The 280429-nt window shown below is 36.2% G+C and overlaps 19 protein-coding genes across 36 annotated transcripts; 9 read left to right on the forward strand and 10 right to left on the reverse strand.

The window, feature by feature from the left end:
• Positions 1-13090: 13090 nt before the first annotated feature.
• LOC105200694 (replication factor C subunit 5) lies at positions 13091-14899 on the reverse strand. Its single transcript, XM_026130320.2, has 8 exons — positions 14765-14899; positions 14624-14688; positions 14424-14551; positions 14187-14349; positions 13955-14114; positions 13662-13873; positions 13504-13581; positions 13091-13431 (listed from the first exon to the last, which is right to left on the reverse strand). The coding sequence occupies exons 1-8, from the start codon at positions 14800-14802 to the stop codon at positions 13289-13291; spliced, it is 987 nt and encodes a 328-aa protein (XP_025986105.1). The 5' UTR covers positions 14803-14899; the 3' UTR covers positions 13091-13288.
• LOC105200692 (ERI1 exoribonuclease 3) lies at positions 14865-16071 on the forward strand. Of its 2 annotated transcripts, none has more exons than XM_011168354.3 (2): positions 14865-15050; positions 15217-16071. In XM_011168354.3, the coding sequence occupies exon 2, from the start codon at positions 15247-15249 to the stop codon at positions 15973-15975; it is 729 nt and encodes a 242-aa protein (XP_011166656.1). In that variant the 5' UTR covers positions 14865-15050; positions 15217-15246; the 3' UTR covers positions 15976-16071. The 2 variants fall into 2 exon arrangements, with proteins under 2 accessions (XP_011166656.1, XP_011166657.1); XM_011168355.3 differs by having other exon boundaries at positions 14894-15134.
• Positions 15976-22548, reverse strand: LOC105194166. Of its 2 annotated transcripts, none has more exons than XM_026130319.2 (20): positions 22201-22548; positions 21857-21987; positions 21663-21785; positions 21459-21589; positions 21056-21375; positions 20812-20975; positions 20254-20745; positions 19784-20014; positions 19500-19711; positions 19159-19422; positions 18952-19054; positions 18491-18863; positions 18255-18422; positions 17810-18023; positions 17566-17736; positions 17297-17483; positions 17012-17207; positions 16778-16916; positions 16531-16712; positions 15976-16413 (listed from the first exon to the last, which is right to left on the reverse strand). In XM_026130319.2, exons 1-20 carry the CDS (start codon positions 22302-22304, stop codon positions 16080-16082), a joined length of 4239 nt encoding a protein of 1412 aa, XP_025986104.2. In that variant the 5' UTR covers positions 22305-22548; the 3' UTR covers positions 15976-16079. The 2 variants fall into 2 exon arrangements, with proteins under 2 accessions (XP_025986104.2, XP_025986103.2); XM_026130318.2 differs by having other exon boundaries at positions 21444-21589.
• A 149-nt stretch (positions 22549-22697) lies between these two features.
• Positions 22698-26136, forward strand: LOC105199921 (tRNA (uracil-5-)-methyltransferase homolog A). Its single transcript, XM_011167244.3, has 8 exons — positions 22698-23579; positions 23660-23818; positions 23873-24068; positions 24157-24284; positions 24401-24651; positions 24998-25232; positions 25452-25644; positions 25724-26136. Exons 1-8 carry the CDS (start codon positions 23265-23267, stop codon positions 25966-25968), a joined length of 1722 nt encoding a protein of 573 aa, XP_011165546.1. The 5' UTR covers positions 22698-23264; the 3' UTR covers positions 25969-26136.
• Positions 26137-27420: 1284 nt separating this feature from the next.
• Positions 27421-47492, reverse strand: LOC105199922. The gene is made up of 3 exons (XM_011167245.3): positions 46808-47492; positions 28982-29161; positions 27421-28384 (listed from the first exon to the last, which is right to left on the reverse strand). Exons 1-3 carry the CDS (start codon positions 46955-46957, stop codon positions 28304-28306), a joined length of 411 nt encoding a protein of 136 aa, XP_011165547.1. The 5' UTR covers positions 46958-47492; the 3' UTR covers positions 27421-28303.
• An 8378-nt stretch (positions 47493-55870) lies between these two features.
• Positions 55871-58966, reverse strand: LOC105199923. Its single transcript, XM_039451738.1, has 3 exons — positions 57317-58966; positions 57061-57227; positions 55871-56968 (listed from the first exon to the last, which is right to left on the reverse strand). Exons 1-3 carry the CDS (start codon positions 57668-57670, stop codon positions 56737-56739), a joined length of 753 nt encoding a protein of 250 aa, XP_039307672.1. The 5' UTR covers positions 57671-58966; the 3' UTR covers positions 55871-56736.
• Positions 58967-59061: 95 nt separating this feature from the next.
• On the reverse strand, positions 59062-64646 carry LOC105199924 (nucleoplasmin-like protein). 2 transcript variants are annotated; one of them, XM_011167249.3, is made up of 5 exons: positions 64391-64646; positions 63994-64112; positions 62414-62627; positions 61608-61684; positions 59062-60352 (listed from the first exon to the last, which is right to left on the reverse strand). In XM_011167249.3, the coding sequence occupies exons 1-5, from the start codon at positions 64410-64412 to the stop codon at positions 60245-60247; spliced, it is 540 nt and encodes a 179-aa protein (XP_011165551.1). In that variant the 5' UTR covers positions 64413-64646; the 3' UTR covers positions 59062-60244. The 2 variants fall into 2 exon arrangements, with proteins under 2 accessions (XP_011165551.1, XP_011165552.1); XM_011167250.3 differs by lacking the exon at positions 59062-60352 and adding an exon at positions 60769-61090.
• Positions 64647-65647: 1001 nt separating this feature from the next.
• Positions 65648-69740, forward strand: LOC105193678 (nucleotide exchange factor Sil1). 2 transcript variants are annotated; one of them, XM_011158222.3, is made up of 4 exons: positions 65648-66028; positions 66688-66968; positions 67265-67530; positions 67612-69740. In XM_011158222.3, exons 1-4 carry the CDS (start codon positions 65914-65916, stop codon positions 68363-68365), a joined length of 1416 nt encoding a protein of 471 aa, XP_011156524.1. In that variant the 5' UTR covers positions 65648-65913; the 3' UTR covers positions 68366-69740. The 2 variants fall into 2 exon arrangements, with proteins under 2 accessions (XP_011156524.1, XP_025986211.1); XM_026130426.2 differs by lacking the exon at positions 65648-66028 and adding an exon at positions 66188-66376.
• Positions 69741-71000: 1260 nt separating this feature from the next.
• Positions 71001-87848, reverse strand: LOC105199925 (zinc transporter ZIP13 homolog). Its single transcript, XM_011167251.3, has 5 exons — positions 86736-87848; positions 74223-74333; positions 72940-73184; positions 72244-72847; positions 71001-71998 (listed from the first exon to the last, which is right to left on the reverse strand). The coding sequence occupies exons 1-5, from the start codon at positions 86977-86979 to the stop codon at positions 71829-71831; spliced, it is 1374 nt and encodes a 457-aa protein (XP_011165553.1). The 5' UTR covers positions 86980-87848; the 3' UTR covers positions 71001-71828.
• Positions 87849-93742: 5894 nt separating this feature from the next.
• On the forward strand, positions 93743-101138 carry LOC105199926 (F-box/LRR-repeat protein fbxl-1). 6 transcript variants are annotated; one of them, XM_011167252.3, is made up of 8 exons: positions 93743-93799; positions 94260-94491; positions 98383-98582; positions 98819-99093; positions 99259-99525; positions 99746-100115; positions 100515-100718; positions 100783-101138. In XM_011167252.3, exons 2-8 carry the CDS (start codon positions 94378-94380, stop codon positions 100916-100918), a joined length of 1566 nt encoding a protein of 521 aa, XP_011165554.1. In that variant the 5' UTR covers positions 93743-93799; positions 94260-94377; the 3' UTR covers positions 100919-101138. The 6 variants fall into 6 exon arrangements, with proteins under 6 accessions (XP_011165554.1, XP_011165555.1, XP_039308062.1 ...); XM_011167253.3 differs by having other exon boundaries at positions 93755-93799; positions 94392-94491; XM_039452128.1 differs by having other exon boundaries at positions 93762-93955.
• A 42-nt stretch (positions 101139-101180) lies between these two features.
• LOC105199927 (ras-related protein Rab-28) lies at positions 101181-105549 on the forward strand. 2 transcript variants are annotated; one of them, XM_039452129.1, is made up of 4 exons: positions 101181-101710; positions 104584-104769; positions 104887-105120; positions 105196-105549. In XM_039452129.1, the coding sequence occupies exons 1-4, from the start codon at positions 101636-101638 to the stop codon at positions 105364-105366; spliced, it is 666 nt and encodes a 221-aa protein (XP_039308063.1). In that variant the 5' UTR covers positions 101181-101635; the 3' UTR covers positions 105367-105549. The 2 variants fall into 2 exon arrangements, with proteins under 2 accessions (XP_039308063.1, XP_011165558.1); XM_011167256.3 differs by having other exon boundaries at positions 101194-101710; positions 105215-105549.
• A 255-nt stretch (positions 105550-105804) lies between these two features.
• Positions 105805-109876, reverse strand: LOC105199928 (hexosaminidase D). The gene is made up of 2 exons (XM_011167259.3): positions 108999-109876; positions 105805-108869 (listed from the first exon to the last, which is right to left on the reverse strand). Exons 1-2 carry the CDS (start codon positions 109153-109155, stop codon positions 107401-107403), a joined length of 1626 nt encoding a protein of 541 aa, XP_011165561.1. The 5' UTR covers positions 109156-109876; the 3' UTR covers positions 105805-107400.
• A 4734-nt stretch (positions 109877-114610) lies between these two features.
• Positions 114611-125683, forward strand: LOC105199929 (shootin-1). Its single transcript, XM_011167260.3, has 10 exons — positions 114611-114837; positions 121182-121616; positions 123099-123212; positions 123296-123390; positions 123506-123659; positions 123761-123889; positions 123963-124108; positions 124348-124873; positions 124979-125037; positions 125208-125683. The coding sequence occupies exons 2-10, from the start codon at positions 121187-121189 to the stop codon at positions 125352-125354; spliced, it is 1800 nt and encodes a 599-aa protein (XP_011165562.1). The 5' UTR covers positions 114611-114837; positions 121182-121186; the 3' UTR covers positions 125355-125683.
• A 31-nt stretch (positions 125684-125714) lies between these two features.
• LOC105199930 (protein BCCIP homolog) lies at positions 125715-137500 on the reverse strand. Its single transcript, XM_011167263.3, is given in 7 exon segments — positions 125715-126452; positions 126567-126824; positions 128255-128552; positions 130390-130500; positions 130617-130654; positions 130657-130704; positions 137390-137500. Coding segments are annotated over 7 exon segments (1401 nt in total). The 3' UTR covers positions 125715-125915.
• On the forward strand, positions 128877-209154 carry LOC105199931 (protein Skeletor, isoforms B/C). 8 transcript variants are annotated; one of them, XM_026130350.2, is made up of 12 exons: positions 128877-128998; positions 157511-157696; positions 179915-180140; positions 181335-181446; positions 200007-200245; positions 200922-201102; positions 201541-201561; positions 201653-202016; positions 202467-202790; positions 203107-203230; positions 203417-203705; positions 203856-209154. In XM_026130350.2, exons 2-12 carry the CDS (start codon positions 157630-157632, stop codon positions 204003-204005), a joined length of 2097 nt encoding a protein of 698 aa, XP_025986135.1. In that variant the 5' UTR covers positions 128877-128998; positions 157511-157629; the 3' UTR covers positions 204006-209154. The 8 variants fall into 8 exon arrangements, with proteins under 8 accessions (XP_025986135.1, XP_025986134.1, XP_025986132.1 ...); XM_026130349.2 differs by lacking the exon at positions 128877-128998 and adding an exon at positions 129801-129915; XM_026130347.2 differs by lacking the exon at positions 128877-128998 and adding an exon at positions 153178-153332.
• A 685-nt stretch (positions 209155-209839) lies between these two features.
• On the reverse strand, positions 209840-213671 carry LOC105199932 (nuclear pore complex protein Nup107). Its single transcript, XM_011167265.3, has 7 exons — positions 213110-213671; positions 212486-212970; positions 212107-212314; positions 211029-211882; positions 210576-210893; positions 210249-210500; positions 209840-210158 (listed from the first exon to the last, which is right to left on the reverse strand). Exons 1-7 carry the CDS (start codon positions 213639-213641, stop codon positions 210057-210059), a joined length of 2751 nt encoding a protein of 916 aa, XP_011165567.1. The 5' UTR covers positions 213642-213671; the 3' UTR covers positions 209840-210056.
• A 112-nt stretch (positions 213672-213783) lies between these two features.
• On the forward strand, positions 213784-215164 carry LOC105199934. Its single transcript, XM_011167268.3, has 2 exons — positions 213784-213925; positions 214182-215164. The coding sequence occupies exons 1-2, from the start codon at positions 213908-213910 to the stop codon at positions 214950-214952; spliced, it is 789 nt and encodes a 262-aa protein (XP_011165570.2). The 5' UTR covers positions 213784-213907; the 3' UTR covers positions 214953-215164.
• LOC105199933 (proline-rich protein PRCC) lies at positions 215054-216748 on the reverse strand. Its single transcript, XM_011167267.3, has 3 exons — positions 216265-216748; positions 216128-216187; positions 215054-216056 (listed from the first exon to the last, which is right to left on the reverse strand). The coding sequence occupies exons 1-3, from the start codon at positions 216649-216651 to the stop codon at positions 215193-215195; spliced, it is 1311 nt and encodes a 436-aa protein (XP_011165569.2). The 5' UTR covers positions 216652-216748; the 3' UTR covers positions 215054-215192.
• A 14707-nt stretch (positions 216749-231455) lies between these two features.
• LOC105199935 (aristaless-related homeobox protein) lies at positions 231456-247698 on the forward strand. Its single transcript, XM_011167269.3, has 4 exons — positions 231456-232166; positions 240371-240636; positions 244554-244641; positions 245606-247698. The coding sequence occupies exons 1-4, from the start codon at positions 232094-232096 to the stop codon at positions 246067-246069; spliced, it is 891 nt and encodes a 296-aa protein (XP_011165571.1). The 5' UTR covers positions 231456-232093; the 3' UTR covers positions 246070-247698.
• The last annotated feature ends 32731 nt before the right edge of the window (positions 247699-280429 follow it).

Genomic DNA, 280429 nt, shown 5'->3' on the forward strand with positions numbered 1-280429 from the left:
TAATATTCGAATTATGATGCGATTAATTTGAAAATTAATGACTATTTCAACAATGTCAAGAGCACGTAATAACTAGACAAATTAGTAATAATAGCGAATAATAATGGTAAGAAATTCGAATATTTCTCTTAACATTTTTTTTTTATTTTTAGAAAGAGAAAGCTCTCTTGAATTCTTAAATTTTCTTTGGGCAGAATATCTATCTTTTGTGAGAAAATCAGGGTGTGAACGATTAGCTCCTTGAAAATAATTTTTCTTCGTTCACCGTTTATCGTCCCGAGCATGTCTTCGTTTGCGCTAGTGAGTTTCGAGAAATAATTTCGTACGACGTGCTTGGCGTGATTTAGTATAACATGCATGGAATATTTTATAAATTCATTAAATGCATATAAAACAAATAGAAGATATTTTTATACATAAATAGTATAATTATAAATGTTCAGTAATTCTATTTCACTCGAAGCACCACGGCTAGATATCTTTAAAACTGGTTAAAATATTAATTAAAAATTCTTGCAAATATCCTGACGTTCTATAAAAATCTAAAGTTTTCCAAGCAACCAAGCGATTAAACCAATTATGACAGTCTGTGCAAAAATATCACGTATACGCCCTAATTGTGCTGTAAACAATGGCAAATTGTTTTTTGCCCGACAATGAGATGAGGTCAATAGAAACTTTGAAGTTTTAAAGAATTCTTTCATTCGTTAAATTTAAAATAACAAGTGCTTCAATTATACTTTTTTTTTTAAATAAAATTATCTAGAAAATAGAGAACAAGGGAGGGAAAGGCAGATAGGACATTTTAATACGTTTTTTAAAACGCTTCTAAAGAAAAGAATCCTCACGGATATTCAAAATATTTTCGGTTCTATTTTGGCATTATTATTTTATCGAATCCATTATGTAATCGGTAAAAAAAAATATACGACGCGATACGAGACAAGGTCGATGTAAACAGTGGCGATTTCCTTAACTTCCTTATCGAGATGACATGTGTTCATTCGATGCGCCCAACAGAGCGAATCTGCTAGACGGAAACGGAGCTTTTCCCGGGCTTTTTCTTATTGTACAGAGCGAAGGCTAGCGGGGCTGTCTCTGGCGCGAACGCGAAAGTGGAGGTAAAAAGAATACCCTTAATTCTTTTCCAATCAATCGATTTCTCGAGCTCGATTACCGTCGACTCGGTTGCAACGGCGTGATACAAATTGCGCGTGGTGCACACATTTTCTACGAGTTGAATTAACATCCGACGGGGATTTACCGAACGTGGGAATGGGGCTGAGATTTTTACGTCGAGATCGATCCGAGATATCGAGCCGACCAAAAAACCTTCGTCAAAGATGGTTGCAATTGTTTTGCGAGGTGTTACGTGCTAAGCGCGATGTGTCGGATGCCCTGAGAGAATTTATTCTGCTTGGCGAAACGAAAAATAAATGATCTACCTCATCGAAAATTACTTTGAAATAGCAGATATAAAGACTTAAGAAACTTTATCATATTTTTCTGAAATTATTGTTATATATTTATGATCCTTAAATCTAATCCGAAATTAACTTCTCTTTAGTGACAATGTGATTTATCAAATTTAATTTGAAATATATGAAAATTATGAAAAGCCAATATAAATCACATTATTTATTTGTATCGTTAAGCGCCTTTATAACATTATTCATTTATGTAATTACTGTAATTTACGTAACGTATTACGAACATTTTGCGTACGTAAAAATAAAACATGTAGCGTGTATCTTAAATGATAATAATAATTCTTTTTACAAATTATAAATAATGAAAATATAGACGGGGATATTTTTACGAAATGCAAAAAAAGTATGTGTTATAATATAATAACAATCATATAAATGGAGAATATTATAAACGCGCTTTTAATGATATAAATGAATAATGAGATTTAATATATTTTTTATTGGCTTTTTATCGTAATTTTAATAGATTTCAAATTAAACTTAATATTACATATTATATTACTAAAGAGAAATTAATTTCAGATTAGAAAAATCGAGAGAACGTGCGATAAACTAGGGCATTCTGCATGAGGGAGTGCTGTACAATTCGGAGAAACGGTGCTGTAAGAATAGAAGTCGAAAAATGGAAAATATAATTGTGCGATCTCATGCTTGCCACGTACCACTTTCCGAATGAACTTCTTAATTCGCGAGGCGCGAGGCCGTTTCGAGATTAGATATGAGACCCGTGAAAATTGCGGGTGCGAGCTGCGAGCACGTCTTTAGATTCGCGAGAAAGAGAATTCGGCCGCAGTTACGCGCGCGTATAAAGAACGCAGTCATGCGGCTCATCCCATCCGCCTCTTTTTGGAGCGTCAGTATTCGAATCTTTCAAATGCCGAAAAGATCTTCGCGATCGATTGAATTTCACAGTCCACCTGTCATTCACTCTATAAACGCGCGCGTGTGTGGCTGATAAGAATTATACACGGGTGGATGGAACATAGGCGACCGATTGAAATTTAGCTTGCAACTGCCCAGCTTCCTTTATTTACTGTGCATGTACGGTTGATACGGTTGATACCACTCGTTAACGAGAAGTGTATGTACACGGTTTCGCGAAATAGAAATTGACACTGGCCAAGAGTGAGATCTGACTTTACGAGATTTTCTCCTAACGTCACTGGCTAAACTAAGTTTGGTCTCCTTGCTTACTCCGTCTCTGTTTCTCGCGAAGAGGAACTCAAACGCAACCGTGGCTTCTTTTTCTTGGCTAAGACCTCCTGGCTTTCGTCTTACGCCAATTAACCGTCTCGAGAGTGCTCCTTTTACGTTCCCCTTGCGTGCGCCGCTTATCGTGCCCGTTCCCATATCTTTCGATCTCGAGCATCGTAAAATCGCCCGCTGGATGTAAATCGCGTACGCGTCTCGTATCTCATTCCGGCGTGAGATGGAACTCCTGATTCCCCCGTATATGATACACACGTCTCTATAAGCCGAACTGATTAACGCAAGGCCGTTCGTGTGACGCTCGTGTTGTTCTAAGCTAAACAATCCACCATGTTTGCCTATTATTTACGACTCATAAACAGTGTTGCGTTTAGAAGACTTAAAATTATCTAGATAAAGATAAAATAAACGTGTGTCTCAGTTAAGGTAAAGGTCGTTTAATTTTAAATTTATTTTGATGTAAGTTAAAATTATACATCGTATATATTTCATCTATACAATTTTAGAATAATGTCGCTGTTGAGTGAAAACAATTTAGGATATAAAAACAATATACATTTATATTTTTATTGTTATTTATAAATCTTTGTGTTTTGAGAGCGGGAGTTCTTCAAGTAATTCAATCTGACAATGTTTTTCTTTTGATTTGGATCAATATGGAGTTTGAATCAATATGGAATATGCAAATAAAAATCAAAGTTGAAAAATATGAACCGGAAATATGGACCGATCACCAACTTCGATGAATTTGAAAAATCAGTTTAAAACCGATTAAATTTATGAAGCGTTAATTGCAAAACTTAAAATCGATTGCGTATCAACACGGTTTTTTTTATCCATTTTCTGCAAATTACAATTTAGTTATGTAAGATACTTTCATTTAATAATTAAATTTTTTTTAATTATAATAATTAAAAAATTAAGGATGATCAGTGTTAAGTTTTGCAGTTGGTAATTTACAAATTTAGTAGATTTTAAGTTAATGTTAGGCAGTGTTAAGCAAAGTTGATGAAATCGGTCTGATGAAAGTTCCTTGTAAAGATTTTTGAATCACTCATAGTTTTGAGGCAACTTTTACGTTGCGTTAATTTTTTCTGATTAATGCAATTGGTTATATTGCTTAAAAAAAATTTTTTGTTAAGATAAATGGGAACTTGGAGATTTTGTGAGAAGCTAAGGGCAATGCTTCGTACTTGTCCACGCTAACTTAAATAATTTGAAAAGGGATAACACTTCTTTTAGCTAAAATAAAGATAAAAGTAATATATATCCTAATAGTCTAGATAAAAATACGGAAAAGCCATTTAGATAATTATTTATATAATTTTATATAAATAACAGCAAACACCGCTCATAAGATGTCTCTTTTACGGCGAAAGTCCATGTAATCATGTTGAGAGCTGTAGAACGGGACTTTAACAAACTCCCTTTTAAGACAATTTCGCTTTATCGAAAATTCAAGTCGACCTTATCGTCAAGTTTTATACTAGAAATTAAAAAGTTACGACGGATAATGTTGAAATATTACAGGAGCCGGTCCTTCGACTACATTGACGTCGTCGCTCCGTCGAAGTGGGGAATACCGATACGATGAGGAAGCCGTTAGTCGCGCAGAGCGCCGTATAACATCTTGTACGAACGTACCAGATACCTGGTGCACCTGCGAGAACCCGGCTACTTTCGGATCGACCGATCGCCCAGATCCGGGCCGCGCGCATATGAACGATACTATCGCGGCGAAATATTGTTGCCATAGTTAACGAGATCGATGCAAATGTGAATTTCCGAGAGACTACGCTCACACACGAGAGAGCCGAGTTGAAAGATCTTCGCTTCACCCGCATACCTCCCCCCTCTCTCTCTCTCTTTTGTTCTCTCATTCTCTCTCTCCGCACCGGTCCACTGGCATTTCAATCGCCAACTGTCGAAAAGTGAGATATAGCTAATCGGCCGTAAGCCTCCGCGTCTCTGTGCTGGACGCGTCCAGCGGGCGAGCGCAGAGGGGCATGAGGGACACACCCCCGATGTTATCCAATCCCGTCCTTTGTGAAAGTTCGCGCGGATTTCGCACCGCACCGCATCGCATCGACGCACGGTCTCTTGCGCGGGTCGCGCGATGCGTCTTTTGTTGCGACGTTGTTAAACGATGCGTCGGTCGTTGCGCACGGACCGATCGGCGGAACGCAACACGAGCCCGTTTGACGTCGCGTGTCAGATTACGGAACGTCCTCATTTCCATCGCGCGCGTATGCGCGGCAGGAGCCCATCTAATATTGAAAAGAGACATCGAGTTTAGGGGAAGATTTTCAGTTGATTTAATCAACGAAGAACATCGAACGGTCGCGAGTAAATATTGGTGTATTTGATAAAAGTTTCCATATTTTTTCGCGTAACAAGAAAAATGTGATTATTGCGAGGAGTGAACTTTGTCAAAAAGAAAGAAAAAAAAAGAGAGAAAGGAAAGAGAAGAGGAAAAGAGGGCAGAGATAATACAAACCTATGCTGCATTTTTTTTTTACAGTTAAAATGATTGCTCACATGGCTACGTTCCTTAAAAAAAAAAAAATCAATTAAATTGCCAATTATACAATGTATATATGCTGATAAAATATTTCAGTTTTACACATTGTTGTAGGAATCTTTAAATTGTCGCATCGACTCGCGCTGCGAATATCTTCGATTGAAAGAACTATTGTCCATTCAGCGCGAGTTTTAATCACTGTCACTTGAACGATTAAAAAAAAAAAAAAAAGATACTCCAATCTAAAAGCGATTCCTTAATCGAGGGTGAAACGCCATTCATTACTGCGGCCTCTCCAACGTGTAGTATTAAATCGGACGCGATCTCTGCAACTTTAAACAGCCACATTCGAAGCCGCAAATGTGAGGTGAGAATGTGAGCCGATGAGTTTCCTGTAAACGTACCCGTTTTATCAAGATTCTCAAAATTTCCCCTCTATAGCACACTCGAGATAAGCGTGTTGCATATAAGTGCCGCTGGGAAATTCAAGCTTTACGAGAAGGGAAAGGATAGGGGGCGAGAGAGAGAGAGAGAGAGAGAGAGAGAGAGAGAGAGAGAGAGAGAGAGAGAGAGAGAGAGAGTAGAGAGAGAGAGAGTGAGGGTGGGAGGGAGGGAGGGAGAAGGAAAGCTGAACGCTTTCGATAAGCTTTCCGGTTAGTTCTCAAGTTTTCGATTAGTTTTTCGGTTACGCGACTCACGATTTCCCGTGGATATAAACGTTCGTTGTATCCACGGGATATAGATTATCGGATATTTACCGCGGGAAAAGCGAGAGAGAGAGAGAGAGAGAGAGAGAGAGAGAGAGAGAGAGAGAGTCGCCGTGGGGAGGATGGAAAACGCGCGAGAAAGGGGGTTGGAGCGAGGGAGGCGAAAGGGCAAAGGGTGAAATCCCAGGCACCGTCGAGGATGCGATTGAGATTAAGCGGAAATGCGAGTCTACTCCGCGTGGCGGCCTCCGCTTTTATTCGCGTCCTGCTTTGCGACTCTTGTATGGTTTTGCCTCGAGAGCTACACCCGTGTGAAATTGAATTTCAATCCCTCGTCACGGCCGACATGCGGTACCTACTACTACTTACGGCGGAGAAGAAGGGAGACACGCGTCACCTTATTGTTCGCGATGGCATTCGCGAGCGAGAAAGCCGCACAACGCGTCTGCATAACGCAGATGCCATATCGAAATATCGCGCTCGTTAAATCTGCATGCGGATACCACTCGGCCGACCGGGGATATCTTCTCGGTTGCGTATTTCTCTTCGAGACGAGCGCGATGTCGAATTTTCTCCGACGGGAATCGGCCGGTAGAGTATCGTTCGTCTCGCGTGTCGTTCTCTTCGTCTCGCGTGTCGTTCTCTTTAATTTACAGCTGCGTTCATATAAACATGTGGACAAATAGGGTCGCAAATTGAATCGGTCTTTTTGGAGGGAAAGAGTTATTCTGGAAGCCCTATCTTTCTCGACAAACGTACGACTCGCGTTAATAAAAATATTACCACAGTTGTACAATATTTAAAATTTTATCAATTTATTTGTCGCTCGTCATGAAACTGAACTAAAATTCTTTCTGTTACACAGGTGCAATAATTACTTAAGAAACAATCGCGTGTAAAAATTTTGAGAATTTAGCTTTTTTTAAAATGAATAAATCAATTATAGGTTTATATTACGAATCGAATCAGATTTGGTCCAAGAGAACATATTTGTGCTATCTTCTCGTGTAATGGAGTTAGAACTGCACTTCTCAAGTACATCTACTGCTAAACCAACACAAAATAAGAAAGTGGTTCCGTCATTCTAGATTGTTCAGCAAGTTTCACACGGCGATTTGAAATCTTATCATGCGTAGGACAAACACAATTTTATATCCAATAAATTTACATCTATTAGATATTTACAAAGCGTTGCCGAATCAGCTAATAAACATTTTGCTGACTTAATAAGCATTTTGTTGACTGACAAAATCAACATTTTAGTGACTTAATTAATAAGCATTTTATTGGCTGATTAAGTAAAGCTTATTAATTAAATCAATGAAATGTTTATTAACTACGACGATGGTCGTAATTCATAACTATTGATATTTTTGAAAAAGCTTGTTTAAAAAAATAAAAAAATTTGATGTAAAATTTTAAATGACATAAATAGCTAAATAACAATATAAATTTCCAAATTCATTATTCAACGCACTATCCACGCATAGTCTTGTTTAATTATGTATAATACTTTTTTATTGTACGCTTCCAGTAATGAAAACTTTACTGTGACGTATATATATATATATATATATTTATTTATACGACGAGACATACAGGTCTCGTCAGGCATATAACTTGTTGAACAAGTAAGCCTTTTTGGCCAAGCAAATAGACACAGTTTCTTAAGTAGGTATTCAAAGACACTTGGCAATCATTCTTCTGGAGCTGGACGGCCAGCCTAAAACGAAAGTTCAAGAGAGGATACGCTGTGTCAAAGTTAAGCCTGGAACGTGGATTACGTATACTCGCGAAGACGTAGTTAACCCCACGCTAGCACTGATATACTAATTGAATTAGTTATTTCGAAGCAGAAAGTTAAGGGCACGTCTGCGCCAAGTTTTCAACATGAAATAGCTGGCAGAATCGACGTGCTAGCACGCCGAGTTCGAAAGTTCTTATTAACCCGGAAGTTTCGTTCAGTATCGCGCCTGAGTGTTATTTAATTACTAATTCGAAGAATATGTGGCCTCGCGCGCTTTTATGAGGAACGGGGAGAACTTTTCGCCGATTAATTTCGACGCCCCACCCCCCCCTTTTTCCTTCCCCTCGGTATCGATTATTAATAACGGATCCTGGAATGCGCGATGTGCGGGGATCGTAATTTCTGCGGGATCCACCCGCCGCCGCGCCGTTCGTCTATCCGTCCCGTGAAGGACCGTCCGTTTTAATTACCGCGATCGCCCCTATCAATTTTTTTGCCTTTTATTTATCTATTTATTTATTTATTTATTTTTTCTCTTGAACACACACCTACGCGCGATCCCTCGTAGCTCCCAGCCTATGGGAAAATGCTGTTAACGCGAAATGCTGCTTAATGAGGAGATGAATAATTATAATCTCGCACCAGCCATGGCGCGCACTTATCGAGGTCTAATTTGCGCATGATAACACTCGCGAAATGAATTAGAGGGATTAACAATTCATTTTATTGGAAGCAAAATCCACTACTACTCGAAGCTCTCTCTTTCTCTCTTTCTCCCTCTCCCCCGTCTCTCTCTCTCTCTCTCTCGATCTCCTCTCCACTTCAGAGGAGAGTGCGCCTAGTCTCCGGCTCTTTTATGGTAAACGCGACTGCGTGGGGAAGCGAAGGGGGCACCACCGGGCGATTAAAATATTTTATACATGTAAAGTATCCTATCTTCGGTACAGCAAATTTTAACGATAAGTTTTTTGATGAATAATGAGTCGATTTTTCTTTCCGATGGAGGTATAATGCATGCAAGTTTCGTTCCGGATAGTGCGCGTTTTGCGCATTAGGTCGGGTAAGAAAAAAAAGACTCGTTTATTAAAAAATGGAATGAAGCTAACATTAATCGAGAAACAAAGACAAAGGCTATAGATTTTACTGTTCATTAACGTCAACTGTTTATTAATCTCACGAACTTGATCCCTAATTCAACGAACGATATATAATCCCGTGATTAAAGCCCTACCGTAATATCTCCGTCAGACCTCATGACTCTCGCGCGCTGAAGGGATCCGGGATTTAATGTTCGTCGCGAATGAAAACATCCACGGCACATCCACGCATCGGGCCGGCGCGGCGGAAGAACGTATTAAACTTAGGGGCCCCTGCGCGTGTGTAAGCTCCGTTCAGCAAAATATTCGTAACATTCGGCAAATACGGCGGATTGTACGTACGGCGGATCGCGCGCGGAGGGAGTTAATGGCATGCCGGGACTAGTGTTGGGTCATTCCACTTGCACGGCTTGCATATATAGGTTTACAGCGGTACCCGGGATGATGGGTCTCGCCGCGCTGCAGAAGATATAAGCCGCTTTATGTTCTCCTCTCGCATCTCTACAGCTGTAACGCTTGTCGCGCGAGTTCGGTGCCGACCGACGACGACGACGACGCGCGGATACGCGCGTGTACGCCGAGTCTCGTGAATTTAAAGCGGATGTTCTTCCGCGGCACTTTATTAATCGATCAAGCCCCCTCGATTCCGTGCGAACGCGAAAACGCATGTATAATTAACTCGTCGAGGTTCGTTCCTCCTTCTCATCCTCCTCGACGACGTTCGTCACCTCTCGTCCCCTATTAGCGCGCATCTATTTTTTACGCATTCCGCAGACACGGTTCGTGTAATAACGCGTTGAATGGAACCCTTCGCGCGCCGAATATTTCATATCGAAAAGAACGACCGCTTTTCCGAAGCATTGGAAAATTGAAAACCACATTAAATAATTAGGGTAGACACGAAGAAAAATAAATTCTTAAAAAAATGCATAAGTGCTTTAATCTAAGAATATTTTATGCTTAGAATAGCGTTAAGAATCAATAATCTTCGATTAAAAATAAATTATTCTTAAAACAAAGCAAAAAGATTTTTAATTGAAAACAAATTTTACTTTATTTAAAAAATAGAAGTGCGCCCGTTTAATATTAATATGCTTGTATTAGGATTATTTTTGTTTTCAATGCGGGCGGGTCTGCTGCGGCGGATTCATTGCACATTTCACTCATGTTGTTTGTGGGTAGCAGATCCGCTGCGGCAAATTCATCGGAGCAGATCCGCCTGTGTGTACAAGCAACCGGCGCTTCTCTATCGCTATAACAAAGTCGATGTCTATTGATTATGGACGTAGGTAGAACGAGCTAAATATTTTATTTATCTTTGAAAGTTTGAATCACATTTTGAAGACATGCTCTGTGAATATAATATGTCACTTACGAAACTGTCCTCACTTATTTCGTAATCATTGATAGTTTGTTTGAAAATGCGTTTGGTTATTACCAGTAAAAATAATGCAGTTGGCAGAAGTGAAAATTACTGGCGTTGCGTTTCGTTTCTTCCACCATTAAAACCAGTAGACGATTCCAAATAGTCCGAAGCGTCATAAAGATTTTTAGGTTTAAAATTGTGGACATTTCAACGTTACCGCAAGCTTGTAGTAACATTGCAGACATTTTTTGTAACTTCTATACAATATTACATCCATACAACAATTCGGGTTGTTGACCGGCGCACGGCCCCGTAAGATAGGCGACACGCCGCGCGCCGTCTGGGCCGGCTTCCCCACTCTCCTATCTCAAGAATAAAATATACTTTGCATAGATATATTTATTATCGATGCAAGTGAACAGTTGTAATTGAAGAGAGCGTTTCATACTTAAATGAAAACAAACATTCAAGAATAAAAATATATGTAAATTAAGAATTTTTTTTTGTGTGTAAAGATCGAGGGACGATAGATACGATGCTGTTTCTCATTTAACAGGGAAAGGCAAATTTTTATCAGCGCGGCTAATTATGGTTTGCTAAAACTGTAGTATTTACTACTGCAGAAAAAAATTTATCACTGTTGTTACCAACCATGTTGGTTTCTTAACAAAATAGACTTATCTGTTATGATACACAGAAAAAAAATTATTATTAAATCAACAATGTATTGTTTTATATATAAGCAAGAATATAAAATTCTTCTTGGAAGAATTTATAATCTTAAACAGACATAATTTTGCTTACATAAAGAAAATTTTTTTCTTCGTGTAAGCAAATTATGTCTGTTTAAGATTATAAATTCTATCAGGAAAAATTTATGAAACAATAAATTGTTAATTTGATACTATCTTTTTTCTGTGTGTATATATGTATTGATTATTAAATGAAATCTGCTATTCTAGCTAGTCATAATAAATTGCTCATTTATGAGTAAGTAACAGTAGATTCAGTATTTATCATAAGTAAGAATTCACTCAAAAAAATAGTCTTGCAAGTACAGCTACAATTTTCTGACAAAAAATTAACTAAGATACATAACTGATCAGCAAATATTGTGATAATGCATATGTTTGGTACTTAACCAATCTAAATAACAGGCAGAACCCGTAACGGCACAGCATAAGAAAAGCATTGCAAAATATTGCTGCAATGTTTCAGCTACATAGCAGTAATGGTAAAATGTTCGCTTCAGAAATATTGACATGTAATGTTGCAGCAATATTGTTGCAATATATATTAATGTTGCTGCAACATTACGTGTCAGTGTAATTCTGAAGTGGACATTTTATCGTTGCTGCAATATTGCTGAAACATTGTAGTAAGATGTATTATAAAATTTATTAAAAAATTTGTATCCTGTTTGTGTGGCAATGAGATCAAAATTTTCTATTAAATGTTACTGCTATAAATTCTATATAATATTTTAGCAGATACAAAAAAATAGCGATAAATTTTTGTTGTGACATCTAGAAATCTATCTATATCAGCAAAATATTTTTTTTAATGTTAATAAAGTAAAGAATATGTAAAAGGCGTAGCATTATGAGATTTTTCACTCTTGTTTTAAACAAGGGGATGTTCTGAAGTAGGAGGATTCTATTTCACGAGAGAATTTCTTGAAGTCGAGGCTCCAAAATTGGACTCCAAGATAAAAATAAAATAAAATAAATTTGGAGAATACAATTTTAATTGTTTCTACTTAAAAATTAAATCAGGAGCTTGATGATTTGGATCTTTAACGGCATCTGCCATATTATCAGAAACAAAACTTGTATCTCCCTATAGTGAAATAACAATTAATGGTTGCAGTGCCTGCTACCATAGCTAAATTTTTATACCTTACCTATAACGCCAATAACTAATTAAATTTAGTTATGCCGTTACAGTTTTAGCTATCTAGACGTTACAACTGAAATTTAACTACCACACACAGATCTTTTTTTACTGCAACCAATCTCTTTTTTTTTCTCGAACGAAACAGACTTTACTTCATGAAATCTGCCGTCAGTTTATTTCGCGAGTTCGTTTATATTTGCAATATCAACCTCATCTGCGAACGATTTCTACGTTTTCGCGAAAACTTTCAGTTAAATCGAGCTCGGATATTTCAGTTACGCGCGTTGTCGTACGGTTTCCACGCGCAATGCGAGGAGTAACGTTTATGTGCGGTCAGTCTTAAATTTCAACGAGGGTACATGGGCGGTCTTTACACGAGGCTCGCATGCTCGAAGTTTCGATGTGGTTCGCCGTCGACGTGATGCTCGAACGATCGCGTGCTGATTGGACGGCATTTGTCGGGCTACTGTCGGTCCCGCTTGCAAGATCAAGAGTACGGAATACACTGATTGCAGGCTTGTAACCCGGCCGCGCCGTGGAGTTCCACCCCCGGTCCGCTCCGCTCCGCTCCGTGTTTGCTGTCTGCTCGTGAAAGTTATCATCTCCTGAATGAAGTTTGCACTTTTCCGCGCACGTAAGGAGATCATCACGATCCCGAAGGGTAGGAGGAGACGCGGCGGCAAGCGGGAGGAGAGGGGGATTGTAATTTATGACACGAGGAATCGATGGTGACTCGACTGATTCGCGACTTACACTTTGACGGGATATTTTTAGATTTTTGTGTGTCGCCGATAAGGCGCACGCTAAAATGCAATTAAGTGGAGGAACCGGGCGACGATAGCAATCTCGCATTATAATTTATATCTAAGATATACATTGCTTTTATAGTTCTATTATTTTCGAAAAGTTACGGAGAACGGAGTTACATATCGATCGCTTTTGTATCTGATCACTTTTTATCTTATACTGACAATTTTATTACGTTTTTATTATGATACGCGATTTCTCTGGTGGACTTATCAAATATTTTCAGAAAAATAAGGGCTGTTATCTTACATGCGGGAGATGCTTAAAAATTCATTTACTCGTATTTGTATTTTAAAATATTAAAAATACTTTCATTATTTACATGTTACTAATGTAATATGCATAAATATACGACGAACAAGTTTTTATTTTAAGAAATAATACTCAGTATTTTTTGATTTGATGACAAAATAGAATATCTTTCAATTATCTCACATGATACAAGATATCACGTTTCGATATCGCGAACTTTGTAGAATGCAGATATGAGAGAATTTACTTGAATAGCATCGCGACATCCGGAAGCTAATCTTTTCTCTATCTCTGCCATTTTGCATAGTAAATCGATAAATATCGGATCTGGAAAATCAACTGAAAAAAAAAGTTTTATTAATAATAATCATAAACATTTCGCGTTCATACGCATTAAAATACGGTACGTACTTTTAACTACACACGAGTGAATTTCTGTTAATATATCTTGCAGCGCAAGTCCTTTATTTAACTTCAGCTGTTGAATCTCTGCGTAATAATACATTAAGGATGATATAAGTCAAATATAAAGCCCTATGTGTAAAATCTCTGTTATTGTAAAAGGATACTCTTGTAGCATGTGTCGTAGGAATCGTTCAGCAGCCAGTTTACAATACTATTTATATCGCTTGGTAATGGATGTCCAACGCAATTATATACATTTTCTTCGTTCACAGCACCATAAGCAAACCACGTACTTTGAAGCACGCTTATTACTTTCCTCATGTCGCCGCCGCTCAAGGTCATTAACGCTTCTTTTCCATTCTCCGTAACTTGTAATCTGCAAAATTTTTCATCAGTCGAAGATCTCAGAACAAACGTGCAAATTATGTGATTACATATCAAATAAATTCTCGCTCACTTCTCCGCTTCAATGACATGATTCAGTCTTGGCATTATTTGCTCCGCTGCAAGAGGTAAAAACCTAAACCTGGTGCAACGAGACTGCAAAGCTGGGATGATTTTGCTGAGGTAGTTGCATATGATACAAAAACGCACATTATCCGTATATTTTTCAATAACTGTAAATAATACCAAAGATGTAAAACATCTTACATCAGCAATCTACATACAAGTATCGAGATAACACTTACTTCTCCTGAGTGCATTCTGAGCGTCGATTGTCATAGCGTCGGCCTCGTCCAGAATAATTAATTTGAACTTAGATTTGTACATGGTGCCTGTACTGGCAAAACTCAGGATCTGACCTCGCACAATACCTATGCCTCTGTCATCGGAAGCATTTAATTCTAGCACCTAAACATACAACAAGTAAAGCTTAGAAGGCACTAACAAAGAGATATGAAATTATTGAACGATAAATACACAACCATCGAATTGAACTGAGCTGGAGTGTAGAGTTTACGAGCACACGCCAGTATGGTGCTGGTCTTTCCTGTTCCAGGTGGTCCATACAGAAGAAGATGTGGCAGCTGATTCTCATCAATGTACTTGTTTACTGTAACAAGCAGTTCTTTGTTTAGCGAACAATAAAACGCGTTACGTTGTTTACTTATCGTCGTTTACTTACTCGTCTTTATTATCGTCTCGTGAGAAATAAGCTCGTCCAGGCTTTTGGGACGATACTTTTCGACCCTGAAATAAAAAGATTCTCAGTTCTGTGATCGAGGTGTGCTCCCGGATCGAGTGTCTCGAGTGTCGCCGTACTCACCATGGCAAATTTACAGGCTGTTCGTTGCTGGATGTCATTGTGTCGTAGAATCACCGGCTCCGAATACCTCGAACCGTTTGAACAATTTGAAGGTTAGTTTCTTGCCGCGCGTTTTGCCAATTACGACGCGCAGAATATGGCGATGACAGTTCCGACGTGTTGCGCGGCATGTGCTTCAGAAACATAAAGAAATTGTTTCGCACGTCTATTCATGTGCAAACTGCAAACTGCAAACTCAATCTTGTCTCAGCAGTCACAGAGTTGCATTAGTTTGCAATAAAATCGGGTAACGTTGCAATAATAATACGGCGTACTTTGTACGAAAGTTAGTCTCGCGAAAAACTCATTTCACAATTGATTAAACAAACAAGTAATGAGGTTACTGAAAAACTGAATAAATAAAGGGCGAACTAGGCTAGATGTAAAACTTATTTTGTTTGGAAATTACACAGGGACATGGATCGCTCGTACGGGAGGTAAATATGGCACATCAAGTTCTTCGAAGATTTCCCAGAATGATGGTCAATCGTTCCTGCGACATGGTGCAAAAGTTCGAGTATCTCCTGGTGCTAGACTTCGAGGCCACATGTGAAAGGTATCAGGTGATCAAACCACAGGAGATCATCGAGCTACCGTGCGCGGTGCTGTCCACCCACGATTGGAAGCTGAAAGACATGTTTCACTCGTATGTGAAACCTAGAGTCCATCCGACCCTCACACCATTTTGCACGGAATTGACTGGAATCATGCAGGAGACAGTGGACGGTCAGCCTTACTTCGTGGACGTATTCCCGATATTTTGCGAGTGGCTGACTAAAAGAGGATATTTTGACAGACCTGAAAAAAGCTCGTTCGTCACGTGCGGCAACTGGGATTTGAAAACCATGTTGCCGAATCAGTGCGATTTAGATGGCATTGCTCCACCGGATCAGTTTAAACAGTGGATAGATCTAAAGCATATGTTTTGCGAATCCACTGGGTATTATCCGAAAAGCTTGAAAGACATGCTTGCACGATTAAACATGCCACTAAAGGGACGTTTACATTCAGGTATCGACGATGTGAAAAATATGATTTCAATAATGCTAGCTTTGAAAGAGAAATACAACACACAATTTAAAATTACTTCGTCGTTAACAACTTCTGCGATAAATTTTAGACATTACGAACAGACTGAGGTGGCGAGGAATGTATCGAAGAAAAACACATGATTGTTAGAAATGAGTCTGCATTAATAAAATATGATTTTTGTAAAATTCTTCAGTTACAATAATTACATAAATAAATATTCTGATTGTCATAAAAAACTTGATTATTATCGCCTCACGACGACTTTGATCAACACATCCTGCTTATTATTCTCTGTGTAAATCTCAAGTACAGCCTGCATATTACGTTCTATTCTCTGTGAACATTGTATTTTTAAACGAAAGCTCTTTCCACTGGGTAACATTCCTTCTGCAGGAACAACACTGAAGTTGTCTGAATTCGATAGACTGGTCTGGAATGGCTCAGCCACTTTGGAAAAGCTAAGAATAGTTACAGTTGCTTCATTCTGTATTGGAGGACTAAGAACAATGGTGGACGGAGTTACAGTGAATTGATCTCCTTGCGATTCAGCATGTTGAACTTCGTGTTCTACCATGGTTCTGTGTAATAAAATATTATATTAACAAGAAAATTACACTTTATCAAGAACTAATATAAAGAATAATAAGAAATATGTACATTAGAAAAGAATATTTAAATGAATAAAAATTTCTTACTGAAAAGCGAAAAAACTTGCTCCACCTGCTTCGTCTACATGAGTAGTATCGCTTACTAGAGAATGATACAACTCTGATTCATCAGTATCATAATGTACAGGCAAAGTATCATCCGCGCATGCTTCCACTGTGAGCATTATCTCATACTGATGAACGCCGGTGCACAAATCACTTAGATATTGCTATTTAAATACATGCTATCATTATTACATAAACAGAATTGGGATAAATAATTGTACATACTTACAATAGGATCGCGAATTGACGTTAAACCAGAAATTAATTGCTCCTCAGGAAAAGCTTTACATATTGGATGAACAATATTCTTGAATGCCTCACTTTCATTTCCCGTTAATTCACCCGACTCTTTTATTTTATTGTACAATCTGAGAAAAAGAGTACACATTTTCCAGTGAAAATTAAAGCCGCTAAATGTCTTTGTCTAAAAAAAAAATTTTTTTTTAATATATAATTTTTTTACCTTCGGATTCGCCAGCGGGTTGGTTCATCACCATGTATAACGTTTATTGTTGCAACGTGCGACACTTCCGAACGTTGCAATAACGCGAAATCTTTCTTCGGATGAAACTGTATTGCTATTTGTCGAGATTCTTTAGCATTAAGTATTACTTCTTTTGGATTTACATGCCAACTAGAATCCAGTGTTGGAGAAATAACTGTAATATATAAATATGTTCGTCTTTATATAATTCATATAAAAATGATAATGCATAAATAGAAAATAAAGGAATAAGTTTAATCAAACCTTTTGGTATAACCGTGATTTTGGCGAATGATGGTAAATCGCCTATATTATCCAATGTAATATTTGCACTCAAAGTTGTAGTTTCAGAATACAAATTGCCAAGTGGCAGCCATATTTTTCCACTCGCATCTTTAAATGTACTTGAGATTTTCACTTTGCTGCAGCCGCCGTATCCATACAAAGGTATCTACCAATTTAAATTATAAATACTACCTCTATACATTTATTAAAAAGTTAAAACGATTAAAATTAGTAATAAATCTACTTACTCTTTTATACTGTTGAGAATCGCTACTCTCTCTTGTATAATGCTTAATAGTAATTTTTCCAACTACTGGACCTACATTGTATGGACTGAACGCGACTGCAAGCGTTTTACTTTCTTGGCGTTGCATTGCCAGTACCATGCTTGTGTTGATAGTTTGTTTGTCCCCGAGGAACTATATATAGATATTTAATGATACAAATTCTTTTTTTCTTTATAAGTAAAAAAAATTTATATATATACAATACCTTAAAGCTCTTACTGTCGTCACATATGTCTATTTGAATTTTAACCTTGTTGTTGCTCGTGTTACGAATCGTAAATTCTTTAGTCTCACTTTTTCCTGTTTTTACACTGTTCCAGACCAGGGCAGCATGTGTAGCTCTAATCGGGATGATATTTCCTGCTACAGCTAAACTAGATACTGTACTAATTGGTGAATTTCTATCGCAAAGTCCAGATCTATAAATAAAGAAAGATTATTAGTAACTATTATAGTTGGTAAGATTTTCAGGCAAAACACAAAAGCATCAAAAAAGGACTCGGCAAGTGACTCGGTAGTAGGGTGAACGTTCAAGAAAGAAAGGACCTAAGTTTGAATCCTGACAACGCTCAGAAACATCTTGATATTTTTCTTGTGTTGTCATCTGATATACATGATTGTTAGACGTGTATAAATACATAAATACTTACTTATTAGAGGTAATACTTTGTGGTGATGTTGCTGGACTTAGAGATACAACATTATTAGGCGTATGGCAACGCAAATAATTTTCTTTTTCTGATTCTAATAATTTTTGCTCGGTACTTATGATGTAATGATAAACATTGTTCCCGGCAACCAACTTAATTTTGGCGTATCTTGAGAAATAACAATAAATAAATAAGGTAAAGAAATACATTTATAATTTATAAATTATGATCGTCACCTTTCATCATTAATGGAGTTTGCATCTAAAAATTGTGGTTTATGTACAATTAAAAATGAACTTTTTTCTCCAACTTGCAAAAATATATTATCTGGTTTTATAAAAAATTCTTGCGTCATGTTTGGGTGTCCTTCAATTGGTACAACAATAGCAGATACATGAGTTGCTACATTTCCCGAGTTAATGATATTTAGCAATTTGCCGTGCTGCCTTGGGACAATTATAGGTATTTCTGTGTTAATAACTTGAATTCTACAAATACCTATTTGTGCGTAAAGAGGCACTTCTTTTCTGAATAATACAGTATCATCTTTGTATTGTACATATATAATTAGTTTGTCCGTCCAATGTTGTGATTGTTTTTGGGGAGAATCTGTTAAACAAAACTTTCTCACTTTTCTAAGAATAGAAGAACGCATGTATATGAAAAGTATATTTATTACGCAAAAAGAAGTACTTACCCATTGATCGCGATTTTTCACACTTTATATTAAAGATAAATTTCTCAAGTGGTTTGAGTATTAAATGTGTTGGTCCATCAATACTGAACATTTTTGTTTCATTCTAAAAAAGTTAAAATTATAGTTAAAAATATATTCTATGAAAGTTATAAGTATATAGTTTTTTAATAACTCATCTAATTGTATTTCATTAGATTCTAATCTCACATGTAATATATCAAGCTTCACAGGCACATCAACGTTGTTTTTGTTATGCAGTGTTATAGGCAGAGTTTTCGTAGTTTCATCTACAATGTATTGAAAATCTAATTCCTCTTTGTTAGAAGGGCATGTGATATCGAGCTCAAGTTGTTCTGGATTAACAAAGATCATATGTTTCATGGACCATTTTGACTTTGCCACCATATCTGATAAAAATATCTTTAATACTACAAATATTGGTTTGCATATTTGTGTTACTTTCACTTCAATCTAAAAAAAAAATGGTTCAATATTTAATAATTATTGATACAAACAACTTATTACTTTTAGTCGATACCGAATTATACCTTTGTATATCGGATCCCATTAGGCTTTATTAAAATTGCTTCCGAGGGTAGATTTAATTCAATATTTTGTATATCTCCTACGACTTCAACTAGCTTAATCATATAGGTGATCCATCTATCTCCATTGTTTATAAGCTCTATATTAACTTCATTCAGCATACCAATAATACAATTGCAGAATTGTTCTGTATTCTTGCCAAGAATGACATTTTCTGAAAAATTAAGAGAAAACCTTGTTATATCTGTCATATGAGATAATGAGTTGATAAATAAATGAATTATACTGCTTGAATCAGGCTGCCTTTCCACATTTGTGTTCATTTCAAGCGATAAACTTGTCATATTAGATCTTTCTTTTATTGCTTCTTTGCTTTGTATGTTCAAATCACTATAACTTTCCTCGTCAAAACTCTTGGACATTTTAAATGGTATGTTGGATAATGTAGTCAATTTGTCATTGCATGGTAGTGTAGAATTTGGTAAAGAAAATTTAAGATCTGATGTTGATGATACACCTAAATTGTTAGTCACTTATTAAAATATTTACATATTAAAGTTTTAATATCTTGTTTCATATTAAAGTTAAATATATGTAATATATATATATATATATATATATATATATATATATATATATATATATATATATATATATATATATATAAATGTATATATTGAAGTTAGTATATTATTTAATAAAAAAAACAAAAAACAAATATAGTGATTATTAACAAAATCTCAACTATTTACTTACCTACGTCTTGATTAAACGAAGATACTGAATTTTCATTACATGCATCCTTCTTTAATATATTCTTTTTAGATACATTTGCGAAGGATTCAGCTTCCTTCACATTTTTAATTGGAGCAAATGATACTCTTGTTCGCTCCTGCTTTAGATCAACAATTTCATCTCCAGTTATATTTTTAATTTGACTATCTATTGACAGTTTAACCGAACGATTTTCCACATTAATATCATCATATTTGTTCGTGTTTCTAGTAGACATTGCTAGGACAGACTTTTTATTGGACGGCAATGTATAAGTTTCTTTTCTCGCGTCGTCTTGAATTATTGTATTATTTTTCTTCTTCTTTTGTGCCATTAGAAGTTGATCGACAAGTCGCCGCGGCGTTCCGTTATTGAAATCTTGTAAAGTATTAACAATAGTGCTTAAACTTATGATACTGTTTTCATCTACATCTCTTCTAGGCTCTTTCTCTGACGATTCCGTTAATGCTGTTGCTGCAATATATTCCCTTATATATAAGGAAAAATTTAACTTAATTTAATTAAAAACTATGTAATTACCATCTGTCAAGACAGTCGATTCAATTAATGCTGGTAATTTTCCTATTTTTGCAGGAGTATCCAAAACAAAGCTTGGTCTTATTTTTTCATTATTTCCCAACATTTCTATATCGTCAGATTTACGTTCAAAATATTGTCCAACAGACACTTTCCGCCCACAAGATCTGTAGTTTAGACATTGTTTTATTATATGTATTTTATACATAATATACATATGTATATACGCACACAAAAATATACAAACTCTACTGTTAAATTCAGTTCTCCAATGATACCAGAAAGAGAACTAAAATCCAGCTTCTGCTTTTCTGTATTCGTGCCTGGCGTACAATATGTGCGATTTTGTCGCAAGTAAGTCTCATCAAAAAATTGTTCATCCAATTTTGAACCAGATACAAATTCTTCGTTATTGACCTCTGCCATCATCTCGTTGTTAATCTGTGCCATTATATCATCTTCATTAAAGCTGTAGTGATTGATAGTCTTGCTTATAGGAGACTGTCCTTTAGCACTACTGCTGACTCCAGATGAACGCGCCGTTATTTCACTGGGTTCAAAAGCAATCTGAAATTTAGTTTTTAAAAAATATATTCTGTTCTTTGAAATCAGATATGTAAGTCACAAATACTTACACTAGTTGAACTAACTTTACTCATTGAATGATTTGTGCTGTGCTCCTTGTCCACTCCACAATCAGACATGTAAGTTGGTACAAGGTTTGATGCCTGTGTAATGCCTGTTACATTTTGCACGTTGGCATTATTTTCTTTGTTTGTATCTGAAACAGTTGTTCCCATGATTATCTCTAGACAAACAGATACTGTACAGGTACATTTCTTTTCTCTATTTACCTGTGGTTAAAGAGATCTTTGTATCGCTGCACCTCTGAAGAAGTCTTCTGGCACATTCAAGATCATCTATATTGGGACAATTCAATTTTTGATCGTCCTCTGTTGTACTCATGTTTGTGAGAACTGTCAGTGATATCATATGTTAATGCAATTCATTGAGTTGGCTCATAAATGCTCTTAAAGAATCTTATTACCTGACATATTATCGTCAAGAAGACCCAACGAAGAAGTATCCTCTTTCTGTATCAACTCATGCTCATATAAGTCTTGTAGATCTCGCTTACCCTTCTCACCCAAGTGCCTATCATTGAATCTGCTCTCCAAACTGGAGAAAAGACATCTTTAAGAATCGAATTAGATAAATATTACCTAATCAACAGTATAAAGTCAGCAGTCCATGCGATTAGGCGTAAGGGCGAGTATTAGATGAAAGAATCTGTTTGAACAGTGAGTGACGCTCAAGAGGGAAGGGCTCTAACGGAACGCCTGTTGATTCGCGAGAGTCGTCTCTTTCAGAGGACGCCCGAAGGAAACGTACGTGCTTTTCCGGCGTACTGTGGACGTCGCCTGTGGTCGTGGTGTATTCATCACGGTAACGTTCAGCCCGCTGTGATCTTTGGGCTTGATCGTGGGTGTAAACATCGTAAGTCCTTTGTCATGAACGCGGCGAACAGTGACGGCACCGATGAGCGACAATTCGTGAAGCGGACGAATCAGCGGCCTTCTATTGTCTCGCGACCACGTGTACCCCCGCGTTGCTCCGGTCCAAGCATCCGTGATCACAACCTGGGCTTTAAAAAGTAACAGCCGATCGATTTTGCAGTTTAAATTTGAAAAGTCTCGGAGGTCACCGACGATTGGACACGGACTCGAAGGTCGCGACGTAGTTTATCATCCTGTCGACGCCTTACGTTTAATCGCCATCTACTGGCGAACGTCGTTGCGAAATTCGGCGGCAAAGTCGTCGCGTCGTCTCGTATGGTCTCGTGGAGCTTCTTCCTTGGAATTTCTCATCGCGGATTTCGCAAACGAGACTTTGATCTCGGAACCTTTGAATGGAGGACTCGCGATCGTACTTTGCAGCCTCGAAGAAGCTATAACGATTTTCAGAAAATTTCTTTTTAAAATATCTTTATTTACATGTAGCAATATTAAATGTTTGGAGTCGACTATGAGAATGCGGTTTGATAGAAATCTGTTCTTTTCTGAATTTCTTGCACTATTAATCTTGTTTCCTTTTTGCTTCAATTGAAGTAGAAAAAGAGAAAAGATGGGTGGTGTAGCAAGAAGTGCAGGTGAAAAGAACAGAACAGAACAGACCTATGGCTCGTATAAGCATGCGTTCTAACCTCTATTTTCAGCATTTCCAGGTGTTTGGAAAGAGGACATGTGCTTCCTGCTCAATTTTATTATTAATCGCAATTGTTTAGTAGGTTAACAGCTAAGCATTTACTTAAGATTAATTGCGCTCAGAATTAAGTTTTGTTATGATTAGAGTAAACTGTAAAAATATAAAGTAGGGAAAATTAAGCGAGTCTAGCGGTACAATTTATCCTGGAACTTAACGAATTAAAGTGATTGTGATCTGAAGAAATTGAAACAATGGCTGATACAAACGCTACGGAAACAATAATCAACGTGGAAAATGAGAAAAATCCGTATGCGTATCTCGAGAGAGACGATTTTACTTCTGAGAAGTACAAAATAGAAGTTCGCGGTCTGCCAAAATATTATGGAATTGGCGAATTCAAAAAGCTCCTGAATGAAAAGCTGGAATTGCAATCGTGCAAGGTAAAGCCGCTCAGGAAGACTCACAACAGTTGGTTGTATGTAAGCTTCAGAAGTGAGGAGTGCCGACAACGAGCAATATCCACTATAAATGGGATTTTGTGGAAAAACAGCACACTTACAGCACAGGTATTTTTAATCATTCCTCAAAGCAGGGTTCTTTCCATGAAATTAAATAAATTGTTTTAATACTTGTTCTTTTGGTTTAGATAGCTAAACCAGCTCCGGATCCTTTTGTGAAAAGAAAGTTGGAACAAGATTCTAGCAATAAACGTTTAAAGACTGACACTGAGGATCCAAACTGTTCTCCTAAGGATAGAATCAAATTCATTACTACTCCTTTGTGGAACATGCCATATCTAGATCAAGTAAGGATTTTATTGCATCCTTGTTGGAAAGTATCAAACCTCTGTTATTTTTAGCTGGAATTCAAACAGAAGGAAATGAGATCTATCCTGATCAAAATTGGTCAGAAAATGCTTACAGAAAGTAAATATTCACTAACAGAGTGGATAAATTCACAAAAAAAGTTATATGATGGATTACCTTGCAAACTGCAGAATATACTTTCAGTAGATGTTACCGAGGCTTATAGAAATAAATGCGAATTTACAGTCGGTGAGTATTTCTTATCAGATTTGATACGAAGATATAAAAATCTTCAAATCTTTGTCAAACTCAATTTACATTTTTTTTAATGATACAGGTAAAGACAGCGAACAGAGCAAAATTATAATTGGCTTTAGACTATCGACTTATGCCTCAGGTTCCACAGCAGTTGGACCTATTGACGATCTTTGTCACATTCCAGAAAACATGAAAATTGCTGTAAAAGTAAATTTCAATTGTCGATTTTTTTAGATGCCAGAGATGGATGGATGGAGTTTAGAATTTAAAATATGTTTATACATGTATAATTATTTTTTATACATATATAATTGTTGTTTCAGATACTAGAAACATTCATATGTGAGTCAAACTTAGAGCCTTTTAATCCAGTAGATCACAGTGGATACTGGAGACAAGTTACCGCTCGAGTTACTCGTGCCAATCATCTGATGTTAATAATAGGAATACACCCTCAAGATCTAAATACTGTTGAATTAGAAAAGTTAAAATCCGAGCTGAGAACATTTTTTGAAACTGGAGAAGGTGCCCAGGCTCATGTCACCTCGTTGTATTTTCAAACAATAGATAAGAAGTATGTATATAATGATGAAAAAGTATATTACATGTGTTAGTGCTTGTTTTCTAACAAGTGTAACACTGTGTCCAAAGTTCTAACTATGACACAGTGTTACATTGCTCGACACTGCAAAAAACTAAGTACAAGCATTTATAAAATATGTCAATGTCATCATAAACATATATTTTGAAAAGTTGAATAGCTGATATACGGGATCTACAATGCAGTCGTTATCGTTACAATGCGACGATTCAATCAGAAAAGAAAATATCAAAATATTATAAAGAGCAAACGCATAACTTTCTGCACTACAATGCTACAAGAAACAAGTATATATTTTTTAATTTATATAATTTTGTAGAAGTATTGGCGGTAAAAGTAGCGATACCTTACATCACATTAGCGGAACAGAATATATAGAAGAAACATTACTTGGAATGAAGTTTCGAATTTCACCTCAAGCATTTTTTCAAGTCAATACGTTGGGAGCGGAAGTCCTGTACAAGGCAGCGATTGATCTTGCCGAACCTACGCTAGATACGGCATTACTTGACGTATGTTGCGGTACCGGAACCATAGGTCTTTGCTTTTCGAAAGTATGATTAATTATTGTTGAAATTTTAAAGACTTATTATTGTAAATGTATATTGGGTTGTCAGAAAAGTCATGACGTATTTTTACTTTTTACATTATATATGTATATGTGTGTGTATATAATATATATATATATATATATATATATATATATATATATATTTAAAAATGCATCATGATTTCCGACAATCTAATATATTATTGCAAATTTATTATTGCAGCATTGCGGCGAAGTATTAGGGGTGGACATTATTCCTGACGCTATAAAAGACGCGAAAGAAAATGCTATCAAAAACAATATTAAAAATTGTGAATTTTTTGTTGGAAAGGCGGAGGACATTTTGTTGCCTGTCATTTATAGGACAACAAAATCCAATATTATTGCCATTGTAGATCCCCCACGAGCTGGCTTACGTAAGTTGTCATTACATAAATAACATTTAAAATGTCGACATTATAAAGAAATGTTAGCTTATCTGTTGACTTTTTCTAGATCAAAAAGCTTTATTGACATTACGTAAGTCAAAAAAGCTGGACAGATTGGTGTATATATCTTGTGATCCTCACGCTGCCACGAAAAATTTAATAGACTTAGCCCGACCTAGTTCCAAGCAATATCTTGGTGATCCTTTGGTACCGGTAAAGGCCATTGCGGTTGACATGTTTCCTCACACTAAACATTGCGAATTGATATTATGCCTTGAAAGGTTATCGAAGGCAATGAAATTAAACAAATAAACTATCCAACAAAATCTGGAATAAAGCTTAAAAGAAAACTTAAAAGAATATTTGTATATTCTTCCATTGTATGTGAGAGTGTATACATGTATATTAGAGTATTTTTAGAAAGTGGACACAGGTAGAAAATTGCTGATAAATTTTATCAACATTTTTGATAAAAAAAAAGAATGATTATATATATCGTGTTTCTTTAAAAAGAAAAATCAATAATTGTTTGTCCTCTTGGGTAAGTTATAATATAATTTGGATAAGTTATAATATGTCTGAATAATTATTTTATTTAATATTGTAATAATAATAATGATGTATATAAACATAGTTTAAATAGAACCTCAAATATTTTTATGTGCGTATTATTTAATATATTTGAATAAATTTCGTTTGAACGACTTAATGTAATATTTAAATGGAAATATTATAAAGAGATAATTATATAATAGTATTGGGATGACGCATGACTCTGTTTAGGAGCGGCTAACTAGTGTGGCAGATCCCGGGTTTTAATCCTCATCTCCCATATACCTAAGATAATAATAATAATAATAATTATAGTTTTTTGTTTGTCATTGAATTAGATGGAAAAAATAAATTAAATTTAGCCAAATAGATTACTAATTTAGTGGTCTCTAATATCAGAAAATTTTTAAAAATTATATATAATGGTAAAAAAAAAGAATTAATACATCGATATTATCTAGATATTTGCAGCACCTTAATTTTTACAGAATTTATGTTGCTGAGGATGTTAGCTTATATTATTTTCAGCGTAGGAAATAAAGATTTTTTCCATTACCTTTCAGCTTTATCGTATTTCGCAATTATAAAAAAAAGAAAAAAAAGGAGAAATAATGATGCAAGAGTTTCTGTTTCAAATCTTCTGAGTTACGTAAATGTCCGTTTATATCAGCGATGTTATGAAAATTTAATGATGTTATGAAAATTGTATATATAGGGTGGACAACATAGAACACAAATATCTCACTTAAAATTTTTGAAAATATGAAAAAATCAAAGAACAGTATTATTTGCTTGGAAGGAACAAATATTATAAGTAGAAAGTTTATCTCAAAGTCATATTTTTTGAGATTTTAAAATCACTTTTTTAAATGGGGAGAATTATTGATTTTTTTACATAACATAATTCTTTTAGTTATTCTATAAAGTATTAAAGTATGAGTTTAGTTATTCTATAAAGTATGAAAGTGTTAAAGTTATCAAGAAATTAATAGTTTACGAGATATTTTAGGTCAAAATATGCAAAAAACTGAAATACAAAATATCTCGTAAATTTTTGATAACTCTAGTACTTTTATGTAGAACGAGAGTTATATGTAAAAAAAGTATAATTTTATTTAAAAAAAGTAGATTAGTAATTTAGTAATCTCAAATAATATGATCTTTAGAAAAATTTTTTATTTATTATATTTTTTTGCTTTCAAACAAATAATGTTTTCCTCTGACATCTTTTATTATACTAGCAAAACAAGCGCGCGCTACGCGCGCGATACACGGCTTTTGATATTATAAATTACAAATTTACTCGATACACACATAATTCTTGATAACTGTCGCGATCTCCACGATGATGATAGCTCGCGAAGTAAGCACAGCGGGAGAACCAATCAGTATTACGGAAAAGCGTCAACAATAAATTTCGACTATCGATTTAACATGGACTTTTTTACATGGGATTATTAAAAATGAGTGAGATATCTATTAAGATGCTCAAATTATGTTGTCCACTTTGTATATATGTATATACATATACATTTCAAATACGTTTATCGATTAACATCAAGTAAGATAAAGAATAATAAATAAAAGGTAACTCGTAAAAATTTGAAATCGAAACTCACATGATTTAGGTTTATACCAAATTTTTCAATTTCAATTTGGTTGATATGCTTGAAGAGAGTCATTTAATGGATAGATTTTCAATCAATTATTACTTTATATAAGCAAGAAGAAAAGTAAGTATAAATAATTCCTTCCCGACGCGTGTGACGAATAAAAGAGACGGGACGGCGATATAGTCGCTGAGAAGAAGGGCTCAGAGGTATCCTTTTGGCGCGCCAAAAGAAACAGAAGAACAATCGAAGAGATCGAACGAGAATCGACTCGTCGTTCCTAGTACAATCGCAATCATGCGAATTTGTGCTACTGTACATTCTTGATCTTCACTTGTTTTTTTTTTTTACACTCAGGAAAAACACCGTTACAATCTCTTCGTGCTGCTGCAGCTAATTGCAAGTCGAGAAAATAATACGAAATTTTGCGCGCTCTCTTTCGGTCTTTAGGGATTGAGGAAAACTTGACGGCTGCTTGATCATTATCACTTCTTTTTGTAGCACGCGAGGGCATTGAAGTAACAAAGCCAGGGATCACTCTTGTGTCCGCGTCGTTTCAGATCCATCTGAAAATGAGGAAGAAAGGCAAACATGAATTATTACCATCGATACATTTACGTTAAATTGAAGCTATTAAATTTTCCTATGTGATATGTGATAAATGTTTTTGACTCTTTTAGATGATATTTTTTTATCATTTTCATCATTCACTTCCGATTTGATTCAATTTTTTTATTTATTGTGCCATAATTTGTACCATTTTTTCCTAGCATTTATCTCGTAAGCAGAATAATGTTATTATATTGCATTAATCTTATTAAATTTTTATTAAAATTAATATTGAAGAAAATTAAATATGCGTGCCATATTAATAAGTTTCTTGCAGAGTGGAGCTAAATGGAGCTTTTAAATCACGTTGTTGCATCTTACATCATAGAGTTTTTTTTTTATTATTTTTGCAAGAATACTTTATATTAACTTTTTGTAAAAATATATTTTTAACAGTGAAGTATAGATAATACTGTTTGCAGAGATATAAGTGAGATGTTAAAATAAGAATACGAACAAATATAGAAATGCTTAAATTGTTTGATAATGTAGCTCGAGATATTGAGATATTTTTAAAAATAGACTTGTTTAATAATCAATTTTGATTTTGTTACCATTTGATCATCCGCTATAGGGAAGATTTCCGAGTTGGCAGCTAGGAAACGATGCGTCGGTGGCTTGCTTACAACTTGCTTATAAGATGTGCTTCCAACTGAACTTGGTCCATGATCGACGGCCTTCTGTAGAGCTAGCAGAAATTGATCCAGTAATAGAGCCGCTCTTTTTGGCATTACCTGTAATAAAATCAAGATTAAAACGACTAAAAATCTAATTATTACTAATTAGTAAAATTCATACATTAAATTTTTATATTATTTTTATATTAACAAATAAAATCTCTTCAATTCAAGTACATTTTGCGAAATATCTTTTTAGATTACATTTCGATTTTTCATTAAAAAATGCAATTCCACTTGAAAACGTTGAAAACATTTTCAAAAATGTACAAAATGCATTTATTTACTAAGAAAACATATTGATATATTTTTTCCTCAAGTTTTTTCGATTTTTATCTCAAATTTTTTAATGTCTTTAATAATTCACAAAATAAGATACTACATGATTAAATTGCTTATTGCTGTTTAATTATTCTCGTATGTAATATAATTTTACAAAAAGTACAAAATGCAACTTGATTTATTTATGAAGTTCCGAAACACTCCTATTTACATCGTAGATAAGTTTCATAAAAGGTTTTTTTATAGGAATTCTTTATCAAGTCCGCTTTTGTTCATTCCGTTATATTTTCCGTGCACGTGCTGTAGTTTCTGACAAACATGCTAACAAAGTGTCGTGCAAAACGACAAAATGAGAACAAGTGATCGATAGTCTGTGAACTTATTTCCTCAATTTGTCTAATTGACAAATGCGTAAACGCGTGCATGAATTACCATTTAAGAAATTTAAATGAAAATTGTAGTTTGAATGGAAAAAAATTTACAATTATTATTTTGTTCACCATATTCAGGCGATGAAATGTAATTTATAATCTGAAAGATTGTGTGTGTGTGTGTGTGTGTGTGTGATTATACTATTACATACAAAATAAATTATTTTGTATAATACAATAACTCCATTTTATATTACATTTTTTCTTCTTTTTTCTTACTTTTAAGATAGAAAAATATTTATAATTTTTATTATAAATTTTTATTATAATTAAAAATTGTGTAAATATATGTATATAAGTTTTCTCTCTCTCTTTTCTCCTCGCTTTTTGTTCGAAATAGATGTTTTTCTTTATTTATGCTTAACCATAATAAATCTATTTTTAAATAACGCACATCTTCATTATCATTTTCTAGGTGCTAAACGGAAAGAACTGTACCGCAGAAGGTTAATTAGGAGATATCGAGGTTTTGGTGAGCCAGTCACTAGGCAAGGAATTCTCGAAAACGGAGAGAAAAAAATATCAGACGGTGTCTGTTCGCCGTGACGAAATCGACAGTTCCTTTGTCCTGTAAGTTAATACAAGAACGAAAGATAAATCGACGATAAAAATAACGAGCGCTCAAGAGAATTCAGACGAGATTAAAGATACGCCCCGATGTTTTTTACCTTTTAGGTATAACCTTTTAAGGATAACCAGAGCGAGAAAGAATTGATGTTACAAATTTCAGTATATATATAAAACAGTCGTTATCGAAATTATATTTTGATCGATCTTATAACGTTGCCAAAATTAAAAAAAGAAGACTTAAATCAATCATTTTAAGATGTTCTTTTTCCAAGGAAACAACAAGTATATGCAAAAAAGAGAAAAGTCACAAAGGTATTTCACATTTTTAATACTTTTGATATCTCTCGAAACCTTTTGATTACTATATATTTTAGAATAACGTTATAAGGTTCTATATTTTGCTTATTTCTTCAAGATTTATAATTTTGAAGTAAATAATAAAACTTAAATAATCTACTCTCTCTTTTAAGTGTAAGAAAAGCGAAACGTCCGAATGTTTCTTGGATGTTAAGGATAAAATAAAAAGAAAAGTAAACGAGAGAGTCTGCTTTTCTCCTTATAAAAAATTGAATTCAATACAATAATGGAAATTACAGATATCTTTAACTTTTTCCGCAACTCGACATTTTCGCGATCTATTCTGTATCGCTTTTCTCCGAGCTTGTGCTTTTCTTTGGTTTCTGCTTCTGTTTCGACGTTTGCGATCTCTCTTCTTTTTCTTCCAAAACGAATCACTGTATCAGCACGTCTGACATTATGTTACTTATCGTTCTTAACTCGGCAAATTTTGTAAACTATTATCGAGCCAACTTGATCCTCTTTTTCACCCGTCTTTTTTGTCTTGCGATCTCTTCATCGTTTTGTTGCAAAAGATTGATTTCTTTCTTTAATTAAATTATTTCGTCGTACGTTTCTTTCGCACTCTCTTTCACTTTATTCGCTGCCTTTTTGCTGTCGTATTGTAAATTGACATTTAATTTCTGCGGATGCATTCGTGCACATTTTTCGTAAGATTATAAAACAAATAATATTTGTTTCTAATGGATCGATCATATATTATAAAATCAGATTAATTCGTTATTAACTCGTACGCTTTCATATTTTTGCAACAAAATTACAATTTCCTGATTAATATAACGAAGCATTTACGAGAAGAGCCAACTGGATTATCTATATTACTATACATCAGACCCTCTGAAACTTGTGACGGTGCAGATCTAGTTAGCTCGTTCATTACATGCGTAGGTGTCGTTTATTAATCGGACAATTTTAGAGACGAGTCCGATACCCGCAACATTTTCTCTCTCGGAAGTTAAATTCTGTCCTCTCGGGCTAAATGAATAAACGTATTTTATTTTAAATGGACGTATCTACACAGAATTTCGATGCCAAAGCAATTTGGGCTAAAAAAATACTTCTAGATGAAGGGAAACATGGGAAATCTAGGACATCTTGTCCACATGTGTGTGCTTGAAATATTTATTGCAATTCTTGTCCGCAATTCTTGTCCGCTGCGTTGCGCAAAACCAAACATCAATATTGCCACGTATCTGTGTTCCACGCGCGCGCCGCAGTTTATTGAGGTAAACAATCATCATCTTGTAATACATTTCATTCATTTGTAGCATCTTGTGCGTACGCGTACACATTCATTATAGTTCCTTTCTGTCTTATTCATTTCGGTCGATTTCCCAAAGGATCGTGGGGACACTTCCTTCCTTTCATTACGTTCGCGACGTTTTACGGAAAATCGTGCCCACGCAATCGGGATTTAGTCCAATGAAGATTAGAGTAGCTCTTGTGAAAGAGCCTGAGAAACGTAAATCGCTTACCCGACGTAAAACACTACGTCTGATCTCCTCACGTGCGCACGGAAGAACTTCCTGCATTCAAATAGTACGGCATACCGTCCTCATTCATTCCTTCCGATTGAGACCCAGTTTTAAGTACGTAATGAAACTGTACACGATATTTTCCTCGGTTTCTCTATAAAGCCCTCATCCTAGTTCATTGATACCTGTGCTTTTAACTCTACGTCGTGCGACAAATATAGATTCGTAGCTGAAAGCCCTCTTAGTTCTATTTATAAATAAAAATGTAGAAGCTCATCGATACAGAAACAAATGAAAATTCGATAAAGATCGCAATGAGTAATTTAGCAAGGATGGCAGCATTTAATTCAACATTATTTGAACATTGATTGTATTTTGAGATTTAAAAAATTCATCAAAATCACGAAACATGTTTCCATTTTACGTCCTGGTCGTAAACATTAAATAACGTAAAATTTTTATTTTATGAACACACTTCATTAAGTAGACCAGTTAAAAATAATAAATGCAATATCAAGTCAAGTTTTTTACGAATGAGTTATTCCATGTTATGAATCGCAAACGTGTTAGTGATATACATGTATGTATACACACATATATAGGTCAATATAACAGATCCCTCCAATAAAAGCAAATAAATTGGCCATGAAAATGATATCATGTATTTTCTGACAGAGATTCAATTCTAGGCAAAAAAGCGACCAATCAAAAGTTAAATAGCGGAACGTCTTTAATTCGTGCGTAAAAATTGTAAACTTGAGCTGTGTTTAAATAATCCATATGTCCATTTTATATTTTCCAAGAGACATCATATACACCATGTACATCTGTATACAATTATATACAAGAAAAATTGCATACGTTGAATAATATGACTATTCGTTATCGCTAGCAATGGTAGACGTATTGCCGGTAAACGTATGTATTGTGATTTTGATGAATTTTTAAAATATAATAAATGTTTGAATGAATGTTGAATTAAGCGCTGCTATCGTCGTTGTGACCTTTATCGAATTTTTATTTTAATTTATAAAATTGTATTTGACAATCGAAATAATGAGTTTAACAACTGGGATTTGGGATTGGAATGATACTATTTAGTATTTCACGAACAATTCGTATTTAAACGGATTTTGGTAAATTTTCAATTGATAGAATCCTACACGCAAAGAACAATTTTGCTGAAATACAGATCTGAAAATAATTATGTTGAGCCATTTAAAAAATTGTATCGAATGTTTAACTTGGTTGCTAGAATATCAAAACTGTTTACAGTATTATTATCGTGCTTGGGCGTTCTACAAAATTATTTCGATGTTCCAACATAAAATTATTTTCTGATTTATATCTAGTTAAATTTTCTAGATGCTGCAGTAAAATTGTTCTTTCCGTGTAGCTCTACGGAATAACGTCAGTTACATTCAACAATGAAAATCTTGCTTTTCAGAAAACGTCGTTTCTCTTAAATTTATTCTGTCGCAGTTATTACGTAATATCATGTATGTAACATTGTGAACAGATTCATTACGTATTTCAATTTTATCGAGAAGAGTAAATGATGGAGTGGAACTCAACGTCAAAGAACATTTTGTAAAATTTAACTTCTCGGTTAGTAATGTAATTGAAATTCCGATAATTCCAATATTTCATTTAATTTTAACGTACTACTTACGAAGAATAAAAAAATCCTGCGATTAATATTAAATTGGTTTGGACAATGAATTTATTAGTCAAATTGAAAATGTAAAGAAATAATTTTACTACCAAATATTTTTCTTAAAATTATCGGTACTTGATTGAGATTTCTTAATTGAAATGTTTAATCCCGATTGAATTAGATGAGTAAATTAGATAGTTAGAAGTTAAAGGGATAAAGAGATTTAAATCTCTCTGTATATATTTGTTTATAGAGAAAAATACGAGGGGGAAAAACCGCTGAGGGTAGTAGGTGTACAGATTTTAGGAATTACTAGGCAAAAATTACTGGGCATTACGTAAAATTTTGGGCATTACTGGGCAGTAGTGTACACAATTTTGATCAGCGGTTTCCGCTTCGGGAAAATTCATTTACAGAAAAAAATATTTTATATTAGTTACGTGCAATTGTAAATGCTCTGGTTATTCAAAGTTACTCTATATTTGAAAATCGCCGAATATTCCACTTAACAGTGGCATGAGCAATTACATTTAGCGAAACAATTTTTAACGGGGAAAAAACACGTCGATAACCATTCGCAACAACGAGGAATGGAAGAGAAAAGAAAGTGGAAACGATCGGCCGCGGTTGCAACACCAGACTGGGCAATCAACGTTTAATTGCGACATTCATGGACGCTTAAAAGCATTATCGGCGGTGCAGAGTTTATTATTGTCACGTATACCAGACAAATGTCGAATTAAAGAGAAGGGAGAAAGAGAGGGAAAGAGAGAAATATACATTTCAATTTTTGAAATATACATTTTCAATTTTTTGTGAAGCGATTCATCATGAAGATATCTACCTACACATACGTGTGCATAAAAATATACATTTTTGAATGTATATGTCATGAAGCTGCGAAAGTTAGTACAAGCAAATTGATTTCTTTATTTTGCAGAAATATATATATATATTAATTTTTTTTTTTTTAATATTGCAATTAAAATTCTTATGAATGTTTTTACTGTAGCACATTTGACTTTTTACTACTATATTCCTAGAGCCGCGTTTATAAGATTTAGCCCAATGGCTTGTAATCTTCGAATGCTTCTTTTCTCTTCCCCTTCCCTCATAAACAGGAAATAATTAAATGACATATTTAATATTTATTAAAATATATTTGGGAACAAGGATAAATAATAAACATTTTTTTAAAGCGTCTCTTTCATTTCAGCGTAGGGCATTAGCTTCAAAATCTCATAGGTAAACGTGCTACTATATAGTAGCACAACGGTGATAAATGAAAATGCATTTGACTTTTAAAAATACATTTTTTTTTAGAAATAATAAAAGCCGAAAAAAGTTTAAATTCTGAGAATTAATTTTGATATATTATTTGGATGTAATAAACTCGAGAGAGAAAAAGTGAAAAAGCACTGCTGACGATGTATACTTGTTAAAACATAAAAGATTTACAATAATAAGTGGAGTATTAGATCGATATGTGAATAACAAGAAATGAAAAAAAGCTATGTTTTGAAGCGAATCTTCGTGCTTAATATTTTCATATCAATTATTAAATAAAATTTTTCAGTTTTATAAACTGCGTATCGATGATTATACAACTTATGATGCAATCGTAACTGAAGCTAGAATAATATCTCAAATTCATTCGAGCGTTAGATTTAATAATGTTGTTACAAGCATGAAAACTGTGAAAAACTTATTAAACTTATATCACAAGCTTAAAAAGATATGAAAAATTTATTAAACTTATAAAAAATTTATTTCTTGAAATTTATATTATATTTTTAAAGCATCGTGAAATAAATCTTTACACTGCAAAGCATTCGAGGCAATAATAACTATAATATACCTATTCAACGTTTGACAATAATTATCTCTGAGTGGCACACACATACAGTTTGTTAAATTAGTTTCACCAAATTTACTATAATAGCGTTTGGTTACTTTAGACACACGTATTGTATCATTTTGAACTATTCTGCCAAATTGATTTCTCGCCTGCTATAATCGCATTTGCTCTTTTACTCAAAGAAATTCCAATTATAATTGCAATTACGAAATTCCTTGGATTATTCTACCATTTCTCAAGCTCACTCACATTGTTCTCTAAGTAACATGTGCAAGCCGTGTCGTGAATGGATTTCATCAGGTATTAAGGTACGACAATTGTTAGAGACTAATGTTTCTTGCAAACATTAAATAAGAAATCTCAACATAGTGTTATAAACTTGGGTATTAGATTGGAAACAATTTCTCTCAGATGTTATTTAACTTTCATATAAATCGATAAAGCAAGTGTCCTTTCTCGATGTTTCGACGCATTATTATTAATTAATAATAAACGACGGTATTTCCAGACGCGAAAAAAATCACGTTATACATATGGTTTAAATTTAAATTTCAATAAAAGCAATGCAATAAAAGCTTAAAGGCTGCCTAAGGATCGAGTCATGATCGGAAATTGATTTCTTAACAAATTTTCTTAGACAAGTTTACATACGTATTCGTAATGCAATTTAATTTTGTCGCAAACTTATTTCAACTTGACGACATTTCTATCATCACAGGAGATAGGAGAGCGAAAAGATTAAAACCGCCGACGATGAGGTTGTCGGAAATAGAAAACTCGGAGTTAAACGCCCAATTTATATTTCGTAGGTTTGAGCGGTAAAAGACAAATATTGAAATAAAGCAATTTCTTGAACGAGAAACAGAAATTTAAAAAAAAGTAAGAAATAAAGAAAATGTCTGAATTATGAGTAAACAAAATGCATGAAGAAAAACATGTCATTTTTTGTAAATATTAGCGTTAAAAACACAACGTCGTTTGTTTTAAGAAAAAGAAAAAGAAATTTCACTTTTAATTTAAAGAATTTACACTGCTTTGTTATGAAAATTAGGAGTGCTTCTGTGGATGTCTGAAGAATACCATAATGAGCGGTATGATATATAAACAATTTTGTGCCTCTTGTATTAATAAATTATATTTAAAGCAAAATCTGCAATAAAAAAATTTAATAACATGCAGTTAACGATATCACTAAAAATATCTTTAAAATATAAAACATGTTGGAAACATTCGATTAAATTTTATACATCTATTCTGCGAATAAATTTGAAATTTCATGAGCACGTTTCTGGACTTTTATATGTATCTCTTTGAGAAGAAATTGAAGTAATCGTAAACGCTTAAGCTCCAATCTACATAGCAAATACGTCGAATATTAGAACAGTGCGAAAGAAGGTATAAGAAAAATATAGGAATGGTGCTTTTTTAAATTCTAATTCATTTTTTTACTGATATTATTGGGAACAAAAGATAGGAAAGTGATATGTATACATGTGTATATATAAAATGTTAATTATTTACCAATACCGTGTATGACATTACTGTAGACTTCAGAGAGAAGTATAACGAAGCTTTAAAAGATTGCGAAAATTGCGATGAAGTTTTAAACCCAAAGAAGAAAGGCAAAAAGTTTTTGCTTAGAAATCGTGTCTCAAACGCGAGATTCGACGAGACTGAAGTATTGCCTTAATAGACAAAGTAATAAAGCAAGTTAAACTTTGTAGCTACTTCGCGTAGCGACATCATTAAGCTTATAGAATATTCCAATATATGAAAGTGCTCTTACATAATCTGAGAAAGTAGTGCTTTATGGTAATATTATAATAACATCTGTTGAAACAAATAATCTTATTATATTAATCTATTATGTTAATAACATAGCAGTTTGTGGGTTGTTGTATAACGAAAATGCGATGCGATGACGCTAATTAATATTTTATTTTTAACAACAAATCTGTTGGCTGCGTTTCACGGCGTGGGCGCGAAAAAGTATCGAGTGAATCTGTAACTTAACTAAAATACACGTGCCTAGCCCGTAACCGCACATACTACGAACGAAAGTGAAAACTCGCAACTCTTGTTCGGTTGATCGATGAATAGTTTATCAACTTTTTAATGTCGGAAAATAAATGTTAATAAAAAAAAACACTTTATAACGAGATAGCTAATAATAAATCATAATACCGCGTAATTACGTTCGTGCGAGCACGAAAGTTAAGGTAGATATACCTTTTAGATAAAATGTATCGAATTCTTAAGAAAGGAAGCATAAAACGATCCAATTTCGATTGATGTAAAGGCACTCGTGTCCTCGTGCGCGTTTCGGCATTTCTCACGTTCGTTTTAAAATTTTATTCCAATCCGAAGTAAGACCTCTCAAAGATATTCCTTTACGATTCCTGATGCACGCATTACTATTTATATAGCTCATGTATATACATATGTTGCACATATGCCCGCTTAAAAATTGAAATACATTTATTTGAGGTGAAAACTCTCGCGAAGGGTGATCGTTTCATCGTATAATTGTAGCGACTTTCTTAAAAAAAAAAAAGAAAAAAAGAAAAGAAAGATCCCTAACTTAATATTGAGCACTTAACAATGTAAATATAATTTAACACATGTCTTACATTTATATTGTTAAGTGTTAAATTTTAATGTGGATGTAACGTAAGATCCTGCGCACAATAGAGAAATATTAGAGGAATTGAAATTTTAAAATCAGTTTTGTTAACGAATATTAAATGTAACGCACAATGGATACAAGTGAAACGAACGACGTAATAAAAATGTGTCGTACAAGATGCAACATAACTTATTATTTATCCGTAGTATTTATTGAGGAAACTGATTCTAAAATTTTAATTTCTATTCTCAATATCTTACATTTCAACGCAACAAAGGCAAATACAAGAGATTTGCGAAGCAAGCAGCATATTGAAATGATTACAAAAGAAAGAAAGCAAGTAGGAATTATACGTAGAAAATAAAATAAAATTAAAATTAAAATATCATGCTGCAGCAAACGAAAGCTGAGTTAACAAAATTAGAAAAATGAAATATAATAACTAAAATATGATGAAAGTTGAGTTTACAAAAAAAATAAAGAGAAACAAGCAGCTAAAATATGAATAACTATAATGTAGATGATAAAATAAACAACTAGCAAATGAACAAAAACAGAGAGAAAGAGAGAGACGTCTCTCCGAATCTCTCCGGTGAAATAACCATAAACATATTTACGATCGTCTCCAAGTCGTCAATTCCAGGTCAGAATCAATGACATTACCGATGCAATAACGCGATCGCCGAATAATATTTTATCGGCGTTTCAGCGTTTTCCCTTCGAGATGCTCGATCTCCCCCGCAAAACGAGATGGACTTAACGATGATTAGAGTCATGTTTGGACGAACGTTAGTGCTCCGCCGCTACGGCCGGACAAACACATAGCGGCGATCCAAGAAAACCACGTAGGATCGGTCGATTTCTGGACAAATTGTGTAACTGTTCCTAGGCCGACGTATTAATCCCGATGAAACGCCGGACCGCGATTAACGATCAGTGGCGCATGGAGATAAAATTTATTATCGCGCCAATGAGACGCGACACCTCTCTGCTGCGTCATCGCCTATCCTTCGTCGCGCGGCGCTACGTCGAGATGACAATTAATTGAAACGCATTCGGGCAACGAATTCGGGTTGACCGACATCGAAATCAAAACGTTACAAAACTTGCAGATCACGCGTAGGCGCGCGTCCGTGTGTCCTCCCGCACACGCGCGCATGCGGAAACACATTTGATCTCGCGCGTCCGATGCGAAATGAATATTAGAGTGCCATCCGTGTCAGATCCGTCTGTTGGAACTCCATGTCACTCCGCGTGAATTTTTTGCGAGAACTTTTTCCAATTTGAAACGAGGCAATTTGAAGAATGTGATGCAATAAAAAAATAAAAAAAAAAAACAAAAAAAACGCGTTGCGTTTAGGTCGCCGCGAGCACGTAAAATTCACATAAATTACGCACTTTGGGCGTAATTTCTCTTTATGTCTTCTGTGATATGCGCGACGCATCGAACGGGCATCGCACACGTGGAACGCATCGCGCAAATTGTTCCGGGAATAGCGGGATTGGATATCGCGAGATTCAACTCGATAGATACTCGCGGGTCAGCCTCCAAGACGGCGAGAAGTCTTGGATCGCGATGACGAAGACGTGAAAATATGCATATTCATTTTTCAAATGCGCGCAACGTGGGGTGGGAGACTTCAATGCCTGAAATATAACCCGGCGTCTTCGGTTGCACTCATTCGTCTATTTAGCACCCGCGGGCTCTTCACCTCACCTCCCCTTTCCTCGTCCCGCCGGCTATTGTCACCCTCCTTCGGGATACTGATAAGTGTGCGATTCAAAGCGAGAATAAGGGGTTATACGTTTCGCGACGTAACTCGGAAACAATACGGTGGGACTTCGGCTGAAATAGCGGAACAACGGGGAGGTCGCGGGTCTGACACTATCGAGTTTGCTATAACTACCAAGTGCACAATCTCGTGTGTGATAACCTCCGCTATGAATAAATATTAACAAACAATAATCTGGATGTGAGTCTTGAAATTTTCTAAATCAAAAATTACAAATATAATTATTAAAAGTCCAAAAAACGCAGATATATCTTTTAATTGAATAAGATGATGTACGCAAAAGTGATCTGCGCCTTTGGACTCTCGATAGCCTTATTTGTAATTCTTTATTTTGAATAAATATTATTTGGCTGCTTACAAAAATATATATATTTTTTTGTATATATGCATCTCTGTTATATTAATGTAATTATACTATATAATAATTTATCTTATATTATTGATGTATATAAAGGAGCAAGTTGCCTTTGTAGATATCATGTGTGGGCACATTGAGAAAACTAATTCTAAAATTTCAATTTCTATTCCAAATATTTAATATTCCTCTATTGTGCGCAGGGCCTCGAGCTTAAATTTAGGTGATTACTTATAGATGTTATTTTTTTATAAATAACATCGTGAGTATAATAAATATTTCACAACTTTAATTCAATAATCACTCGAACAACATATTGATGAATGTAAACATTAAATTTTCAATTTGAAATATTGATTATTATCAAAGTTATCGTATGAAATGTAATGAGGTGCCAGCTTCTCTTTTATGCATACAATAAATTATGCATCAATATGTATATCAATATAAATGAGGAATTATTATTGTATAATATCGTATGAAAGCCATTTGCTTTGAGAAACTTTTACGTTAACTCTCAACCGCTATCGTTAAGCCAATTTTACTAGCGAGCGTGGATATTTTAGAAAGCATGCATGAGAAATACGCAATGCATTGTTATACTTCTAAAATTTCCGCGTGATAAATTCTCGCACAACTGTAGGAAGGATGTCTTACATCCGTGGATATCCGCACCGATCGGTATCTTCATGCATACTGTCGGCAACGAGGTCGACAACGTAAATACGTCGCGTCTACTTTATAGAAAATGCAATTCTTCTGTCACGAAAATGCGTCGTTTAATCATTTCAAAATTTTCACGTTTATTTTCACGTATTTTTGACGCGCTGTGACATTAGCAGGATACATTTCAATAAGTCACGCGCGATTTAATTAACTTGCTACGCAGGCTAAAATAAATAACTTGGCGCTTGTTACGACGAACTAATTAAATATGATTTATATTAATTAGAGATATCTAGAGTATCTACCTGTCGCGCATTTAAGTATTCATTAACAAAGGCGATATAAGAGAGCAACAGATCTATGTTGCTCTTTTATGTTGCTCTTGGTTGCATTTACGTTTAAAATGTATTAATTAATTCCAATTTTGTCTTTATATGTACATATCAAAAAATTTTTTTATTTTTTTTTACTTTTTACAGCTTTATTAAGGATCTAATAAAAATAGATTACATAAGTATATGTTTAACAGAACAAAAATACCGAAGACTAATTTGGATGGTGAAATTATGCAGATTAATAGCTAATTTTCCATGAATCTCTCTCATGAACTTTTCGCGGCCTTGCAGTAAAGCATAAGTTGGAGTACAAGTAATTTTAATAGATAACATGTACAAACGTAACACAGATTTTTAAAAGATGAATTAATTATGAATAGAAGATATTGCATTATATTAAAATAGCTTCGAGAATCAATTATTTCTTTTTAAATAGTTATGTAATTTTTATTATTTATTTCTATACATACATACATATGTATAAGCGTACGTGTATTATTTAACAATAAAAAGTAAATGTTATCAATAAAAAAATTAAATACATTTATATTTCAAGTAATAATAAAACTTCATGGAAAAATAACGTAAAAAAGTGTTGATATAAATTTCAATTTTTAATTATAAAGAGTAATGTAAAGATAATTAAAATTATTAAATATACTGTAACTTATTGACATGCATAAGCGAATGATCGGAATAATGGCAGTAAAAAGGTAATTAAATGTTCCATTTTTAACAAAGGCTCGAGAAAAGAAACGTAGACGTTCAATAAAATTCATTCCTTTATTACGTAAAAATATAAATTTATACTACGTTATTTCTTTTTCTAGCTTTTTATTTGATATAATTTTCTTCATGCATACAATATTAGTTTTAATAAATAATCAATAAAGGATTAAAAACGATTTTAAAGATTCAATATTAGAAATTCGACATCGAGTTTTTGCGTGTTGCCAAAAGTAAATTATTTAAACAAGATTAACGGGAATTTCATTCCATATCTCTAAATTTTCACGTATGGATTTTTCAAAATTAATATTTAATGCGTTCTTTCATTTCCAAAATGTCAGTAGTAAATTTTTCTGTAAGGATCTAAAATTCAAATCTCGAATATATGACCTTTTTCAGGACTGAGTAACAAAAATTTCAAATACGAAATACTGGTATTCTTTCGATTTGAAGTATAAAATGGAAGTTGTAAAATTGTATTTTGTATTTTGTAATTTAAATACTAAGATTGCCAGTATTTTGTATTTTGCATTTGAAATACTTTTTGTCCAGCCCTGATCTTTTTACGCATAGCTTCGTCTTATTTTTAACGAATTTCTCAATATTATTATAAGAGATGATAATTATACTTTATTAACTTTATTTAACTTTTCGATTTGCAGCAACATTATCGCAGTGTCGTTGACGCGAGCGACTGGACGAAATTAATACACATCCAGGGAATTCGTTGACACTCCTCGAAACGAGAGCTAATCGAGAAGGCGATCACGGAAATGAAGCGCCGACAAAGTTGCGCGACAATGTGTCTCCGTCTAAACAGAGGATCGTAAGTCGTAGCCGATTAAATTAACGAAGCGCGATTATTAGCAGGTAATGGAAACGTCGTCTGAGAAGTTAATAATTTCACGGTAAGTGGGACGAGGCGTTCGTAGTTCGTCGTTAGAACGACGATGCAGTGTCGCAATCAACTCTGCTCGAGTTTCTTCGATCTTTCGAAGGTAGCCTCGCGCAAACTGTTTTCCCAGTGAATGTAACTTGTATATGAGTATGCGCGAACAATTAGCCGCGCTCAGAGCGTTTTGGTCAATCGAGTGTGAAAAATCCGCGATTAATTAACGCGAAACGTTATGAGACGTATGACTAAAGAGTTAAGAGAATATTACAGAGTTTAGTCCGGAACGTGTCGTTGCTTTCCCTAATTATAAGAAATTAAATAGCGATTATCTCATCCCTCAGCTAATCTTGATGATATTAAATTATGAACAAAAGCAGAAGAGACAATATGTTCGAGCATCGCGTCAAAGTAGGAGGAAATAAAAATAAATCACTACATAAATGCAAAATAACATAACATTAATATTATAATTTTCTACTGATAGTATAATAACTGTTACGCTTGTTATATTACGTTTAAATGGGAAATATTTGTTAAGTGAAAATTATATCATTAATGTTATGTTACAATTAGTTAATGTTTATTAGGTAAACACTGCAAAATCTCAATGCTGCCGAAACGTTGAGAGAGAGACAGAGAGAGAGAGAGAAGAGAGAGAGAGAGAGAGAGAGAGAGAGAGAGAGGATATGAATCAAGAGCCTTATCAAGAACGTAATTGCAAATAAGCAAATAATTGCAAGCGGAACAATTTTGTAATCTCTAAAAAAACTGCGTAAATATAATTCTTAAATACGACTTGCGTCAAATTAAATTTTTGTTACGGAGCAAATTAACGTACTTTCACTTACGGAGCAGTAAAATTTAATATATCCTTTAATTTTTATCCTTCAATAAATATATTACTGCGATAATAACATTATGCACTAAAGAAATAGGTATTCTTAGAGAAAAAGAAAACTTTTAATAACAGTATTAACAGGATAAGGAATCAACGAATCGTGAGAAAATTATACAACTGAAGGTTCGATGGTTCTCAACTGACTCTTTTTCTCTTCATGATGTTTTGCTCGTCACCTGAACAACCGAACCTTATTCGCCGTAAAAATACACAAATATTCGATATTCGGTAATATGGGTAAAAAAAAAACGAATACACCGGATGTAAATAAATAGACGTGAAAAGAATCGTAACGAATAGTAAATAGCTTGTACATCATATTTGGAATATATTCTGTTTCAGCAGACGCAAAATCATATTTATATTTTGGCAGATAATATTTTAATAATTCAAAAACTTATCCATCAGGTATAATGAGACGTATCGTTTTTCGTTTTTTTTTTTTAAATAAAATGAAGCTCACAACTATCATTCAAAATATTATTCTCAAGACTGGGCAAAAAGTATTTAAAATACAAAGTACAACTTGTACTTTGAATTTCAAATCGAAAGATTGCCAATATTTTGTACTTGGCAATTCAAATAATAAGATTGCCAGTATTTTGTATGTTGTATAAAACTTTTAGATACTTTTTGACTTTTGACTTTACTACGAACGATGTAAGTATGGCATTTGGACCGGTAAAAGGGTTAACCTCAGTAGCCGAGGTAAATTCACCGAAATGGCCTAGAATGCGGTCTATGGTATGGTGTAGGATGTGATCGTAAAATTTACAAATTGCCAATTCTCGTGCGTCAAAGTGCCGCGTCACGATCCCATAAACTCAACATTTCGCCTGTTAAACTGACTTTACATTGACTCTCGCGCACAACGACTCTTCGAGCGTGCGATTACCCGTAATTAAGGATCGAACATGCGAAAAACTGATGTAGGGGCGCGAGTATCCGAAAAAATATATTTATTTATCGATTTACTTTCCCGCGGCAAGAAATCCAATAGATATCGTAATAAGGAAATTTGAGAAGCGTCAATCAAGAGAAAAATAATGATCATCGGATATAGAGAAAGAGAGAGGGAAAGCCAGAAGCGGCAGTCAGAATAGATGCGATTCATAAGCGAACGCCAGATTAGCCGGTGTCCTCTTGAACTCGAATTCATGTCATAACGTAACGCAATTAAAAGGAAAAACAGGAGGTTGCCTTTTTCCAAATATAGACGAAGAAAAGGAAAAAAATTGCCAACAAGAAGTTACATTTGATGGATTTCGCGCACAATTGCTCTCTTTTTGTTTGATACGTTTTTTCCTTTTTTTTTTTTTTTTTTTTTTTAGAGAAATTGAAAGAAACAGTGTTTTGTATTATTGAACGTTTTTTATGAACGACATATTTGAGTTCGTCTCTTTTTCTACAGTCGCGCGTTACAATGTGGTCAGGTTCTTTTTCATTTTCTGTTTCTCCTACAGTGAAAACCCGATCGTATCTCAACCTCATCGTAGCTTCTCGTGAAATTTTATTTTTTTATTTTTTTTTTACTTTCTTTTCATTAACTATTCTGTGCAATGTTTACAGAATGAAGGAGTTTGAATTGTGAAAAATGAGAAGAGCCATAAAAATAATAACCATGAATAACAATATGTTTTTCTATGTCTCCGCTCACGCATTTGTGTAGTTTGAGTAATACAGTGTCCGAAAATATTTTATTCCCTCTTCGGATTACAATAATATTTTCGAATAATTATGACCAAAAAAGGGAAAAAAATAAAACTTTTATTTTCCTAATTAAATAAATTAAACAATTTCAGTTTTTTTTTTATCTTCCCGGTTGCTCTTTCGCAACAAAAAGTTGAAATTTTTACACCTCAATTTCGTGTGTATATTTATATCATTTTATAAAAATTTTTAATTTAATGAACTATTATTACTGTATTAATAAAAATGTGAATACTTGAATATTTTGCATCAAAGATTTTTCGTACGATAAATATGAAAAAATAAGTTTCTAACACAAGCTTCTAGATTATCGTGTTAAACAGTTTTCCAAGTTTCAATAATTGTTTTGATAAATTCATTGCAGTCATTACGCTATATCGAATAAATCCAATATTTCTTGACTGCATAATTATAAAAATTTCTTTGTTTACACGTACGTGGAAATGGGGATGGTGAATTAACATTAAACGTGTGAGATTTTCAAGTGTTCTCGAGAAAATGTAAACAACTGCGAAAAAGATTTTTGAAAATAACAGAGCGAGTCAAGCTATAACATAACTTTGACAGAGTATTATTTTAGACAAGCATTAGGGAAGACAGTAAATTAATAACGAACGCACACAAATTACGTAATTTTCAATTGCGTCACAGGAATCAAACAAGAGAAGTCAAGATCCTTCTTTTCGCGCCAAATAAACGCGTATGAAATTTTGTAACTTTATTTTTATACACTATTATACATATATTCCGGAACTTTCAAGATTTTACAATTACTTGAAACATTTTAGAAAGCCAATACGTCCGCATATCGACGAAACGAGAAACAGAATTTTGGCCGAAGCACCGATTAGATACCTCTGTTATTGAAACGCTTTAAGAAAATTAAACACAAAGATAGAGAAAAATAAACATAACAATTTTGAGCAGGAAATGTCTAATCTTACACAGTTGGAAAGACAACGTGACACTCGCGAGTCGCGCGATTTCGAACTGGTCGAGCTGGTATCGGAAGATCTCCCGGCGCGGGGTTAAAATGATTCGGAATGATCAACGTTTCTTTACTCACCGGATCGTTGTGTTTGGGCAAGTAATCGGGATAGTCGACATTGACGATATCGTCGCCCGTGGTGCTCCTCTTCCCTACGGCACATCCAAAACTACCGGTGATTATCAGTACCATAGTCACCACGACCAACGAAACGAAGCTGATGCCCATATTAACAATCGCGCGTTCCTGAATCCTCTCGCCCCGGATGTTACGTAGTGTCGTTACCGCGCCGATGAGGCCACCTCGACTTACAACATGCGGCGATGGTTCCAGGAAGGAGAATCGGTTCGCGCAACGATATCCGGTCGCGCAAGAGGCGTCCTTGATCAGCCGAGGATCAGCTCAGATATACGGATGCCGGAAGACGAGGACGTCTCTCCGTCGTGTCTCCGAAGCGTCTGCTCGAAGTGCTCGATCTCGGTCGATCGGGCGCGACGTGGCGTTCCTCGAGGTGACGCCGATCCCTCGACCCGGAGCTGGGAGCACCGACCGCCACTGGGGGTGTCGGGACTTAGGCGAAGCTGAAGGACGTATGTCGGGGGGATGCAATGTGACGCTGGCGGTGGCCAGCCACGATCCTATATACTTCTCTCTGCACGCGTGGTCGGCATCACGCAGGCGCCGGTACTTATCCGACGACGCGGCGCGCGTATAAGAAACGTTAAGAACCGCCGCGCGCGAGGACCGCGTGCTCACTTCGAGGGTGTCCTCTCTACACTGTTGCGCTTCCGCCGCGCAAGTACGCTCAAGTTGAGCGAGGGGGGTAAGTCGGGGGTGACTTGCTTCTGCTCATCTTCCTCAATAAGACTACAGTCCGCCTGTTTTCTCAAGAATATGTACGGCTTGCATGAAATTTAATGAAGTTGGAAATCGCGCGAGTAGCGCAAGTTGCCCGCTCGCTCCCTCGTAATGGATGATAATTAAAAGTTTTCTTTTTTAAAAAATACTAATGGATTTACGGATTATCTCTGTGTTTTGATCTGTCGTTAATGCCAACGTTTCGTGAACAATTTCCTTTTTCTTTGTCTCGAGTCGCTTTGAAGGAATGTCTTGTATAAAGTTAGTCAGATGAAAAAATGTCGAATAGGAGGGAGTTGTACTTCCTTCACTCCTTTAACTTCAAGCTGCATTCTGAATTTGCGTTCTGCGAACTTTTTTACTAAATTCGGCACAATGCGAATGAAACGTTCCTTCTTTTTGATATTTTAATACGGAAAAATAAGTATCAAATCAACAATTCATTGTTTTATATGTAAGCAAGAACATAAAATTTTCTCGGAAGAGCTTAAAAAGAGAAGTAAAATTTCTTCATGTAAGCAAATTGTGTTTGTTTAACATTACAAATTTTTCCAAGATTTTATATTCTTGGAAGAATTTGTAATGTTGATGCTTGCATATGAAACAATGACGTGTTGATTTGTTACCATTTTTTTCCTGTAAACGCAAACGCCTACACGATAAAACGTTGATCAAGCTAATATCATGCTTGCACATTTATTAATATTTCAATGTTAATAAATTCACAAGCATGATACTAAGAGCTTGATAAACATGGAATAAAATCAATATTATCCTCTTTTCTTGAGAAAATAAAGCGCGTATTTCATTATATTTTGAAATTGATCTGTAAGTATTGAGTTTACAATCGAAATCACAATTGAAGCTAATCGAAAGAAAATTGAAGAACAAGTTATTAGATTTGTTTTTCCTGAAAAAAAAAGGGTAAGCCGAAGTAGCAAATAGGTATAGGTCGTCATTGATGATGACAAATAATTCCAGCATGCTACCTGGGAAATAGAAACGTTTTCAAAGTTTATGACTTTTGTGCTTTCGAGAGAAATAAAAATTTCATCGCAAAAATGAAATGTTTTGATTCCATCTTCTTTGAGAAAATGAATCTTTGAAACTTTACCTTGAACCTTTGATGCTTTAAAACAGAATTCTGCGTTTTTCTTTATATGTAACCTATTACATGAAACAGCTGCTATTTTTATTTAAGAAGTTACGTAAATATCACAGCGAATCACGCAAGACGGGTTATCCGAGTTGAAATTTCACGTGAGACCCTCTTTAATTTATAGTTCGCATTTCAACAGGTACGTATGGATTTCTGACGGTTTAACAGCTGGGGGAGTAGCGACGTCGGGCTGGGAACAAAGTCGATGATTGAGTGGAGGAGATAATTCTAGAGATGAAAGTTCCGTTTCTATCTCTGGTGTTATAATTCTTTTTATTTTTCATGAAATTATAGATTTTATAGAATTATTTGTAACTGTTAAACTACGCATTTTCAGCTCTGTTAAGTAGATTAAAATTAATAAACTATTAAAAGACACTCGAACGTGAAGCAAAACGAAATTTTATTAGAGACGAATTGTATCGTGCGTAGGCTGGCGTGATTATTATTTAATTGAATAATTGAAAAAGTATGTTTAGATCCACGATATTTATATAATTAATTTTCAATTAATTTAATAACCCTTGCAAAAACAAATACCTGTTGTATTCAACTTGGATGATTTATTATTATTATTATTTATACATAAAAGGAAGTTGATCTCGAATTCCAAAAAGATCAGCTAAAGCGTGACCAACATCTGCGCTACATTGCGTACGTTGCGAGAGAAATTAGGGATCGCAGCTTCCCCGCTTTTTTTTCCACGGAAGCTGCGAAAGTTTCTTATCGCCGTGACCAAGGCGCTCTTAGCGCGTGTCCGTCTCATTAACGAGACGGACGAGTGGCGATGCGACGCGTCGCTCGCAATTATCCACAAAATGGCCGAGTTATATCGACCGCCGTCTTTCAGCGGAGTTATAACCGTGAGTGGGAGTTATTGCCTGTAGACGTGAGTGAGAATTCGAAAGCGCGACGGCGAAGGTGAAACCCGTAACGGGGGTTGAAGGTTGATCATTTTTTAGAATGCCAACTCTCTGTACCGCGCGCCGCGAACGTCATCCTCTTTCTCTTCCTCTTCCTCCTCCTCACTTTTCCCGTCCTCACCAAAATTACTTACGAATCAGCGATTTTTCCCCGTCGGGTCTATCCCTACCGGACGCTCGTGTCTCTCGGGCAAAATACGAAAAGTCAAAGTTCTTTACTCGTTAAGCATTTGCGAGAAAGAAATTATGAGAGAAACTGTTATTATTTGTGTAATCCTCCTTCTGCAGTAATGTAATTTATGTTATTTTGGGAATATTACTTCTTATCGATTATCTTCGCAATGAAGAGCAAGAGAGAGTCACACCGTAAAATTGCAGAATTATTATAAGCTTAATATATTACTCTCTTGTGTATTTTTCTCTGTAATAAATTTTCCATATAAAAAGGCGTGTGCCAGGATTAAATTAGTTATTATAATAATTAGAGTGATATGTTTAATATACAGGGTGTGTAAAAAGCACTCAACAATAGCATAGTAAATAGTACATACCATACTGAGTAAAAAAGTCTTAATAAAGATAGGTCGAAACTCAATCATTTCTGAGACATAAACAATTTTGTCATATTATGATTGACTTATTGATTTCTGCATATCGTAGTCGTTAATTATCGGTTATGTACCCATACTATATATATAATAGTATGGGTACAGTAACTGTTTGTGAAGTGTTCTCTGGACAAAAGGAGTACTGACTTCTACGGTATTGGATATCCTTACACGCTGGTTCCGCGATTTTTCTTCTGTTGCTCTTAAAATGCGATTCCTCATATTAAGCGGTACTCGATACAGATGAAGTGTGTATACAAGTTAAAATGAGACACATTCAGAATGCCGTTCAAATACTGAGATAAATTTTCGCGTCGCGAGATATAAGAAGGATATCCGATATGTCGTAGGAGTTAGTGCTGTTCTTGTCTCAAGAACGTTTCGTAAGCAGTTTCTTTACACTGCAAAGAAAGATGAGTTAAAACAACATGCTTTAAGTATGTTAAAGTATCTCCATTTTTAACACACAGAACTGGCGGATTAAATTGATGCACACCTACGTCTACAGATTTGATTTATATATTTTATTATTAACATGCATTAAACAACTGCGTTATGTACACGAAAGTGCATTTTTGTTTAAATATACGTAGGTGTGTTAGAAAAAGACACTTTGTTAATTTAACCTGTCAGTTTTATGAGTTAAAATGGAGACATATTTTTGACATGCATATTGTTTTAACATCCTTTTTTTACAGTGTATTTATATTATATCCAACGAGTACAAGATGTAGAAAACAGTAATGATACTGACATACAAAATTGTTTATATTTAAGAAACACTTGAGTTTTCAATTTATATTTGTTAAGGTTTTTTTTATTTAATGTGGTGTGTACTATCTACTATGTGAATAAGGAATCTTGTTTTTGAGTGCGTAAATATTTAAATACTTTTAAAATCCAAAAACGCCATCTACGATCGCCATAAGATATCCCGCGGTATCAATGTTTTTCTTTTCGGAAGTAATAAAGTTAAAAAATTGCAAATGTGACAGGTGTCTCGTGACGAAAAGGAAAATCGATTTAATTAAAAGGCTACCAGCGTCACGTACGTCCGATAATTAACGACTAATAACTTTTGGCCCGCCACCCCACGCATGATGAACGGTCGCTCATTAAATATTCTTAGAAATGTTATTTTGTCCAAATTACATTTTGAAAAAAGTATTGGCCTGATAAATATCAATGATATATTTCACAAAATTATATTCAGAACATTTTTATTACGATTCTCTCCATCTCCCCCCTCCTCTCTCTCTCGCCGATCTTAATAAAATAATATCTTTATCGAAATCATGAAAAATTGTAAACATTCTTATGAAACTTTTAAATATTCTGATAGATGTTATTTAGTTAGGAATGTTAAATTGCTCATTACATGATTAGTGGCCATACAATTAATTAGCTAATTATAACGACATTAAATTTGAATTTCATTCAGCTATACGTGGGCGATTCGAGTTTTGCTTTGAGATCGCTGCTTATTGCATGAGCAATGAACTATTATACTGAAAGAAACATTGTTATTTGTTTGATAACAATTTTCTTTGTAAGTACAAATACTTTTGTCTACATCGCACGTACATACGCAATATTGCATATTTTATTTTTATTTATATACGAAATAATCGATATGATCTGTGTCTTTAATTCTCATAGCCGCAATATTGTTTTATTTTGGTATCTTAATATATGTATACTTGCAATCAGTACACATGTAATACACAGGGCGTCTATAAAGTCTGTCCCTATATCTTGAAAACGGTTCAAAGATATGCAAAACTGTGAAATATGTGTTCGATGATTTTCAACTACTCTTTTAAAAAGGTTGAGTGGCGAAATTGAAATGAATTTACGTTTATATTAATCACTAAATAATAATTTTTTTTATGTTACTATCTTTTTAAATATTGTTTCAATTAGGTCAGTCTTTACAATTTTTTTTTTCATTAGTATAAAATATATTAAAAAAGTATTTTGTAATAATTAATATTGAACTGTTGTGAGTTTGTATATATTTAAATTCAAACTAATTTCAATTACGCACAAGAATTTTTATTTAAAATGTTTCTAAAACATGTTTTAAAAAAACATATTTTCGTAATTTTGATTTTTATTTCGGATGTTTTTGAATCGAATGTTTGATGATGTGAAGAGAAATATTATTGCTGCAGGTTACTAATATATGCATGTACGTCAATAAAAGGAATCGGAGGAATACGCCGAAGGCAAGCATGATTGTAAATTTTGTTTATTTCCACTGTAATACAACATAACCTTTTACTTAAAAATCTATTAATTTTTTTATTGAGTTGATATCGAAGAATTGTAAAATATTAGTTAGATAATTTTAAAACATTATCTAGAATAATTTAAAAATCGAATTTCAATTTTGTTTTCTTAATTAAAAATTACATCTTTATCGCGAAGTAGATGTATTTATATAAACATTTATTAATATATAATTATTTTGTACAGAATGTTTAAGAGTCTCTTTCAACAAAAGGACAAATCAAATATTAAGCAAACGTTGTCGCATAAATATGAAAATAAATTTTAAATCCAGTTTAGTGTATTTAACCTCTGTCTTTTCTCAATTTTCTCGTTTTGCAATTTTCATTTGATGAAATTGACATAGTAATTTCCCTTTGGCTTGCCACGTTTAATTCTCAGTTTCTATTATTTCATTATAGTATAATAGAGAATAATAGCAGAATACAAGTAGAATTGCGGTTGACTCGCTAATTATATTCGTTGTACAATGCACATTATGCTACTTACATGCGAATTAATTCGAACTAAATGGTCATCCTTATAACTTGTTAAAAGTATTCTGCAAAATTTAATGTAACAGAAGCAAATTTTAAACAAGTACATTAAAGAAATTTAATATTGTCGAAAGTATGCACTAAATTTTATGCATATACCTTTCAATAATAGCCATATTAAATTTAATGTGTGAAAATACATTGAATTTAATGATATTTATTTTAATAGTGTACGTCAGTTTAAATGCAATGATATCATTAACGTTTGTATAACAAAAATAATCGATGAGGAATATTATATGTATATGTTAAAATTTTATATGTATAATAAAAATCTATTATACTCACATATATTTTTATTATATAAAAATTTAATATTATAACATGTAATATTAGATTTATATAATCTTCGAGATTATATTAATATATTCAAATTTATTTGATGCATACATCTGTCTTTATTAAATTTCGACTTAAATACTTTTCTTTATATATACAATCTAAATTTGTTCAGGGTTGATATTCAAGCATTTAACGCCAAGTGGAATCCAATTAAATCGTGAAAATAATTTCATTTTCTAAGAAATGCATTTGATTTTAGAGTTTTCTTTTCGTTGTGTGGAAATTGAAAAATGCGTCGCCATTCGATCATTTTTGTTGTGCAATGACAAATGTGTCGTCTGATGAAGAATCCGCGCGGATTCCGCTTGACAGTAAGAGATCTGAAACTTTTACGAGAGACCGATGAAAAAGGGATATCTCTTTCCGGTTAAGGAAATACGTTTATACATTCTCAAAAATACGTGATCTTGTTATTCATATATTAAGTTTTGAAATCCCGGGAAAAATTTTTTATATATAATTATATATAAATATATGAAAATTATATGACAAGTGTATATAATTGTGCATAATGATTGTACATAATTTCCTGTAATCATTATATATAATATAATTATATATGGTGAGATAAAATTATATATAATTATGTAAAATGATATATAAAAATGTTTTTCCGGGATATATTTCCGAAATCTTGGGGATAACATAAAATATTAAAATCCACTTATAATTGCAAAAGGAGAAAATTTTCGCCCGGCTTAATCACCATTTGCGTTTAAGATGAAACTAGTTTTAACACATTATATGTTCTCGCCTCCGCGTGCTGGAAAGGTTAAAACCAGAGATCATTATTCGTTATAACGCGCATTTAGCGTAACGGAGTGCGAATATCGCGCGCGACAAGTAAATCTCGAAACGGTCGCTGTATTTAGCGCTAAATATATGACGAGAATGCGCGTTTTGTTGATGCGGTCCCCGGTTTCGCGGATTGTGTCTCGTGTGCACACATGCTCACACACGTCGACATTTCATTTCATTTTAATACGCGCCGCCGTATATACCACCCTCTGCGGAGCGCGCCAGCTTTGCGCGTGGTGTGTTTCCGTGGAGCCGCGAAAACATCCCCCGCGTGACGTCGTCGTCGGAAGTCGATGGGTGTCCGACTCTCTCGCCAACCCGCCCTACTTAATGGGGAGTCGGAAACGACCGGAGCTCGCGACCGAAGCGGTAAACTGTCCTAAAGGTTTCCCTGGTAGCACTTAACCACCCGCTGACCCGCATTTCTTTTCCCTTTCCGCCACAGTAACGGGGTGACGGCAAACTCGACGCCCCTCTTCGCCCCGACAATAAAAGGGTAAAATCCGTTTTTTTCCCCGACGAAAATGCGTTTTCCATATCGATATCGGTCAGGACGAGGTCAGCAAATCTCGATAATTAGCAGTAAAGCGGAAATGTCGAATAATCATATCGCTTGCGAAATTCTGAAATTACGCCGAGATGAACGATACTTTTGCGTTTACGAGAGGATTGTTCATTTATTCGAATTTGTTTTTTTTTGCCATTTAACAGTCACTCGATTGCGCTAGTCACGATGTTTCTTAGAAAGAAATGTATAGAATATTTCTGAGAAATATATGCAGAATATTTCTTAGAATTAATGATAGAGAAAGATGGTGCGTATATGACGGATAGTAGTTCGCGCGTAAAATACTTATTCGGGAGCGACAGAAATATATGCGTCACATCGTGTCTCTTTTTTTTTTATCGCTTTAATCACCGGCGCGGTCCGATATAGAATAGTCGAACGCCCACGAATTTATTCTCGGATTGACGTCCCTTCTGCATTTTGTCGATACTTTTTATTGGGGAAGAGGAAAGCAGATCGGCTATGAAATAGTATTGGATCGCGCGTTTCCGACGTAGATTTTATAATTACATTAATTGGACCCTTAATAATATATACCGCGAATAGATAGATAGACGAAAAGAATAGCCCAACGATAGCAATGCAGCGAGATAATCAGTGTATCACTTTGCTCTTCGAGATTCTTATTTTGGTGCTGGATTGTAGAAAATAAATTCAAGTCGATGACCTCGTCGACGCAAAATTAAGTTAGCACAGAATACGCGTTGAAATTTGCACAACTTGATGCAAGGAAGCGAGGGCAATGTTCACTGGAAGGAGAAAAAAACGGCGGAGAAAAACCTTAAAGCTTATACGACGATTTTAATCGATATCGCTTATAAGAAAAATCTAATTTGTAAATAAATCTCGTTTTGCATCATCGTGCGACATCGACACTTTCACAAGGAACTTTTGTTAAAACATAAAAACATGTAAGTATCAGATTCTAAAATCTGAGACAAGAATCAAAAGATAAGATAACAAAAGCGAATTTCGACCATGTGAAAATATAATATAGTAATAATTTAATCATTCATCATTCGTTATATTAATATTACTTTAATTATATTAACCCTTTCGTGTCCGGTTGGACGTACATTATAAACATCAAAAATTCATATCTCCTGCAAAGATAAAGATAGCAATTTCTTTCTAGGCTAATTGTAAAGGTGAAAGATTAGGATTCTTCACAAAGAAAATCAAGAACTTTGTGAGTTTTATCCCTTGATCTGCCTATCTTATCAAATAGAGTAAAATAGAGTAAAAAACGAAAAGTATGTGTATACCTTTCATAAAAATTAATACAGTAAGTTCTTGCTAGTCTATTTCAAGGTCAATGTAAGAGCCGTTGAAAAACAGTTATTTAATCTAAAAATAGCGGATTCAACTTAGCGAACCTAAATGCTAAATGTTATATTCATGTAAATTTGTATATTCTGAGGTCGCTGATGACGAATCTACAGTAAAAAATTTTAAAATAAAAAATGGCGAATATTGTGAACCAAAATGATAAATAATTACGTTGGATTTTAGCTCGATATTTAGAATTTTGAAATTTTAACTACAGATTCATAATCGGTGACTCTAAAAACTTTTAGTAAAAATTAGATGCTTATTTTCCTAGGAAAAAAAATAGGCACGAAGGGGTTAAGTGTTTTGCTTCAAATTGGGACTTGTGTGCTTCCCTGTAATCATTCGAGTATGTAAAATAAATTTTTGGCGATTATTAACAAGCGAAGGCGATTATATATTATAGTTCTTACACGTCAATGGATTAATGAAGCTATCAAAACAAGTATCAATCCTACACACAGCATATATACTTCATCTGTGGAACGTCTTTAAGATGTTCAAATGATCTTAGAAATCCCTTGTAAGTTTGTGCTGTGTGGCAATATATTTATACACACACACACACACACACATATTATCTGTTTTGAAGACTCATCTATTTAGTCGAGGAACAGTGGGTGTTGCTACAATTCCTGGCGCGCTTTGAGCGCGTTCCGCGTGAAATTTTGTAGAATCGCTTTTAACGTGTCTCGTATCATTAAACACACAGTCATCTGCACTCTCAGAATTCACTTGCGAGATTGTTTCCGCGTCTTCACTATGATCCATAGGTTGAGATAGTTTAGAAAGCACAGCGATTTTTTCTGTTTTATTTAGAGCGGACCTAAAAAATTTTGTATCAATAATGTTAGATATAGATTTAATTTAGCATTGAAGATATGCTACAATATAAATTTCTTTTTTCACACAGTGTACCTTGTACTGCTTTGCGTTGCTAATTTTTCAATAATTTTAGCATCCACATTAATCTTTTTTGATTTTTGCATTTGGCTCTTCAATTTTTCCACGTTTTCGGTAAGTTGATGAACCTGCACCTTTAGTGTTGCATTTTCATACGTCAATCTGTTATTCCTTTGTACAACCTGTAACGATTCGCACGATATTATATATCTAAAGTCAAGAGATTTGAACAACAGGAAGTAGAGAAAAAGATGTATTAGGTATTGTTTACTTGTAGAAATTTAGCTTTATTAAGGGGCAACGGTTCCTGAAATTTCTCCGATACAATTAAATTGAGTTCCTTTCTCGCCTCGTCCAATTTCTCCATCATCTCCGCCATTACCAGCAAATGCTCATGCAGCAACTGATCCAATTTATGTCTTAATGTGTCCTTAGCATGCTTCATACGAAGAAACTTCACGCATAGATTATACGTAACTTTGTTTTTATCTGTCAATTCCGTTCTGAGCCGCTTATTTTCTCTTTCCAAGGAATCTTGCGCTTCTTCAAGCTCTTTATACCTTTGTCGCTGAAACTTGGACGCATTGCTGATATATCTGCTTTTATACCGTTGCATTTCTTCCATGAAATAATCTTTCTCCCTTTGATAGAAAATTCTCTCGCCATCTAACTGTTCTACAATAAAAATAATTAATACTGTAATTTGACCTATTTCAATAGATATATACTGTTTTAGTAGATATTTGTTGAAATAGGTCAAATTATTGAAGCTTATTAGAATAGCCCCTGAAACTATTCCAAATAATGCCTAATAAAATCTTGATTTTATGAAAATATATTGATGGGGTATACAAAATTACATATTTTATTTATATTATACTATGACAGTGTACAATAAAATTTGATTGTAAATAAAAGTATAATATTTTAAGTTTTAATGCACATACATCTTAAAAATCACTTATAATGACTAAGTCTTACGTTTAAGATTCCTGTTACATCTTTGTTGCTTCTTTAGCTCCGCTAGTAACCTACTCTTCTCTCGATGTGAATTTTCTAATTGTATATCTTTTATCTGTATAGCATCTTTTAAATTTGCTATAACTTCGTTTAATTTTGCTATCTTGATGTATACAATTAAAAATTACAGTTATCGATAATATTAAATTTATAAAGTGATAATATACAAGTATATATGTATATATTATGTGTATGTGTGTATACACACATGTTCAGTAATAATGAATATTTATATATAAAACATTTTGCCAACAAGTTAAATACTTATAGGATATTATAAGTAGAAATTTCATATTTTTTTTTTCATAATTTATAAATTTTTTTTATTGATAATCAAGTAAAATACTAACATACTTGCGGTGAAGTTACCAGTTCATGATCAATTACGTCGTATTTTGCAGTGTCATACGAAACTGTGTTTTCTACATTACTAGAGCATTTATTTAAGTTAACATTCTGCATATCACGATATTTGACACCAATCCGTAATATCACTTTAGATATATTCAATAATTTTTTTTATTATGTTATTTCATTGGTTATATCATATCACGCATTTCGTTAATTTTAGTATTCAAGATTCAGAGTTATAATATTCAAATTTTTAAAATTGCGTCCGTTTATAAAATGCTTTAAATTGGAGTATCTACCTTAAAAAATTATGATAGTCTTCCTTTATATATAAATTGAAGAAAATAAGAACTTGGCACGTTACACATTAATTCTCTACAAATAACCTACATGCAAGTTGCTTGTCAAAAAGTGTCAAAAGTAATTGCGTATATCACATACGTTCGTATGTAGTATGCATGTGTGTAATTGTGGATTTATAATAAGCTTATTTGAAATACTAAACAAAGAAATATTTTCCCTCCAAAAGTAAAGAAAAACTATTTTAAAAAAATAACATTTACACAATTCACAAAGATCAGAAAATATTTTCTATTACCGTATGGCAGGTTGCACCTAAATAAATATTTACTCAAGCAATACATATTTTAGAAGTTGTGAAATTTTTTTATTGTATCGTATATGTACAAAATAGGTGTACAGACTACTTATCAATCGCACGTGTTTTTTTTTATACATGCATCACATATGCCTTAATAGCACATGATACTGACGTAAGAGCTTTTCTTTACCCAGTACACCTGTAACTCCCGTTTCTATTACCTTTCATCAAATGGAATGAATGTTGAGATGACATATTTTTTTTTCTTTTAATGCCAATATTTTTAGAGACGTAAGTAAAATTCTGGAATTAGGATTTTTGAGTGACTAATAATCCTTTCCCCATCTTGTACACACGAAAATAAATTATACTGGAGCCTTAGTTTCAAAATTCTTTACATGCAAACTATTTTAAAAAATCGTGTTTTAATGGTTAAGTTAAAATATACTTTCGCACCTCTTTGAGAGTTGTGTCGATATAAACACGATATCAGAAAAAAACTAAAAATGCAAAATTTGTCACAGTAGATCCATTCATGCTTTCCACAAATTTTATAGTAACAACAACTGGGCCAGAAATTATTCAATATAACGCTTTATTATGCCAAAACTATATATTTGTGTCATATAATTTTTAATAATTCATTAAAAAAAAAACATTTATTTTAACGTTTTTCTTCTTCAATCAATGACAAAATCTTATCAACAGAACAAATTCAATTATTAACTCAAGTAATGCAAATACTCTAATATAATAAGAGGTCACTTTTTGAAGACAGAGAAACTGTACTTATAAAGATCTTGCAAACATCTTTTCTTTAATGTCGCAATTTTTACATCATTAAATAAACATTATCTCGCAAAATATTCGAGTATGCACACTAGAAAGATGCACACTATGTCTGTACAACTAAGATTATATTGTAACGAAATTTTCTTTGAAAAAAAGCATAAAAAGATCAGTTAAAGCACACTTTATTTTTTTAAGTATAAAAAATTACCTTTTCATGAGCAAATTGATGAAATTATCTCAAATTACTTGAAAATTAAACATAATATTATATTTTGTCGGTCCAGTTGTGTTTTAGAAAGGTGAAAGGCAACCGTTTTGTCTCGTGTGGTAATCTGATGAAATGATACTAGATTCGCACAAACGCGGATGATAATGGACTTATGTAATATCTTAACTTAAGAGTTTGTTTTATTCCCATAATGTTAAGGCTCGAGTTTATTTTTTCTTGTTCTTGTTAGCCTGATTTTTGTATTTAGCTGCAGCTGCTAATTTAGCGTTCTTCTTCTTAGGTTCGTCGTCTTCATCGTCTTCATCTTCAGGATCCTACAAGAAATATAAAATGTAACCATACAATTCATTTTACAGATAAAATCATTGGTAATACTTCCATACCTAATAATGTTCAAACATTGCGTATTATAGTATGTAATTTAAAGAAATAAGTATAGGGAGGCTTTATACACAATGCATTTACGTTATATGTTCAATTTAGAGAAAAATCTAAGGAAATGAATATATAATTTCAAGTTTCATAATTAAATTAAAATTTCAATATCAATTGTTTAATCTATATGTTTATTTCAATAATTTTAATTTTTTTAAATGTTTTGCCTTTATCAGTAGAAATATTAATACATAATACTTAATTTTTTTAGGATTCAATAAACAATTCCAATTCATATGCATTATAGCAAAAAATGGAAAAAAAGGAAGCGTGATTAGTGAGGAATAAAATCAACTTTCTGCAAAATAAGATTTATTTTACAAAAATAAAACATGAAATATGAATGAGAACATAAGAAATACATTCATGAATTTTTGTAAGTAGTTTATGTCAACCTTTTTCCTTCCTTAAATTCTAATTTTTCAAAAGTATCTTAAAAGATAATGTTTCAAGTGAAATAGAAAATGTTCTTAGTGCATTATTGTAATATTCTTAAAAGACACACTATAGCGCAGTGTTTATTTTTGTCTTATTATTCTATTCTACATTCACGGCCGTACTCATTAAACACCGTTTTTTTTATCTCCTGATAAAAGCTTTCGCTTCTTTCGCGGTGCCTGAAATGGATATTTATAATATATACAATTTGATTCTAATACAAGGCTTTCCAAGATTTATAATTCCAAACATTGGCTTGACATGTATTAGCTTTCATGCTTATCACCTTCCATTTTCTTAATGGAGATAGAAAAAAGAAAGCAAGAGGCAGATACATTTTAAGTCACTGCCTAATTACAAATCTTGGACACCGTTCTAGTGTAACAAAGAAAATAAAGATAAACCAAATATATCATAATATATCGATATGATACATTAGTATAATCTATAATAAATTCTAACTTATAAATTATATTATTATTTTGAGATACATTTTGCATTCAAAAGATTTGTCATATTTTTAAAGATGTATTCTGCATAAGTACTAATAAATTAATGATTTATATCCTCATTCGTAATATTTAATTATTCTGTTAAATTTATTATGATAAAATTTCTTAGGTGATAAAATATGTGTTTCAACTATCTTTCGATGCATATTGTATGTATATCTATATAACGTATCACAATTCATACCTTCTCATCATCCTCATCATCAATGTTTTCTTCTTCCATTTCATCATCTATGTCATCAAATTCTTCAATGTGGGCACCTACAGTAAAAATTGTGAAAGAATCTTAGTATTTTTTCATAAAAAAAAACTATTTGGAAAAAAAGTTAATTATATCCATCTTCAAAAAAGTTCGTGGGTATAATGCAAAAGAAAATAATATGCATCATTCAAATATGTGTCAAAAGTAAAAAAAGATGAAAATATAATAAAACAAATGTATATTTATAACATATGTATAAAATAATTAAAACAAAATTTACTTATTTTCAATAATTAAAAAAATTTTTCTTTTATTCTTTTTAAGGCGTCTAATTTCAATTTTATCGCCTTTATTTACTAAATTTTACAAATATAAATTCATTGATATAAAAATACTAATTTTCAATCATTTAAAAAATATTCGAGATATTAAATTATCAATATGTATTTTCAACATTAATTTGTTAGAAAAAAAATACATACATATGAATTATTATTTATTGTTTATGTAGTATTTTGTATTGAGTTGTACACAGCACAAGTTGTTAATAAGATAAAATATATAGCATTAGCTCAGTACCAGAGCAGTATGTAAATTAACATAGATTCAAATTTTATCCCGCATACATGACAAAGAATTTATAGTAAACAAATATTCTGCTATATATAATAGGAACAAAATTAGAACAAGTTTCCAAAACATGAACCCAAGATACAAAGATAAATCAAACACAATTTTTTCAAATATTTATTATAAATTTACTAAACTGCACATTTAGAAATACATACCAAGGAGATTGTGTCCTACTATATGAACAGGCCCACTGCCCTTCACCAATGTGAACGTAACTGGAGGATCAGGAAAGCTAAGATCAAGAATAATCTGTGCCGTTTTTCCCATCTCCAGCAAGGCAATTGGAGTTTTGATGGGTCCCTTTAATCCCATCGCCTCGACCTGTAAGACATTGAGCTCTCCGGCTTTAGCCTCTGGTCCCAGAAGAGCCTGAAAAATTTACAAAAAATATTATGAAAAAAAAAATGTTTTCAATCATATGTACAATAATAATAATTACACATAATAAAAATTGAAATCTTTTAATATAATTTTTATTTGCAGATTTAAGTTGTTCAAAATTTAAACTCTGTGAGAGCAATTTATAATTTTTATAAAAATAAAAGATCAGGAAAATTATATATTTATATTTCTTATCATTTTCTATCTGCTTTTTATCTATTAAGTGCATTTTATCTAAAAGAATTTTATTCAACAAGTTTTTTGATGAATTTTGACCCTTTTAGGTTAGAAAAATAGCTTGACCGCAAAAGAAACAATTGTACATAAAAAAAATTACATTTCATATATAAAATAATGAACAGGAAAACGATTAGAAGATTTATATTTTCAGGACCTTTGAGCTTATTGTTAATTATAAGAATTGTGCAAAGCAAAGGAGAGGATGTGTTGTCAGGTATTATAATGTAAATTTTATTTTTCCTTACAAATTTAGTTAAAAAATAATGGTGAGTAGAACATGATAAACTATGTACATTTTTAAAAAATTACTCGCGATAAGCATCTTGATCATTATTTACTTCGTGATGTACACTGCAATTAAGAAATCGGTACGCTACGAATTTCTATCAATTTAATCTGTACACCGTGCTCCATGGAACGAATCGCGGATACTCGTCCATTCAAATCGACTCGGCCAACGAAATTTCCGTTATAATCTTTATTCCGCGACATAATAGAGCTCTATCTAAAGTAAGGTGGGGGGAAAAGGGCGAAGCCGTTGTGAAAAAAATGGCGCCAAGCATCAAACTGTACGTTGAAGAGTTTGTAATTATAACGGGAATACCAATCAATCGTCGTCGCAGCGCCATAAACGAGACTCTGGAAAGCGGAGCCTCGATCGACTACCTCGAAGGAATCGCAGTGGCTACTGCTGAACAACCTAGACGTAGAGACGCGACCGCGTTTCTGGAAAAGAAACCGGGACTACTGTCATCCCGGTTAGCTCTAAGTAGCAAGAGCGGAATCGCTGGCGATCGACGATTGAAGTTTCGCGCGCGAAACGTACTTCGGTGGCGACGGCGGTGGCGACGATATAAAGCACTATAAAGAAAGAAGTCGAGGTATCTCTGAATGACGCGGCATGAGAAAACCGAACGTCGCTGCGGCCGATAAATCCGCGATGGAAAAGCACGCCCTACCGGAGGTGGGCGAAGATGCTCGCGAGGACGACTATCACGCGCGAGCTTTTCTCGATTTCTCTCTCTTTCTCGATAATAGGAAAATCGCAGACAGGGAAATACTCCCGATAACGGCGACGTTCCTATTGTCTCACGCCAGAACTTGTGGCACTCACCATTTTTATAATGAGCTTCTGATCGGCGCCGATGTGCTGGGCCGCGCCGTCAGAGTCGTCGGAGTTCTTGTGTTCCGGGTCCCATACCTCGCTCGCGTTCGGCCCCTCGAGGGTGATTCCTGGACACACAGAAGTCACAAGGTCGTACTCGTGGCGAGAGTTGGCGAGAGCGACGCCGGCCGGCGGCCGGCGCGTGTACGGGAATATCCGCGCCGTACACGCCGGCCCCGAAGATACAATGGGGGTCGGCGCGAGTCGGCAATGGCCGAAGGCCCAGCCGGCGTCTCGGCCAGTGCATCCCCCTCGCGCTTAAATGGCCGACGGTACGTAAGTATCCGCGTGGGCCGCGAAATAGCGGGCCCACGGCGATCGCGGCATCGCGGCCGACCATATTTACCATATAAATACTCTTCTGCCATGGCGATCGGTCTGCTATCAGTGGATTCTCGTCAGCGTGATGCACAGAGTATGAGCCTGAGGGGACGGCGGTGGACGTGTGCGTGTCGTGCGCGGTGATGGAGTAAAGCCTCACACTCTCTCTCACGGTGACGCCGCGCGCGCAACGGTTGCTGTGTTACTGCGCGAGGGAACGGTCGCCGCGTGCCGGTCGTCGCACGAGCGCGTAGTAAATGAGTTTCGCGTACCACTGGCCTTGCGCGCCTACACTACGTTCTGTGCACCGATTGGTCGAGCGCGATCGCGCGGCGTTGCCGCCGCCGCCGCAACCGCCAACGGCACATCGAATGAGGTTATTTCTCTCCTGAATTCTCCGAAAATCTCTCATCCGAAGTCTGATCGTTTTTCCTTCGAAAAAAACCTCGGCTATTCAATCGTTTCTTGATTTCGTTATTTTTTTATGATACATCGACAGTTTCTTTAATTTCATACCTTTCAGGAAACGAACAATTTTTTGGACGAACAATCGATATTCAACAATGTAGCTTGAAATTTTAATATTATAAATTTTAATATTATATGAAATTCGATCTAAGGAATTTGCAATTCATTGCACACACAATTATTAATATTGTAATACATCAAGCATCTATTTTCGAGTTAATTCTATTATCGCTATGTAATTAATAATTTCACGTGGATGTAGGTATTGAGCAAGGTTGATTTCTAAACAATGACTGTAATATTACAGTCATTGTTTAGAATCGACCTTGCTCAATACCTACATCCACGTGAAATTATTAATTACATAGCGATAATAGAATTAACTCGAAAATAGATGCTTGATGTATTACAATATTAATAATACCTAAAAATATAGGTCTCACCATCTTCAATTAGCTTGAGTAACTGCTTAATAACAGCTAACTGCAAAATTTAAAATTAATCGTATTAGTTTGCTTTCCCTTACCAATTTCTGCAAATTATGATTTACTTTTATGTAAAATATAATAATTCAGTAATTTTTTAATTAGCCAGGATCAATTTTAACTTCTGCAGTTGGCAATTATAGGAATTTAATTGGTATTCAGGTTGAACGGAATTGGTGAGCTCAACGACTACAAAATTATTTTACGTTAAAAATCATTCGTATTTCAGAACGCACGTTTTTCAGGCAGCACTTATTGTTAAAGTGCGGACGCGGCAACGTCGCGTCCTCTGATTGGCCGGGGGTCGGCTCTAGCGGCGACTGCATGTAACTATTATCGTCGGCGCATTGGTCGCGCACACAGACGCAATAAATAGCAGACGCAACACGTGAACGAGTTTCGCTCGCGAGAATCCCGCGATAAATGTCATGCCGAGCGGCCGTCTGACAATTTCACGTCGCGCTCGCGCCAGCTGATGCCGGACGATCCCGAGATTCGCGTGTCGCTCTGAACGCTCTCTGCTGTCTGTGAGGAATCGTGGCCGTTCGCTCTTCGGTAACGACGACGACGACGACGACAACGTGCCCCTGTCAGAATGCGTGTCGACACGTGCATTCTGCTGCTCTATCTGCCGCTCGCGATTTTCGGCGGCGCCGAAAAAAACGAGAGTTCCTTCGTGGCAACGCACGAGTGGCAGACAGTGAAAAAGGGTTAGTATCCGACCGGGATCGTGCTAGTCCGATCGTGGGACTACTTTACACGCCGAGGTCAATCTTTTTACTCGATCCACCACGTCAGTCAAATCCGTCGTGTGTGCGTGCGCGACCAATGCGGCCTTTTTCGCGGTAAGCCGTGTAAGACTGCGTCTGTTTCCAAAGGGAAACGCGTCTTTTGTAATGCGGGATTTTCGAAGATCACTCAGGGTTGTTTTAAATAACGAAACAGCGAGAGAAACGTAGTCGCCTCCGGATCCGAGTGCCTCCAGTGACGTATACGTTCGGATTGGATTACGTGGGCCAAGAACGATTGATCTCGCGAAATTGAAATCGTTCTAGATTGTACTATAATGATTTTTTTCTGTTAAATAAACATTAAATTTTTTTTAATTAAAATTTTTTTAATATGCATGAATATTAAAATTTGCTCATAAATATTTCCCAGAGAAAACCCTAAGAACTTTTGGATGAATAATTAATGTTCATAGAAATGCTTGTGTCTTTTAATAAAATATGAATAAATAGACAAGTTGTATAAATAAAATAAATTTTGTTATATCAATGCATCTCAATACAAAAGTTAGACATAGAGTTGAAATATTTGATTAAATTTATAAATCTGATAAGTAGATTAATAAAGATTAATTTATCAGGAACCCCTATTCCTAAGGGACTTCATGTAAGACATAATTTTGGAACTGGAGTAACAGAGGCCAAATTGATGGATGACACGGAGGAAGACGATGAGAATGCAAACCAATCAAATTCCAAATCATTGACGCTGCATCCGGACAAATCGGTCTTAGAAAATGAAGAGCCAGATCCTGTAAAAATAAAGAAGGTTTTAAAGAGGGAATCTTTAAAATTTCCTATTGATGAGCTGAAAGCAAGATTGAAGAAGCTTAAGCAAGATGAAGCGGAAGATGTATCAGATGTAATTATTTTTTTCTCCCTTAATTTTTTACATTTAAGAACATTTTTGTACGTTACATTTGTTTTACTGCAAATAAAATAGATCATCACATTGTATATGACAATTGCAATTGCATTAAAAATTTTGCTTACTCATAACATATTGCATCATCTCAATTATAGATCTTTATTATGTTAATATATAATTATTTATTGAAATATAAATTATATTTTTATTACAAATTTTGAATTAAACTTTGAATTTTGAATTAGTGAATATTTAATGTCTTTATGTATTTTTTCCTTTTTTTGTTCTAGGATGAAGAAATTCAACCAAAAAGTGAGAAGCGTTTCAAACGTTTTTACGAAACTTTAAAAGAAGAACTTAATGCTCTTAAAGTCAATGTTACGAGCGATTCGGAATTATTAAAGAAGTTTTTCCAGAAATTCCAAACTTATAAAAGTAGTGTCACTACTGGAACGTTAACCAGTATAGAGATTGAAGAAGTATTGGACATTTTGAACAATTTGGAATACCTTCTTCATCAAATAGATAATGCTAAAATATTTTCAGACATGGATGGGTAAGTAAAAATAAATACAATTTTTTGATCTTAGAGACAACAGTTTACCAATATTTTAACTAATGTAACTTATTATCATAGACTGACTAAGATCATATCGCCATGTCTCAATGGAACTAACAATGAAATTAAATCGGAAGCGTTACGTCTTCTCGGAGCAGCTGCCCAATCAAATCCGAAAGTGCAAGCTAAGGCATTAGAAAATGATTTTATCCAAAAAGTATTACACGTCTTGTCTACAAATAATAAAATTGAAGTAAAATCTAGATGTCTCTTCGCTCTAAGTGCCTTAATACGCCAGTTTCCTGCTGCTCAGAAAGCTTGGATCGATCATGGCGGTTTGCAGTTACTTGGGAAAATTATGTATGATGATCAATTACAAATACAAATGAAAGCAATGAAACTAATTAACGATCTAACGATCGAAAGACGGAACTTGGAAGATATTTACGATGCTGAGCAGCGTCAACAGAAAATGAGGGAGTATGCTATCACGGATTTCGAACAAAGATTACTGAGGCACGATTATTGTAAACTCTTAAGTAACTTGATGGTCAAGTGTTTCAAAGAAAAGTTAACTGGCCAATTTAGCATAGAAAATAACGATTTTCTTGAAGTAGTTTCAGACAGCATGATCACGGTCTCTCCCATTTGTAAAACTGAATTTAAGAACATTAAGCTCCTACTTTTACCCGTGATAGATAATCTCTTACACTTTTATCAAAATCCTAATATTAAACTCACTGTGGATGAAACTGACGTTTTAAAGAGTTTAATATTATTGATCGAGAGATTAAAAATTTCTATTTTTGATGCACCTCATGATGAACTATGAATATATTTTGAGTTAATATCTAAGATAATTGAAAAAAAAATATATACGAAAGTATATAGAAGACTAAATTCCAGTCTTATGTTAATAAATACACAATTGTGTGCAATAGCATAGAGCTAATTCAATATGCATTTATTATATTCAATGTAAAAAATTTTGTGAAAAAAGAAAATTAATTATTGTCTCATAATAATCATTGCAATAATTTTGAAAAAGAAAATATATATTTGCGAATGAATGGCTAGCTACAATTTACAGATTTTAAAGAAAATCTGTTTATAAAAAAAATTAATATTTTGTTATTCTCTCCAAACGTCATTATATTCCTACTGTAAATAGCTCATCATATTTACATTAGATTGATCAATGGAACAAGGTATTCGTCTCTTGTATTCAAAGTATGAAATACTAGTCATTAGATATCAATTAAATTTTAATTCATTATTTAAATGGCATAGTAATGTTTTTATTAGTTTTTTTTGTATTGTAAAAATTTCCTTTCGATTGGCCTATCAATTAAATGTAAACGCTCGACCATTTTCTCAAGAGACGGGAACTTTTGATATTTGATTTAATCATGTAGTTCAATTAATATTTTATGTGTACACCTCACAATTAGATTGAGGGACAACTACAAAAAAAATATCATTTGAAAAATAAAGTGACTGAAATATATGTGTACATAATATGTAAGACTTTAGTTGTCTGGCTGTCAACATAGTGAATACGAAAAACTGTTGTTTTTTCTGTTTTAGAAATAATTATTTAATAAATTATTTTGTACCGATTATGTGCTACATCTTATTGCCCGAAAATTTCTCCCATACAGCATATATATATATATATATATATATAAAATATAATATAAAAAAAGGAAAATATGAAAAATCGTAGAATAGTATATTTTATTTACAAATCATGGCGAATTAAAGATTACATAGATATGAACAGTTTCATTTATATAACTGTATAATACATAGAAAATATTTTTGTAAAAGATGTTTATTTTATAACCAGTTTTCCCCCAACTAGGGTCTCTATTTACAGGTGTAGGAAAGAGCACTCCTGTATCATGCATTACGAATGAAATAATACCTTGTTTTCACCTGTTAAGTACAAGGATTGCGTTATTTTATGCAATTCATAAAGTATGAACATTGCGCATGATACACGAGGCTACATCAAGAGAATATTACAACAGCTAAATTCTTTCCGGAAGTTCCACTCGTCTTTACAAATTGAAAATTTAACAAGGTCTATATCTCATAGGTATATTTATCTAAATTTTATCTGAGTCATATACCTAAATATCTAACAGAATAAGAAGCTCGATCTCTGACAAAGATACACGATAGGTATCTTTTATTGATATACTTGACGCGGTACATTACTAGGTCTTTTCATATATTTTAATGAAAATATATTATCATCGTACAATTTTTCTTTTATGTCGATAAAGATGCAAATATATTAGGCATACTCTGCATTTTTCTCGACGTTTCCTTTGTGCCGTAAATATTTGCATCAAAATGTCAGAATATATGATGAATGTCTAATATCAATTAGTAAAATGTAAAGACGTAGCTATAAGGAACATAATTAAACTTCATCCGGTTTACATTAGATCTTAGTGACCAAAACGCAATGTATGTTTCTATGCGATTTTACAAAGTCTTATTAAATACGTTAAAAAGTTTGCTATATCTAAACTTTTAAAGTTTATAAAATTTATTTAAGAATAAGAAGAAACGAGAGAATTTGTATGTTACTTTGTTACAATTAAGTTGCAATGTGAATGGAAAGGAACTTTTTTAGCTATTATAATTTTTTCTGTATAGTCTCACGTAAAACGTCAAGTTATTAATGATAGAACAACTGTTGTGTACCTACTGTTGTGTATTTGCATACAATTGATATGTACATATACGTAAATATATTATAGGTATTGTCGTAAAACAATACTGATATTACTCAGTATGTCGTAGTATGACATATCATTTTTGCTCTAACAAAAAAATATGCCAATTTTTCAAAAATAAACCTTAATTGACATGTATTGAAGAATTTGAATTTTACAAAATTTGTACATAGCTTTTATGTTATTTAAAATTTTTTTAATGTATGTCAATATCAATATTAAATTTTAAAGAAATATTAATTTAAATTTAAAATAAAATTTTAATTTTTTAAAATCTAAATTAAAAAACTAAACATTTAGATATAATATGAAAACAGTTTATGTTTATGATTTACTTTACATGTATAATTGTTATTATTTATGAAATGGACATCCTTATATTTTAATGTAAGTATTTACAGCACAAAGGAAACATAAAAAAAAAAGTCTGTACATATACATAAATATCTTTAATATATTCAACATCTTGATATCATGACAAAATTATCAAAATTATAAATCAAATTTTTAATTGGTACTGAAACGTCTTGTTACAAAGAATTACAAATTATTAATATTGGATAATATTAATATTATTTTTTATTTATAATAAAACGAATATTTACGCGCGTCTATAAATTATATGCAATTTACAACAGTATTTCTCAAATTGTTTTATCATTGTAACGTGATGATATTATATAAATTACTTAACTGTAATAAAATAATATACAAATCCTCTCCTATTTTGCTTTCGTTCACTCGCTCTGTCTTTCTCTCATCTCTTCTTTCTCATTTTTTTATGTTATTCACTGAAAGAATGCGATAATCTCACAATTAGAGTAATATATGAGTATTGAAAAATATTCGTAATACAAAATATTTTATCACAAACAAGCGAAAAGAGCCCTATTCGATCAACGTTCTTGATGCTCCTAATATCTTTGCGTGAATTTCTATGCAAACTACGCGTCGATTATTTGTCGGTCTTAAAGCACTTAAACTGAAATTGAAATTGAAATAATTTATGAATAATATAAATTAAATTTACAAATAATTTAATAATGATGATATTAATAAACATCTTGAAATAATGTAAAAAAATATTTTATAGTTATTTAGTCCATCCTTAATCTCAAGATGACAATTGGGTTATTGAGAAAAAAAAAGAACAGCAATGACAAATAATTTTTTTATGATTTAACAGAAATAATTTTCATGAACTCAAAATAATAAAGCAAGACACGTGTTCTTTCAATAAATAATATAGAAAGAAAAAATATTATATAACTTTATGGCAACTTCAGAACATTATACATATCAAGATGTAACCATAATTAACATTAACATATAATAACATAATAGAATTCTGCGTAACTGGTTCTTTAATAGTCAGAAAGTTTCGCATCCTCCGGTTAACTTAACCGGTAGGTGTCAATCGCGATTGATTATTTCAATTCTACTTAACGACAAATGCAATTGGTCAATTCCAATTTCCAATAGAAAAATCAATCGATTAAGTTAACCGGAGGTTGTGAAACAACCTATAAATGAAATATATTTGACCTAGACAAAAATCAAAGCAGCCATGATAATGACCCCTAAAAGTAAAGCGCCAAGTTGTTTCAAAGATTCTTTTGTATTCGTTTCTTTCAACAGATCGGGCAGGATGGTTACTAAACCAATATGTATGAATCCTCCTGCGGTCAATGGTAATATCCAATTGGTTTTTTCCTCTGAAAAAAAAAGTAAAAATATAAATTCATAAATTCTATTTAATTAAAAGTAAATTTTATACAATAGATACTATTAATAAAATTATTTGTATATATAGAATAGAAATATTGTAAAATCAATATCGAAAAAATTTTTATAGTTAAGCTAATAAAAGACGCAACTGTGGATATTATTACTAGATTAGTTTATCCCGTATTATTTTGATAAACTCTTTTATGCTTCAAATTTTGTAGATATTATTTACCTAATCCGCCGGTAAAAGAAACGGCAGCCAAAGCACCAACGATTCCACCGCTAGCTGTGATTAACTGCGCCCGCGCAGCATCCCATCTGCTAAACCCGCTTCGTAATAGAATAGCGAAATCGCCAACCTCATGAGGTATTTCATGCATCAAAATGGTGAACGTGCTGAGAGCGCCTACACGGAAAGAAATTAGGAACGATCCACCCACGGATAAGCCGTGAGTAAAGTTATCGAGGAAGTTCATCAAAAGATTCAAGTATCCGGGAAAGGCTTTGGGATCGAAACGTGTGCGGAACAAGTCGGAGATGAATTTTCTTGCCCATGCGGTTAAACGATTAACAATATTGCTCGATGAGCGTACGCATGGACAGTCAACGCGTGAAATCGCCGTGAAGCCGTTAGTCTTCGCAAGTTTCTTCAAGCAGCTCTTTGCCTCGTCGACCAGCGGACACTCGTCATTGGGACATTCACTTGCTAATGCCGATTTCATAATGTCAACATCTTTAAAACCATTCTTTCGTTCTTTACGATCTTTCGGATCTTTGATACCGTTCGGAATTTGCGCAAATTCTATCTTATTGGAGTGTTTCTTCAGGAATTGTACCTATTACAAAACATATTCGACCATTAGATAATTGTAGTGGTTTTAAATAATATTATATATTATAGAATAATATACATTTTTAATCACATTACCTCGGTCGTATTTTTCATGCATTTTTTTAGGAAATTGTTCTTCTCAGGATTCGTCATCATGATGCAATTATTATTATCTATCTCTTTTTCTCTATTTACATCTTTGATCGAAATTTTGTCAGTTTGTTGTTCTACAATGATAGCTTCCTCGTTTACGGCGGCGATAAGTTTTTCGACGATTATGAAGAACAGGAAGGCGGACAACACCCACAAGCCCGCGGGCGTAGACGCGTCATTGTCATTGGCTGTAAATAGAATGCATAAAAAAGATAAGCTGGATAAAAATAAAGCCAGAAAGCATCAAATATTAGGATTAATAATTATTTCGTATGATAATGTATTATTTACCATAATTTTCATAAATGAGATCTATTCATATACAGACGCATTGTTATGTAACTGCATTGTTTTGTTTGACCGATTATTCAAATAACCATGGCTATTTAAATTACGTAACTTATTAAAGTTCTACTTTGGCTATTCTTTCTACTGGCAATGTAACACAGACGCGAGAAATATAAACCGAAAGAGAAAATTTGCAATTCAAACCGAGTAATTTACACGGATATTATCAGTCCGCCGATCACCTCGAATTCCTAACGCGGTTCGGTCGGGGAGACATTTAATTTACGTGAACGCAGCTGGCAATTCAGATCTGCAACTGACGCACAATAGAGTTCGAAGCCGCCGCTTAAATCGTTCATAAAGCTCTGCGCCGGTGCTCCTCAAGACCGCGTTCGTACTCCGCTAACGTGCAGAACGTTACAAAACGCATTCTGTGCATAAATGTAATACGCGTGCAATACATGAAATAATTTAGAAATACGTTACATATTCACACTGGAATTTCCTTAATGCCAAAAATATTGGAGCAAAGGTTCGTTAATGTAGACAGCCTGAGCCACTTGTTTCTTTTTTTTTTTTCGTTAACGTTTCTTCCTAACGCCGTTAGTTTCGCACAAATATTGTTCTACTTATCAATTTATTAATTGCACGAATGAATGTAAATTTTATAGCTAATATAATTTGTTTTTTATATATAGATGCGTATATAGATTCGCTCCTACCGTTTTTCTTCGTGATACTTCAGATGAATGGAATTATTTTCTATTCATCCGCGCTGTTTTCTGATACCTTTTTGCGATAAGTTCAATCTTATCAATAATAGGCGATACATTATGATATATCTTTCGTGACACATTGAAAATTTCCTCATTGAAAAGATAAAATAAATTCGTTCAATTACGTTACCACGGTATAATGTAAAAAATAAATGAAATTACCTCTCGACTGGAATTCGCTCTCGAATGCCTCCGGCAAAAGATGTAGAAAAACGTCGCCCAACAATGCGCCCACCGCAAAGCTCAAAAGGATCTTCAGAGTACCACCGATCTCTGTAACAAGAAAGATAAAATTACTAATTAATTGCTTCCTTTAACGATTGTTGTTAAGAATGACGTAGATCAAAAGATTTTAGTACGGTCGGCGTTCTCCCTTTTTCACTCTTTAAAAACCTTTTAAAATTACGTATTCATTTTTAAATTTCAAATGATACATCTGATATATTCTTCATAAAGTGTAGCGGATTAAAGTAATAAATTATTTTTCTACCTGCAATATACTACCAAACTTTTAAACGCATGTTTTCTTCAAAACTATGTTTCTCAAATTTATCCCAAGCTTTTCTTAGAAACTACTGAACAGATTGACTTTTGCTTCTGAAATATATGTCCTCGACACATCAGTATTCGAAGTGTTTTTATTTCGTACAAAAAAATTCTTAAAAATGCACACAGAAAGGATTAATCAACAAAGCTAAGATACAGCCATGATAATTAAGATGTCCTTAAAACAGGGACAGTTAATGTCATTCCCATTGGAGCTCAGTTGATTAGTTATTAAAATGTAGCAGCTACTGCAATATTCATTGCGATAGAATATTTATTACAGCAGTTCAAATATACGTGACAGCGTTACGTAATCAATTGCGAATGCGCGTAAGATATTGAGAAATGTGTAGCTGCAATTTTCTTAACTATTTATGTTGGTACGCTTTTAATTTTATTTAATAAAGTTGTATCTCGCAGCAAATGCATTTTATCTTTATATCCAACTTTTAATAATGACAAAAAAAATTTGAAGTAGCTATTGATATGTTTTAATTATCTCTTTCCGTATACAAAATCAGACGTTTAAAGTAGAAATTTTCTTAATAAAATATGTATCATTAAGATAAGTACGAAAAATGCAATTATAAGGTCTCGTATAATTTTCGATACACGATCGATCGTTCATGTATCATTCCGGACGCGCGTGGTAGACAAAGATAAGTCCAAAGTGAGTTCACGCGACAAAATAAATCGAGTGAATCACGGAGGTCACGCTTCTTTGCGCATAGGTCGTGGAACTTGCGCTCGATATAAATTGACTTACTCTGATATTGCCAGCGCATATTTATCTTATATTTGGATCGCACAAATGGAAGCTTTTTAGCGCCTAGAATTTCGTCTAAAGAAATTTCTTTACGTCGAATCGTACAGTAGAAATCGATAAAAATTAACTTTTCTTCCAGACTTTTCAATTTATTTAAATTATGATCACATAAAAAATGATTAAATGATCGATGAAATATCACGATGTCGAGAAGGAAAGTTAATTAAGTGCAATACCGATAATGCATGTTAATTAAATGTAAAATATGTAATTAGTATATGCATGACTAGCTGAAAGTGCATCAGTGCATCATAAATTATGAGACATGGACATCATGTTAAGTGCACTCGCGACTAGCTCGTCGTGATAACAAACAGAAACTTGTGATATCGCGTATATAATATAATATATTCAGCATACAATTGATAATTGCTAATAGACTGCAGCATATCTGCTCGGCTGCAGCAACGGGATGAACTAGCTATCCGATAACCTGATGTCAACGCGTGATTCATGGGAAAAAGAGAGGAAAAGGAATTTAAATAATGTTTTCGCGAACCTTGATCCCGTTTTGACACGACTATGATTATATCAGCAATCTCCTCTTGGCAAACTCGTCAATTGAATCTATCAAACTGTGAAACTTGTCGCAAAAAAAAAAAACGTAAGACATTGTTAATAATGTCTTTCTATTGTTAGAAAATTCTAATGCACACACTTATAATATGACCAGGAACTATTAGACTTTATAAAATAATTATCAAACCAATGTTTTAAGAATATGCTATTTATCAAGATTATTCAGATTTTATCAGAAATCGTACGAGCGTCGCAAGTTGATTATTTATTTTTAGTTGTACTTACAAGACACGTGCGTGTTAACGTAATGTCTCAAATTGAGATTGCCGTTGATACAAATTTATCCATATTCAAAATAAATATTTTATATTTTAATAACAATGTTAACACAAAATTGTATTATTTTTGTTAATTGCACGCAAAGCATCGTTGGTTATTTTTTTATTGTTGACATTACTAGCTTATTTTTAGGAAATAATATTTATGATACGTCAATTCGAATGTACAGAATCAGGTGAAAGAAAGAAAATATAATCAATTTCCGAGATAACAGCACGTGTCAGCCAGTTATAAATTCGTGTAGTCGACAGATCGACTGCTTATCCGATACCGCGACCTACTTCTGGTAGAGATGCATCATTATTATTATTATTATTATTATTATTATTATTATTATTATTAGTATTATTTCAATATAACGGCATTAAGAATTGTAACAGTTTTCATAAAAATAAAATTTGCTTAATCTAGTTAGTACAACCGGAAGAAAAGAGAAACAAGATATTGATAAGTGAATATGCAGCATGCTGACGTCACAGGCAGATAAGATTGGATAATGAAGTTATTCCAGATTCTGCTTTTCATAAACAAGCCTTAATCTATGAATATGAATCTTTAACATTGCGTTATAATATACGTATATTATATTACATATTATTGTATATTATAATATATACACTGTAAAAAATAAAATGCTAATTTAACACTTTTGTATGTCCCAGAAAGTCCATTCTAAATTTTAAGTTAAAATAACTCTTATTTTAACTGAATAACTTAAAATAAGAGTTATTTTAACTTAAAATTTTAAGTGGACTTTCTGAGACATTTTATTTTTTACTGTGTATTATCACAATTCTCTTAACACTTTACTCTTTGGAAACTTTAATTTTTAAAAAATCATGCTAAAGGTATACAAATTGACAGATCTTTAAAAATTAAGCCTTTTTATAAATTGTCGTCTTTTTGAATAATTGTTTTTAATAGCACAAGTGTAAAACAACATATGTGGATTTTTTCTTTGGAAATTGAATTATCCATAAAATAATGCACTTGTTACAAGAGACAGACAAGCTCAAATTTCATGATCTGTGTAGGATCAAAAGCTGATTTGCTAGAATGGGCTTTGTGAGTTAGTCTCCTTCCCAAGAAAAACATCGCTTGCAGTGCGAGGTATGTGTATTCCATTTGAAATTCTACCTACAAACGTGCATCGTGTATGCAACTGGCAACGCAACAGTGGCAGACTGTTTTATCTTTTGCATTCGTTTTCTGTGAGTAATTGCTTACGAATAACCAGCACGTTTCTGCGTCAAAACGTGTAATCATATAAAAGATTAAAAAAAAGAAACTGTAACTACATCCTGTTACATAACACACAGTAAACTTGCATAATGTATGCGGGACATCTTTTTGGAACGCGTGTACGGTGTCACACGAGAATATCTTCGCAGAATCAGCATAATTTGCATTAGTAATGTGCAAGATGAAATTTTGGAAATTCAATATAATGTCAAATCATATTTAATAATTAGCAGAATATTACTTGGGTTGAGAACTATGACTCAATATACTATGAAATTTTAAGGCAGATTTTCAATACCAATTTTCTAATTTTCAATTTTAATTTCAGCCATTAATAATTGCTTCAAGAAAGTATACCTTTTATTTACATGTTTCTTGATAACTGGCTCGCGGTGTGTACTTGAAAATTTATTAAGTCAAACATTTTACATGTTGCAACAATCACACGCATTGCGAGAGTTGGCCTTTACTGTCGCATTTCCTAGAAGCATGCAAGCAATTAATTCAACTCTTTTAATATCAAACTCTCGAACGGTGTGTCAAAACAACTTCTATTCGTGTAAAAGTTACACGTATTACTAAATAATTTAAATTACGAAGTTATAAACATAAAACAGCATGACGTAATTTTAAAGACAAGATTCCATGTTTACATGTATATTAAAAGTAAAGAAAAAACAAGAACATTAGAGAAAAATATCACGATTTAAAAAGAGATAAGACGATAAATATTTCTAATTACAAGATAATGCTACTTGAGACACACATCGTAAATTCATAATGGTTCTTCGCACTGCTATCGGAATAATAATCCTATTGCGTAATAGAATTAGACCAAGATTTGCGAAAAATAAGAAAAACTGTAGTTTAATTTTCAAGGTACTAAAAACTGCGTAATAGAATCATTAACAATTACTTAATGAAATTATTTTGTAAACATAATAGAAACATTTACATAATAATATATAGATATTAAAACCTTTAACTTAATTCTAAAGCAAATTTATGCTATTTTTAATGAGTTTATTTAAAATACCAGATTCTCGTTGACAATAAATCGTAAACTTTTCTCGTATTAATGGAATTTTAAATTTAATTTTCACTATATATATATATATAAAAGTAAAAGAAACGTAAAGACATTGTTACATAATTTTCTAAACTTGAAACATTGTTTTATTATCAGAGTTGGATATTAACTGGTTAAAATGTTAAATAATAAAATTAAAAATTAATAACATAATTTTAATTAAGTTAATTTTTAACTTCAATTAATCATTTTTAAAATACATAAACTTTAACTTTTTCAATTTTTTCTTAAGTTAATTAACTTATGTAAAAATCGTTTAAATTAATTTTTAATTTAAGTTACTCTAATCTTAACAAAATTTTCAACCGAGTTCATTTTTGGTTTATGCAATTTTTAATATAACAAAATTAATTTTACATGCCGTTAACTTTAACTAGTTTATTAAAAAAAAAATTAATTTGTCCAATCATGCTTATTGTTAAATATTCGTATCAGAAACGTATTATCACAATGTCTTGTAAATGTATATTGTCCGTCGCACTATTCATCTGCACGATTTACATGAAATATTTACACCTTACGGAGTTGTGACTGTACAAATTATGCAAATCTATTTCTGATATTAAATAAATCATGCATTGTCGATTGTACACACTTGATGTACGCTCGCACGATTTTTCCAGGTATTACCCGTTCTCCAGTATCACACTTTGTGGCACGTGACTGATAAATAAATTATTATCGTTCCACTGACTGCACAATAGGCGTATGCAAAGATTCCAACGTTTTCGCGATCATAATACGTTGAAAGATCGTGACAACGAATCATAATTGATTTCTTGTAGACTTTAAAAGACTAAAATACAAAGATCCACGATGGTAGAAGTTTTTGTGACTTTATCAAGTGTCTTTAAAAAACAACAAGCGTATAATTCTCTTTTTTATCCACGATAAATTTAATTTCTTTTTCACGAAGATAACCCAACGCATTATTACTCTGACACTTAATTAATATACTTTGGCAAGCTAAAAACTGTTAATATATATAAATGTTAATTGAAGATTTTTAAATTATTTTTAGACAAAATTCGTAGTGCGCATCGAATTTAAACTTCCATTGGAATTGACAACAGTTAAAGCTAAAATTTTCAGAATAATATATAACTTATTATTATAATAAGATGTAGAATTAAATGTTTATTAATGTTTATAAATGTTTATAAATAACATCAAATTTCTTGGAGAATATTGTTCTGTCATTGATGTATTTTGATTATTTCGTGTATTTTTTATGGCAGACTCATAGTATGCGTTGTCACGAATTCTAAAGTGGTACTTGTCGTATCTTGAGAATACAGATATAACAATTGTATTACCGCATACGTGGTTAGAATAAGTCGCTATATTTTTCTACTAAAGTTTTAAAGAATGACATCCTACAAAAAAATCTACTAAACAATGTGCAAATTAGTATAACGTAGATCCTTATTATTTAGCTCAGTTGATTTATAAAATATTGAAAATTATTTAGTTATTATTTTTATCGTTTGAGCTAAATCAATTATAGTCATGAAAATTAAGGAAAAATAAGAAAAAGTGGTTTGAAAAGATCATTGAAATTTGAAACTTATAGATATTCTTAAAGAATTACGTCATAATTATATATAAATTAATGATAAAAAAGCTTTGTTATCTCTATATGCTACCGATGCTATCGTCAAATCTGACAACAAATCATGTTTGATTTTACATTGCAAAAACCATAAGATTAGAGAAGTGCTCAAGATATCAGTCAAAATTCTCGAAAAGAATTTTAATACTGTATTCAAATTGAAGACAGAAATTTATTATATCAAGAAAATTGATCAATTATTTTAGATGATGCAGAAATTCGCGCGTGATGTATGACTGCGAGGGCAATAAGACTATTAGACTGGCGCAAAATGTTATGAAATATTTATCGATCAAAGTTCCAAAAGTAGTTAAGCATGCAGTATTGGACGATGCAGAAAACTTGATGAACAAAGTTCAAGGCAAAATTTATTGACATACAAGTTGACGCGTTTGAAGCATAAAAAACAAAATGCGTTCTGCAAAGCATTTTCATTGTGCTCATTAATTAAAAAAACAATATTACAGCAGAAAAACAAAGTAAAAAAAAGCATTAAAAATCAAATTGGTTTCTTTCGGTGAAAATATCACGTCATGTTCAGAATTTCGATATAAATGATAAATAAATATTAACTTTATCTTTAATATCGACACAGGAGATAACTCATGGTATCGAGAGACAAATCTTAATATATATAAATCTTTTTGTTATTTATTTCATTGAATTGGTATCGCTCAGAAGATAAAAAATGAACAAAGTATGAAATGATTAAAGTAACCATTTTTATTTGACATTAACTTAAAAAAAAGTCTCCTTAATGTGACACATAACGGATTATTCCACGTATTTCTATTGACTAAAATTGATCGGCTTGTCACATTAAGAAGACGTGTTTTTTAAAACCGATCTCAAATAAAAACAGCTATATCAATCATCTCACATTTAAATTTTCTTCGCTTTTTATCTGACTTTTTAAATACATAATGCCTGCTTTGCGACACGTTTTACAAACGTAATTCCTTGATAAATTCGGGATCAATTTTAAATTTTAGTATTTTACACTGTACAGCCGCTGATAATATTTTGTTTCAATTTTAATACTTTCCACTGTCAATAAATATTGTTTTATAAATTTTAAAACAACAATTAAAATTAAATTAAAAATTGATATCAGTTTAATTCGTGAAATCTTTACTTTCCAATACCACGTAATCTATCCGGACCGATTTAAATGATTTAACGTGAGCGTCTGCAAAAATTTGATTTCAAGTTCGTTAGGACATACGCTTTTAAAATGCAAAGCTGGGCGCAAACTTTGTGAAGTATCTCGTAAAAGAATGCGAAAAAGTCCGACGACGTTCCGGATCGGCGCGCGAATGAATCTCGTCTCCGCGGCACGCAATTTAATCGCCGATGGAAAAAGTCGGTGCCGTAATACGAGGTTTTGCACCCGCGCGCTGAGAAACGAGTAAATTCTCGCAACTTTCTACATTTGTATGAAACTTTGTACTGTTAAAGTTTCGGCGATGTAACATTTACTGTTAATCTCATCCGTTAACTTGAAATCACCGCCGCATCATCGATTCAAAAAATACGAGATAATAGAGAAACTTACATGTTGCTTCCACGCGAACGTAATCGCGGCATTAATTGTAAAATGAGAATAACGTGATATACTCGTCTAAAATTAGGGGGAGAAATGCGAGGCGCACATCTAACTGCGATTCGTTAATTTTAAAAACGCGTTAGAAACATGTTTATCCAAGCAATTAAAACCGCTTGCTGTCGATAAAGTCCCTATTACGTTGTACGATTAACTTCGTATCTACTCGCATCCTAGCGAATAAATTGGAAACCATCCATCGTCTCGATTATGAGAAAGGAATGAGACAATGTATCGTTTATCTCGTCGGCGTATGCAAACGCAAAAAGCAGGGAAAACCATGCGAGCATTTCGCGCTGTCGTACCGACGGCATTCCGTACGAAAGTTAATTAAAGTCAGCGCCGATTGAGAACAGGATCGATTCTAATTGTCACTGTTACACACTGCGTCCGCAAATTCGTGAAACGCGCGGCATGAACGGAATTTTGGAGAATACCGTCAGACATGCGTTATCGCGAATACGACTGCCGGTAGTGTCGAGAGATTTTCGCGTCGCGATGTCGAAGCGCGAACATTTTGACGTCGACATATCTAGTGCGCGTTTCCATGTAAACGAACTATTGTAGCTTCAGAGATATTTTTCGCTCTTCCAAAGCTGCGGGAGATGTATGTAAGCAGATATATGCTGCAAAGCAGCTTCCCCTTTTCCCCCTTTTCCCCCTGTTCAGCTGTGAATGAAAGCGCTTCGTGCCGACGACCGTTTTCAGGATTACGTCGCCTCCAATTGAAAGAAACTCTCTGAGAACGAGCTAGTCCGCCAGACCGTACCGAAACGTTTCAAGTTTTCAAACAAATACGTTTCAAACGTCGAATACGTTTGACTTGGCGGTATATTGCTGCCCAGTCGACACAATTTGTAACTGCTATAAAATTTGAAAATAATACCTAAGAAATATTTTGTGATATTTATACCGTAATTACTTGTATCTACTGTTTTCTTTTATATAACATAAATGCGCAAATGTTATATATTATTTACGTAACAAGTATGTGATGCTTCAATATATTATAGAATTAAAACATTAAAACTATGTAGACGTTATACAAAAAAGTAATTAATTATAATAAGATGATATAAAGGTATCATCATTACTTTTGAAAAAGAGCAAAATTATAAATACAACACTGGTGCAACTTTCACATTATATAAAATAAAACTTAATTTTAATTGTTGGTTTAAAATTTATAAAACACACAATATTTATTGACAATTAAAAGTATTAAAATTGAAACAAAACATTTATCAGCGGCTGTACAGTCGTGAGCTAAAAGGTTGCAACACATTTTCTTCGATGTTAGATGGTTCGATGCTTAATTGGTTGGATCCACAGGTAAGAACCAATGACGTTCGCCGTTCGATGAGCAAGTCTACAATCCAAAAACTATCGAAGAAAATGTGTTGCAACCTTTTAGCTCACGACTGTACAGTGTAAAATACTAAAATTTAAAATTGATCCCGAATTTATCAAGGAATTACGTTTATAAAACGTGTCGCAAAGCAGACATTATGTATTTATATAAAATGAAACATAGCCATTGTACATACAGTGAACACATAACTGTGTCGATTGGGTGTATGTTGATTTATCAAACGAGCAAAAAAAGTATTTATAATCTTGTCGTCGCGAAAAGAGTAGCTAACAGGAGAATATTAAAGTGCACAGTACAACTGTGCCGTCGACTATCAGGTCTACGTACTTAACGCTCGCTTTTATGTAAATGAACTGCTGCCTCGAGATATTTGTCGCTTTTCTAAGGGTATTGTCGCGGGAGGCTTCGTGAAGAGTGAGATTAAAAGCTGCACACTAAAATAATGTATATAAAATTTTTTTGTTAAACCACTGCGATACGGCGAACAATAAACATTGTATAATAATCCATCGAGCTGAATTGACTTATCGATTTTATACCACGTGCTAATAAGACTAATTTTATCGACGTCTTTCGTAATGTCGTTGAACCTCGCCGTTGTCACTTATCAGACTGATAAATATATAAATGAAGTACGTCATGTCCATGAAATTTCCCATTATTTCGCAATTCTCGGTGGAAATGCTGCATATGTATGCATCGGCTCAGCTGGCAACCGTCGCCGTCGTCAACAACAGACTGACTCTCCGCTGCCTCGTGCGCAGTTAAATTTCAACACGTGGTGATACCGATCTGTTTTTAAGCGAGCGCAAATGTACCTAGCTTTGTCGAGAGATATCTAATTGCGCACATTGAAACGAAACTTTGTTGGAAATGCGTAAAGGGGCGCACTTTTAAGCTTTGCCTGCAGTGCTTTTTCCACTCGAATTAAACAAACGTTGCGTAACATCGAACAAGAACTATTTCGTTCGCGCAGATAAATTAATGAAACGCGATTGATTGATTTATCTTTCATTTTCTGTTATTCTCTTTTGTTGGCTTGAAATAATTGCGAGCGTATAATTATATAACAATCTTGATTAAACGTAAAATATATAATATATCCTCAGCTTCTGTATTTAATTAACGTTAATCAGCGCGTACGTAAAAAAAGTTCGCATTTAAATGTATTACTTATATAGTGACATAAATATTAAAATAGATAAAATAAATAATAGATGTTAAAAAAAAAGTACGTTTTGCGTAAATAAAGTATTTAAAGTCATTTTCATTTCTCACTGTGTCTATAAAGCTCGGCGAAGAAAGCTTTAACAAATAATCTCCAGTCATTCTTATCCTTAAAAAAAATGCAACGATTCGTCTTTATTGTGACAATAAAATGATTATATTTGCCAATGATTTCTGTAATGAGGGAAGCTGAAAAAGTCGTGTTCAACGACGAATCTGCTACGTGATATTTATACCATAAAAAATATTATTGGAAGCAATTGGAATCAATTGTTAGGCCATCTTACGGATATACGCAATAGAAATCTATTATAAACAAAAATAATGTATCTCTCGTTTTTATCGCGTTACCTATTTCAAATTTCGCTAATTAAATAAATCATCCCGTGTTTGCGATAATCGCAAAATTTTTAACGCAACTTTTTAAAGCTACCAAGACTCGTCTACGTGCTTTGTTTGAAGTTACCGTTACCTATGTATTCAAGGTTGTTGGATGCTAATAGTAGATCCAGCTAGTATCGACATCATATACGAAAATATTAGAGGATACGGTAAATGGTTGTCAAAATTTACGATACACGGGAGTATAGAGCAAATCGAAATCTGTCGTTTCAAATTCCCAAAGGAAATACAACAATCGAGCGTAGTTCGTCAAAGCGCTTGGAGCAAAATCAAATTTACTTTCACGTGGAATACCGTTCTAAGGTATGATAGAATAATACGAAGAAATGGAAATTTCCGCTCTGCGAGTCTCAATGCCAAAGTAATTGAGTTTCGCGATTTCGACCACACGTGTTAAAGCTTATCGCGTGACAATTTCAGTTTTATATGTATGCCAGCGAATCAAATCGCGATAATTTTTGTCAAGATCTTCGTGCGTTACTCGCGAGAATCGTTTCGCAATTACTGATCTAAATTGCTCGGGAAAACAGAGCAGTAAGAATGACATCGCTGAACACGTGCTATTCTACGCCGCGACTTGGTAAATAAGCGATAATCGCGATTGCAATGATCTTTTATGCGGTGCATTATGCGCAAGACTCTTGCTTTCTATCGTTTGCAGAAGCATTCAGTTTTGCTTTAACGATAACGAATAATTCTATGGATTTCTCCAAAAAATTTACAGGATAATTAAATTAATTTATCATTACGAATTTTTTTATATAAAAAATTTCTTCACAACTTTCGGGATAATAAGATTTCGTAGAGATGCCTGTTGGTAACGGCAATATTATTTCAATTTAATTTCGCGGCATTACAGTTCTGGTTCAATTTAAGAACCGTGTTTGAAATCGAAAGCAACGGCACACAGTTCGAGAGAATTACAAATTTGTATGTAAAATCACACAAGAAAGTTATTCTAACACCAGACAGTTAAAGCTTGTCAATTTATGAATTTTTTGGTATAAAACAATGAATTCAATTGTGATATGATGTATCTTCCTTTGTCAGGAAAAAATAGTGGCGTTAGATATCGGTCTGTGTACTTTGATACTAGGTCTTAATAGGACGATGCATTATGTATTTATCGTCTGTGTGTGAATTCCTCAATATTCGTTATTACTATATTTTACGTGCCATGTTTGCTTTGTTCGATGATAATGTAACAACTCATCGACTAAAGTCCTTTCCGTGCGGTGCGTTCCGTGAATTCCTTACACGGCACACGAAATATTAATATACCACACACGTTGCAAGGCTGAATTTAAAAAACAATGAAGCATATTGTTTCATATTAGAATTTTTTTCCACGAGTAATAAAGCCAGTGTCGCGGATTTAGAATTCTGAATACAATTTTTATGCTGAAATGCGAAGCGCGGGGGAACGCGCAATTAAGACGAATTAAATTTCGTTACACGAAATTCGAGAATAGAAAATTGTTAAAATGGAAGCGGTAAAAAAATTTTACCCGGAAACTAAAACTCGATATTCTTCATTTCGTTGTACACATCCGAGAGTATAAAAGTAATTATTAAAACGGAAGGAGTAACAAAAAATTTTCACTCGGCCGGAGCAGCCAGAAAAGTAAGCTAAATATCCGCCTCTTCGTCGTGCACTAACGAGAATGCAAGAGTAATTAGAACGGGGAAAAAAAATGAGAGATCTCTCTCGACCGCGGCGAACTAAATTTGATACCCCTTCTCTTCGTTATAATCACCGTCTCGAAAAAAATTCCAGCCGAATTGCGTAATTTCAGTTAAAAACAGTTATTCGATGAATCACGGGAACAAGGCGGAGAACTAAAATCAGATTAAACGTGCTCTGATTAAAAACGTCGTGGATATCGGACAAACTAACCGCCGGTTTTCAAGTCCACGCCGTCCTGAATGGGGATGAGCCACAGGGGGAAGATACCCGTGAGACCGACCATGGTGCTGCCCAGCAGGGAGAATATCCATGGATTGTAAGAAAAGAATCCTACGATCTCGTGCCAAGGTAGCCACTCGTCGTCGACGCCGCCGAGAGTGTCGCAGGACGTGTGCAGGTAGTATCCCGCGTCCGTGCAGTTGCGAGTGCACGCGTACGACGCCGCGGCGGCCATGTTTGTTGTCGTGCGGTGCCTGTCAAGGTTCCTCGGCGTTCCTCGCGAGGTTTTCGACGGGGAAACAGGGGACTGGCGCCCTGGGAAGCGGGTGTCGACGTCGTCAGTGTCGACGGCCGAGAGCCTTCGTGCCGTGGAAACGCGCGCGTGGACGACGTCGGACCGACTGAGGTGTTGGAGACCTATTCTCCGAGTCCCTACCGGGAGATAACCTCCTCGCTCTCGCTCTTCGGGCCCTCGAGGAAGACTGATGTTATCGCCGCGATGTGATCGACAACGCGTGGAATCGAAGGCCAGATTACGATCTGCGACGACAAGTGGAAGAGCGGTCAGAGTTAGTCAAGGTTTCAATCTCTTTTGTCCCTTTTTCAGCGCGCGTGTCGTCTCGAAAACCGTATTCTCCACTGTGCGTTGGTGCGTCACGCCGACCGCGTCTCTCTCCGGATGCTGGATGGCTGGATGGATGGATGGATGGAAGGATGGATCAACCGCCGAGACAACGACCACCGAGCGACCGACTAGCCTACACTGAGGACTGAGCACGGACGCTTCGAATCAGGACGTCGCCGCTGCCTGCCGCCTCGTTGATTCTTTCCGGCCCGTCGTTATTTCATGCCGCCGTATCGTGCCGCGGACAAAGGCATCACCGACGCCGTGGCGATTAGATCTCGGAGACGTGCGTCGCGTCCCCCCGGTCACCCGCGCACGAACTCTCCGTCGGGCTCGCGCTCTCCTCGCTCTCGTCGCTCTCGTCGCTCTCCGCTTCCGTGCTCGATTAGCACAGCTCGCTTCTGCCGCGCGCGCGCTTTACAGGATCACGCTGTCTAATGCAACACACGCCGCAACCGACTGACTCTCGTTACGCCGTAGACAGTCCCTTTTATAGCCGTCGGCCGCGTTACCGCGCGCCGACCGCGAGAGAAAGCGAGAGGGGACGTTCGATCGACGCGCGGCCGACGAGGACAGGCTCGTCGCGTGCGCGAGGAGTTCGCGGGGCGAACGGGGAATGTTATACGACGCAGCAAAGCAGCAGCGGGGTAACGATGGAGAGGGAGAGAAAGAGCGAGGAGTCGAGGATGCGCCGTGGAAGTCGCGTGTATCGCGCGGCGCATTCGTTTCGAGGTCGAGCTTGATAAAGGCGCGGGTTTTCGAAAAGCGAGAACCAGAGATGAAAATGATTGAAGGAAAACTAAGAACTTTGAGTAGAAAAAAGAATTCGGTGAAGCTTTTCATTTTAGCTTTGGAAAGTTCCTTACGAAGTCTCTCGGATATGTAATATATATTTATTTGCGATATCTTGGACATTTAATTATAAAGATGTGCGATTTATAAAATTGATTCACAAATTATCTCGCAATTGCGATCTTTTTTAAAATATATATCGCACTGCAATTTTTATCTTATATTTTTAATTGTGATAATTTTTCCTTGCTTCTCCTTAAATATATTTTAGTAGTTTAATAGATGTTAAAAATGTTATTTAATTATTTACTATTTATTCAGTAGAGGGAGAGGGAGGGGAGGGAGGCTCGAAGCATTCAAAGATCACAAGCCTTTGAACCTAAATTTTGTAAAAATGACTCTGGAAGTATTAAATAATATTGAAATAACGCATCAAACGTTTTAACAATAAATATCAAGAAGAATAAATGTCATTTTTTTTACTATTTTAGCAAAAATACACACAATTTTCTGTTATAAAAACTATTTTTTTACTCTGTTTTTTTATTCCAAATAAAAAAATGTCAGGTTTTTTTTTCATTTTTTTCATTTTTGGAGACGCGTTCGCTTTGCAATCTCTTCGTCCTTTGACAAATTAAATGCAACTGGACCTTTTGTCTCTTCTTGCGCTCCCGTACTCGCTCACACAACAACACACTTCATCCGAGGGACGTGTATGGATGTCGCAATGTCTATGCGACATCTTCCTGATGAAAAAATGTCACATGTGCTGTATGAGCGGAAGCGAATGGAGAGACGACCGGAATATGCCTCGAGGACGATTCGAGGACGCCGAGTTATCTCCTAGAATGTTCGATTCGTGGCTCTCCGAGATCGTTTTCTCCTTACGTAATAAAATTTGTCGTCATCCGCGGTTGATGGCCATTATCTGTCGATAGTCTTATCCGATAGCGACTAATTGATAGTGACTTTTTGCAGGTTTTGACAGGAATAACAATTTTCACCAATCGGCGATTTAAATCGCCCTTTTCTGAAGAATAATTTTAAATAAAAGCGAAGATAGGGAAGAGGACAAAGGGAAAACAAGAATCTCACTCGCGCGAGATCGTATCCTGATAAAACGGGGGAAGGGAAGAGTTAAAATTGGATTGTGTGTCGGAGTCTTTGTTACATCAGATAGATCTTGCGTCGTGTGCGAGCCGAAGTAATTGGAATTGTATCGTGGCGTGAATGTCTAGGCAAACCGTGAATTTTTATTAAAAAAGAATAATAAATTGTAACAACACTGGCGCCAACCTGTATTACTGTCAGGTCAACATAGATAATACGGATATTATTACCTTTTAAAGATTTGTAATTCATGTATACGATGATGAACGAAACTGTGAGAAACAACGCTATCTAACAGGTGATCTTCGAAGTATTCATCGTGGCAACTTGCCTCGAGCATTGAACATTGAGCATTGAGTCAGTGAAGTAACTTTTCCACGTAACTCGTGTTGATAATGAAGTTCTTTTAGAAATGAAATAGAATACACGCAGTAATCGACAGCTCGAGTTTAAAGAAGTATCTGTCGAAACATTATTTTATTCTTTTTTTTCCTTATTCTCTCCCTACTACGTTTTTGCTTATATTTAAAATTATTCTTGGAAAAAGTATGATTTAAATCACTCATTGGCGAAATTGAACTCATAATTCAATCTTATGTGAATTTTAAATCTTTAGAAATAACATTGTCAACGTTATGTTTCAAAAATACAAAATTTCAAATTAAAGAATTCGAAATTTTTCTTAACATCAATTTACTTATTAATAGCATTTCAATTAAAAAAAATTAATATTATGCAACATTCCATTTGGAAAAATACTTAAAAGCGACGGAAACAAGTAATTAAAGGTCGCGTTATCAGCGATTATTATGCTGGAACAATACCTTTTTATCAATTCGACGAAATATCTCCTTAAAAAATATAACAAAATTAAACAGTGTCTTTGTTATATCGATTCGATTTTGCGTCGCGTGCGAGCCGAAGGAATCGAAATTGTATTGCGTCGAGAATGTCTAGGCAATAATTTAATTTGAAACCGTTGATTTTTATTTGCTGTTCACAATAAAAAAATGTACAATTCCAAATTTTCAAACAAAATTGTTTATAGAAAGTCTCCTAAAATTTTATTCATCTCTAACCACACGTTCTTATCACGGCAACCACATCGTAGTGTCTTTATTTGAAAAATAAAACACCATACTCTCTCGGTGTGGAGAATAGACGCGAGAACGGTCCATGAGCGTTTCGTGCAAAAAAAGAGAAGCGTTCACATCAGCCTCCGAACGAAAGGTGATAATGCGTGCCGAATATTTCGCGATTGGCAAGCTCTCAACACGTGAATAGAGTGATTACCTTCGAATACGTCGAAGCTCCATCCAATCGGGAGTCGATATAAATAATCGAAATATTCGACGAAGAATGTGGAGAATTTAGACAACAGGCAAAGCTAGAGCCTTACAATAAACGAAACGCTCGTCTCGCAGAACGCCCGAAATTTAGAAATCATTTCCGTGAGAAATATAAGTATATTAATAATTTCTCGGACACAACAAATGCTCGATTCGCAATCGTTGTTTGTTCGTTGCAGTAAAATTAAATCACGAGAAAATAATCTGATCCGATATTTATTATATATATATATAATGTGTTATTCCTTTTTTTCATCTTGATGCTTTCTGTTTTATCGCATTGACGTGCAAATTATCCAGCTAATCTTCAATTAATTTCTTTGATTCGAGAATTGTGAAATTATTGCAGAGCTATCGCATAATTACTTTTTTCTCGTGCGATAGTAAGTGATATTACCACGCCGTTGCAATCTTATCTATTTCGCACCAATCGTTTGTTAGTCATAAATAGCGAGAAAAGAGATACGTAGTTTGTCCATTGCACACGTCGTTCGTGCATGCTAAATGCAATCAAATGCAAGTCGATAATTAGATGTAGACTCGCTGGCAGATCACCAATTCACGTCAACGGATGTCGTGAACGAATAAAACACGCATCCGGTGTAATGTTTACCGGCTTTCACAGTCGCTTAAAAAACACTGACAGTTTACGTAACAACTTATTGTCTAAGCGTGTGACGTTATTAAACTTCCTTTATATAATATTTTATAGCGAGGAGACGACGTGAAATATCAAGCGCGCTGGTGCGATCAATAATTCAACATATAAATGAATAGATACCAGATATATAAAAAATGTATTTAATAATTAATATGAAAATATTATTAAGCAAGACGATCCGAACAATTTTATACATAATTTCTATGTATTTCAATTCAGATCTTGAAGCTTTTCGAGGACACATTCCTTAATCTGTTTCTTTCCTGTTTTCATACGTTTCGTACGAGGAATATACGATTATATTTCGTGGAATTTATTTCTCCGATTATAATCAACACAATATACAAAGGTTCGAAAATTCCTATTGTAGTGTACGAGGTCAGATAATCGTATACAAAAAAATATTTATGATAGAAATTTGTATTTATGAGCCAATACATATTTGTATGTATTGGCTTAGTAAGTGTCTTGTAAGGCAAAATATCAATTTTTTCCACTTGTTGACTATTAAACTAAGGAAGCACTATAGATTTTTAGTTCACTGTTTTCTATATGATTAAATATTTCATTATGAGCAAGACACTATGTATAGAATATATAGATGCAATAATTATATTTTTGGTATTGAATTTCAGATTTTTCCTTACAGAAATTTAATATTGATAGAATTAAATTGGCCAGCTATTAACTATTGTAGATGCAAGAAATATATTTTAACTATTGTAGATGTAGAAAATATATTTGTGAAATCGATCAATATGAATTCTTCCAGAGAGAGAGAAAGAGAGAGAGAGAGAGGAATGATAAAAGCACGATCCATATTTGTATCTTTAGAGCTATTTGTATAGACGTTCAGCTTTTGTATATTGTTATTCCTGAGAGCATAGAACTTGATAGGCTTTGTAAAGGTTGCCCGTATCGAAAGCACGCCGAATTTGATTTATACGCGCATCAATTTATTATCATACGTATATTTGTAACTAGAATGAGTTCTATTCTATTCTATTTTTAAAGAATATTTTTCTCTTCTATAAAAGCGTATCGTAATAAAAAATACTTTTGAAGGTGATTTTTCTGTGTAACAAACTTTCCACATATTCCATTCTATCATTCAGTTTTATATTTTTAAGATAAAGATTTTTAATAAGAAATTTGTCTGTCAATTGCTATAAAATAATCAATTGTCAAATTTCCATTTTATTTGGGATAGAACGGCGAGAGTTTGAGAGCCTTCATAAACCAAAGGATTCAATCTGAAGATAATATTATCCCCTTGATCATTTTGGTAGCACATGGTTCCCTAACAATCAAAGTTCTCAATGGTGCATTAATAATTCAGACATGGCGAAGGGTGTGAAAGCCATCTCTGATTCGCTGTCAGTTCGAGACATTTATACAAAAATTACATATCTTGATCGTTATTCTTACGTTGTTTACTATATTACACGCGACCTTAATTAATCAAGTTAGCGGCAGGGTGCCAAGGGTTTCCGCTTGGATTTCGGTCAACGGGGAATTCGTTGATGCCGAATACTTGACCTTCGTACGATTCCCACGAGGGAGGAACGCGTTCATTCAAAGAATTCTTCGAAACTTACGCAAATTAATCACGAGACATGTAATTTTTCCATGAGAATAATTTTTTAAAGTGTCGATTTCCAAAATGGACAGAAAATGTTGTAAAAGCAAAAATCAAAAATATCGGAGAACTTGCGTGAATATATACAATCTCAAAAAACAGCGAAAAAATAGAATATGCAATTTTGTCCATAAATTATACACATCGCGTAATTAACTGTATAAAAGGAGAGAAAAAAATAACACGTTTCCTTTATCTCATAGAAAATAACAATGTACATTATGAATCATAACGTTATGAGTCACACAGTTTTACTTGGCAGCTTATGCTCTACAAGAGGGAAGGCATTTACATATTTAACAGTTGCATTAAATATTTAAATACTACGTACGTTTATCAGACATTTCATTATCTGCATGATAAATAATCGCGAATAATTTTCTTTCCTTTCCTTGATAATAAATTTGTCTAATTTTTTGTATCATTTTCATTTAAAATCTTCGAAATCTTCTAAAAATTGAAAGAGTATTGCGAATACGTATTTAAAAATACCTCGTAGCATATTGTAATTAAACATACGTGAATCTGGATGTGTGAAAAAGTTCACCAACTTTCTAAAAAAAAAGAAAAAAAAATTATGAACGAATTAAATGTTTCACGCGTACGCGGATGTGAATGGTCTATTGTCTCATTTCCGCAATATAAAAAGCGCGTCTCTTTTTTTCGATTGTACGTAAAAAAAAAAAAAAAATGTACACCGGCCGCCTCTTCTCGCTCGAGTGATTCGCTTGCACGAGGTGCTTGTGCTCGCGGAGCACTCCAGTGGGTCTATTTTGAGAAAGCGGCGGGAAACATGCGATTATTTTAGTTACAATTTTTCTCCCCCGACTCGCAGAACGCAGACGGACGTCTACACGAACATCACGACGAGATGGCCGAGTACGCTACTTTTCATCTATCGCACGACGCCCGTTCTCGACTGATAAAGCTAGATGCACGAAAAAGTCAGAATCGTATGAAAAAAAAGCTCGCGATTATTCTGCCGAATCTACCAAAGCTTCATGGCAACTGTGATACCAATGTCTCTGTGAAAAGGTGACGGATAAGTTACCGCGTCTCGCGAGAGTGGAAAAAAATTATACGAAAATCGAGAACGTGCGTTTTTCTGATCGTAATTTAATTTGTGTAATATAAATAATATTTATGAATTTTTTGCAAAAAGAGAGCCGATTCAGTTTATGGGTCTACATTCCGATCTCTCAAGTGTCGCGGGCAGTTTTGTAATAAGTGTGAAAAGATTGTGATATTGTTTCATCCGTTCTAAATTGATTCCCCCTTTGCATAATTATTAATAAAGCGTCGATGAACTTTTCTTACATGCGTTCGTCATTGCTAATAGGTGGCTTACAAAATAACAGCGTGAAAACTGCTCGTTGCTTATCCGTTTTTCATTCCTTGCGTCTCGCATCTTGGGATTCTATTCTAATCAATTGTCTCGTCTTCATAATCTCGTCATCATGGATATGCGAAGAATGTCGAATTGGAATGTCTTGAGCGTGGAGGCTGCGATGCAACAACTCAACGCCTTCGAGGGAGATGATCCCGAGAAGATAGTAAGACGTCCTAATACGGTAAGCGTAATCTATTTTTGCGGTATCAATAAATCTGTCTCGAGCATTTCATTGGAAAAGACAGAAAAACTTGGGTGAAATGATTACATCTGTAACTTCGTAAAATCCATTCGGACATAAATTATGTTCACCCAAAGAGAAGTTTCTTCAAGTCAAAAAATATTCGTTTGAATCAAAGAAGTTTATGCATTGCTATATGCATTGTTAAAGAAAAGTTTCTTTGATTTGAAGAAACTTTTTGGTCGTTCCTTTTATTAAAATGGAAAAAAAATATCTTGGTTGCGCAACGCAAACTTTTTTTCAACGAAAGATATAGATTTTCAATATCAGAATAGCTAAATTACTTCTTACATTTCTGTCAGTACTTTTCTTTTAAATAAGAAATTATTTGTTTAAATTAAGCAAATGATTTGAACAAATAATTTATTTACTTTAATAATGTTTCTCGAAATCAAATAAATTTTTATTTTCATTTCAATTTAAAAGAACCAAGTTAGAGAAACGATTTCATCAATTTAAACATCACTTTTCTCTTCTGGGTGTTGAAGAACGGTTATGATTTTTTATTCCACGTGTATTTGCGACTGCAGACTGTAAGTACGCGTAATATAAGAGAATCTTATTTTCTATCTCTCGGATCATCCACGAATGTCCAAATTGCTATTCGGCAAAGTGGTTCAGCCGAACAAGAAGCATTTCACATCAATGTCAACGTTTGCTCGCGTTTCTTTTTCACGTTGCGAGTGTCACATCAATGCCGTCGAGGAATGTCAATAGGTCTTCCCATCCTGGCCTGATGCCTACCTGCCTGTCTGCCTTTATTTATAACTAATTAAAGCAGACTCAGTTGCGTCTGCTGACTCCCCTAGGACGGTTAAAAACGTCGAACCGTTCGACGAAGTCGAAGTCGATCTTTGGTTCTTCCACACGGATCATCGGTGCGTCGTCTCATCGGGGAATGCAAACGCGAGCGTTCGCGAATGAAATTTTTTTTGTCTTTACATTCGTACGGTCTCCGCCCCAGTAAAAAGTTATTTGAGCTCTTACAATGACTACTTGGACGCAATTAGCCGTGCATCACGTCAACGCGATATCCAAGGAGGAATTTAGCACGACGCATCGAGGGAAATCGACGGTAATCTTGAGTGTTCGAATTATTCGTGCGATCAGAAAAGCAATACATTAGCTTCATTACATATTTTTTAATACTCTAAGAGATAGATAGATGAACTTTTTCCTTTACAAAAGTGTTGTAATTTTTACACGATAGCTTTTACACAAAAAATACCACATAATAGATTTTGAACGAATAGTCGATGCTTTCAGAAAAATTGAGGATTTTTATCGTACATATTTACATTTTGATAAAAAGAATTCCTACAATTATTTTCCAAAATTTGGAATCGTGAAATGATACTGTTAATGCTTTTTTTTGCATTTTTTACTTTAATAAATTACGACGGTCTCTACGTTATAATTACATAAATACATATAACTTTAACATTTTTTTCTTTTCGTTATTACTTTAGGTGTTCTCTATTTTGCGAACTGCTAAAGTCCCAATACATATTTTATTTCTCGAGGAAATGTCAGCTGTTTTTTATCTCATAAAATAATCGTTCAACTTTTCACGGACTGTGATAATTATGTATACAGTCTCTTGTGAGTGTGCTTGTGCGAATAATAAGATATTTTATACGTTTCAAGACTCTAATCTGTTAAGATAATGCGAAAAGATCCGATTACCAGGTTTTTTCCTCAGTTTTCACTCAGCAGTTTTTTTTTGTTATTTCACAAATTGATAAATAAATACTCAAAGACGATTGTATCTATACGTGGTAAAGTAAAAAGTCTCTCCCTGATAATAAACTTGATCGAGACACTCGTTACAGATTCTATTATTATGGTTCGATGCCCCGATTAGAGATAGTTTAGCTCTCTACGTGTGTAATTAGTTTCTTAAGTCACTAACTCTGACGGTCAACACGAGACTTGTGCACTTTAATTACGCGACAGATGCGTAACCTGTTGCTGCTGGTTCATTAAGTATATCACATTGAAATCGTGCCAATCATTACGCCAGAAGCGCACGGAAGATATTAGATTAGGCTGCTTAGCTTATAATCCACCACTGAATTTACATAATATAAATTATACATTCACGTGAATGTTCATTAAAGTTACAAGAAATCTTTATTTAAAACGGCATAAAATACATACTCGACTCATTTGCAAAAATTAATAGTGACTATTATAAATAAAGCTAATTGGCATTGAATTTTGTAATAATAAATATAATATACACAAATATTATTATAAAATATATATTATTGTAATATATATGTATATATAATGTATAAATGTTAGATGATAATACGGAATCCAGTGCCAATTAGTTTCTTCTTAGAATGCTATTAGTTTCTGCGGGCGAGCCAAGAGTAAAAGATCATATAAATATTGCAAAATTTTCAAAAATAAGACTATGTATATATGCGCATGCATAAAAAAATAATAGAATTTTTTAGAGGGCGACTATGCAAGTTTTAAGTCACTCATTAAACTGAATATCTCAATAAGTTATCAGCGCGTGATGTTACATAATTGTATTGTATAGATACCATGCATAGAAAAATGCGTCGAGAGTGCTGTAAGCACATTTTCCTTTTTCACACTCCTTTGACACAATCGAAATATGTATTTAAAATCTGTAGATCCACACGCGTCGATTTATGGTGATCGCGAATGAAATGATTATTTCAGGTTTAATCTATTATTGGCTCTTTACTAGGAAGTAAATTTCATTAAAAAATTGTACCCTAGCCGTTGATGCGAACACGGTGGGGTTTAAAATAAAGTACGGGCAAGCCTTCCAAGTTGTATATTTAGGGCGACGCGCAAGCGCGATCCGATCAAAACTCCGCTGAAGTCTTACAGTTGCAGCTTCCCCGAATTCTGCCTCGTATATCGCGATTCCGACAGATCGCGTATAATTGCGAACAGTAATACCTCCCGCTCATTAAATTTCCGTTCACGTTTGGAAACACCAAAGTGCACGAATTAAAAGTTCTAACATCCGCTACGCGAGAGCCATGCCGAGATAAACCGCGGGCGTACGGTGACGTTTAAGAGCAAAAATAAAGGTCTCTCGAAATAAAATAGAGAAAAGAAAGTACTTTAAACGTGTAATTTGTCGAAGAGAGAGAAAATAGACCGGTTACGTGGTGAGAGCTACCGAAAGTCGAACGTCTTCATTCTATCCGATCTTACGTCAAAAGAAGCAGCATCATGGATCTCGGTGGTGTAGACGTTTGGGGTCAGATTGCCCTAGAAACCTCTCAAATGTATGTTTCTGAGGGTGGTGCCGCTAAAAGTCGTACTGTAAGTTGATTTATTATTTAACCCCGACGTAATACGATCGTTTGTTCGATCGTCTATTTCTCGCACGATCATCCATTTAAAACGCGTCAAGTTTGATAGAATTCTTATCAGAGAGATGAAATTGGATATTAAATTACTCGATATGCGCGCGGAGTTTCTATGAAAGATAAAGTCAAAATCGATGTCTAAAAATGATAAATATAGCCTGATTTACCGGGAAGGGCAAGCTCGACGAATAGTGTATTTACGTCACAAGTTTAATCCACCTCGAAATCGCGCCAACAAATAAATATCACATATTAATAACTCACGAAGGAAATGTGCATACAAATCGATTTAATTTATAGAGACGTCCAATCACATCCTAATTTATTTTCCAATTTCCTGAATAATTATAAATCAATTATTCAGCTCGATGTATGCACACGAAAATGAACAAAAATATGAATAATTTAATCACAATCACGAAACACTGTTGATTTTTATATAAATAAAAATTTTTTTTTGCCGTAGACAATAGAGAAACTGCCAGACAAAGTTCTTCTGAACGTCTTTTGCTACCTCTCGCACCGCGAGATATGCAGGGTTGCTCGCGTTTGCAAACGCTGGCGACAAATCGCGTATGACACGCGTCTCTGGAAGCACGTGTCCCTAAGACCGGAAGTAAGCGGGCTACACGTGAGCTCTCTGGAAAATCTGTTACATCTAATCAGGTAGGAGGAAACCGTAACACATAAGCGTTTCTCGAATCGTTTCGAAAAGACTCCAACAATAGATGTTTATATGTACATTTGGAGCTTATCACAGAGATTTCATTACTCAAATTGAAACCAAAATCTTGGAAGTATTTGTTCAAGATATTATTGTTCGAAGAGAGACATGAAAAGAACGAAGTTCATTCTTACTTTAGATACGAAATTATGACGAAACAATGAATTAATATTTTTAGCGTACGCTTTGGACCTTCGCTGAGATACATTGAATTACCGATCGAACTGATCACTCATACGGTTCTCCACGAATTAGCCAATAAGTGTCCGAATCTAACGCACATGTTGCTGGACTTTTCGACTGCGATGCAACTGCACGACTTCTCGGAAATGCAAGCGTTTCCTACAAAATTGAAATACATGTGTATTTGTTTGTCGGAAGTAATCTTCATGGAAGGCTTCATGCGTAAGATCTATAACTTTATAAATGGTCTGGAGATACTTCATTTGATCGGTAATTGATTAAATCTGTATTTCTGTATTAACATATATGTGCGATATTATTTATATATCATAAATCTGAATAATGTTAGCCAATCTTTAAAAAAAAATATCATAATATGTTTAATTTTCTAATATTTTTTAACAATTTATTACTTCAACTAGTATTATTCTCTAGGAACGTATGAAAAAGTCGAAGAGGAAGAAGAAGAGATCTACGAGGTGATCAATGTACACAAATTGAAGTCGGCGACGCCGAATTTGAGGGTGATTAATTTGTACGGAATCAATTTCGTGGATGATTCACATATCGACGCTTTTTCTTCAAATTGTATTCAACTGGAATGCTTGGCTGTAAATTATTGTGCCAAAGTGACCGGTTCGACCATGAAGACCCTCTTCCAAAGGAGCAGACGACTAACATGTCTTCTTATGCAAGGAACAAGTGAGATACGACTAAATATCTTATGATTATCTTGATTTCTTATTTTATACGATACTTTCTATGAAAATTTTATTAAAAAATTTTTAAATATCACTTTGCTAATTTTTGTTGAAATTAATTTTATTCTCTAATCTATTTCAGAAACTTAATGCTAAAAATTAGGTGTAATACTTCTTCATCAGATTTTAAAAAGATCACTTTGCATAAAACAATATTTTAGATCTGCAGAGCGAATACGTAATGCAGGTCGAGTGGGAAAAATCCAGCATTCAGGAGCTCGACATCAGCGCTACTGACCTATCGACAGAATGCCTGATCGACATGCTAACCAGAATCCCTGGGCTGCGCTTTCTTAGCGCCGGTCAACTGAACAGCTTCAACGACAACGTGCTGAAGGCCTGGGCAGAGATAGGAATTACACGGAACTTGATAGCGCTGGATCTCGATAGTTCCGATAATCTGACTGATGACGCCCTGCACAAGTTCCTGTCGAGGCATGGCCATCAGCTGTACGGTCTCGCGCTGTCAGGCATGCCGCACATCACCGACCAACTGTGGCAAAGCGTACTGCCAATTCTTACTAATGCAAAGTGAGTATTCACGATTGATCTCGTATAAGCACCGGGCTAATGGAATTATTTAACGTAATTTATGATCGTTACGTGCAAATTATGTACTAAATAAAAATACCGATTATTGTATATTCACTTAACAAAAATCTTGAGCGTTTGTCTTTCTGTACTTAAGGCTGCGTTCAGATTCCCCACTCGGGTGCATCCAGACATCATTCTATCCTTGTTTAACATTCGATAAACAACAAAGATAAAACGACATCTGGGTGCACCCGGGTGGGGAATGTGAACGCAGCCTAAACTGCGTTCATTATTACGACAATTTTAGAAAAGTTTCTACTCCCTTTTTCTATAATTACAATTTAAATTTTAATAATTAATGTTTCTTCTTTAATAAAAAAAATTCCAATGTTTCAGAATACTTGTGATGGGCACTCAAGAGAGATTAGGTGTTAATATTCACGTGGACCAATTGATGGATGGAATCGCCAATAACTGTCCCAATTTGGAGCGTCTTGAGTTGCGATGGGACCCGGAAAACTTGCGATTTTCGGACAAAAGTCAGAAAGCCATCGATATACTCCGTGTAAAGTGTATCAAGATGAAATGTTTGAGCCTAAGGTAGAAAAATAAACACAGCGATGACACATAAAGCAATATTTATAAAATATTATTTTTGTTTCAGCGACGGAAGATACTACGAAATCGTCAAAGCGAACTTCGAGCGGGCCGATAGGCTGACAGTTGTGAGGACGATAACTTGTTGCAGAGTGTCAAATTATTATCTATTGCAAAATTATAAGGATCTAATTTTCAATTGAGGCACGGAGATGATAGGTTTTCAGATTGCTTGAAGTGTGATGAGTGTTACCACGATTCTTGACACGAAAAAGTGCCTAAAAATAAAACTACGAGATAATATATTTATATACAATCTTTACGACAGTATTAAAACATAGATTAGCGCGCGACGAAGAAATGAAAATTCATAGAAAACATATTCATTGTATTATAAAATAAATTGTAATTTAATATCGCAGACATTGAATTTTCCGCACTTGAATGGTATTCGCTTCAATGGTATTCGCTTCCAAACTTTCAAATTGCCCGAGACAGCTGGCGCAAGGGTGAGACCTGAAGCGTTCCACCAAACGCAGGTGCGTCGTCGTTGTCTCGAAACGTTACGCACAACATCGTCGACGTGGTCGTTGTCATAAGGGGACCCTTCGTAGCTACTAGCCCAGAACCGCTACTAACCGCGAAATACGCACGCTGGCGATGGCGCGGCTTCGTTATCGATTTTTCGCTAATTTATTCATGCTTGCGAGTAGACGACGACGATGACGACGACGACGACGCCGTACTGGCCACCACTGCCGGTCGATTCGGACCTCGTCGGCCACAACACGCGAGCTGCCACATTCCATGCCGCGCCATTATAGTTGGCCGAGGACCGTCCAGGCAGACGAGTCATGTCGCTCGCATGATCACCACCGAGGATCACCGCCGATTCGTTGCGCACCTTCGCCGCGTCCCCGATGTCGGACGTCGAGGAGGAGTCGGCCGAGAAGCGGCTGAAAATCGTGCTCGTGGGTGACTCCAATGTTGGCAAAGTGAGTTTTTTTTTCCGGAGTCGCGTCGCTCGAAAACGCGGTGACGACAGAGAGGTGGTTGATCCCTAGTTTCGGTGTGCGGCGAGGGGTGTTTATTAGCGTATCTGTCGGTTTAAATTTGTTTGCCGATCACCATGGTGAGAAAACGGTATAGCAAGAGCTTCAACAGGTGACAGGGCGAGTAAAGATGTTTTTATTTAATATATTTGTTATTTTAATTAATCAATTTACGCGTAATGCATATATTTGCATTATATCTACATCGCATTTTATATTAATTTATTGTTCCCGAATAAAATGTACCTAATTCATTCATCTCATATGTCCAACTCTCAATTGTTCAAATTATAAACTAATTAAATATAAATTCTTTTTATAAGATATGTGAAATAAAAATTGAATTTTTAAATCTCGTGAACATACGTAAACTATGAATCAACCATTTTCACGCGAAGCCCTGCGTTATCCCGAAAAATTTAATAAGGAAACCACCGTGGTTAGCTTCTCTCTTACATTGGTAACCTTCTGTTATATATTTTCTTTCGTGAAATACATTATGGAAGAGAACATATACTAAGCTGTGAACAATATAAAAGAGAAGTTAATTATCGTTTTATAGTATTTATGTGTACCTTAAAGTCATCTAGATCTAGAAAGTTCCTCTAGGTTGCCAATCTTAGTTCAGTATTGTGTACCAAGACTGCCCAATCACTTTTTCCTTAGATTTAATATAACCCTACGTTCTTAAGCTTGATGTAGCCCTCATTTGCAATATACCCTTTGTTTCCTGTTTTTTTGCTTTTCAGCCTTTTCGTGCGTTGTTTTATCGACATAGACGAGACAAAAGTTAACGAATTCCGAAAGAGATAGGAAACATGTGACAAAAACACACTTGTCAATAAAATAGTGCGCGAAAAGGCAAAAAGATAATGGGCAAGAAGCAAAAAACAAGAAATAGATTAACTTTAAGAGATATAGAGGAAAAGGTGGCCGTGTAGACATTATAGCCACTCGTATTATTTTAATTCTATTAATTACTTATGGAATCATTTGTTTAGTAGCCTGCCGTTATGTAGTGGTGCCAATATACCAATATACAATAGCCGACATTTGTTATAATGCATTTTTCTTCGAGCATTTAGAAACTTTTTCTAAATGCTAGAGGTACACTTCAACATTTAATTACACGTACTTTCTCATTCTTTTTAAACTTGAGCGTATCACGAATTACACAAACGTATGTACATCGAAAGTTTCTTTGTTACTTAATTTTTTATTTGGCTGTACACATTTCAAGTTCCAAATAGTTAAAAAATAACATGGGATTCTGTTAATATAGGTCGTATTAATATCTCAACAGGCCTAATGCGACCTCATTTCAAAGTTTTCACATCGCAGTAGTTATTCGATAAGCTGATTGTAGTTTTACTGCTAATCCATAGTTTATATTATGTGTATTATAGATTTTCAATACTGCAGTCTGTCTATATACGAAAGGCTTATATGTACGTACATACATCTGCACATATTCTACAATAGTTTCTCTTTATTTTGATTTAATTTATAATATCATAATAAAACACTGTGTTTTCAAAATTAAAATCACTTTTATAATTTATTCTTGTAGTATATCCCTGTCTCTCTTTAGCCCATTATGCAGTGTTGCTACATTTATATAAATATTTGATTTAATAAATTTGTATATCATAACTCTGAGTCTGAAATATATTGAAAAACAATTTAATGAATAAAGTTAAGTTTTTAATTTAAATTATTGATTATTAACCAAGTAATTGTATGAAATGTAAATAGGTGGCCATAATACTATCTTCTCCTCGATCTACCTGATCTCCAGATCAAACCGCCGATTAATCGCTGATGAATCGACTGTTTTCACTCGTAGATACGCGCAACAGCAATTACGCTTGATAAATGCCTTCTCTTCATAATGACCGTGCAGGCGATGAAGTTAATGAGTTTAATTCTTCTTGCAAATGTTTATGATTCTTTATGTCGACTTATTGCTGCAGATATTGTTAGTGATAATATTATTACGGTTTTATTGCTATGTTATAGTAACCATGTTTCTGTACGTGATAAAAAATGTACGGCTGTGCATTGTGCAATATGGATTAACGATGAATGTAATACGCGAGCTAGGATCGATGAGGCTTCGGGGCCGCGAGAAGCATTGTGCTTCTGGATCCAATGCAGAAACCTTCGCAATATACGACGTTCGCGGTTTAAGTACCGTATTCCTTGACTTGACAATAATAGAGCAATAAAGCAAATCGGTAGAGACAAATTTTCCAATCTATGTGCATTTTTGCATTGAGGAGATTAATCATATAGATCATGAATTCATTAACCTTTGGAAGCTATTCTATCTCTATTCTTTTCATACCCGTACATTGCAAAATGACAAATGTCACGAGGAAAGAAGATAAATCTTTGCGCGATATTCCTTACGTCGGCATAAATTCTCCATTCGGGCACAATTTTTATTCTTACTTTTTGAATAAAATTTGCAAAATCTAATTTTATACCTGATACCTGATTTTATACCTAATTTTATAACTGATCTTGTTCATAAATTATGCAACGAATGCATATATATTTTAATTGTTATACATTTTACACAATTACTGTGTACGTAGAAATAGAATGTGATTAAAAAATGAGCATACCAATGATCATTTGTGGCACGCGAAGAGCAAACATTTGCCATAACTGCAATTTTTATTTATCGTTCGGCAGTTATCGTACGGCCATTGTTTATCATGTTTAATGATCGCCAATTTTGTGATACCTGTTATTTCTCTACCGCGATGCCTGTCATTCTTGATAATTGAAATTCAAGGATCCTTCTTTAGACCAGCATCGTCCAGAAGTTTTGCAACAACGATTTCACTAGGCAGTACGTGCCTACCGCGGGCATCGACTTCTTCCTCAAGAACATCACCATCGGCAACAACAAAAATGTCAATCTGCATTTATGGGACGTCGGCGGGCTCTCTTTGCATGGCAACATGTTGGACAAATACGTTTTCGGAGCACACGTAAGATCGATTTACCACCGCTTTTACCGTAAAACAAAAATATCTCATTTAACTAATATTGATATTCGTGTGCTACGATTGTACGTTGTTGCTAACGAATGTGTATCTATGAATCAGATCGTTCTTTTGGTATACGACGTCACGAATAGTTCGAGTTTCGACATTTTGGAAGAATGGCTCAGTAAAATCAAAAGTTTCATTGACACTTATGACGAAATGCCTCTAATGGCTATAGTAGGTAATAAATGTGACATGGAACATCAGAGGACAGTTAAGAGAGATAGGTCGCATCGATTCGCGGCGGAAAACGGATTTTCTTATCACGATATGTCTGCGAGGACTGGAGAATCGGTAATTTTTTTCTTTTTCAAGAAGAATGTAAATATATGTATTTTTTTTATATGCATCAATACGAGGGTTATAAAGACGTTTACTTTATTTTTAGGTATCTTTATGCATAGCAGGTTTATCGGCGCAAATCTTGGGTATCCGATTAACAAGAACAGATCAAGACTTTCACAAGCCTATCATTATCGCCGAAATTGGGGACACGGTAGATGTGAATTCAATACAGAAAATCGTAAAAAGGATTCCTAACAAAAAACAATACCCAATTTCGTTTCATCCCCGTTTTCCTATCTCGAAATCCGCAGTGTGTGCACTGCAATGAATCTCATCGAATATTCTTAGAATACCTTTTTTACGTAAATTCAACCAAATATTAATTCTGTTGGATTCAATAAAAATTATGCAATTGTAATTTCATAAAAGATAAACACAGTGTTTCATTCGTAACATTAGACAATACCTCTGCACAATCAAATACATGTTTTATAAATTTCATTCATTTGAATGTGTGTGTATTCATAACGATAAATGGAATACATCACATCGAGAATGTATTTTTTACGATTGTCTTGTGCGGCGTGGATGTATTGAATTTGTGTATCGCATCATAACATTCAAACACCCTGTGTGAAAGAGAATAAAAATGTAGTGCGGGGCCAACGGATAAACATGAGCACAGAATTTGTCTATCGTAGACTGAAAAACAGATTTTATTAATCGCATCTCGTTAGTTTGTGATAATAGTTACACGCGCAATATATTATTTATATAACAACTATTACAAAAAATTATTTTGTAATAGTAAGAATTATTATTACAAAATAATAATAACAAAGCGCATGATATAATGCAAAAATATATATTATATATTAGTAGCTCACAGAAGAATTCAAAATTACTAGGAAGATTTGCTAAATATTATCCTACAAGCTTTGTTCATCGAAAAGCAGTCTGACGCAACGTAATTGAAGACCCAATATAAAAAAATTTTATTACAGAAATAATAAAAATTTCAGATAAACTCCTTGTGTTCTCTCTTTTCAAAATAAAAGAAAATGTATTCATTTTCAAAAATATTGCACGAATAATTTCTAGGATAAATCGTATTATATATCCCTATATTTTATAAACTACATTTATTATTAGTATAATAGCACTTAGTTCTTTTTTACAGTGCCATGTATTTGTTAATTGAAAACATTCTTTTCCCACATTAACCGCCTTTTTCATAAAAAGTCTTCAATTCAAACACATGTACACTAATCTTTTTATTCTTGAAAAATTTATTTAATTGGAGCATTGCAATCAACGTTGTAATCATCTGCTTATGGCACGATTCTCCGCTTATGATAAAGCTCTGCAGATGCTGCGTTAACGTGTTTGAATTAATATACATTAATTTAAATTATCAATGCCTTTTCGATAAACATTCCAAAATGAATCTCTGTGTTGTTCGTTTATAGTTAGAAGACATAACACGAAAGAAGATCATTCTGTGCGTATAGGTTTGGAAAGACTAATCCATCGTCATATAAAGATGAATACGCTATGTATATGTATGTGTATATAATAATATGATTTTCAAAATCTAAAAAACAATAATTTGAGATCTAGCATTCTTAATAAAACGTCAATAAATTATTTATCCTAATGTTGCAAAATCGTAATGTTTCGTTTAATATATTTATCAATAGATTTCTATTTCTATACACCGCCTATCTCCGTAAATTATCTAGAACATTAATAGCGCATTTAATATATTTTTCGGAGCATAAGAAAGATTATATATACCTACAAATAATATCTATTTACATATAAATTATATATATAATAATTGTAATGTGATTATTAATTATACATATAATTGTATATGTATAAATCATACATAAATAGTTCTTCTAAAATTGTGACCTAAATAAGAAATATCTCTATTATTAGTTCTATCATAAATAATACAATTATGTCAAGATAAACAAGATTTACTAATTTATACGGACGGTGCAATTATGATTTGATTATTCCCTTATTAAATTACACGTTATCACATATTCTGTACAATGATTGCTCAAGATGTAAAATTACGAATGTCAAAATTTTTACATTTCACTGATTATCCACGCCGTTTTTTAGAAAATAAATTACTAAAAAATTTTCACAATTACTCGCGAATTAAATTCGCGTTCTTTCTCTCATTATTATTTTAATAAAACTTTCAGTCTCTTATTATACCACAAAGAACATGAATACCTTCGCCTAATGATTTTAAAAAATTGTCGTTTTATACTATAAATCAGATTTCGTGAGAGGTCTCCTTGGCCACGTATTTCTCTCTAAAAGTTTCTCCTTAATGTCCCACAACTGATTGAGCTTTTCGTTTATAGGTGCGACATACGTCTCAAGCCACTCTTCTGTCGTATAATTGTCATAAATATCTTCCATGGCTGTACGCATCTCTTTTTCAATATACATTATTTCCATCTTATGTCTGTCCAGATCTGCGACCGCACGCTCGACATAACTGGGACTGGCGAAAGAGTATTTGATATTGTATGGTTTTAACCATCCCTTGTACGTATTGTCCTGTTCCATCTTCATTATCTCTTGGGTCAGAGAGTAAAGACGTAAAATAGTCGCGTATACCGACACTCCGTGGAAACTGCATTTGGTCCAGCCGTACTGCGGTTCCGGAATACTCAACGAGATAATACCGTTGCATTGTAAGGCTTCAGATAGACGATCGGACAATTCTACAGGAAAGCTGTTCAAATCCGAAGCTTGCAGTATAGCTAAATTAATAGCGAGAGACGGCAGTCCCATCGGCAGTAATTCGCAAAGTACACTGAAGTGATCGTATCTCTGCCATCCTGTCAACATGACGCCCTTAAAAGTGATTTGATTCGAGTATCTCTGAATGATTTCTAACCAACGTTGATGGTTCTCCATGTGATACGAAATGTCTGTGTAGTATCTGTCTGGCGAGGTGGCGCCTTTGAACGCCGTCGCGACCCAGACTTCCTTCCACACTGCGGCGTAACTTTCCCACAGCTGATCCGTGAGCGTCATGCCAGGATCGGTGGTGTACTTCCAAATAACTGGCTCTACCATCGTGTGCAGGCCCCTGTCGATGATCTCCTGCGACGATATATCACGGAACTCATCGTCCCACATAAGTACAGTTAGTTCTGGATATCTCTCCTTGATATACTTGACCACCGAGGAGACGTGATCCAGGAACAACTGTCGTTTGCTCCACTGCTTCTTAGCCATAACGTCCAAACATCTGGAACATTCTCCTATCTGATAAACCTCGTCCGCACCTATGTGCAAATATTTTGACATGGGATGCGCGGATACGACTTGGTTTATCATCTCATAAATTAACGGTAGTGTATTATTATACGTAGGGCACAAGACTTGCGGGTAATGTGGAACTTCTCTGAAGTCTTTGTACTTGTCCAATTTGAGAACAAACTCCATGTGACCGAAAGTTTGTATCAACGGTATGATGATCAACTGATTGTTCCTGGCTATGGTTTGAATCTGCACAATGTCCTTCCTGGAGTAGGAGTTGCCGGCGTGTATGTTCTCAATACTGTCGGCGAAGGGGAACATGTCCTCGTACTCCACGAGCACGCCGGTGGCCCCCAGCTTGTGCAGCAGAGGAAACAGGTAGTTATAATAGCTCAGCTTCGGCGGGGCGCCTTTCAGATCTAGATGGACGATCTTATGGCCCTTGAACAGCGGAGTGCCGTCTGCAAACGATTTATCGTGAGTTAACTCGTTAACCAGTCTGTTCCTACCGTTCTTCCAGTCACCCGTCATCTGCTCGTCAACTACTTGCCGCCCTCTGGCAGCGCCCTGAGGGCCGTCCGTGACTTCACCTGGTGAATACACCTCCTCGGCTCTCAGACGTGCGCCGATCTTGGCCGATGACATCTCGTCGATCTCGTTGCTCAGGATGTGATATATGACAACCAGCAGGATGAAGCTGATCGTCGCGACGACCATCAGCGACGCACGGCCCCGCAGACGCGTCATGACGTCGGGAAAATTCGCACGTTGTTCTCCGAGGATCGAATCGCCGTCAAACCTATCGCACTGATACTGTTACGTTCATCGTTCGAGAGACGCACGATCTCAGCGATAGTGAGAGAGAGAGGGGGGGGAGGGGGTAGAGAAAAAGAGGGAAAGAGAAAGAGAGAGACGGAGAAAGATTATTGAGGAGCAACGTGCGGAGAGATACGTTCGGCGTTGCTCGTCGAGACGCGAGTTGCAGTTGCACGCATTCCCGCCTTTAGGAGAGACAAACGTTCCTCGACGGACGATCTCTCCCTTCAGAGAGAGAAAGAGAGAAATCGTGACTAATCGCGGAGCCGAGCGCTTCCCACGCGTGGACCTCGGCGTTGCCTCGTACACAACGAGAACGACGCGCGTCGTACTGGCCAGATGCGTACAACAGGCGCGGTCTGTCGGCGTCGTTGAGAGACACCCGGACAACCGGAGCAGCGTCGGAGACGCTCCGGTTTTATAATCTATAGACGGCTCGTCGCGCCGAGCCGTGCCGCGCGCTCGCTGATCCGTGAGAATGCGTGGCCGGTGGCCACGCGATAATTATTGATTCCTGCATCTCACGCTACGCTGAGCGACAATGCAGCCCGTTTGAATTTTCAGCGACGAGTGGAGCGAGGAAAATTAACGGTAAACGTTGCCCCGTAACGTTTACCACGGGGATATTCTTCTTTCGACAAATAAACGACAAGTTTTGTAAACGTTAGATCGCAATTGAGGATGCACGTGTCACATCTCAACGTGTCACATCTCATCATTGTACGATTTATAATTGACAAATATGCGCGTGTTTAACCCTCAGCTGACACACTAGACGATCTACTTATTCGGCGATCGATCCAATTGATGACGGAGCGCCGGAAGCTATCGCTTAATTGCGATCGTAAGCCGAGCGAATGTCGTCACGCTCGCAAACGTATCATCGCGGTGCACTTCCGTCGCGCGAGCATCAATTAAATATTAATTTGCCGGATGCGCGCATTCCTCTGTGACTCTATTTTTTTTCTTTTTAAATAAAAAATATAAGAGTACGTAGAGTTGGAAAATCGCCCATGTTGCCCGTCAAATGCATAGACAATTTTGTTCTTGCTATTGTGTGCGATAGAGTGTAGTATGAAAAAGAGATAATTAAAATAAAATAATGTAATGCGCAGGAACATTGTAATTGTGAAGCGACGCGACATCTGTCGAGATGCGACCAAATCCTGGTGGATCGTTAGAAGGATGAATCATCAAATTCTCGAGTTCTGGAATTTGTCGTGGAATTCTGGGATTTATGAAAATTTATTACTTTCATAAATCTTTTGATGAACGACATTTATAGATCCATTAGAAGATCAAATATAAGGCGATAAAATAATAAAAAAAAGATGGCAAAGATGCTTAAATGAGAAAGTGTCGTCAATATCGTATAAAATAATAAAAATGATTAGAGACAATTGATTTGTGTCGGGTTTCAGGATAGAATCTGTACATATAATTTTATATATTATTTAACATCTTTTATAATTTATATCTTTTGCATGTTAAAATATTTTATATACGTCTATTTTCATCTGTTTCTCTCATCAATCTCGCTTCAGATCATTTATAATTCGTATTGGAATTCAGAGTAGTAAAATACTATTTACGACAAACGCGATTAATTTGAACATTCGCTACGATTGCGATTAATTTGAACAATCGCTACAAATTGCGAGTGTACATACTTCCTCGCGTTTACGTTCTCATTCCAACCGGCATGAAACGGCTGCATTGTTCGGCGTTAAAATATGATCAGGAAGTGCGTCGCATCGCGATCGAAGCGTTTCGCAAAAATCAGATCTCCGGTTGAGCGCGTACGTTACAACAGCACCATGACGCCCATATATTAACGCGAACGTTGCAAAGCCGAGCCAGATAATACTTTGATAAAAGTGTATTATAATAAGCGCATTATAATAAAATTTATAATAAAATCAAAATCTTTTGTTCTCGATTATTAATCACGATTTCAAATCGTCCCTATCTCCATTGCAAATCGTCTTACACGACCTTTTTTCTTCAATGTCTTCTTTCTCGCAGTATAATGAGATATTAAAATAATTTCTCGGAAGATGACAGGAGAGTACAGTCTGAGTTGAGAGAAGAAAGGACTTTTTTCTTCGTGCCGTCTGAATCATGCAACCCGAAACACTCGAAGCATATATTCAATATCTTCTTCGACGTAATCTCGAACACGGATAACCCAGCCTGTTAGTTTCCACGGAATGCCGGGACACCCGTTACGCGAGTGACGAGCCAGAGTGAGTCACATCTCTGCGGCCACGAAGGGAAGCAGGAGCATGATTCCAGACAATAAAGCCGTTTAACGATCTGTCCGCGCGATTCGAGGCACTGCAGACACTCGGGTCGAAAACGCGGCTGGAGACCGCGAAAGAAATGCCGATCGCTTTACATGCGCGTACGATTATCGGTGCATCTTCCCACGCGATCTCCTTATCGAAAACGCGTGAGAGAGAAAGGGATCTTGCATATTTTGTAAAGTTCATCTGTGAACTCTAATAAGACACAAATAGGCGCGCTCACGCCTCACTTTTGATATTTTGCATTTGCTGTTGCATCGAGGAAAAAAATTGTTAACTTGCCTAAATTTTTCAATTTGATTAAATTTGTCTAGCTCAAGTATTTATGTATTTAAATTAAATATTTAAATGCTTAAATTGAAATTCAAGTATTTTACATATTCAAGTTGAACGGAAGAAATTTAATAAAGTTGAAAAATTTAGTTAACAATCTTTTTTCTTGTATACGAGCGCTTGTAATTTGTACCTATATGTATAAGTTGATAAACCGAATTACGTAATTTGTGGTAACTTAGTAGTATTGCGTCTTTTGTATCTCTTGAAATGTATTTAAAATATACAAAAATTGGTAAGAAAAAGCATGATCAAGTCTGTAATCAATTAATATTAATTTACCCCTCCCCCCTCGCGACTTAATATTTAATTTAATATATTTAATATATTTAATTAATTTAATATAAATTGTGAGTCAATACATTATCAGTGTATTTTATCAATAATTCAACGCGTTAAAGAAAGGAGTTTGTACCTTTTGACGTTAGGATAGCGATCACGTAACTTTTTCCCTAGGGCGAATAAAAAGTGAAAATTTTCTCTGTTAAATTCAATGATAAAAATGCTCACTTCTCACATTTTCGCTCTGGGGAAACTTTACATGATCGCTACTCAGATTATAAACGAAAGTATCGAATCGTGCTTTATCTTGGGTTTCCAAGTACCTTTCCTGGCGCAAGTATCACGTGAAAGTTTGCTCGTCTAGTTTTTCCTATAGGCTTTATACAATTGCAATAAAAATCACTCTCTTTTGCGCAGTTACTTGTTAATATAGTAGATGCGCCTCTCTCTTATATCTCTTTCCTGTAGCGCACAGATTTATTGCTTCGTAACGGAATATCGATCACCATCGACGTAATAGTGATTCTACTGATTATTTATCGTATAGCGTTTATCAAATTGTTTCGTCATTCATGTCGTCATTGTTTAACAATTGTTTATCGGATTCCCGTGTTCCACGTACAAAATGATCCAATAATTTGTATTATGTTCGGTCGTTTCCGAAAATTTTGTGGTTTCTGTGCGCTCACTCGACCTTCACTATAATCTTTTCATTGTACTCGATTAATCTCTATCAAATCGAGATATTCATTGCGATATAAAATGTGCACGCAAAGTTTAAATTAATTTCTGAAAATTGAAAGAAACAACGTTTTTATACACTTTGCGTGCTCAGTCTTAATAAATTTTATTTCTGTAAAATTGCTAAACAGCACGAATAATTTTTTCCGCAACAAAACAAATTTTCTGATTACTCTGGCAAACTCACGTGCCACTGTCATGCATATGCATGTAATAATTAAGCCGCATCTTCATAGTGATTCCTACGAAACCGCAACAACAAAGACGCTTTGGCAGCAACTTATGCAGGATGAAGAATCGTCAGGCGATTATTCAGAAGTAGTGACTCAGGCGTGCACTTACACGAAGTATATTAGGTATATAAAGTTTCGCGATTCTATGTATATGCACAGCTGCATATGTACGAGGCGGCTATCAGCGTAATCGCTATGTCTTCGCCGTTATCTGGCGAAATAGAATTCTTCAGGCGTATCTGTAACATACATTACGATGCGCACCTGCATTTTTATCGCAATTAAGTCATTCGTGTGTCGCCAAACTAAAAATCCCCGTAGAATTTAAGGAACAGATCTTGCGGTAAAAGCAAATTATACCTGGAGAATAATTTCTAGAATAAAATTATGGTAATTGGATTTACGCGTTCTATACCTAATAAATGTATTTTAGAACAATTTATTTATTACCATTTCAATTTTATCACTTTAGTCAATGTAAATTTTTGTCGTCGATTTATGCGAACATCTTATTCATCTTTTGAATTAATTTTATTCTAATTTTAGTGAACACTTGGATACCCTAAGACCACAATTTATAATCCATAAAATCCTGCAGTTCTGACGATAATGTGTGTTTTCACTCATTATTCGTAACTCTATACAGATCGCCTTTTGTGTACTCAGCTGCTGACTAACTACGTAAATTCCTCTCAGACACAGTCTCAAACAAGCGTCGAAAGCAGCTCGAAATAATTCAATTTTTGGAGTTTTCGTTTATGTTAAAATAAGAAGAAACAAATTAAAATTTTTCAAATCAATAATATCTACCACAGAGATGTCGATAAAAATTTTTTATTCTTGAAGAAGACTGAAAAATACTATGCAACTTAGACATGTTTCTTAAAAAAAAAAGATAAAGAAGGTACTTACTGCAGCATCTAAAAATTAAGTTAGACACAAATCAGAAAATAATTTTATGTTGGGCGATCAAAATAATTATATAGGATTATTATGTTGCTTCAAACAATTCTGATATTCTAGCAACCAAGTTAAACATCCGATACAATTTTTTAAATAATTTAACATAATTTTTTTCAGAACTGTATTTCAGCAAAATCGTTCTTTCCGTGTAAACAAATTTTAAAAAGAACGAGACGCAAAAAATTATTTAAAAAATTGATATACACATGACTTTATACACTTCGCACATCTCCAATCAACACGTACGCTTCTCCCCCGAGCAATATTTCATCGTTTACCTCAAAAGTTTACCGCCCCAAGGCAACGCAACTTTTTCCAAGGTTCGGCATTCTTAGTGCTGATCACGCTATCCGAATCGCGATGAAATCGCACCTCTAGTATCGAGCGGCGTTACGCGTCGAAGGCTACCGCGTGGCACACTCCGCGGAAGATGCGTGCGTGTGCGTACGTGCGCAAACGCCCGTTCGGTTTTCCTTAAAGAAACGACGCTCTCCCGCGTATAGTCCGCGCGACGGTGCCACGAGATAATGTAACGTTACAACGAGGCACGCGCGCGCCCGCGCGGAATCAAGTCAGTACGCTCGTGAACGCGCGCCGAGGAGAACGCACGCACGAGTTTCTAGCCGCGGCGACCCGAGTCCGACCCGACCGCGCGGGACTCGACGTGTTCAGCTCTCGACGTGTCGAGAAGAGAAAGAAAGAAAGAAAGAACAAGAAACTGACATCCTCGACCTCACGTGGTGCAACGGACAAGCGTGAGTGCAACCGTCTGTCGTTCGTACAGGAGAAAAGAAATTTATCTCGCCGTCGTGTCTTCGTTCGCGGTTTCCGCGTCGCTCATCTTCGCGAGTCGATCATCCGCGCGATATTTCGGGGAGTGATTGATCGATTATAATTATTCGCGTCGCGACGAAGCAATTATAGATTTACATAGCCGAGATGCAGATGCAGTTCGCGTCCGCGATTCTTTGAATGAGATCTAAGCGTCGCGCGTGTAACGAAACGGACCGTCGTCCTTTGATGCGAAAGAGGTAAAGTGAAAGGACCTGCTGCTTATCGAGCACACGATCCGACTCCAAAGTCCATTACGTACGCGCGTACACGACGTGAGTGACAATTAAAAGTCATTACCGGTCTTTGTTTTAAATTACTCCGCGAGCGAGTTGGTGGTCGTTGCAGTAGACTGGAACTGGTACGAGAAACAAAAGAAACGAAAATTGCACACTCCACGTTTCGTCGGATTTAGATCTCACGTACTCGTACGTCGCACGTTTGCGAAATCTTGTTGCTGCACGCGAAAGCAACGACATTCAGCTAGTTCAATAGACACATATCTTAATTTTGCAGAAAGATAATCGATATCTTTCTTGAATAGAAAAAGAAAGTTGATATGGCTAAGTTAACAGAAGAAATTAAGTGAAACAGACAGTATTGTTACAAGGCAAAAATTATTCTTTACGTAAAAATTATCGATCACTTGGTAAATGTACTCAGAAAAGGAACTGGTTCAAAAACTAAAATATTTTATCCAATAGGTTCAATTATATAAGTATTAGGTTTATTCGACAATTATTTAGTTGCACAAGAGAATGTGTAGTTTTTGAAGAATACTGAAAAATACTATGCAATTTAGACATGTTTCTTAAAAAAAAGATAAAGAAGTTGCCTACACGAAAAGAACAATTTTGCTGCAGCATCTAAAAATTTAGTTAGACACAAGTTCATTTATGTCAATCATTAAAATTTTTTAATCATGAATCAACTAAGCCAACTTAATAGTTCGAATGTGTTGGAAATAGTCTAGTTTTTCGTCAATTTTTTTTCGGTGTGGATTTAATCAAATTAAATTAAGTGAAAGAGCAACGAATCATAACTTTACATCAATTCCCTTTAAAAATGCAACGCACGCTTCTCAACTGGTCGTTCTATCAGTAATTCACGTGTGAGAGAAACGTTTTACTCGGAAGCACTATCTTGTTCATTCTCGAGGTACTATACTGGACACGCGTAAACTTAGCCCGTGCACTATCAATCGGATTTTATCAGACACTTGGCTCGCTATTCCTTTGCATGACGTCGAATATGCACACCGGTATTTATGTCGTGCATATGTATAGATGTGTATACACGTAAAATACGCCACCGCGGTGCAACGATCGATGACACTAGTTATGTTAGTTATGCTGTAGCGCGAACAAGGTAAAAAAAAAGATTGCAAGTGTCAACTGCTCGTGTGTTGTTTCCGTTTCAAGTGAAATTAAATCTTTTCTGCTTTAAATAGAATACATGTAATATTTAAAGGCTCTTGCCTTTCGGACGTAAAATTTAACTAAAAATGTTTTCCTCACTCATATTAAATGTTTTATACAATCAAACGATAACGAATCAAAGATTAATTTCGCGGTCGCTTTAATTTGTTGCGTTCTTTAACAAATATTTTTTAAATATATATAGCATTTTGTCAAATACTTCTATGTTTTCGCTTGAGTGAAGGATGCTTCTATATTTTGTGAGCGCGCTTTGAGAATACGCCCTAGTTTATTGATCTCAGCACTGTGGAATACCTTTCCTGTTTTCCTCCAGGCACGTACTCGAATGCAAATCAGAGGACTAATTGACATCTCGAATATCGAGGATTGTGTATTATGTCGTCTTGGGGTTTTCGACCGAGTGAATTTTTGCGAGCTTCTCGAGTTTCGCGCTCGACGAAGCCGTCGGGGAGGGGACGTTGGCGGAAGCCAGAACCGCAATTACCCTCGGTATATTATCGAAGCAATCGCAACACCTGGTGTACTTTTTAGCTTAGGGCAAGCGGCCGAAACCCTTCCTTAACGTTTCGGTTTAACGATCGAACCGCACGAGACCCTGCGACACAGACGCACATTCCGACGAATTAAACTTTAAATGGCTCGCGGGAGAGCTATATGCCTTGCTCCCGCGAAGCTCAGCACGTGCGTCTAAACCTAACTCTCGGGTAAACTTTTAGAGGAATCCTATTTTAGAAACGCACAAACGCACTGTTCCGGGAATTCGTGTTTCGCAGCGTGAATGAACGCGTATGTACGATAGATCTTATCAAAAGTACTTCACTCTCTCCACGCTAATAGCCGCGATATCACGAAATAATGAGCACATCATATATATCGAGCGACAATAATTAGTAATCGCAATCTATTTAAGTCCGACAGTTTTTGATAAATTGAGCAGAATATTACTGCTCAAGTTTAATGACTTCACGTTGTAAAATTGCAAGTACACGCAGAGAAAACTTTCGTGTAAAAAAAATATGTTTAACGCAAAGGAATTTGTGCATTGTTATACGGGAAAAGAAAAGCTTCTTTGGTCTGAAGAAACTTTTCTTGGATGTTTCTTTCATTAGAATTAAAAAAAACATTATAGTTTGGTTATACAACGCAAATCTCTTTTTAAATGAAAAAAATTTATTTTAAAAATCAGAGCGATTAAATTATTTCTAACATTTCTGTTAGTACTTCTTTGAATTAAAAAATTATTTATTTAAAAAAATAATTTGTTTACTTTAAATTTACTTTACTTACATTATTTCTCGAAATCAAATAAATTTTTATTTTTACTTTAATTTAATTTAAAAATACCAAATTAAAAAAACGATTTACGTAACTTTTCTCTGGGTGTAATAATTAATAAAACATGAATAATTTTTAAAATATTTTCTCTTCATTTAATATTGAGTTGATTAGACTAGTTTACATCTAAGCATTTTTTTGTAAACTAGCATTATCAATCTAAACTCGACAAGATAACAATAATAAACGATAAATATTTGTAAATTTATATTTTGCACAGTAATCCGGATTAAGCGTACAAGAATATTTTGATACAACAGCTATTTTAAAACCCCTATTAAACTAGTTCCCCCACCAGTACAAAATTAATTTTAAAATATTTTAAAATTAAACGCTAATTAAATGCTAAATTCCGAAATTAGGTACTCGAATTGTTTGGCAGAAAATTTCAAAAAATTGAATGAAAATTATATCCAAACACAATAAAATTATTACAAAAAAATCCAACTTACATTTGCATTTATTTTAAATCAATGGGTACCATTGACGACTGATGATGTCTATATTTAATAGAAGACCATATCATTTAAAGGCTTAAGTATTTATGCTGAAAAAAAGTGGTTAACTTGACTGAATTTTTCAACTTGATTAAATTTCTTTAGTTCAAGTATTTACGTATTTAATATCATTAAATCAAATACGTAAATGGTCGAGTTGAAAAATTTAGTTAACTTCAAGTTAATTTTTCACTCACCGACACGACGCGCAGCAGCGGAGTCGAAACGCCACGTTGACCTGCAACACACAAATACGAAATCTAGATTAACGCACGATTGACACAATTAACATTAAAAAAACTAATGTAACGTTACTCACCACAGGATTGTTCCACCGTTGCCCGATGCCCCCCGGGCCTCCATCTCCTCTTAGGTCAATGCACAAATAACGCAACAACACTCGCGAACGAGAGAATTATTGCGACCGCGCACTAATTATCGAAGCAACTCGCGACACTTTGTTGACGGAACTGTCGGCGAAACGACATCACCACGTAGCGAAAGGGACACACGACCGCGCGAGGTTATGATCCAGATATGAATGCGTAGATCGATATTCCGTCGGAACATTTATTTCATTATATGTCGCACAGGAAAACTCGGAAGTAGCACACTGTGTGACATATAATAGCTACAAAATGAATCCGTTCGGCATCGATCATAGCACGCGAGCTGGTGCGCGATGCGTTGGCCGGACGGAGCTTGCAGTGATTCGCGCGGGGTTAATTAACCTTGACTTTCACGCCGATCTCGTTGTTCTCCCCCCCCCTCCCCCCGTTGTTTATCTCACTGCAGCTTACTTACTATACGAAAACTCGGACGTGCGTGCACAGAGAACTCCACTCGCGAAATCGATGACTCGCGAAGAGGTACGCGTACAAACGACACGAACGTTGTCACAGACGTTAAGCTTGCGGCGAGAGAGGTTAATCATCGCCAACTTCACGCTTCACCTCCCCCTCCCCCCGCCCCGCGAGAGAGAAATCTAACGCGCGCGTCTCAAGACGATGGCCATTTCGTGCGAATATTCACGGTACACGAAAACGCGAAAATGTATTTACGTGCAAGGAGAAACGGGCGGGAAACATCTGTTGCGGTGGGAACATGGCGGTCATTTTCGCTCGCGTCCATCGTCCCTCGTCCGGCGCACGGCGAAGAGTCAATGCACACGTCTTAGGACGTTCGTCTTCTTATACAACGCTTATTTCACTCCACATCACTGTATGCACATAACACTCGAACTCGCGTACATACCGGGATACGCACGGGGTTCGCGTCCGTCGTAATGAGTTGCCGGCGTTGCGTAGCCCCCCGCCGCCATCGCCGCCAACCCGTTGGCTGCTGACGTTGCTGTGCTGGCCCATCGCCCGTTGGCCGCCGAAATACGCATATCGCGGCGACTTCTTGTTGCGTGATTGTCACACGGGTGTCGGAACTGAGAATCGAACTTTTTGCCGATCTACCTACCGCGATGCAACGCGACATGAAACCATGCAATTCGCCGCACGTCCGTTGTTTGCGGATTCATCGGGATTTCACTACTAGCCTGGCGACTAGCGCCAAATTCACTCCGAACAATTCTGAAATGTCACGAACGTCACGAATCAACAATCGGTCACGTGTGCGCTTTCCAGGAAGAAATTTTTTCCAGGAAAAAAGTGTACACATCTCCAACAAGTCGCAGCTTTTCTTTTATTAACGTTAACTCTGCTATTCGCTTCGAATTTTTACTATACGATCGTATCGTTTGACTCAATATAATAAAAAAATTACAAAAAATAAAGAATTCTCGTAGAAAAGGAATTAAGAACAGGAATTAGAATTTTAAAATCAGTTTCCTCAATAAACGCTATAAATAAATAATTGAGTCGAACGATACGATACGTTATCTAGAATTTGATTGCTGAGGGCGAGACGCGAGACCAATATATTTATTTTTAGAAATGTCCAATGTTATTAACCTTTGCAATAAGTAAACAGTGGAGATATGCACTTGAACAGGTCCGTTTCTTAAGTCCGTTGTTGCATATAAAAGTCGTGGCGCGTTATTTTTTTGAATGTCGATTATGGAATACAATGAATCAACGATGATGTTCACGAAGAATTTATGTATACAAGACGCATTTTAAGAATTTTGTTTCTCCATCCAAAACACTTGTCAAACGTCACAATTTCTTAACGAAGATATATCGATGTACTTATCGGAATTAATATTACGCTTCGCATTTAAGACGCTTATTGAAGCCGTATTCATCTGTAAAATTATGTAAAATGGAGTAGAAATTCGGTTATATACGCACATCGATATTCTTTTTTTTTTAACAACTGCTTTAATAATAAGTAATAATGGAAATAATAACATGCAATATATTTTCATTATATTTTATTATACAGTAAAAAAATTTATGTTAAATTTAACATACACACGTCCGCTTAAATTTGTATGTTAATTTAACACAAAATAAATATGTTAAAATGTGACATAAATATTATGTACAAAATTAACGTAAAAAATGTGACACTTCGATACAGTTTGGAAACATATTTCTTCAGCCAAATATTATATATATTATCTATAAATCCAAATGTTATCTATAATTTGTTGACACCTACATTTTATTCATTCATCTTACACTTTATGTTACTTTCTTAAAACTATGTTATTTTTATGTTATTTATTTTCTCATAAATTGTGTTACTTTAACGCTAAGAAATACTAAATATTGATTTAATACAAAATGTTCAAATAACGTAATAATTACATTATGTTAAATTAACACTTGGTAACACTATGTAAACAATTTTAACAAGGACTGGTTAATACAAAAAAAATTGTTATCTATATAATATATACTTGGAAAAAAAAATCAAGGAAATTTAATACCTTGGTCAGGAACTGGTCAACTCTGGAACTCTTCTTAATCTTATACTTCATCGTGCTAGTAAAGCTTGTAGTAAATGTAGTAAACGAGATAATAAGTGTGCTTATTTCCACAGATACCATGAATAGGACGGAATTCAATATTGTTCTGAGCACGGAGCCACCGAGGACACCTCCGAACGTGATTCACTCTCACATTCCGGTGCCGAAAATACCGACCGCGTTTAAGGCTCAAGAAAGATGTCCTCCAAAACGCAGAGGATCCTTCGAGAAGCTCGGTCGGGGGACGGGGAACGTGGCAGCCCAAAGAGCGTCCTTCGAGAAGCTCGAAGCTTCAGTCGTACAGCTGAGGTCGCGCAATAATAATCAATTGTCAACCTCCAGTATCGAGATGCGAAGATCTGAAGAAAAGACGATACCGATGAGCGGTTGCAAGACGAACGACGTGGTTAATCTCAATAGGAGCAACAGCTTCTTGGAAACCAAGTGGAAGAACAAATATGAGGATTCTGAGAAAAGGCGGAAACACCTACTACAGAAGAGCGAAGCTGGTAATTACTAATTAAAAATAGTGAATTTATACCTAATTTCTTCATTTCTAGATAACTTTATCTGTAAGATACCTTCCATAGACTTAAGGTAATTTCTATTAAAATTCTAATACATTTTGTGTCGATAGTTAATAGAATAAAGAATAGCTATCCATTAGATACTTAACCAGAGATTTCAGTGAAAAGAAAAAATTTTTAATTAATTGACGAATATCTTTATCTGAAAGATAAAAATACCTTCCTATCGGGAAGTGTAAAGAAGTTAAGCATTAGTCGGCTATTAGATAACAGATAATTGTTAGAATTATCTGAAACATAAACTTGCTGATAAATGCACATACCTTAACTATCTTTGATGTCCGATGTTTATGTTATCAATTGATGTTTCGAACGATTCGACATGTACACCGATTTCATGAGTAAACCGTTTTTGTACGTTCTGAGAGAAAAATGTGACTTAAACGTTTATTTGTAAAATTCTTATACATATTTATTATTAAATATCGGCAACAAGAAAGTTATTGTTATTCTCGGGAGTTCTTTTGTGACACGATGATAAGCTGGCCAAATAGTTCGACGTCGATTTTCTATAAATTTATTGATGAACGCTCGTAAGTATAATACGAAAGTGTATTTACCACACGTGTGGACACGTTCATGGACAATCTGAAAATGTACAGTCGATTAACATGTCGTGATTCACTTCTGTATGTAAAATAAAGGCATTGACGCTCGTATTAGTCACGCAGTTTATACGCGATAGAATTATAAATCGACAGGGACAAAATGTCATTGGCGCGTATCTGTATTCTCGGAACGGTTCGTTGTCATCGATTTACGAACGATCGGCGTGGCTGCTCGATCAAGTTTGAAAGTGAAATAGGCCAGACACCGAGAAGAAAAAGTAAACTGCTGATCGCAGAGGAGAGATATTTGAAAAATGTTCTCAAAGTCTCTCGAATGCGATTCATAATTAATAAGCGACAAACGCCTTGTAGCGATTTATGCGTGACGTAATGCTACGCGTCAGAATTTTACCAAGGATACTTAAAGATAATATTTGGAATGACATAAAAAAAAGGAATTTAATTGGAGAACAACATGCCAATCAGAACTTTACGAAACATTAAAGTAACGTAATTTTCGACACGTGTGCATATGTACACAGTACATTTTTTTGTTTCTTAAAGTGTTTGCTGAATAAAAGGCTATCATTATAGACGTTTGATGAATGTTCCATCATCGCTAGAATTATATTTTGTTCTATAACAACAAACTCTTTTTAGACATGAAGAATGACGTCATCAACAGGTCTACGGATTAGGTGACCTTAATCTGATTGTCGACTTAATCACAATGTTCGATAACTGACTCATTTTTACCCACGCACACGGATGTGTGCGTGTGTAACTAGAAAGAATTATAAAATAATTTCGTAATGGAAAATTGCGTTCTGTGTCATAATCGAACATTTTTTTGCAGTGAATAAGGAGCACATGGATTTGGAGAAAAAATATCAACAATTGCAGAGGGAAAATAACGCGTTGCAGTCGCAGGTTCAGGAAAAGGAGCAGAAATTATTAAAATTACGAACAGGTGTGTATTAAAGCTTGAAGCTTTACCTCGTATAATGTATAGCGCTTACATCTTCTCTAACGTTATCAAACTTTTTTCTGCAGTTTCCGAAGCGGTATGTAAAGAATACGAACAATTAAAACATCAGTATGACGTGGAAACGAACGCAATGCACAAAGCTATGCAACAAGCCTCTGAGGTAACAAACTATTATAATTTAATCTGCCTATTATCTGTAGTAATCCGTGTGTGTACAAAGTATATCGAAATGATACATAGTTATTTTAAAGTGATACACAATTTTGTTATACTAGTGGTACCGACAAAACCGAGAGCTGAAACGAAGATCCCATATCTTGGTACAGAAATTTCAACGTAACAATCCGGATGAATTACTGCATTTCGATATGTCTGACGAAGTGGACTCGAACTTCGAGGATTTGGATCAGTTGAGGCAAACAGTGAAAGGTCAGTGGCTGATTTTGTTGGATTTACTTGATTGTTACATACTTATCTCCTCGAGATTCACGACTATATATAATACAACCGCGCTGAAAATTCATTTTCAGATCTGAGTGGTGAAATAGCGCGACTGCAAACGGAACTTCATTCCGCGCGGCTTCAAGAATTCGAGGCGCAGGAGCAGGTGACGCAGCTGACCACACACCTGGAAGAGGAAAGGGCTCTCCGACAAAAAGGTAAAACAAAATCTCCCACAATCTCGCGAAGGATAAAATGCGGTAAACCAACCGATTCATCTCTGTCGCGCAGGCGAGGAGAAAATTAACGAGATGAAAGTGCACAAGGAAAACATGGAAAGAGTTACGAAAATGGTGGCCGAGGAAGTGGAGACTCTGAAGACGCAATGCGATCGCGAGAGAGAAAGCGCAAAAATTCTGAAGATAGAAGCCGAAAAAGTATGTTATTACTGTCTTCAATTTAATTTCGTTTCATACACAACTTAATTATTTTAAAATATTATTCAGATATTACATTTGGGATTAGATTTAATTTTATAAATTAGATCGTCTTAAAAATTTTAACTTGTATTTTTTAAACAGTATATACAATAAGAAAATTAAAAAGAAAAATTTGAGAATTAAAGATTGTAGTCGCGCTTTCATATACCGTGCTGATTAGCCGATTGTTCGTTTAGTTCCAGAAAGAACGGAACGTCTTAGCACATCAAAGCGCTCTTCTCATGGCCGAGGTTGGAGACGATCCGAACGGGAGACTGTTAAATATTTTGCAAGAAGTGGAAACCCTAAAGAGGCTACTGGAGGAGGAAAAACAAAATCATACTTCTCAAGTACAGATGTTGCAGGAGAAATTAGAGGAGAAAGAGTCAAATGTAGAATTTGAGATTGTCGAGGAGAAGCTAAAGCTCGCGGAATCTGAATTGGAGGTAATCGTTCAAAGAGCCGAGAGGGCCGAGAAATCGGTAGAAGAATTGGAGAAGGTTGTGCATTGCTTGAAACAGAAAATCAGCGAGTTAGAGGAGAAACTTTCGAGACCGCCACCGCCACCGTTACCGCCACCTCCTCCACCACCGCCTACGTCGACGATTGGTCAATCATCAATAAAGTTGCTGACTAGAGAAAAATTGACCTCAGCAGTAAGTGATATGGAAAACATGCTTGGCATTACGCCGAAAAAAACGACTGCGGTCGCACAACAACCCGGTAATTATACAATCTATTGTTTTATATCGGTTTAATAATTTTGTTTTATTATGAACGTATGAAAGTTATACATTGCAATATCACATGTATATCTCTAATTTTTAGCTATTGACGATATTATTAATCAGATTAAAGGCGGGCGTTTTACGTTGAAGCAAACGGACGTAAGTCTATATAAATATTTAGATTATATATTATAAAGATGTTTAAAATATCATTAGTTTCTCAAACATTTTTTAAATTCTTACATTTTAAAAAAATGTTTACGAATAAAATGCAACACATTTTTTAGATCGATTTTGATATGTATATTTGAGCAAGATTTTGATTTTAGAAACAAAGAGAAGAAGAACGAAAAAGACGACAAGAAGCAGAGAATAAACCACCAGCAGTGTCTGAAATGTTAAATATTCTCGGTACTATGAGACGAAGAGCCAAGCCAATAAGACAAGCATTCAAGTTTACAGACACAGCGTCATAATGAGAATTATTTGGACAAATACAGATTGTAATTCCAACAAAAGTTTGATGAGTCATTCGGCTAAATTATACACTATTATTTTATATGATATATATAACAAAGATATGTATATATATCTTCGTTATTTTACATGTACATTTTATCTCATAGATCTGTCTTGCTCAATCTAAATTTATTCAAAATCTATTTATTCGACTGTAAAAGTAAGTTTTATACTACTATATATGAACATCTTAAGCCAGACGAGATCTAATACAAGATCATGGCAATTTTGCAAATATTTTGTAATTTACATGTTAAGAGGAATAAAAGCAAAAAATGAAAAAAAAGCATGGGAATTCTTAGAAACAGAATAGAGTATAGTATAAGCATTATGTAAGAGATATATTGTAAAAAGCTTGTAACGTACAAAATATAACGTATCGTTATACCTCGTTATACGCAAATATATAAAAAACTAGCTTTGCAGAAGCATATCTTCTGCTCATAAATATTTAGATAGTTTTGCACAGGACTCGGCCATATTGGTTATAAAAATATTAACACAGCTTATAAAATTAATTAAGAAAACTGATTTTGTATTTTATCAAATATGGATTGCAGCTTCGAAGCTTCAAAAAGTAATACTCGTCTGTAAGGTATCATCTCATCGTCCGTTTCGGTCCACGTTCCGGATAAACCACTGTCCGCTTCTTCCTCCACGGAAAATTCGAAACTAACAATTGCCTCTTCCGCAAATATCTCCTCCTCTGGATTACTCCACAGCATCGATGGTTCACTGTCAGCTTTTTTGTTCTTGCCTTTCTTTTTCCCGGCTTTTTTATCTTCTGACTTGTACAATTTACATATAAGTATGTAATAAGAAAAATTGAATGGCATATTTTTGCTATTGGCACGTTTGAGTTCGGAAATTAGATTTTCAAGAAGTGGCACAGAAATCTTGGCAGGAATGTTGACAAATCTTTCATTAATGAGCAAACCCAATTGTGCTGCGTCGTTCTCCAATATACTTTTTATCATAGTGTTGACTGCATCAGTTGCATGCTCCTCTGCTAACTGTTTCAGTATATGTCTAAGTTGTTGTATACACAAAATGTCCTAAAAAAGTTAATTTTTTTTTATAAATAGAATAGTTAGAGATTGTTAATAAATTTCTCGATTTGTATTGATAATAATGATACATTATCAATTTTATTTATATGTTTTATTTACCTGTTTATTAGAGACATTAATGACTGTTGTAATACCAAATACATCATTAATATCATCATTATCGTCATCGTCGGATTCATCTATTTCTGCAGATTGTTTAACAACCGATCCTACATAATTTTGTGATATTATTAAATCTGTTAATCCACCCAAATCAATGTGTGCTTTGAGGAAAAGTTGTTTCAGTAACGTTTTAATTCCATCATAGTCTGAATCTTGTGGATTACGGCCTTCAAAATCCACTTGGAACTCCATTCCCTAAAATTTATATTTATTATATCACCAATTGTCTTAGTTTATAAAATATATAAATATAATGTTAATTAAAATTTATAATTATACTCTAAAAACATTAACATTTATGAAGGTCAATTTGAACATTTGCTGATACAATACTGACATAATTGTGACATGGCAGTATTAAATATCACTTGTGTTAGACAAAAATGTTGAAAGGTTGCTTTATCTGAGAAATTTCAACTTTCTGCTCTGATAAAACCAATGATAAAATATAATACATGTTTTATTACTATTATCTTATAATAATATTATCTTTAAAAAAACTAAAAAAAAAATCACATGCTATGCATCAATTCTATACTGATTTATAATTATAATTTTAAGATCAATTTTTACGTTACAAAAGCAAACACACAATTTGCTGTTTCTAAGTGGAATTATAATTATATTCAAGATCTTAGTAATCTGCTTCAAAAATACAAAACTACTATTAAATCTCTTGCACAATATTACATAAGATGTACACACATATATTTAAAAAAAAATTGTTAGATTTAAGAATCAAAAATATGTGCATATCCATTCCTTGATTTTTTTGATAAGTAAGAAATGATAAGTATTAAAATATTATTGCAATATTAATTAACAAATATTTTTAAAAAGGCTAAGAAATTATTTTATAAACTCTTTTGTAACAATTTACAGAAATATTTTCCAAAAGGTAGTATGCTTGAATAAGGAGTTTTTAAAATTGATAAAGTATTCAGTTTAATACCTGAAGCTAATAAAATAAAAAAATATGCCTTGAATGATATTATTTCTGTTATCATTAATAAATACAATAGGCTATTATTATACAGATATTGCATCAAAATCTAAATTTACTATAAGTATATCTCTTTTAATATCAGCCAGATTCTAAAAAAAATATTAATACTCTAATAAAATAATAGTAGTCATTATTATAAAATATTAATAATCATTAATTCTTTATAATTATTTTGTAATAGTATTACCATTAGTAATAGACAATACCATTTCCATAAAGTTCTGATAATAAAAATAATTCACATGCAGTAAAAAAAAAACAAAATATAAGTTTTTTGAAATTAAATGCAGGATTAATTTAAAGCGCGTAGCTATTTAAATTCTTTCAAAATAAATTTTTTTCCTGAGACCTAGAATCCATATATCTGACAATAGTTTATCTCTTATCGAGCAGCAATCATTTGTGTTAGAATAACAACTGAACGGAGCTTTTACCTGAAAGAGAGTTTTACATGAATCGCGATTTTCGCGTTAACCTAATCTTGATCTAAAATTAGAATTAAATGACTAATAACTAATAAAATAATAAAAGTTTTAAGCGCGACCGCGTGCTCGCTGAATAAGGTTAACCACTTGATAATCGAGACACATCTCATCGTCAGAAACCGGCCGTCCCTCACCTGTTCGTTCGCAATCTTATATTCCTCATCTTCGCTGTCGGACGATACATGCTTTTCGTCATCGTCGCCTAACTTTTGTTGAATCTCACGTTTCTTCACCGGAGCAGCCATCGCAACGTGCGAATCTTGAAATTTGTATGAACGATTACCGACTACAGCTGCTATAGCAATCAACAGCAATAAAAGGTTAGAATAGAGAGAGAAAGAGAGAGAGAATGTGGCGCTGTATTTCTCTTTCATCCGCGCTTGCGCAGTGATGTCACTGACGTCTGCCGAACGTTCGGTTCGCGCATTGATTCTCGATTATTCTTGACCATTTTTCAGTTTCTTCAGAAAAAGAGAGGACGGATTGGCGATATGATTCACTGCGCGAAATCTTGGTAATCGCGAATAAAAATCGAATGTTTTAATTCTAACATCCGAAATATTATATTAATTTTGCTCACGTTTATAATATGTTTACAGTTGCGTGGTACAGAATCGAACTTTACCTACAGTAGGTATCGTTTTCGCGGCGTGTCGCCAGATGGCGTCACTCGCACTCTTCCGCGGACAACTTGGCGCTTGGAGTAGCTTGGCGCGGACGGCCGTCACAAAAAACCGGTTCCGCTCGCTTAACCCACAATCTCGCGCGTTAATTTGTGTTGTGTCGGAGTTGTTCTCCGGTTCTCCCGGTTGTAAACGTGGAGTGCGGCCGGGCCAGCGCAGGATTTCGAGAATGCGAAGTCGTGCGCGAGGCGTAAGGTGAGTAACAAATAGTTCAATTGTCACTTTGAGATCGACGAAATTTTTTTTTCTTAACCCCATATCATTCCACTACCTACACCCAATTTCGAAAGGCGATTTCGTAAATTTCTCTGACTAACACTTCTACTATAACAAATTCCTATCACGATTTCAAATTGTCAATCGAATGTTTCGATTTTATTTCTGTACATTCGTTGATCCGTTAATGTGTAACGAACAGTGCCTCTCTCGAAAATTCATTCTTCAAAGATTCATTGCATTCGGCCGCCATTGTGGCGGGCGGACAAGTCGCAACCGTCTTGAGAAATAATGTAAATTTTTTTAAATAACAACGCGTCTATAAACGCGTTGCGACGACACAAGTCGACGTAAGGGGCGGAAGAAGGTAGACGGAGGAGAAGCCAGCGGTAATTTTCGTGCCTTTATTTCTAATGCTTCTCGGCTCTTTTCGTGCGCGAGATGAACGAGCGGCACGTCAATCCCGCGGGAATCGGGGAACGGACGGGAGTGACGGGAACGCGCGGCGACCGAACGAAAGATCGTTGTCGCGGTCGTCGTCGCGCGGACCTTCCGGGCGTCCTGCGATCGTCCGGAAACGAGAAATCGAGCGATCGAACGGTGGCGCGCGCGCCCGCGGCAAAATTCAAATTTCCGCGTAGCCCGCGGAGAGCCGATCACGTGCAGCGAAGCGAGGCCGGCGACGGCGACGGCGACGGCCGCGCGCGCTGCCGTTGTCGGCGCTGCAACTCGCCCGAAATTCGATTAAAGTTCTCGCGCATGGGCCGAGGGAAATGCCGTTTTCTCGAATTTCCCGGAGTCTGTCAGGTGGCACCACGGCGTACGTCGGGTCCGGGCGCTACGCGGGCGACCGTACTGTGCGACCAGCACGGGGGAGAGAGGAGCCAGTGCTCTTTGTAGGTTATCGAAAGCACGTCCCAGGCCTATAGACACTTTTGCCCCGTTGTATCGTAGACAGCAACAATTGACCGACACTGACCAACCACCACCACCATCACCACCACCAATCGGCAGTCCTTTCTATCCGTGCTTTCTCGTGACGTTTAGTGAGTGCTTTGAGCTGTGGCGCGGGCGGTGAGATGGCTGTCACTCTTTCTCTCTCTCTCTCTCTGTCTCGCTCTGTTTTCTTTCTTCTCCCGAACCTCTGTCTTTCTCTGTCTCCCAGTTTTCCGTTCCTCTGGTGTTTTCATTTGGATGGATCGAGAGCGTCGTCATCCGCGAGCGAAATATTCTCCCTCTCTCTCTCTCTCTCTCTCTCTTTTCTCCCCTCGTAGAAGCGCGCGAGGTTTCCACTTTCCTGCGACGTCGGCGTCGGAAGTTGGACCGCGCCGCGGCCGTGACGACGTCTCGCGATCGCAGAGCTGATTTACCCTCTTAGATGTTCGGCTGAATGGATGTTCTCTGGACCGCCGCTCTCCGTCGTACACCTCCTCCGTCGTCCTGGCGATGTACTCGCATTCCCCACAACACGTACACGCATACTAAACACACAGAATACTCACATTTCGCGGCCGCAAACAACATACCGCTTTTCTGGTTTTCTTGGCTGTTCGATGTTTCTTAGCGCTGTTCCGTATAGCGTAGCTGTCTCACCTGCCTTGGACTGTCTACTTTACGTTCTCGTTTCCTGCTTCCATCGAGAACTCTCGCTCCCGCGAGGCGTTTATCGACGGGCTCCGAACGGGCTGGAATCCCGATTTGTGCGAAATTCAGGGGAGGATTACTCTCTCTTTCCGTTTCCCTCTCTTTCTCTCTTTCTCTCTCTCTCTCTCTTTCTCTAAATCTCTTTCTCTTTCCCTCTCGCCTCGTTCTTTCGCTATGATGTTTAGGTAGTAAATTTTACATGTGCCATTTTTACGCGCGAAACGGTGCGCGAATGCTGTCGCTAATGACTTTGACTGCCGGAGCATCCGCGTTTAATCCGCAGAACCGCGTACGACGATTCACGACGTACTCGAAAATGCAGAGCACGGATTCACGGAAGCTCAGAGTTTCATACATAAAATAATGTTCATAAATCGTGTTTGGAACTTTTCTCCGATAATGTCATTGTCTTAAGGAGAATTACCGGTAAATCCACTTTTTTTAGTCTTATCCGTTTTCCCTCGGCGACAAGTATATTCGTCTCTACACTGTGAATTGTTGCAGCAACGATGTATATACATTGGTGGTCATGAAAATATAATAGAATCATCCATATAAAAACTGATGCGTCTGTACTAATTTCGTCATTCCTTTTATTTTAATATAAGTTGCAATAAAATGAAAATTTGTTTTTAATCTCTTGCGTTCGAAATAAATATAATATGACAAAATAAATTTGGTATAAATTTCAACTCTAGTATTTTTATCGATGATTGTTGTGTAACATAAGAGATTAAAATCAAGCTTTCGTTTCATTGCAACTTATATTAAAATTAATGATAAATCAATGTAGATGCATCAATTTTTATATAGATGGTCCTATTTTCATAATCATCACTATAATATATAATGTGTACACATTATATTAAATATAAAATATATATAAAATGAGAGTATCATGAAATTTTTTTGTTCTGCGCATAAATTGAAAGACACGCGAGTTTACACGTACGTACGTTCATTCAGATGCCTTCGCAAAATAAAGAGGCTTCAGTTTTCTGAACCGTACAACCGTATCGAATTATCGAAACGACGACGTACGGGAGAGAGGATATAGAGAGAGGATAATTATGAACGCGCGGGAGAAACGGGTCGACGTTTATTTCTATCAGTGAGACGTAATGCAGGTAAAGATCCATCAATTCCCCGCGGGCCTGAAGATTGAGGCACTCTAACGACGATTTATAACGATTACCCCTTTAACGACGCGTCTCGCGCAACCTTGGACGCGCCGCTGCTCCATACATGTCATTGTGCGTTTTGAGCAGAAATGCACTTTAGATTACGACGACGCCCCGTGCTTTCGTGTGTGATTGTAAAAATAAAACAAATAAACGAGTAGACATGCGAATCCAAAAATCGATAAGAATAATACGTTATTTCGCTTTTACGTTATATAAAAAAAAATCATTTGTCGTTAAACTAAGCACTCATTAAAATTGATAAAGTATTTTACACTTCGTATTTTGATTAATAGTAAATTGACTTCGTTTCTCGGTTTTCATTTTAATCACTTCGAATGAATGAGAACTTAGGGCACTAATTGTGCAATCATGCTTTACGCCGCGTGATTGTATCATATTTTATTCTAATAAATCTTGAACGTACTAAATATTTTATACAAACGCACATTTATCAAACTGCCAAGGTATGAATCTCATTCTCGCAATAAAAAATATTTTCTTTCATAAGAAAGGCGGTCTTTCATCGCGAGAAGAATGAGATCAATCTTGATCTCCGGGCTTGCGATAATTGAAATGCATACGAGCCGGCTGTAAGATCATTTCGATCTCAATGCAGTGTCGTGGAATTCACTATTATTGGCAATCGAGTGAATATAATCGGCGAGCCGTAACAACGCGATGTCAGCCCTCCTCGTTTATACGCGAAACGCGCGTTTTTTTTTTCTTCTCCCGGCCTCTCGAAGTAGCACACGCTCTACGAACGAAATTAAGCCATATGGCTACATCGTAGGGGCGTGCTGAGGCCGATGCGCCGCGCAACTGGTTGATTTATCGGTGCTTCCGCGTAGCGAAAACTAGCGAGAGGGCCGAATTGGATTACGGCGCGTGCACAAATTGCTTTATTCAAATGCGATTTTAGGTCGCGCGTCTTCCGCAGACTGCAAAGAGGGCCGCGACGCCGCAACGGAGACGGTGTGTGTGTGTGTGTGTGTGTGTGTGTGTGTGTCTTCCTCCTTCCTTTCCCTCTTTTTCCTTCTTTTTTATCGCGCGCGCGAGAGATCGTTCGCGCGTGTAACCGGTGGGGACGCGCAACTTTGTGCACGAGTTACGAATGATTATCTAATGGTGTCTCGTATCCAAATTTCGCCGATAACGCGTAGAACGAGACGTTTTTACACAGTTGAAAAATTTGTGTTAAATTTAATACAAAAAAATGTAACACTTTGACACAGTTTGGAAACAGAGTGTGGAAACGTTCAGTAAAATTAACATTTATAATATGTTGACACGTACATTTTACTCATTTATTTTAGATGTTTTAAAATTACATCATTATGTTATTTGTTTCGCTCATAAGTTGTTTTTCTTAATTCAAAAAAATGTTAAATATGAATTTAATACAAAATGTTCAAATAATAATTTTATTTTGTTAAACTGACATTTGGACATGTTAGAAATACAACACAAACATTTTAATCGATTTAACATAAATACTAAATGTTTTTTATTGTGTAATAATTGATATGTACATTAATAGGGAAGGCAACTCTCATTTTTTACTTTGTTTTGCAAAAGCATTTTCATATCTTTGGAGAAAACTTTTTTTAATAAATAAAAAAATACATTTTCTTAAAATTTTATATTTTGATGCAAGCATTTGTTTTGTAAAAGTAGATGTATTTGTTTTCAAGTAAATAGATTGCTTTAAGTATTTAATTTTGTATTTTTTATATTTAAATCATGATTTCACAAATAAACTATTAATATTATTAAACTTAATTAAATTGTTTTCTTAAATTAAAAAATGTGATTATCTTCAATGTATAAATAATATAATAGTAAATATTGTTTAGAGCTGTCAAAAAAAAAAATTGAATAAAAATTTCTTTATTTTAATTACATAAATATTTTAATCGAGAAATTTTTAACTTAACTGCAAGTAAATAAGCTATTTGGATCCACCGAGTAAATAATTTTTTCGTGTTGAATAAAATTTTTTTATTGTGAGATATTTTTTCTCCCAGTGTACTCGCAAATAAGATGCAATTATAGAAGGAAAAGATTAAAACTGTTTGAAAAAGATTAAAATTATGTGTAATTGTATAACACTAACTTCAATCTTCCTTCTTTAAAAAAATTTTTTTCAAGTTTCTTTTTGGATTATTTTGCCATATTAACGATCTTAAATCGTATTAATGGATCTCGATTCCCTCGATGAAAAAGAAATTGTCATTTATCGTATTCTTCTAATTGCTGATGTTATGCATTTCGATGTATTTCGACGCGCAACTGACTGTGTGTTGTGATTCCATTCGTTCGATCCACCACACCTCGTTCAATGAACCTCCTAACTTGTTTACCAAAGTTGGAAAAGAGCGGGTGAAATACTGGGTCGGACTGGGGAGAGTCGAGGGTTCGATCGCGAAACCGACGGATGTGAGAATAGGGTATAGAGTCAATGGAAAGAGCATAATGACTACTGAAATACAATCACACAACCGGAGCACGCACGCGGAGCAGCGGTCAATGATAGTTAACGTCGTTGATAGAGCTAAACGTCAGTTTTTCTTTATTGCACACGGGCTAACTTTTGCGTAATATAGACACAAAGGTACATCGAAAATGCTATTGCATTCACAGAAAAGATTTCAATGCTATTATACTGCAAAAAAATGCAATATGAATTAAAACACAGTTTGATTTAATTAAACGTCGAATCACGGGCTGTTTCTAATATGTAATTGATTTAACTAAAATTTATTCACTTTTACTTGTTACTGTCTTTACTTTTAATTTCTTTTATTTTATTAATATTGTTATTAAATTAATAAAATATTTACAATTAGACTGATGCTGTTAATTCAACAGCATTTTTTCTCTGTATATTCTTCTATGTATTATAAAATAAGATTGATATAGAAACAATCATAACTATTGTTCGGAGCAGAATATTTTATTCTCAAATGGAAAAATTCTCATATCTAGAATTTAGAATAAAGTGATTTTGTACTGTCCCATTGATTTGTTCAGAAAGATTTAAATTAGACAATGGAAAGTTGTGGTGAATCTCATAATATTCTTGATTTGGCAATACATTGATCTGAGGAAAATTTAAAGAAGTAAATACGAAAAAAACTCATCCTATAGCCAGAAGGTCCATAAGAACCTATGCTGTAAAGCAAAGGTTGCTGGGTTTCCGCAAATGCGTTGATTATAATGCATCGCATGCGAATCTTATGAGAGAGCGCTTGTTCGCACGGTCTTCTATCGGTAGCAGCTCGATCTGCGTAGCGATTAATCATCGTGCATCATAACAGCGAGTAAATTTTTATTCTAAATGTAAGAATACATAAATTGTCTTGTCTCTTGTCTCAAAATAAGTCAATCTTATTTAATCCGATGGAGAATAGGAATTATAGATACGGTGACCAGATTTGTCCTTTATTTCCTTCGAGAAAATAAAGGATACATCCGAAAATTTTAGAATTTTTTGCATGGTTCCAAATCAGTTTAAACAACTAAATTTTGTAATTATTTCATAAACTACAAAATTGGGTCTTACAGAAATAAATAAATTTAAAAGACAGCTAATCGAAATAAAGGACGTATGATCACTGTAATTATAGACGATTTTATCATTGCTTTATTTATATATTGCACAAGGTTGCAATAAGATTAAGTCAAGGATATTTTTAGTCTTGTTATTAGAAATCTTTTCTGAGAAGGCGCACGTACGTAAAGAGAGAGAAAACGAATTTTGTGCACGTCGTCTCTCAAAACAAAGAAAAATCTTTTTAGGAACGGTTCCTTCGAATTCACAAACAAAATTTTTCGAGATTGTTACCGCGGTAAATTGTTATTTTTTTTTTCCAAATCAAAGCAACAGATATCTTTACGCTTTTAACTTTTGGCTTTCGCATAAAAAAGATCTTGTCTTTGGATTGATCTCAAATAATGAAGAATAAATAATTGAGCTTCTAAACACGACATAGCGATTTGCGAACCGACAATGGTTTTTTTTTCTCGTCGCGAGAACATCCAGGCATTTCATTACGCAGCTCCTGATCGAAGAAAAACGGGTTGGGAGACAATTCGCTTTGGAAACCGGCTGGGGGGAGAGATTAATTCTCGACACGTCCATTTCAGTTCGTTCGTATTCCGCGGCTACCGTCACATTTCGGTATCGTATCGATATAGCCGGCAGGAAAAGAAGGGGGTTGAAGGGGGGAGGGGGTAGAAGAGGGAAATGATTTCTAAACCGCGGCTCTCGGGGTATATCGCGCGCGGGCTATATTTCATAGCTGCACTCTTGAATCGTATCGCAGAGGCGGCGCGGCCACGAGTAAACAGTAAATTCATTTCGATCAAGCGTCGACATCAGCTTCCTTCGGGGTTTACGACGAGGCTGCGCCGGTGGCAGCAGACGAAACGGGAGGAGGCGAAGGAAACCCGGGGATTTATTGCACTCGCGAGCCCCTCTTTATCTCGTTTCTAAAGCTTCCGCGCCGGATTGAGAATATCGTGTTACTCCTTGCATCGTAACATCCACGGATCCCGTCATTTCTTCCGCTCTGTCTCTCGATGTTTCCGCTGCTTCATCCCTCAACGTTGGCTTCCCGAAACCATTTATTGTTTCTGACCGTTGTTACGTACATGTCTTTTCTAAGAGGATATCATAGCGCTCTCGAACAATGAATGTTCCAATGAATCGTCCTCTCGTTTTGTCTTTCTTTAGATGTTTCCAAGTGGAACGCATTAAAAGATATTTCATTTCAAGTTTCGAGATTCGTGTCTTAATCTTAAAGACAAAGAACAAAAAAAAATAATATACGAAGCACAACAGGCTGGAAGAAAACGTTATATCATAATCAATAATTTTCAAATTCTGAGACGCTTTTCCCTACACATTATCTTTTACTTTTCATATACGTTTCACGAAGTACAGCATTGAAACTTGAAGTGGAACATCCCGTAATTATGCAACCCACAATAAAATATTTAATGAATTAGTCTCACAGATCGAATTAGATGTCGACATAGGTAGTTTTGCGATTGTTCAGTGTTGGGGACACTTTTCTATGTGTTGCTTGCGATAACGATGTGATATATAGCTGTGTCGCTCCGCAAAGTATTTTCAGATCGATAGAAAGTGAAAGAAAAAAAAAAAGACACCGTCTTCGGCGGTATTATGTGTATTGAATCTTAATGGAAACTGGTGCGCGAGATCGAACTTATGGTGCCTCTATCGTTACTGAATTTACTGCTGCTTGTGGGACATCGGAGGGGAAGGGAGGAGCAGATAGAAATGGTTAATAAAACTGTACTCTGAGTGGAACGAAGGATCTAATAAGTAGCTCTCGGAAGGCAGAATAGACTGCACAGTGAATGGAAGAAAGGCATCATATAACGTCAAAGTAGCAAACGGGAAGTTTATAATGTCCTTTATAATGCCAGATTGTTACGCGAGGAAGACTAGCTTTCGATCGAAGTAATAATAAAGCTATTAAATGCGCTATCTGAATTCCGTTCAGCAGTGAAATACCCAAGATTTTTCAGTAATCGCTTTTTTATGCTTTCGCTCCGAGTGCACGAACACTCCAATGTTCGTGTGCTCGATCATTACGTACGTATCCAATTCGTTGAACATGGGCATCTCGAGCTTTCAACATCTACATTCTCACGAGAGCGACACAAAGGAATAAACGATACTAATAGAGTAACGAAAATAATACTTCTTTGTTTATAAGTTTGTAAATGCAAGTTAAAATATTTGCAAAAGAAACAAACGTGGAAACACAAAGATATCCTGTCTTACTCTCGTTGTGAATTTTGTCCTATGATATTTTTCCACGATATAAATCCTGCAATATAAAAGAAAATAAATTGGATCAATAAGTTAATACCACGTCGACATATAACTTTAACATTTTTTTATACTTGTTCATCTATCTTGAAAAATTGAGGAATAAAAAAAATGCATTATTTTTATCGAGGAATGTGGATTAGTTTTTGCAACGTGGTGGATGTTCCGTACAAAAAAAGAACGATGTATTAGACTAATGTCGTATCGTCTGGAATCCGTGGATAGATGGAAGGGAAGTCCTCGAAAATTGCGTCCTACTTCTAACGGTGTGAACACGGGAGTGAGAGGGAGGGGGAGGGAGGTGGGTGTACAACAGAAAGTAACTGGTAGAATAAGGACCGGGCGAGTCGGGAAAGGAAAGGGTGATCGGAGGAAGGAGGGAGGAAAAAACTCTCCCGCGGAGAAAACCGAATCAATAAACCTACGATCTTATCTCCAGCCTCCTGCGCCTTGCACCTAGTTATATAACGCGGGACGCATTAACGAGCCGCTCGCGCCTCGCGAATCACGATCTTAATTAATTAGATAGCGTCTTCGCGAGTGTCTGCGAATTTTAACTGGTGATGCAGTTAGTGCAATGCTTAACCGTTGAAAGTAAAATGATTAATGCTTTTTCTAACTTAACCTATTGCGAGTTCGAATTTTTATTTATTACAAAATGAACTGGTTAGCCTTTACGCTCTTTTGATTTTTATGATCATCTCGTATTAATAATGAAAGCAAGATATACAAGAATATATAACAAATAATATCTTTTTTTTTGCGTTATGCAATCGATACTTGCGCGATTATTTGTAGGCGTAAATTAAATATAAATAAAGATATATTTATTGCGTTCAGTCCGATTAAACACACTTATTAGCCGATTTTTAATTCGCAAGTGCTTACAACAGATGAATTGTAAACGTTCGTATTTGGAAAATAAAATTGACAATAAAATTTTGATAATAAAATTAGCAAATTTTTACTGCAATGCATTTATTAAAAAAAAAAAATAGAATTTATTAATAAAAATATACTATAATTATACAAAATATCAAGATAGGTTTTTTTTTATACGTTTACAGTTTTTCGTCAGTAATAGTACGAAAAATTTTTACGTTTCTTTTTAAACTCTCCGTAATATTTTGAGCAGAATGTCGCTTACAACGTATCACGGAGTTTCGATTTCCGTAGACCATTCGAATCCTTAGAGACGTCATCGCTCTGTTACCTCTACTTACGGGCTTGTTAGCTTTAGCTGTCGCTCTGGGGCAAAGTAATTATCCCGAAGTATTCTCGAAGCTGTTTTCTCAGATAAATATGCAAAGAAGAATTGCGCTAGGTAATTTAACATTCGCATTTAATTAATATTTGCAGAGATTTCTTTAGGAAAGGAAAAAAAAACCGGTATTATCGGAAATATATTTTGTTTTCGGCAAAAAATCTCATGATTATCATGTTTAATCGGATTGATGTGGCATAAATATCTTTCTTGGAATTACTAATAAAATTTATACATAATCGTGAACGTGTCGCGGTTGCGTTAAACACAAAAAATGATATTTATTACACGTTGTTGTATTTATCATTAATATGAGTTCTCTATTGAATTCTGATGCAGCCTAAAGAAAAGTTTTTTTTCCGCGCATAAATTAATAGTGGAATCAATTTTCTTTTCAAGCAAGATTAATTAGGCTATTAAGATATCATTATAAATTAAATAAAAGTTTCTTTGAAATGATTTTGTTCGGAATATAAAAAAAAATTACTTTTATTTACATACATATATATATATATATATATATATATATATATATATATATATATGTGCAATATATTTTACATCTGTCTTTATTATCTAGGAATCTCGAAGTTCTTATTCCGAAATAATTGTTGTCGATATTGATAAATCACGTTCGTTCACGATGCCGTAATGATGAGAGAACTGCGCTCGTTTATAGTAAAGTCGAAGAAAAGAGCTCGAGTATAAGGAAAAGTACAATGGCATCTGCCTTTAATTTTGATCAGGATATTCATTGTCTTTAACCCCTTTAATTATTTGTTTGTAATTATCTGATGTAGCTTACGCGTATAGGTATTTGTTGTACGTTCATTTGTTTTCCATTACATTATTATTTATGGATATTATTCAAAAACTTTTATAACAAAGTATAATCATAATTAATTATGCACATTTATAAGTTTAGAGTTATTTTATATTACTTTTTCCATTTTCCGGTATTTATTTGCATTAATGTAAAAATTAATGAAAAATATTAGACAAAGAAATATTGTTTATGATTTACAAATAAAAAGAACAATTGCTACTAATTTTTAGTATGACATAATGTATAATGCAATTTCAATTTTATGAGCTACTTAGTACAAGAAAAAAATTTAGGACATGTTTATTAAATTTCTCATTAATATTAATTCATTGTAATAATTAAAAAATATTTCCATTGCAACTAATGAATTTTACTACATTCAAAATTATTAAATTTACTCTTTTACTCTTTTTACTAGTAATGAATATTTTAAATGTACGTTTTATGATAAATATATATATGCAGCTAAACATTTGAAATTTAAATTAAATATTTACATTTGTGAACAGTATATGAAATTTTCTTTCAAGTTACTTTTGGCGTCGTTTGTTTTTTGCTCGAGGCGGACCGTTCGGCTGTTAGTTACGACATTGATGGTCGGAGTCTATTGTGTAAATCCACAGTGGTCACGTGCCGCAGCTCAAAAGACCTCCCCTGGGAAGATATTAAACTTCTGACACAATGCCGGGTGCATCTCCGTAGCGCTTACCGTAGCGAAACTCGTGAAACAAGAACGCGAAAATTGCATTTAACAGCGCTTTGCTCTCCGTCTTCACGGGAATCTTTTAGATCCTTCGTTGTGGTAATTAACGCTACGTAAATATCATGTTGGGTTTACTTTTTTGCCTGTTCTTTAAATTAATAAAATTACGTTCACTGTCGCCTCATCTCGCAATAACATGCCGCTGGAAATTGACAGTTCAATAGCGATAGCTGCGAGCAAAAGAGGGGAACGTCATATCGATTATTGTTATTACTTCTGCCGTGATTTCACACAGACGCTCCGTCATAATAATTTCCGTATCTATTTCTGTATCTATTTCTTTTCACTGAGGTTTTTCATACACAGTACAAATTTTACTATTAACGAAACCTAAACTATATTATCAAACAATCTTTCCTTTTTGATTTTTCTAAATGATTCGACTTGTTTTTAGAGCGGGAATATATCTTTTCGATGTTTGATTGTTTCCAATATTAGATGGTAATGAAGAAAGAGGGAGAGAATGTTGGACTCAGATTTTTTGTTACTATAAAATTTAGATGAATACAAATAAGATCGAGATTTTACTTATTTGCATTTGTAAAATTTTAATTTAAGATAACATTTTTTTTTCATTGATCGCTCATAATTCAATTGTTTTATATTTAATATTTTATGTATAATTCTAGAGAATTTGTAACTCAAACTCACTTTACACGATCTATAATTTGCGATAAAATTTAATACAGAGCCCTATTTGTAACTTTATATTTTAAATTATGAATATAATTATACATAAAAAAAAAAATTATTTTGCTACACAAATTATAATTTGATTTAAAATTAATAAAAATAAATAATTTGATTCTTTAACATAATTGAGTAATTAAAAAATATCACATGTCTCGAATTCTGTCGCAAATTATATATCGTCTAAGCGGCTTTTACAAATAATAGATATACAAGTGACACATCAACGATAGTATTTTCCTATTTGAACGTTATTCGTCTTAGATTAATATTCAATCCTGGGATGATATTCAAGGGTCTCTTATGACGTCTTGAGATTCGAGATCGTCGCTCGCAAACGCGTCGCGCGCATAAGCCGAGAAAAATCGAGAGACAGAGGCACATGAAACTCATCGTGAGCGCGTGAAAAGCGCTTGTCTCATTTCCTTCGCGAAATGCCGTTTTAGATTTGTCATCGCGCTCATGACGCGCGCTGCAAAAAAATCAACGCCGGGCAAAATGGAGATACGCAGCGTGACACAGACGACGGCCGAGAGAAATGGATCTCCTCGCTGCCGAGGTCAGAATAAAATAAGACAAAGGGTTCGAGGGGAGCTTTTGGAGAAAGCTCGCTCTACGTGTGTGTGTGTGTGTGTGTGTGTGTGTTGCACGTGGCACAAAGCCACGCAGTTATTTTTTTTAATTGTGTTCCATCGCACCTGCTCCCACCTCTATTTCTTCGTTCCTATCTCCATTCTTTTCGTCACGTTGACCTGCGATCTGCGACCCCATTACTTTCGTCCCTCGTAGAACAAGCTCTCCTTTTCTATCTTCCGCGATTTTAAAGGAGTCTGCTCGATTGTCCCGCTCTCGGGGAGCTTTTCCGAAATAACAGAGAGATTGGCGCATAAATGTCTACGAAAATCGCGAAAACATCTCGCGTTAGGCGACAATTTGTCATGATTATTTTTCCATGTTTTCTTGTTTCAAAGTATTCACTTTTAAAGGACACGTGTCTCAAATTATTTTTGTGTAATTTTAGAAGAAAAAAAATGCATTCTTTGTTTCTTCGTTTTACTTTATATATAATAGTCATCGGGGGCGAGAGCAGGTGCGGTGAGACACAATTAAAAATGAGAACTGTGCGGCTTTGTGCCACGTGTGCAACCTACACACACACACGAGCTTCCTCCAAATGCTCCCCTCGGACCCTTTGTTCTATTTTATTCCGACCCATGATATTTGATATCAAAAATAGCGCAAATTTAACGATATAAAACATTATATTTGTTTTATTAGTTTAATTGAATTTCGCCGACGAATATGGATCTGATATTTCGATCAATCAAATTTATTTAAACTTTGTATGTCAAATTTGCGGCAGAATGGAGCTTTTCGATTGGACTGGGAGCGCTTCAGTAATATTTAAAACCGAAATATTCAATTCTTTACTCTGATCCATGATTAACATTTGCTAAAAGCACAAAGGGTGGAAAATTCGTGAAGAGTTATCTCTAACAGCGTTCCGTATCGGTTGAGGGTTTAAATCAAGGCCAGGATTTCTGAAACATCCTGTGTACTCGGTACACAGATTGGTGTATTCTGCGAAGGACTCGCAGTCGAAGTGTGGGATCGACTAATTTGAAATTCAGCCCCTTACCCTCGGCGCTCGTCGCACGAGCGAGCTTGACGCCTATTGTCGAGAGGAAACGAACGGGCGGGACGTCGAGACGCGGAAACGCGGATCTCCGGGGAGCGGGTGCATTATTGCTTTTTTTTTCCTCCGGGCGCAAAACCAATAGCGACTTTGGCGAAATGACGATATGATTTTCTCGTCGCGGAAACGAATTTACGAAACCGCGAATAACGCGGTTCGCGTTGGGGAAGGTGCTGCTGAATTTATCGACGCGTATGCGCGCCCGTGCATGAAGTACTTCCACGGCGCGGCTGGGGAAAGCCCGGGACAGGTTTTGGACTTTCAAAGCTTTCGAAGAAACCCGATATGACTTAATATGATTCCATAATTCGCGCGAAAATTCGCCGGGATATTTATTAACAGACGTAGCCGGGCGCTCTATTTCGTTCGGAGTATCGATTATGAATTTTGTACATTCCAGGTATCCGAGAAACGCGAGAATAATATTTAATACTCTTCGCGGGAGAGTTATTTGTTTTCTGATAAATTTTTCAAAAGATAAATTTTTTTTTTTAAATTGCAAGTTAGGAAGAATGATACGTAAGAGAAGTTGGTTCACATCGATTTTCGATTAATCCAATTTTTAAGTTTAAAATTTGTATTGATTTATTAAAAATTGAATTATCAACAACAGACAATATACGTCCAGATATAGCACAGTGATTGAATTGCTTTTAAAGATTCTCTCTTAGAATGTCTCATAAAAATTATTAGACAGTTTATTTGATCAAATTACAGACGAGATCGATAAATACTCAAAAAAGAGTATTAGCGCGTGTTTGTAGGGCAGTGCACACCAGGGTGCATCGATTTCGGTATTAGTATTGGTAAAGGATGTCGTATGTAAGGTTCAATATCACTGGTTTAGCGGTAATTCCGAGCACAAGTTCAGAAAGTAGAAACTTACGTAACGGATTGGCCGATAGAAAAAAAAGATATACGAGAAAGAGAGAGTGCGCGAGGGAGACAGGAAAAAGAAGCGTGGGAGAAATGTTCGAAACGCTCTTGAACGAATCGGCGAGGCGAAGCAGCAAAACGAGAATATATACGTTACCCAAGGCATTACGGAGCAAGAAGTTCATTTCTCATTGAAATACCGTCATATTTTCAGCCTGCCCGCGTAACGCGAACGCCGAATCCACGATTCGATGCCATTTCGCTGTCGCTAAGAAGTAAATGTGAAAAATGGAACATTTTTATAGGAAGAACGGGCCCGACGCCTCGGTAGATCATACTTCGAAAGAGCGTTACCACGAGCTGATTCGTGTGAGAGATAGCTTCCTGTGTACACTTTCGAAATTATTGCCACATTTATTGATACAAATAATATTTTATCGAATTCTATCGGTGGCAATAAAATGATGTCACCGATCGCAAATGCTATATTATTATTTTTAAGACGTGCGATCGTTTCCGATTATTGGATGGAAAAAAATGAGACCTTTTTATTCACACTCATTTGCACTTATCCAAACTTCTTTCTCCGTAATGCCTTGAATAACCTACATTCCCATTTTACTGTTTCGTACGCCTCGCTGATTCGTACAAGAGCGTTTCGAACGTTTCTCTCACACTTTTTTATTCATACTTATTTGGATTTATGCATTGTCATTAAATGTGCTTTTACGGATAACTGAAAATCAAGGTATTTGTATATTTCATAAAATTTTCGCATAAAGGAGAGAAGTCTTAAAGGAGTTTTTTTTACTTTGTTGTGCTAATTTTTTAGGATGTTTTTAGGAATTGTTTTTGGAAAAGTGTGGGAAAATATTTTTCATAATTATTTTTTGTTCCTTATTTATTATTGTATGTTTTTTTTATTTTTCCTATCTTTTTAGAAAAAAAACGTGAATAATAAATTAATAATATTTATTTCACTCTGTATAATTCATCGATGCAATGATTCTACATCTTTTAATGGAGTAAAGTTAAAAACTCAAATGACATTTTAAAGAGGACACTTTTGACTGTTATTGGAGCTAAAATTATTTTGATATTATAACTCTTGAGTTTTATATTTTTTTTCGGAATGTGAAAAAAATAGAATAAAACATGAATTTGTTTTAACAAGTGCTAGGGTCACTGCACCAGTCGCTGAATAACCAGCGAATGACTATTTTAAAAAAGTATAAAAATAATAAGACTTTAAAATAATAAATTGCGAATTAATTGTATTTTTTATGATCTAATTTTTATAAAGATTTTATTAAAGTAACATTTTTTATTACAAAATGTAATTATATAAAAATTTTATTTATATGTTTATTAACTGGTTCAATTTTTTTTAATTTGTTCATTGATTGGTGCAGTGACCCTATTTATTTACTTATTCGTCGTAATGAAAGATTCTAGTTTCGATGATAACCGCAAGTGTTAATTAAAATACCGTTTGATTTTTTAATTTTAATCCATTGAGAGATTCGGAATCGTGGTCACTAATATGCGTGAATCGTGCAATGGTCATATGAATCTATTATTATTTAATCATTATTCATACTTTTATAAAAGAAATATGTGAAATCAAACAATAAATGAAGGACAGAATGTAGTTTTTAAAAAAATATTGATCCATTAAAAAAAAAATTCTAAGAATTCTACGCTGTCTTTCAAAAAGGCAGCGTAACAAAAAAAATTCTTTTAATGTGATCGTTTATTAATGACATGAAAAGCTATCGACAAACCAGAAATTTGCGATAGTTTGATGCGAGGCGATAACATTTCTTTAGGCTAATATAATTGAAATGTTCATACTTTTCAATTTTGTAATTAAATACTTAATTAAATACGTATATCTCGCATTCAGGAAGCGATCGCTCGCGCATGGACATGCATACGGTTATATTCTGGCAATTGCATCTATATATCTGTCTTGCCTGTCGTTCGGAACGCAATGAAATGTTTAATTAAATCCCACAATGACGGCCGGCTGATACGGCATCGCTGGTATTAGTAAAACTGCCAATGCGATTGTTTAACGCGGTTGCACAAAGTTTGACAGATATCTAGATGCTATCGTTATTAAATTTTCTCGGCGTCGCTCGTTTATGATATGAAGACCCACTTTCGTGTGACATTGGACGTCGGATCTTTTCAGTTTGCGATTTATCTTGGAGAGAATGGCTTCAAAAGTTTCTCCGTTTTCCATTGTTTAAGTTTAAATGTAATTTAACTGGTACTTTGAACTGTTTTTAATTGCTAAAAAAATGATAGGTAGAATTATAAACGTGTAATATATACAGGGTTGTCTCCACGTTTCACTATAAGAGCACGCATTTGTTATTTCTAATATAATAATATGTTAGAAATATATATCCGTCGGTAAATCAGACTCCTATAGTAAAAAGTGGGCACAACCATTAATGACACTCTGTATACACAATCTCTTTGGTAATAATAGAATCATAGACGTGTGGAGCTGACATCATACCAATATATTAATAATATATATCAGTTTATAAATGTATTGATATAATACGACAGCTGTCCACATTATGTATATGTTTATATTATTTATATTATTTATGTTATTTATATGTTTGTATATTAATATTTAATATAATAAGTATATTTCAAAACAATCACTATCTGTAATTTTGTTACAACTTGTTTTTATCAAGTTGTAAGAATCAGTTAAATTAAATTTATGTAATACTGGAATAAAACGAAAAAAATCATAGAAACTATTTTCTATAAAACAAATCGCAAAACTGAAAACTCTGAAATTATCAAAAAAATAATCCCGTGCAATTCCAGTTTATTATTATAGCAAGTTTTGTCATATACATAGATGCGAGCTTTATACGCAACAGCTGAATGACTCTTGGAATTATTTTTTCGATACCTCCCAAAAACATTTTTGTTATGTCAAATATCGCGATTACAACGCTCAAGAGCGATCGTTCGCGAAGAAAGCACCATCGAAAATCGTTCATAACGCCTTTTATGTCACGCGGTGAAAGCGACAAACTCGCATACGTTTTCGCGCAAGAGTTTTTCTTCCTCGATTTCTCTCTTTCTCTCTTTTCCTCTGTGTATATATGTACGTTCTATTCGTGGGACAATACGTTTGTCTTTTTGAGCTAGACATTCACATGCATAAATCACAGCAACGTTTCCGGGCACCGCGCTTTCTATGAGCCTTTGAGTACAGTATCTACGAGTGCCGTTTGACCCGTCGAAAGCAATAATTTTATCCGTCCGTATCAGCGACCGAACGTACTTAAAAAAGCGCGTAAACACGAGCGATCGAAAAAGCTGTTGACGTATCGCTAGTATTTTGCACGCCTGTCTCATCGAGAGGCTCGAGCACATCTGTATTTTTGCGAACTATTATACATCGCGCAATTAGAAATATATTTATAGCACATTTATTTATTATTTGTAAAATATTCTTCTTGTTGTACGATAAAAATTTTATTGGATTTTATTTTTTTCTGTTTCAAATATAAATGTGTTTGAGTTATAACAATATCCGAGGAAACTAACTTTTGAAAAGATAATTCTTACGCACGTGTATAATTATTTTACACGCGTGAAGAAATTAATTTTTTGCGATAAATAACGAATTACATTCATTGAATCGTTGCTCAATCTTTTGGTCTTGCCTCTTTTGGTCCTCAACTTCTCTCGTTGTCTTCCGTTTTTATTCGTTCATGGTATTCGTACAACACTCATTCGCGAAAACATAGTTAATTACAATCGTGCATTCTAATAATCAGAATACGATAATTGTACAGCACTTTGCACGGCACTTCCGACGTTAATCGTGTACACGACGTGCACTTCACTGCATTATGGTAAATGAATAAGCAGGTACGATCCGTACGATTATTATACAATTCGCTCGATACATATGTGTGTGGTTACGTTCTGTGTGAAAATGATTGACTCATAATCAGCGGGTCCTAGGTTCGATCATGGAATATTTCCCAAGATTATGTTAAGTCTATGGATCTGAATTTAAGAGTTACAAAAAGATCCTTATATCTATAGTTTCTTGATATAAATTATAATAGTAATGGTGATCTATTTCTTATAAAAAAATTTCTTACAATAGATCTAAGATTGAAGGCAAACAGGGCGAAATTATAAAGTTTCATTACAAAAAAATTAATAATTCACGTATATTTTTATTCTTGAATGCCAATTGTTTTCCTTTAAGTATGAAATGCTCTCTTCAATTACAATGTTCACTTGCATCAATAATAAATATATATCTGTGCAAAGTATATTTTATTCTTAAAATCGTATTCTTGTTTCTAATATCATTTTGTTTTCACGACAAGCTTAATCACATTATTTGAAAACCATTTATTCTCGGATTAAAAATTACATACTTGAAAGTGCGCTCGACTTATACTCGAAGCTCACTTGTTTCGCGTTTACGTGCAACAATGTGCATGACAACTCAGTAGATCCCAGCATCAAGCAAGATGATTCACTCTCTATTCGAAAATAAGTTTGGTTATTACTAGTAAAAATAATGCAGTTGGCAGAAGTAAAAATTACTAGCGTTGAGTTTCGTTCCTTTCACCAGTGAGTTTCTTCCCGAGGCGCACGTGACCGACGAGGCGCACGTGGTGCGCCTCGGGCAAGTTGAATGACCGAGGAGAGTGGGGAGGCCGGCCCAGACGACGCGCGACGTGCGGCCTGTCTTACGGGACCGTGCGAGGTCAACAACCCGAGTGGGGCATTTAACAGAGACAGTGTGCACGTAATGCAGAGTCTCTCTCGCTGCGCGAGACTACCGCGCGACTTTTAGGGAGATCTTTTGTAATAGACGGATAGATATTATAAAACGTTGGATATAAAAAGGAAAAGAAATAAAATAATGAAAAATGAAAGGAGAAGTTAGAAAGGAGTTTTTAAATACGGAAAAAAAGATGAAGATGAAGAAAAGAAAGAAAAAAAGGGAAAGAGTTTAAAATAAAAAAAATTCATATTTTAATAATAGTAATCATTAATATGACATTTATTATAAAAAGTGTTTTAAGAGTTGAGGTTAGAATTACCAGCATTGAAAGATTAAAAAAACATTGCATAAACCTTACATCGAAACATTGTAATATTATATGGAAGTTACAAAAGACTTCTGCAATGTTATTATAAGCTTACGGTTATGTTGAAATGTCCGCAATTTTAAACTTGAAAAATCTTTATGACGTTTCGGACTACTTGGGATCGTCTACTGGTTTTACTGGTGGAAGAAACAAAACGCAACTCCAGTAATTTTTATTTCTGCTAACTGCATTATTTTTATTAGTAACAACCAAACCCATTTTCGAACAGACTATTAATGATTATGAAATAAGTGAGGATAGTTTCGTAAGCAAAATATTATATTCACAGAGCATGTCTCCAAAATGTGATTCAAACTTTCAAAGATAACTAAAATGTCAAGCTCGTTCTACTTATGTCCATAATTAATAGACAGTCGACTTTGTCACAGCGATAAACGCCGGTTGCCTGTACCCACAGGCGGATCTGCCACAGCGGATCTGCTACCCACAAACAACATAAATGAAATATGCAATGAATCCGCCGCAGCAGACCCGCCCGCATCGAAGAAAAAATAATCCTATTATAAGCATATTAATATTAAACGGGCGCGATTCTATTTTTTAAATAAAGTAAAATTTGTTTTTAATTAAGAATATCTTTTGGCTTTGTTTTAAGAATAATTTATTCTTAATCGAAGATTATTTAGTTTTGTCGCTATTCTAAGCATAAAATATTCTTAGATTAAAGCATTTATGCATTTCTTTAAGAATTCATTTTTTTGTGTAATAAAGTTAGAATCGGGCTTTATAAAACCATTCGCCCTTTTTGCCTTTAATTTTAAATCTATTACAAAGAGCTTTTTTGGAAAAGTGGTCATTAGATTTTATCGTAGAATGTGAAAACAGTTATCGCCGTTTTAATGTATCACATAAAGGAAAGATCAAAGTGCACTTGTATAAATTGGTGATAAAACATCACTGAGTTGAAACTGACAATCTGGGAGTCACAGAGGAGTTCTTTAGATCTAGATAACGTTTAAGAGACTGATATAGTCCCACTTGCTTACAAGTTCGATAATAAAAAGTTCTTGGAGCTACTTAGGTGCTAATAAACTTTCGTCTTTATTACCATTCCAATTTGCCATTATAATTTGTATCACGAAACTTTTGATACTAAAAGCCTTGTTTTGTAAATTATCGTGATAGTTAAATCTAGTAAATAATGATCTATGTATTAATGCCACATTTACATTATTGCTGACAAATAAAATATGAAATTAATCGCGATAGTGTTTATTAATTTGGCAATATTTATCTGAAGTGATATTTCTATTCCTGAAAAAAATGAAACTTATCAGTATTTTTTTTTACTTATTGTGAATTCACAGCTATTTTTTTACTTGAAATTAGATAAGATGATTCGTGTATCGCTTTGCGCTTTCAAAAATCGAGAAATGATAAATAAGTCACATTTACAATGGCAAAAAATTTACTGCGCGATATATTCAAATTCAAGCCTCGCTGAGGAAATAATTGTCGCCCGTAAATATCGCAAAGCAACAGCCTGTAATTCCCATTCCTTATCGCCCCGGTCTCTACCTCACACGAGTAAACTGCGCGAAATAACCGCCCTGATAATCAGTCGTCGCCTCGACACGCCTACGAATCCGTTAATCGTGGGAATTAATTTGCTGCGCGGGCCGACAGCCGCTAATTGTTTGTGATCGCGTTTACTTTCGGTACTCACCACGATTGAATTCTGAGGTGCAATGATGCTGATACGCGATGTAGCTTGCGTCGCAGTCTAGTATTTCGAGTAGATTGTGAATACTACTTCAGCTAAATTTTAAATTAACTAATCTTAAATTCATTTTAATTTTGGTAACTGAACTGTATTATTAAATCATGAAATTTCTCTCTCTCTCTCTCTCTCTCTCGCTCTACGAAATTTGAAGACTGAAATTTACTTTTATCGAAAAAATAATCATTCAGGACGATTTATCATTGATATCAAATTTTATTATCGATTTATTATCTTTATTAGACGAAATGGCATAATTTTGTAATAATAAATCAAGAATTTTTCCGGTCGATTTTAATAAATCGGGAAAATAAAATTTAATCCTGACGCAAAAATATGGCGGCTCTTTATCGTCGTTTCAGAATTTCTCTCGGTAAAAATTTTAGAGCAAGAAAAGAAAAATGATAAATTGTAATACGTATTTCGTGGTGTAACTGCAGTTACGGATATTTATATGTAAATTCTATGTAATATCACAGCCAAATTTAATCGTTTATAACTTGAAAACTATTATAATCTCTTGACATTATAAAGATTTTAAACGTAATTAATCTCTAGGATATTAAAGAATTGTAGGATTCTGTACAGAATGAAAGGCGTTCTCCTCTCTCTCTCTCTTTCTCTCTCTCTATTTTATAAGCCGTATTACTTATTAGATTAAAGCTATTAAAGCATAATATCGGATTTAAAACATCTTAATTCGAAAAAGAGAGTTGTAACGTTTAATAAATTAATAGATACCAAACGTTTTTTTTAAATAAAGACGACTTTTCGAGGAAAATCAATTATAATCATTGAATTACGTATATGTATGTATGCGTATGTGCAGTCATAAAACTAAAAAAATTGACGAAATAATATTAAATAAATAAAATAATCTTATGCATATCTGCTGTCATGAAACTAATTATCCGGACAAGGTATATTAAAGTGTTTATTTTAAATATATAAATTCAAATGAAAATTTTTTAAGGAATAATAATTTAATTGAAAATGAAGACTTTTGCCAGTGATACATTTTTATTAAAAGCATGCTTTTAATTTTTATAATAACATAAAATTATTATCTTATGTGTCCGGATAATTAATTTTGTGACTGTTCAAGAAATTATTTTGCTTATTTGATATTATTTCGTCACAATTTTACCATCTTTTACAAACATTTTCAAAAAGATAAAGATAATAATAAAGTAGAATCGGTGCTTTGTTCCAATTTTGTTAAATACATCTTTTAAACTAATTTTGTTAATAACGAGTCAATAAATTTTTTTCAATTTGTATTTTTTCAGTATAACATTTAGTGAATTTGGGGCATAGAATAAACTTTCAACATTTTGTGTTCAATTAATTTTGTGACTGTAAATACAATGATAGATAAACAAATAACAGGGGAAAAAATTGTATTTTGATTCTTTGAAATGATTCCATGAGCCGGCATTTCCACGTAGGTTACAGATATTTTTTCGTTTCTTTATTCAAAATTCATTAGCCATTCACACAATAGGCTTAGCGCGGAGATGTCAAGTAGATACGGAAAGATATATGAACATATATGTACAAAACGAAAAGCACCAGCAAGATACATCAAACGGTGCTGAATTTCAGAGGAGACGCAACTCACTGTAGATTTATTTCATCATCTTGCAAAGTCGGTATTTAACTCTCGGTTCGCGTTACGATGTTGCGTGCAAAGTAAAAAGGTACATGAGGAGAAACGGGAGGCTGTGTACTTCATACAAAAGAACCGAGTGCAGGCTCAGTGACTTTCGTGCAAACGCTGTCGCAAATTTCCGAAATTCAGCTTGGTAGGTAGGAAGGTATAACACTCGCGCGCTCATAGAAGGTAAAAAAAGGCGGAGAACAAGAAGGGCGTTTAGCTGGAGATAACGCAAGAAGACGCAATCTGCGAGCGCATTCCGCAAAGGGTGTTCTCTTCGCCCCCGCGTGCTTCTCGGATGGAGGTAACTCCTTGACTCCGTGCTTGCGGTCCGCTGCTGCTAGTCCGAATTTCGTCGTTTGGTGCCCTGTATCGCATTAGGTAGGAGAGTCCCGTCGCGGGCAACAAGGACAGGGAGGATAGGGAAGCAACGCGACGGTGACCGGAGAGGGGGGGGGCAAGGGGAATGGTGAAAGGCGAAAGCTCGCGGGGTTGCAGGATGGTAGCAACGGTGGTGGCGGCGGCGGCGGCGGCGGCAGCGATGGTAATGACGACGGCAAGCGATGGCGAGAAGAGGGTCGAGGGGATAGGGGACGAGGGAGGGGAGAGGAGGGCGCACCGCAAGCTCGAAAGTTGGGAAAAAGCCAAGGAAGGGGTTGTGCTTGGTGCGCGGGCCAGCCGGAGGGCGCAAGCTCCGGGTCTTCCTGTGCCCTCCCACTTGGTCGCGCGATAGGTGGAGCTTTCCTACCCGCCAATACATGTCCCGGGGAACGCGTACTCGCTCCCGAACGGCGCGAGTAGTGCCGAGCCGCCGCCACCGCCACCGTCAGTCCTTCCACATCCACACGAAAACGCGCGTCCCATCACGGTGGTGGCACCGTGGTGTGTGGTGGCCTCTCGGCGCCGGCTCCGCTGCTGCTGCTGCCGCGCCGTGCGTGGCTGATCAGGTCAGGAAGGTTGTTCGGGGGCCCCCGTGAGGAAACGCGCGCGCGATAAGGCCGCGGAGCACCGCCCGCGAACGCGAACGCGAACGCGAACGCGACCGCGACCGCGGTGACGTAACGCGCCGGCGAAGGCCCACGCGAGTCCACATCGAGTGACGGGATGTATCGTAGGGATGTATGATCGAGGTCGAATTGGGTCGGCAGGTGAAAATTAGCGCGAAGAGACTCACGCGTGTCCCATGGTGTGCTGTGTGCGTGGAGAGAGATGTCGGTGAACGTAAGAATAGTTCTGCCAATGTGGACCGATGTGCGCCGGAAGATCGGTTACGTGGCGGCGCGAAAAGGGTGAATCTCTGTTATTCCGGGTCTGGTAAAAGCGGGTCGTGTTACCGAGCTATCGCACTCGCGTGACGGACCACTCGTGGAAATCATCTAGCAATTACTGCACGCCGGAGGATATTTTGTTGAGATAGGACGGAAATTTATACATGTTATATTATAGCATTCCGAAAAGAATAATAATTTAATCAAAATGGACGTTCCTTTCCTTCCACTGTAATTTCTTAAGAAGAAGAAAAATACTTTGATAACGATCGGGGAGCGATTGCATGACGAAATTCCGAATAATACGATACAGTATGTATTAATTTTTGGTTTTGATTGTTAGCATGTCTAAAGTTGCGCGAACTTTTTTTAATTTTTGCAAAAAAAGTTTGGTATACGATATTATGCATCTATCATTATAATGAATAAATTCTGCAACCACGTTTACTTTTTCCTTTAATTTGTTTTCTACTGGCCAATGCACGTTATGTTACAAATGTAATCATTTATTTTTTATACAGTGTGTATGAAACGAGTTAATGTCACCCAGAGAATTGTTTATCGCCACATTAAACAAGTCAAGTTTCTTGGGTGTTTTATTTTACGATCTTTGCGTGACTACTTAGCATGCACTCGTAAAATTATTTTGTCGTGTAAAAAAAAGCACTTTAGCGATCGATAAAGATACGAAGTTCTCAATAAACTGCTGGTGTCCTTACATAACGATTTAAACATAATTATATGTTAAGACGCGTCAATTAATCGTCTTGGGCGTAGTTTCTCGAGGCATTCCACTAACTAATTTATTCGAACACGTATAGAATTATATAGGAACGGGATTTTATAAATTTCGGGCTTAGAACACTAAACAACACCTGAATTGATGGATTCATGGATTGACAATTTTATTGTTGCCCTAATTTGGTATTGGTGTGGAGAAATGTTGTGAAAGTAAAGTAATCGTAAGAAAACTTAGTTAACGTGGAGATTTTGAAGTGGCCATATATAATTTATTTGAAATATATTTGATAATAAATTAAGGCTACAAAGATATCAAAAGATGGAACGTGAACGGAGTACAAGATATGGAACAAAAAATATTCCATATGAGGGAATATCAGTGACAAATTAATTTCCATGCGTATAACATAAATACTTACTGTTTTACAATGAAAAACAAAACGAATAATTAACATAAAAAAATTATGCAAGAAAGTTTGCGAAACTCTTGGGGATAGCAATTGAAACTTTTCTATCGCGATTTAAAGTTATACGTGCAATAGCAAAGTAACATCATGTTCCTGTTCCGTTTTCACAGCGGCTTTTATTCATAATCATTTCAAATAAACCTTTCTTTTCGCGAAATGCATCGGGATAGGTAGAAATTACTTCCGAGTGAAGCGCTGCCAAAATGCCGGGTGTGTCTATACCGCGTGTGCTATCGAGCGGTAGAAAGAGATTATGTTCGTAACGGTACATAACAGGAAATATATTGACACAATACGCGTTTGAGAGATACTGTGCTTGTTGTTTTTTCTAGTTCTAGCGTTCTAAAAAAGCGTAATACATCAGAACAAATCAAAAATCTAAACACTACGTGAAAGCTAAATTTAGAATAAAGTTTCGATGTTAGTATCCGACACGGTGTAAAAATAAAAAAAAATCACTTACAAAGAAGAGAAAGGAAAGTATAATATGTCCGAAATAAGAAAATAGATTTGTAATATGTCATTAAAACGATGACTTTCGTGTGAATCTAATTTTTACACCGAGTTGCAAAATACAAGCCAGATTTTTGTCCAATGAATCGTGTGAATCTTATTTAATATTTTCAAAATTCCACGAATGTTACGCGTTATATTACGTTGTCGAAAAGAGTTTTATCAGTGAAAAATTTTATCTCTGAACCCGTATAGTTTATTGAAATGTCCATAAACTGTTTTTATTAATCACACTTTGCTTCCGTTCTATTCAATAAATTTCAATAAACTGCATGTCGCGAAACGATGCGGAAGACAGCGCGTGAATAAATTGCTCTTCGACGACACCAATGACATTTTAATCGTTGCCTTGCGTTACACTTAACTCTCTCTTCTACAATTTTGGCGCAGAACATATACCATGCCAGGCAAGTAAATTTAGGTAATGAGACTTTCCAAACATGTTAGCATGAGCTCTTGTTTGCCAGATGCGCTAACACATAAATTCCTGTTTGCCGCAGCATATAGTAGCTACGAAATATACTTCAACGGATGCTTGCAAAGCACTTCGAAATATAGATCTTGTGAATGTGGACCGATTTCTCTTGTGTATATATTACATATGATTTTTTTGAATAACAATGATGCGATCTGTGCATGTACAACCTTCGACATTCAATAGAACTCAATGTGTAAAAATAATTTCTCATAAATGTATTTGCCGAAATTAAAAATTTTGTATATTTCCTATTTTTAATTAGTTCTTAATTTTTTCTACAGCTACTTTTGCTGAAGCATAATTGTCACGCAGAGAATACACCCCAGAGAAAAGTTTCTTCAAGTCAAAAAATATTTGTTTGAATCAAAGAAATTTGGCATTGCATTGCTATGCGGTTAAAAAAAAAGTTTCTTTATAATTTGAAGAAACTTTTTGGTTGTTTCTTTTATTTGAATTAAAGAAACAGTTTGGTTGTGCAACGCAAATCTTTTTTTAAATGAAAGAAATACATTTTTAAAACCGGGGTAACTAAATTATTTCTTACATTTCTGTCGGTACTTTCTTTGAATTAAAACAATTATTTATTTGAATAAAATAAATAATTTGAACAAATTATTTATTTACCTTAAGCAAGTCTTATAGCGTCGTTTCTTAAGATCAAATAAATTTTTATCTTCTTCAAAGGTATTTTTACTTGAAATAACCAAGTTGAAGAAAAACAATTTCATCAATTGAGACATAATTTTTCTCTGGGTGTAACGTTAGAAGCAATGTAAGGTACAAAACGCAAATATGGAAAAAGAAATTGATTTGCTGTGATTAATGAAGCAGAGCAGAGATAGAACCTACGCATTGGCAAGCGTAAACCGAGCTAATGAGTAAGAAGATAAATACTACATATTCCCGAGTTACATATTAACTGAATTTCCGAGATATCAGTCGTTTATATGCACACAGAGAGAGAGAGAGAGAGAGAGAGAGAGACTCTCTGTGTCGTAAGATACTCTCTTACGGCTTTTGTATCCGAGAAGTATGATCTTCGGGTAAAGATAGATCCTACACACCGGGCCGTGAGCTGCGTGATCGCGCGAGAAAGGTGTGCCGCGCGATCGATGTTGAATTTTCTCTCAGTCGGCTTTCAGCCGGTAGATCGTTACCATCGATTCCGTCGGATCTCTCCTCGATCGTACTGAGCAGTCACTCGTGACTTCGCATCGCTTGACGCGCGTCAAGAGCTGCGAATTTCTCGTCGACGCGTCACGACGACGAGAAATCAGTGTCTTTTTATTTACGCATTTCAACGTATTCTTTTCGTCGTCGTCTAACAATACAAATATAGAAGCATTTGTTCCAACGTTGCATTCTTATTATTTAGATCGTTCTGCCGCTACATTCTTTTCATTGCCACCCACATAGTTTTTTCTTCCAACATTCAGATACCTTGCGATAAATTCCTTTAACTTACAGATCAAAGTTTTTTTTTTCCCCCAAATCAGACCGAACGCATGGTTATCGATGACAACTTGGAATGTAAATTATATTGACCAACGTGTCGCAGTTATCGTTAACGTTAAAAATTAAAGGGTGACTGACGGGGGTCGGTCCGTGGGGAGGATCAGCGCGAGTCTCACTCGAGGTGTTCTCTTTTCGAATTGCAGATCGAATATAAGTGCGCGCGTGTGGTTCGTGTGTGTGTACATGTGCCGTCATCACCACCGTCCGCAGCAGTAACGGAAAAGAAGAGGACTCGACCCGCAGTGGCCGGAACCACCGAAAAATGGACGCGACGCCGCAACGAGTTATTTCCGGTTTGCTTTTGTTCGCCCTCGCCACATTACACCTCGGTAAGTCCTTTCGATTATTGTAACTGCCCAGCGTGCACGCGACGCGATCGTCGAACCTCGGGATGTCACGCCAGTCTGGAGAAATTAACTTGGATATCGAGGAAGAAAATGGCGCGTGTGATGCTTCCTTGCTTGCTTTGCGAAACAACGTTCCATATATTGATCTCGTGGTACGAAATAACTTTGACAGAATTCTCGGAATAATTTTGAAAAATTGAGATAGGATAATTATGATTATTGAGATTTATAACAATGAGTAATGAAATGAATTGTATACAAATTTCTATAATTTTTCATACGCTAATTTTTTTGCTAGTATTATTATCGATTATTTTGCTAGTACTGTTATAGAAAAATTACGATAAAATATATTTTAATTATTTTTCTCGAAATATTCTTAAAACTTTTTTTTACACATGATCATCAATTACACAATGCATTTTTGAAATCATGTGTAACTATTTATGATATTTTATTTATTTATTTTTTTTTTATATTTGTCTGGACTCGCGCATTTCGTTTAGCATAATTATGCCGTAACATTTAGATGCAAATATCCGCAATATATGCGTGATGTATTATGAGTACGCAAACAGCCATTTTTCCGCATACGAGTTAATATATTTATTTAGTCCGTAATAGACTGGCATTGTGGTGTGTATCCCGAGAGAGAGAGAGAGAGAGAGAGAGAGAGAGAGAGAGAGAGAGAGAGTTGTGTTATAATAATTTAAAATGGATTCGCGTGCGGTGCATCGCACTGCAGAAGCGATGCAAGCAGTTACCTGCAGTTATTGTTATTATGCCGCGCCCTTTATTTTGCGGTAACGTTCGCATCTCGAGTCTTGTTATTACACAAAGCGATTTAAATTACGTGGTCTTTCGTTTCATGGCACACGGGCGGATGCAGGAAAATGCCTTAGATGGAATGTTCGCCGGCCTTTCGACCTCTTGAGAAAAAAAAAAGAATACGCGGCAGTTTCGTAAATTTCGCCAAACACTTCTTCGCAATGCGCGTTGACTTCCTGCGCGAATACATTACCTCACAGTCGTCATTTGATCAAGCTGTGTTTTCATAACGGAAATAGCATATAGTATGACGTCCGGAACAATTCTCCACTTCTCCCCCACGCCCCCATGCGTTCCGTCGCTCATGCATTTATATTACGCGCTAATTAATAAATTTCATTGATTAACAATTGTGTTTAACACGTGAGAAGGCAAACGGCAAGCCAGAGTTTCTCACGGACATTCGAATGCCGGAGATATGCTTCTCGGAACTTTATTGTGATAGTCGCGATTGATCGTCAGCGGAAAATAATAGTAGTGGTTTTTCTTCTTTGTTACTTCAAAAATTCAAAAATTTATCGCCAAAAATACTGTACAAAAGTTTCAAGTAAAGTTCCCCGACAATAATAATCGCCGTTTGCCTTCTCACGCGTTAAACACAATTGTTAATCAATGAAACTTATTAACTAGTGCGTAATATAAATGCGTGCGCGATGGAACGCAGAAGAGGAGGGAGTGGAGAATTGTTACAATAAATTTAAAATTATTATAAAACTTGAACGATGTAGTGTAATATAAAAACGAATATCTCATGTCATTAGTCTTTTTTTCTAAAGTTAGATGATTCAACGTTATTGTTGCATTAATAAAAAGTGTTTTATAAATTGTAATTTTAGAAATAAATTCAGAAAAAAAACGAATAATAACAAACATTTATAATTTTTGTTATTAAATTTTATTGTTCTACAATTTTATTACGTGAATATTGTTGTTCTAATTATATTATTTAATTTCACGAAATCATCGTGAGTTGAATCAATTTAATATAAGTCGCAACAGTGTATTACGATCTGCATAAAATAATTTCCCTCTCTGTAGGAAGTGTAAAAGGCTTAATGATTATTTCGCAATACATAAATGTAGAGAGATAGCAAAGGATGAAGTACACGAAAATACAAGTGCTTAGCTTTTGTATTCTTTGTTCAATTTGATTATCTCATTCATGAGTAATCGTCCCTTTTAACGATAAAAATACAAAGTTTTTTTAAAGTTTTTTTTCTAAATACGAGAAAATAAATATTTCATATTACTAATTTTTTTTATAGTAGTAGTATGAAATTTTTATTGGTACAATTTATTTCTTTAAAAAAACATAGTGCTTGATAAATTAAGTTTTTGTGCGATTCATGTACCGAAATTATCCTACATCTTGATAACTGGTTGTGAGCCAAATTGACCTATAATGAGAATTTTTGTCTTAAATTGATTTCTGAAATTATGCTTGCAATTTATAAAACACCCTGTATATGAATACGCGTCAGCCGTGATACATTCGTAAGAGGAACAAGATTCAAATTTTAACATAACCATGGACAATTTACGACCTTGCTCTACCTTCAGCTATTGTCAGCTTGAGAAGGACGGGCTTGAGAAGGACGGTCTGCAATGAATTTCTTTCGATATATTTTCTCGGTATATTCTCGGGTTATTCTCAAGGTTTCATAAAACGCAAGGTACTTCCTAAGATAGTACTTTCTTGTATTTTCTGTATTTATTTTCTACAACGTTGTTATTAAAGTTATATATAGAATTTAAGAATAAAAAACATAATTTATTTTTTTAGATTCATATGTTAATGATATCGTTTTATTTAAAAATGTTATTGTGAGATCATTTTGCCATCTCCGGAAATATCGGCAGAATAGATGTATCATTGCGAAAGAAAAAAAAAAAAAAAAACGGTAATCTAATGATATTTAACGACCTTGTTTCACGCGGCATTTGCCTGCGGTGGGTCGTCGCTAATCAGTAGAAAAGAATGTCGCGATGTCGCCGCCAATATTTGCAACCGCGGCTGTAATTTGAAAACTTTTAGCTATTTAGAACGTAAATTACAAAGGGAAACGGGGACGCGCGAGCGTCTTGGCGATGCGACGCGCAAATAGACGGCGGTAAATGCGTTGCCGTAATTGCATAATGGCTACGGTGTGTTCGCGCCAAGATACCAAAGCCCTGGCCTGGTTTTTGCTAGAGGACTTTCACTCGGCATCACTATCTTTCTCTTTCTCCACCTGTCTCTTTCTACCGATGCGCGATGCTGGGTCGCTTTCCGTCTCGTCGCACGTTCCTCGCTCGTTTCCTCTCAAACGTCGGTCTCATCGACCGAACTCGCTTTCAAACCAGTTCGCCATCATCGGTGAATCGAAGGGCTCCGCCAAAATCGTCGGATAATCCATTTCAGCGATTTCACGGCGAACACAAAAGCGTGAATAAGTCAGCGTTATCGTACCGTTCCTTCCCGGGAATTCGATTTGTCTTACCTTACTTTACTTAATATAAAGTAATACCGGGTTATCCATCTCGTGTTTAGTAAAAAATGAGTTATTAAATCTTTTTATCGTTTAAAATGTCCGTAGTCGTGATTTTACGACAAATAAAATGTCCCGAAGTAAAACGTGAAACAAGATTTTATGTAATTTTGTGCTTTTTATAGTTTATAATTTTATAGTTTGCTTTTGGAGTCTTCAATTTTTATGTACATGTTCCGAACATAAAAACTGAAGAATCCAAAAGTATAAAATTATATAAGACGCACTTACAATAATTGCGTATTTTCCATATAAAATACTGCTTTGTTGTAATAATTTTTGAAGAATGGGGTTATATACTTTCTCTTGAAAAGACTGTCTTAAAATATATGACATACTTTTTTATTAATTTCATATAATGCGAAGCTTGATAAAATTAAGACTTTCCTTTTAATTTATTATTATAAACGTTGTATACTATATAATTTGTAAATATTGTACAGTACTAAAAAATTGTAGTTACTTTTTCATTAAACGTTTAATGAAACGGGCAATGCATTAATTACATGCAAATGTAACATAATTTTGCAACTTTGCTCATACTAAATCTAAATTACATTTGGGAGAAATTGAGTCCTGAGAATACTTCTTTACGGATTACTTTCTAATCAAGTTCTATTAGTCTCTCTTTCTCTCTCTTCATGTTCTTTTGTATCTCATTTTATCCTTATTTACGAAAGGTTCACTTAATAGACGTAATACAATCGAAATTCTTCCGTAATTAAAGTCAAGCTTTATTTTTAAATTGTTACCACGTCTATTGTGTCATGTTCTCTCAATTTTATAGGAAATCAGGAATTCTGTTCTCTTGCATTGTTTCACAATTATTTAACATCAAATAATTGTACGGGTTTACAATTACAAATGTTTTACTTTATAATTATTTTACAAGCTAATTTAATAATAAAAATTCCTAATTCCTAGAATTTAGAATTGTTATAGTTTGCAAGAATATTTTTCCTTCAATGGCTTGGACAACCTATCGTATGTGTATTATCGTACGTGAAATCTCTACAGCGCTCGTAGGGGACTATCCCAGACCAAGAATACTCTATGATAAAAATTCTCTCCCGCGCTGACGATCACCGGGCGTCCACTTCAGAGGCACTACGACAGATTCCAAACGTCGAATCGATGTACAACGAATACCGACGCGCGAGTATATCAGCGAGAGGCGAGCGCGTGTAGCTTCCAATAAACCCCGGTTCGATCGCTCTCGACGAATCTCGAATCGGACAATACCAGGACCTCCTGGCGCGGATACGGTCCGTCCCGTTCGTCCGGGATAACCCGCGAGGTCTCTCGGGCATACACATACGCCCGCATGTTGCCGACGTAGTATAATACCACGAGTACCTCCCCCGATTGTACTCGTGCGCTATTAAACACGGGGAAAGAGGGTGAAAGAGATACGCAATCTCTATCTGTCTAGCTTTATCTCTCTTCATCTTCTTTTCCAGGGATTACTTCTGGGTCAGCGAGCTACTCTCGATCGCGTTCGTTCCGCGCTCTCTTACAGATTACACGAGGTACTTATTTGTGTGTGACGCGAGGCGCATCCCGAAGCGCAGCGTATCCCGTAAGCTACGACGAATCCCCCGGGCACCGCGAGCTGCGCCGTCTCGAATCTCCGTCGACGACGGGTTCGGATATTGCGAATCGCACCACCGACGATATTTCACGAGAGATCGACCGTTCATCGCTCGACACGTCGGCTCACGTTTCACGGATACTTGTTCTTCTGTGGAGAAAATGTACAGGGCGCGCCAAAAGCCATTGTCAACATAATTAACCGGGAGAAACTAGCGATTTTTAAGGATGTATTACACGTCTTTTTAAAATAATGAAAAAATTATGCAAAAATTACAGATTGTTCTATAATGCATTTGAAGGTAATACCAAACATTTGGTGGCGATTTTCTACTTGGATCAAGTGTTATTCCCATGAGAAATAGAAATGTGCCTAAATGGAAATGTAAAAAGTATTGACAAAAATTGAATTTTTTTATAGTACTTTAAATATTCATGATGCTTTATGTAAAGTTTCATTGCGACACAAAAGTTGTTTATTTATTTACACCAGCTAAGCTTATAATCGCAATGAAACTTTGCCTAAATCCTGAATACTTATTATAAAATACTTATACAAAAATAATTAAATTTATAAGCATTATTTTTTAACATAATTTAATCTTGAATAACAAATAAAGCAATTAAATTATGAAAATGTGTTCTTAAATAGAAATGTTATTTACACAATTTTTGTATGTAATAGTTTATTTAAAGTATAAATATTAATAAATTAAAAATTTCAGTTTACTTCGCAGAGACTATACGTGTGATATATCCTTATTACTTGTCTTTTTCTCTTGATTACTTTAAAATATTACTTTTACACGTTATAGTATGAGAAGCCTATTAACTCATTATCTCTCTCTCTAGCTAATATTAAAGGTTTTAATTTAGCTTTAAATTTATTGTGCACGATATCTGTTTCAAACTTTGAATAATCCAACTATTAATTTGTTCTAATATCTATTAGATATGTATAAAATATATATAAACCGTGTAGTAGCAATAATTAAAGAAGGATTATGTTTTAGTTTTTGGACACTAAAATAATTGCTCCCTGATCTTTTAAAAATCCATTGTTATAAATAATATGTGATGCTGTCTAAATTATCACAAATTAATTTGTGATAGAAGACATCTTTCACATCGTGTTCGATTACGAGTTTTACGTACTCGAAACGTTGGCTTTCTCTGTCACTTTTCAGTAATGTGGGATTGAGCGTCAGCCTACGGTCCACAATGTTCAGCTTGCTCAGCCTCACGATACGCTACGATGATAGTACTCGTCGTAGTAACGTTCGTAGTAAAGCACGTAATGGTACACGTGAAGGTGCGGGTTGCGCAAGCGCTGGGACACTTTCATAGATGTGCACATACGCGCGTGTGTGAGTGCTGGGTGCCCAGGGGGTTGTGTGTACGTGTGACGTGCATGTACGTCGTAATCGTCTGCGCTTTTTGGCGATGCGAGCTCCGTGTCTGATGACTAATGGGAATAAGGGGAACGATGAACGGACATAGCTCCTGGTGCGCTATCTATTATGAAAAATTATCGCTTATCGTGTAACAATTAATTCCTGGGACATCTCTGTTTCCTCGCTTCCTCCTTCGCATGCGCGAAATAAAGGGAATCGTACGTTACGCGGAAAATCGGGAGACTATTTGCATAAGTAATACAGTAAACACTAGAGTTTCTTACGATTCTTATGCTCGCGCCGCAGTCGACAGTATTGACAGCTTGCCTTGGGTATTTGGGATTTTATCTTTGATACTGAATTGGACACTTTTGAAATGTTACATTCGATATGTTTTATAATACATTAATCATGTACATAGATTTTCGTTATTTGATTAATGTAGAAAAGAATTTTTTTTGTATTATTGTGAGCGACAGTGATAATTAATTTTTTAACATTCTCATATCTGGGTATTATCTTTAATGAATAGCGTGGAATATAAGGTTTGGTATATAATTATAGATATATATTATCACATTTTCCGTCTTATTACAAGTCTCAAATGACAAGGTAAAGCATTCTACATAATAATTTTGTAATAGAAAAATTATAGAGTCTGTAAAATTACCAATCTTTAGATCTAAAGAGCTATTTATAAAAACGACAATTACACGTTTTCTAAGAAAGAGGCTTCAAGTAGGTTATTATTTATATATTACGCTATAATTTTTTATGCATCAAACGATTGCGAACGGCAAGACTTAATTACGCTTCTTCAGGGAGCAACAACAGAACATTTGCGCAGCCTTAAGTAAGGTTGTTAATTCATTCACTTTCTATTCTTATATGGGGTAGTTATTTCTTTATGATTTCGACCTTGCGTTCACTACGCACCTTGACACTAATAGGACAAATTTACAATTGTTACAAGAGCCTGCGGAATTTGAGCAATGTTGAGTCATTTATTCTCATGCCCATGATCTACATTACCGTAACGAGATCTGTACCATTCCTATAAATCATAATTAAAAAGAAGTAATGCTATTATCTGTTGCTTATCTTCGTAAACTATTTATAAAAATACAAAACGAAGAATTATCGAATAAGTTGCGGCTAATATCATAGGAAGATTATGATGCGAAGGAAATAAAATTGTAATGAGATTTACGGATTTTTTATTCCAAAATTATGTGAAATTTATTTATGTTTTGTAACTTAAAATTAATTTATAACAATATAATGGATTAGTGATAGTTGATAGTTAAATTCAGACTTATTTCTAGCTTGTGGCTTGAAATGCGTAAAGGAAAGAAGAAAAAATATTTTATTAGTATATTATAATGCTAAGTATTTTTTTCAATTTTTGAAATCGCGGAATGGCGATCTCGGTACTTGGGCTCGAATCTATTGATTAAAAAAAATATCAAAAGTCACAATACGGTGCCCCACATGTACATCAGGGTGCACTCTACGTAATTGGAGTCGGGATACATTTAATGCGTGTACTTGTTGCTCAATTGCCAGATGTGCGATTCCCAGCGTGGCGTTTATATGGACATTGGAAGTGATGAACATACGGCCTCATCCCCAAATTTCGCGGCTCGAGCTTAATCGATGTAAATGGCCGATTTGAGAGAGAAAGAGAGTAAGAACGAGGGTATGGGTGGGATAAGAAATGAGCTTTCTTCCATCGTTCCTTTCTGCCATTAATCGCCACAATCTGTCGTAATTTACCACCTGTGAATAACCGCATTATGCGGAAATTGTGTTATTCTTTGATCTAACTTAAATTCCGAGGAAATTGCGAAATTTGCGATCTGTAATTTCGCGACTGCGCCTTTTTTCACGCCGGATTTCCGTAATCGCGAAGACATTCGCCGATCGTGTATGTTAAATCGTTCCGCGACATGTAAGATTCGTATAGTCGTGAGCTAAAAGGTTGCAACACATTTTCTTCGATTGTTTTTGAAATGTAGACTTGCTCATCAAACGGCGAACGTCATTGGTTCTTACCTGTGGATCCAACCAATTAAGCATCGAACCATCTACCATCAAAGCAAATGTGTTGCAACCTTTTAGCTCACGACTATACACGTCGGCCTTGTCCGAACGAAGGTCAGGCAATTTCAAGATGCAGATTTTGTGGCCTTGCTGTTGTATTCTCATTTGTTCACTTTAAATCTTCTGAGATTATCGCTTTGCTCTGAAATTTAAGGGTACATAGAACAATTCTTAAAATACTAAAAAAACTATGAGAAAATTACAGATTGTTTTATATTGCATTTGAGAGTAGTAGACAAAATTTGGTAGCGATTTTCTATATAGATAAAAAGTTATTTCAATAAGTAGACATATGCTTTAATAAAAATATAATTAATAATAAAAATGAGAAATGATAAAAGAAATCTGAATTTTTTAATTTAAGTATTTTAAAAATTCAAGATGATTTATGTAAAGTTTTATTGTGATACGGAGATCAGTTCTATTAAATAACACAAAATTTGTTTTTTATTTATTTATAAAATAACTATACGGACAATTTCAATAAAACTATGTATATTATTTTGAATACTCAAAGTATTTACACAAAAAATGAAGATTTTTCTTAACGCCGTAAAAAATTTTTGAATTTTTTTTATAACACATATAGTAAATAAACTATGTTAACACATTTTCAAATTGTATTTAATTTGCAGAGATTGTATGTCTGCTACATCCTTAATATTATGAATTTCGTAATATCTTTCTATCAATGTGAGTTTTAGTTATTTAAATATTATGAAAAGGTTGCGCGTCTTTCTTAGTGAAGTAGTTTCATATTTTTATTTTGTTTGAGAAACACAGCAAGTCACAAAAAGTTTGTTTTTCCTTTTTTTTACAAAACATAAACTCGTTTTCACAGGCACGTGCATGATAGCGTGTTTGTCAGTTAATCATAAAAGTCGAGAGTTAAATTAAAATTTTTATTTTTTATACTGTTTCCTGAAAATTTCTTTAGCTGTTTCTTTCATCTTTTATATCCTAAGCCAAGCATCGAGATTAACTTCATTCCTTAAACTCATTTGTATAGTAAATAATATATTGCAAAAGCAACGTCCTCAAAAGATATTTTGCATATTTGCTTTAAGTATTTATCTTTGTTATTCGAGAGGATATTTTCGCTATTATATTCTGCTACATAAATGCGCTTTTCCAAAGAAATGCGATTTGATTCGGATCGCGAGTGAGCCCCATTTTTTGGAGGCATTGTGCCATACCCGTCTCGTAATCTCAGATTTTCGATTCCGACTTATCGGTTTCTTACGTTTTCAAATTCTTTGATGTTATCTCCTGTGTATCGATATTGTAAATTAATCGATTGCCATTCGATCTGTGAAAAATTATCATCTTTAATAAATGATATATGGAATCGTAAGGTACAATACAATTAAAATCTAGATTAGGTTAACAATCGATTATTACAGATCGTGGTGCTAAAAATAAATATTACATGTAACTTTTATATACATTTATACATATTTTTATTTAAATTTTCTACAAGAATAGTAATATTATAATGTTAACTTTATGAGAACCGTGGGCCTGCAAGGAACTGTCAAAATTTTAAGTAGCTGCAGCACTTCTGTTTTTCTTTGTATTTTGCTACATAAAAAAATATTTAAAACGTTTAGAATACAGATATAAGACAATAAAAAAAATTCTGATTTTTCACAACCGATTTATCAGGAGAAAAGTGGCACTGATGTAAATGATCCACGGTTCACATGACATTAGTGAAAAATAACGGTTCACACGGAGGGTTAAATTGTCAATCAATTTAACCTTTTAATAACACTAATGCTAATAAGCATCTATTATGATTCATCTTCCCCACCCCCCAAATACAGTAAAGAATTTCTTGCGAACAATATAACGAAATGTATTGAGCATTAAGATGTTCTATGATTGTTTGTTGTATCACCTTCCTTTCGCGAATTTGCTTTACTCCGTTGTCCTTTCTTTCATTTTGTCAAGTCTTTCTCTTTTCAGCGCGAGACTTCGGCAATTGTATCGAGTCTACCCATTATCAAAACGAACGAGTCGATCCCGGGGGGGTGAAGCCGAAGAGTAACGTTTGAGAGAAACAATTTAACTAATGGATATCAGCCGGGAAAGTCTACGATTGCGTTGCGCCTTACACCTTCATCCCATCATTCGGAGTATTTCAATAAAGGAAGCGTATAAAAGTTCCTTTTTACACAATGAGAATAATGATTAAAAGAAAAAGACGTTCTTTTACATAACGTGTCGCAAGTAAAAATAATTCACTAATTGAGAGTCTACAAAAATAAACGGAAACGCATAATAAACTTGAAAACTACGTGTGTTTCTTCGCGGTACTACACTCACAGGAGCTCTTTCTCTCTATCTGTCTGTGGTTCGTGTTTTCTACCTTCTCGCCTTTCATGCTCGCGCGACGTTCGATGGTCGTCGTTGTTGATACGCGATTCGAATTCCTACGGAAACCGATCGATGTAGACTGGCATTCACTTGAGATACGACGATGGGAATGCAGGATGGGGATTTGATGTAATATAACGCATAAGATCGTAGTAAATAGTAATTACGCGCCTGGGGAATTATTATTTATTGTGCACGTAAAAAATATTACGAACACAGTACTGTAAACAGTTACATTTTTAATCAAATATTTTTTTGCAATTTCGTAGGTTGATGTAATTTTTTAATTCTTTCTTGAAATTAATTAATTTTGAAGATTGCATAATTAAAACAATTCCATGATTAGCTTTTATACTTGCGATCGATTGTACTACTCGAGTTTTGTTCCTTGACTCTCTTCGCATACCAATAATCGATAGTATTTAAAATCTATTTTATAAACGTATTTATAAAATAATATGAATAATGAGATTGATCGTTGTATCCCAGTCGGCTAATATGGCTAAATTGTTCGGCCGGTGATTTGTAGCAACAAGTTAGCGATAGGGATATTCGAATTGACTTGCCGATTGTACCTCAGACGACTGCCGTTTGCGCATCTTCACAGTACACGATGCTTTATTAGATAGGCGGGCCGTACACGTTCCGTTACGAGATCATTATCGACCAGCCGTCTTCCTTGTTCGTCTTCCACAAGTGCTTGTTAATTACATAATCAAATATTGTGAATTAGAAAAAAAAAACGCCTTAATAATTTGTTCAAGAAATCATGCCTGCGATTTTATAAACAATTTGACTCATCCTTGCCATTAACGGTTTTTCTTGTTAGATAATTTTACAAGTGATTTTATTATTCTGATTAGAAATATGATTTCTTTATCAGATGGTGAAAACAAAAAATATTATTTAAATGGTGTACGTGTCGCTTTTTACAAATAGCTGAGCGGTTCTTTCTATTCGAATTTAAATCTTAAGATATACATGCACAATTCTCCCTGATCAAACAATAATAAATGTTTAAAGACATAAGTTCTTTTAAATATAGATTACATTTACAACATGATCTTTATAAGCCCGAGATCGGGAGTCCGATCATGACTAACGTTAATTGCCGTTGCAATCGAGCCTAAAAAAAGTAGTATTGCCCGGAATAGGTCAGCCATTAGTCAGTCGGGTGCAACTTTGTGATTCTTCCGGCGGACGCTCTCGCACGCCCCGCCACGCGCCGTTTCGTTATCATCGTCGTGCGTAATGCAGTGCGTATTGTATACGGGTGCATGACAAATGTCCCAGCACGATATCATTATCGCCCAGTCTCGCGTCATCCACCTACTACAGCTTTGTTGACGACGCGACGGGAGCTTCATCGAAGGGGGAGCGGGAGGGCGACTCACCACCTCCGATCTCCTTCCCACCCTCCCACGCTTCGACGATTTCGATTCCCGCGGAGCGTGTTACGTGAACCTGCTTCTACACGTAAATACGTGTACGCCGTTCAATCGATATGCGACGGCACCCGCATCTGCGTTTCTGCGCGAGTATGCGTACACCAGTGTGCGTTGGAGGAGGGGGTGGAGTACATTCATATCGCGGTGGAACTCAAATACAAATCAGAGGGAGAGAGTGAGAGAGAGAGAGAGAGAGAGAAGGACGGAGCTGTGTAATATCGCTTCCTTTGCCTACGATACGTGTTGTACGTGCTGTCGATGCGAGAACGTTTGGCACGATCTTCGTTCACGATCACTTTCATTCGAAATATGTATCGCACGGCGTGCGTACATCGAAGCAACATGGGCAATTATTGGCTACAAAACGTACTTCGTACAGCTGAATGTTTGCTATAATTATATATAATTATATAATTTGTAGTACATAGTAAACACACAGTTCCACAGAGATAATTCATAACATTCAGTAAACAATAATTTTAAACACACAGTAATGTACATACTGTTTTTAGAAGGAAGTAATTTAAATTTAAATAAATAATCGCAATATTGTACAATGTATAATTTGTAAAGCGATTATAATTCTTCCAAATCTGTGGTGTACATTGTATTTAATTGATAAAAATCGAGAAATAATGAAGTTAACATGTTTGAGAAAATACACGATTAATTGCGGATAATTTTTTTCGTGTTTTTACGAATAAATAGCTATTTTCTCTTTGACACAGTTCCAATCGCTCACAAACTTTTTCTCGTTGAATCATCATTCACACTATTAATTTCTCTATACTTTGTATAGAGGAGAAGGAGGTAATATCGCGCTCATTTTCATTTTATTGAATAACTTTGTTAATAATTAATTTTATATTGAAACTTGAGTAATTATATTCGTCAAAGTGTTGTTTAACAGATTCTAAACTAAAATAATGAAATATTTATTATTTAGAACGTGATTTATAAAAATGTGACGCACTGCGTAATCGGTGGAAGAGGAAAAGTGGTAATAATGTGGCTAGCCTAAAAATAAATTTAAAAATTTGATTTAGTTTAAAAAATACACAGCATTTTGTTACAAAATTATGTATTTTTAATTTTCCATTATTTAGAATTTTCATGCATTCAGAAGCATTAGAGATATTATTTTATTCTTGTTTAACACTAAATAATGAGCATGAAATGATAAAGTGATATCTCTAACGTTTCTGAACATAACCCTCTAGAGTTACAATCGATTTATCGAAGAAATATTTCAATATAAAAATTTCCCTTAAAAAGCCATGACAAAGTCTCATGTTATTGTTTAATTTTGCATAACTTGAAGTGCACAATCGAATAAAATGTTAAAGAACAAAAAAATATTAGAGTGTACATACATTCGTGTGATAATACGCTCAAGTTTAAAAACAATGACGAAGTATGTGTAATTACGTGCTAAAATATACCTTGAAAAAGTTTCGGAGTGCTCGAAAGTAAAAATGCCTTATGACAATTGTCAATTATTGTGTATTGGCATATTAGCGCCACTAAAAAAACGACGGACTACTAAACGAATAATTCCATAAGCAATTGTTAGAATTCGTCACCTAATAACGGAGATAATAGGAATAGCCGTAATGTCCATAATAGCCATAATACCCTCGCCTTCTCCTCTATTGTCGAAAGCGCAGTTTATTTGATGGGTGAAATTGCGTCGTATTGTGAGGTGAATTTTCAAGTCGCGTGAATTTTCAAATCGCTTGGCGTCGTAAGACGACGTTTTTATTTCAGCATTCCGGAAACGGTGCTTCGAGGAGGGAGGGGAAGAGGGCGACTTGAGCCACCGATTTCGCCCTTGCGGCACGCGTTTGATTTCTTCGATTCCATTTCTCTTTTCCAACGGTCTCCCCCTGCCAGCGTTCGATCCGAACGTTAACTGATCGACCGCGAGAGCTCTCGCGCGTGATGTTTCCAGCACTCGAGAGCCACGCGAATGCTTATATAGGATGGCAAAGGCAGCCACCCAAGAGCTGGAACGTCGCCGATGACCTTCTCGTCGCACTCGTTGCGCCCAACGAAGTGCAAGGAATATAGCGTATTCGGGCCGCACTCGCCAACAAGAGTCGTACAATTCAGTCAGTACGATATTGCGAGGGACGACGGGACGGTGGTCTTAATGCATTTGGCGAGGTAGCTACGGTACGCATCACCAGGCACCCTTTCTGCAAGCTCAGCGCTCACCCTCCCTCCCACCTTCTGCCCCTTCCCTCTCTCTCTCTCTCTCTCTCTCTCTCTCTCTCTCTTTGTCTTCTCTCGTTCTCTCTCCGTTTCTCGTTCTGTTCTTCTCTTTGTCTCTCTTTTTCTCTGTGTTCCTATGTGTCTTTCCTTATCCCCTCTCGAGAGGGTATAATGGCCCTAAAACGAAGCGGGCGAAGTCCTTGGTTTCGTTTAATCTCTTAACGGGCAAACGACAAAAAATATCAGTCTTATTCTTCTTATGAGATAGATAAAAGCCATCGGCTCGCACGTTCGATTAAGAGATTACCTCGTCTACGATAATTATCAGCGGTGATGCACGTCTCTTATTTAGGGCGCAGTAATTTTAGAAATTTTGCTGTTTTTCATTTAATTGACTTTTAAATAAAATTTATAGAAGTTAGTTTCTCCAATTTCTTTTTTGTAAAATTGCTATAAATAGATTTTTATATCAATTCAGACTAAGACAAATTTATATAAAAATTCGTTAAATAAATGTTCACAAAGTGAATATTCAGGACATAATAAAGATATCAATTGAACTAATTATATACTTTAATTACAAATCAATAGCTATTAATAATTATGTATATTTTTTGTGTATATATATTGAAAATACACAAAATATAATGCTAACTGATAATTGTTATAAACATTTGTTAAACGAGAATACTGCTAGTTTTTAAGCTTTAGAAATTATATAATTAATATTTTATTTATTTGATCAAATATAAGTTTCCTAAACAATATAATAGATAATTCAAAAATGGCTATTGAATAATTTTTCAATTAAATATAATGAAAAAATGTAATGATTTTTACGTTTACCGTTTCACACTCGACTTGTATTAAGCTTTGTGTCTACAATGGTAGAAATCGGTTTAAGATCTTAACTTTATAACGATACAACAGTGAGCTTAAATTACGATATCTAGCTAGTATAGGAATAAGTTAGCTATGATATGCTGGTTTTGGGTGGTAGTATTTTACGAACATGTCTAGGAATTTGTTCTACGATGTGCAAACTGCTTGAACTACATCTAGAAATTACATTGGTATATTTGGGAACATAGTAATTGCTCTGCTAAATACGCTTTGGAGTTGTGATGTACTAACGTTCGAATAAACCTCCCTTATTTGTCGAAGAGAGGAAGGGTGAACGTCAATTCGAACAATTTTATTGAAAGTTGTACATAAATTACATTATTGAAATCACAGCTTGAGAATTTTTTTTATATTAAATTTATATATTTATCATGCATGCTATTGTTGATTCATGAGTTGAAGGATGTATGAAACATTTTTCAAAACATATAAGAAAATTATGAGAAAATTACAAATTGTTTTATATTGTATTTGAAAGTAATAGAACAAAATTTAGCGGCAATTTTTTATTTGTATAAAAAATTATTTCAATAAGAAGTAAACATGTGCTCTAATGAAAATATAATTTTAATAATGAAATAATGAAAAAAAATCTGAACTTTTTATAATTTGTGTAAAGTTTTATTGCGATGTAGAGATCAGTTCTGTAAAATAAACAAAATTTATTTATTTATTTACAAATTAACTAAATAGGCAATCACAATAAAATTTTATAGAAATTACTTAAATACTTAAAGTACTTACATAAAACTTGGAGATTTTATTAATGTTGCAAAAGTTAATTCAATTTTTAATAACAAATAGAGTAAATAAATTATAAAAATATGTTATTAAATAAAAATATAATCGTATTCACACAACTTTTGTATATAGTTTTGTTTGAAGTGTTAATATTAAATACATTTTATTTACTTTCCATGTATGGCTGTATGTCCGATATATGCGTCCTTAAAATTACATGCATAAATATCCACATTGTAGAATTTTCAGCTGGCTCTTTCCATATTTTATCCTGTTATTTATGTGTAAATAAAATTGAATATTTTACATACAAGCTCGAGTAGTTACTTTTTTCATAAGAAGGTAACAATTGGTTTTAAAATCGCATAATCAGCGCATCGAAAGGAAAGAAAAGAATCTATTTGATAGTAAAATGCAAATTGCACAATCTCGAGATATCTGTGATAAAAATGTAAATGCTAGCGAATAGAAGAAAGAGAAGTCATATATTCTTAAATTTCAGAAATACTTTTTTAATTCTGAAGTTTATTAAGTTCTCTTAAACAATTTGTTGCGTTTGCGTAAAGTTTCTGTGTAATATGCGTATTTAAATTTAAGATGTTAGAAATTGTTTTAAAAAAATAATTCTTCCATAAATATCATGAATATCATGGAAAATTTCTACAGAAGAGAGTTAATAAATTCTATTTCAAGTAAAAGGCAATTCAATGTCTAAACTTAAATATTCCGCGACTAGCTGATGGTTAAGAAAAACGCAGGGGTGTTTTTTTTTTTTCAAATTTAGCCGCGCGTGCTTGACGATCATGCGAATAATAAAACGCGCGCGTGCAAATCTCTCTTTCCATTAGTTTCAAATTCACGCCGGCTGTCGCGACGACGGCTTCGTCGGTCGGGAGCACTTAGAAAATCGATAAGCCCTGGCTCGCTTGATCCGTCGTTGGCTGCTGCCAGGCCATATCTTGATTAAAATCAGTGCCACCGCCCGGTGCTCTCCTTTCTTCGGCGTTTCCCCGCCGGTTCTCTCCCGCTCCCGTCGTCACTGCCGCCGCCACCGTCGTCGCCGCGCGATGAATCCGGTTAGTCTCGTTAACGTCCTAAGTCACAGAGAGTCTCCTGCCGCCTCCGCTGTTACTTTCTCTCTTATGAGGGAGGAAGAGGGAGGAGGGAGCTTAACGTTCGGAGGGACGGGAGGGGAATCACCTGGGAACATCTCCCGCCGTTGCTCGCTTGCGATTGAATGCGATGTTGGAGGAACGCTGGCTGGTTCATTTGTTCGACCGCATTGCGTGATCCATGCTTGACGAAAGTGAAAGCGCAACGTACGCATACTGGACTCTGCTTAGGAATGTATCTCGAGTCACTATAGTTATATCGCTGATTCGAACATGCGTGAATTGAAACCGGTTGTAGAAAATCGGTCTCTTTTTCCTTCTTTTCCTACCGGCTTCACCGATCAGCGATCGGTGGGAATTGAAAATCGGAAGTCTGCGATCTAATTGAGACGCGGGCGTTGGGAAACACCTCTCTCTCTGTCTCTCTCTCTCTTTTTGAGAGCGAATACAATTTCCGAGGGGCTCGGATTTCTCATGCTGCAAACCGATACCTACCATCATGCGAGACCGATTTCCACACGCGGCCGAGAAAACGAAAACGCGCGTACGTTCTCCTCCCTTGGGGGAGGAAAGCGAGTCGCAACGCGACGCCGCCGCAAATGCAAACGCGCATCTAGCCACTTTGTCCCGATCCGTCACCGCGTTACGTACATACATACGTACATGACGATGCGCGTTCGCGCTTTGTCGAGCAAAAAGCGGATTAGGTCCGCTCGATCCTCCGTTGAAATGCGCGGCACAAAGGATCCATCGGATTCGCGATAGCGACGGTAAAGACCATCATACGTCACGCGTTAACGAACCTTACGCTCACGCGTACGCATTTGCGGCGCATGCAATATGCTTTGTGTCGAGCGATGCCTAGAAGCGTGTGATGGCCATGGGGCATTTCCCAGGGCGCGTCAGTCCCTAAGATGACCCTAGCCAAGATCAATGTGTGTCGGGGGGGAAGCTGTGTTCGAAGGACCTATACGCCGAATTCGAAAGCGCGATCGGCAGAGAGACGAACGGAGAGAAAGATAGATGAGAGAGGGGTATTGACAAGTGGCTACTGTTTACCGTGCTCAAATGTTGACCGAACTCCCTCGATCGTCCTAGCACCACGTATCCTGCTTTCAAACGAATCTCGCCAAGTCCACGGCAATCTTTCATTTATGCAGTGGGCCAGTTAAATGCGAGTTTCCTCACGAAGATTTTGTTGAAATTAATCTTGCGTTTTTTCCCCCTTGCAAGATATGCATGCAAATGGATAAAATGTTGGGGGATATATCCGACACATGCCTGTGTCTATCTACTATTTATACCGAGTTTATATATTCGCTCGTTGTACAGAATAAAAATCCTTCGTCTGTAATCTGGGTCTTTTTTTGACACAAGCGAAATTTCACTCAAGTTACTGCTTAAATTTTAATTTTTATTAAATAAAGATTTTTAAATTTTAGTTAAAAAAAACTATTTGGTAATGTAATACAAATGTTGAAAAGTAATTTAAAATTTTTCCAAATTTTTTTAAAGTCTGGAACAATAAAAAAAAACTTGGATTGAACGAAAACATCCAGATTGCAGACGGTGAAATTAAAAGTATGACTGCGGAAAATGTTAAACGACATTGAACCTTAATTGAACCTTTGTTTAAGACGCAGCAAACAGAAAATAAATTTAGGTGTACCTGTTTGGAACTTTTGACTTGGATGAATAATTCGAAAATAATTAGAATAATCACCTCTGAAATTTACCTTTTTTTTTGTACTAGTGAGACAATCCTTCTATTCTTTCTTTGTAAATAAATTTCAAAATTAATTTTGTTTTTTGAAAAATAGTTTTTTAATTGCTCATTGCTCATCTTGCGAGAAATTCTGATATGTAATAAAGTTAAAAAAAAATGGTGCAAATATATCTATTGAAATATTTACAGGCGAGTTTGATCCAAATTAACACGGGTCAAAAAAACTTTTATCTAATAAAATGACAGAGAGATATGTATATATACGAGATTTTTTTTTATATTTTGGTGTCATGGGTCGGAATATGAATAAAATTGGCCAACTTGTTTGTTTAAAACTTCCGATTTTACTGGCGTGGAAGATAACCGAGCATGCTCGCGTGAATATGATTCGTCATTTAATAGCTCGCCATACCGTTGAGCTCGCTGCACCTTCCGAAGCCGATATTCATCCCGAATGTTGAGCGAATTCCAGCTCCAATACAGCGCGCGATCCTTTGAGTCTTTCGAAAAACTGCACAATGAATTTAAACCAGAGTAAGATCAATCTCCGAATCGAGTAAGATATTTATTCGTATTGAACAACGACTGTCTTTAAAATAATAATATTTCTCTGTATAATGATCCTACAAATTTATATAATCACTATATAATACAAATACACTGAGAAAACAAGTTATTAGTTTGGCTGAATTTTTCAATTCGATGAAATTTTTTCAGCTCTATTTATGTACTTGACTTTAAATACATAAAATACTTGAACTTCAATTTAGGCATTTATATATTTAACTTAACTATATATCTATATATTTAATTTAAATAGGTAAATGCTTGAACTGAAGAAATTCAATCAATTTGAAAAATTTAGTCACTTAGTGTAACAATCTAAATTTTGTGAAATTTATTTTAATTGAATTGAATTTAATCTAATTTTCTCTAATTTTTGTAAGATACAATTTTAGACTGTGTGCAAATATAATATAGCAATGATGTTCGTTTACACACTTCCAGAAAAGCTTGCAATACTTTAATACTAAACGATACTAAAAGTATCTGTAGCAGATCTTGAGCATCCTTAGCTGCGCCACGTTGACGGTTTCACGGAAGTAGGTTGATGATCAAGACATCGTTGATGTCGGTCTTTAGAAATAACGCCAAAAGCTTTTATCCCACCCTCTCTTTCTCTCTCTTTCTCTCATCGTCCACCCCGTTCGGTACTTTCACGCAGACATCGGCGGGAAAACCCCCGGTGTTCCGCGAGCGTTTCTTCATTCGGCCAACCCTCCTGCTATAGCGGGAGGATATTACAATGATGCGACAATGAACGCAATGATCGCTATCTGCTGCGTCCTGTATGGGGGGAGGGTGACGAGCCACCCTTGCGAGACCCATGGACACGCGCTCGTCTGTGCCTGTAAAGCTCTCCGTACACACGAACGAGGGTGTGTGTGTGTGTGTGTGTGTGTGTGTGTGTACGCGCGACTATGCGCCACCGACTAAACTACCCCCGACTGGTGCCTAAACCTGGTTCCTCCCCTTTTATTATGGGCCGCGACGGTTATTGGATTGTACCGTGCTATTTGTTGGCTGCCACGCTAATGGATCCATAATCACCGGGACGAATTAACGCGCTACAACGACGCTAACGGGCCGCTACTTTAAATACAGAAACGCCAACTGCACGCCACTTATTCCACATGGGCACTTAAACGATCGTCGTAAAAGCGAAAGTTTTTCAGGGTTTTTTTTTTCCTGACGCTTGGGAATTTTGATTTCTGTCGTTCTTTAATTAAAGAACGATTCTCTTAAAGGAAAATATTATACGACGTAAGGATTTATTTTACTTTTCATATTAATGCCATGTATGCAAAATAGTGCACATATACCATGAAGAAAATAAATTTTACACGCTCGGGGTCGCGCGTTAAATTTTTTACTGTCATTTTTTGAAGTAAAATATAGAATTTGCAGTTATGTATCTTTTCATACACACGTATTCATGCTTTATGTTTATTCGATTCAAGGAAGAAGAAAAGTGATATATCTTGAAAATATTCAAAATACGCTCAAATGTTTTTTTTTTCTCGACTCGATGATGTTAATACATTTTTGGAATTTCGTACATCCCGTTACAACAAGCAGAACGATTTCTGATCTTATATTTTCGTTGTTATTCAACTGAGCATTTTTTTCATATTCGATACACGGAGTTAAAGGAGCTGATAGCGCGAGACGATCTATAGGTTCGCGCGTGTTCCACAGCCGGCTCCCCAGGGATTAAGGACTAAGCCCTAATCCGCTAATTTCATTCCACCTTTCCGCATCGAACCTCTACCTCTATTACCCTTCGGACATACTTGGCTAAGTTTCCGAGTGCCCCTCGCGTTTCGACTTTTAAACTTGCTCTGCCCAGACGCGCGTCGAGCGATCATCAACGGTGCTCTCCAGATCCCAGGTCGTAAACGCCCTCTGATCTTTACTGCCGCGAGCGGATCTTGCGATATATATGTATATATGTATGTATGTTTGTGTGTGTGTGTGTGTATATATATATTTGCAACGCCCGGCTTTACGGACCTGTCGAGCAAATGAAATGAAATTCATGCAAATCGCGGAACCGCGCCACGCCGGCTTCCCTTTGCGCTGTCGAGGCGGCATCGCATCGGTTTTGTATCGGGGCGGCGATGCGTCCAACCTACATCACGAGGGTGAAGCGTACTTCCTCCTCGGTATCCCCCGGCTGCCTGCTCGTTTGGACAAAATTCACAAATCACTTTAGCCATCTTTCGAGAAGCCTCAGTTAAGTTGAATAAAATCGTGACATTGAAAAGTAGGCGGCACACGTGCGGGTGGAGGAACAAAAGGAACAGAAAATAACGATTTGAAATTTGTCTTTTGTGCGCGCACCGTCAGCAATTATTTTCATTATGAAGCAGTTGTACAAATTCTTACATTTGTATTAACAGCACTTTTTTTTTTAATTTGCAGTGAACAGTGTTAAAAACATAGGGCTACATTGTTCATATATTTAACTTTGTAAAAGCGTTCTGTAAACGACGAAAAAAAAATTCTGGTTTATAAATGATACATTAACAAATATAATTTTTAAATATATACAAAATGTTTGATAGACAAAGCGTGTCTGCGCGCGTGCGTTTTAATCGTATCCGAGGCAGAAGCCTTGACAAGGAGCCTTAATAAGAAGCTTTAATATCCATGATGTTACTTCTGTTTCAGGTTACGCCAGAAACGGACCTAATTATTATGGTAAATTAATAGGATCTCTACAAGAATACGCACACGGCATCAAAGGTAAAGTCTACGCCGTTGATGACGCAACGATATTCATAAAAGGATTTTGTTACGACGGCACCGGCCCAGATGCTTACTTCTGGGTTGGGAACACCAGCCAACCCAATCCCGACGGTTACATTGTACCTTATCCCGAAACTGATAAGGCCAGGTAACTGACATTATCTTATTTCTATATTTATAACATATTATACGCGAGGAAAACGCGTGTTTCTCTAAAAAATTAATTGGTCATATAAAAATTTACAGTAAGCAGAGTAAATCTGTAGATCGAAGAAAAATAACTTGTAATTGATATATAAATTAATTGGGCCGTTAAATCCTGACATTACTTCTATATTTGTAATATTATATTACACGGGAAGTAGAGTTTTGCAGATTAGAAGATTTACGAATCACAGAGGAATACAGCACACACATAATTAAATATAAATTAATTAGGGGCCATTTAATTTTGTCGTACAACGATAAACGAGCAATTTCACATGAGATTGATAATCCGACTCTCGCGTTTAATGCGGAAAGGTGAGGTTGTGGATATATACGGCCTTTTTGTATGTATCAAAACGATACTCGTTGCACGCGATTTTTCGAACGTGTACTAAAGCGGGAGGGAAGCAGCCGAGTAGAAACGTAATAAAGTGCTCGCGCAGATGAAATCCGAACGAGATTGGCGTATAATTCCCGTTTTATTAACTGCACTCTCCCGCGCACGACTCACTCGTTCGGCCTTCCTTCTGTTTTTCACCTCCCGCCTCCCCTTTCCGCATATACAGCCGCGCGCACAACGGGCTCTTTGAATTTCATTTCATCCCTTGGTTACGGACTGCCGCGCGTTCGCCCTGCATCACTCACGTCACCTCCTACCCGCGCCCTTCTTTTCGGCCTCCTACATCCCTGACCGCATGCACAACCCGCCTTCATCCACTTCCCCTCGGCCCTGCTCGCTTGATCGTTCGCACGACACGCAAATTCGCCGATGACACCAAGAGGCATTTAAAATCAAATCGAATCTATCATTGTAACAAACGAGGTAAGTTCATATAGCTTTTAAAAATTCAAATAACTAATAAAATACCTTATAGAAGTGTGAGAAATAAATGCGAGACGTTTCATATTCAACTAATTACAGTGTGATATAAAGCAGCATGCAGCATGTAAATGTCAGAAGCGGTTGATGCTTCAGAAATAAAAGCACAGTTTTTTTTTTATTGCTGCCGGAATTCTGGTTCGTGTGAACTTATAGTTTTCGAAATAATTGCTCTAATTTTATTTTATCGCGGTGTCAATTACGCTTAAATCTTTTTATGTTACTACTTTTATCTCTTCTTTTTCTCTTCAACAGTGATCCACGAGTGTTAGAGGCGTACAACTACACAGATGTTATCCTGAGGCTACCCGGAGGAAAACGCATACGAGACATTAGATGGCTGAGCGTTTGGTGCAGAAGATTTACAGTGAGTAATATAGCTATCGATCTTGATATTTCTCGCGCGTAATAACTACGTATAATATTGTTTGGTTAAAACAAACAGTTTGAGATTTAAATTCTTCCCATTTTCATAATTGATCAATTAATAAAAGTCTACGCTTCTCGTAGCGAAATAATATATATAGAGAATTATCTAATTATTGATTATAATTGAACGTCTCTCTCTCTCTCTCTTCTCTCTGAGCGCTTTGAACATTGCGCTGCATAATAACGTGATCAATAATTCGTACGTTCTATTCACAAATTTGCGTTTATACGAGGCGCTTTGTCATCGTCATTTTCGACAGTATAAATTTCAATTTTCGATATTCGCGCGCGCGAAATTCTAGTCAGTTCTAGTGTTTCTCGAGGTATTTGAGCGCGGGACGAAAGGCATTCCTTGTTAGACTTTCTGGTATATATCGCGCGACATGGCGCGTTTTATTCCAAACGCCACGATGCGCGGAGAATAGAGATAACTTGATTTTTGAGGAGGTTCAGGCAAGCTCTATCGGACGCGCATTCGAGGTCAATGGTGCGTATGAGATGGATACGGAAGCCGAGTTCTAGGGGCCTCGTACGCGCGCACGTGTCTGTGGGTGGGTAAGCCCTTTCCTTTTCTCAGCTTTCTCCTGCTTTTCCATTCCGGGTTTTGCACGCCGGCCTAAACAACGCGTGCGATTCGACATCTCTTTATCTTTCTGGTATCTTCTTCACGCGTGTATGAATAAACGTGCAGTGTCAAAAGTATCACGCTAACAACAAAAATATTGAAATATATGCAAAATACCTCTTCATTGATACGTGTACCTTGGAACAAAATCCGTACTCCGCGACGAACGACTAGTTCTTATAATAATTTATAGATAATTTTATTCATTGAGATATTTTCTCTAAATAGACGACGACCTCTATACACTTTCTCCCTTCTTCCACCTTCTCATATTTTATCTCTGCAGAAAAACTCATCGCTCCTTTCTTTTATGTTTTGCGCGATGTATGCTCACTCTCGAATTAATCCAGCTTAGCTCTTTTCCATCTCCTCTCATGAAGAAGCATACAAATTAGAAGGTGGAAGATATAGTCTCTTAAACAGATTTTGTTCTTTCGCGTGAGGGTCGATGCTTAAAAGTCTCTGTGTATACGCGACTTTACGCGAGCTTTAACCGAGACTACCATTTAGTTTTCCCTTTCCCCCTTTTATCGGACTCCCACGTATGAATATAACGACACACAAGCGCGATACCGCTGCCTTTAGGTAGGGAAAAAGGTTTGATGCGAGCATATCGACGGTAGAGAGCCGAGCTTTTGCTCTTATATTAGAGGAGGGCTTTAATATCGAAGTCTGAGGGGTGCTCCCGCACCGTGACAACCCTCCATCAGACACGCTCTGTCACCGCAAAACGCGCTGTCCGCCGCCTACGGTCCATTCTACCGGGTGTCCCATTACGATCGCCGCGAGTCATCGTTCGGGGTTTGGTATAAATCGCTCTCGTTTGCAGCCGCACCTGCGATTGACGAGCATAACCCGAGGGGGTTTCAGACGGACGAAAGGTTTTACGGCGGTAGGCTTCCTGTACCTATATCGCGTCGTAAAAAGGTACAGGAGAGTTGCTTTATTAAGTTTCAGAAACAAGCGTTCTTGTTACGTAGCAGCAAACAATTGTCTACCGGCGATAGTCCCACTCGGACTGGTAGCGCTATGTCACCACGTTAAAAAAACTTTCCCCGGGCATTTATCGGGCGTCCCCCGTGAGACCCCAAATGACTGTAGGTTTTTTTTTTTTTTTTTTGGAGAGACGCGAAACGTTTCCGATCAAACAGGATATTCTTTGATTATGGCCGATCACAAAAGGAAATCTTATAATGCACATTATCGAAACGTTTCTACGAATTCCGACTTTTAGAAGCGCGCGCTTTTCCTTTCTGTGATTTACAGAAGAAGTGGTGGATCTCCCAACAGGATGGCTGATATTATACCGCATGTAAGAGGGAGGTGTAGATTTTGCTCGGATATCTAGTAGACAGGAGCTGTCTGTCAGTCAGCACTCCCTCGCGTTACCCCCGGAGAGCGGATGTATTGTCAGAGTAAGCCCTCTTCTCGCTCCTTCTTTCGTCCATCCCTCTCTCCCTGCTGGCTCTCGGGATCTTCTTCCGCTTCCTCTCTCAAAGACCCGCCAACGTATCCTTCTTGCTTCAAATCCGGGCTTCCTTTCAAAGGAACAGAGATATCCTTCGGCGATATCAAACCGCCGTTCAATGGATTCAACCATTGAATCAGGCAGGATTTAGTAATTTTTTTTTTCCTCCGTTTATCCTGTCTTTCGATCGCCGCCGCCGCCGCCGCCGTCGCCGTCGCTGCTGCTGTCCGAGGTGCTCGTGTGCAAGTCTTGTGTGTGTATCGCACGCGTGGACAGCACGAAAGTGGGTGGAAACAATTTCTCATCATCCCGTTGCGATCTTATCTCCAGTAACGGCGTTCGCCTTTCGCGAGGAAACTCAAATCGTTAAAACTGGTGATCGGCTCGCTCGAGTCGTCTACTTTTACGTGTCCCCTTCGTCTCCCTTACGCTTCGTGGCATTTTATTTCTCTCTCCCGATTCGACGACTCTTACTCGCGATTAATCGCCTTCTTACGTTTCGCATCGTAAATGCGTGAGCAGAATGCCATCGATCGAGTTCAGAATGGAAGAGAGCACCACTTCTCTCACCTATAAATGCCACTTATTGGAAAAAATGTTGAACACCCGATGTATAATAATTTAAGATGTAATCACGTTGCACGACGAGAATGTAAATTATGTGATGTAGGATGCGTCGTCTTTAATTTCCGGTTACGTGATTTTTTTACATTTTAATGCACGTAACAATGAACGATAATACCTGAAAAATTTAGCTAAATATAAAATTTGCGCATGCCTTAACATTATTCTTAATATTGAATCTTTTTAAAGCAAACACACATATTCCCATAATATAGTAATGTGTCATATCTGCACTCATTACAGAAACCATTAGTTTTACATAATTATCTCTCACTATTATATTACAAATTATTACACGAGAAATTTTCCAGTTAATAAAATAATGAATAAAACAAAAACTAAACAGGAGCGATAAAAATCATTAAGCTGTAGACGATTTTAATAATTAATACGTCCATTTTTAATCGTCCGTTGTTATGAAAATATTATCGAAATCTGCATTTTAATAAATTTTAATGCAATCTACTAATTGCAATCTACAATTCCTACGAACGTTCTACATATCGGTAAAAGAAAAAGTAAAAAGTTATAACGACTTTAGTGCGAAATTAACGTGCGATCGCGTTAATGTCGGCCAACTTTCGAAGGTATTATTAGTTTGTCGATTACAGCATTCTTTACTTTCATGGCTGATCTATGCGTGACGTGACTACTTCGCTACTCGCGATTGCGCGATCGCGTTCATCATTTCTTGCGGCCTGGTGACTCATTCGCGCATCCGATTACATCAACGTTAAGCCGTGTAAAAGTAAAATTTTTCCACGATATCCATCGGTGATGCGTTGCGGATGTGCGTTATTCGCGTTACATCATGAGAATGTGATAATTCGAAATTACCTTACATTCCTCGACCAGTGTCGTCATAATCGCTATTTTTGTGATATTACAAAATAATATTAACATCTCTAAGCGAACACATTCTTTCACGCATAATGGAAATAATCAGTTTTCACTTTTTCTTGGTACCTTCTCATTGAAATATTCTATTTTTTTTTAAATACAATGCTACCTTTTTGAGGAAGCACTAAGCTTTGAAGAAAAAGATATCTTCTCCTTTTTATGGTTTTTTTTCGGTGGATTTTGTTTTTAAAATATTTTTAAAAGGCAATATTTTCTTGTAAAAGTTAGTTGGGGCAAAGTGTCAAAAGACGGTGGTCGTTTTGGTAGCCGAGTTTCAGGTGGAAAAAGAAATGGTTGTTCCGCAATCGTGTCACAGAGCATTTGCATGTGAATTCTACGGTCTCTCTTTTCTGGCCACCTCGGAGTTAATTAAACGCCTCATAGTTTTCGGAGTGGGGTGACAGAGTACGATTGCTTCTGGCACCAAGTGGACGATCCAACCCTGCACGAGAGCGTCATTTAATAACCGCTTAGAATAGATTTCTGGAGACCCCAAAAGAGAACGCACAAAAGAATCGCGTTCCCGTTGAGCATAAGATTATGCTGCGTTTATGTCGTGCACCCTTTTAACATTAGTATGTTTATTAAAGCTTTTAGTATTTTCTATTTTAATCTATCGACGAAGGCTGCCATTTTTCAATTAACGTCACATCCTCCATATTAATAATGCTTTTGCTCTGAAAATTGCGAAGAGATGCTGAAATAATTATGTCAAATTTATTACAACCACTTGAAATTGAAATTACTAATGTAACGCTGCTATTTTTTTTTTCCTTTTTACTCTCTATTATTTTCTTGTTATATTTATAATCTGATTATTTTACATTGACTTGACCAAATTGATTCGAAATGAGCGTTAATGGAGCCGGGAAACAGGCGCGGTAATAAATAACGCGCATTTTTCGTTACGCGCTGGAACAATTTATTATTTATAAAATGCATTATTAATATACATTAACACATCACATCGTTTTATCGTCGTTTTTTCATCGCATATCGGAATAAATACTTGCAAATACACCGTGACGAAATCGTTTTCGGTCAAAACTCTGTAACCCGTCAGTCATTTCAGCGGGATAATCGAATTTAGTGACATGTGTGGGCGATTTTGCGATTCCGTCAACAATGTAGAACATAAAAGCGACATTGATAAGTTCATGGCGGCGTGCGTAAAAGCTTTGAAACGTTTTTTCCCTATATTGACATCATTCATTGTATTGGCGCCGCGAAAGCTTTCCGAGCACGTCGTATAACTTCGAAAGCCGTTCCATGCCGATGGATCTCGGTTCTTCGACGAAGTCGACGTTAATAATCGATTTCATATCGGACATGGGGTCTCTGCGATGCCTTCTTGCACGGAGTATTTGGGAAAGAGTCTTGCAGGAGGATTTTAGTTCGAACGTATAACATTTAAAATATCATCTCACTGCTCTTTCATACGACATGACACGTACAACTATTTCTCTTGACATTATATTTTTATCTTTTGACAACATATGATATATCAACGGATTAAGCTTTTTTTTTTTTTAAAGAAATGAATGAAAAAAAATTGTGTTGAAATATTACATATGAAGGGTTTCCTGCGAAAAACGAGTTCAAAAAATTAAATTTCCAGGAAATAAAATATTTGTCATCTTCAAACTGTTCATCGTGCAAACATGATAATTTTTTTTGGACATATAATAGATATAAAAACAAAATTTTAGATTTTGATTAATATTTTGTAAACTCATTTAAAAATAAAAATATAAATATAAATCTGGATTCGTTTGATTCTTGCAGAAATTCATTATTTACCGCCTATTTATGTTTATATTTTCTGTTTGATTCTTGTCAGAGCAAAATTATTTATTTTAATAATTATTTATGATGTGACGCTACTGATAGAGAATGGTTTGGCGTTATAACCCAAATTAAAAAAAAAAAATGATCTTATTTGGTTTTTATGAATAACACTTCTTATCGTCCATTGATTGATTGATATAAATTATAAGGAGAAATTGTGTTTGCTAACAATATTTATATATTTTTTTGAAAGAAAAAGACTGAACATTTTTTATATATATATATATATAAAATGTTCAGTCTTTTTTTTGAAAGAAAAAGACTGAACATTTTATATATATATAAAATGTTCAGTCTTTTTCTTTCAAAAAAATATAAAAATATTGTTAGCAAAGACACACACACACACACACACACACACACACTATAAATCCGTATTATATTCCTATTTTTATGTCCTTACATTTTTGCTTCGATGTTCGTATACATGTAATTATCTTCTCTAAACTGGAATACTTTCGTGGGACTAATTTTGCTGAAGCAACAATAACTCGAACGACGAGTGCAGTCGGACGTAAAGCATTTATCCATCGATACGACCATCAATAATCTTGACAAATCGGCAAACGACTTGTCACTGGGTGATACAGTAGCAATCGGCATGCGGTTCCGTGTACGATGTCAATGTACAAATCGGTGGACAAATTAACCAAACGCTAAGGCATGTATTTACGATTTCTGATTACAATTTATTTATACAATCGAAATTACATATACGTAATAGTACTTAATTAAATTAATTATCATAGTTTTTTTAAGTTTGAAATTATTTACATTTATATACTCAAATGTATGTACTTATACTTAATTTAAAAATCAATATTGATTAAAGATAAAAAATTATCTTAATTATAATTTGCAAAGTGTGTTCTATACGCGAACACAATTAAGACACTTAATAAATTTAATGGTTATTTTTATTTCTTTTCTCACTCGTTGTAGAATTTAAAATTATTTCAATAATGTGCTGGCAAAAAATATAGAGTTCTGAAAATTTTCCCATTAGCATCTTTTATGTAACATTAAAGTGAATAATATGATTACTTCAGAGTAAAATATTTTGTTCGTAAAGCGTATTTTTATTCTTGTCTGATTACATAAGAGAGTCGATCAAGTTTACTTTATTAAAAGCTTGTATACCCATTACTAAAATACAACAATTGATGGGTGTTACGTTTACTTTGATTGTTAATAGCAAGTCAGCAATAAAATCATAGTAGTTCAAAGTTATTAACGTACTAAATGCCGCTCGCAGGAAACAACGGCGTTTCGCCGATACGCGCGTCGGTTTTCACATATTTAGAGCTTCATTGATCATGCAGAAAATGACTATCCGCGAATGCGAGAAACCTGGATGTTCATCGATTCGATCGGCCGCGCGATCGGCCGGCGGCGCGGCGCACGACGACGGACGCCTCGCTCTCAGCGCGGGGGATGATACCGCGCGCGAGTCGCGCGGGTACACCCGCGTGTCCGTAGCCCACACGTACACCCGCGCGTGCACGTGCGTACACGGGAGCCCCGGTACACACGCACACACGAGCACGAACGGGGACACGGAAAACGGACGATCAGGAATTGAGGCAAGGTTGATAGTCCTGGATAACAGTGACGCAAGCGCAGACGCGACAATACCCGGTCGATGTTGGCCGGGGCTGGCTGACTGGCTGGCTGGTAGTCGAGGATATAGTTCTCTCTCTCTTTCTCTCCTATCCTCCCCTGCCCTCCTCTCTCTTTCGTTCCCTTTCTCTCTTCTATCCTCCCCCTTCCTCTATCTCCTCTCTCTCTTTCTCTCTCTTGCTCCCTTTCTCCACCCTCTCTTGCTACCCCGCAGATATCATCCATCCTCGTCCTGTCAGCCCTCTCTTTCATCGTGCAACCCTTTTCTCACTTCTCGCGTTTCCGCGTCTCTTCCTCGATCTTTCGTAACTATGGCTCTTCGTTGTACTATTTTGTTTCTACGCTGTCGCTCTATCTAACTTCACCGGTTCATTTCCGAAAATAATGCGACGCGATGCGATAATCTCTCGTCCCTTTTTTTTTCATCTCGCTCCACATCGTCCTCGTCCCTTCTCGCTCTTTCGGAACTGTCTGGCGTATCTTCCCCTCACCCTTCGTACATCTCTCTCTCTCTCTCTTTCTCTCTTCCTCCAGTTTTGTCCATGTCGCGGTATTCCGAAACTCGTGCCGCCGCCATTTTGAAAGTGGTGGGATCTACCCCACCTCTCCGATGACCGGCGAGGTGTCGAGGTCGAGGGCCAAGAGTTTACCTTCGAAGGTCGGAGCCTTCGATCCCTGAAGACAGTCTTCCTAGTGCGATAGTTTCGATTAGACAATTTTCAAAGTCGTTTGGCAACTAAATTTATCAAATTCAGTTGGTGAAAGAATTACGTTATTAGGATTATAACATTACAAGAGATTAATTTGTCCTAAATTCTACATTCCGCATGGCATATCGTTTTAATCACATTGATGCTCGATTTGTCGTTTAGCGTATCATTTCGTTTCATGCTAGAAGAGATATGAAAAATATCTTTTCACCGTCATCCTACTTTTTAATGTGTTAAAATTTCACTTTAACCATTTACGTTTGGAACAAAGACCGTATTTTTTCAAGAAAGAATTTTAAAATAATTCCATGAAAAAAAAAGCAATTGAAGAGGGAGAGAGAGAGAGAGAGAGAAAGAGAAAAAGAGAGAACAAAAATTTTCGCTTTCGTTTATCGTAATTCGCGTATCCAATCACTTCCGCGCTGCGATAATGGTTCCTTTCATAATAACGCGCATTCGATACCCGCGCGCGATCAAATCAACCATTGTATTTGTTAACTTCCGCGCATTATCTTATCAATTGTTTAAACTTACCGATATTAATACGGTCCCTCCTGCGTTTGTGCGCATTTTTTTTTTTACTCTTTATTTTTCATCACTCGTCACCGTAGTGGGCAGATTAACGTGCATGTAAATATTTTGGGAGAGATTTCGTTCTTAATGGTTTTGATGCAGCGCAACGCGCACTGTATCTCGTTTAATCAGACTTAACGTCAGAAACTTCAAAGTCAAGTACACACAGAGTATACACGTGTAATCTTCTTCGACGGAAGGTCGAAGGGCATTAAATGCCTCGTGCGCCATTTTGGCATCACCTACGCGTCGAGCCGTCCTCGTGGGTGTACGTTCCAGCTGATGCTGATGTATGCCAAATGTATCGGATCTTATCGAATACACAGCAAACCACTGACGCACACACGCCCATGCTACGTTCTGGATATCAATGGCAGCTCGATCGAAAATGGATAAATCGAATCGGCTAACATAAACTGATTTCCGACTGGGTCTTCGACGGGTAAACAGCCGCGCAAATTAAAAGAGGGAGAAAAAATAGCTTCGTAGTTATTTTTATTACAATTCTATGAAAATACTTGTTTTTCTGACGACGTAGAAAAAAGAAAAAAGAGCGGTGTACAAATTTGAATGTAGCTTCGTCGCGAAAATAGCCTGCAACAACGCGAACGAAAAGAGAACTCGGGTTATTTTTTGTAGTGTCTGTATAAATACCGTTATTACTATTCTATTTTATCGTCGCGTGTTTATATAGTGCAGAATCTTCATTTGACACAAGCAGGCAGACATGTATTTTTCTCTGACGAGAGCCTGAAACTGAAAACGCTCAGCGTTCAGTATATGAAAAGAAAAAAAAAAAAAATATTGCTCGCGCGGCTTTGCAAAATAAACACGAGAAATTGTTCTTTTCGATATGACATGTCAACTGTAATACTGTGTTTCCATTTGTTTCGCAGGAGAAATTCGTTTTACAGAATTTATATAACACCCTGTGTTATCACGCCTGACGTGACTTTGGCATGAAACCGTTTCTCCCTTCTGCAGGAGATCATTGACCCTTCCCTTTAAAGAGATATCGAATACCTGCAATCGGAATCAATCGACAAGAAAGGTCATCGGCTCGTCGATTCAACGAAAGGCAGGCGAAACCGCGCGAAACGCGCATGTGAAAATAACTAGAGGAGAGACTGCAACAAGAGAAAATGGAATGCAGCAAAGTAAAGCGAAGTTAATGTCGCGTACATCTAACCACAGTTGCGTATTTTAGCAAAGGTCGTCATTTTTGCCCAGCGTAAAAGCTCTCTGTTTCCTCCCCTATCACTCTTATCGCGTCCCTCGCTACATCCTCTCCGTCTACCTCTCTCACTTTCCAACACGCCGATTGGACGACAGCTTACGAAAGTTCCAGGTATTCCAGAGGACCGCCCACACCGGTCCTTCTGTCGCCGGGAAAGTTTCGTCATTCATACTAGCAGGATGGGCTACACTGCTATTAATATCATGGTATACCTGGTGCGCCGGTCTAGTCATCTTTAAAGGTCACGAATATTTTTGCAGGACTCGGAGAAAAATATCATTTTTTTCAATAATCCGCATATCGGTTCAGAGAAAGAAAAAAGACAATCGGTTTAAATATTTAATACAGACATATATAATACAAATATATAATACGGAAGTTAAGATAAAATGTGGAAAGCGCAACTCCAGCAAAATAATTCTCTATTTAAAAATATCCGATAATTTTTTTTTTTAATAATACATTTTCCGTGAAAATAAAATATTTTTCTATTAATCATCTCTTTGCTTGTTTTTGCTGAGAGTGCTCAGATTCGGAGAAGAGTCGTTGTTCATCTCTTTATTTTACAAAAAAATGAAAAAAGAATTTTTCTTTTTGCCTTTGAAGCTGTTTAAATTTTAAATTAACAAGCATATTTTTGATACCCATGACTTTTGATTCTATGATGTGGGATATAGCTGTCATATGCTGATATTTTTGCTTTTCATATTTGGGCTACATGGAAAAGAAAGATTAGCTGCAAGCATCAAGAATCTATGTTCAATTGTACACAGTTAAAAATTTAGCTACTACACACAGATTCTTGCTGCTGCAACTACCTTTTTTTCCGCGTAGATGTGTTTTATCGTTCTCATTGAATTTCTCAAACGTTGTCGTTGCAAACGAAAATTCAAGTCAATCTATTCATTAACCTTTCTCCAAGTATCCCTAAAACTGAATTTTTAAACGTTGCTCGAAACCTATCTAATTAGACTCTGGCCTAGAAGAACATATTTAACAAGAGCTTATCCGAGGTAGTAAAAAAGTTTCGGTTAAAAAAGCTCCATTAAATCTGGCGGCTAAAGATATAGAGGTATTACGAAGACGGAGACGCGGAAGACTCGTTTAATTTATCACCTACTTAAAGTCCAACGATCTCGCGAATAGAAGACCTTTTTTAACTCTGGTTTCAACCTGCTACCTCCCTCGCACCGCTCTTTCCCCACTTCCTCTCTTGATCAGCTTTCTTGGCAATTGCTTGTCCTCCGACTTCGAATTGGGATTCTATAGAACGCTCGTAAAAGGATACGTTTCGATCTTGCTAAGCAAGGTGATACACGTTTACACAAAGACTGCGCCTTTAGTGCGAATTTTACTCTTGTCGAACGCGATGATATGGATCCTTCGATTCTTTTCACAACGTAGTTCGTAAAAATTTTACATGAAGTAAAAGATGTATGATCTTTTTAAGTGACGTATTAATCACGAGAAGTATTGCTCGAAGAATTTTAGAAAATAAAAACACTAGAGATAAAAGAAGATGGCCAGAGATACTTAAATTAGAGGGGATAATAATTTTCTCAAGAGAATAATTTTTATTCTCTCGAAAATTTCAGTAAAAGAACATGATCATCCAGCATTTTTTGACTGGATAATCCTCTCCCTCTTTCTCTCTTTGTCTTTCTATTCGCGGGAGAACCTATACGGAAGAACCTATCTTCAAACTATAGAATAATATATCTGATAATGTAAAGTAATAAAAATACATGACATCTTATAAATCTTTATCGATTCACTCAAAACGACATACTCGTTTATGATCTTTTGTATTCTTTGTTAATCCTCTAGTTTTTGCTTTTTAGTTTAATCTCGCACTTCATCTCTCTTTTCTTTCAAGTTTTTGAATATAAATGTTCTTTTTTTCTTTATTAAATTCTCTCTCGTTCTTTTTTCTGCATTATCGCGTTTATCCCTTCTTATATTGCTCGATATATATTTTATGTATGCAGACCTTCCGTATAGAGATCGTACGTTAATCAATGAATACTGTTACTACTACTAGCAGCGTGTTATAGTATTACCAGCCCTTGAGGAATGATCACATACGTGCATCGCGTTACAGAAGCTATAAACTATATCGTCACACGCCTTCGCTGCAGTCAACCGGTGCAATAGCCGCAAGGGACGATGCTATTGCATAGCCTAACGAGACCTGATGTCTCAATTTCCGAAACGACGTACGTCTCGCGACAGGGGGCGATTGCGACGTGGGGGACAACGCCCCGTGCGACGAGGGGTGATGCAGAGACTTGATAAGGCGCTAAAATAATATACAGCCTCAGCTCGGGACCGGAATCTCCGCGATACCTAATGCCCCCTCCGTACTCATTCGTTTCTTTTTCCCGTCTGGCTCGCTCCCTTCTTCCTTTCTCTATTTTTGTCCCTCATTTTGCCCCTCCTTTCCTCCTCTCTCTCTCTCACCGATTTACTACTGCGCTTTACTCCCCTTTCCCTTCTCGAATTGTTTCTCGATGCTATCCGTGACTCTCCAGTTTGTTAGGGGGATTTATTTGATTGAATATCGACTGCTCGAGTAGCCACCCACGGGTTATAACGGGTGTATCAGTAGCGCACAGATTCGGAATGCGTGGGGGCTGAAAAGATGTGCCTTCGTAATACGTACGTGGGAGAGAGATGTGCGCCGTTTTATTGCTTCTTTAGTAATAAAACTCCGTTCCTTTGTTTTCAATTATTAATATTGATATTGACTTATTATGACGTTCCTGTATCCTTGTCGATTAAATATCGAATTATATCGATTATATATGTGTCGAATAATTAATTATACTCTCGTACCTAAACATTTTGGCATTTAGTTACAAAGTGTATACTTGTATATTTGTGTATGTGAGAGAGAAAGAGAGAGAGAATACTACTTATATAACGTGCAAAAGAAGTAGAGAAAAATAAAGGTTGATCTAATATAAAGTACTTCGTTTCTCGTTCTTCTGTGGAAATACTCTTCAATGCTGATGAAGCAGAAGTACATCGACTTGAGCAATTATTGAGTTGAAGGCATAGAAGCATAATAATTTGAAAACGAGGTTTGCTCCTTTCTAGAAAAACTCACTTTTCTTATTAGAGTTGAGAATGCAAAGTTAGTATTTCTTAATTGCCTTATAGTTGCAATAAGAAACTAAATTTCACGAATGTTCTAGGGAAAGTTTAGGAAAAGTAGGAAGATCCGTAAATTGCTATTAATCGACACTTGAACGTTTAATGAAGTTTGTAAACGTTATTTTTATTTTTGAATATCTTTCTCCGTTTTAAATGTTCATAGTTTTTTTTTAGTTAGAAATTTAAATTTGTATAAATTAAATTTTTATTTATGTGAAGTACTAAAAATGTTTCAAAGATCTTTATGAGTTTTTAGACCATTGCGCACGAAAGTCTGTATAAATAACATTCGCTATAGATAGCAATAAGGTGAGTACTAATTCGGTATCGTTTTAACCGAGAACATCCGAGATAATCGCGCGAATCTCTCACGATCGTATTTGCGCATAGCCTCGAGCGTTTTATCGGTTTTAGAGGCAAACATCTTTTGTGGACCATAGAAAAATAGCTTCTAATAAGGGGTTGCCGGCGAGTGCGCGCTTGTATCGATAACATAGCTAGAATTTTTTTTACAGAGAATTGACTGATAAATAAACGTAGGCTAAAAAAATTTGAAGAAAAACGCATATGATTGCGTTGTCAATTTAATTCAAGAATTATAAATTAAAACTCTAGCATAAAAATCTTCTTTCTCTTACTATGAAAAAGGGGGAAAATGAGAAAGAGGGGGGCACAACTTAGTTTTTCGCTTTAGATAACAACAATCCTGTCTGGCACGTACGCACTCTCACAGGGAAGTTCGCATAATAGACCCTAATCCGAATCTAAATCTGAGCTTACGAGATAAACAGTCTATTAGGGTGGACGGGGAGTTGCAGAGAACCAGCTCGGCCTCTAGGGCGTCAGGGGGTGTAACGGCTACATCAAAGGTATCGGATTGACGAGGAGATCCCCGTACTGCCGCATCCCGGTTTATAAACCGGGAGATACGCAGCCCTCTCCCCGGCAATCGTCAATCGCGGACAATCGGATCGAAACGAGCTTTTCTTGGGAAATCATCGCGAAAAGATTAAACGACGGAGAGTCAGACGAGAGATTTCGAGAGACCGTGTCGGTTTCTCGATGAAAAATTAACGGAGGGTCGATATATCACGGCGGGGGCGTGAATTCCGATATCATTGAATCGAAGGGTGCGACAGTGGATAAATCTAACTTTTTAAAAAACTTGAGAAAATTGATCTAAATCTGGCTTCTTCGAGCTTTAAATTTTATTCTCGCCAATTCTTAAAAGAGCGATTTTATCGTTTAATACTATAATCTCCCCGGTTAAATGGACGTTTGCAACGAGCTTTTTAGAATTCTGCACAAAGTTTCGTACTAAAATAATAGATTTGAATAAAATAGCTTATTTCGAGAAAAATAAAATCTATTTCAATAGATTAAAGTGCTTTATATACGTACATATGGTGTACGTTTACGCATTCTTACATTTTGAATTTATTCCATTTATCGAACTACATTAAAATTCCTTCACACGATTACGTGTGTTACATCATAATACGGGTTGTAATTCACGTAGATATTCGCGTAGATGTTTTTTTGAGAATGCACTCGACTTGAGTGCCGTGTACTTAATTATTGGCAATATTTCGTTACCGAGTGATACCGTGTATCCCGAAATCTATGCGATTGAATCTGTGGTGCAAGTGGTTTTAAAACTCTGATAACAATCGGATATTTGATAATCCGATCGTAATACGATCTCGTTTGTGCTTTCTGCAATAGAAAGCAAGGAATATACGCGAAATATTGCATGCTAAATAGCTTCTGATTGGTGCGTATCTCGTGTCTCGTCTAGTCACGTTTACTACGAGTTGTCCACGTTTAATAGAACAGCCTGTAGATATTAACAGTTATCAATGATAGTTACCAATCACACACGTGGAAAATCCTTTGACCTAATGTTCATCCTGTTTTTATGCAATTGCAAGCTCAGTTCTATACTTCAGTTTCATAGATTTTTGTTGTGTTGCGTCATATTATTTTATATCATATCGTTCGACATGATATAAAATAACAACATAATGTCAAACGAACGAAAAATACTCGCGAAGTCACTTAAATTAGACGTAAAAATATTGCGTTTTTTCAATAAAGCCTGACTTTCAACACGGCGGAGAGCTATTCAAAATGTACCGTCAGGTATATTAACGCTTTCTTGCTCTCTTTCTCTCTCTCTCTCTCTCTCTCTCTCTCTGGCAGGAAACTGTACTTTATATTTCATAAAATTACATTTCCATCTATTATAAGTTGTGACGTGGGACGTGCAGATTAATACGAAGTGGGCGTTCAATTTAACGAATGGGAAATACGCATATTTGTCGTATAACTGTTTAATATCGAAGGCTATCGCTAATTACGGAAATCTACGTAGGTGTTATCAAATTTACTACCAATATACGCGTCGACATAGGGGGTTAATGCCGCTGAATGGAGTAATTTCTTGTCGTTCCATTACAAAGAGCTATTACCACAGTCTCGGGAATCAGTCGAAGTTGCGAACATAAATTTAGTTCGGAAACTTGCAATGCTTGTGGTTGTTATCGATTACGTGTATACTAAAATTACCGAAGAAACGATATCGCAATAAATAAGTATACATATCATTCTACGGTGTGAACAAATATTTTAATTTTTCATTGAATTTTAATTTCCATTGTCTACGTGATTTTTTGACCGATCGGCAAAGAACGTTGCGTTTATTTCCTAAGAAAAAATTTCAATTCAAATTCCAATTTCAAATTAATCGATAAATCATATTTAATAATTCCTTAGTGTAGTATCGAATAATTGTAGCAACTATTCGGCTATAAGGGGCTGCGATTGGAAGACCAATCTTAAGTATGCTCCATTCAAAATGCCATTAAGAACCCCGTCTCGCAGCTCATTCGTACAGAACATTTCTGGGCTCGGCGTACACAGAGCTATCAGCTAGTCGAGGGCGGTATGATTGACGAGCCCTTAAACGAAATGGGATTAATGCGCATGCAAATTTCGGAGTCTCGAGGGAGTTCATCTCAACTCGTCGATAATAATTATTATTAATGATGAAATTAGTGAGCGGCCGCGGATTTAATCAAAACGATCCGTGAAAAAAATCAAGAAATTGGTTTCCCTTATTTGCAAATCATCACTACAAAGGCTATATAAAATTCAGAGATGACAAATAATTAATAATTAATGATTCCTGCAATGTAATTATATACATGTTTAATTCGCAAATTATCGAGAAAAGAGATAGGGATAAAACGAAACCCCAATTTGAAATTTAATAGACAGAAAAACGTGTTTAATAGACAGAATTAATATTTGTTTACTAAAATTATAAGTTTTGCTATCGTATGATATTAGAAAATATCTTAGCTTAATGTTTGTACTAATAATTTTGTCTTTGAACTGAGATTTTTCGAAGATAGAAGAGTAAAGGACTGTGGAGAAGTGGAAGCTCGGTTTTGCATTTATTTAGTATTTTGCGATATCTTTGATAACTTGTTAAGGAAGCCAATTGACAGAGACAAAATTAATTACGGAGCTGAGGGGCTTCCAGGCTTCAAAGGATGCGAGTAAAGTATTTCTCGGAAATGGAAATGTAAATGATGGCGCGGGTACAGGCAAACGTCAAATTTTCCAGCCATTTTGCCAGTTGTGCTTGTTAGAGGCGAAATTGGCGCACGGCCATATATCGTACAAAGGAACTTCTGCAAAACCGAAGAAACTCCCGCGCCGTTGATTTGTGTACCGCACGCGGAATTCTGCAAAATGTACTCTGTAACTTCCAGAGCATATTCTTCGGGAAGCTGTTTCCATGGAAAATCATAGCTCATCGCTATTTCAAAGACGTAATCTTAGTTAGCGAACTATTCGCGGGCGCTTCTTCTCGTAAATACATCTTCCTTCATTTAATCTCACGCAGACACTATCATTTACCTGTTTTAGCAATCCAATTAAATTTATTTCAATTTTAATTGCCCAGTTACTGATCGTAATAGAAATGTGAAATTACAGATGACCAGGATCTCAATCGATAATTATAATATCTCTATTTTAATTTGCTTGGACGATTGCCCATAAATTTATTATAATGCAGTTACTCAAGAAATTAAACATTTACGAGATATAAAAGAAATTGTAAAAGTACCATCAAGTGAACGTATTATTGTGTAATATTTCTTATAGTTACAAAAATCAAAAATTTTCCAATTATATTTCAAAACAATTACGTACAACATTTAACAAATGTTGAACATATGTTTATTGGTTTATTCATATTTATATTAGAAGATCCGATCTCGAAGAATTGAGGTAACAGTTTGCTTATGTAGAGAAGCTTTTTAAAGGAAGATCTTCTTTTAGTAGAAACTCGATTATATTATTCTCGCGAGACAGAAAACGAAGGAAATCCGCTCGAGGAGGGCTGGTATAATATAAGCTCGCTATTTCGCCATTCACGAATAGATTTGTTCGGGGTTTCGAAATGAGCTGAGAAATCGTCGCGAACGTTGAATTTTCTCCCATAAAACGCTCCCTAGAGAAAAAGAAAGAGAGAGAGGGAGAAAGGACGGATGCAGCTCCGTTCGCTATACGGAGGGTGGAATCGGTTTCTCGGATTTTACGAACTTTCGTTCGATAACTTACTTCTTTACTCTCTGCCTTTCTCTTTCTCTCTTCACCGCTCTCCATTCTTTTCCCGACTTCCTTCTCTCGCGTTCTCATGTCCTTCACTAAGACGTTTGACGGAAACTTAGAATATAAACGAGCCGAAACCCCTCATCGGTACGTCAACTCGAACGCTGGGATGATAGATCGACTCTTTCGACGACACCGCGAAGATATAAATGCATACCTTTGAAAGGCTAAACTGGTGGGTTTTCCAGAACGATTTTGGTAAAATAGCTTCAATTATAAAGCTGTAAAAAATGTTTACGGTACATGTAACCGATATGCGCGCGCGATTTAATGTTTATTTAAGTTTTCTTCTTTTCTTACAAAAAGTAATCGTTACTACATTGCATTTATGATTTTTTTGATAAAATTTAAAATTACAAGAATGTAAATTATTAATATAAAATTAAACAATTGAAATAAAATATTCAGACAAAGAAAATAAAAAAAACATCTATGTAATTAGTTCAGGACTCTCGAAATTTAGAACAATTAATAGTTAGAAATTAGGCTAATGAGAGTCAGCGCGGGTAGAACTTGTGCGCAATCACAAGTATTATACAATCTATTTATTCATTTTAAATTACAAACGAACGTTTTGATTCGCTTTGGAGTCATCTTCAGCGTATCAAGGAAAAAATAAAAATTCTAGCCGTCATCAGTCACCAAAAATGGAAAGTAGTCGAGTCACCAACGGTTTGCCATTACGGATTTGGCAAAGCATTGGTGACTCGACTATTTCCCATTTTTGGTGACTGATGACGGCTAGAATTTTTATTTTTCACGTTGATACGCTGAAGATGACTCCAAAGCGAGTCAAAACGTTCATTTGTAATTTAAAATGAATAAATAATTTGTACAATATTAATACTTGTGCTTGCGCACTTTACTCGCTGGCTCTTATTAGCTTAATTTTTAATTATTATTTGTTACAAAAAAGTATTTAGAGAACTGTACAAAATATTTATTTAAAAAGTCAACACCATCTCTCTATGAAAGTAATTAGAATCGTAGAGAGTTGTTGGAATCGTTGTGCATAAGACAGAAATAAATACGTTATTTCCACATGTTCCAGGTTGACTTCGGCGACGTTTTCATACCTCCTGACTTGAAGGTACCGAAATTGCAAGTACTTCCTGAATTTTCGAGATTGGCCCACGGCCTCCGCAGCGGCAACATCAGTATTCTAGATAGCAAAACGATCTACATTCCAAATTTACATTACGACGGTGGCGGACCAGACGCTTACTTCTGGGTAGGCAATGGCTCCGAACCCACTCATTTTGGCATCAAGGTTCCCAATGAAGCGGGCAAGTAAGTTGACAAGCAATGCAAAACAGTTATATAATGAGAATTAATTTTTATAAAACTTATTATTTTTCTATAAAAAAATCTAGAGAATTTAAAAATCTCTATATAAAAAATTGTATGAGGAGTAAATAAATACTATAGCATAATTTATTTTAAGATAGTAAATTTATATTTTTATACATTTCAAAAACTCATTTTAACTTCAATGAGCTTTATATATAATTATTTTTAATAATATGTATTTTATTTTCTTCATCTATATGTATATATTTTAAGAAAATAACATTATCTTACAAGAGAATACAAGTAAATGTTTTTTTATCATTATTATAAAGTTCTTTTGAAATCATTCAAGAATATTTTAAAACATCTCTTTCAATCTCTTATAATTTCGACGATATTTGCTTCAAAAGAAAATAACCGATCTTTTTCAAAAAGGTTTTTTACTCCCTTAACGTGCAATTTAGCACTTATAAAAATTTATGTGTTTCTTATTTCTATATATATTTTAATATATTCAAATCTTATTGAATCAAAGGGAAGACACTTAGTTATGTTCCCTTGTTAAATTTGATTAAAAACTGTATTTCTGCAAAAGTTCTGGACTCGTACTTTTTAATATAAAACATTTTATTCGATTTATCGGAACAATTATTAAATCTCTTTAATCCGTCTACAGAACTGTACCATTAAGAGCATACCAAGGAGAGGACATTGAGATCGTCTTGCCAGAGAACTTGACGGTGTACGACATAAACTGGCTCGCGGTGTGGTGCGTTGAATATAGACACAATTTCGGGCATGTTCTAATTCCAAAGGATCTCGACGTTCCTCCGGCTCTCGGCCAGACGAAAATTACGGTAAACCAAAATGAGTTCTCCAATTCGCCGCCCTGATACACCCCAAACTTTCGTGCCTTATGTACCCTCATTAACGTTTACTATGAAATGATAATAAACGCGGCTTTACTCTTTGATATACATGATGAAAAGCTTCGCTTTAATAGAGACGAATTGAATACACTATGAAGAGGGATATTTGTGCCTTGTGTGATAAAACACATGTAATCGTTAATATTTTAGATTCAATAGAAATCGTACCAGCAAGGCTCTTGCTTTGATTATTTTTTGAAGCAATTGTAGAATATTTTCTTAAAACTAAATGAAATCCAGGATGTAGATTTTGATGTTTATTAGATGAGAACTCTTCAATCCTACGTCTCTCTGACAATGTAACAAAACCATTATCGTTTAAATATCCTGTATTCTTTTTAATAACTTGATTTTTATATGGAATAGCCGCCGTGGTGGTACAATCCAGTAAGTACAGCACGATCGATTTTGCCGTTATGCCGATAATCCCTCACGATGAGATCACGGGTCACAGGTTCGCGATTATTTTCTGTTTCAGACGAGCAGCACACCGACACCTAAGCCGGTGAGCAATTGCAAGGAGATGCTGGACGGCCGTGTCCAAGTGCAGTGGGAACTAAAAGACGAGGATCACGTGCAGATTCGGGTCTCGGGACGCATCAAGGAGGACCAGTACGTCGCGTTTGGGTTGTCGGGTCGGGATGGCATGGCCGAGATGGTCGGCGGCGACGTCGTCGTGATCGGATACAATAATAAAACCGGCAGGTTTATCGCCGAGGATTACTACATGACAGACATATCTCAGTGCGATGGCAAGAGGGGAGTATGCCCGGATCAGAGGATTGGTGGGAGAAACGACGCGAGTCTTGTGCATGGGGAAAGGAAGAATGGCATAACAACGGGTATGTTTTTTTATAAATGATGGCATTAGGAATGGTAATAATACACGGTTAATTGCTATGTTTAATATCCTTTGATAATTTTACTCCTCACGCGACTTAAACAATGATTGGTCTTACATAAGAGACGCTTTTACTAGTTACATAACTAGTTATGTAAATTTATCAGTTATATAACAAACATTTACGAAATATTTTTGGTTGGATAGTTTAATTGTATTTATAGTAAATAAATTAAATAAATTAAGAATTGCGTGAATAAACAGAAATTTTCTAGTTAAAAATCTATTTAAAAATATTGTAATTTTTAATGTGAGAACTAAAAATCACTTTTCTGAATATTTTATATTTCCATATTTGTATCGTTTTGAATTGTGTTGTATACTAAGGAAAACTTAACGTTATACGAAACAGGAATTATCGTTAGTGTGGTGGGATTTACTTCAATTGCAGTTACGTACACACGTCCATTGAGGACCAATGAGCCAGAGAAGGACAGAATAATCCCGGAAAGGGAAACGAGCGTGATCGCTGCCATCGGATCTCTGAATTCGCGGGGCGAAGCCAATGCTCATGAGAGATTCGATAAGACCACCGAGGATATTCGTATCGATTTTACGTCGAGGAATGTCCACGAATGTACAAATTCCCTGTACAATATTCCGGATGCGGATCCTGAACTTGAACCGTGGACACCGGCCGTTATCGATGACAAGAATGTTTTCAATGCAAGAATTGGCCCGACTGGTGGGAAAAGAGGATATTCACGAATCACAGGTACTAATCACGATATGATTATACATTTTAACTTGTTTTCATTTATTAAAACCGCAATCGCCTTATATGTTAAATGTACGCGAAATTACTTCATGATGGAACTTGAAACTTAATTAAAATCTAATTAAAAGTATCTTATAAAAATACTATCTTATATTAATGAATTGGCGTATATATTTTTGATTTATTTTCTTATTTTTTAAAAACAATATTAAGTAATATGGAATACTAGTATCGTGATAATTTTGAATTGTTCGTGATTCTTTTTTTTCTTAAAGTTATCTAGTATTTTAAGACCGAAACCGATTGATTTTAGGTACACCTTCTTGGGGTATCGCATGGTATATCAATGGTTTCCTGATCCCGGAGATCACCGTCGAGCGAGGAGAAACTTATACTTTCATCGTAGAGGGTGGAAACGATCGTTCCAATCCCGCTAGGTGAGTCGCATATTTTTATTTATGATAAACATACCGTCCAAAGTGCGTGTACATAATGTGAAATTAAATCGTTAATATTATTGTGGCATAATTTTATTATCTATTCTATTTTATTCTATTCTATTTTTGTATAATATTGTCAATATGACATTGCATTGTGAAATTATGCTTTTGTATGCCATATAGAAATCATCCATTCTACATAACCGACAGTCCGGAGGGTGGTCTTGGACAAATCACAGGAAGACAAACTGAAAAGATATTTGCTGGTGTAAAGTACGATTCCTTTGGATATCTTAAGCCGATAGCAGCCGGACGTTATTGTGAATGGGTCCGCACCAAGTTGGATAATCCGGATAATTACGAGACGTTTGAGAGCTTCTTCGAAACGCTCGAACTCAAATGTGACAAGGGCGAGCCTGCCAAACTCACGTGGACTGTGGAGGAGGACACGCCGGACTTAGTCTACTATCAGGTATGAATTTATGAGAAAAAAATCATAAAAATTTAGCAACTACTTGTGAACGTATTATTTATTTTAACGATAAACAGTCTTATTGAAATTTATTAGATTTTCCAAGTAGTTTTTAATATCAAATTTTATTGACAATTTTTTCTTACTCAGTGTTTCACGCACAAAAATCTGGGCTGGAAAATTCATGTCGTCGACCCGGGGCGGTTGCAAAAAAATAATATTGACGGCGTAAGTCAAGTTTTGCCTACGTTTACAACGTTTGTGGCGTCCATTAGCGCACTTCTTTTATTCTCGAGATGAATCATCGCGTTTCCTTCTTCGCGGAACAAATAATGGAAGATGACGACGAAAACTGATCGACTTAAGATGGTTACGAAAGTTGCAACAATGTACACACGATTGTTAAATCGACGAAACACATACAAGGTTGTAAGAAAGTATTTAGTACGTAAGGTCTACTTATAAGATAAAAGATTAGCAAAATATTTTTAAGACCTATCAGATTCAATATTTCATATTATATATATACATATATATATATATGAGATATATATTATACAATATAATACATATACATACATACATATATATATATATATATATATATATATATATTGTTTATATGTATATGTACAAGTACATGCATACATATATACATGTATGAACATGGACGCAAAATTTCCATACTCTTTGAGATAAAGTCGAGCTGACAATAATAATGATTAGAAGTGGGTAACCAGAAAAATTTTGACAATAATCGTGATCAGGACTGAATAATTGATGAAATTCTGACAATAATTTTAATCAGAACTGAATAATTAATGAAATTTTGACAATAACAAACGATCGTTCATTATTAGGGGAAGGATATGTCAAACGATATCCGGAGACGAGCTGATTAGCGCGTAACTATAGATATAAATTTGATGCGAAGAAATGTGGAGGTGCATCAGCATGTACAATGTAAATTTTGCACAAAACTATAGTTGATCTTAATATAATTTTAAATCGACGATAATACGTAAGAAATACATTTATAAATGCTGTCGACTTGACAATAATACGTAGAGTAGTCAATCGGGAGAGAGAAAGAGGGAGAAACAGAAGAAAGATTAACGAAATGTGAATTATGTACAAGAAAGTAAAGAAAAAGTAATACTTAAGGGATGTGCAAGTTACAAACTATTCCCTATACGTGTAACAATGCTATAATATGTATATACTATAGAGTGGACCTTCTTAAAACGGAGAAAGTGTAAAATGTGCCTTGGGTACAGATAATAAATGTCTTTAATTACAAGAATTAGGACCCACTCAGCAAAAGGACACCATCTAGTACTTTGGAACTGGTCTCTTGTGCGTGAAGCGTGTCGCATGAGCTATAATTTATATTTTATAGAAGAAAGTATGTCATAGAAACTATTATTGGAACCATGTCAAAAACTATTTCTTCAAACATTCAATATAGTTTCTAATTATATATTTTATGCTGGAACTATTATAATTATTAAGTAACACATATCGCGCGAATAACTCCCACAAGTACAATAAAAAAAGGAAATTTAAAATTATATCAAAAAATATCAAAAGAGACTGCGACGGACATTTCAGATATAATTCATATCGCAAAACGTACAAGGGAAGTATAAGACGTGCAACCAAGAGAAATCAGCGGAATACATAATCAACTTAGAGTAGTGAATTTAGTGTAACGTCTCTCATAATGTCAAGTTTTAAACGTGTGTCCAGCTCCTAAGTGCCGGGGTGTCCACGAAATTCGCAGCAGCAAATTCTTTGCGATTCAACCGCTTATCGCACGAAGACCAGTCTGTATTTAATTACATACGTATATACACACAAGTATCATACATATACCGAACAGAACTCTCTGAAACTTACATTATCTAGCTTTATGAGGGGCGAAGCATTAAAGAAAAGCATTAAATAGGGACTTGTACTAATTACCGTGTAAGTAACTAAATGACAATAAGAACGTTTAATCGATGTTTGTGTCGCTGAATTTTCGATATGACAATACTTGAGAGCAATCCCGATCAATAATGAGATCCTTGCTCGAGATGTAGGCTATGTCGCTATATTTTTCATTCTTTTTTTTTCTAAGGAAACCGTTTGAAAGTAACAGATTCTAGTTTGTAAGTGGATAAAACTCCTACTTCTGTGAATGACAATAATAAATTATCAACTTGCGGGATTTACAATAGAAGCGGACTGCTCCCAGAAAAGGTCGTTTTCCTTTAGATTTACTATAAAGTTCGCAAATTTACATAACAAACTACTATATGTATGAATCAATCATTTGCCCATATAAATGTATGAAACAAATTATAAGCCGTGTATTATTCTGCAATAAAATGTAAGTCATAAGTCGCGTAGGTGAAGTGTTCCATTCGCATGACATGTACATGTACAGATAATATATAGACAATAACATATAGATAAATTGTTCGTAGTGTGAGTACAAATAAAAATTTTATTATAATTTCAATTAAACTAACGGAGTTAAAATCAAAAATGTTGAAAATGAGTTTCAGTTCAAATTGTTACGAATAATTATCTTGTTTGTTTTTGTTGAATATCTTTCTTTAAATCATTCTTTGTCTAAATTAGTTTATTTCACAAAACTATGTGAGATAAAAAGAAAACGATAGTGCACATCTTTGTATTAATTAATAATTTCTACGCGTTTTTAAAATCGAGAGCCAAACATTATTTGCTCGCGATTATTTATCTCATGTTATTCTTCAGTTGGTCGGTGCATATTTCTATTTTTCCAGGAGCAGCCCGATGAAATGTCCCAAGTTGTTAGTTCATAAGAGACAAATAATAGCTTAGGTCCTAAGAGAAATTTTTGGCTATATTATGTACATTAATACGTATAAAAAGGGGATAAATGAAACATGTTTGTGGAGGTGCTTCCGGAGACTAAATTCAAAATATTAGTCGTCCGACACAGCATGCAAGCGATTACCGTCAATGTTGTACAGTTTCAAACGTGATTTCGAATTGTTAGTGGTACTTAGCGTGTAATATTTACAACTCTAGATCTATATCTTTGAATTAATATACTAAAACGATCTACTTGTAAGCTTCCATCCATGCATGGTTACTATGTAAGACATGTGGAACGACAGAGGTACGGAGAGATAGAATGAAAAATTCTTATCGCGTTATCATGTACGAATGCAATTTTCGCAATTTTCCATAAGCTGCGGATTCCGAAAACTAGTTATATAATCAACATTAACGATAAGTTTTACAAAAGACGTTTTGGAATGGCGTCTTAGCGCACATTTTCCGTTACGTTTTTAATTGCAATGCCTTTTTAGATTTCATACGTTTTTCAAAACATGTATTTACGCGTGGAAACATTCCAAGCAACGTCGCGATTTTATTCTGAAAATGCTCTGTAATTATTTTATAATACTATCTACTTATTAAATATACAACTTATTAATATGCTCCGATTAGCAATTATCGGGAAATTTTTGCAATATCGTATCTCTATATACTATATATACATTTCATCGGAAATGTTAAAAGAGAAATTCTGCGATTAATGTGAACTAACTGCGAGTTAATATCGGCGCTTATGACTTTCTGTCATCGCCATTCGTTGTATTCGTTTGTATGCAAAATTAACACAATGTTACAAAAGCTTTTTACTTATTTCCATTTTGCCTTCCTCTTTTTCGCGCGCTTATTGTATACGTTTCAAAACTGTACAACTAGCTTTGTATACGCGCAGACTAATATTTCAGACAATACATTGTAAAAACGATCGCATAAATACGAACGGTCTTGTAACTTTTCGGTAATAGATAGCTGTAAGAGTTCGAGATACAAAAATTATTTTAAAATTTATATTAAGCAAGGAATGATGCGTTGTTAATATGTACGAAACGACAGAGTTGAATCATACCACGCTTAATACCTTTGCTAGTATTGCGTCCCGCAAAGGCCTCTTTTGTGTGTGAAGTCGTAATTTCGGGACGGTTGCAGCAACATCAGCGCTGATTGTATCTTCTTTCTGTATTATAAATCTATTTCTTCAGAAAAATAGCAATTAATTCAGCAATGAAAAGAGATCAAGATTCACAGAGATTTTTTTGCTTTTTTTCTTCGAAAATTCAGAGATTTTTTAAAGTTTTAATTATAAAATATGTAAAACATCTCTTGGCATATTTGTTAACTTTCTGAAATTAAATATTTAATTTAGAAGAGAATTAATACACTTCGACTTTTATTATTATTATTACTTAATCTTTTTACAGCGTTATCAGTCAAGATTGTGTGTATTAAGTCATTTATGTTACATCTGATTTTATTATTTTTCAAGCACTCGCAGTTTTCTTTGATTATTGACGTCTTATGAATATAATAAATAAAAAGGCTAAATAAACGTCAATTGATGTTGATGTATCCGATCTCGAGAAAGAATGAGAGAATTTCATAAAAAATTAATGATCTCATTGGAAAAAATCTCGTAGATAGGACATTTTCATTTTTTAAGGTACGATTTTCTAGGTACACTGTTCCGCATACGAAAAAGCGCATCCGTACTGAAAAATCAGGATGTCTCATGTAGCGACTGAAAGTATTAGTCGACGAACAAAAATCGATCGTCAGGATTATATATAGCGCTCGCGTGTGTCGAATTGTATCTGAGAAATGTTGAAATTGTCAACCTTTTCGTTTCTCTTCAGCATTTACGTGTTAGGCTAGCTTAACTAACAACTAACTCCACTAATCGTCTGATCGTTACCGCGGAATCTCTATCCAAGACGCTCGTTTACTTCATGTTACAAGCAAATATCCGAACTATACGAGTTTAAATTCGATAAAAATATTTAAATGCCGAAGAATTCTGGCATGATACCGCTCTTTTCATTGCGCGGTTGTCACGTTAGATAACACCGTGCTGAAAGATAGAAAGGTAACGATCTTTTCGAGCGCTCGGATCTATTAAATTATCATCAAGCATGTCCCTTTAATTTCAAATGAATATACGCAAATAATGCAAATGGTTGAAAGATGTTCAAAGGCAAAAAAAAAAAAGAAATCTCTTTAGACGCTCAAACGTATTTTAAGCGTATTTTAAACGTGATGTAGCGTTTTGAAGTCGATCTTGTTGTCTTTCGGCGCGGTCAAGACCTAAATATTTTTCGTGTATTCTTCGGGCCTCCATTTCACGTATTGAGAAAATTCACAATGGTTTTTCTCATATATGCATTAGGGGAAATTATTCTAATTGAATATCTGTAGCTCTTCTCATTCATTCCGAGAATCAAGTTTGCCTAGAGATTATTAAGATATCAATGCTCATGGTTTCATCGTCGCGAGCACTACGTAAAACACTTAATGAAAAGTCAATCCTTACTGTTTAAATCGTAATTTGACATATCTCATAAGATAAAAAAAAAATAAAATAAAAAAAAACAAGATCGGTTAACGTCGATCGCGGAACGCGCGAGCGTCGTTAAAATCCCGATTATTTAGTAGATAGGAGAACTTTGTCAAAAATGTTAATTTTCTTTATATAGTCTATATGTAATGTACCGTATAAATGTCTCTCTCAGTTGACCTATAGCGTTTACTTAGAAGGCGCACGCGTCCGAGTTTCAAAATCAAAGCCATGCGTTCGAAAAGAAAAGGAAAATTTGGCAAAAAGAAGACTGCTCCCGTTTCTCGACAGAATTATATCATTCTCTTTGACAATAGAATAGAATACGCATTGAATCGCATATCGCATTATTGTTCTTTAATGTAATGGCATTCGTTTAGATTTCAAAGGGGCGCGTTGTTTAATTTCAGGCATTTTTATTCTTGCATTTCGTACGAATACTCGTATTCGTTGTTGTACACGAATTTACATTATGCGATCTGATCAGGATACATGATTAGAAGCGTCTGTCAACTGTAAAACCGAGTTCTACATGTCGCTACGAGAAATGTATCTCAGGATGTTCTGCTCTTTTACAGACTATGAGTTTCGTCGCATATTTCACACATTAATCTTAATGGCTTTGACAATAGCGCCACGTTTATTAATAATTGGGTAAAAGGAGCATATCTAAGTAATCACGAGGTATATGATATATTATGATTACGAATTATTGAATATTGTATCAAATTTTATATTCACTTCTTGTGGTTGACAATAAACTGGTTTTATAAAAAAAAGAAAAAAAAGGAAAAAGAATGAAGATTGTCTGTACATTTAATGCGACCGCTAGAAAGGCCAGCGACGTCTGACTGATATAAATAACATGTCACACTGTACAAATAGATTATACAGTAAGTTTATACAGTAATATATTACATATTTAAACTTCACTTCGGATATCCCCAGGGATCTTTCTTTTGGTCCATTAAGACGAGAGAAGATTCACAGATCTTTTTGAAAACCTCGCGTAATCTTCCCTTTGAAAATACCTACGTAAAGTCACAATGTATTTAGATACACATTTTTGTAAAATTTACCTTTAAATGTGTTAAAATACTTATTTTATCGCTTATACATACTTTGTATAGTTGATACTGTTCAGAGGAAATTATGTCAGCCAGTTGAATGCAGCTGTCGTGCTCGTTCATTTCGGACATGACCGAATGAAGCAAAAGTGTGACTTTCGGGATACAAAGTTCGCGCAGCTTATCCAGCTGATGTTCCCTAAGCTCGTCTTCGGGCGTGCACGGCTCGTCGTTGCTACCCTTTGAATCGACGAGCCAACCGCCGTCGGGGAACAATAAAACATTAAATAATAACTGTTTCACAGCCTGAAAAAAATACAAACATTTTACACCCCATGCAGTCTAGCTCGTATTATATTTGCGCTCATATTCTTCACATACCTTCGTATGATGCTGCATCGTAGATTTCCATCTTTCAAATTCTAAATTGTACTGCGTCTTTCTGTGATCGTATGCAACTTTTTCCGTGAACGTGGCGTACGCCGACAATTCCTCCGGTGGCGTAGGTTTACCGTGATGATAGTGAGAGAACCATTCGCCGAAACCTTCTTGAGCATCCAGATACGTTTTATAACAAAGATATTCCCTTATGGACGCGGCCGCTTTTTTTGATAAATTATTGGTTATCGTAAGATTCGTAAGTGTGTAGTCCATTGTCGGATACTCGACCATAACAGATTCAATCGAATCTGCTGGGATCTATGCAACATACAAAAACAACCATTATTAAACTATATATTAAAAATGACTTACTGTAGATAATTATTTATAAAAATATGCACTAAAAATAATGAAAAAACTTATATAATTATGACAATTATTTTCAATCTTTACCTTGTTAAATGCTTTTCGCGCCGCATCAAGCTTTTCGTTAGTCAGGAAATATCTAATAAGCGCGTTTGTTTGCCGCAAAGCTTCTTCTCTCTGACTCTGATAGAAAATCAACCAATCCAGACCATTAATCTTTTCCATATCTGCCTCTGTGACAGTTCCTTTCAAATCTATCGGGTCAATTTCTACGTTTTTCTTACGTATATTTTCCACCACCAATTTCGTAATCGCTTCTACATTCAAGTTCGCATCTTCCGCCGCGCGCAAACATTTCTTGCGCTGTTCATGCTCATTGACGGTCTCTAAATAAGAGGCATAGTTGGTGATTTGGTCCTCTTGAGGTAACGTAGCTGTGTAAAATGCGATTAAAGTCGGATCCCCCATTTCAATAAGGACGCGAACGTATGCCAATAGTACTTTGTCTTCGACTTTATCCTTTGTACTTTTCCCGATCTGTCTGAAAAACAGTATTAGATGCGCCAGGAATCTGAGAAACTGCGAATCGCAAGCGCAAGCGTCTATCATATTTTCAATCTCTTCCATTAACTTCGGAATTTGATCTAGTATTATATATTTTTGAATTAAATGATCGGGTTTATTGGATTGCGCACGTATCACTGGATTTTTCGATGCATGCAGCTCCTTAAATGCATCTTCCAACGAGATTTCATTCTTCCAATATTCTTCTGGCATAATTGTATAAATTTTCACCATCATTAACCTCAGTGCTGACTCGACTTTGATATCTAGAAGACTCTTCACATATGCCCACAATGAATCTTGCCAAGACGATGCTATTTGTAGTAACAATTGGACATTGCCACAGAGACTTGCATATATGGCACGATAGAATATACCTGTAAGGAAAATGTGTATTTTTCTATATTTACAAATAAATACACAATTGAGTTTATAATAATAATGAATTATAATATAATTGAATTACATAAGTTAGATGTAATAAAAAATTTTAATATATTGAAGTATTTAGAAATTATTCTAAAAAATACTCTGATAATAAATAATTCACAATCATGATCGCGTTCTTTCTTGCAGTAATATTGATCAAACAGGTCTTTACCTATGCGTTTATCTTGAGATAGTTCCCAGGCACACAATTTCCAAAGACTTCTATTAGGATTCCCTTCAATTGGTAATTTAGTGTCTGTCAATGGATTAGTGTAATTTGGATCATGATTAGGAATCCAGCCTAATAAACATGCAGCTCTCCAAGGTTGACCGCAATGCATGGCTAATGACTGTGCTTTTTGAAGACGTCCACAACGTACCTACAATATACATCCTCTTAAATTGTTTCCTTTAATAATATTAAAATCATTTTCATAGCTCAATGTGTGTCAAAAAATTTGTATAAATTACAATCATTAAAAATAATTTTAATTATAATAAAGTATAAATAATAATTTTAGTAAAGAACAAATTATGTAGCCTATATATACCTCTATGAACATTCTTTTTTCAAGTCTGGCATCATCCTCTCTGTCCAGATCATGTAATGGTTTACCTTCTCTTATTGGTGCATCAGGATCAAGGGATGATACCAATGGTCTGGATGAACTAAATGCAATTCCTAAACTTTTATTATGCAATTGATGAACTGTATTTTCCCAGGCTACTGTTTTATCGGTGAAAAGCTCTATTGAAGGACATCTGTCAGCCTGATCCAAAGCATTCTTTTCTAACCAGTCAATGATCAATTGATATTCCCTGATATAGCTCTCAGACTTGTATAAATTTTCTATAACATCCTTCTCAGAGATATAATTGTTGCTTACAAGCCCATCATGTTCCATTTGAGTAGATATGCTGGCACTACTTATACGATTCTGGTAGAGACAATATATCAGTCTCCATGTGTTTCTTTCACTTTCTAAAGAAATTTCCTCTTCCGCTATTTCCGTGTTTTCAACTTTTGATTGCATACCTGTTAAAAACAATAATATTTCATTGAATTATAATACTGACATTTACTACAAAATGATTAAATCTTAACACAGTGATTCTTAACACAGTGAAATCTTAACAAAGCTGATTTCCTGATGTCTTCAATATTTTCTTAATACCTCTCATTATATCCAGCGTGTCGGTGCAGTTTTGTATAAAATCCGCGATGGTGTCAAAGACCTGCGCCTCCGAGAAATGGGCCTGTACGCTCTGCAAAAAATCGTAGTAGAGCCTAGCCTTGGCCTCCCGCCACGGTTCGTTCGCCTTGAGAATCGCCCCGGTCGACGTGCTGTCTTCCATCATCTCCTTAATGGTGATATCGTTCCTCTCTGAGCGTATCATTATGTCGCGTATCTCGTGGGGCGCGAGGGTCAGCGAGATGTCGAGCTCCACGTTGTGCTTGGTCAGCCTGGATCCCGCGGGGCACGCACTCCTATCGGCGAGTCCCGGGCTGTACACATCGCTAAGTTGAGTCTGCTTATTGTCATCGGCATCCCGGCGCGACTGACCGGCCGCTTGCAGCGATATCCTCCTCGGAGTACTGCTCCGCTGGCCGCTTAACCTCAAAAACGTTCGCCGCTGGCTGTTTTGCTGGCTCAATAGACGGATTGACTGATCGAGGTTCTCCTTAACGTCGGTTAACGAATCCATTTTCCATCCAACGTGGCGTACGGTCTAACGGGAGATCTCGGTTCAACGTTGAAAGTCGAAAACGCCACGCGAAAGTTGGTACCCCCCGAGAAACAAACACGCCGGTACGCGCGCTTTGATGCAAGAAATCTCACCTAACCAAACCTAACCTATCGTTATTTCCGACATCTTTTCAAGCAGTTGCGACATCTCTCGATTTCTTCTCTTCGAACGCGCCATTCAACAAGTTATTTGACAACTAACGGTTAGATAAAATAATTGATGGAATGGATAACGACAGTGAGGTGAGTTGATTTCCTCAATGATATCGAAAAAGTTTTATTTATGTAGGAGACGTAATATAACGTTCTTAGCTTTATTGTGAATATGATAAGTTTTGTGAATATAATTTCATTAATGGTTATTTAGAATAAATTTTGAGAGTAATGTAATGCTGTCAACTTTATTATAAAATTGTTGTTGATGTAATGTCATCATTAATGACTATTAAGAATAAGCTATGAGGCAGACGTTAATCAGTAATTAATAAAAAAAAAACAGGTAGCGTCATCGGTTTCAACAGATGACTCAGTTTTTATAGCCAGCGAATCAACTGCTACAAAATGCCATGAGAGAGATACATTAGCTGAGGAAGTCTCTCTGCTTCAACACTTGCAAAGGGCCATCTCTGAGACAACGGAGGAAAACGTCGCATACACAAAGGAGATGGCGACTTTATTGGATAAGTTGAATCTCAATGTCAAGACATTGCCCACTGACATAAAGGAAGGTTTGGAGAAGTTGTCTTCGATCCTAAGAACCGAGAAGCTATTCGAATTCGACGAGACTGCTTTGCGCGTGATGAGAGAGCGGAAGATCATAGAAGAAAAGAGGCGCCAGCGAGAAGAGAAGCAGTTGTCCATGAAGTATGACGAACTGTTTAGAAATTGCACAAGACTGCAGAACAAGCTCGACTATCTTCAGGATGCGGTTGATTCTCTCCAGAACACTATTGACACTACACAAGAGGACAAGAATAATATGTATTGTAACAACGTTTTCTTATCCACCAAATTGAAAGAGTACCAGCAGGCTGTGGAGAAACTGGAAGCAGATTTAAGCGATATGCAAGTTGATGAACTGTATTCGGAGAAAATATTGAATAAGTATAAACTATACTTCGAAAAGACGAGTAGATTGGCGGAGCTTAACCAATCGCTCGCTCAATACGGCGATTTACCACCCAACTTGCTACAGGCTAAATTACTGGTGGAGAACAAGAGGAAAGAGTATGCGAACTTGGAACAGATGTTTTTGGAAAAGACTCAGTAAACAGAATTCAGCAAACAAGATGACATCAAATAATATCTTAATAGTGTCTAAGAAATCATTGAAATGTCACTTTGTTTGTTGAGATTTCAATTTCAAACTACTTTCAACTGAATAACTCAACTCAATATATTTCAGTATTTGCAATATTATTTTTCGTATAGATGTCATTAATTTACCTTAAAAATAAAAGATTTATATGTGCACATATATTTAAAAAAAAGACTTGTACAAATTATGCCTTTAGAAACCGTATTTCGATTTTGTTTGTTTCCGCGCCATTCTATTCTGCGACCACTGATTTTTGAGCTCCAATTCCATGGCTTTGGCTTGATGCGCCAGATAAGTAATTTGATGTTTCTTCTTGGACTGAGAGTTTACTCCGCCGCTCTGCATAGACACCGGTCTATGTGTAGTTTCCGTCGTCAGTGCTTTCACCAGCCATTCCTTCTCATCCGGTTTTATATCCTCTCCGTTTATGTCGATTATGTTCGCTTCTTCGATCTCTTTACGTTTTACGCCCCGTCTTCCACAAAGGTACTCGATCGCCTTCTCGTCAAAGGCAACGTTGCCCTCCACGTCGACGTTATACTCTTGTTCAGGGACAGGTAGCTTCGGGCCAACCTCTGCTTTATTTTTCAACAAAATCTCCTCTTTGGGTAGATTTATAACATTGCTTGTTAACGTTTTGTTTGAATTACTCGATTGATCGTTCATTAGAGTATTAGAATTGATGGAGGAGGAATCGTGATCTTTGTCGTGTATCATAAGCGAAGCTTCGGTACTCGATTTAGATACAAGATCGTCCGAAGACAATTCCGAGTCTAATCCCATCACGGAACTGCCTGCTATATCTTTCCTCGCGGTGAGTCCAAAGAAATCTATCGTCGCGTCTTCCTCGTCGGAGCTCAATTCATTATGCGATTTATCTGAAGTTGACTTCTTTGCTTTGGAATCATTCTGACTTGTACTGGATTTCTTCAGTATTTTTGGCTGTTGCACATTCGCTTTTACCGCTGCATTCTTGACAGTCTGAGGTATCAGAGTCTTGTTCGTTGCTCTCTCTCCTTTTGGAGCTGTTAAAATGGAGAAGAGTCCACAGCCTTTCTACAAAAATCAACAATTCGAGTTATATCTGCTCCATGTATTTATACTTGGAGAAAATTTTCTAAACTTACCTGTGACGATTGTACGATCCTGACTGGCTTCTCCTCGCTTTCTTCCTCAAGATCCTTAAACTGATAGGATATGATAGATAATACAAACGTTGAATAAAATTAAAAAAATCTAATAATGTATCTGTGTATGCACGTACCTCTGATAAGGAAGGCACTGATATTTTCACTGTCTGCTTCTTTGCTGACTTCGGGACTTGACTTTTTGTTACTTTCTTTAACAGAATGTCGTCCTCCACTTCTTCGATGTTACTCGTTGAAATGGGATCCTTGGGCTTTGGCAGCGTATTGAGAAACTGCTGAAAGTTAGTTCCCGTACTATCGTCCTTGTCTTCTTCGTCTTCCTCATCATCGTTTGTACTTTGTGAGATTACTCTTGGGGCAGGTAAGGACAACTTCGAGCTTATTTGCACGATTACCGCCTCGGTCGTATCGTTATTCGTATTGTTCGTGGTGGTCGGCTCCACGGACTCACCCTCTTCATTTTCAGAATCCTCATCGCTGCTGTCGTACGCCACGAGGCTCATTTTCGATCAAGAATATGCCACTCGTTTGTATACATTCAAGCGCAACATAACCTGTGATAACCTGGTGGTGTCCTGTCAGATCTGCGTTGACGACGAGGTACCATCGAAAGCCACCAGAGAGAGCTTACGGGAGTTTAGTGGCCTCATTTTACATCTTTGTCAGGGTAGGATAAGTCATTCAATATATGTTTTTAACTAATATAATTAAGTTAAAGTTAATGGCTTATAAAATTAATTTAGTTATGTCAAAAATTACAAACAAGAACAAAAAACTAAGTTAAAAGTTATGTTTTTGAAAAGCATTATTCGTAATATTAAATTAAAAATTCATAAGTTTATAAAATTAGATTACATCAAATAAATTCAATAGTTTATTTGAAATAAAGTTTGTATGAAATAACAAAGAAATATTTCGTAATAAATATTATGTAGGAATGTATTTTTTCGTTTATAATTTTTTTCTTTTATATGTATATAGATAAATTTTTAACTTAGAAAAAAGTTAATAAATTAAAGTTTACTTTATTTAAAAATAACTAGTTAAAGTTAAGGATTTAATTATTTAAAATTAAGTTAAAAACTTGCAAAATTAACTTTTTTTAATTTATTAACTACTCAAGTTACTACGCAACCTTAATTTTGTACATATTTCTATATCTAAAAATCTTTATCAGACTTGATAAATAATACAATCATTAAATATATAAATAAAAAATATATTTAAAAATATAAATTGTATAATATTAAATTAATATTAAATAAATATTATTTTCCTAGTTTTTTCAACTAATACGCTTTGAATAGATTAAATTGTTGATACTTTCTTTACGACAAAGATTAATTTTATTTTTTTAAATATAGTTAGATTTAATATCATTTAAATTGAATAATTAATCAGTCAACACAAACTTTTAATTGTTCGTAGATGGCAATCAAATTCCCATAATAGGATAATTAACGGAAAATGTTATCATTTGAAGCTAAAACGTATAGTATTCCAAAAAATCAACAATAAGTACCTTAATGTAAAAATAATAATAATAACCGCTTTGGTTTTTTTCTTTTTTATAATGATAAGTGTAAAAGTATCAATAATCTCTACGTATAATCACTAAATAAAGATGCAAGCATGTACAGTATCAATTATCGATGTCCAATCGGAACGGTTAGTAATATTGTGTTCTGAGTAATCCATGACTGGATAGTTAGATGATCGGATGATATCAGCAGATATTTTCGTGCGAATACGAGATTGTATTTGAAATATATTTTATAAGCTCCGAACTAGATGACAGCAGAATTAGCATTTAGTGGCGTAATAAATGAATGATAAAATATCTATAAGTTTCTTTATCTCTTTAATAACAATTATTAGATTTCTAAGCTTTTATATTAAGTCCATATTAAACTTGGCGGCTTTGAATGTGGGCTTAATTCTAGCATTACATAAAAGAGTGCGATCCACACAGTCATTTAGGTCTGGCACACCTACGGACCCGAGCTCAACACATTGTGAATGTATATTTATAGACATTATGTTCATTTGTATACACATTTCGTTTTAAGAAATGTTTTTCTATAAATATTGAAGAAAAAATGAAAGAAATTATTTGATCTAAAAGGAATAAAGTTAAAAATAAAACTTACATATATTTGCTAACAATAAGACGAGCAAGGCAGTGAAAGTTAAATCTCATTTTCTATTTAATAAAAAAAGAACACACTAAATAAAAATAATTACATCTCTACACACACAAAGTTGTTTTTTGAAATAATCTAAGAAGATGGCAGGAGAGATACAAAGCAATACAATTGTAGGGGAATTGCAGTAATGATATTTAAATGGCCATTTATTGTGTCTGAAACTTTTGAAAAATATATTTTTAAAATACAAATAAAACATCAAGTGATTAATTTGGCTAACAGAAATACACAAAATAAAATATTTTTTAAAATAAATAATTGATGCGTATAAAGATAAAAAGTATCATATTAAAATAAAGTATAAAATATAAATAATCGAAGAGGAAAAATATATATGCATATATATATATATATATATATATATATATATATATATACATAACAGATTCTCGTTACATTTATTAATTTAAATGTTTTCTTCTAATCTTTAATTAATTACAATTATTCAATTGAATATTATATTGCGTTTAATATAAGTCATCGTTTTGATAAACTTTCTGTTGTGAAATTTTCGTTCCCCTTTTTCTTTCTCACGGTGCATTGCTTCATAATTTTTTTAAATTGTCTCTATACTAATATTTACCGTTTAATAGAATGTAATAATGTGGTTTTTTAGCCGCAGTTTGCCGTATTTGCATGTACCATCTCCAACGACGAGAGATCAGCCCGACCCTGATCCGTCCGTCTGAAAACCTTGCTCTTTTACGCAATTTTAGCGTTTATTAAAGTTTGCTCGCAAATGAAACGAAACCCATATAACCTACCTAATTTAGCGAGTAGCATTTTCGAGTGGGGGCCACTTCAGGAGAGTAGGAGGAGGAGATGGAGGAGGAGAAGGAGGCGGAGAGGAAGGAGGATGATGAGGAGGAGGAGGAGAGGTCGGGTTCTATTGACAGCGGTTATTGCCTAACTGCGTACCTCCACCTAATATGCCCGCTTGGGGATTCGCATCCAGGGCCGCTCGAACGAAACACACTCGCGAATCTTTAATTCCACCCCCGCGCGTAAGCTCTCGTCGACTCTCCCTAACAGCACATGATATCGTACGAATATTCCGGAATATCATGTGCTCTTAGGGCTGTAGCCGCTTTCGCGATATGCCGCGCGATTTTTCGTCTAAATTTATGCATTTTCCTTTTCTCTTTTTTTTTTTTCATTTCTATCAGATTCACCTTCTTATTCCCCCACGTTAGATTTATCACAACACATATTAAATTTATTGCGTTTATTAAATCGAAAGGCAAAAAATATATCGTGCTTTATTTGTTGATTTTGCTCTGTACAATTCGATGATATCGATGTTATACACTTTGCGTCATATTTGCCGAAATCACAGTACGAAATGACAGTATGCGATGCATTCCCTGGTGAGATATATCGGTGGAACCTGCGTTTTTACCCGATCTCTATATCCTTACGGCGGCGATTATTTAACGCGGCGAATCATCGCGGATTGCATCGCGAATCGCTGAGACTGATGTCTCCTCCTCCGGTGCGACTGGGTTTATCTTTTTTATCCTCCCTCCCCTCAGTTGCCTCGATACCTCGACGAACATGTATGCTCGCGAACGGATGCGGGCAAATAACGGCCCTGCCTGCATTTGAAACTCTATTAACTCTCCGAATATTAGCTCGTCGAGCGAGATTAACCTCATTGTGCCCCGTTGAAAATGATGACATCACTATTAAACTCCCGTCGGCTTACGGAAATTGATTAAACTATCAAATTAGCTCTACTAATATCAACACATCAACGCCGCGAGACCGGGCCTCTGGCTTCGAGATTCAATCCTAAATAGCATGAATTTGCCGGTCCGCACGATCGTTCGACGTGCATTCATCGGTGCGACTGTATTCCCCAAGTTGTGCAGTCGTGACTGAAGCTTAATGTATAGTGAGGCCGAGGGGGTGATATACGATTGCGACACACCACCTCTCACGCGCTTTAATTTTCCAGCGTGAGTTAAACGGCCGAGCTCCTGTCCTCTTTCCAGTTTCTTTTCCCGTCCCGAGGCTTAACCGAGTCATGCTTGTAGGCGGTCAAGTATCGCATTTTACGTGTAAAAAGAGGCGGCTTGGGAAAACTGTGAAATTCTTCGCTTCGATTAAAAGCTTCCACGCGAGTTTTCGGTCGGATTATTGCACGACTGCTGTCGTTCGATATAAAGTCAGAATATGGCACAACAGAATGCTCACTAATAATACTGTAGCTGGCTTAAAAAGACGTGACATTCTGTTTTAAATACACCAATAATCTGAATGGTTCGCGAACACGAAATTATCATGAAAAAAAAAAATTTGTACATATTTATTTATACACCTTTAAGATATTCGATTAGCGGTTAAAAACTGCACCCAGATAATACACCGTACGATCATGGGATAAGAATGTGAGTAGCAACGCCAGTCCCCTTTCTCTACCACCCTTTTCCATCCGGCATTCAGGAACTACAGAGCGTTAGATGTACTGTTAAGGGAAGTGTGAACAATTTCGTGCATTGTCGAGACTATAATATGGATGGCTGGCAGGATAATTATTGGAGGCCGTTTGAATCTAACTGTTTCCTTCATTAGCAGTCTCAGTTCGCCCGTTTATCTCCTTCTCTCTCTCTCTCTCTCTCTCTCTCTCTCTGTACGCTTGCGACACTCCCTCGCCCTCCCGGCTTCTCGTTCTCGCTCTTTCGCTGTCTCTCTCTCTTTCTCCCTATCTGAATTTTGTGCAGAATTACCCGCCATTATCATAATTGCGCTATTACCGATAATATCTACGACTCCGCTTCGAAACTGTACCTCGATGCTCTTAATCCATTTTCTATTTGGACAGCGCAAGCTTACGGTGGACGAGAAGTCGCAAATTCCGTTGCGTAATTTCCGCTCCATTGAATCATTCCCTCCCCTCCCAACCCTCTCTCCCACTTGCCGCGAGATTATATATTTTGCAGCAACAGACTGGATAGCGCAAAAACGAAACGCACGTCTGCATTTCTGACCGTCCGTCGCTCGCTTCTTCCTTCGCGTAGACTTCTTTCCCGCAAAGGCGTCGCGCCCCATTAACAGTGACGCGCAACTTCAACAACGCTCGTTATACGGATTGTGAATTGTAATCAGGATACGAAGCATTGGAAAATTACACAGCGATCTTATGAGTAACAGAGTATAAATATAATGTAATATAAAAGATAGGTAAATTATATGAGAAAAAGAAATAAATGGGTTGCAGTTGCATCGTATAATAACGTTTTTATCATGGTTTCCGCGATTTCCGATTATTTCGCGCGGAATCGCACTGACTGTAAAGTCGAGATCAGAATTTGGAATGTTCGACACTTCGGAGCTTGTTTTCCGTGTCCGCAATTAGATCAAGCGGCAGGTGGTACTCTGAACATGACAGTTTTTAGAAGGGTGGTAGAATAGAGGGTCACCTCAATGCCGCACATAAATTCCATATGCATTATCCATTATTACGTGAGTGACGATCAGTATTTCCATAAATGTGGTCGGAATATTCTGAAGCTCTTATGCCATTTTTTTTCTCTAATTAATATTGAGTCGACATGTTCACTAAGTTCGTCTGCTGTAGTTAAATGAGTTAAACTCTCCCGTGAAGTTAATAATAACAATAATGAGTTAATTATAATTTAATAATGACAATTCTATAAAAAGTCAATTTATTGCATTTACAGAAAGAGCGATTTTGCTCAAATATTTAAACATTTAGTTAGATATAGATCTGAAAAATTTTGGTCTAACAAAAAGTTATTTTCAGATTTATATTCGATTGAATTTTTAAATACTTTAACAAAATTGTTTTCTCCGTGTTGGCTTTAATTTTAGAAGGATAAAAATAAATTTTATAATGTTGTGATATATTTGATATTTTAGGATAGTGTGTATTAATTTTTTTCTTTGATATCAGTTGTACTTAATGCGTGCATGACATAGACGCATAAATCAGGCTTTTTGTTACATATGCTTATTTTATTTTGTTTGAAATTGTTTATTTTTTGTCTCTATTTAATTAGTGTTAGGCAATAATGGCGAACCCCTAAACAGCCACCGTCGGGCACCATCGCGAAGATTTCGAGACGAAATCGTCGCTGGATTTTCCTTAGCAGCTGACAAAATAAAAAAAAAAAGAAAGGAAAAGAAAGGCAGATATCGCGATGACAACTTATCTCGTTAAATCTCGTTCTTCGACAGGAGGAAGATAACGAAGGAGTAAGAAACGTGCCCCCGGTCGGGGCGGGCGTGAGGGAGGGCGAGAGGGAGGAGAGAGAGGCGACTAAGGGCGGTAGGTGGGGATGTGGCATAATTACGAATATTAATTGCGTTTCCAACGAGCTGCTGGAACCGGAGCTGCTGAGTGCAGATGTCAACCTATTATCATCCCCTGCCTTACAATGGGTGAGATCTCGCTTTCTCCGCGCCGCTTTATCCCCCTTCCTACCATTCTCTGTCCGCGTCGTCCTACCTCGCCCACCTCCGCGATTACCCCTCTCCCGTATTGCAAAGTTAACAATGTTACTCGCTCGTGAATAGCTGCGGAGTATCATTATCAACGTGTCATCAGCAGGGCGGGGTTCTCCTATCTTCATAAAGTAAGATACTACAAAACTGATGCGAGGCGCATTCTCGCGAGACATTACGGCCGCTTTGAGGAAAAATCTCTCCGATGTACTCGGATTGTATCTTGCTGTTACCTTGAGAATTACATTCTTTTACTTTGCAACAGTTTTTCGAACAATTTTCCTAACGCGCGTCAATTACGAAGAATTATAATGCAGCGTGTCTCATTTTAAGACGTTTTCTAAACTTCTCCTTCACGCATCAATTAACGTGAAATACTTTTATACTTGTGTCCATATAAATACCAACGAAACTCGCTATGCACACAAAAGCGTGGCAATAACCGTATAAATATAGTCATTACGAGAATAATAAGTGTGCTATATTTTATGTAGAACTTTCGTAAACGCACCAACTTCAAGTACCAGCTAATTATCCGCTTATCGAAATGGTATATCCGACCCAAAGTTCTTTGTAGCGTGTGTAATATTGCATCTCGAGGTAAGTGTCGGTACGGAAAGGTATTCGCGGAGCGCACGGCGAGAGAGGGAGAGGGTAAAGGGACCGTCGGAGAGTCGTTTAATAAAAGTATGAATATCGTCAATAGCTCGACGGCTCGTTCCCGAATAATTTCCACTCTATCGGAAAATAATTATACTTTATCGGGCCGGATCTGTCTCCCTTCCTGTCCCCGCCTATTTTTACCCTCTCCCAAGGCGGCGTCTCAAATCGCTCAATTATATTTCCTCCCCGTTCTTCTGGCCATTGTCTCCTGAATCGCACGCCGCGGCGTTACCCATCGGAGAAATCCCTTCGAGAACGATCATCTCCTCTCCTCGAGGCCGATCCTCTGCCTTCTCTGCTTCCTCTATTGGCCAGCCCTCAAATGCGTAATCGGTGTCTGCGGATTTTGCCTCTATCCTGTCCGATTAAGCCGCTAAAAGGTATTGGACAATTTTATAGAACGCCCCGCTCCGTCGTAGAGTAACAGGACATCCTCTGATATTCAAATTTTCGTGCTCCTTTCTAAATTGTCAAATTTTAATAACAATTTTTTTATTTTAAAATTTATCACATTGATCCATTACAATTTCTGATATTTCTAAAAAAAAAAGTATATTTTATTTTTCGCAAAAGTTAGAGACACACATTGATGTGAGAAAGGTCTTTTTTAACGCAGTATAATCTTTTTCTTTTTTTTTTACAATTTTCAATGTGCTATTCACGTTTATTACAAAGTTTGACAAGGTTTGACTTGCTTCGCAATTCTAGATGCTATTTTGCCGCTTGCGATGCTTCACCTGCGAATCCGTGGAGAGCGACGAATTGCGCAATCGACGTACATCGTCTGCCGCGTCATAATCGTAATTTAATAGAGCTTCATCGTGGCAATTTCGCATGCTCCAAAGGACAATTAGCGCGCGACAATGGGGAGAATGTCGTCGCGTTCGAGATAATTGACTAGGATGATTCGTTGTTACTCCACGCGACTGAAAGGAGACCGAACGAGTACAAAAAGGAGGGGAGAAGCGCCGGGGGTGGATGACGGTCGTCGAGAGGGCTTGATCATTTCGGGGATTACGCGTCGAAAGAAGAGAGAAGGATCGTCTATACCTATACCGTTCACCAAAAGAGCAGAAAGAAGCGACGGTGTAAGGCAGTCGCGGATTAAGTTACTTAGAGACCCAAGGTGTAAACTAATTTTTGGCATCTCTGCCCGTTGAAAAACCTACAGGAAGTAAGAAATTTAGAAAAACCTGTACAGACATTATTATCCTTTATTTAATATAACCTTGGAAGATGAGGATCGACATTATTATTACGTTTAAGTCTCTGCAAAATTTCAGGCGAACTCTATACGTGCTTGTTAGATAATCCGCCACTGCACAGGGGAGGGTGAGAAGAGCGAGTCCTTGACGGTGCGTAGGGGTAGAGATCGCGGATGGCACGCGTGAATGCGTCTTTATAAAGAGCAGTCGGTGAATTGATATAAGTGAGCAGTTATTTCGCGATCATTTGGAATTCCCCGTGAATGTGACGAAGGGAAGAGGGCGGCGAGGAGAGGAGGGTGGTTTCGAGAAGAGAGGCGAAGAGGACGAGACGCGGCGCGACGTGGCCCGGGGAATGGGGAGCAGCGTTCAGCCACGTGCGAGATGCTGGGTCCGCGCAACGGATCAAAGCCGATGGCTCCGATCGGACTTCCGAATGTTCCTCCGGTGTTCGATACTTCTAATCTTGCACGGTCGACGATTCGTCGTGTAATTTTGGTAAACGAAAGTCTCCCGGTCACAGGGATTCCACGTTGAATTTATTTACAGTTCAGTTTTTCTCAAGCGTGATTCGATATCTGCTTTTTCGTCCTTTTTCGTACTCGACTCGTTTCGATTTCGACATCGAATTTTTGCCTTGGCAACGTCAGGTCTTGGATCTGATCTGAACGAATCCCGTCTAAAGTTAAACGGATGAAAGATGGAAGAATTACTCTGACGTTTTGCGAGGTGATGGCACGGTGGTCTGATAAAGGTGGGCGTCACGAGGCGAGGAGTTACTTGGGGGTAGAGTGGGGTGAGGTGAGGGATCGTTTCGAGGGACGAGCCAGCAGCGAAGAAATAAACCGGGCACAAACACAATAATTACTATCTCTTTATTTGGCTGTTTGTGTCGGGGTCGAGGTCTGCTCCGTTTTCTCTCTGCTGCGAGCGAGACGTGCGGCGCGCCGCCGTTGTGCAGAAGTTAATAAAATCCCCGCAGTCACGCCGGGGTGTGCAGTAACCCCCTTGCGACCCCCTTTCCTGCCATCCCACCCTCCTCCCTCCCGGACTGCTGTACAGAGAGGCTTCAGTTTATTTAGCAGCGGCGTAGTCGCCGTTCGTTGCATCCGATTTCTCCTCTTTGTCGATCCCTGTGTATCTATCCGCGTATTTCCTTCAAACTCACCGTTTCGCGTGCGAACTACATTCTCTATTTTTCGAAAGGACTCGACGTGTCGTTATTATCGTCTCTTTATTTGTTCCCTTTTATTTATTAATTCTCCGCATTTTCTATCCTATTTATTATAGTGCTTCCATTTTCAACCGTTACAAATAATCATTTTTGTAAAAATAAATTATATCATCGAAACGCGAACGGGGGAAGGAAGTAAAAGCTTGACACCCGCGAATAAACCAAGTCAGTGAATGTTACTCCTTTGATGTTGTAAGCCAGTAAAACATCGGCTTTTCTTCCTTTTATCATTAAGTCTTCTTACATGTCCTTTTGTAGCTCAAATTAGATACTCTATTCTCATTATATCCTATCGAAAATTATTTTTCTATAGAAGAGCATTGTTATTACATACATAGAAATCTTCCTAAGATTACTTTCATTCATTTAGTCAAGTAGGCGTGAACGAAGGATAAGAGAAGGTGTTCTTTTGACGCTCGGCGATCTCGGGGATGATAACTCGTGGGCGTAATTGTTACATCATGGATCTGTGGAGGACGAATAAACGGGTGTTCCGTGAAACGGCGACGATCGAAGGGGAGGAACGCGAGGCAGGAAGGAGACGAGGAAGGTATGCAAGGCATCACCGGGGCCCTACAATAGGCGGCATTAAATCTGCAAAAGAGAGGTGGCTCGCTGTTCGCGGCGCGTAAAGCGACGAGGTGGAGCGGAACCGAGGCGCAAAGGAAGCAGATACAATTCACAATGGACTCGGCGAACCGGCGCGAAGATCAAACGCCACACTCTAACGGGAATTACCGACGTCCATAACTGACGTGAAACGACGAGTGTTAAGAGTAAGATCACTTCGTGCGTCTGCATCTGCGTTGGTCGTGTCGCGTCGCGAGACTACTTTAACTGTGTCCACTCGTCTCGCAGTATTTAGAACAGAAAATTCAAACGCGATGTTTAGTGCGCTAAAAAAAAATCAATGATATAAAAGGCTTATTTAAAATACATTATATATTGTTACGCAAACAACACTATTAATGGATTTTAAATAAACTTTTTATTCGTGATTCTCGGTAGACCTTCCTTTTCTATTATTATTTTTTGAAATTCAAGACTATTGTTTGTTATTAAAAGAGTTTATAATTTAGGTTGACAGAGGAACAAGAACTAACGTAGAAATAAATTTACGATGAATACAATTTATCCGTTGCTTACATAAGTATATTGAAGCATACGCATGTATGTGAATGTGTAATCAATATATTCTACAGGGATCTCGTATTACTGCTCTTTTTTTCTCGAGGCTTTTACTTATTCGAGCCATAGCAATAATTTGTCAATTACTTAAATAAAAATAGTTCGATAGCACGAAAAACTGTTATCTAAGATCTACAATGCTCTAATAAGATAGCTTAAATGAATATTGAACAGTTATACTTGGACGACGCTATTTTTCGGTGCCATTCGGTCAAATCTATCAATCATTCATGCGTACATTTCTAAAATTGTGTGATCCATTGAGACTTACAGTCAAATGGCAAAATTAATCCCCAACGCGATAGGATAATGCTCCAAATTGACGCGAGCTTTCTTTCAACAACATAAAAGGGAATGAATCTCTTCAACACTGACTCTCTAAGGGAGGACAGGGTATCAAGGACGTCGTTATTGGCCCCCGAGGCTATGCTGCGTATTGTTGTCGCCGGATGAAACGAAGAATCACTGAATTTTATGAGATAAACGAGGCGAAGAGACCCCGCGGATAAGTAATGCGTATGGTTTGGACTTCGACGTTCAAAGGGAATAAAGAGTTTAAAAAATTACACGTAAGCACATGTTCAAACGGAAACAAAGAAGCTAATTATCTAATTATAATTGGTATAACATTAAATTGTATATTATATAATATTACATTATAAAATATAACTACGTAATGAAATTGCACAGACGATACTGAATTAAATTAAAAGGAAAAAGTTAAATGTTTTTGAATTGAAATATACAAACAAAAATTGAAACGTGTTACTAGTAGCTTATTTGATGAAATTGATGGATTCTCTCCTTTTCTTTGTCTCATCAGAGTTTAGTGTCATATAGAATTGATGGTTAAACTTATGATTTCGATAATGTAACTTCTGATCGTTATTAGATCGATCAATACTCCATTCATTGGAGTAATTCTACAAATTTTCACGAAATGTTTTAAGAACTTTTACAGCAGATCATACAGACGCGACTGAGATTCAACATGCGCGAATCTCTTCTAGTCTTTTAGCGAAAACACTTTTTGCGATATTTTCAACGGGGTGAAGAGGTTGCCGCTTTTCTTTTCTGTCGTCACGGAGGTGGATCACTTTCGGAGATGACAACAACGGAGATGACAACAACGCGATTTAGCAGACACGGGAAGGTCGCCACGCGACGTTGGCAAGGGGTGGTGAAGGGGTTTGCGCCGCTCTTTCGTGGTTGTATATCAGGGGCGTCGCGTTATTGGCCCCCGAGGCGCAACCGGGCTTTGTCGGCTGGCACGCCGCTCGTCGGATAAACCGAGCCCCAAGAACTGCTGACTTTTATAGGATAAACGGAGTTGAGAGAGAGAAAGAGAGAGAGAGAGAGAGAGAGAGAAAATTTCGCGCGCACAAATGTGTACGGTAACTTTTATACATCTCTATGAATCCGCGCAAATGAAGAGCCGAACGATGTTGTAATCAGTCTGGACGTTGCAAACGTATGAGGTCATTTAATTTTTACTCACTTAATTCGCGAAATGACTCCGTATCTTTATTTACGATGAGAATTGCGAAAAAATCGTACGTTAAGGACTCGAGTGTTGCAGGAAGAGATAAGTTTATGGCGATGAGTGTGATAAAAATCTATATAATACATTTTAACACTGTAATTACGTAATTCTTTATGATTCTGTAAGTACGCTATGATTTTTCAAATGTTCATCACTGCAAGTTGCTGAAAAACAGCTGTAAATCGCATCAGCACGCTATGAATAAATGTATGCGCACTTAGATTATTTAACTTTGGAGCAACTATCTTTTCAAATTGAAACGAAGATAAAACTATTTGCAAAAAATTTATATTTTGGTTTATTAAAAATGTATCTTGACTATTTGCAATATAATCGTACGTATTTAAAAAAAATAAAAATCAATTGAGCTATAGGGAACAATTGAGAAATTTTATTAGTAAAGTCACACTCAAATTTCCTTCTCTTTATAATTTGTAAAATAATATTTTTATGTCTGAAATTTTTAGGAAATTGAAATGTTTAAAAATCTTTAAAAAATTTGCCAGTTTAATTTTTACTTGCAAAAGATTTTTATAAGAATAAATCAGTAAATTCGGAATCTATGCAGTTTAGTTACACCTAAAAACTGAAAACGGAAATATATGTAGTATTAATTACTAAAATATAGTGTCTCTTACCATCGAAAAGCTCAAAAATAAAAAAAAAATAACAATATGATGATAGATTTTTCATTTACATTATAAAACATGAGTAAAATTAATAAAAAAAATTTTAATCTACATTAAAATAATGCGGCCATTAGAAAATCAATATTAAAACATTAAAGAACAAAATTTTTTATTTGTTCTTTGAATTTTTCACAACTATTACTTATGCTAAATAAAGACCGGTGACGACTGCAAGGCATAGAATTGTCACTTGATATGATCTTTTTACAAATTCCTATAAACACTCAGTTTATCTATATTATCTCGCTTATCTACTTTATCCTACATTTTTAAAAAATCCTGCATTTATTCTATAATAAACTGTACTGTAATCTTCTTAAACCATCTATTTTTGCAAACATTAATTTCAACGCAAATATGACTTATAAGAATAGAGATACCTTTTTTTTTATAATGGTGGGTACAAATGCCTTAAAGAAATAACATAATCGGATTTGTTGCATTCATACAGTATATAAAATAAATTGTATTTTAGATGTTTTTATACATATTAGTATAATAACCTGACAATATAAATGCCATGTATTCCTGATTTTATTTGACGACTTTATTAGTCATATCGGAGTAGCACTTTGAGAAATCTATTTTTTATCGTCACAACAACCGAGTATCGATACCATATTTGCATGATAAAGCCGACTATGAGGCAAGCAGGGACGAGATCGAACACCCACGCCTTTATACAGATGGCGGCAAACATTCTGTACGACCAAATCAATGCGGAGATTCGATACCTCGTTTTATTGAAGTACCAAGTCGCACGAACTTCGCGACAAGACAAACTGTATCGATAAATCTTCAACAAAGAAATTAATATTATGTTCCTCAAATAATTATTAACATTCAATGATTTTTTTTCTACAAAATATTGGACCACTTCTCGCCGCTGACATAGATCATTCGTTGTACCGAAAGATTTGTGATAAAAAAAAAAAAAAAATTGGAATTTGCAATTTATGACACAAAGTCTTAATTACCCCCTTTTTTTTAAATTAGTAATATCTATAATAGATTCGGACAGAAGTTTCTTCGGATTTGCACTGGTTTAAAAAAGACGGATTGTCACAGCCACAGTGACACGTCATGGGGTTCAAAACTACTATTGATTTAGGATCGCTCCGTTCAAAAATGTCTTAAGATTAGTTGGCTTATGAGTGATTGAATGAACAATAATTAAGCTAGACGATCTCATTTTTTGTGGATTTAGAGAAGATCGACCTTGCAAAGTGTCTCCTGGAATCTGTTTTAGATGTCCATCTGTCTACTCATGCGATAATTCGACATGCTTCCTCAGGTATCTTTGTGCTAATGCGTCATTATCCATAAGATGTTTTTCTCTTAAAAAAATTTGTAGTGTAAATTAAAATTAAGAATCAGATAACACACAAACATACGTTTTCATGCGTACATGTATTAATTATCTCTCTCTTCTCTATATACTAGTTAATTATCTACACCGAAAATAACAAAAATACCTGAAAAAGTTTCGAGTTATTTTCTTGTCAGAGACTGACAAGAATTAAAATAGGAAAAGAATGCTAGACCTTTTAGAGAACCTTTTTCCAACAATTTTCCCAAAAATGCCTCGAGCATTGTATAGTAAATAACTCGTGAAAGATTCGAATATCTTTTTTAGTAAATAAACATTTGGTATGTATTGAAAAAATTCATTACATTACAAATTTATTATTTTACAGGATTATATAATATTTATTTATTTGTCAGTGAATAAGCATTATTTGTTTCTTTCTACAATATGCTCTTGTATCAATTTATTATTAATAAATTGCTCAAAATTTAAGTTGTTTAAAAATAAAGAACATAACTTTTATTTCTCATTTTTATATTATAAAAGAGTGAAATGTTATAACAGCGTGAAGTAAAATTAAGACATAAGATTCGCGAAGGGGTACAATTATGCAACATTTCATCGAATTATCCGTAATTAACGAAATTTTATTCTTCAAAAAAACAAGGGATAAGAAAAGGGAAACATGTAAGGAAACGACCGATGGGAAGAATGCAATAAATACACGCGAAAAGAACGAGGAATAGAGAAAGAAAGTCACATGGAGAACGTATGAGACGAAAGAAGAAGACGGAAGGAACGAAGAAGATGAACATAGGTCGATAGATCGAATACAGAGGGAGAGAAAAGGGCTGGAAGAGCGAAAAGAGACGGCAAGAGGGCGGACGGATAGGGAGGGAGGGTGAGACGGGTAGGGGGACCAGAAAAAATCCGGGGATTTACGCGGAAAGGGCAAAATATTCCCCGCCCAGGCTTCATTCAGCCTCCGATTACGGGGTGGCTTTGGGTGAAAAGCACGCGCTCCCATTGGCCGAGGGGCTAATATGGCGGTGTTAGGGGTTGCAAGGTGGGGCTGGTGTACGCGATATTAAGGGCTGCTTTCATGTCTGACGAGCCAGTGCGTGGTGCGCCGTCGATTGACGCATTTTCCGTCGAGAAGGTGGAGAACGACGTTCGGCATCCTCCTGTCTCTCCTCATTCCCTATCTTTCTTTCGTTCGCACGTTTCCTTTCGCGTATCTTCTTCCGCCTGGATCGCGTTCGACGGAGGCACACGCGACTCGGCGGCAGATTCAATTTGCGCGCGTGCCACCCGGGACGGGAGAATCTATGATTTGTCAGTGATTTTCGTGGGTCAAGGACTGTTGTTTCGCATTGATATTTATTTGCGAATCGCGGAAGCTGACGTCAGTGATTTCCGAAGGCGAGCGACTTCTCAGATATGGCCCAGACTTATAATCAGAAGAGAAATGTGTACAGCATCGACCAGATATTGGGTCACGGCAAAGACGAAGGTACGGCAAAGTGTCTTTCTTTTTTTTCTCTCCAAGAAACACGCGTAAATTATTTGTAAGAATGGACCTAAAGCATTTAAAGAATCTCCACGTGCTAAGTCGATTCAAATAATTTTCTCTATTATAAAACTACTTTTTCATGTTAATAGAATAACGGACAAATAAATACACATATTTTACCTTACATTACACTTATCAATATAAATTAATTTACTTATATTTATCGATAATTAATTTATTTATATTTATCAATATAATACAAATATTGAAATTCTAATTAAAAACAAATTTAATATTCTATTACTAATAATCATAAATTATGTACAATAATAACAAAATAAATAATTGTTAACTCTGATAAATAATTATTGCTTAAATCACTAAATGCGATGAAAAAATATAATCTTAATTTTTTTTTATAACAAAGTTTATATGCAAAAGTCGTTTTTAATCATTATTATTATAATTAATGATTTTAATTGTAGACGTTTATCGTCGATAAACTATTTTATTTTATTGCGACTCACTATTTATTCTTTTACTATTTATTCTTTTGTAAAAAGTATTGTTTATTTATGTAACAATACTAAAATCTCGAGTTGAGAAATATTATTTAAATTTTTGTATGGAATATTTAATAATTTTATTTATTTAGCTTCCTTTATTCCTTCTCTATTATTTGTATCATAATACAAGCTTTAATTATGCAGACTTTAATTACCCTTATAAGTTTTTCTCGATTATTCATAAACTGACTGATTGTATAAATTCTTATTTGAATTTTCAACGCGTTTAATGAATGATGAAGCAATCACTTTTTCGTTCGCAAAACGATCCTGTACGATCGTAATGACCGTAAGATCAATAAACTTCGCTCTTGGAATACTTGACTCGTCAACAAGGAAGTCCATTACAGATTTTATTAGCGTGATACCGGCGGGCACGCTCTTTTTTTCATTGTAATAAAGTAGGTTATCTAGAAAAGTGGTCAAACATTGATCGAATAAATAACGAACGAACAAGGAATACAAACTTCCCAGTTCGGAAGAATATGTTTACTTCATGTAAGATGAATAGAATATACTCATCAACACTTCCGCTTATGAGAGACAGATAGAGGAATCATTAAAAGGATTTTTAAATAAAATTTTCAAGTTCCTTTGTTGCTCGTTCATTCACTTTACACCTGTTTTGATACATCGCTCATAAGATGTAAGATTTGATAAGACGCTAATTATTCATGCAGTAATTATTAAAATGACAGTCAGTCAAGTCTCAAAGTCGTTAAAGATAATCACATTTTGATATTTGTAAATTGCGTGGTAGATAGTTATAGAAATAATTGTATAGGTTTATTTAATTATAATATTAATTATAATATTATAAAAATATAAATTTATCACTTATAAAAAAAGAATATATACCTTTGTATTTATATTTTAATTTGTAAGTTATTTTATATAGTTTTTATAATTTGTAAGTTATTTTATAATTATAATTTTTAATTTTTAATGATAGAAATAAATATAAGGTTTTAGTTTTCTCAACAAAAAAAAAGAAAAAAAATAGAAATAGAAAAGAAAAATTTACAGAGAATTTTAATACTTTTATTTTGTAAATTTCATTGTTTTTTAAAAAAATGTAATTATGAAAATAATAAATCAAAGTACATAAATACGTAAATTTATCTTAATCTCAAAGGAGTTGAAAAATTTGCCTTAAATGTAGATTGAAAGAATTGCAAACTTCGGCACGATAAAGGGAAGATACGAATCTCATAGAATTCGCCGGTAACCTTAGGATTGCGCGATTAAAGGCAACGTAACGTAATTAGGTCGTCGCGGGTTACAGAATCTGTGGCGACGATCGGTGTAACGTGAATTTACTACACGGTGCGACACGCGAGTGCATGCGCGTGATTAGGTTGCGGAGAGGCGCACGAACGGCGGATTGTTTCGATGCGTTCACTTTTGTAGAATCGTCATGGCGTGATAAATCGTGTTATCAAGTTTAAAGAACTACATTGTTACGTGTACTGGCGAAGCTACAACCGTGGCTTATGGGCAAACAAAGCAATAGGGCGATCGCTACCCCACGTTTTATTAAATGCACGAACACAGTTTTACCTTTTATCGCTCAATAAGTTGCTTTTTTTATATAATAATATTGTTTTAATAAAGGAGTGTATTGAAAAATTAGTAGCTTGCACTATAAAGACTATTTCCGTCTAATAAGAAGAATAATCAGAAGAATAATAAGAATTATAATTATCTTAATAATATAATTAGACTTGTAATTAACTTAACCCTTAATTTTAAATAGATTTTCAATAAAATAAAATAATGATTTTATGATCAATTAGGAAAATATTGAAATTAAACAATTGTAATAAATAACAATTCTTCTCGATAATTTTATTTATTAATAAAAAGTTACCTTTAAAATTGTGACACATGCGTAGTGGAGAGCAGTTTTCTTATTAGATTTGTACACGTATGAGTTATTCGAACATATCGTGCAAGAATGTCGTGATTTTCAGATCGTAATAATTACCTTGATTGAATGGTACCTCTGTTTTCAATGTTACAATCTAAAATAATCGGCTCGATGATGCTTTTATCTTGGATTTTCCATTGTTTTTACGAAAGATATATTTTACTGGGGGATTTACTTAGTTTTTTATTTATATGCGATCAATGATAACTGCTGTAACGCGAATTTACGGCACGACGTTACGACACGCAAACATCGCGTATATAAACTGAACGTATACTGTCTCTTTGTACGGTGTACAAATATAGAAATGCTACACATGACGTGCAAGCACGAAATAATCGTATGAACAATGTTCTGGATATCATAATAAATGTATAAATTACCAGAAGTACAATTTATGTACACTCGCAGTGTTTGTATATTCTCAGACTAATCATTTCATATATAGATAGCTACTATAATTTATGATCAATTCTAATAGTAAGTCATTGGATTAAATAGAAATATCAAGTACATATATTTATTACATATTTGCCATAATAATGGTAGATATTTTGTGTCCTGGGATTTTTTACTGTTATTGTTTTACTATTATATAATGCGAGAGAAAAAAAGAGAGAGAAAGAGAAAGAAAGCAAAAAAATTAAATTTTATATAAAAATGTGTGGCAATTTTGTAACAATTTTAAGAACGTAAATACACAAATACTTGATTGCTCAAATTATTAATGAAATCACGAATCAAATTTTTATTTGAGTCAATGGACACCATTACCAAACATTCATAACATAATATACTTCATATTATTTACACTTTTTATTTAAAAAATGAATATCCATAATATAATATTTAAATGCGTCTATTTACTCGCATTACTCGAGTATATTCAAAACAAATTTCTTCTCTCTAAACTTATGTGTATTTCATATATTTTCATATCAGAATTCTAAGAGGCTTGTATTTTATAAATTTTTATAAACAGGCGTTTCACAATATATTTTTTTTTAAACATGGTCTCGTCGCGTTTTATCTCGTGGAACACTCGTGGCCGGCGTATTAACGTAAGTCCTCTTAAGGACTTTATTAGATTTTCAGCGTAAAGTCCTCGGCCACTTATAATCCGCTCCTGTCTCAACGAAAGTATATTTCGTCGACTGAACGGATCGTAAATCCTTTTTAACGCTTAACGCTTAGGCATATAATCCGGCATAGATGCATAGACGCGCAGAGTCCTATCGGGAAGACGGTCATTCCGAACCCGTCTGAGTGTCCAAAAACATTTCCATTATCCTCTAATTATTATAAAAACAAAATTTTGCCTGGCTTATGCCTCAAGTCTTAAAACTCAAGATTCAGATTCCTGTTTTTCTTTTTAATTTTGCAATTTCTGGAAGAAATGAAGATTAATTAAAACGCCAGAGCTAAAATTTTGATCATTGTTAATGCCTCGAGTAAACAATGATGAATTTTATTTTTCTCGATATTCATACATGTATACATTGAAAAAAGTTTGGTAACAGCTATCAAATATGTTAAGTGAAATAATGTTAATTAAATATTTGGTTAATATAACGAAAAATAATTTTACTTTTCTGAATATTTAGTAAATATTATAAAATTTAGTAATGTTTACAAAAGTAAAATTATCTTTTATTATATTAATCAAATATTTAATTGGTATTATTTTATTCAACATTTGGTGGTTATTATCATACTCTTTTCATTATCATACTTTTTTTTAAATGTGTGTGTGTATACATATTAATATCTATATATATCCTAAATTTTCGTTACATACAATACAACCATGGATAAACGGTTTTCACTGCGTATCATATTTATTAGATATAATACATATTTATGTATTATGTTCTTTTCGCAAAAGAATTTTATTATGCTTTTGATATTGCTGGATATAATGGGTATTCAAGATCCGATTACGAACGTGACACGAGGAATAACATTTGGATAATACAATTTTATAGAAAAAAGCTCTTATTAAAAAAAGTTGAAATATTTCTATGTAATAATGCGTTTAGATACACCAAAGATTTTGTTGCTCGAAATGTGCATAAATTAAAATTGCATAAATTTTATTTATAAATTAAAATAAAAGTTGCATAAATTATATCGACCGATCATTATGACTATTATTATTCTTTTTATTAACATACTTTACCAATCGTTAAAAAAATTATTAGTTCGTATTTCTGAATTGTTGCCATTTCCCTCAGTCATCTGCATAATTGCGGACGTTTTTATCGATGACCTCGCGACTGCAGGAGGTTTTTTTAACGCCTCCCGACATATAGTGCCCGATCGCGACATGTGCCCAATCGTCGCGGTAAATAAATTTTTAATTTCGTCCTGCGAGCCTCACCCTCTCGACTATCCCTACCCTGTCCTAGTCGCCTGGTCCACATCAGGCGTCGGCGCACCGTAGATTTAATAAAAAGCAGTGGAGAGCTAAGCATCAAGTGGGTACTCCATTGTGCCCCAGCATAAAAACATTGAAATCTCTCTATTCAGCTTGGATTAGTACGACGATGCCTCTCTCTACGCGTATGTGTATGCGTGCACGTGTGCGTGCATGCATGCGTGCGTGCATACGTGCGTGCGTGCGTGCGGAGCCCCCGCGTGCACGCACACGCGTGCATACATACGTGCGCCGCCGCCGGCGCGGCGGCGTGCATACGTTTTCGATCGCATCTCGGCTCATCCTATCACAACTGCTGGCTATGTATCGACACCGAAAAGTAGGATTAACATTATTACGCATGAGTAGTAAATGCTTGTCTAATTAGTCCGAGCGGAGACGCGCAAAAGGATGTACGTGCGTGTTGCAGGGGTAGATAATTGCGCGCATACCTTTTCGTACAACCTTGCAGTATTTGAAAAGATTTGCGATTTCCACACGCCAATTGAATTTGTTAAACTGAATGGGAAACTTCGAGTAACGAGCAAACTAAATTAACGGGGGGACCAATGGAAAAACCGTACCTGGCGTAGATAGTTCTCGAGTATGATTCACTTGTACGATAGTCATTTCTGTTTGGATAGTTAAATACCTGAGAAGTAAGAAGCGCTTTGTATAATTTTGAAATATTCTCCCTAAAAAGGGATTAAAACAATATTTTTTTAGGCCATATTTAAACCCATGATTTCACATTAATATATTACACAAATAAAATGGCCAAAAAGATAACATTTCAATATTTGCTCAATGACTTTGGCAATTGATTAACGAAGAACAGCCAGAGATAATTTATGTCAAAAATTAATCAGAATTCCATTTAACACGAAATGAGATAGATTATATTTATTAAACAGGGTACTGTATTTCGAAGATCTAGCACAGCGTAACATGAAGTGATTTCGAGGGAAACGTTTACGAAGCAGATTATAATTTAATGTGATATTAGTCGGGGCACGTAAGCGGATGTAGTCGAAGTTGTAGCTTTGTAGTTGCCGCTTCGGTCTCAGATCATTATCCAATTATAATAGGTATATTAATCTAAAGCGCTATATATAGTCAGCTAATTAATAATTAGCCCAGTTCGCGGTTCTAATAATTAGCCTAGTTCGCAATCCACGTTCGTCAATAGATCAGTAAACTTTTGTGAGAGTCACATCGTCGTTTACATCGCGCAGACTTAACGATATTCCATGTCAAATATATTTTATATAATGTCTGCGCAAAATAAAGTGAAATAAAATGAATTTAATTATTATCTCATAACTGAATGAATTTTGGAAACGTTATTTTTTTTCTCTCGAGAAAAAGAACGGCGCCGATTTCGCGCCCGCGCCGCCGTTCCAAATTCCGTCGCGCAAAAGTTTGACCGCATGAAAAGCACGATTTTACCACTTGTGCCACGTTTTCTCGATACTTTGTGAGGGATCTGTGGAAAGGCGCGCCTCGCGAAAAAAAAACGAGAAAGATCACGCGTGTCGTTCTCAAGATTATCGATGCAAGGGAGAGTTCAAAGGGAAATAATAAATCGCGTGGCAATTTGTGACGCGAGTGTATATATACATATAAAATATAACGCTTCTTACAAGCGTCAAAGAGATAACAAGGTTTATCGCGATGCTCGATTTTTACCGCTCGCATAGGTTTTTGCCGTGACATCACCGCGATGTATTTTTATGGGGAATCCGTGGAATACTTCTGCTACTTTTACGCTCGCGAATCGCTCGGTGCGATACCTCTGCGACAACGCGTCACAAGCGCATCCGCATTGACGGTTCGTTCCCTGCAAGCTCCATTTTTAAAACTCGTTACGATGAATTTATTTTTAACGCCGTCAAGTGCCTTTTGAAATTATATGCAGATCAACCGATTTGTTATTATCTGCAGCGTTCGTGCAATATCAAGCGCATTGCACGAGCGTTTTTCGAACGTTTTTGCACGTATCGATTTGTCCGTTGTAGAGTCGCAAGTTTTACGGCAAAGTCATTGAAATAATCGTCGTCGATAATCCTCAATTATCTAAATTTTTGTAAATATGTGAGAAATAAAATGTATGAATTGAAGTTTTTTTTGTTTATTTATTAATAAATTAATAAATTCAAACCTCCGCGAACATTTTATTATTGTATCACAAAATTAATCGCAAGCTTACCTTTTACATGCGATTAGCCCGTGATAATCGCAAGAAACGTTCATCGCAGAATCGACATACCGCGCGATTCGATTTCTCACCTAAAACGAATCGGGCAATCTATATATATCCGACTATTACGTCTACGTGTAGTTTACTTTAATGGGGCTTTAAGCCCTCGTTGATGCTCGCGCAAAGACAGAACGAGTGATCATGGTAGGAAATACGACTGGGGTACGAGGCGGGCGCGATCGCAGAAAGCTGGGAAGGGTGTGCGTTGCACGGGGGGTGTGCAAGGCTCGCTGCTGTATCGTGAGAGGGAGAGGAGAAGCTGGAGGAAGGGTGTGGGCAGTATGCACTCGTGATATTTGCTAATCACTGACAGCGACGGCTTTTAAGTACTGTCGAGCACATACGTATAATGTGCGCACTTACATTTGTAGGGTATTTCGCGGGCGTGTACACGCGGGCAGATGTATGGAGCGGTGCAAAAAAAAAAGAGAGAATGAAGCGCCGGGTGAGGCTTAAAAATTGGCAAATCCGCCGATCGGACGTCATCGGCGTATCGGTTATATCGGTACCGGTCGTTGTGCGGCTTAAAAATGAAATTGCGCCCGTATCTCCCCGCCGCTACCACCGCCGCCGCCAGAGTTGGCATATCAGGCAAAACGACAATTTCGTTTTGGCAACGCGAGCGATATAGCTTAATCGCCTCCCGATCGCTTCCCGCGCTCAAGTATCGGACGTACATCGTTTATACGCGCGTTTAACAGGCGAGGATGCGCCAAATAAATTTCGAGGATTACAAATTCTCGCGTCTTACGGAACTGAAGGTTCTCCTTTTCGATTACTTCCTTTAATTTGATCCCGATGTCACATTATACGTTTAGCATGCAGATCTAGGGTGTAAAAACGCCGCATAATTTACAAATTTTTATAAGGTAATATTCATGAGAAAATTTATTTGCAAATTGTTATTAATATTAAGTAATAATAAATATTCTTTGTCGAAATCTCTTCCGTTCAAAAATACTTCTTCACGGAAATCTCGTTGAGATGGGCTATCGTAATAACGCTATGGAAATTGCTTATCATTGATTTCAGACCACGCGACATCGTCTGACGCTGTGGTTGACGGTGGCGATACGGAGCTCGGTCACCTGAGCGACCATCAGATCAACGACGCGCTGCACGATCCCTTGAATCTGGGTGAATCTGATCGGCCACGCAAGGTGCGGAGATCGCGCACGACTTTCACGACCTACCAGTTGCACGAGCTCGAGAAGGCCTTCGGGAACACTCAGTACCCGGATGTGTTCACCAGGGAGGAGCTGGCGATGAGACTGGACCTTTCAGAAGCCAGAGTACAGGTGCTTTTCACGAATGATTCAATTATTACAGAAAGTACACGTGTCTCACAAAAAAAAATAAGGGAAATTCTTGCAAATGTTTAAAAATAGGAATATAAAGTAAGCTAGAAATTTGAAACACGATGAATCTTAATTTGAAAAAAAAAAAAAAAGAAAATTTCGAATATTTTAGATATATAAAAAGCTTTTAAGTAACATAAACGTGAAATCTGTACAATGCTTGTCTATATTACTGGAATAAAATACAAGAGGCACCGTGGGACGAATGTAGTAAATTTAATGTCTAATATTATAGCTCAAAAGGATGTCTCGTGTTCCTACCGTCTCTTCCGTTATTAAATACCGTGTTTCATAAGAATAAAATCAGTCGAATACAGTTGCGACACTCTCGACTACACCATGTACTTCCAAAAGATTAGCTTATGCCCTTTTCGCAATGACTGATTCAAATATTCCACAAATGCGGCTTGAAGAGAGAAATGAGGGAAAGAAGTCGGGCTAGATTTTGCCAGACAGTTGCAGAAGTATAATTAACCTTTCGTCGCTTTGACAGGACGAATTCACAAAGCCCCGAGAGGCACGCGAGTGTCGCTGAGTTTCGCGCATTTGATAGTGGCAAGTTTCGTAAGTAGTTTTAATGACGAGTTTTAGATTCGGTCAGCAGGATGAAATTTAAAAGGCTAACTCGGAGCTCGCGCGTAATTTTGATGTTAAATATGGAGATTATTAAAAGAATTCGAGGCGATAAAGCGATAAGCCGTGTAAACGAAAAACGCTGTGTTAATAGCAAAACATGTTTGAATAGCTATTACGATACTTTGTTGTTTATAATTATAGATTCTAAATTTATTTTGTAATTTACAAAGAATTTATTTTCTACATTTCTTTGTCTCGATAAAATGATTCTACATTATACAGCGATTAATGCACAATAGCGTAAACTGATTTTCACGAGGATCGATTTATACGTAGATTTTGCGAAGTTTGAGGAACATCACAAGCATCCTCGAGCGCTGCTTGCGAGGATTGCGCTTTGGCGACTCGGGGGCCTCAAGGCGCAAGTCACTTAACTAATTAGAGACTATTGTATCGCAAAATTTCGTACTGCCGTTTTCCATCTGTAATTTTGCGAAACACACGCTACGCCCCGAATCCGTTAATTTCACAGAAGAAAGGCTGCCTCGTGTAGAGTAGTAATCTGCTTTGGAATTACTTTAAACCGGCATCCTTGAAAATTCAAGTACGTTGCAGCGTTGGGGTGTAGTTCAATCCAACGATAACGGGGTGCACATCGTTTCGTACGCGATGATTTCTACTCCCCTCCCCCCTTTATCTCCTTTCAATACGCGTTATGTTAAAAGCAAATTAATTTTCGTAGAATGCAAGAAATAGTCCAGTTTGCAATTACAAATAAATGACGCTATTTGCAAACTGAATAATTAAATTAAATCAGCAAACAATTATTTGCGAGTTGGTAATGCGATAATTTGTTCCAGTGTTGGTGAAATTAACATGCATAAGTGGTATCTATATGTAAATCAGTGTATTACAATGCGGCAATGATTTTTAACAAATCTCAAATGAAGAAGGAATTTTTTATCGATTCCTTTTCAAGAAACTAGGTCCTTCGAGTCGGTGCGTTTTTGAAATCACTCGATTCAATTGTTTTATTGTGACGTACACGACGAAGAAACTGTCGACAATTTTAGAGGAGGTACACACACACACACACACACACACACACACACACACACACACACACACACACACACACACACACTTATACATGTATATAACCGTGGACGAGTGCGAGGGGTTGCGTGGGGCCGCCGACGGAAGGGTGGCGATGATGCTGAAAAGAGACAGAGAGCATTCCGATTGGCCCATTGTGGTACAGCGGAGCGACAATGCCGGCAATTGGCCGTCGCTCGACAAAACCGCTAAATGATCCGCCGCGGCGCACAGTGGTGCCACGGCCACTTTATTTCAATCTAGGAAATCCTCCTGTACCCCTCCCCCGCCCGTTCACTCGCGCGCCGATTCCAGATGCGAAATTACCCCATTTTTCTGTATTAACGGCTGGCCGATGTATCGACGATCGGGCGCATATGGTAATGCAATCGCGAGTCGTTTCTGACGTTTCCTACACCCCGGCAGATGATTTGCCACCGCCGGACACTCTGATGGAATTTTTATAGACTGCTATGGACGTCGAACGTCCATAGTAGTCTATAAGAATTTTAAATATTAATCTTTTAAATATTAATATATTGACTACATGCTTTAAGAAGACGATGTCTTCTTTAATTCTTTTCTTTATGTTAGTATCTTATAGCTGATTTTTATACCTAATGTAAATGTCTTATGATACTAATCATTTTGGAGTTACATAGATATTTATTAAATCATCACTAAAGCTTCGTATAAATTTTCTAATAGTTTTTAATTATTAAAAGTCTACAAATTTCTTTAATAAACAGTATATTATTTATAGTGAGAGTTCATAAAAATCTTTCTCTTTTAAAAGACAACATTGTACTAACTTGGAAAAAAATTTTTTTTTAATTTAATAGAAAAGATATATGGAAGATTTAATTGATAAAACAGACATTTAAAGGTTCTAAATTCGATGTAGATCGATGTACGTGAACTGTGAAAACATTGCCGATTTCCACGGTAAATGTTTCGCGAGATTAATAGGGTAGAGTTATGGAAACGCGTCGGCATTGCAAACTTTCGAGTTCACGGTGGGTCGCTTAAATGACGCAAGGTTTGCGAGCACTTAAGCGTTAGAGGCTATTCAGGAGCGATTAAATAATTAACAGCAATTAGGCAATTGAATTTCCTGCCCCCGTCTCGCTACACTGACCTCTTTCCCTCGCTTCAACATTATTCCTCTCTTCTCTTCCTTGATGCCACTTTCTTCTCTTCGGTGCACCCTCGATTTTCTCACGTTGCCTTGATTTTATTCTGCAACCCGGCCGAATCAACTTGCTAATTTGTCTCCATCCAACAAACTGCCACGAGTCATAATTTCATTTGGTTTTCAAGTAAATTAATGTCGTCGCGTATATCTGATAAATTGTAACTTTTGTAATTCCAGATGCATGCCTTCTCCAAAGAAAAGACTAACGAACTACTTTCAAATAAGAGAGAATGTTCAATTCTAATTTTATTATAAATAAATTTAAATTTCTATATTACTTGTAACATTAATTATATAAACTATTAAATATTTTGTTATATGCTTAAATATGTGTGTGCATTCACCTTCTATTTATCTACATTTATATATGATTATTTTTTAAATATTTAAATATATATTAATATTATTTATATTGAAACAAATAGTATATTTTCTTTTTGACATTAAAAGTATAATAAATTCTGTTCTTTTCTCTCTCTCTCTCTTTTTCTATTCTCTTTCTCTTTGCCTCTTCTGGTACCCACGAAAATTTGGAACAGCTCGAGTGGAAAGCGAAAGTATTTATACGGCAACCGGACCAGCGATAGGGTCGGGGTAGAGAATAGAGCCGGAGGCAGGGGTTGCTAGCACTCAGGGGTACGAAGGAAATCAGGATAATTGTTAACAATTAGCTTAATCAACCTCGAGAGCAAGCTTTTGTTATTGGCCGCTCTGATACGCGCGGCGTATCTGGGGTTCTCGTGGGCTTCCCTATCCTCCTAATTTTGAATCTTCATGACGAATATTCCGCTAATTCATAATCAATAGTGATCACGAAATCACCTCTTAACAATTTAATTAGATGGATTGAAATTATATATATTTTAAAACGATATAATAAATTATTTCGCAATGATTGCATAATATCTTTTGTGCCAATTCATAACGAGATGCCACAACGAGATTGCGCGTTGAATAACTATTTGATACAAAATATTTGTTTTTGTTTTAGGTGTGGTTTCAAAATCGGCGTGCAAAATGGCGCAAGAAGGAAAAAGCTTTAGGCAGAGATACGAGTTTTATGCACGTCGAGCAAGGTGGTGAGTTAAAGGCAGATAATTTAAATTGATCGCGAAAACAATATTATTTCTAATAAAAATAAAAAGGAAAACTTTTGGAAAAAAAATACTTTTGCGGTTGTTAATCATTAGATATTTTGTTTTACAAAATTATTTGGTATAAAGTATAAATATTTCTTGCCTTATTGCAAAATTTGTATTATCTTTAAGTTTTGTAAAAAAAAACAAATATTTCTTAAATTAGAAAGATTAGGTTCCATTTTTCCTTTCGCATTCTGCAATAATAAATTAATTTGTTGCACTTTTCTTTTATGATTCGCTCTTCATTCTTTTAACAGTGAAACAATCACAAAAGTTCTCCATCGTTGCTTTTATACCCTTGCTTTAGTAACGCGTGCGTTACGTTCGCTAATATGTGCGAGAGAGGACGACAGGACGTAAGTTACGAAGGGTAGATGCAATCGGCGACAATTACGTCTAATTTCAGTGTCGGTCGTCGTGCAGCGCGACGTGCGACCATAACGTGCGAATGATATAGAATAGAAACCTGGCCTGAATTATTTTTTTATGAGACGCTCTGCGGATAAAGCTTGTACATCAAATGGGTGATATTAGCAGCAGAAAAAAATCTAATAACTTCAACCCTTCAGTATTCCATGTATATCACGTAATAATCAATTTTATTAACAATAAGTACATTCAACTTCGTAGCTAAAAGAGACTCCCACACTTTTTCTACATCACAATATTCTCATTCTTTTTTGAAAAATAATTATAACAAATCCCTTTGACATAAAAAAATAATGAAGGTGCAGGAAAAGAGAAAACACGTCGGTCTTGAAAATAGAGGGAAAATAATGAAGACAAAGAAAGAAAACGTAGATAACGTAGCGTAAAGTTGCTGAAAAACAAAGCTACAGTTTTATCCGCAGAAGAATCTTAATCTTTGGCAAGGAGTAAGCGAGTTCGTCGAATTCTGTTACAGGTGTTAACGAGTTGTCCCTTCACGCGCGGTTGCTGCAAACGGCGAGCGGTGTCCCCGGCGCGGATTCCTCGGGCCCGCCGACGGGCGCGTTTCCCTGGTTCATACCTCCGGTTTTTCCATCGCCCTGGCCACCGAGCGCGCCCAAATTGCCGCCGTTGCACGCGCTCCTGTCGCAATACATCGGCCTGCCGTTGCCGCAGAACCTGGCGTCGCTCGGCACGATGCTCCCGGTCGGCCTGAATCCGAGCTCGTCGCTGAACCATAGCAACGTGAACGGCCACTCCCTGGGTGGTCACTTGCACGGGCATCCTCTGAACCTCGGGGTGCAGAGCATACCGCAAAACCTAAGCTCGAAGAACGACAGGGAGGAGGATTCGGCGTCGTCCGACGACGAGATCAGGAAGCAGAGCGCGGAAGTGCTAAGAGTAAAAGCGGAAGAGGCGCTACGCAAGGCGGACAATTAACTGTGAGAGCTTATGGATTTTTGTAAATACGATGAAGACGAACCTTTTCGGTTCGTTCAAAAGCCATTTGATACTAACGTAAATATTTTGCTCGGCCGTGAATATCCGCGAATCTACAGTATCCTGTATGCGTCAGATTTCGTTTGTCAGGCTGCAAGGATATGATTCATATCATTCAAATTCGATGGACATTTTAATTTTATTGTGTATCCCAGGAGTAAATGTTTTCGCCAATAAATTCTAAAGAAAAAAGAATGAAGGAAACAGACCCCACCATAGCAAAATATCAATTAATAAATTATTTTTCTCTGGGACACACTGCAGGATCTGGACTTGAGAATTCGAATAGCGTGTATTCAAGTAGAAAGCAAATAACATTTGATACATGTTTGGATATTTGTTGTTACTTTATATTAATTTTGAAGGTGATATTGTTAATTTTGAAGATAATCGATCATCAGCGTTGTCCAATCAGTAGATTGTTAAATGATTTGCACATCTTCAGTGCTAATTAGATATTGGCATAAGCAATAATAAGTTTACTGTACATCACTTATCAAACAATAATTGGTTGCTGATTGAATCTGCAGCCCTTTGATTTAGAGTCGAAGTTGATTAAAAATTCGAGAATCGCAAATCAGTTTTATTCGAACATATTTTTTTTCGTAAAAAAGCAAGCTCGAAGTAAAAACGAGAACATCTAATTTTGAATAATATAATAATTAAAAAAAAAAATTTTAACAAAATGTAATTTCTCTTATTCATAGAATTATTCAACCAAAGTGACAGAATCGTTAATTTTATTTTGTAATAGATAAAAAATAGACATTTCATTCATGAATTATTTTCTTAATATACTCTACAAATATATTAATATATATTTGTTAATTATCTTTTACATATAACATTATTTATTATTAAATAAATAATATATGAAACTAATAAGGTGCGCCGGAAAACTACAGACAGTTAGCAGTTCATGATGAGACATTTTGATTGCTTATTTTTATTCGCTTTGCAGCGAAACCCAATGAGATTTAATAGATAGCAATGCACGCAGCGCCGCACATTATTATATAATGGGCGGTTACATATTGTTATTTGCGCCGTAATTGTTTAGTATTGCTCGAGTTGCTGTTCAACGCCGACATGTAACAATCTATTTCATCGATGTCAAAAACTGATTACATTTCTCTGGGTGAATCAACGTGTAAGGGCTGATCAGACCAATCGATGCACTGAGCTGCTAACCAGAATTGTTTGATAATGCTAATTTATAAATTTGATTTGATTATGTTCAAAATATATATATATATAAAAATTGCAATATATTATATTTGTCCTGTGTCACAATTGCCTTATTCTGTGTGTAAAAAAGATAGCTGAAAAGCAGCCGCGGAAAATTTCTTCCAAACGATCAAGTGCCGTACAGGATCGCCGGTGTATGTGTCAGGTGAAGGGAGAATGAGAGGGGAGAGTGCGAGGAAATTTTGTAAAATACATGTATCATACGAACATTAGATATACATCATGTACACATATGTAACATATATATCAATATAGACTTTATGTAAATATGTAGGCTTACCCATTAAGTAAAGAAATATATTAAACCTATGAAAAGCAAAACTGTATTTCTTTCAAAACTGATTGTCAGCATAAGTTGATAGTCAATCTGAAGAACGATCTTTCCTCATAATAGATAAAGAAATATGAAAATAATAATAAAAAATACTAACATGAAACAATGTAAAATTTGAGGTGAGTAATTATCTTAAATAAATATTCAAATTTTGGTGCAAGTTTTAATAAAATAAGGGAAAAATTAAGGGGACGTTTGCAAATAAAATGTTCAAAAGCACCTAAACGCCATTCACGGTACGCGATTACTTTTCAGTATCTGTACATTTCCGAGTGTCGCGTAATAAATAAAAAGTCTTTACTAGCGTATCACGATTAATAAGCCGCAGGTGCCTCGTCTCCGACTCTTTCGCACCCGTCAATTCGGTCCTCAACCACCCTAATTCATCCTGTCCGAGGGCAATTCACACGGGGGCGAGCTACAAAATCGCTTCCGCGTCATTAATCATGAAAAGATTTGGCGTATTGGCCGCGTCGTCATTATGACGATTTCCTGAATTTCGCGCAGCTGGCGGTGCCCCCGCACGAACCCCCGGATTCCCACGGGCCCCGAGCGCTGACTGCGTCGCGCGCGTTTAATCGCGCACCCCCGCCTCTCCCGTTCCCAAACGTCCACCCACCCCCGTTTCACCCTTCTCCCCCGGACTCCGCATTTTCCGCCGTCGAAAGTGAATTTCGTCCGTGGGGCGGGATCGGGCGCATCACACGGCGTGAACGCCGGTAACACGCACAACGGCAATTACAATCCGGCCAATTTATCCGCGTTATCAGAAATTTATCTGTCGCAAAGGGCGAAGGCCGTACGACGAAACGCGAGAGTTAACGTTATCGCCTGGCGTTATCGCACGGGAAGGTAATTATTGCACCACCTGCTTGGGACGCGCGATCCGCGCGGGTTCGATAGAGCACACAGATAACGCGGCCGGGCGAACGATATTTCATTTTGAAAGCATTTTACCGAGACTTATGAGCGATATTTTACCGACGATTACTTGATAGCTGTTTCAATAGTTTTTAGAATTAAGGAAAATAAAGAAAAATATATAAAATATATTTTTTCTACACACTCGTCTAAGAGACTTCGACGGAAACTCGAATGGCAAGAACCTGTCGTCGCGATGATGCCCACCTTTGTGGGTTTTTAGGCAAAGAAACTCGGGAGATGGCGCACTCGAGAAGCGGTACAGACATTTTGCATTGCTACATTAGGTGAAGTATGCGTACGCTTTCAAAATGCTCCGCTTGCGTTTTAGCTCAACAACCGTGTCGCATAATGCGGTAAAGTTCCGCTCAATGGATCCACTAGAAGATGGAGAAAGCAACGCTCGAGGTCCACTTCGCCCTTGATTTCCGTCTGTCAAACGATATCGCTAAATTTCGGTTTCGGTTCCTACAATCTCGCGTCTTTGGAATGTGCAAGCCTTCTTTACAAAGTTAAAGAAAAAGCGTATAGAGATGTTAACAATTTTACGATTCTAGGCAAGCATATTTGAGAAAGAAAGATCTAACGTCTTTTACATATTTTTAGTTTCACGTTGTAAATTAATAATCTCTGAACGTTTGATATAATTTATGAATTCCGAACGTGTAAATACAGATTTCATTTTTTTATCTTAAGATAAATTACAAGGTAATACTTTTTTGGAAAAAGTTGTGCGTAAGCCACACTGCGTTCGTGTCACCAGACGTGAAAGAAAAACGATATTTCTGGCTTTAAACATTCGCCTGTTTCAATAGATTTCCACCAGCCGTTTTTTTACAAAGTGCTGCAGTGTAGATGAAGGATCACAGTTGAATACTACTGATCGCAATCGTGGTTGTTACGAAGGACAATTAGATTAAAAGCAGCGCCTCTCGCGGCTGCTTGAGATCCATTAGTGCCCATTGTGCCACCCATTTACACCCCCACCGACCATCCCCCATTGCTCCGTGCCCTTCTCTCCGAAACAGAGCACCCGTCTCGAAGCCAGGTACTTATTTTCAATAGTAATATGCTCACTTCATATTTCTCTTCGTCCTTCAACGCTTCTGTCTGCGTCTCCCGACGGAGTCTCTTTTCTCCTTCCTTCCGTTCTTCTTCTTCTGCGTTTCTCGACAGCAGCAAAAATTACCGGCAACGATGCCGTTTAAAAAGATTTTTCCGTCTTACAAATATTACCGCGATAATACGCATGCGACAACCCGATGTTAATGACGCGCAGTCCAAATGACTCCTATTATTAGTCCATCTGTCGTGTTAAAAACAGACATCGACTACATCGTAATCACTGACACTGATCTTTCCTTCGTGTCCGTCGTCCATAATTGCGCTGCGTATTCGTCAAATACTAAAATATTAAAACTTTTTGTTCAATATAATTGTATGATTGCGTGACAAAATTATTTAATAAAAATTAGATAGATTAGCCTCACAAAATGATCTTCTCGAATTACGAAACATCGAATGACACAATATCATCTTTAAGATATAATAATAGAAGGACTTTTGATTAAATAATGACTACACATTATTTTCTAATCAAAAAGTGTATACGATGATTAATGAAAAATATAATTTTTAAATGTATTTCAAATTTAACGTAATATTCGTAATAAAATTATATATGTGGACAGCTTTATTTAATAATTTCACGTATTAATTTGTAGAATTTGACGCGTAACTCGATCGTCTTTCTATTTGACATTTTGTCCGTGTAAACATTGCAGCAAACATTATTATGGTTTCTATATAAACTTCATATAAATGACTCATGTAAAACCACAGACTAATTTGGATGCAAAGTCGAAATAATATTCCTAAGCACGTATATATAATACACCCGCAATAGCTGATGCTTACCGCAATGGTTTTACGTGGGTCGAGATATAATGCTTAGAATCGCGCACGAAACGTTGCGATTTTTTTCGGCGCTAATAATTCGTCGAGCGTCATTATCCGGAATTAACGTTGCCTCCGCGAAATAATAATCGCTCTCGTGGTGAGCATACCCGATCTGCCGTAGCAGAATCCATTCAAAATGTTATAGCGTGCAAGTGAAATTCTGCTTAGTTTTATGCCGATATTTATCTGTTTAACGTTTCGTTAATTTACGATGTAATTAATCGATAAGTGTACTTTATAGGAAATAATTCCATTCGAATCGTACGCGTTGTTTGAAAACACAACATTATCCGATCTGGTTCGATAATAGTTTCTCGTGCAACTTTGATTTATATAATAAATGAAAAGTAAGAACGCAATAATTGACATATATTATGTGTATAATAATAATAATTTACGCGAAGGACATTTTTTTTATTCGAGCATTCATGTTTATAAAGCGTCAAGAATCGAACTGTTCGAAATTAACTGGTTCCCATCACCAATTTCAAAATCGCCCTAATTTGCAGCGAAGAACGCGAAACTCCCCGCTGCGGATCGGATCGGAAGGGATTCCGCGTGGACGTACGTTCTGTGATTTCTGCCGTCGAAAGCCCAGGACCTTTGAAAACCTCTCTTGTTCACACGTTGTGAAACTGGGTGTATGGTTATGCTTAAAAATTAGTGTCGTTATGACGCCGCGCCCGAGCTCTACGTACACATTAGGTGTACACACTTCATTAAGGCCATTAGGGGGCACCAGAGCATCCAGGGCGCGCTCAGCAAGGCGACGATCGGCGGCCTCCAAAACGATCTCTCTTTCTCGTCGTCTTTTCAACCCCCCGCACGAGGGGTGACCAACAATAATGGCTTCTACGCTGATAGGCTTACGCTCAGAAATTGTGGGCTTCCCGAGCCGGAGGCTCTCTTGAAAAGTGATATACCTGCAGCTTGCCGATTTGGTCGCATTCGTACTTTAGCGATCCACGACACAGACGTCGCGGATCGTGAAGCGAGATGATTCTGAATGTTGAATCTCCGATGAAACTTTACTTCATATGGACCGTTCTTGCGAACGTTAGCTACCATTTATCGTCTGTCGGCTTAAATTATTAAAAAAAAAATGTATTATTAATCTGTAAAATATAATGCAACGGTTTAAAATATAAAGCCAGATTTTCATAGTTTTTTATAAGAGCGACTCTTTATAAATGGATATTGCACGCAAATTAATTTAGGAAGATGTTTGAAAGAATGATAGACTGTGTTAGACCGTTGTTTGGCTTGAAATTTAATTTCATTGCACTCGCGCTTGATTCCCGCGGAAAGTGCTTTTCATAAAAAAAGCAGAGGAGGGGAGGGGAGGGGGTAGAGGGACGACCGAGCGCGATCGGATACACTCCGGCTCGTTGAAAAGATCAAAGCGCATGGAATTCTAATGGATCGTGGAACGAGGCCTTTCACACTCGATCAATTTTCTCGAATGAAGCGGTTTTCGCGGAATAAAAGGTGCATTAAGGCGTGCTTGCATGTGACGGGCATCGGGAGTCCATCGTGGTACGATCTTGCGCGGGGTCAAGAGTACCCTTCGACAGGAGGAAATTCAGTAAACGTAGAATAAAAGCTGATATCCCTCAACTCTTTCTAGGATGAATTTTCTTCCGATAAAAAGAAAAGCAGCTTTTCCTTCAGTTACTCAGGATAATTATTATAATGTCGTGTAATTACATTGAAAATATTGAACGTACTGAGAGAAGGTTATATGTTGTTACCTTTTTGCAATTTAGAAGTACCTATCTTTATTTTTTATTTCTGCAATTAATGTGTACTGTAGACTTGTAAAATAAAAAATGGTTTTAAAGTATTACATTTATAATTGTATTAATAATTAACAAGGGTCGCACGCGTTGATGTCATCGTTTTACTGATACCTATATTGAATCATTTTGTCTTTAATTGGTATTTATATTCACACTCAAACATCAGAAGTTAAGCATCGATTTTATTGTCAAATGTTTTTTACACATTTAAAAAACATTATTTGCAAAATAACTTTATCAATTTTAATTGTACTTTTAATTGTAATACAATTTAAATCAAAAAAGGGCTGTGCAGTCTTAATGCTGAAACAATATTTTTGTGTAATTCTACATACAATTTTTTTATTCTTTCTAACTGAACATCGGTTTCAAACATTTAAATTGAATCAGAAAAGTAATATCACAAAATTAAATTGACAATCAATTTAATATTACTGATGCTAACTAATCTCTAAGATACTCTCCTTCCTTTTTAATTATATGTATATGACATCAGCATGTAAATAAAAAAATATATGTCTAAATTATAAGATGCTGATGTCATATATAATTAAAAAGGAAGGGGAGTATCTTAGAGATTAATTAGCATCAGTAAAATATGATTATTTTATACATGTAAAAATACATTTTTAATAGATATATTTGTTTATATGTATCTATGTAAAAATGACTTCAAATAAACATATCAGAAACGAAGAAAATTATCCTAAATGTCATCGTAAGCAGACACTTTGCTTTTTTCCGTTTAAGCAAAAATTGATCGTTCCGGTCATGATCAGCTTTATCTGGACGTACTGATCGTAAATTAATCGTACAGTTAATTCCGTTCTGTCGATGTACAATCTAATAAAGCGTGAGACACGAAAGGCTGCGACTGCTCTTTGATAAAACGGTCAACCAGCCATTTCCATCCTTTGCTGTGCCGCTAATATTACATTACATTAAGCTGATTATCTATCTCGTGCGCTTGTATACTTTTTCCATTCAGAGGCAGTTCTGGAAACTAGACACCTGTGTATATCTTCATAATAATCTAAAAAAAAAGAAAGAGAGAGAGAGAAAGAACTACTACCTATTTAAAAATTTTATTTTGTTCGATTGAAAAACGTATTCAACTAAATATATAATAAGATGTAAAGAATGTACCAAACAAGACAAAAGAATAACTTTTGGTAGTTTATTTAAAAAAGATTTAATTGAGAGAGGAAAAGAGAGAAAAAAAAAATTAATAAATATTAATTTGCAAAATTTAAGACGTGTGTTGCATTTTATTCTATATATTTCTTTTTTTTCGATATTGGAGGGTTAACGCGACAGTGTGAAATCTGGGGCTCAAGATTGCCGCATTTGCATCCGCGTAACAAGTTATCCGGTCATTGATTCTACACCCGAGAACCGTCGCGATGCCACAAAGGAGCCTCTCGCTGAGAGGCTCGGTTATTATTGAAACCGTTCTCGCAATCCGAAAGAAGGCAAAGACTTGGTGCCAGCCGCCGTATCCGTTTAGCCCTAAAGTGCTTTCACGGTCGGCGTTCGAGGGTTGGATTTAATGGCCGTTTAAGGGGATTTTCGGTGGATAATTAGTGGCGGTGCGGGAGAAAAAAAGGAGAAGCGTCGCCACGGTCGCCGTCGTCGCCGTAGCCGTGGCGCAGCCACGTTGTGACGGCGTTCTATGCGCCTCTCGGTGCGAAAAGCCGCGACAAAGAGGGTCGGTTACACGATTACACGGTGGGATATGCGCGGTACACCGACAATCCAACCACCGCCGATTGGTCGTCTACGAGCGAGCCTGGGTAGTCCATTGGCTTCCCCGGCTCGGGAAGCTCGATACGATCGTGTCCCGGATGAGAGACTGGCCGCACGGAAGCGACGGGACCCCGGAGGAGATTCTCTCAAGGGCCTTTCTATCGAACGGTCCCCGCGCCGACCTCCCGCGGCGAGCACAGGCAGATGCGGACACGTTACACCGTGTATAGAATCGCGCCGAATAATAATCTCGTGGTCGTGTTTGGCCACAGAAGTATCTTTTATTGTGATTTTTTTCCCCCCTTCGGGTTCCAAGGAGGGCGGGTATCCAACGACGGGGAGAGGTGTAAGCTTACAAGTTTACGAGGCCGCTTCTAGTTCGTGAGCACACGCTACCGGTCTCTATCTCTGACACGGTCCTTGTGGACACCCGACGTATTTGATTAAAACCCAAAGTGTGAAAATGGAAATTAGCTGGGATATATTATGGTGGAAGCTGTAGTAAAAAGGGGAGAACATGAACAATTCAAATTTATTTATCATCATCGATGCTTTTTATTCTTGATTAAAATAATATTCTAAATTCCTTTATTTTTCCTAAAGGAATAAATATTCAATTGCTATTGCAATTAAACTTTAGCAATGCTAATAAGAATTATTATTGCGAATTATTATTTAAATAACAAATGAAAATTTATCTAATTAAATAACAAATTGGTTGGAATTTCTATCTCACACAATCATGTTAGAAATAATGATGTTTTTGGGATCGCGTGATTATTTACAGCATTGTAATGCACGTGCAAATTATCATTATGTCTACACAACACGTAATTTTCAACAGCAAATTCTTACAATTTTTAATCGTTACTTATTTTCAATTTTCCCTGATACTTCTTGAAATTCGTTTAAATAATTCTATTGCGACAGTTTTTAACGCGATCCTCTTTTGTGACGAATAGTAAGACAAAGATGCACAACGGCATCAGGATGTGTTATTGATTTCATCTTAATCAGATCTCAATATCTCAATTACGTTTTGAGCCGGGCTTTCCCATTTGTTTGCCGTAGAGATTTTAAAGCCAGGGCCTATTGTCTGCACGCCACCCCTGAGCTTCCTGCACAGGCTTAACTTTTCATTCTCCTGTAAATTGCAGGTTCTGTATTACGGGTATAGAGCACGGGTGTAAATCGAATGAAACAATGGGGGCTTCCGTCTACTACGATCCTCGAATCCTGCTTATCCGCCTAGCGTGTCGTCGAAAGAGGGAATTTAATTTTAACTCGGATCGCGCCGGTCTGTCAGCAACTATTATCTCTCCTACGTTTTTCTACATCTGTCAGAACTGGCTCCGGAACGGTGATCGGTTCTCATATACGTTATCCGATCTCGACGAAAATTTTTACAGAGCTAAACTGGAGGAAATATAGGAAAACGAGATACAGCGATAATCATACATTTTATATAAAACTATAATATAACTATTCATATTATTTATCCGTCCGCACCCATGTCTCACTACACTTTATTTAATAATATTTATATTTCATATTTTATATATTTAAAAAATTGATCTATTAAATATTTTAAAATTATATAATATATATATTTTAGTAAATTAATTCTTAAATAAATCATTAACTACTTTGAATCATTCGAATTTCATTTGTAAGAATTTTATAAATTTTATTGATCTAAAATATCTTCAGATTAACAATGAGTGATTTCTGCAGTCAGGTCTTCAAAGTATAGTCACATCGTGCAACACCCGACGGAAAACACCCCGCGAGAATTGGTCAGATCGCTCCGAGCCGCAGCCTGCGGTCTCGCGGATAGATTAACGAGCTGGCATTGTTATTTAATTGATTCTCGAATCTGTTCACGGCATCGAACTAATATGACGCTCTCCACGAACTAATAACACATTATGATAAACTGTCGCGTCGTCGGGACGGGCCGAAACCGAACAGCGAAAGACGAGCGCACGTGGCGACACGTGACTCTCTACGGACCGCTGTCGGCCTCGTCCTTTTATTTAATTAGCGCGACTTTATGAGGCACCTCGCGTATTAGCCGACGCTCCGTTTCCTGCCAATTTGACGGACGAGTGAAATCTATCACCCTGAATCACGAGCTTGGGAACGGTTCATTAGGGAAATCGATTTATTCACGCATCGTTACGAACAATATTCTCCTTCAATCCATGAAACACGATTTTCCATTAAGCGTTGACTAAAAAAAAAAAATAATAAAATAAAATAAAAAACAAACAAACAAACAACAATTTACAATCGCGTAATAAAGCGAAAAAAATCTTTTATGATTTTATGCATCTTTTTGTGTGAAATGTGATTGTCAAAAGATGTTAATCTTCCAATATTCGTATAACTGTAATTATGCTTCAATATCTCTAACGCAACGTTTCCCGATTTACCATTGCGCAATTGTAAGTATCCTGGGTATTTTAGCAATCAAAAGGTACCGCGATGTTTGCAATCGCGATAACCCAACCGGACACGCTGTGCATAATCCAGGGGAGAGGAGGGAATTGGGGGAGGTCGTATGGTATCTGCGGTCCGTTCGCCGCGAGATTTTTCATCCCGACTTGCCGAACGAAAGCGAGCGACCTGGCCAGCGCGGGTACGCGCGCTTTTTACGCGTCCTCGCGGCACTTTGCGCTTACCCGCGGAAAAAGCTGAGCCGACGAGTCGCGCGGAGTTTACACGACCGTGTGTGCACGGGCGCATCCTCGCGCCCATTTCCATCATCCATCCATCCATCCATCCGTCCGTGCAGCCAACACACATGTGTACGTCCACCCGCTTGCTCGCGCGCGCGAACGTGCGCGCGCGCGCGCGCGCGAGCGAGCGAGTCGCGACCGCGGCGGCAAGTTCCATTCACGCATACACTCGCTCGCAAACAGATTCCCGGCTTGAGTCGAATATATTGAAATAATCTGGGCAAATACGACAAGTTCGGTTATGAAATTTGCCGAAGGGCTTGCGAGCTCTCGGCTCTCCTGTCTCCGCCTCTCTGCCCCGATCTCTCTCTCCCTCGCCCCCATTGCCCCGTCCCTCTCCTTCCGCCGGCTCCAAAACCCCACGTTGCTCCTTTACCTCTTCGTCCTGGGTCCCTCCTCGTTCTCCTCCTCCTCCTCTCGTCCTCCACTTCGTCCTTGCACCAGCCGTCACCAGCCGGCATCGCGAATCTCCCCGAGTGATATTTGCTCAAAATCGGTTCAATAGCAACTTGGGTATTCGCCTGTTCCTCTTATACGTTTCGGCTACCCCCGTCGTATAATGTATACACGCGAGTATGTAGTTGTAGATAGTTGCGTCTGTATGGCGGTACGTATGCTCGTTGTGCGTTTAAATGTATGTGTGTGTATGTGTGTACACGCTTCGTCATCACCGCAAACCGCGCGAATCTTGAACCGTGTGTCTCGCCGAGGGCCTGTGGGAAGTCACTGAATCAAGAGATATCCTTTACGCGAAAAGTCCTCGGATATCGAAACGCTTTCGTGTAATTAGAAATTGCCTGGCGAGTTTAAGCTCTAAATATGTTAACGTTTAAATATATCAAGTCCTTCTTCCTTTGCCGCCTTCTTCTTCTTCATCTTTCGTCGCGGCAAACATGAAGGATGGGACGTTGCGTAACGTATAAAAAAAAAACTCACGTTAAAATAACGATGTAACTTAACTCTACTATGTCGATGTAATTAGTTTTATATTTGTCTTATTAATAAAATGTTTTGCTAAGTAAATGTATGAAGCCGCCGAGAGATTGTATGATTGTGTGATTATATAAATTATTGAATAAGCAGTGACTCGATGCTAATAAATACCGACATTCGGCAATGTATCGTTCAACATTAGTAATTGTTTAAGAGAACAATCTGTGTAGGTAACAATGAAGGATAATTCGGCATATTACCCGGCCGTTTGATGCGCGTTACAAAACCCACGCGCAATTCGAGCCTCGTACATACAATGAATTAACCATTTAACGATCTCATCTCATTAACGATGGGTGTATTAACGGCCGCTCGAACGTAAGTACCCGTACGTGTACAATAACGGCGAGATGTGCGTAGTATAAACGTGCGAAACGTATGAGCGTACGTGGATTTATAACGCGCGTAGTCGAGCAGAAATCGAAACCTTTGATACACGGGGTGGGACAATTAAACGCTAAACTACCCCTCGAGGGCACGGGGCGCACCCCTAATGCGCTCTTTATGGCGACTTAATGCCCCTAATATTGCATGCGACCCTTGTTTATACCAGTTCAGCGCTTCCCATTTTCGTCGTGTTTTCACTTACGCCGGGATACACACTGCACATACGTACAATTTGAGATGGAGATGTGCATGTGTGCGCCGCCTCGCGTTTTCCCATGCAAATTTACCTTACCCGCCGGACTTCCCGCGCCCGCAAAGATTACGTCGCGTCGCCAAGAATTCGACCCTTCGAAGGGAAACCTCATAAATCACCGTACGTATCGAATCTTATCGATGAGATAAGTAAATTTCCGTATTATGTAATAGCTTATTTTTTTATCTTTATCGCGTATGATTGCTGTCGAAGTTTCCGTGATACGCGAGAAAATTTTTCGCGGATTTGCGGGAATCGCAGGGAAGAGAAAGAGAAAAGGGGGCGGGAGGGAAAGGCGATCGTGGTAACCGAACGATGAAAAACTCTTGTGAATTTCCATTCCTTCTCATAACGGCGCTTGCCGGTAAAGACTCTTCCGCGGGATCGCTCGCAAACTCAATGGCGAAATTCAATAACGGGAGATTATCAGGAGATCCCGGATGCCCCCGCAAGACTCGACGGCGCGGGAGTCAACGATTTCTCTTACGACGACACGGTTGGTTTATTTAAAGGGAACGAGACCGCGCGCGCGGGGTTACGACAAACACGCGCGCTGTACCGTGCCCACCCCTCTCGTCGACTCTCGCTGAGAACCCCTGTCGTGGACGGCATGGGAAAAGTTGATGTTGTATTTGTCGTAGAGATCTACCCGCCGAATAATGTAATGCAGACGTCTCTATTGAATCGTACCTAATATATCTGTCACCGACGGCGCGGCTCCGCCGCTCTCTTCTGTTTGGTCAAGCCTCGACGGACTCGTCGTCGTCTTGATTAAATTACGAAGTTACGGGTTATTCGCCTAGGAGCTGTGTGTACGAGGAAAAGAGGAGCCGCGGCTTTGTTCGGTCCATCGATCGATAGCTCGGAGATTTCGTCGGTTAATTGAAAAGCGAGCCAGATCATGAGCTGAAGAAGCGGTTGTAATTTGAATTGCATCAGATATAAGTTTTAGTATACGATTATCCGCAATTTCTTAAGGCATTATTGAAATTTAAAAACTAAAGGCTTCTTTAAATTTACTTATTCTTTTTTTTCTCAATCAACAACAAAGAAATTTGGTCGCAAATGCCTGAAACTTGCTGCAAAGACGAAAATAATGAAAAATTTGACTTAAATTATAATAATTCTTGCAGTGAAAATTACTATATTTTGCTGCAATTTTAAATAAATAACTTTTGAACGAGCAAGTGGATCTAAATAAATTTTTGCACAAATATTTATTAGAGTTTTATTAATATACCTAAAAAATTTAATTTTTAGTAGATAATGTCACTTTTCCATCAAATTTGCAAATAAGTACTGCAAAACGCGATTTTATATCAAGAATCAAGAATAAACAAAAAATTATATAATTTTTAAAGCAATAAATAAATTGGACAAATCAAATTTTGCAGATACTTAAACGTAATAGAATATTTTATGAAATTTTTATAATTTTGTTAATGTTTTGAGATATGACCCATACATCCTTAAAGCGTTCCAATGGAGATTGCCTGAAAATTTGCGACTTTAATAACATATTATTTTATAATTTATGATTCGTTATGTAGAGTAAATCCATTCGATAGGTCGATAAAATGAACGAGTCGCAGATAAAAGGGAGAAATAATTGAAAAATTCAAATCAGATGAAAATGACTCATTATAAGTATTTGCTAAATTGCGATATACTTTATTATGTTTTTGAATTTATTAGCTGCATTTATTTTGCCATACGCGCTCATTGATCGTTTTTCATAAGTACGGACTTTTAAAAATATAATTTTAAATACGTGGCAAATCTCATCCGAGAAATGAAACCATGACCATCATATTAACAACGTGCGAACGCCATTTAATGAAAATATAGCAGCGGACATAGTTTTTCTGCCATGCAATTAACGTCAAAGCGGGTGTCGACGTAATTTGCAATTTTCACGCTTTTATCGTTTATCGTAAATGACTGAGGGTTAAAGAACAAAGTTATCCTTTGAAATAATAGCGCCGCGTCACCTAAAAATCCGAACCCCGCGATGCGAGAGCGAGTGCATTAATTCGCTATAAAAGCTGGCCGTCTCGCAAATGGTTTGACTTGATTAAGGACTGTACGCGCGTTTGACAAAGAAAGATCAGGTCTTACTGGTAGCGGTGCCGCTTTCGGTCTTAAAACCAGTTAAAATCGTTTTTGAATACGTACGTAGCCGGGATCGTCTGTCTAATTGAGGTTAATTGAAGAGCGATGCGCAGTACGTCGCGACCCAGCGATTTAGGATGCGACCAAAGATTTTTGTAGAAACGCGGTGCGCGGCGTCACTTTTACATGACTCGCACTCGTTAAAACCGTCATAGGAGAAAGCTTACAAATCCGTCCGGCCGGGTGCATTGATTTCCGGCTTAAAACTTAAGCCCCCCGACTGGCAAAACTAATAACTGCTCGGCAAGGCACCCCTTCCCTCCCCCTCCCCCTTGCAACCCCCATCCCTAGCATTTTTCAGCGTTAGAGGATTTTTTAGTAAGTAATTCTTAATTTGAGGGGTTCCCCTAAGTTTTGACACTTTCGGCAACTTTTAATATTGTCTTGTTTGAAAATGGAGCGAGTTTATATGTTTATTGATTGTGGGTATCGGCTTAACTTGGAACGAAATTTTTCATCCGCACGTATTTCGAGACTCAACATAGAAATAATAGGTTTGTTTTTTATTGCTGCATTGGACTGTGCTAAAACCTCCCTTCTGGCTTTCGCTAAATTTTACAACCATATCTATTTCATATACCTATTTCACTTCACTAGCATACATAAAAAATGTATACTAGTTCAACTATTAAAAAAAAAAAAAAAAAAAAAACAGAACTTATGTTCTTATGGCTGTTGAATGGCAAAATAGACTCTTTCTCGTTTCAGTCTTCATCTCGAAGTCTTTTGAATCTTGATGTTTAAATAAAGTTGAAAAATTTACTTTTCAATTATTTTTGTAATGTCGCGAACAAATAGAAATTTAATCAACGTATTTATATTTATATAAATTCAAATTATTTTATTTATTCTTTTGAAGAGGTAGATGAGAAGGTGACAAATATCTCAAGAACGGTAACTATATGCGATGTATATGACTTTCTGATTCTAATTTTTGCGGACAAGTATCGCGATGGCTCCGTCAAGTTTCCTCTAGTCCTTCATAAATCACAATTGCAATCGTCGAAGGTCCTGAAATTGATCTTCCGCTTAACAGTGCGCAATCGTTGTATATTTTCTGATCGGGACGTGTCATTTAATTTATACAGTATTTACCGTTTCGCGTAGTGCGTAAATCGCGCAGTGACTCGCTAAAACCCGTGGATGATTAATGAATCGAATCGCGGCAAACACGCGTGTATCCTCCTTTGGTGTGAGCGACGAGGTTCCGTTCCCCTTCTCCCCCGCCACCCCAGAATGACCGCATTATAAATCACACGCGATATTTTTCACCCTGCTCATCGTCTGCCCGCGCATATGATAGCAATCATAATTGTACCTATGCGATAGCCGATCTAGGAGAAAAAAGAGCAAACACATATTCCGGGGTGCTGCAAACGATCGTTATTTTCTGATCGTCATAAAAAACACGTCACACCCATCGGTCGACGCTTTTAATTCTATTACATTTTATTACATATGCGACGCTCCTACGCAAAAAAGTTCTTGGTTGGAGAATATCTTTATTATTGAAATATTGAAATAAAATTATACAGCGTTAAACAATCGTAATTTGTTTACGTGAAGAAATTTTGTATGTAGTTTCGCTAAGAAAAATATATATGCTTTATACAATAATAATTTTTGATGAGTTGAGAGGAAAAAATATCGCCTAGGAAATAATAATATCTTCAAACTGAGAATTCGAATTTTTTAACATTGTTATTATTAAAATAATCATATTGTACCCTTTATTATAGATAATAATAATATATTGAAACTATAATATTGAAATAAAAATATTTTATATAATATTTTGCAAAAATTTTCAATGATCGAATTCTTTAAAAAGGATTAAGTTTTATATATAAGAAAAAAATTATATTCTTGCTTATATGTGAAACAATAATTGTTAAATATAATATATTGGTTTTAATTTTACATTTGATACTATTTTTTTGTATGACTGTTCATTAACAGTTTTCTGAAAAATATTTATGATTTTAATATTGTATCCTTTTTGATATTTTCTTTTTAAATAAGTAAAAATAAATCATGTTCAACAATTATTATTAAATTATATCGCGTGTTTTAAAAAATCCATTTGTGATTATTATTTATCTACGCAGAAAAGAAGTTACTATTAAATCAACAATTATTTTTTAATATATATAGAATATAAAAGGGAATATACAATTTTCTTGAAAGAATTTGATAATCTTAAACACACATAACTCGCTTACATAAAGAAACAAAATTCTTCATATAAAAAATAAATTTCTTCATATACTTAATTGTTAAGTCTGTTTAAGGTTCATCAAATTATTTCAAGAAGATTTTATATAAGAGATAATCATTGTTGATTTGATACTAATTTTTTTCCGTGTATATATCATCATATACGTACATATATTATCGTATCAAGTACATCCTGTTCGTTTTCGCGTTCAAGACGCATTATTCGTCGGTAAACTTCAATGTTCTTTACCGAGATTCTTCGATTCTGTCTCACCGTTCGGACAATCTCTCCTCTCTCGTCGAGTGGATCTCATGTCTCACTTAAGCCATGCACAATGCGGCAAATGAACCGAATTTGCGAAACCCGGTGATCCGTGAGCATCGGTAAGCTTTGCACAGAGGTCTTAGAGGCCCCGGCGCGCAGATCATCCACAGGCGTTAGAACTAACACCATTCAAGGTGTCAAGCAGAAAGAGGTTGGCGACCCACTCACGGCCCTTCGCAGGTACTCACGGAAAAATACCCGCAGAGGATCCTAAGGAGTTCATTACCTGTACCTGAATGGAAACGGCTGTTTCTCGTTTTGGGATCGTATTCTCCTCCTAAAGAGGTTTAATCGAAACATTAACAGACGCTACTGCTACATCTTATTCTCCGAATCCAGAAATTGAGAGCAATGTTACGTGTTTGAGATTAATTTTTGATGCTCTATCAATATAATTTCCTTTGTTATATGGAACAACACACTAAATACACACGTTTTATTTTTTTTAATTTATTACAAATTGCAAAATTGTTGTATTTTTAGTCAAGTCGAATAAAACAAAATTAGATGGTTTTAAAATTCAATATTCAGTTATGTTCGATTACACGATGAAATTTTTAATACTGTGACCTCATAGCGTTCGATATATTTGAGATTTGTGTTACAAAATGTATATTAATTAGAAAGGAAAGGATACGAGAATTTAGGCAGCATCGTTTTCCACGTACGTGCGACTTGCAGGAAGTTTTTTTAGCCGCAACGGAAATGCCACAACCGCTTGGGCAGGGATGAAGAAACAGAGGCGTCGGGAATTTTCGTAATCACTGGCCGAGGGAAAGCAATTCAATGGCGCGTCACGCGGAAATTGTTGGGCAGTATTTGCGAGATTAATGAGTTTCATAACGCGCTAACGACATTCACGGTCAAAACGAAAAGTAGATTACGCGGGTGAATTGGGATAGGGTAGGGCGATGGCGGACCGAGGGAGGCGCGGCGGAGGAACGGGGTGCACGCGCAACGCTCTCGGGCCATCTGCGAGTTTTGGTGACGATGATTTCACTTGATGAGGCCGTTGGTACTATTGTGAAAACGTTCCCCAGGGCGGGCCGCGCAATTTTGTAGCGCGTGGTGACGATTTAAACCGACCGCTCGCCGACCGTCGTTTTCGTAACGAGCGCAACGGGTATTCGATGAATAAGAACTCATCTTGAGGAAAGCGCGCCGTCAAGTGCGGTTTTCATCTCGACGGATCAATTCTTTCGCATTGTATTATAATTATATACGTCTCTGAAATCTAAATAAATTTCTTCAAAATATATAAATTTCTAATTTAACAACACGTCTTATTTTACTTTTTTTAATGATAAATGTCTCAATAATTCAAATTAATTTATTCATCTATTGTTGGATATCTAATCTAAATTTTGTCATTATCCTTTGACCAAAATCTATATTAACTATATTAACTAGGAATCTACGGAGAGATGTGTCATCGAGATTAATTGTAGAAAACCAAGGATTGATTTTATAAAGATTACAAAAAAATATACCTCAATACATTTCAACGATTTTTTTTATATTATGAGCATTATGTTACACTATTACAATTTCAAATTTGAAAGACTTTCATGGGACTTCTTGGAGATTTTTACATAAAAACATTTTAAAAACACGTTCGATATGTTATTTTCGAAATAACGCGGAATAAGACGTAGCACGCGCGTGTATTGTTCGAAAGATTTGCAATTTTATTTCGAATTAATCGACAAAGTGTCCACGGGTGAGACCATCTCGCGCTGAGAAATCTCGCGGAGGGGACACGTCACGAGCTTCGGTAGCGAGAAATGAAGGAATATTGCCCGGGAACAAAACTGTTTCCAGGCTTCCATCGAGAGGTCGCGTATACGAAACAAAAAGCTGGCCAAAAAAAAAGGAAGGGCCGCGAAACTGTGTTCACGAAAATGTGTCGAGCACAAGCTGCCTATGCAACGCGACGTCATGGTCACTCGTTTCGTCCTGTGTCTCTCTCCTCCTCTCTGGTCCATCCGCGTTCTGTTTCCCCTTTTCTCTCTCTTTCTCTCTTTCTCTCTGTCTCTCTTCCTCTCCCTCTCTCGCGCGCTTGCACGCATTTTTTTCTTTAATCTAATCTATCGACAATTTGACGGGCGAAAAACTCGTCGCCATTTTTGCCTGTCCCCGTATTCCCCGGCCGGCCCCGGCCCTTCCTTCCACCCCCACGTGGCGCGGCGTAAAGCTATTAAAATTCATAACCCCGGACATACGCCGAGGGGTTAAAACGCGTAGCGCGCCACGTCGAAGAGGCAGAGAACACAGGTGATGCGGGGACGGCAGCGGCGAGGACGCGCGCGAGGGTGGACGATGGAGACCGAGAGGAGACACGGGCGGGACACGGCGGAGGAGATGAGCGAAAAGAGAGAGGTGGAGAGGGTGGGGAGGAACGGTCAGGGCTCTCGAAATGAAGTAACCGAATTTGCGGACTCGTGTGCTCCACGCTCCGTGCTATAGTCCGGGCGCAAAACAAGAGACTCCGTTGCCCTGGCACGCCGCCCGCGGCTGAATTTTGAATATGCATTGCTTCCCGGTGCAGTGTCGCATCCATATACATGTGGTCCGCGTCTTTGTGTCGGCACGCGTGTATTACGTAGGGGGTTGAGGCCGGGGAAAGGTGATTCGGCGGACAGTTAGGGACCCGGGCGGTGGGGCACGGGGGTAGGTGTCCGGTTATGTCCGGAGAACGGACGGACAATGAGGCCCTATTGGATTATACCGACCTCTTTGGCCCGGGTCGAGCGCCCAGTGCGAATCTCTATTAAAAACTTCAAATTGCAGGCCCGGTTCCGGTGCGCTGGCGCGCGCTGGCTCCGTTCGTGTAGCCGTGTAACCGTGTAGCGTATAGTACCCGTGTCTCCTATGGTGATGAACGCCTGCTGTCTCGCGACGACGACGACGACGACGACGACGACGACGACGACGACGACGCGACGTCTCGCTCGACGCGCCTGGCGTCGCGCCGAGGATTACCGGATGCCTACGGTCATTAGGATACAATGGATCGCTCGTACCGATGTCCGTCAGAGCGATTTAGATTTCGTCCGAGTGACGAGCGAACTCGACAAATCTAATCGTAAGCTTTACGCTATGGGAGAGCTGCACGAAAAGTTTCAATAATGCAATTCGTTTGGCTCAAGCGAATTATCTTGGAGATAGCGAAGCCAGCAGTGAGAAGGCTATTATTTTCTTTTCCTCTTTTACGCTATTATCTCTATTGGAAATCTCCTCTCCCTCCGATTTCCCTTCAAAGTTAAAAAAAAAGGTACGGCACACGTTCATAAAAATCCGTCGTGTCCAAGTTATATTAGTTATGCGATAGTTATAAGATTTTGGTGGTGAATATTGGTAACGCTGTCTATTGTAAAGGCTTTGACAGTCGAGAGATTAAATACTGGTTCATTAAAGCTTCATCATCAGGAGGATGGTGATACGGAAAAATATATTTTCTTCCCGGAGGAAATTTACATTTTTAAAAAACCAATTGAGATGAACTCCGTTCCTTGCTCACTATTTGCAGTTAATGATCGATCGTCGAGTAAAATTAATTTACTGATAAAATCGACCGCTTAAAAAACTGATCAATCGTTCGTAACATTTTATTTAAAAAAGAGCATATTTTTTGATGATTTCACTGCAAAAATCCAAATATTAAGCGTTAATTACTTGATTGTTCGAATAATCGCGTATTTATAACAAATTTCTATATAGAAAATCTCCCTCTCCGACTGCTCTTAAAATTGTAAAAAAAAAAAATGTACTCTAACGAGAATATTTTTTTACGTTTTTTTTCTTTTAAATGATTTCAGACTGATGCGGATTTTTATCGATACTTCATTACCGAGCAGCGAAAAAAAATTCAATTTGATGCTTCATGAACGAAAACGTTTAGTAACAAAACGTGACATTGCATTAGAGAACTCGACGCGTGGAAGTATCCGCGGGATGTTCCGACTGCTGGAGGTGTCCAATGGAGAGGGATCAAATATTTGCCAAACAGGACGGCCAGTATCGCTGCACAACGCTGCTCCCCTCCGTCCCCGCGCGCGCTTGTATATATATTTTCTAATAATTGATACAAATCTGACCACCGATTACGTTCTATGGGTCGACGAGCGGCTAACCGTCGGCTTAATGAAATTCCATACAGGCACGCCGGGGCTTTCTCACGTACGCGGATTTCGCATCATGCCGTATTAATATGTTACTAATTGTAAATACGGGATTTACGGTTGCGTTATGGAACGGCCGATTTCGCGATTGCTGCACTGCACATACAGTGGGATCACAGCCCTACCGCGTGTCAATAAGATTAATTTCTGTGCGGATTATTCGCAATAATTGGAGGTACAATGAGCAGTCTGGCGGGACCAGCAATCGCGCCAATATTGAGTTAATCGAGCATTATTTTCCGCTGACGCGCGCAACGCACTCGTCGGCTTTGGAGGCGTAAAAAAAACCAAGGGTTGTCGCCGTCGTGCACATCGCATTAGGTTTCAAAACGAATACGTGTAATTGCATATGCAATCGTATGCACAATGTGTAACTTTTTTTTTGTAATAAATCGCGCATTTGCGCGGCATAATTATAACAATTGCGATAATTTTGAGCTGTGTTGCTTTATCGACGACTGTTTTATCGATGAAAAATATTTTGCTGATAAAAGGAGACAACTACGTTTGCCGACCTCCAGTCATTCGTTACCTATGGTGGTAACATTTTCATCGATTTTTCCTGACTGTACCGATAAACTGCGTAAAGTGATATGGTGTTCCTATGCCAGGGGACACTACTGGTTTAAGGATATTTGGATATTATTGGACATTACCAAAAAAGAAATGTAGCTTCCAATGAAGAAATGAAACAGAACTCATTTATTGAGTTTATTATATAAATATCAAAACCCACTTTATCTATCATTGATTTAGAGATTAAACAGTTTTCTACTTTTTAAAGATTTAAAATTACACATTTGCAATGTAGACAACAAAAACAAAATTTTGCATCTTCGATAAAAGTGTATCGAACGAATTATTCTTTGTGAAGTTTAATAACTAATCATAAGAGAAGAAATCCCACAGAACGCAGCATAGAAAAAGCATTGTAAAACATTGCTGCAATACTTCAGCAAAATTGCAGCAATGGTAAATTGTCTACTTCAAAAATATATTGATACGTAATGTTGCAGCAACATATATAATATTGAATTAACATTACTGCAACATTACGTATTTCTGTAGCGATTTAGGGACATTTTATTGGTTACTGCGATATTGCTGAAACGTTGTGGCAATATTTCGCAACGTTTTTACTATTCTGTGTTGTAGGGAATGCAGACGTAATATTAAAAAACAGAAAATGTCAAAGGACATTGAAGTATCCGCGTATCTTTAACAAACCATTATTTATTACAGTAATATGAGCACGTTAATGCAAACAAATGCGACGGGCGTGCCCTGATACTTCGCAGCCACCATAGAGCGGCGTCTGGCAGTGCACCGTTATAATTACGGAGTAGCAATCAATTAGTACACCAATCATGCGTTGATTAAGGGGTCGATTGGAATGTAATGGGACTGTAGGTGGTCACTGATAATTAACGTTGGTGGAAACCGCCCGATGCGTACTGCGTAAAATCAAATACTGTCGACCCTGCCAGGAAACGAAATATTCGGCGTGCGGCGAGCCCGATTTTAGACTGTATACGGTTCTACAGAGATATACAGCCCGTAGCGTTGCGTTTATCATAAAAATATTTTTCAAGTATCTTCTTGATGAACGAGACATTCTGAAATACGAACAAATAAAATTCCGAGTTACAAAGATCAAATTGTGGAGGTGTTTAAAATAGTACTTCTCGACAAAGATACGAGAAAAAAAAACGTCTTCAATATAAAATATCATTTTCGCCACTTAATTACGTATACCTGACCTTTTGAGCTTTTTATTGCTGTTGAACGTCCAGCGACGAACATAAATAGTAGGTAATAATGGATAATATGATGAAAATGAATGAAAATCGAAAAGTAATAGCTGTCATAGTGATTTTATAAAATTTATGCTTCCCATTTTATCAGCGGCGAGGAAGTGAAGAACGCCGGAACCGAGAGTCACGAAAAAATATGCTAAAAAGCTGCATTCGAAAATATCGCAAGTAAAAATGAACGTCGCACCGCGCGCGGGAAATCATCGATCTGTCCATCGCCGTTTATCAAAGCTCGACGCGGACGCGATAACGCTCGACGCGGTTCCATAATCGAGAGGGAGCGAGCGCGCGCGTGTGTGCGAGCTAGCGAGTGCGCGCGTACGGGCGAGCGAACGAGCAATTCCGGCATCCTGCGAAATATAAAAGCATTATATTCGCGAATAATAATCAGCGTTTCCTGCATAGCCAGGCGGAAAAAAGCGCGATCGACGTTGTACCCCGTCGACGGCATTAATCCGGCACGAGTTTTATGCAATTTGTCGTTCACAGGCGCGAAAGGCGGGACGTGTGTATAAGTGCGTGTGCGGGCGCGTGTGGACGTGCGTATATTATAGATATGGGCGCGTATGCGCGGCACACGCAGCCCACGCACACAGAGGCGCCGCCGCCAGTCAACTTTTAACGGGGCGCATTTTATTTTTATGCCGGACTACCTTTGAAATGCAAATCGATTGTTGGCCGAGCCCCTGCAAAAAACCGAGCAATTAGCGACAGAAACAATCCTGGCGTATTTGCACGGGTACTCATTTCGGAACTCCTCCGCCCCCGAGCCACCCTTTTGCCCACCCCACTATCCTCCGATCGCTCGCCGTCTGTTTGATACCCAGATCGAAAGTTGCTCTACGATATCGATAGCCTCTCATTGCCGATTTTTTCTCGCGATCGCAAACACGGTCGCTGCTCTACAGCGAAAATCTTTAATTAATGTTCAACGTTAACGGTATTCGGAAGGTACGGCCGCTTCGCTTCCGTGTGCCGCGACATTTCAATATTTTTTTCAGCTTACGAAACACGAAAATTTCGTTTCAAAACTTGTTATGTGATTTGCACGTTTCTATTGGAAAATGCAATTTAACGTTTTTTTTTTTTTTTTTTTTTTTTTTTCAAGTAGAAAGTATATTCAATAGTCATGTAAAACAGTCATATATTTAACAGTAATGTTTATTTGTGTAATGCAGTAGCTCTGTGTGTGTCTTTGTAACTCCAAACCTGTTAGATTATATCAAATTAAGTTAAAATATCGATCTTGCATGAAGCATTTAATGACTCTCTGGATGGATGCGCGTGCTAGCTCTCTCGGTTACATTAATTTTCAATCCTTTCAAATAATTCAACAGTTTAAAACTATTTTTCACTGATCGTCGTATAAATTTAATTCTTTGAATTATCACTTGATCGCCTTAATGCCTTCATCAATATTTAAACAACATGTAATCCGTAATCGTCTTAAAATTCTTCATTTTTAATGTTGTCCCGTGTATCCTGTATTCTTTTCTTTCTCTCTTTTTAACAATCTCCACGACTGTCGCTCTTTCGTACTTAATCTCGATATAAATTTATTCGCTTGCATGAAATCTACTTGAAAACGTTGGTCGCACGTAGCATATAAACCTCGCTGAACCGTGAGCTCGATAAAATTTCGCTAAATACCGACGCTGCCGAACGTCTCGGCAGCCTAAATTATACTCTCCTCTCCTTCGCTTCCGAGATAATTCGATTCTGCTCATCTGGCGCAGTACAAGAGAGACATACAAGAGAAGATTACGTGGGGGGATAGAAAGCATCGCTCGCTTCGCACGCGTCGCACCGCGACTCTCTCAAAGCCGCCAGCGGAGGCGGCGGCGGCGGCGTGGCGGCGGCGGAGGGGTGGAGGCGGCGGTGGCGGTGGCGGCGGCGACGGCGGCGCCCGAGAATGACCAATTAGTGTGCCCGGGAGCGCGACGTCGGGTATTACATTAATCAGGGTGAAAAAACGAAATTTTCCCTCAACGTATTTTCGCGTTAAGGGGTAACCGCGACTTTCATTTAAGTTACCTAGTGGTAGCTAAACTACCCAGTAACTCGGTCCCCGCGACTCCTCCACCTGCCTCCTCGCCTTCCGCCCCTCGACAGCCCCGTCCCCGTTCAACACCAGCCACCCCGGGCTTGCGGGCACAAGTCCCACCATCCACCGCTAACGGGTAAAATGAGTGCGAGAGGGAGAGCGGCGGGAGATGAGAAAGGGTAGGGGATCGTCAACCTTCCGCGGCCTCCGCGTCGGTCACTTTGTTCATCTCCGGACCCCTCTCCACCGAGCCCTCAGCCGCTCTTCGCAGCCCCCTTGCGACCCCCGTTCGACCCGTCCTCTTTCCCCCTCGCCCCTCCAACCCCCTTTCTCTTTCGTCATCTTCCTTTTTTCTCCGGTGTCTCCGCGAAACGAAAAGGAAAGGCACGGTTATTTTAATGAGAATCCGGCTCGTTTATGCCGCCATCTCGTATCTTCGTTGCAGCGCCGTGCCGCGCGCCGTCGCGCTGCCACTGCCGTCGCCCGTCTAATGAACGCTCTGTGCAAATATTATTTCTGTTTATGTACTCGCCAACTTAGTGCGACTTTGGTTCTAATTAATAATGCTAAACAGTCAGCCGGGACGACCGGGAGCTGGCGTCGCTCTTTGCCAGTGCGACTAGATGCTGCGGCGAGTATACCTATTAGGTAGTCGCGTTGCGTACACGCGTGTGCTTGTGTGCACGTGTATGTATGTGTTTGTATAGGAAGCAAAACGCCCCTCGCGGCGTGCAATTTGCAAGATTTTGTGTCTTGGTCGGACATGTTAAGACAATTCGTGAACCATGGTCTTAAAGCTGCTTGCGTCAACTAGATCTTTTTTTTCTTTTTATTTTCCCTAACTTGATTCTTAAATATTAGGAGTAACGTTATGTAATAGTCATTTATTTTTTATATTGAGAAATTAATAACAGATACAAATTTAGAAATTATCGTAAGTTGTAAAAAAATAATTCTATAAAAGAATTAAAGTGTTGTCGAGAAGATACTTATAATACTAGAAACACAGTTCCGCCTCTGTTCTCGCAGAGACAGAAGTGTGTTTGATTTCGTTATTGATTTTTATATCATTCATAAATCGTATTTTTCACAATTATTGCAGTAAATACGGCTAGTATTCGATTTTAAAGATAACTTCTCTCTTGTCAGTTAACCGTGCGATCAATATTTAAGATCGAATACTTGCCAAACCGAACGAGCACTATTTTTAATAAGCATTTATTTTTAATATTTATGTAGCTTACAAGAATAGAGTAGACAGAAAAAAATTTAGTATCAAATCAACAATCTTTGTTTCATATATAAGCAAAAATATGAAAACTTCTTGGAAGAATTTGTAATCTTAAACAGACATAATTTATTTACATCAAGAAAATTTTTCTTTTCATGATTCTCAGCAAATCGTGCTGTTTAAGATTATAAAAAAGATTTATATTCTTGCATATATGTGAAACAATGATTGTTGATTTAATATTAATTTTTTTTCTGTGTAGCAATTGTTAAAACAGGAGTATGAAGTGCAATATTTTGTACGCAATGTATGAAATTAAATAAATGCACAATATAATAAACTACTAAATGATGTATTAATTAAATCCTACACATATATAATATATTCACAACAAATATGCTTCAAACACGAATAAATTGTGGCACGGAATGATAACGTGTGAAACAGATTCCAGTTAATTACAATATTTAAAAGAAAAGTTACATGCGATAATTGGTATTGCATTTCTTCAAATCTCATATAATGTACATATAAGATCACACTAGTTGAACCCAGTATATATAATTTTGATTTTTCTCCAAGATAAACATTACTAGATTTATCAGCAAAAAAATACAGACAGTTGTACTTTTTTTTAACAAAACATTAATTTTTAAAATTACTGGAGCACAATAAAATTATTACAAAAAAATCTAATTTATATTTGCATTTATCTCAAATCAATAGGAATCATTGACGACTGATGATAACTTTGTACGTAATACAAGAAGACCATATCATTTAAAAAGTATTTATATATACTGAGAAAACATTGTTAATTTAACTAAATTTTGGAAGTTGACTCACCGATGTGCAGCAGCGGAGTTGAAACGCCATTGATCTACAACACACAAATACGAAATCTAGATTAGCGCTAGATAAACGACACAATTAACATAAAAACCCTAATATAATTTTACTCACCATAGAGTTGCTCCGCCGTTGCCCGATACCCCCCGGGTCTCCGCCTCCTCTCAGATGTCCTCCCGTCATGGCACAACACAACGCGAACGAGATATCAATTACGCGCTAATTATCGAAGCAACGCGCGACACTTTGTTGACGGAACTCATCTGGCGAAGCGACATCACCACGTAGCGAAAGAGACACACAACCGCGCGAGGTTATGATCCAGAATGCATAGATCGATAATCTGTCAGAACGTTTATTTCACTGTATCTATTTCGCATATGAAAATTCGGAAGAAGTTGCGCGTACTAAGCTGTTCGACATTGGTGACAACACGCGATCTGGCGCGCGATGCGTTGCTCGAACGAAGTCGCGGTGATTCGCGCGGGGTGAACCTTGACTTTCACGCCATTCCTAACAACAACAACAACGCGCGCGTCTCCGAGCAATCTCGCTGTCTCGTACGAACGTTTATCTCCCTGTAGGTTATTAACAAAAACTGTATGTACGTGCAAAGAAAACTCCGTTCGCGATGACGTCACGCGAAGAGGTACGCGTACGAACGGCACGAAGCTGGCAGCGAGAGAAGCTCGTCGATGCCAAACTTCATACTCACGCAAAGGAGAAGCGGGAGAAAAATGTCCGTTGCCGTTCGAACACGGCGATCACCTTCACTCGCGTTCGTCACACACATGTCTCAGACGCTCGCCACCGTACACACAAACACCTATTTCACTCCAGATCACCGCACATAACACTCGCGAACTGTAGCGTGAGACACACGCAGCGAGTGGCGAGAGATATACTACACAGAGGGTGCGTTTACTGGTGGACGCTCACGCGCTGTAAATATCGTTTCATCCTTCTTGTTAATAAATATTAAAGGACAAATGACGTTTACAAGCGTGTGAGCACGAAAGTAAACGGAGCCGGGCGGTCTGCGCTCGCCGAAATGTACTGCGCAGCCGCTGTGCCGCCGTCGTCGCCGTCGTCGGCCCGCCGACTGCTGACCCATCGACTTTTGACTCGTCGCTCGTCGGCCGCGGAGCCGTCGAAATACGCATATCGAGGCTGCTCCTTGTCGCTCTTCGCACGATTGCCGGAATCGAGAATCAAGCTACCGCGATTTACCTATCTCGATGAAACAATACGAAATTGATCAGCGATCCGTCACACGTCCACCCACCGCCACTCCACCCACCGCCACTCGCGATGTCTAAAGCCTACTGCTCACATAAAATGCATAACGGAGCACAAGCATAGCATAAAATCTCTGGACCAATGAGTACTCAGCATAAAGTTGCCATATTGATTTACAAAAGATTCTCATTGGTCTATTGATTTTATGTTACGTTTATGCGGTGTTACGTATTTCACGTGCTATGTATAGGCTTGAAGCCTCTTCTACAATAAGTTATTAATTGGTGTCATATGTCGTAAGCCGTAAGAATTGATAATCACAGTCGAATATTTGATTTATAACATAAAATCAATAGACGAATGAGAATCTCATGTAAATCAATATGGCGACTTTATACTGACTGCTCATTGGCCCAGCAATCTTATGCTATGTTTGTGCTCCGTTATGCATTTTATGTGAGGTGGGCAGTAGGCTTTAGACATCGCGGGTGGCGGTGGGTGGACGTGTGACGGATCGCTGATCAATTTCGTATTGTTTCATCGAGATAGGTAAATCGCGGGTAGCTCGATTCTCGATTCCGGCAATCGTGCGAAGAGCGACAAGGAGCAGCCTCGATATGCGTATTTCGACGGCTCCGCGGCCGACGAGCGACGAGTCAAAAGTCGATGGGTCAGCAGTCGGCGGGCCGACGACGGCGACGACGGCGGCACAGCGGCTGCGCAGTACATTTCGGCGAGCGCAGACCGCCCGGCTCCGTTTACTTTCGTGCTCACACGCTTGTAAACGTCATTTGTCCTTTAATATTTATTAACAAGAAGGATGAAACGATATTTACAGCGCGTGAGCGTCCACCAGTAAACGCACCCTCTGTGTAGTATATCTCTCGCCACTCGCTGCGTGTGTCTCACGCTACAGTTCGCGAGTGTTATGTGCGGTGATCTGGAGTGAAATAGGTGTTTGTGTGTACGGTGGCGAGCGTCTGAGACATGTGTGTGACGAACGCGAGTGAAGGTGATCGCCGTGTTCGAACGGCAACGGACATTTTTCTCCCGCTTTTCCTTTGCATGAGTATGAAGTTTGGCATCGACGAGCTTCTCTCGCTGCCAGCTTCGTGCCGTTCGTACGTCGTTCGTACCTCTTCGCGTGACGTCATCGCGAACGGAGTTTTCTTTGCACGTACATACAGTTTTTGTTAATAACCTACAGGGAGATAAACGTTCGTACGAGACAGCGAGATTGCTCGGAGACGCGCGCGCGTTGTTGTTGTTAGGAATGGCGTGAAAGTCAAGGTTCACCCCGCGCGAATCACCGCGACTTCGTTCGAGCAACGCATCGCGCGCCAGATCGCGTGTTGTCACCGAACAGCTTGGTACGCGCAACTTCTTCCGAATTTTCATATGCGAAATAGATACAATGAAATAAACGTTCTGAGAGATTATCGATCTATGCATTCTGGATCATAACCTCGCGCGGTTGTGTGTCTCTCTCGCTACGTGGTGATGTCGCTTCGCCAGATGAGTTCCGTCAACAAAGTGTCGCGCGTTGCTTCGGTAATTAGCGCGTAATTGATATCTCGTTCGCGTTGTGTTGTGCTATGACGGGAGGACATCTGAGAGGAGGCGGAGACCCGGGGGGTATCGGGCAACGGCGGAGCAACTCTATGGTGAGTAAAATTATATTAGGGTTTTTATGTTAATTGTGTCGTTTATCTAGCGCTAATCTAGATTTCGTATTTGTGTGTTGCAGGTCAACGTGGCGTTTCAACTCCGCTGCTGCGCGTCGGTCGGTGAGTCAAGTTAAAAAATTGTGTCAAATTGACAACTTTTTCTGAGTGTAAATTACTCAATTCTTTAAATGATATGGTCTTGTATTACATACAAAGACATCGTCAGTCGATCTCCATTAATTTGAAATGAACTAGATATAAATTCCATTTTCTTGTTCTTTGATATACAGCATCTCTGAGATGAGTCTCTTACTATAATTTGGTTCAAAGTCTAAAATTATCGCATCCTGCCAGTTAAAAGAGTAGTTAGATTCCATCATACGGTTTGTTACGACCGTATGTCTCGACTCACATAATTTCTTATTGTCCACGTGTTCGTTAATTCTGATTTTCAGATGTCTTTTTGTTTGTCCTACATAAGTAATATCGCAATTATTGCACTCAATTTTATAAACTATTTGTTGTTTTTATATTCATGTTCAGTTTTATCTTTGTGTACTCTTATGTGATTGTCGAGTCTATTAAGGTATCTGAGACTAATTGTGAATTTGGATCTTGACTAATGTCGCCGCTCTCTCTGATATCTTTCTAATATACGGAAAAACTACTATCTTTGTTGCTTCGATCTCATTATCCGTTTCTCATTTTAGCCTCCATATCAAAAGATTTTTCAAAAAAAGGGGATACATTTTACAAATTTACATAGAAGAATTTTAATTAAGGGAGGGGGGGGGAGTGGCTGACATGGAGCGCATTTTTTTGACGCTGACTTATTCGGTTTTACCCTTAATTTAATGTATTATATTTATTTATTGTGTCGAACCTGTGATGTGGTTTTTTATGTTTTATCTCTAACTTATTATTTATATGTCGTTTGTCACGTTAGTTCTTTTAAATAATATAGAGACAAATTATTGATTTATCAACTTGATGTTTGTTTAAACTGGTTGAAAATGATTAAGTAAACCGAAACATTCCTATGTTTAAATAAATTATGGATTATATCTAAATAACATCGTTGCTGCTCCCTGTATTTGATCTTCTCTTATTTGGATTGCTTTTGCTGAGTCGAGCTAGATATTTCTGTTTTTAAAAGAAAATTTATCTTAATTAATTAGAAACTATAAATTTGTCTACTAAAAAATTTTTTTTTAATATCATCGAAGACATCAAGTCGTCGAATTAGGTTCTTGTTCCATTTAGCAAGTATTCGGACTTAAACATCGATTGCGCGATTAACTGACAAGAGAGAAGTTATCTTTAAAATCGAATATTAACCTTATCGAATACTAGCCGTATTTACTAATCGTGAAAAATACGATTTATAAATAAGATAAAAATTTAGACCCAATTAGCACTTAATTTTAACATAATTTAATATTAATTTTGCGTTTGTGTTGGAGGGAATGGGTTAGCGTAATAGGAGTAAACATCAATAAATTTGAAATATCAGCGATAGAGGTGATAATATTTTTGAAATTTATTATTTCAGAATAGTACAACACACAGATGTATTTTTAGATAATTCGTATGAAATATTCCAAAATCTCCTTTTTATTGATTTGTAAAGACGAAACTGGAATCAACATTTTCTCTTATAATTCGCAACGCCGATTAGAGCAAAATCATTGTGTTGCGTCAGTTTGACGATTCTTCGGTTCTTGCCGCGATAATGCATCATGCTTTTACATCGAATCAATTTTAATTGAACGAATGAAGTTTACAAAATGAAGTCATACCCGTCGCGATATGCGTATAATATGTTAATTACACGACAATTATTACCTTGTTCTGCGTATGCGTATGATACTCTGTGCAAATAAGCGTTCTATATCGGGCTGTTATCGTAATTATAATGTGCAGCTAATAAAGCGTATCGTGCAATCGCGTTTGGAGTAGCGTGTACGTAATATGTTAATGATGGACTAGATCGGACAAAGGACGTCCGATCGATGAAGGCATTATTCGATAATAGGTGATATAGAAAAACTAGGGAAATCTGTAAAAAAAAAAAACATTATGTTACTAATTGATTTAATCGATTCTCGAGTCATCTCGGAGATATACAGCTTTTTATACCAATTATGTATAATTTATATACACATGGAACTTAATAAGATATTTTATATACCGTATTATTCTTTAAAGACGGCTTTTTCACGAATTTACAGTTGACATTTTCCTGGTGAGGTCGAATTTCAACGCAATCATCTAACTCTCAATATTTTTTCAACCGAGTCGCAAATGAAATTTTTCGATCTGCAACTAACCATTTGCGATATATAGTTTAGTTATCTATTTATTTTTAGTTACTCTCGAGTTTTAATTAGTGAAAAGTTCGTTGTGTTTTCATTCGTTAATTGCTCGTGAACTATCGACGTATCAATATTTTAGATTTCCTTGCCGTTTGTATCATGTGAATTTCTTATACAGTTAGTGTTCTCTAGATGATGTTTAATAAAATATCTAAATAACATAAATTAATTTGATAATAACGCGCCTTTATTTAAATTATTTATAACAATTTTGTAACTCGATTCCTCTGTTATACTTTTTCGACGGCATTCGCTTGTGCTGTTGTTTGCAGATTCCAGTCGGTCGGCTTGCCGCCCCATTGATCTGCGTTCCATCGGCTCGAAAACTGGTCTTATTCGGGTCTCCTTGCTGGTTCTTTACTTTGTCGGGGCAATAAGGTTAGGCAGGGCGGGCATCGGGAGATATTAGATAGACGACGGTTCGCCCGAAATCAAGACCCGTTCACCATCCCCACCTGTTCCTAAACAAATTTAATAAAGCCACGATTTCCGTGCCAATTTCAAGCTCAGCGAGAGATTGCCGTCTCCCAAGCGAGCCAAGTACGGTCGTAGCTTCTAATTTGATATACACGAGACTAACGATCGGCTAGCTAGATCAAGTGTCACGCAAGCTGATATTTATAAAGTATAATTGCTGATTAATCTGGACGATCGAACAGATGCTTGAAAAATGATTGCACATTTTATTAAATTATATGTAAATTTTCGATTTTGATTTATACGCAGTCTGGATATTAAAATACAAACAAATGCACTTCGGCGAATGCAGAGTTGGTTTGCGAAGGAATATTTTTTTTTTTTACTTCAAAAAGAGTAACTGAATTTTATTTATATCAGAAAAGTTTAATTTAAAGTTTAATTAAAACGTATATAAATTACACATTATAATTTGAATCTTGAAGGTTCTATCTTTCTTTGTATTATGCATACATTTATTTCATAAATACGCATGTAAAATTTTTTGTTCTTGTATTTTTAACTTTATGAGTTATTAATATTTCGAAACCTGCAGAGGTCACAAAGAAATCTCGTATTCCTACCGTCTTCTTTAATCTAACGGGATGAATTCTCGAACTGTATCCCTATTTTCCGAGTTTCTACGACTTTTCCACTCACGTCCCGTAACTCTCGCGCTCTCCACAAACTCCCTCGCTCACATGAGAGAACTTTCTATTTTCTCTCTCTCTCTCTCTCTTTCTCTCTCTCGCTCTGTCTCGCACGATTTTACCCCGCGCCTTCTTCCAACTGTACAACTATATCACTGTCGGTAGCGTTCTGCCTCGAGTATTATTAGTCTTTGGAGTTAGGGAGTACGCATGGACTCGAATCTCCAGGCTCGCTCGCATGGTTAACTTCCGCAAACAGAAATTACCATTTTATTGGGTGAGTTCTGGCACCCCCTTACCGCGCCGGTCCCTCGGCTACCCCCTTCCGCCAACCCTGCTGCCGGCGAACCCGCCTTTTCTCTCCTTCACCCCCGCCGTACTTCACAGCGGCCCCTAACGCAACGATTGGAATACCTAATCGTCCGGGGACCATTCAGCACCATTGTTCCATCGACTTGCCGTTGTTGGTGCCTGTTAACGCCGAATCCTTTCACGCCCCGGCGCTGCCCCCGCCGTTGCTTTTTCGCCACCCTCGAAAAAGATGATCGGCTTGCACACGTTCGCTGTCACGTTTGCTCGCGCAAACGGAATTTCCGAGCGGCATTTGCATCAAATCGCAGCGGCCGTTACGTCAAATTCCCAGGCAGAGAGTGTATGGACAGACCGAAATAAAAGGCCCATCTGATTGGTCGCGCTTGT

This window comes from Solenopsis invicta, chromosome 7 (genome assembly GCF_016802725.1).
Source record: "Solenopsis invicta isolate M01_SB chromosome 7, UNIL_Sinv_3.0, whole genome shotgun sequence".
In the NCBI taxonomy this organism is placed as follows: Eukaryota; Metazoa; Arthropoda; class Insecta; order Hymenoptera; family Formicidae; genus Solenopsis; species Solenopsis invicta.

Excerpts from the sequence above, each read along its gene's own strand:
- LOC105200694 (XM_026130320.2), bottom strand. The coding sequence starts at position 14,802 with ATGACATCCAGCAACGAACAGCCTGTAAATTTGCCATG. Across the intron at positions 14,350-14,423 it reads CAGCTCAGTTCAATTCGATG|GTGCTAGAATTAAATGCTTC; the intron begins GTTGTGTATTTA and ends TTGTATGTTTAG. Across the intron at positions 13,874-13,954 it reads CATGTCATTGAAGCGGAGAA|ATTACAAGTTACGGAGAATG; the intron begins GTGAGCGAGAAT and ends AAAATTTTGCAG.
- LOC105200692 (XM_011168354.3), top strand. The coding sequence starts at position 15,247 with ATGGCACATCAAGTTCTTCGAAGATTTCCCAGAATGATGGTCAATCGT.
- LOC105194166 (XM_026130318.2), bottom strand. The coding sequence starts at position 22,304 with ATGTTTACACCCACGATCAAGCCCAAAGATCACAGCGGGCTGAACGTT. Across the intron at positions 19,712-19,783 it reads AAGGCAGCCTGATTCAAGCA|AAAATGTCATTCTTGGCAAG; the intron begins GTATAATTCATT and ends TTAATTTTTCAG. Across the intron at positions 18,024-18,254 it reads CAAAGTATTACCTCTAATAA|ATCTGGACTTTGCGATAGAA; the intron begins GTAAGTATTTAT and ends CTTTATTTATAG.
- LOC105199921 (XM_011167244.3), top strand. The coding sequence starts at position 23,265 with ATGGCTGATACAAACGCTACGGAAACAATAATCAACGTGGAAAATGAG. Across the intron at positions 24,652-24,997 it reads TTTCAAACAATAGATAAGAA|AAGTATTGGCGGTAAAAGTA; the intron begins GTATGTATATAA and ends ATAATTTTGTAG. Across the intron at positions 25,233-25,451 it reads TAGGTCTTTGCTTTTCGAAA|CATTGCGGCGAAGTATTAGG; the intron begins GTATGATTAATT and ends TTATTATTGCAG.
- LOC105199922 (XM_011167245.3), bottom strand. The coding sequence starts at position 46,957 with ATGGGCATCAGCTTCGTTTCGTTGGTCGTGGTGACTATGGTACTGATA. Across the intron at positions 29,162-46,807 it reads TGCCCAAACACAACGATCCG|GTAATGCCAAAAAGAGCGGC; the intron begins GTGAGTAAAGAA and ends ATTTTATTACAG. Across the intron at positions 28,385-28,981 it reads CTATAGCGGATGATCAAATG|ATGGATCTGAAACGACGCGG; the intron begins GTAACAAAATCA and ends CCTCATTTTCAG.
- LOC105199923 (XM_039451738.1), bottom strand. The coding sequence starts at position 57,670 with ATGGAAGAAATGCAACGGTATAAAAGCAGATATATCAGCAATGCGTCC. Across the intron at positions 57,228-57,316 it reads ATAAAGCTAAATTTCTACAA|GTTGTACAAAGGAATAACAG; the intron begins GTAAACAATACC and ends GAATCGTTACAG. Across the intron at positions 56,969-57,060 it reads GCAACGCAAAGCAGTACAAG|GTCCGCTCTAAATAAAACAG; the intron begins GTACACTGTGTG and ends AAAATTTTTTAG.
- LOC105199924 (XM_011167249.3), bottom strand. The coding sequence starts at position 64,412 with ATGGCAGAAGAGTATTTATATG. Across the intron at positions 62,628-63,993 it reads AGAAGCTCATTATAAAAATG|GCTCTTCTGGGACCAGAGGC; the intron begins GTGAGTGCCACA and ends TAAATTTTTCAG. Across the intron at positions 61,685-62,413 it reads AGTAGGACACAATCTCCTTG|GTGCCCACATTGAAGAATTT; the intron begins GTATGTATTTCT and ends TTTTTACTGTAG.
- LOC105193678 (XM_011158222.3), top strand. The coding sequence starts at position 65,914 with ATGCGTGTCGACACGTGCATTCTGCTGCTCTATCTGCCGCTCGCGATT. Across the intron at positions 66,029-66,687 it reads GTGGCAGACAGTGAAAAAGG|GAACCCCTATTCCTAAGGGA; the intron begins GTTAGTATCCGA and ends TTAATTTATCAG. Across the intron at positions 67,531-67,611 it reads ATATTTTCAGACATGGATGG|ACTGACTAAGATCATATCGC; the intron begins GTAAGTAAAAAT and ends TTATTATCATAG.
- LOC105199925 (XM_011167251.3), bottom strand. The coding sequence starts at position 86,979 with ATGGCCGCCGCGGCGTCGTACGCGTGCACTCGCAACTGCACGGACGCG. Across the intron at positions 74,334-86,735 it reads CGTGGACTTGAAAACCGGCG|AGATCGGTGGTACTCTGAAG; the intron begins GTTAGTTTGTCC and ends TTCTTGTTACAG. Across the intron at positions 73,185-74,222 it reads GAGCGAATTCCAGTCGAGAG|CCAATGACAATGACGCGTCT; the intron begins GTAATTTCATTT and ends TTCTATTTACAG.
- LOC105199926 (XM_011167252.3), top strand. The coding sequence starts at position 94,378 with ATGGATATGCGAAGAATGTCGAATTGGAATGTCTTGAGCGTGGAGGCT. Across the intron at positions 99,094-99,258 it reads GGAGATACTTCATTTGATCG|GAACGTATGAAAAAGTCGAA; the intron begins GTAATTGATTAA and ends ATTATTCTCTAG. Across the intron at positions 100,719-100,782 it reads ATGAAATGTTTGAGCCTAAG|CGACGGAAGATACTACGAAA; the intron begins GTAGAAAAATAA and ends TTTTTGTTTCAG.
- LOC105199927 (XM_011167256.3), top strand. The coding sequence starts at position 101,636 with ATGTCGGACGTCGAGGAGGAGTCGGCCGAGAAGCGGCTGAAAATCGTG. Across the intron at positions 101,711-104,583 it reads GTGACTCCAATGTTGGCAAA|ACCAGCATCGTCCAGAAGTT; the intron begins GTGAGTTTTTTT and ends ATCCTTCTTTAG. Across the intron at positions 104,770-104,886 it reads AATACGTTTTCGGAGCACAC|ATCGTTCTTTTGGTATACGA; the intron begins GTAAGATCGATT and ends TCTATGAATCAG.
- LOC105199928 (XM_011167259.3), bottom strand. The coding sequence starts at position 109,155 with ATGACGCGTCTGCGGGGCCGTGCGTCGCTGATGGTCGTCGCGACGATC. Across the intron at positions 108,870-108,998 it reads CGAGGAGGTGTATTCACCAG|ACGGCACTCCGCTGTTCAAG; the intron begins GTGAAGTCACGG and ends AATCGTTTGCAG.
- LOC105199929 (XM_011167260.3), top strand. The coding sequence starts at position 121,187 with ATGAATAGGACGGAATTCAATATTGTTCTGAGCACGGAGCCACCGAGG. Across the intron at positions 123,391-123,505 it reads CTATGCAACAAGCCTCTGAG|TGGTACCGACAAAACCGAGA; the intron begins GTAACAAACTAT and ends TTGTTATACTAG. Across the intron at positions 125,038-125,207 it reads TTACGTTGAAGCAAACGGAC|AAACAAAGAGAAGAAGAACG; the intron begins GTAAGTCTATAT and ends TTTTGATTTTAG.
- LOC105199931 (XM_026130350.2), top strand. The coding sequence starts at position 157,630 with ATGGACGCGACGCCGCAACGAGTTATTTCCGGTTTGCTTTTGTTCGCC. Across the intron at positions 203,231-203,416 it reads GATCGTTCCAATCCCGCTAG|AAATCATCCATTCTACATAA; the intron begins GTGAGTCGCATA and ends TATGCCATATAG. Across the intron at positions 203,706-203,855 it reads CGGACTTAGTCTACTATCAG|TGTTTCACGCACAAAAATCT; the intron begins GTATGAATTTAT and ends TTTCTTACTCAG.
- LOC105199932 (XM_011167265.3), bottom strand. The coding sequence starts at position 213,641 with ATGGATTCGTTAACCGACGTTAAGGAGAACCTCGATCAGTCAATCCGT. Across the intron at positions 210,894-211,028 it reads CGCGAAAAGCATTTAACAAG|ATCCCAGCAGATTCGATTGA; the intron begins GTAAAGATTGAA and ends TATGTTGCATAG. Across the intron at positions 210,501-210,575 it reads CGATGCAGCATCATACGAAG|GCTGTGAAACAGTTATTATT; the intron begins GTATGTGAAGAA and ends TATTTTTTTCAG.
- LOC105199933 (XM_011167267.3), bottom strand. The coding sequence starts at position 216,651 with ATGAGCCTCGTGGCGTACGACAGCAGCGATGAGGATTCTGAAAATGAA. Across the intron at positions 216,188-216,264 it reads CAGTGCCTTCCTTATCAGAG|TTTAAGGATCTTGAGGAAGA; the intron begins GTACGTGCATAC and ends ATATCCTATCAG. Across the intron at positions 216,057-216,127 it reads GGATCGTACAATCGTCACAG|AAAGGCTGTGGACTCTTCTC; the intron begins GTAAGTTTAGAA and ends TGATTTTTGTAG.
- LOC105199935 (XM_011167269.3), top strand. The coding sequence starts at position 232,094 with ATGGCCCAGACTTATAATCAGAAGAGAAATGTGTACAGCATCGACCAG. Across the intron at positions 232,167-240,370 it reads GGGTCACGGCAAAGACGAAG|ACCACGCGACATCGTCTGAC; the intron begins GTACGGCAAAGT and ends CATTGATTTCAG. Across the intron at positions 240,637-244,553 it reads TTTCAGAAGCCAGAGTACAG|GTGTGGTTTCAAAATCGGCG; the intron begins GTGCTTTTCACG and ends TTTTTGTTTTAG.